Source organism: Pongo pygmaeus, chromosome 3 (assembly GCF_028885625.2).
Source record: "Pongo pygmaeus isolate AG05252 chromosome 3, NHGRI_mPonPyg2-v2.0_pri, whole genome shotgun sequence".
Classification (NCBI taxonomy): Eukaryota; Metazoa; Chordata; class Mammalia; order Primates; family Hominidae; genus Pongo; species Pongo pygmaeus.
Window position 1 is genome coordinate 4,715,431 of NC_072376.2, and position 285,249 is coordinate 5,000,679.

The window sequence follows — 285,249 nt, forward strand, 5'->3', positions numbered from 1 at the left end:
GAAAGATATGTTGAAGTCCTAACCCCAAGATTTAGCACCCAAGAATGTGACCTTATTTGGAAATCAGGTCTTCAAAGACATGACTGGTTAAGATGAAGTCAGGCAGTATTGGATTAAGGTGGGCCCTCCATCCTAGGACCAGTGTCCTTACGAGAACAGAAGGGGAACATTCAGAGAAGAATGCCACGTGACAGCAGAGGCAGAGTGCAGAGATTGGCCTCTGGCACTGGGAGAGATGCCCTACCCTTTTTCAAGCCCCTTCAGCAAAGCCTGCAGTCCTCTGTTCCACAGCGCGGCTGACTCATGCACCTGCCTGCTCTAGCTGAACTTCTTCATCTCACTTCCAGCACAGAGGCAGGTATGCAGTAGGTGCTGAATAGAGGCGGCACCTCACCTCAGAGCTTGCCCCTTGCTCTGCTCTCCCATTCTCGTTCCTTCCCAGGTGCTCCTGACAGTCCTCGTCTGTTTCTGCTGCACAGGAATAAAGTTTAATCGGAGAAAGGGCTTTCAGAAGACCAGCCACATCCAAGCCTTGCACGGTGTGAGTCATATTCCCGAATCAGGCCTATACATTCTACTTCCTTCCATCACTTGTAATGAACCATCTTTGGTGAGTTTTCTGTGATGGCAAAACATTGCCGAGTCTACAAACCACTCAGAGTTAACTGGACAGCAGGAATTGTGGCATGGATCAGGTGTTAGGGAGAACAGACACCTGTGTAACCCAGGGCTGCACTTCCCCTCCTGACCCACCCGGAGGCATCAGGCAAGCCACGGGCATGTGAGGGTGAGGCTGGGCCTGACTTAGTGAGAATCCAGGTGTGTGGACCCGTGCTCGAGAGATAGGCTCCAAGCCATGAGTCACATGCTATTTTTACTCCTGGTTTCATATGGCGTGGTTTTAAATTATTGAGCGGCTGGAAAGATCCCACAATGAAATCATATTTCATTTGTTTCTCCACTTGGCTGTGAAGTCAATCAATTCCTGGACTGTAGTTAGAGATGAAGAAAGGACAAGGAATCCTGCCGCTTTGGTGAGAGAAAGCCTGGAGGCTCCCTTACTGAGCAGAGCCCCTGATGGCCTCAGGACGCCGTCTGCTCTGTCTGCTGCCCTGCGTCTCTGACTTGCAGCGTTTCCACACCGCTGGGTTTCCAGAGCAGGCACCTTCTTTCTAGCTCAGGCCCCAGGTGAGCACAGCCACATGGTGCTGCTCTCCGTAGAAGCAATTTGTGGGAAGCCGCAGCAGACCCAGGAAGAGGTCAGGACAGTGGGAAAGGGGCTCAGGGGGGTCTGACCTCTTTCCTTTGCTGAGCGAGAGTGACAGCCACAGTGCGGGTACCTGCTGATCCCACAGTTCAGTGGGCACTCTCCTCTGTGCTGGAGACTCCCTAGGGGAGTGGAGGTGGCCCCCAACTTCACTAGAGGACCAGGGAGGCTTGTCCAAGGAGGGGATCTCAAACAAGGTCCAGAGGGTGAGCATGAGCTGTCCGGGAGAAGATGGGGCACTCCCAGCAGCCCAGGGTGGGGGCAGCAGGCCTGGCATTGCTTGGGCCAAGCGGAGCAGGTCCCCTGGCCATGCACCTCACACTGGACCCCACGACTCCCAGCTTCATCCCTTGACCTCTTGAATGCCTCCTGGAGGGGATGACAGATTCCAGAGGGCCATGGGGCTGAAGCCCACGGGCTCTCTCTTCAGCAGGGCCTGGGTGTGCGTCCTACCTGCTCCACTTGGTCATAGTTTGCAACTGGGTAAGTGAATGCCTCAGTTTCCCCATCTGTGACATCAGGATGATGATGATACGATGACAATGATAGGGTCCTCTGAGCCTTGGCGCAGAGCCCTAAGGACACAGCAGTCCTGGCCATCACTGTTTGCCTCACCTGGCCCGGCCCCTGGGAGCTCTCGGGTGCAGTGTCACACGTCCCTCCACCTCTGAGCCAGCCCGGAGTTGCTCCCACTAGGGCTTAGACAGGACCCCTCCATCAAGGCTCCCCTGCCCCCTAAAGCAGCCGCCAGCCCATGGGGTGCTGGCCCCTCTCCCTCCTGGCCCAGCCTGAAGAAACCCACAGCCCCACCTGCCCCAGTCCATGTGAGGCCGGCACTGTGGGGTCTGCCTCAGCCCCCAGCTCCACCCAGGATGTGTCCTTCTACACTTTCTGAGAGCTTCACACTCTCTGAAAGGGCAACAGCTTTTTCAGGACAAATGATCCTAATTTTGAAGCAATTTAAAGGTCATAGAGCAGTGACAGGTGCCTGTGCTTGTGGTGGGGGCATTTATCACAAAGAGAACAAGTCTCTACCTGCAGTCACAGGACTCACATTTTAGGAAGCCTCACCCAGCTCAGCCATGCAGGATAAGTATTCCCCAGACACGCCATGGCGCAGCTCTTCACCCGAGTGCCTGGCTTTATGTTTTCAATAGACATTTGTGAAAGTGCGTGTTTGTGTTGAATTGCCTTTTTGTTTTTTCTTTTTTTTTTTTTTTTGGACGGAGTCTCACTCTGTCACCCAGGCTGGAGTGCAATGCCATGATCTCATCTCACTGCAACCTCTGCCTCCCGGGTTCAAGCGATTCTCCTGCCTCCGCCTCCCCAGTAGCTGGGATTACAGGCGTGCACCACCACGCCCGGCTAATTTTTGTGTTTTTAGTAGAGATGGCGTTTCTCCATGTTGGCCAGGCTGGTCTCGAACTCCTGACCTCGTGATCCACCAGCCTCGGCCTCCCAAAGTGCTGGGATTACCCAAATGAGCCACCGCACCTGGCTGCCTTTTTGTTTTTTTATGGCTGCCTCTATCACCGGGTCCGGGACCCCACGCGTAAAGCTGGCGCCCCAAGGAAGCAGCGTTTGGCTTCGGATGGCTTGACCTGGGGTGTGATGGGCCACGGACCTGGGGCTGCCCTCTCTGCATTCTGCTGCCTCCATCGCTGGAACAACCAACATCCCATAATAGTGGTTAGGACACTCAGAAGGAGGGGGTGCTCTTGTTTCCCCAGGGTCCTACTGGGGGTTCTGACCATTGTCTTCTGGCCTCCTGTGGGCCTGTCACCTTCCTGCTGGCCCTGAGCCTACCCCTGGGCAGACCCCCATAACACTGCTGTCCTCCCTGAAGCCCACAGCACCCCATCATAGAGCAGGGGAAAGGTGGACACATCACCTCTAAGTGTCTCCTAATCCCAAAAGAAGGCAGAGTGCCTGAAAGCACGTCCCAGGGAGGCTAGGCCAGGGGTGCATCCTGAAGCCTCCAGCCAGGGGCACCAGGAGGGGTGAAGGAAACCCCGCCCTTTACGTTGGTGCCTTGGAAAGCTCTAGCTTTCCCCCTAGTGCTTCCTGGAATGAGAAGCCTGGGCCAAGTTTCTTCCCCTGTATAAGACTCCTCTCTGCAGAGCAGAGAAGTCCACAGTCCAATGAAGCAGGCAGATCCTCAGGCAGGAGCGGTGCAGCCAAGGGCTGTGCCACAAGTGTGGGTGTGGAAATGGGCAAATGGGGCCTGGGGCCTTCGAGGCGACTGCCTGGGGCACCCGCCTATCAGGGGCTTGACAGGATCCCCACTGAAATGAGATGGGAGCCTCCGGGGAACCTGGATAAGCACTGGAGGTAGAAGGGAGCCCCCGGAGTTCAGGTCTCTACCCACTGCCTGCCGGAAGGGGGCATGGGTCACTGCAGGGCTTCTGTGGGGTCTGCCTCAGCCCCCAACTCCACCCAGGATGTGTCCTTCTACACTTTCTGAGAGCTTCACACTCTCTGAAAGGGCAATAGCTTTTTCAGGACAAATGATCCTAATTTTGAAGCAATTTAAAGGTCATAGAGCAGTGACAGGTGCCTGTGCTTGTGGTGGGGGCATTTATCACAAAGAGAACAAGTCTCTACCTGCAGTCACAGGACTCACATTTTAGGAAGCCTCACCCAGCTCAGCCATGCAGGAAAAGTATTCCCCAGACATGTGTGGTGAAGGGCATGTGAGCTGAGGCTGGAGGAGGAGGGCAGGGGCTCCTGCTTCCCTGTTGTTACCCTCCAAGGTACCCACCAAGGCCCTCCCCTAAATGCACGTTTAATGAATTTTTTTTTTTTTTCATGAGATAGGGTCTGTCACCCAGGCTGGAGTACAGCGGTCCGATCATGGCTCATTGCAACCTCTGCCTCCCAGGTTCAAGCAATCATCCCAGCTCAGCCTCCAGAGTAGCTGGGACCACAGGCACACACCACTATACCCAGCTAATTTTCGTATTTTTTATAGAGACAGGGTTTTGCCATGTTGCCCAGGCTGGTCTCAAATTTCTGAGCACAAGCAGTCCTCCCAACTTGGCCTAACAAAGTGCTAGGATTACAGGCGTGAGCCACTGCGCCGGGTCCCCGTTTAATGAACCTTTAAAGGACCTTGATTTGACATGTTTGGGGCCTCCCTGTGTCCATGAGCCCCTTGAAGACCCCCTGACACCCCACCAGGCCTGCTAAAAAATAAGAGGGGCAGCATTTTTCTAGAATGAATCTTGTGGCTTGTGAAATGATTTCTTGTCTATTTTCTTCACTAGGACTAGAAAGCCCAGCACATTGAAGGTGTTTGAGAATCCTAAGGGGTATGTATGCACTGTGATTTGAAGGATACAGAAACTGAGGCACACAGAGGGCAAGCAAATTGCCTGAGGTCACACCTGTAGTACCATGGACAGAGAACCAAGTCTGTTTCAATGGATACAATTCAACCAGCAGATTCGCTGAAGTCCCAGTTCAGCAGACACGGTGCAGGAAGGAAAGAAAAGACCTGGCTCAAGCCCCACCCTGTCACTAACTTGCTGGATGACTTGAGGCAGGACGTCTTTGGGCCTTGGTTTCTGCCCTTGTGAAAGAAGATGTTGGAACCACATGGCCCCGAGGCCCTTCCAGGTTGAGAACTGTTAAGTCTCCCCAGCCCCTTGTCCTGAGCTCTGGAACCAGTCTGGAATGGGGCACCCACATCCACCCTCTGGCTCACAGGGTCTTGGCGGAGAGGTGTGAGGGCTCCCTGCCGTCCTCACCAGGTTGTGTGGGGGAAATCATGGCACCCCTGTGAGGTTCTCAGGACCCTTTGGAAACAGAGGGAGGAAACAGAGGCTGTGGGGGAGCCTGACCGAGAGCTCCTTAGAGGGCAAGTGGCAGCAGGGTGTCCCTACGGCAGGTGGGTGCCTGGCCTACCTCTCAGGCTATGATCCAGGAGTGCCAGGTGCCAGCACTCTCCCCTCCCCTGTATCCTTCTCTCCGTTTATTCAACAGATATTTGCAGAGTGCCTGCTCTGTGCTAGGCCCTATGTTAGCCACCGAGAATAATAATAGCAAAGCAAAGACGTTTTTTGATCTCAACTCACACTGGGTCATGGCATACATTAGCTCACTGATCCTTAGATCTGGCGCGCCCTCAATCACATGGCAGAAGATCCCAGTGGACTGGCATGGGAACCCTGCAGCTGCGGGCAGAATCACCTAGCTGGGCCTCTTGGATTTCTAGGGTGTGTGGGGCTGGGCTTGTTCCCCAGGACTTCAGCTCCCCCCTGAGCCACTGTACTCCTGGCCTCCCATCCTGGCCCCTCTTGGGGCAGATGGCTGCTGCTGAGGGAGGGGGAGGAGTACCTGCTCCTGCCTCAGTGTTCCATTCAGTCTACATTTTCAGTGCCCAATCTTCTTCCCCTTGTTGAAAGCATCTCCAAACAGCCCTGGCCCAAGCCAAAAGTCCTTGGCCTCTCTCTCCATGCGATTCCCGCGATTCTGCATCCTAAATGCTCCTCCAACCCAGGCCCTCCGCGCCCGGTGGGCATCCTTGTGTTGGCCGGCTCCTCCCGACCTCTCTGCAGCTCGCCTTTTGTCGCACCAGGCACACAGTGGGGACCCCTACTCCTCCCCATTCCCTGACTCCCTCTCCTGCACCCGCGTCCACGCCCTGTGCTGGGCGCCTGATGTCACAGGGGAGCCGGTCACCGTTGGGGCTGGGGCCGGGGACTGCGCCGAAGTGAGCCGCGCCACCTCTCCCGGTGCACCCCCCAGCTGGGCGCCAGGCGGCGAGGAGCGACGGGAGCCTGGGGTGGGTGGCGAGGCGGGGACAGCCTAGGCCCGGAGGCAGGAAACCTGCGCACGAATCCCCACCAGTACAAGCCTCGCCGACGGATGTGGGCTAATCCTGCCCGAGCACTGCCCCCGCCTCAGTTTCCCTCTCTGTAAACTGGGAAAGAAGAGTTGGCCCAGAAGGTCTTCAGGCGCCTTGTAGCTCCACGACTCAAGAAGAGCTGCACCAAGCTCGCTTTTCCCTGTGCCGCTCTCCTAGCGACTCCCGGACTTCCGAGAGCGGCAGTCCCCAAGTCGCCCCTCAGGCCTTGGCGACAGCTCTGCAGAGATCTAAAAACGATTGCGAAAGGCCTCAGCCGCCGTCGCCCGTCTGCGCCTGCGCTGGTCGCGAAGCGTGCTGGGACTTGTAGTCCGCTCGCCCGGCAGCTGGGGAGCCAGGCGGAGGGGTGGGGGCGAGACGCCTACACTTCCCAGGGTGCTCCCGGGCGGCAGCCGGCGCGGGGCGGGGCCGCCAGGAGGGGCGTGGGAGTGGGCGTGGTGTGGGCGTGGCCTGCGCGCCGTGGGGCTGCGGCGGCCTGCCTGGAGGGTGCGCAAGGAGCGGGCGCGGAGCCGGCGGGCGGGCGGAGGATAGCGCGGGCGCGGCACCGCGGGCCCGAGGGTCTGGCTGTCGCAGCGCCGGGCCGCCCCGACTCCGAGCTGCTGCTGAGATGAGTGCAGGTGAGTGCTGGGGACCGAGGGACCAGCGGATCGCCGCGCTGGATCGCGGCGCCGCAAGGGCTGGGTAGCATTTGGAGGCTGCACCTGCAACGCCAGGGAAAATCACCCAGCGGCTCCGCCCAACTTTTGCTCCAGGATTTTGCAGCCCCGAGGGGCCAGAGCGCAGCCCCCTGCCCTGCTCCCGGAGCGCGTAGCTCAGTGGCGCGGGCCCGGGTATCCTTTCCCAGCGCGCCGGCCGGCGTGGCTGCGCCAGGCTGTCTGGAAGGCGCCCCTTCTTTGCTTCTCACGGGGGTCCGGGTTGTTCCAGGCTGCAGAAAGCGGTCAGGGTCCGCGCGGGGGCCTGGGTTCCGGGCGAAGGGCCGGGGCCCCAGCAGACCTAGGCACGCAGAGGTGAGATGATAGGTGAGGCTTTGCAGCTGGGGGCGCCGCCCTTGCGCCGCTTTGGCAGCGCCTGGGTTGGGGGCGTCAGGCCGACCCTCGGCGCCCAGGACTCTCCGCAGCAGATCTGGGGACCCGGAGCCCGCAAGTGTCAGACCCGGCCCCGACCCGTTCTCTGCGCGTCTCCAGCCCCTCGCCCCTGCGCGTCGCACCCCTGCCTTTCCCGCCGCACCCACCCTCCGGGATCTGACAGCCTCTGTGCGGCGCTGGAAAAATCCCACAGCGCTGGAACCCAGCCGCGCCTTGTGCTGTTGGGGAAACTGAGACCTAGAACTGGAGCCCTTGGCGGTGAGCCCTGGAGGCGGCCTGAGGATGCCCGGATCTGAGAGCCTCCTGGGGCCCGCACGGGGCTGAGGGCTTATCGTTGCATTCCCGGCAGGGAAGGGCTGTCACCCCATTTTTCAGGGTGTGACCCGAGGCGCACCAGGCTTGAGTCACTTGCTTGGCTCAGGAAGGGGGGGCGGGGATTCGAACCCGGGGCTCCCTGACTCTTGTGCTCTTTCCTCTAAGCCTGTCGCGCCAGGGACTGCAGTATGGCCCTTGGCCATGTTGCAGAAACCAATGGGGACAGCCGCTTCCCCTGGGGGAGATTGGACTGGGGAGAGAATGTGAATTTAGTAAGAGCTTCCTGTGGGCTGTAGGCCTAGAAGGAGGCGGGGGCTGAGGGGCCAGGGACTCCCCTCCCTGGGGAGATTCTCTCCCTCCCCCTCCAATCCAAGGAAGGAGGGACTGCGTTGCAGGGAGCCTTTGGGAGTAGCCGAGAGCAATGGCAGGCGGTTGGGGAGGTCGGAGGCAGAACCCTTTGGAAGAGGATTTCTGAAATGGCCAACCTAGTTATCTGGGGGTGGCTGGGGAGCAGGGCACCCTGAGACTTGGCAGAACCTCCAGACACATTTATCTAATGGCAGGTGGGGATAATGGCTGGGTGCACACAGAGTAATTTTATGCTTCTTGTGGCCATAATTGATACCTGTGGTCCCCCCTGTCATCAGGGAGAGCCTCGGAAGCAGTGCTGGCATCTCTCCTCTGCATCTGATGAGAAGGGGTGTGGGGGCACTGGGGCACTTGGGGGCAGAGACTGGGGTTTGAACCATGGTGCCTGCCTGCCTGGTGGTCTTAGGCATAGGTGGCACCTTCCAGAGCTTGGCTTCCTCACCTGTAAGAGCAGTAGCATTGGTTGCCTGGAGGGGACAAGGTATAACATGAAGAGCCCCACACCTGGGAGGCCCTCGGTAGTTTGGGATGGTCATTGTTGGGTGGCCAGCTCAGCTCAGCCCCTCTGAATCAATCCAGCCCTTTGGAACTGGCAGTGTGTGCTCTCCGGGCCACCTGTCGCCCCTGCCCAGCCCTGTCCCCAGCCAATGATGCGCACAGCAGGCATTCCCACCCACACAGTGGGGGAGAGCAGACAGCATGGTCCCTTGTTCCTGGCATGTGGGCTCTAACGTCCGGCCACTGTGTATGTCTGGCAGGACAGGAGCTTCCATCATCAACAAGGGCAACAAGGGCAGGTCCCCCATGGCCCTCCCCATACTGGCTGGCATTATTCCAGAGCTCAGCACTGGTAGGAGTGGCTGAGCATCATCTGGTCCAGTCTCCAGCTGCCCAAATGGGCTGGAGGCTCAGAGCCCAGGGCAACCTGTCTAACCCTCCTGGGCTGCAGGCTCCCTGTTCCTTTGGGCTGTGTGCATGTCTTCAGTTCATGACACAGGGCGCCTCCAAGATGACCCGGGTGTGGATTGAGGCCAGGCAGTTGCCTTACTTTTGTTGCCTGTTGATTTCAGGTGGCCGGAGCGATTGTTTATACAGCACATGGCAAGGTGGAAGGAGATGGCATCCCATACCAGACAGGCCTGGATCTGAATCCAATGTCCTAGCTGTGGAGGGCCCCCTGCCTCAGTTTCCCCAGTAGTATGGTGGGCAGGCCTTTAGTTCTGAGTGCAGTGCCAGTCCACACATGGTGAGCCCAGCAGGTGACAATCAGTGTGGTGTAGCTTCATCTCACTGCAGCCCATGTGGTCACAAGGGGGCCAGCTGGGGGTGGGGTTGAGGAAGGTACCTGAGCTGGGGCAGGGGGCGGGGTGGGGGGATTCCAGTGCCAGGTCTGCCACCAGTGGGCACCAGATCCTTGAGCAAGGCCTGTACTCCTGAGCCTAAATATTCTCCTGGGCAGCTGCTGGCCTGGCAGGTCAGATTCCCCCAGGTGAACAGAGGCTCCTGAGGGGTTGTGTTAATTTGCTCCATAACAAAGTGCTAAAGACCACGTGGCTTAAAGAGAAGACACTTATTTTTTTGCCCATTCTAGAGGCCAGAAGTCTGAGATCAAGGTGTCAGCTGGGTTACTTCCTTCTAAAGCCTCTCTCCTTGGCTTGTGGATGGCTGCCCTCTCCCTGTGTCCTCGAACCGTCTTCCCTTTGTGTGTGTCTGTGTCCTAATCTGTTCTTCTTATGAAAACCCCAGCCAGACTGGGTTAGAGCCTACCCTCATGACCTCATGTCACCTTAGTGGCCTCCTTAAAGGTCCTGTCTCCATGCATAGTCGCATCCTGGAGTACTGGGGGTTAGGACTTCAGCATATGAATTTAGACAATTCAGTCCATAACAGGGGTGCGGGGCCAAGGGAGGCCTGGTGGCTGACTCAGCCTTCTGTTTCCATGCTGCTCTTAGGATCATGGAGCTGGAAGGGACATGAGGAATGTTCCAGCCCAAACCCACCCACCTGCACAAAGGGGGAAACCAAGGTTTAGGGAAGGAAAAGCAGCTGTCTAGGGCCAAGGAGAGGATGTGGCAGAGCCCGAACCTGAGCCCTAGTCCTCAGACTGTGGACGGTGCACATCCTAGTATTTGGAACAGAGACATATTTCTTCACCTAATCCAAGAATGGGCAATGACGTAGCCACAGAAACATTCATCTCAGCCTTACTAGTAACAACAAAATGTTAGAAATCACCAAACTGTGGAAGCCAGTGATGGAATATGAGCCATCTGTTCCATCTCACTCACTCGTTATTCAGCAAAGATGCGCAAAATGCCTACTATGAGCTAATACGGTCTGGCTGTGTCCCCACCCACGTCTTACCTTGAGTTGTAATAATCCCCACGTGTCAAGGGCAGGGCCAGGTGGAGATAATTGAATCACGGGGGTGGTTTCCCCCATACTGTTCTCATGGTAGTGATTAAGGCTCGCAATAGCTGATGGTTTTATAAAGGGCAGTTCCTCTGCACACGCTCTCTTGCCTGCCGCCATGTAAGACGTCCCTTTGCCCCTCCTTCGTCTTCCGCCATGATGGTGAGGCCTCCCTAGCTATGTGGAACTGTAAGTCCGTGAAACCTATTTCCTTTATAAATTACCCAGTCCTGGGTATGTCTTCATTGGCAGCATGAGAACAGACTAATACATGAGCCCACGCTGCTCCAGGCCCTGGGATTCAGCAATGGACGAGAACAACCCAAAATCTATGTTCTCTTGAACTTATATTCTAATTGGGCGGTGGGGAAGACATGTATATGAAGTTACCACCCATGTGAAGAATTAACTGCGTATGTAAAGAATTTCTAATGTTAGGAGAAAATGCTTAAGAAAATAGGTTTAATTGGCCGGGTGCAGTGGCTCACGCCTGTAATCCCACCACTTTGGGAGGCCGAGGAGGGCAGATCACAAGGTCAGGAGATTGAGACCAGCCTGGCCAACATGGTGAAACCCCATCTCTACTAAAAATACAAAAATTAGCTGGGTGTGGTGGTGGGTGCCTGTAATCCCCGCTACTCGGGAGGCTGAGGCAGGAGAATCGCTTGAACCAGGGAGTCAGAGGTTGCAGTGAGCTGAGATCGTGCCACTATACTCCAGCCTGGTGACAGAGCAAGACTCTGTCTCCAAAAAAAAAAAAAAAAAGAAAAGAAAAGAAGTGGCTGGGCGTGGTGACTCATGCCTGTAATCCCAGCACTTTGGGAGGCCGAGGCGGGCAGATCACAAGGTCAGGAGATCAGGACCATCCTGGCTAACACGGTGAAACCCTGTCTCTACTAAAAATACAAAAAATTAGCTGGGCACGGTGGCGGGTGCCTGTAGACCCAGCTACTCGGGAGGCTGAGGCAGGAGAATGGCGTGAACCCGGGAGGCGGAGCTTGCAGCAAGTGGAGATCACGCCACTGCACTCCAGCCTGGGCGACAGAGCAAGACTCCTTCTCAAAAAAAAAAAAAAAAAAAGAAAAGAAGTTTAATTTAGAAAACAGCTCAGGACAAAATTGTATGTCATATAGGATGTCAACTCTACAGAAACAGTGAGGGGGCAATGTCGGGAAGTGCCGTCGGTGCCCATCTGTAAGATGTGGGAGAAGGAACAAAGTTTTCTGTCTTCTGCACCTTTTTACTTTCCATGTGTTTTCCAAGTTTTCTTCATTGTGTGCCCTTTTCTTTTGTACTGAAAGATCAAATGGAAAGAAGAAAGCACACTCTACCTCCAGCTCTGAGAAGGGCATGCGCTGGTAGAAACCCGTCACTCCGGGAGAAGTCCGGCGATTCTGTTCTGCAGGGCCACTATCTGCTGCGTGGGATGGGGGTGTCTCCCAGCATTGAGGGAGCTTAGCACAGGCAGCTGCACCGCTGCAGATTTTCCCTGCCTGACTCCACTGTGAATGAGGTGCAGCAGAAGCCAGACTCCCCTGACCCAGAAATTCATCTGAGATTGTATCTGGAGAGGACTGCCATTGCCCAGACATTGGCAGTCTCCGCTTAGCCTGGTCACCCCCAAGCTCTGCCCTGTTCTTCCGTGATGTGCAGGGTTCCTTCCTAACCTGGCCACCCAAGATCCTTTGACTCTTTATGGTTTCTGTCAATGAGATAGTTTGGGGGTAGATAGGATATTTTCTAGAATCAAGTCTTGAGTTTGATCAACTCTTGGAAAGTCCAATCTTACTGTCCCAGAAAAAGGTGTGTGTCCCTGACTCATGGAAAAGCTGCCTGGCCTACACCCTGGGCTTCCAGAGCATCATCTGGGTCACGGGAGACCTCCGAGCTCGCGAGAGGAAATTGGCAAGACTGGGAGATGAAGGGGCCTGTCTTGTCGCTGGCCCTTTAAGCAGGCACTGCCTATCCTTGCAGCCAGATCAGGCTGCTGGCCTGATGCCATCAACCAACCCCAGAGCCTGGATTCCATAGCCCCTTCCCTGCAAAGATACTCAGGGGCTTCCTTGCTGCACCCCTTGGCTGTGCCTCTGCCTGGGTAGGGATCCGTAAAACCTACCCTGAAGTGGGGTCTCAGGCTCACACCCAGCCCTGCCACTTGCTAGCACGATCAAAGATGAGACCTCTGTGTCCTTCTTTCCGTTGCTGCCCCTCCCCAGGGTCTTGGTAGGGATTGAGGGTCTCATGAGCTGACCAGCCTCTGCCTGGCACATGGTAGAGGCTCACAGAGGTTGTTAAAATAGTTGCAATAGGAAAACATGGGTCATGTCCTGGGGTAGCTCCTAGTGCTTGAGGCTGATCACATGGGTCCTGCAGTCATCCCCGCATGATGGACGCGGCTGTCCCAGTCCTGGGGAAGCCCCAAAAGAGCAGACCTCCGAGGCTCACACCCAGCACAGAGCAACCCGAGTCGAGCAGTCTTAATTTACTCAAGGAATTTTTCCATCGCCAGGGCTGCTCAGGGTGTCTAGGGTGTCGGGCAGCACCCAGGTGGGACAGGCTTAAATGTCACAGAGACTGCGGCTCATCAAGTGCCGCCCTGGGGCCCTGGGCCAGATGCTCGTATAGGTTTCCTCCCGGGGTCCTCACAGTGCTGCTCAGAGCGGCCGGTGGCATCTCTACCTACAGAGGAGGAAATGCCTGTGAGTCCCGTTCGGGGCCTGGTGTCACGTGATTTGTAAATGGCAGAGCTGGGATTTGAACCCCAGTGTGCCCGACTCAGCCACAACACACGTGTCCCTGGCTGGGCGGGCTCTGTCTGCCCATCCCCTGCCTGCATGCTTTAGCCAGCGGCTATGGGGGATTGGTTGTTGCCTCATAACGTGTGGCTGAGTGTTGGTGTGCATAAAGCCTGGCCCGTTTGGGGGCATCATGATGGTGCTTCTTGGTGAGGGTCTCACACAGCCCATCTTTTTGCCTGGGCCGTGGTGTGTTATTCCCATTTTCCAGCTGCAGGACCTGCCAGCACAGAGCCAGGAGGCAGGACCAGACCCAAACCCGCCTCCTGTGGGGGTTCCTGCCTAGCGTCATTGCATGGCCTCCGCGACTCACCCTCAGATAGCCTGGGCCTGAGAAGGATTTTCACCACATTGAGCCCATGTGCCCCCCGGACCCCTGACCCTCTGCTCCGGCTCCCCCACCCCCACCCCAAGTCCTGCAATGCCCCCAGGGTCCATCTGTTCCACTGAAGGCAGTGCCTCTCCCCCTGCTTACACAGCCCAGCCCAGCAGCGTCTCCAGCCCCTCGCCTGGACCTCTGTGACCTTAGACAAGTCATCGTCCCTCTGTGCCTCAGTGTACCCATCTGTAAAAACAGGGCCACTGCCATCCTCGGGGTACAACCCTGCTTTCTTCTGACACCGCCTCCCCACCCCGCCCACTGTTTGGCCGTGAGGCCTGGCTGCCATTTTGGGGACCCTGCTGTACCTGCCTTTCTCATCTGGCTCTCGAGATGCTCCCGGCTGGGTGAGCAGTACTTGGGCCTCACGCTGAGGGTCTCTGGTGTGGAGGGAGGTGCCTTGCCGCCTGCGGATTAGTGGCTTCTGTGGATGTCTGCCTGGAGCTCGAGCTAGGAGGGCAGCTGTGTCCCTTGTGTCTGGGAAGGACTGGGGCAGAGGAGGGGGCTTTGGATTCTGGGATGCTCACTGGTCCTCGCTGGATTTGGCACCCGGCCCTTGTGGGTGCCAGGGCTGGCTCTGGGGCTTCCCGCCATCTGCAGCTTCCAGGCCTAGAACAAACAGGTCTGCTGTGGTTAACGAGCTGGGTGGCTTCATGCCACTTCCCTTGGTCGAAAATTTCCAAACGTGAGGGGGGCAGTCTGGATGCCTCAGAAGATGCACTGGCTTTGGGACCAGGCATACCTGGGCTCCAGCCCCAGTCGTCACTTGCTAGTTGTGTGTTTCTCCAAGCGGATTGCTTAACTGCCCTTTGCCTCAATTTCCCCACATAAAAAGTACAGGTGATGACAGCTGCTTTTGAGGGGTTACTGTAGACTCAGAGATGCTGAGTGAGAGTCAAGGGCCTGGGCACAGCAGGCACCAGGGAACAGGCAGGGTGGCCTTTGTCACAGCCATAAATACCCTTCACAGGTCAGGGACAAACCTGTCGTCGTGCCCCGTGGGAGCCGCTTTGGCATCATCAGCCACACCCTAGGCTGGGTTCACAGCTTCCCCTCCCCTTCTCTGGTCCTGCTGTCTCCCCTGCCAGCCCCATCTCGGTCGTGTTTACAAGGCTGCAGCCCAGTGCCAGGAGGAGCACCGTCTCCAGAGAGCTGCCCAGCTCCCGGTTCTTCTCGGCATAGCATCCTCAGGAGGCGTGGTGTCTTGAGTCATCAGTCTCAGCTCGAAGCTTCATTTTAGCTGCATTCTACTGAGCAGCCCCCATCCCAGGCAGCAGCAGTGGCTCCTCCCACCTCCGGCACGGAGCTCGCACCCTGTGCTGGAAGTTTGGGACTTTGGTTTCTCCATGCTTAGAGCGATGAGTTAGAGAGACGATCCGGCAATGTGAGTCCAGCCAGCACACCAAGAAAAGTGCTCAGTGTCACTGCGGCTAGCACACTGCCTCTGTCCCCGCTGGCGTCTGTCCTCAGGGCACAACGGGGCCTTGTACTGGCTCCCCTGAAAGCCACTCAGGTAGAATGAGAGGAGGCATTTCATGAACACCCAAGGAGTGGAGGATGAGTGACAGGTGGAACTCCGTCCCCAGTGCAGCATGGCCTCCTCATCTGTCTGCCGTCATTCCGTGTGACAGCCTGGCCTGTCTCTCTGACCCTCTGCTTCTGCGGACCTCAGTGTTCCCGGGATTGCACATGGAAAATGACATCAGTTGATGCTGCAGTTGGACACGAAGTGCCCAGAAAGAAGAATTCAAAGGAGCATGCAGAGCTTCAACCTGGCAGCCAGGTTTCAAATGCCCTCACGATGTTCCAACCCCTTTGCCCCACAACTGTCTCCATTTAGGCTCCCTGAGTAGGTGCAGCGGGAACTTGGGTGCAGGTGGCTTACCTGGGAGGTGACCCCAGGAAGCATGAGGGAGGTGTGAGGAGGGTAAGAGGGGGAAGGGAGGGGAAGCCAGGAAGGGGCATTTGGATGGGGGACACCACTCTGGCAAGTGGGGACTCAGTCCCACTGGGAGCCTCTGAATCGTCCCACAGAGGGACCGGCTGTGTGGGGTCTTACTCCATAGGCCCCGTCCTGTCTAGGCGCAGGGCCAGTCCTGAGTGTGAGGTGCTGGGGAAGTCTCAGCCTAGGTCCGGACCTCCTCTGTGTCCAGCAGTCAACAGCCTCCCAAGGGCTCACAGCTCTTCCAGAATGTTCCTCCCGTCCCTCCACGACTATTTATTAAGCACCTACTATGTGCTGTCTTTGCCCTGATCCCCCAACAGCCTTGCATTCTTCCTGCCGCCTTCTGCCTGCCCCCACTCCCCTGGAGTCCGTCCTCCTCTCCCTTTCAAGGCTCTGCCGGACTCCGGGGCCTCTGTGAAGCTTTCTTCCCATCTCTAGGCCCTCCACGTCCCTCCCTCCTCTGAATTGGTGGACACAGACCAAGCTGGGGTTTCCTGTGGAGATTTGTGCCTGCTCCTGCCTGCTCTGCAGCCTGGAGCTGGGACCTGCCCTCTCTGAAATACCTCCTCTTGGATGGTGCGGGGGAGCTGAACAGTGGACTCAAAGGTGCCCATGTCCTAATCCCAGGCCCTGTGACTGTGTGACCTCATGTGGCAAAATGACTGTTTATATGCGACTATGTGAAGGATTTTGCCACAGGGAGACTGCTTTGGATTTCAGGGGGCCTGAGGCTTCTCTCTAACAGGAGGCAGGAGGCAGCAGAGAGGAGAGAGAAGTCTCCACGCCTGGCTCTGAGGGTGAAGAGAGGGGCCCCGCACCAAGAAACTCGGGTGCCCCTAGAAGCTGGAAGAGGCATGGAAGCGCATCTCCCCTGGAGCCTCCAGATGGCCCCAGCCCTGCAGACCCCTTCACACTCCGGCTGGATCTGCCCTGGTATCTGGGGACCCCAGATCTCAGCGTGGCCTGACTCTCCCTATTGTCTGGGGACCCTGGGCCTCGGCACAGCTGGACTCTCCCTGGTGCCTCCAGATCCTGGGTCCTGGCGTGGCCCTGATCTCCCTGGTGCCTGCGGAGCCTGGGTCTCTTGGTGCATAAGCAGCTCTGGGAGGAGATAGGGGTGGTCTAATGGAGAGGCGGGGGACCAGGAACCAGCCCAGGCCATGTACCCGCTGAGCCTTGGCCTCCTTATCTCTGTTGGGCTTGGGCTTGTCCTAGAGAATCTTTCCAACTCTGAGCCTGTGTGTGGTTTGGGGCAGTGGACACCTTGGGATGTAGCATTTGCTTCCAGGCAAGCAGGACTCTGCTGTGCATGCCCACGGGGGAATGGCTTACGCGGTTCCCCGATGTGGACCCAGCACCGTGCCGGGACCCTGCACTGCAGTGTGCTTTCACCCTATAATCCTTACATCAGATCTCCTTGCTCAGGACTTCCGGTATTCTCACTTCACAGGTGAGCAAACAGAGGCCCAGGGAATTAGGTAACTCTCCCGAGGTGATTCGGCTGAGAAGCACCTTGCCAGCTGCAGAACCTGCACTCCTAACCGTGGTGCGCCATGGCCCCGCCGCGTCCTGAGTGGCTCCCTCACCTCCTGTGGGCCCTGCTTCACTGTAGGCCCACAGCCCCCTCTGGAATCCAGTGGGAGGCCTCCCCAGGACCTCAGTGCTGCTTAGGTCACCTGCAGCTGCAGCCCTCTCATCCACCAGCTCATTCTCTCCCCTCCAGACACGCTGGGTCCTTCAGAACCTGCCTGGCCCAGGGCCCCCGCAGGAGAGCTTCTGCTGCACCACCGCCGCCTCCTCCTTTTCTCTCTCTGCCCCTGCGTCCTGCCACCCCAAACCCCTTCTCTGCTGGGGAAGGTGCGCATGGTGGGGTTTGGAGAGGGATTTCTCCCCAGCAAGGTCGGGCCACTGTCCCTTGGTGCCTGCCCACCTGGGCCTCAGAGTTTGGGGTTGGTCTCCATCTGGGCCCTGACTCATGCCCCCTCTTCTGGGATATTGGGCCTAGGGCTGACTTCGTGATTAAAGGGCGATTCACACATTAAAGGAAGGGTTTTGTGCAGGTCTGTGCCTTGCTCAGGGAAGGTGGCACAACCAGAGTGCCAGGCAAAGGCCACCTGTGAGTGTCTAGGGGCTGCGGTCACCAGTGACCACAAGCTGGGAGGCTTAAAGCAAGAGAAGGCATTTCCTCCCAGCTCTGGAGGCCAGCAGTTCAATATCAGTGTCAGAGGCTAAACTTGGCACTGGCAGCTCCCTCGGGGGCTCAGGGGAAGCTCAGTCCTCACCCCTGCAGCTTTGGTGGCTGCCACATTCTGAGGTTTGTGGCCACGTTGCTCCAGTCTTCAAGGCAGCGTCTTCAAACCTCCCTCAGCTCCATCTTCATGCGACTTCTCCCCTGTGGGTGTCGTCTCCCACTCCCTCCTCCCCATAAGGACTCTTGAGATTGCACTCAGGGCCCGCTCATAGCATCCAGAATCATCTCCCAGTCTCTAGACGCTTTATGTAAATCACATCTGCAAAGACCCCTCCCCTTTTAACCATATATGTCACAGGTTTTAGCGATTAGATGTGGATATCTTCTGGGGGTGGCATTACTCAGCCGGGCACAGGTAGTCTTTTGGTGCATCCTGTTTAACGGGTTGATATCTTTTCTTCTCCCTGTGGGGTCTCTAGGATGGATGAGAAAGTGAGAATGACTTCTCATAGGATAAAAAAATGTTACTTGCTAAATTTAAACGTCCCAGGAGTTAGATCCTGTCACACACTGTGGATAAGAATATCAATTGGTCTAATCATTTGAGGAGCGGTTAGGTGAAATGTATGGAGTCTTAAATACATTCATGCCTTTTGATGGAATAATGCAACTTCTGGGAATCTCTTCTGAAGAAAGGCTCTGAAACACAGACATGAATTTCAGAAATAAAAAGCCGTTGACTGCAGGGGTTACATACTCTGCAACATAAATGTCCAGCCGCAGAACACTGGCTAAGGAAATTCCTGTCCATCCATGGCAGCACTTCTCAAACTTCTAGGGCCTCAGGGCTCAATTATCGAGGACCCCAGAGAGCTTTTGCTTATGTGCATTATATTTCTTGATATTTATTGTATTCAAAATTAAAACAGAATTTAAAAAAATATTTGTTGACTGGGCATGGTGGCTCACACCTGTAATCCCAGCGCTTTGGGAGGCCAAGGTGGACAGATCACTTCAGCTCAGAAGTTCAAGACCAGCCTGGGCAACATAGTGAGATCCCGCCTCTACAAAAAATAAAAAAATTAGCTGGGCATGTGTCTAGTCCCAGCTACTCTGGGGGCTGAGGCAGGAGGATCGCTTGAGCCTGGGAGGTTGAGGCTGCAGTGAGCCATGATTGCACCACTGCACTCCAGCCTGGGTGACAGGGTGAGACCCTGTCTCCAAAAATATATATAAATAAGTGAAAATTGAAAAATAAAAAATGTGTTAAACCGCAAAAGGTCAATGACTGCTCTGCACGTTAACATAAGAGCATTTTTAGTGAGCTGAGGCACTGCTTTACAGCTTTGCAAATCTCATTAATAACTGGCTTTGTAGGTGACGGCTGGATTCTGATGTCTGCCCTGCGTTAAATCAGTTGCGACGTCACATGTCATGCGGCCTCTGCAAAACTCCATTGTACACTCAGGAGAGAGTGAGAGTGAAAAGGGAAGCCATATCTTTGTGTTGTTATTGAAAGGATTTTGACCACCAAACCCTGTGTGAGGTCCTGAGGACCTCCCTAGACCATACTTTGACAGCTGCTGATAAAAGATGGAATATTGTGCATTAAAAATATTATGAAGCATGAATAAAGTATATGTGAAGGCTGGTGGTAGATGAAGAACTCAGGACACATCATTTCTTACAGTATGCAAAATATGCAGAAAAACATCTCAGAAAAAAAATGTGCTAGGATCATGGGCAATTTTCCTTTGTTCCTAATGCTTTGCTGGTCTATGTTTTCACTGCTGATCCATTTTAAGGACATACTAGTGGCGGGTTTGCTCAATACTAGTTCTCAAGGACACTCCATTAGGAAGCAGCTGTCAGCCTCCCCGGCAGCTGGCCAGGTCCTCTTGCTCTGAGATTCTCTATTTTGGGAGGTGGACTTTCACTGTTGAGCTAGGGCTGTGAGCGGTATTGACATGTTACAAGCACAGGGATCTCAAGTGTGTGTGTGTGTGTGTGTGTATATATATACACGAGTGTGTAGTCTGGGGATAATTTAGTCTACAGTTATAAAAGAGAGGGAGTTCTGCTCTGGAGCAAAATCCATGGTTGCCAATGAGAAATTAGGAGCTGGCCTGAGATTTCATGTCCTCAGCTGGAATGCTAGCACCCAGCAGGGCTCCAGCAGAGAGCTAAATATATCCTGGGTGTGCTGGCAACCTCAGGAACCCCCAGCGCTCACCAGAGTGGGATCCAAAGGGAGTGATTGATTTGTCTAATGAAAATCAATACCTGGCCGGGCGCGGTGGCTCACGCCTGTAATCCTAGCACTTTGGAAAGCTGAGGTGGGCAGATCACCTGAGGTCAGGAGTTCAAGATCAGCCTGGCCAACATGGAGAAACCCCGCCTCTACTAAAAATACAAAAATTAGCTGGGCGTGGTGGTGTGTGCCTTTAATCCCAGCTACTCGGGAGGCTGAAGCAGGAGAATTGCTTGAATCTGGGAGGCGGAGGTTGCAGTGAGCTGAGATGATGCCATTGCACTCCAGCCTGGGCGACAGAGTGAGACTCTGTCTGGAAAAAAAAAAAAATCAATACCTACCATTTACAGAGCACCTAGCAACACTGGGCACAGGAGCGAGGCTGCAGATTGATCTCCGACACCATAAAGCCCTGTGAGGCGATGTTACTGCTCCCAGTTGGCAGATGAGGGCACTTGGATAAGACAGGAGGCACAACCCGCCCTGGGTCACACGGCTGGTAAAGATGGGAGGTGGGCTTCCCACTGGCATGCCTGCCTCTTAGAACACCCACTCAGTGCCGCCGCCTCCCCAGAGCATGTCTCCTCACGGGTTCTTTCAAATTCTCAGGCCAATAGGGAACAAAGAGTTCTGCGCCTGATAAAAAACATCCCTTTTGCGGATAGTGCATTTTTTGCTTTCCAAAGAGCTCACAATTCTTGATAAAAGGGTGCCCGGCAGCTGGTGGAGAACAGCAGCATAGCGGGGGTCATAACACTGGCTGAGTTCGGGCCACATCACCTCTGTGAGTCCTCTTCACACTGGGTGGCGGGGTGGGGAGCTGTGACTCCCCATTTTACAGATGGGGACATAGAGGCAAAGTGACATGGAGAAGCCTGCCCCGCGTCACCTGCTGGGCTGGCACTGGAGCTCAGGCTGTGTCCTTCCAGACCCTGTGCTCAGCTGAATGGCACCCTCCCTCCCTCCCTCCCTCCTTCCATAATCTGCATTAAATGTGGGTCAGCTTCCTGTGAGGCTTTCACAAGCCTTCTCTCAGCTCAGTGCGGGAGTCATTTTATGTGCTGTCTGCGTATTTGTGATTCTCCTCCACGCCTTGCCTTTCAAATAGAACGAGTCCCCCAGCGGCGGCCCTGGGGCATAAGGGGCAGAGTCATCACTGCCGTAGGTGGTGGATGAGGATTCTGGAAGGGACTTAGAAACTCTCTCTCTCTTCTTCCTTAAAATGTGACCCACAGCCTCCTAGGAGATTGACAACTTAGAAGGAGTATTTTGCTGGAAATTGGGATTTTACCAGCAATTTCTGCCCCAGCACCAGGGGCTGCTTCGCCTCTGAGGCTCTGCTGGGTGCTTTGATCCCTTCCCTTTCCCCAACTCTGCCAGGCACCCCTGTGGCCCAGCAGGAGATCCCAGCAGGACTTTGCTCTGGATTTGGGAGGGAGGGGACCATCAGGCTACAGCTGGCCCCTCCTTGGTGTTGACCTGGGAAGCCCCAAGGGGCAGCTTTCAGGGTGGGGGCTGGTGGTTTCTCCTGGGACCTAAGTCCTCCCCTCCAAGCTCCGGTTTCCCCGGTGAGGACCTGCCGCTCCCCGAGGAGACCGACAGCAGGAAGGACGCCCCTCACAGAAGACCCCCCAGCCTGCTGCAAAGGCCCGGCCCCACCCCAGGGCTGACGGGCAGCCGTGTCTTCTGACATGCGACTAAGCAGCATCCACGGGCTTGGCAGGGAGGCTAGAGGTGGTATGTTCCCTGGAGCATGTCGATCCTCTGGCCGGGCACTGGAGGCAGTTCTTCCCTCCAGGAGCACCCAGCCAACGAAGAAGGCATGCAGTAAGTGATGACACTCCATGAGAAAGCACTTCTCAGGGAGGGGGACTGTGGGGCCAGAGAAAGTGAACCTGGCCTGAGAGAGAAATCCTGGCAGGCTTCCTGAAGGAGGTGACATCCAACCAAGTAGGAGTTAGCCAGACAAAGCAGTGGGAGAAGGGCACCTGACAGCAGGGACAACTAGTGCAGAGCCCCTGAGATGGGAGGGAGGGGGTATGTTTGAGGAACTTCATCTGTGCCCTGACCTTAGGCCCTGGGTAGGGTGCAGGGTGCAAGGCTCCACAGTGCTGTCTGCCTTTTGTGCACCGTGGTCCTCCGGTACCTCCCATAGCACCTGGCTGGTAGTATGTGCTCAGTGACAGTGTAGGGAACCCAGCCTCGGGGGCCTGGGAGTCAGTGTCTGGAGGAAGCTCCTTCCTTAGAGGGGTGGAGACCCCTGACAGTACAACACGCAGATGCCTGGGCCTCAGCCTGGGATGCTGTGATAGAGCTGGGCAGGCCCCAGGAGACGCATTTGCAGATGCCCCCCACTCCCGCCCCCCCTTCCCAGTATGGGCACTGCTGACATTGACGCCCTTTTCAAGATGTTTAACCATGAAGCAAGAGGAGAAGAAGGACAAGAGCCGGTACTGCCAGGGTCAAGGGAGGACTGGGGCGTTTGCAGATGGCAGGAGGGGGGCCTGCAGAGGGGAGGGAGGCTGGATGAGAGTGTTCAGGGAACAGGTGCCAAGGCCACGTCCCTGTGCCTCCCTCTCGTTCACTGAGCTGTCTTCCTCGCTCTCCCACCTTCCCCAGACCTGAGGTTCCTCAAGGGCCGGGCCAGGCTGACGTCCTCACTGAGGGCTCACTGACCAGAAAGGGACGGTGTTGTTCTTGGGGAGGGCAGGGTCCAGAGAGGGGACAATTGGTGCTGCACAGTTGCAGGCAGTGGCACCTTTGTCCAACCGTGCAGGGGAACAGTGAAGGCCATCAAGGGCAAGGCCGCTGATTCAGAAGCCCTGGTCCCCCTCTGTGCCCACTCATGGCCGCGAGCACACATCAAGGATGCCAGCGCCCACCATGCACCATTCAGCAGCTGACCCAGTGAGCCCGTGCAGCCCACCCACACCTCTTGTCATAATTTCACTCAACAGCAGCAGAGGGCTGGGGTGGGCACCTGCTTTGAGGCTTAGCATCATCTTGTTCAAGCTAGTGGCTCTTTAGCTCCTGGGCCAGGGAAGGCAATGGGGAAGCCAGGTGACCAGGACATGTGCCCTCTGTGCCTGAAGGTGGAGAGTCGTCATAATGGACTCTGCCAGTGCACCCCCTGGGCACTGGGACCCTCGGTGCTGGCCCCAGGGGTGATGTTGGGGCAGTGAGGTGAGGCAGAGTCCATGCCCTCGGGCAGTGTGGGCAGCAGGAGAGACCAGCTGGGAGCAGGCAGTTACAGCAGTGGGGGTCAGTCATGGAGACTGTGAGACCCAGACACTCTGGGAGGGGCTCGAGCCGATGTGGAGACCCGGGCAGTGTCCTGGCCCTTGCTGTCCCAGATCCAGGAAAGAGGGTTAGTTATGCCAGGAATAGAACCCTCTATTTCCCATGGTACCACCTGACTCAGGACAGCTCGAACAGCTGCGCCACTAGAGGCTGGGCTTGCAGCTGGAGGGAGGTGGGCTGGTCACGGCGCCCCGCTGGCCCCAGGATGACATGGCCAAGCAGCTTGTTCCCCTCTGCACCCATGGTTAGGTTTTCCGGGGGGCTCTTGCATGGAGCTGGGGGGGCCCTCCCACTCTTCTCAGATCCAGGGTACACGTATTCTCTCTCTACTAAAAGTGCAGGTGGAGCATTTGGACCCACACAGGTGGACATATGAAATTTAAGATGGGACCCTAGATACAGTGTGGCAAGTAGCACTGGTTGCAAATTCTCCTTTTACTTAGAACTCACAATCGCCCTCCCAAATAGGTCTCCTGTGGACAGATCTGCACATAAGTCTGCTCCTAATATCAAGCATAACTGGCTGATATTAGGAGCAGATCTATGTGCTCACTCCTGTAATCCCAGCACTTTGGGAGACCAAAGCAGGAGCATCATTTGAGGCCAGCAATTTGAGACTAGCCTAGGCAACAGAGCGATACTCTATCTCTACAAAATACAAAATGAAAAAGCATAATCTATGCTTAATATTAAGCATAACCTCCCTTCCCCTTTCATGGAAGTTGAATTATTCAAATGTTGGTGCATGTGTTTGGCAAAGATCATTCCCTGGGTGCTTGTGAGCTTCACACCTGCGGAAGCTAGCTGCGGGGAAAACTATGAAGGAGGCGTGTGTGGCTGTGGTTTGCCGAGGAGAAAGAGGGGTTGGTAATTAACTGCAGGTCATGTCTGGGGCTTGGACTTGTGGGTCTTATAATCCATAAGATTATAGCTTTTGTTTGCTCAGGGCCAGGCACTTCGATGTTTGTGATCTCTTTAGAGTGATTCCAGAATTCTTAGAAATACTTAGGGCTCTGGGGGTTGGGGACAGGGGCTGACCAAGGTCACATGGCCAGGAAGAAACAAGGCTATGATTTGAGCTCAGGGCTGTCCGTTCCCAGTCCTGGGCCCTTCCCGCTACCTGGAGATGACTTGCAGGATGGCGAGAATATCTAGACAGGTGAGGCTAAGGCAAGGGCAGCTCAGGGGGCTGGAGACAGGGGCAGGGTCCACCTGAGCCTGAGGGTCAGGTTCAGTGGCCTTGGAGACCAGCCCACAGCTGCAGGCCTTACCGTGGATTTTAATGAGTAAGGAGTTCTAGAAAAACACCGTTCACACCACCCAGGCCTCCTCTGCATTGGTCCAGCTTCTAATTCTTCAAAGCTCTTCTTGGCAGCCACCTCCCTTCCCTGAATCCCACCCTGACTCAGGAGCTGGGGTAAATGCACTCTTTTCTGAATATCGTCAACCCTTTCCCTCCTTCCGCATGTGTCTGGGTGCTACTCTCTGCCGGCCTCCGTGGGACCTTCAGGAGGCCCCAGCTCCCCTGGGTCACTGCCCTCTTGTGTATTCTCTGGGGTCGATTTTATCGTCATTGCTTCCATCATCAGTAGCAGTGCCAATGGGAGTAACGGTGTTACGGACAGAATGCGCATTTGTTTTTGAAGGGGCATTGAAGCCAGTTACAGGGAGGCCACGTGTGGCTCCCACATGCCCGCAAGGCCCCCATGCCACTGCCGCCTTTCCCCCATGCTCCCCACCAGGTTTCCAAGCCTCCGGATGGTGCACGATGCGGTCCTTCTCTGGCACTGTTTCACGAAGTTCCTGCCTGGCATGAAATCCCCTGCCATGGCTGATTCCTTAGCTGCCGTGTAGGATCCCACTGCATGGCTCCCTGTGGTGTGTTTGACCACATTCTCTGTTTCCTTCACCAGATGGGGAGCATTGCTTTTGTTTTGTATTTTTTTCTTAATTTTATTTTAAGTTCTGGGATACATGTGCAGGACATGCAGGTTTCTTACATAGGTAAAGGTGTACCATGGTGGTTTGCCGCACCTGTTAACCCACACCAAGGTATTGAGCCCCACGTGCATTAGCTATTTATCCTGATGCTCTCCCTCCCCCCACCCCTCTGACAGGCCCTAGTGTGTGTTGTTTGTCTCCCCGTTTCCATGTGTTCTCCTTGTTCAGCCCCTACTTGTAAGTGAGAACATGTAGTGTTTGGTTGTCTGTTCCTGTGTTAGTTTGCTAAGGATAATGGCTTCCAGTTCTATCCATGTCCTTGCAAAGGACACGCTCTCATTCCTTTTTATGGCTGCATAGTATTCCATAGTATACATGTGCTACATTTTCTTTATCCAGTCTATCATTGATAGTCATTTGGGTTGATTTCATGCCTTTGCTATTGTGAATAGTGCTGCAATAAACATACACATACATGTATCTTTATAACAGAATGATTTATATTCCTTTGAGTATATACCCAGTAATGGGATAGCCGGTTCAAATGGTATTTCTGGTTCTGGATCTTTGAAGAATGAGCACACTGTCTTTCACAATGGTGGAACTAATTTATATTCCCACCAACAGTGTAAAAGCATTCCTATTTCTCCACAGCCTCACAAGCATTTGTTGTTTCTTGACTTTTTAATAATCACCATTCTGACTGGTGTGAGATGGTATCTCATTGTGGTTTTGATTTGCACTTCTCTAATGATCATTGATGTTGAGATTTTTCATATGTTTGTTGGTTGCATAAATATCTTCTTTTGTGAAGTGTCTGTTCATGTCTTTTGCCCACTTTTTGATGGGGTTGTTTTTTTCTTGTAAATTTGTTTAAGTTCCTTGTAGATTCTGGATATTAGATCTTTGTCAGAAGGATAGATTGTAAAAATTTTCTCCCATTTCATAGGTTGTCTGTTCACTCTAATAATAGTTTCTTTTCTTTTTTTTCTTCCTTTTCCTTTTCCTTTCCTTTCCTTTTGGAGACAGAGTTTCGCTCTTGTTGCCCAGGCTGGAGCGCGATGGTGCGATCTCTGCTCACTGCAACCTCCGCCTCCTGGGTTCAAGCAACCTCCACCTCAGCCTCCCGAGGAGCTGGGATTACAAGTGCCCGCCACCATGTCCAGCTAATTTTTGTATTTTTATTAGAGATGGGGTTTTGCCATGTTGGCCGGGCTGGTCTTGAACTCCTGACCTCGGGTGATCCACCCTCGGCCTCCCAAAGTGCTGGGATTACAGGCATGAGCCACTGCACCCAGTCTCTGATGATAGTTTCTTTTGCTGTGCAGAAGCTCTTTAGTTTAATTAGGTCCCATGTGTCAATTTCTGCTTCTGTTGAAATTGCTTTTGATGTTTTTGTCATGAAATCTTTGCCCATGCCTGTGTCCTGAATGGTATTGCCTAGATTTTCTTCTAGGGTTTTTATAGTTTTGGGTTTTACATTTAAGTCTTTAATCCATCTTGAGTTAATTTTTGTATAAGGTATAAGGGAGGGGTCCAGTTTCAATTTTCTGCATATGGCTAGCCAGTTTTCCCAAAACCATTCATTAAATAGGGAATCCTTTCCCCATTGCTTGTTTTCTCAAGTTTGTTGAAGATCAGATGGTTGTATATGTGCAGTCTAATTTCTGAGATCTCTATTCCGTTCCACTGGTCTGTGTGTCTGTTTTTGTACCAGTACCATGCTGTTTTGGTTACTGTAGCCTCGTAGTATAGTTTGAAGTCAGGTAGCATGATGCCTCCAGCTTTGGTCTTTTTGCTTAGGTTTGTCTTGGCTATATGAGCTCTTTTTTGGTTCCATATGATTGTTTTGTATTTTTAAATTTTATTTTTTATTGTGGTTAAATACACTCACCCTAAAATTTACCATTTTAACCATTTTTAAGCATACCGTTCAGTGGCATTAAGTCCATTCACACGGCTGAATGATGATGCAGCCATCATCACTGTCCATCCATAGAACCTTTTTCATATCCCTAAACGGAGGCTCTGTCCCCATTAAACACTCACTCCCCATTCTCCCCCACCCAGCCCCTGTCACCCCCATTCCTTCTGTCTGTGTGGATTCAACGACTCTAGGGGCCTCCTATCAGTGGAATCCTGCACTATCTGCCCTCTGTGACTGGGATCTCACTCAGCGTAGTGTCTTCAGGGGTCATCCATGTCATAGCCTGTGTCAGAATTCCTCTCCTTTTTAAAGCTGAATAATATTCCACTGAATGGCTGGGCCACATTTTGTTTATCAGTTCATTTGCCGAAGGACACCTGGGCGGCTTCTGCCTCTTGGCCGATGTGACTAAGGCTGCTGTGAACGTGGGTGTGTACGTATTTCCTAGGGAGCCTGCTTTCTGTTCTTTGGGGTAGATACCCAGAAAGTGGGACTGCTGGATCAAATGGCCATTCTATTTCTAAGTTTTCGAGGGCCCACCCTACTTTTCCACAGTGGCTGCACCATTTGACACTTGGTGGGGGCATTTTGAGGGCAGGACCATGACAGGCTGGCCTTTGAGCCCCGCACACAGGGAGCAACTCCACAGCTTGGCTTTATTCTGGAATGTTCTCCCTACCTTTTTTCCTTTTCTGTCTTTCTTTTGTGCCACGGACATACTTGAAAAGTCCAGACCTGTGGCCTTGTGGTATGTCCCACCATCAGGACTGGTCTGTTTCTTCATGTCTGGGTTTGGCTGAGCATTTTGGGCAAGAGCCTGCCTCGGTGATGCTGGGTCCTTGCCACTGTGCCCATCAGAGGCGCACGGGACCCACTGGCTCCCAAGTACTTTCAGATTTTAGCACACCTTGTGTGCACCTAATGGAGATGAAAATTCCCACACGTATGTCTTTGCACCCACATGCAAATAGACATGTAAGGGATATTCCTGGAAGAGGAATTGTTGGATGGAAACGCCTTCTGCCAAGCCACCCTCCCCAGTGGCTGTCCTGATTTGTACCTGTACCAAAAGGGCACAAGTCCCTCGTCCTTGGTCCCTCCGAGCCCAGCTCAGGACACTGTCAGTCTTTTAAATATTTGCCAGACCATGGGAAAAGGGGGCCTTCCTGGCGCTGCGGAGCCTGAGAGCATTTTCATACATTTCCGGGCCATTTGTGTCTTTGTGAATTTCCTGTCCCTTTCTTTGCTTATTTTTCTGTTGGATTATTTGTCTTTATTGATTCAGGAGGCAGACGGGGCATGTGGTCTGCATTTTGCAGGCAGGGAGATGGATCGCTATTGGTTTTAGCATGTGTTCTTCTTGCCGACGGGGGCTGGGCCGAGCTGTATGTGGAGGGGCTGTGGGTGTGGAGAGGGAGGGGCAGCAGGAGGTGGCCTGGTTTCAGGCCTGGGCGAGTGCCTCCCAGGGTGTGGTGGAGGAGCGGCACCTCCCAACAGGGAGACGCAGCGCCATCCCCTCCGATCCTCCCTGGTGGATTTTCTCGCTGCGTCTCTGTGCTCACGCTTCCCTGGGGCTGCCTGAGAGCTCAGGAAGGGAGTTGGTGTGCTTAGTCCTGGCCTTTGAGGCTTCCCTCGTGGCCACTCAACATCCTCCGCTTGCTTTTGTTTCCGCCTGGCCTCGGAGCCTCTGTACCTCCATCCCCTCTTCAGCTGTGTCCTTCAGTGCTTGGTGCAGATGTCCTGTCCTCATGAGGCCCATCCGCCCGCCTGTGCCCACGGCAGCCGTAGCAGCTGCAGAGGGCACTCACCTCGCTGTTCACTGTTTTTCACCCCCCCCAACCTGCCAGCTTCATGCATGACGAGACCCCCATGTCCCCACGTGCCTTGCCCTGGCACCTGACAGGTGCTCCCCCCATGGACGAATGCACTGGTGTTAGTGGCACTCAGGACTGTGGTGTGGGCAGGGACACTGCCTAACTAGCCCAGCCATTGGCTGCCTGGGTTGTTTCCATGGTGGCCAGCTCCCTGTTGACACCTCAGGGGGGTCTGGGAATCGCTGTCTCAAGGGGCGTTTGCAATGTTCATTGTCCTGCAGAGATGCTGTCGGAGAGCCGGGGCATGGGCCCAGGTGGAGCTGGGCAGCCTGGGCATGTGCAGAGCACAGAGGGGTGAGGGGTGAGGAGAGCGGGACCCAGAGATGAGCTCCAGCCGGGCTGGGGTCTGCAGATCTGGAACCAGTAGGAGGAGAGCGGGACCCGGGGAGGAGCTCCAGCCGGGCTGGGGTCTGCAGATCCGAAACCAGGAGTTTGCTCCCAACCTGGGATGCCTGGTGTGCCTTAAAGAGGACACTGTGTGCTGGAGACTGGGAGGCTAGTCTGGCAAGGAGCGGAAGGCCCATGAGGGTGGGGTGGGGACCTCACGTCTCTACCAGGAGAGATATGGACCGGCAGGCAGGAGGGGGCAGGAGATGCCCCGCAGGGGACGGGGAGAAAAATCCCTTAATGGGGACATGTTGTGCCAGGACACCCGGGGTGTAGGTCCCCTGATGAAAAGGGGAAAGCCGCCGCTATGGGTTGAATTGCATTCCCACTAAGTTAAGCCCTGACCCCTCTGCATGTGACCTTATTTGGTGGTAGGGTCATTGCGGGATGGAACTCGTCCAGAGGAGGTCATGCTGGATTTGGGAATGGAGAAGAGGGAAGGTGACGTGAACTTACATGGGGAGGAGACCACGTGACATCAGAGGCAGAGATTGGAGTGACGCGGCTGCAGGCTGAGGCTCGTGAGGATTGCTGGCTGCCAGCAGAAGCGGGAAGGGGCCAGGAAGGTCCTTCCCAGAGCCCCAGAGCCTGCGTTGTCTTCACAACCCCAGATCTGGGACTTCTGGCCTCCAGAACCGGGGAGAGTAAATGCCTGTTGTTAAGCCGCCGTCTGTGGCACTGTGTCACAGCAGCCATGGGACACCCATCGAGTCAGGAACTGGGGAACAAAGATGCCAATTACCGAGTGCGCACCACATGCCCGGGTAGGGGCCAGGCACTTTCACAGGCATCATCTCATTTAGTCTCCCTGCAACCCAGTCCATGGTATCCCCATTTACAGATGAGGAAACTGAGGCTCTAAGAGGTTCAGTCGCTGGGCCCAGGTCCCAGGGCTGTGGAGTGTTGGGGCCTGTTGCAGGCCCAGGACTGAATCACCCGAGGGGAGACAGCGGGGTAAGGGCTGGCTTCATGATATGCGGCATTGCTGGGGAGCAGGAGTGGCAGTGAGGGAGGGTAGTGGTGAGCAGGCCTTCCGCATTCTGTTTTCTGACCGTGAGGTGCCCGGAGCATCCCCACGGGGGCATCCAGCACTCAGAGGGAGCTGGGGGCCCAGTGCTCAGGAAAGGCCAGGGCTGGGCGTCCTTCTCCAGGGACTGGATGGTCTCAGATCCCTCTAAACCTAAGTTTTACAATCCTGAAAAAGCACTGGTGTCTTCCTCGCTTTAAGTCTCAGTGAAAATCTCTCCCACCTGTCCCGTGTGTCAGGGCCTGATCTCATTACTTCTCAGCTTTTAAACAGCATTCAGAAATGAAGATGTGAGTAATTGTACCCCATCCATGCCCCCGTGATGGGTGGCAGCCACAGCGCTGGGCTGTCAGGGATTGAGGGGTTGTGTGCCGGGGAGGGAGTGAGCATGAGTGAGCAGGAGGCGACTGCAGCCTTGTGGGACCATGTACGCCGTTTCCTTTCCAACCAGGTCCTTCCTGTGCCACTTGAGCCATCCTGCTAGCATACCCCACCCCACGGAGGGATGTCTAGGCACCCCGAGGCCTGAGCTCGGCCGGCACAGCTGTGCTCGGGGATGCAGGCTGCCGTGCTGGAGATGCGGGCTGCCGTGCAGGGGATGCGGGCTGCCGTGCAGGGGATGCGGGCTGCCGTGCTGGGGATGCGGGCTGCCGTGCAGGGGATGCGGGCTGCGGTGCTGGGGATGAGGGCTGCCGTGCAGGGGATGCGGGCTGCCGTGCTGGGGATGAGGGCTGCCGTGCAGGGGATGCGGGCTGCCGTGCAGGGGATGCGGGCTGCCGTGCTGGGGATGCGGGCTGCCGTGCAGGGGATGCGGGCTGCGGTGCTGGGGATGAGGGCTGCCGTGCAGGGGATGCGGGCTGCCGTGCTGGGGATGAGGGCTGCCGTGCAGGGGATGCGGGCTGCCGTGCAGGGGATGCGGGCTGCCGTGCTGGAGATGCGGGCTGCCGTGCAGGGGATGCGGGCTGCCGTGCTGGGGATGAGGGCTGCCATGCAGGGGGTGCGGGCTGCCGTGCTGGGGGTGCGGGCTGCCGTGCAGGGGGTGCGGGCTGCCGTGCAGGGGGTGCGGGCTGCCGTGCTGGGGGTGCGGGCTGCTGTGCTGGGGATGTGGGCTGCTTTGCTCAGGGATGCAGGCTTCTGTGCTGGGGCCAGCAGAGGGTGGCTGAGAGCATGTGAGAGAGTCAGGGAGGGGTCGAGGGTCCTCCCAGGCCCTCGTCAGTCCCATATGCCCTCTGTGTGCAGAAACAGCTCATCCCCCTCTTTTACTAAAGTCATCATAGTTCTCACCCCGATCCCCACCCTGGCAGGATGCAGCTGCAGAGGTTAGGATAGGATTTTCTGCACTGCAGGTGGCGACCCAGTCCCTGGCAGGAAATCAGTTTAGTGGGTCGCGGCAATGTGCGTTATATAAGAAGGTGAGTTGAGTAGAAAATAGTAGAGCACATCACAAGGAATAAAGGTGTTTTCTGTGAATTTTTTGTTCGCCATTTACATATAGTATCAGTTAAGTTGCTGCTGCATGTGGTCGGCTGAGAAATTGCGCCCCACCCCAGCATATCAGGTCCTGATCCCTGTGACCTGTGAATATTGCCTTATGTGGAAAAAGGGTCTTTACAGATGGGATTACACTAGGATGCTGAGATGGGGAGCTGATCCTGGATGATCTGAGTGGGCCCTCAGTGCCATCACAGTTATTCTAAGAGAGATGCAGGGTGGGGTGACCACAGAGCCAGAGGCTGAAGTGATGCTGCCACCACCAAGAAATGCAGGCCACCCCAGGAGCAGGGCAAGGTAATGGCAGCCTCCCTTAGAGCTTTTGGGGGAGCTCAGCCTGGGGCCACCTTGCCGTCCACAAGTCAGGAAATGCAGGCCACCCCAGGAGCCAGGCAAGGCAAGGACAGCCTGCCCTAGAGCCTTCGGGGAGCTCGGCCTTGGGGCTGCCTTGACATCAGCCCACTGATGCTGATTTTGTATTCCGGTCCTTGCTGCACTGCCCTCTGCCCAGACTGTCTCTCCCCTCCCTGGGCCTGGCTAATTCCTCCTCCCTCTCACAGCTGGACTCTGACACCCCCTCCTCCAGGAAGCCCCCCTGCTCCCTCCAGGCCAGGTCAGATCACCCTGTGCTCCCCTGGGTGCTGTCAAGCACACCCTGGACTCGGGTCAGGCTGCCTCCCTTCAAGTCCCAGTAAGGCGGGGCCAACCATGGCGCCACCTCACAGTGTCTCGGGGAAGCTTAGACAACTGATATTCTAAAAAGCTGTGGAAAGGCCCAGATCAGTGCCTGGCGCCAGCGTCCTCTCTCCCTGCCATAGCCCCTGCAGTTGGTCTTGAGCCAGGGGGACCCTGAGGGCCCAGGCAGGACTCAGAAGGCCAACCTCTCCACATGGCCCTCTCCCAAATGTTACAGAGAATCCCCTTAAGATGACGGCCTCAAACCAACGTGATGTTTCCCAGCATGGGCCATCCCGGAACCGGTGACAGACGCGGCCGGGCCTCGGCCATCCAGCACCACCCTGGCCACCCTGCGTCTCTATCCCTGGCCCTGTGAGCCATCAGTACCTGCTGGCTGAGTTCCTTCGAGACTTGAGTGTTCCCCTTCCAGGCTGAGACCACCAGGGCCTCCCTTGGGGGCTGCCTTTGAATAAACTAGATGCTTAGGGGTGGACAGCAGGCTGGAAGCCAGGGGAATCTGAGGCTCCTTCTCCGTGGGAACCCCAGGCAGTGCTGAGTGCTGGGAGCCCGCAGGGCACCAGCCGCTCTGACTAGCAGAAGCCTGGCTCCAGCAGCCTCCCTGGCCCATGTCCTGGGCTGGTGCGGTTGGCTCCCCAGTGTCTCTGAGCATGGAAGAGGTCTCCTCTCAGGATTAGGTACAGGACTCTCCAGAATGCCCCTGCACTCCTATCCGTACAATGGTGGGGAGAGGCGGGTGGCCGGTGATCATTATGGCCTCTTCTGGCCCTGACACTTCTCAACGCCAGCCCTCCCAGGACCCCAGAGCCACACAGAGAAAGAGAAGGAGCATACCTGTCTCTGCTCCCAGCCCCACTGGCTGCTGCTGAAAGGCGTGTCCGCAGGGGACTCATCTGTGCATATACTTGTCTTGCAAACACAGTCATGATGACAGCACAGTGTGGTGGGCTTTCAAGTTCTGCGCCCCGGATTTCTCCCTGACTCTTAGAAACACCATCTTTAAACACCTGTCTTACAGCGTGTCTTAGTCTTATTGCATGAACCAATATGGTAGCTACTGGCCACGTGTTTATTTAAATTAAAATGAATTAAAATCAAATAAAATCTAAAACTCTGTTTTGCATGGTGCTGGCCATGTTTCGGGCACGCAGGGACCGCGCAAGCTGGGGGCAGCTGTGCTGAGTGTGCAGGTGGGATGCATCCTACGATGGGGTGCTGGCCTCTGATTCGCTTGTGCAGGGGATTTGAGTGAGTCACAGGGGGTGGGGCGTATGTATTTCTGCTTTTTATTCCTTTTCCCTTAAAGATGGCATTGAGAGTGTTTCCTCGGATGTCAAATTATAAATGTCAAAAGCTTGGGGAAATGTTAAAAGGAAACATTTCCTGCCCCTAGTGCCTACACGCGCCCACCATGTGTGGTCCTCCAGGGCCTCTGCCCCCAGCCTCAGGTCCCTGGATGGGCACAGCCTATAGGGGCGCTGGCAGCCCAGGTGGGGGAAAGCTGGGGGCAGCCAGGTAGGATGTGTGGTCTCAGTGCAGCTCAATGAAGCCCCACAGACTGGTGGCTTCTAAACAATAGACATTTATTTTTCTCAGTTCTGGAGGCTGGAAGTCCAAGATCAGGGTGCCAGCATGATCGGGCTCTGGGAGGGCCCTCTTCTGAGCTGCAGACAGCCACCGTCTCCTCGCACCCTCACGTGATAGAAAGAGCGAGGCAGCCTCTGGCCTCTTCTTACAATGGCACTCATCCCATGATGAGGGCTCCACCTGCAAGACCTAATTCCTCCCAAAGGTCCCGCCTCCAAATCCTATCACACTGGGGTTTAGGATATCAGCATGTGAGTCTGGGGAGGGGACACCACATTCAATCCACGGCTGCGGCCTTGGGCTAGACAATGACTTCATCTCTTTCCTGCCTTAGAGCCAGGGCAAGGAGACCAGCTGTGCAAGGTCACTGGAGGTTTAGTGCATTCGTGTTTTAGAGCCTGGGAGCACATCGGGTAACCAGCAGGTCCCCTGGTTGAATTAAAATTAAATAAAATCTAAAACTCTGTTCTGCATGGTGCTGGCCATGTTTCGGTATGCAGGGGCCATGCGAGCTGGAGGCAGGCAGCTGTGCTGGGTGTGCTGGTGCAACACATCCTACGACGGGGTGCTGGACTCTGATTCGCTAGATAGAGACACATCTTCTTGTGGTCACACCCACCTGGAAGCTCAGAATGTGACCTTGTTTGGGTGTTTCTGTATGTAATTATGGTAAAGATGGAGATGAGGTCATTGTGGATGAGGGCGGACCCTAAATGCAGTGACTGGTGTCCTCTTAAGAGACAAAAAAGGACACGCAGAGACACACAGGGAAGATGGCCTGTGAAGGTGGGGGCAGAGACGGGGGCCCTGAAGCCACATACCAAACGGCACCTGGAGCCACCAGCAGTGGGAAGAGGCAGCCTGAGCTCACTATACCCCTGTGGAGAGCAGGGCCCTGCTGGCACCTTCATGTCAGACTTCTGGCCCCCAGAACTGCGAGAGAATCGGTATCTGTTGTTTGAAGCCCCCATTTCAGGGAACCCTGGTGCAGGCTGTCACTACCAGCACGCGGGGCTGTGGGGGTTGTGAGCTCACTCTTGCTGTCCCTACACATGGAGGAAGGGTCAGCAGATGCTCCCTACCCCCACCACTCCTCCCCCACCCCGAGCGCCTTTTCAGAGCCCCTTTCCCGGACGCCTGGGAGACAGGTGTGTCTCTGGCACATAGTGTGGCAGGAGTCTATTTCAGTGTGCTGGGAAGGGCTTGGCTCTGCCCCTCCCCGGGCAGAGGGTGGCGGCTGCCACGTGACCTTGTGGGAGCCCTATGGGCCGCAGGGGCTCTTCCCCGGTCCACTCCTGCCCGAGCCTCCGTGGGTGCCAGGCCTAGCCACGCAGAGAGAGAGCCGCCGACCCGCTGGCCCTTCACAAGCAGCCACGCTCCATGGGGGTGCCAGGGGGAGACACAGGTAAAGCCCCAAACTGCGCTTTTGCCCAGACCATCTGGCTGGGAGCCATGAGCTCCATGAATCAGCTTCAGGGGTCTGGCAGGAAAGGACGGGTCCAGTCAAATTGTGCCCTGCGAGAAGGTTGTGAGCACCAGCGCCACGGGCGCCAGTGGGTGCAGGCTTTGGGGGCGCTCTTTATGGGCAGCACTGTGGGGTGAGGAGGGTGACCCCATTGTACAGGTGAATCAGCTAAGGCTGGGGACGGGAAGAGTCTGGTCTAACCTCACATGGTGCTAGTATCAGAGCTGCATCTGGACTCCAGCACCCACTGACCACAGCGTCTGGGCCTCCCTCCCTCCCTTTTCTTTTTTCCTTTAAGCTGGTGGTTCTCACCCACAGGCAGCTGTGCTCCTGTGCTCCCAGGGGGACATGTGGCAATGTCTGCAGGCATTTTTTTTTTTTTTTTTTGGAGACAGGGTCTCACTCTGTCACCCAGGCTGGAGTGCAGTGGCATGAACATGCCTTACTGCAGCCTCAACCTCCTGAGCTCAAGTGATCCTCACACCTCAGCCTCCTCCCGGGTAGCTGGAACTAAGGTGCACGCCACTATGCCTGGCTAATTTTTGATTTTTTTAGTAGAGACAGGGTCTCACTTTGTTGCCCAGGTGGGTCTTGAACTCCTGAGTGTAAGCAATTCTCCCATCAGCCTCTCAAAGTGCTGGGATTACAGATGTGAGCCACATGCCTGGCCATCTGGAGACATTTTTGACGGTCACAGCTCAGGAGGGTGTGCCTCTGGCATCTGGTGGGAAGGGGTCAGGCCACCACTGAATGTCCTGAGGTGCACAGGACACCCCGCAGTAGGACCTGCCTGACCTGGTGTCCTGTTTGGGGGAACAGCATGAATGCTGCAGCTCCCCTGATATTAACATAAAAGACAGGGCCCATCAAGCTCCTTAGATATGAACGACCAGCAAGTCCAGTAACTCCAATCCTGCGTGTTGACCAGGCGGCCTGTGGGGTGAAGGTGATGGCAAAATTTGGGGGGCTAGGGAGAGAGGAGAAAAGGGGGGCAGGGGGAGTGAGATGAGGGGAGAGGGAAGGGAGAGGAGAGAGAACAGTGGGGAGGGAGCCCAGACCCCTGGAAGCAGAGCAGGGGGTACACAGGGGAGGGGGCCTGACACAGTGCCAGGGCCTCCAGCGGCTCCCTCCTCCCTCTGAAATGTTCCCCACTCTGTGTGGGCACGAGGCCTGGTGCCCAGCAGGGCCTCATCTCTGGGCAGCCAGACCAGAGTCTTCCCTCCCTGGTGCCCTCCTTCTGGCCTGTGGGGTCTGCCCTGCGTAGAGGAACTGGGAGTCTTGTCCATAGCTCCCCCGTCAGCGCCTCACACTCTGAAACTCCGTGGAATGTTACTGAAGGGAACAGCCCTGGCTCGGGCAGTGGCAGTGTCCCTGGAGTCCAACCCATGAAGCTTCAAGCCCTGATTCTGCCTGACCTCACTGTGGGGCCTGGAGGAGACACTTCCCTGCCCATGAGGCCCCCAGAAAAAGCGGGTTGGCTGTGTGGCTCCTCCCTCCCAGGGTGTTGTGAACCAAAAGAGGAGACACGCAAGTGTGTTCCCAAAAGCTGTGGGTCCCCCAAGGCTGCCCACGCACAACCGAGTGTGAGTTCTCCCTCCTGCCCAGGACAAGCTGGTGTGGCCGGGGTGCTGGAGCGTTCTGAGGACAGCCGTGGGTTCCCAAAGCGAATAGCAGGTGACAATGTCCGTGTCCCAAATGGAATTTCCATGGCAGAGGCTGGGCAGGCCTCTCCAGCTCAGCTGAGTCTTCAATGCCTTCTCAGGCCCACTGTACTTCCACCAACTGTGGACAACTGTGCTGGACGGACTGTCACACTGATGGCAGAGCCAACCACGACCATCCCGGAAGCAGCCCCGGCACCAAGGCCCCAGGCAAACCTGTGGCCATCAGCACTGCAGATCGACTATGCTGGATGGACCAGACCGTCAATGCTGATGGCAGAGCCATCCCAGAAGCAGCCCCGGCACCGAGGCCCCAAGCAAACCTGCTGCCATCAGCACTGCAGATCACGATTCACATGCGAAGCAAGGGTATCCACAATTAAAACTAGCAGTCAGGTAGATGCGATTCTATTTGTGTAAAATTATTCATGTAAAATTACAGTAAAACCAAAAAACCTGCAAATCTCTTAGAAGAACACCTGGAAGTGCATCTTCATGACGGTGGATCAGGCGAGTTTCTTAGAAAAGACGCCAAAGCACAAGCCGTCATAACAAGACATAGATGACTGGATTTCATCAAAAACCTCTGTGATGATAAGACATTGCGAGAAAAGTGAAAACACAACTCACAAAATAGAAGAAAATCTTTGCAAATTAGCAAGCTGACACGGGACTTGTATCTCGAATAGACAAATAACTCTCATCTCTCAATCCTATCAAGACAACCAAGCTAAAAAATGGGCAAAGCATCTGCATCGACATTTTTACAAAGAAGATTCCCAGAGGGAGAATCTGCACGTGAACCATGCCCAGCATGATTCGCCCGCAGGGAACGGCGCATCAGAATCCCAACGAGACACGATTACAGATCCGCTAGGATGGCTGGATCAAAATCGCAGGCACACCCAGAGCGGGCTGTGGGGATGCATAGAAATCAGAACCCGGTGTGGAAAACAGTCTGACCGTTCCTTGAAAGGTGGCACAGAGATTGACCACAGGACCCAGCAACTCCACTCCTGGGTATCTACCCAAAAAACATGCAAACCTATGTCCACACGAATATTCACACTCGAATGTTCATAGCTGTGTTATTCATAATCACCAAAAAGTAGACACAGCCCCAAAGTTCATCAACTGACTAATGGATGAGCCAAATGGGGTCTGTCCGTACAACGGAATATTTCTCAGCCATCAAAAGGAACGAGGCACTGACGCCCGCCGCACCGTGGATGCTCCCTGAAAACATGACGCCGAGTGAAAGAAGCCAGTCGCAAAGGACCACGCGGTGTGGAATTCCGTTCGCATGAAATGCCCAGAGCAGGCAAATCCTCAGAGACAGACTAATGGTTACCAGGGGCTGCGGAGGGAAAACGGGAGTGACAGTAAAGGATGCAGCTTTTCTTTTCGGGGTGATGGAAATTTTCTAAAATGGATTATAGTGATGAGCACACAGTTCTGTGAAATACCAAAAGCCATTGAGTGTGCATTCCAAACAGGCAAATTTTACTGCTATGTGAGTTATATCTCAGTGAAGTTATGACTTTCAGATGTGTACACCGAGCACTTCTGCAGAGCTGGGTAGGCTCCGTGGAGCTGCTGAGAGTATTGTTTCTGAAAGCACATCGAGGTGCTGCCTTATGAGAAGATAGATGAATTATTCTAGGATGCGATGTCATATCGTATGTCCCAGGTGTGTGAGAGTGTGTGGTTTTTGTTTGTGGCCTACAGAAACGCGTGGTAGAGCAGCCACTGAGCTGTTCAGAGTGGTCGTCTCAGTAAAAGGGAAGCAGGGGATTTTAAATTTTCCTTCATCTTTGATGTACTGTTTGGGTTTCTAGCCATGAGTAGCATTCCTTGGGTCATCAAAACGAAGTTATTTTTGTCATTGAACCCAAAGGAACCGTGTCTCCAGAGGTTAGCAAGGATCCCGGGCAGGGCTCCCACCCTGTGCCACCTCCTGCCCCAACTCTTGGCCTGTCTGGGTGGAGCCGGGACCTTGTCACCCCAATTGGGCTGTGTGACCAAGTACCGGCACACCCCTGCCTGCCCATGTGTAGACCTGCAGGCTTTGGTGTGTGAGCAGGACCCTGTCAGTACAAGGACGATGCCCCCAGGAGACCCGCTTTAAGGCAGGGGCTGGCTGCCTCTGTCGTGCAGGTGGTTAGCGAATGCCACAGAGCCTCTGCGGCCAGTTTCCCCTGCCCGGTCCGGCTTTCCCTGGGCTCCAGGCCAGCCATCCCGACGACCAGTTTTAATTAGACATGCCAGAAATGCTTCCCTCACACCAGCCTCCCTTGAATCAGCAGATCAGGAGGACATGAGAAGGGTCAGGAATTTGAGGGGGAGACGGGAGGGCAGACAGGCAGAAAACCAGTTCCCTGACATAGAGGCCCAGGCTCCACGCCCCACCCTGCCAGTTGAAGGCTGTGTGATCTAGCCAGGTTACTGAGCATCTCTGAGCTGGGGTTCCCTTGCCTGCAGCCTGAGGTTGACAATGCCTCTCATGCCAGTTGGAGATGGGGCTGGTGCTGTTGTGCCCACACCATGCCTGCACAGGGGAGGGTCAGGCAGGGATTAGAGACCCCAAGTAAGGGGTGCCAGCTGCCAGGGAAGAATGCTCTGAGGATCCCAATTAGGATTAAGGAGTCCAGACCCGGGCAAAGAGGTCTTCCTCCAGCAGTGCTGGGACACGGTGCTGGGCTTTGAGGGCATTAACCACGCACAGGGGACTGCTCCACACCAGGAAGAGCAGCAGCAGATGGGAAGGAGGTTTGCAGAGTGGGAACACCAGGGGAGGAAGGCACGGCCTCCGGGAAGACGTCCCACACAGGTCAGGTCCCAGACAGATTTGCCACCCCTAGGGCTGGTTCGCCCCTCACCCCTCTCCCTCTCCCATCCCCTCATCCACGTGGTGGGGCATGGTGGAAAGGGCCAGGGTCAGAGAGACCTGGGTCCCAGCAGCCTGGGGAGGTGCATCCCTGCTTGGAACCTCTGTTTGCCCATCCGTAAATGGTGAAGAGATGACAGGTCCCAGCTGTGCAGGATGAAAAGAATAATTGGACTAAAGTGGCAGGTACCATGTAGGGTCTGACAGTGGATGGTGTTAAGAAGTGAATGTTCATGTCCCCCCAGCATTCACACTCGGAAGCCCAAACCCCCAGGGTGATGGTATTTGGAGGAGGAGCCTTGGGGAGGTGATGGGGTTTAGATGAGGTCGTGAGGGTAGGGTCCTCATGATGGGACTCCTGCCCAGAGTACTCTCTCTGCCTCGTGACAACACAGTAAGAAGGTGGCTGTCTGCAAGCCAGGAAGGGAGCCCTCACCAGGAACCAAGTATGCTGGTGCCCTGATATCAGACTCAGGCTCCAGAACTGTGGGAGATAAGTGTCAGTCTTTTAAGCCACCATATCTGGTATTGTTCTGGCAGCCCACACGGACCAGGACAGAGGGTGTCCCCTGGGAAATGGAGGATGGGAGCTGAGGACAAAGTGGGGGACCTCTCCAGCTCTCTGTGGCCATCCTTACCAGGCCATTCGGATATGATGGAGATGCACAGGGGACAGCTAGACTCCCCATCCAGGTTGGTGTGGTGTCTCCAGGTCAAGGGTGGCCCCATCTTCAAAGGTCTGGGCAGGAGTGGGTTGCAGCTGAGGTATGGCCAGTATATGCTTGGGGGCATACTGGCAGGTCTCCCAGCCCGCCAGGTCCCTGCACTGGGGACATGTACCACAGCAGCTGCCTGGAGAGAGAGTGGGGTCCCTGGTGGGACTAGCTCAGCCCCTCAGCTCCTCCCATAGAGGGAGTTGAGAGCTGGCTTGAGGTCTGGGCAGGTCTTGGTCTGGTGCCCAACTGTGTGGTTTTGCCATTTGCAGCTCTGTGACCTGGGTTGTGGGTGGAAGTGCTGAGTGCAGTCCCTGGTGTTTGCCTGGACACAGGAACTGAAAGATGACGTGACATGGGTTATTCATCATCACCCCCCCATCCACTGGACAGTGCCCTGCGGTCACTCAGAGCATTTCCTGTTTCCTATTAGATTTGAGAAATATTCACTGGGCATCTGCTGTATGCTGAAGGCCTAGAGGAGGTCACCTGTTGGACCAGCGTGGCCACTCTGGCTCAAGGCAATGAGATCCTGGGGGACGAGCCCTGGGCTGGGAGCCTGCAGACCCGAGCCTTGGTGTTGGCCTGGACACAGACTTGCTGCGTGACCTGGGCTGGGCTGCCCTGTCTGCCTCTGTGTAGGGGGTGGGGGGGAGTCAGCGTACATGCTCTGAGCCCTGACCTTCCGGGACGCCTCCCATGAGCTCCTCAGATGCCCCTCGCTCTGGAAGGGCTGCACTCTTCTGGTGATGGAATAATACCCTCCAGGACCGTGGGTGCCGGGGGTGCCTGGGCCAGCGGCTGGAGGCCTGAAGAGTCCTGGAAGCAGCAGGAGCTAGGCTGGCATCTGCCTGGAGCCCACAGCCAGCCTGAGCGGGGATGGCAGCCCAGTACCGTCTCTCCCAGCTCTGCCCCTGGAAGGAAGCCCCCACCGGACACTCACACAAACTCCTGCCAGCCCCGTGTGGTCACTGTCACATCACCGTTCTCCAAAAGCCCGGCCTCGGGTAGGATCAGTGTCCCACTTTGCAGATGGAAAACAGGCTCAGGGAAGTGACCAGGGAGCCAGCCAGTCCCCAGCTGGGCTCTGAGGCCAGCTCTGGCTCTTCCCGCCTGCAGGGATGGCGCATGGACAGGCCCCCACTTACCATGGTTGGACTACTGTTTTTTGATTTTATAATGTTGCAAAAACAATATGCATTCAGTAGAAACCATACTTTGAATTTTGAATTTTGATTTTTTTCTGGGCTAGCAATCTGTGGTACAGTACTCTTACGTGAGACAGTCAACATTGGATTATAAAACAGGCTTTGCGTTAGATGCGTGTGCCCAGCTGTGGGCTGGTGTAGGTGTTCTGAGCATATTTCTGGTAGGCTGGGCTGAGCTGTGATGTTCGCTAGGTTAGGTGCAGTCAGTGAAGTCTCAACTTAGTGATGTCACGAGCTTGCCCCGGGTTCATCAGGACGGACCTGCATTGTAAGCTGAGAAGTGCTCCTGCTGGTTTCCCACACTCCCACGACAGAGCACACAGATGGGGGCTGGACTGGCAGATGTGCATCCTCCCACAATTCTGGAGGCCAGAAGTCCCAGATCAAGGTGCGGGCAGGGCTCGCTACTTCTGAGGCTGCAAGGAAGGACCCGTCCCAGGGCCCCTCTCCTGGCGTCTAAGTCGCCATCTTCTCCCGCGTCTTCACATCGGGTTCCCTCTGGTTTCCCATGCTGCCACGACAAAACATACAGACGGGGGATTGTCTGGGGTTGTCTCTGTGTCCACATTTCCCCTTTTTCTGACACCAGTTAGATTGGATGAGGACCCACCCTCCAGATCACCTTGCTTTACCGTAACGACTCCTTTGAAGACCCCGTCTCTGAACACAGTCACTTGCCGAGGTCCTGGGGTTAGGACTTCAACATGGACATCTGGGGGTCCCGGTTCAGCCCACACAGATGGCTCGAGCTGCCCCCTGGCACCGCTCTTGCTTCCTGCCACGTCCTCTTCTGGGAGGAAGGGGCAGCGTGGCCGCTCGGCTGTTTTTCTCTTCCTGCCTCCCGGAGGAGAGGCTCCTCTCAGGCTCTGAGGGCCGCCAGGGACCCTGCCGCCCTATGTCTGTGCCTGTCGCTCTGTGAACAGAGCCTATTTGTGGCCAAGAGTGACTTTATCCTCATGGGCCCCTGCCTCAAAATAGGAAAATCACAGGGCTTTCATGCCAGAAGGTGCTGTAGGACACCTCCACCCGCAGGACTTGAGCACACACCCCAGATCTGAGCGGAGGCGAAGGGTCTGCTCTTCCCACTGAGCTGGGAACCCCTCCCCTTACCCCTTAGCCTCACTCGGGGCTAGTAGAGTTTCAGCCTCGCAAAAGCCCCAACCTCACAAAGGGTCCAAGCAACCAAACCCTCTGGAGCCAGGGCCCAAGAGGAAATTGTTTGTTTGATTGTTTGTTTTTAAAAGACAGGGTCACTGTTATTTGCAGCACTGTGCAAAGTATCTAGAAAATGGAATCATTTTCTTTGGTGATTTTAAGATTTTTTAATAAGAAGGAAGCCCAGGCTGGGCACGGTGGCTCACGCCTGTAATCCCAGCACTTTGGGAGACCCAGGTGGGTGGATCATGAGGTCAGGCGTTCAAGACCAGCCTGACCAACATGGTAAAACCCCATCTCTACTAAAAATACAAAAATTATCCCGGTGTGGTGGTGCACGCCTATAATCCCAGCTACTCAGGAGGCTAAGGGAGGAGAATCGCTTGAACCCATGAAGCGGAGGTTGCAGTGAGCCGAGATCGTGCCACTGCACTCCAGCCTGGGCAACAGAGTGAGACTCCCTCTCAAAAAAAAAAAAAAAAAAAAGAAGAAGGAAGCCCGAGACCTTTGCCATAAGACTACACGTCCTCTCCAGCCTCCTTTGGGCTTCTAGATCCTTCCATACCCAGCACCCCCAACTCACCTCACCTCAGAAGTGAGATTGGGGCTCTCTTCAGCCCCACACCCCACACTGAGACACGTTTGAGACCAGTGATCGTGCCGGGACAAGAGTGTCCTGGGACTGCCTGAAGCTTGCTGGGCCACTTGTTCCCCAGGCCCAGCACAGGTCTCTAGGGGAGCCCTGGCACCGCGGGGCTGTAGACAAAGCCAGAGGCTCATCCTGTTTCAGAGAGGTGCCCTGACTTGCTCAAGGTCACCCCATCAGTGGACCCAGGTAGACAACGGACAGATCCCCTCACCTGGTGAGTTTTTGCATTTGTAAAATAAGGATAATTTTCTTAAAGTTAGGGTGCAAAGAAGGGCGCTCAGGTCCTGAAGGCTCCAGTGCAGAGCTCAGCACAAGAGTGAATCATTGTCTGTGAATACGCTGTGGGTACAGAGGGGGCATTTGACGTGGGCCTGGAAGGACAAGTAGGGTCTTCCCAGGTGAGATGGGCACACAGTGCTCCCCGGAGCAGGAATGGTGGGAGCCCAGGCTGGTGCCGGGACTGTCGAGGACAACTTTGGGAAAGAGTGTGGGATCAGAGGGCAGTGAGGAAGTCAGGGAACCAGGTGGGTACCAGGCTTAGAGTGCTGGTTTGGGGGCTGGGCTGTGTTCTCTGAGGAGCCATGGAAGGTTCCTGAACAGCGGAGGGGCCTAAGTGAGGGGTGCAGCTTGTGCTTGAGGCCACCCTCCCAGATCTTGCCACCTTGCCAACTTGGAGAGCTTGTCTTGGGGACTCCATCATGCTGACGGCCCCCTCGCGGTGAGGCCGACTCAGACTAGAAACTGGGCTGGAGGGAAAAGGGACCTACCCCAAGTTTTCCAGCAAGACAGAGGCCTCCCTACAACCCTGTGGGGTTGGAGGACGAGTCTCACGGGGGCCAGCTCCTGCCTGAGCTCTCAAGAGCCTCTAGACATGAGTGTGGAGTGCTCTTCTGGAACTGCCCTCTGATGTCTCCCAGGTGGCAGTCAGTGTGCAAGGATCCCTGAGCCCTGGCATGTGTTGAGCTCATGCTGTGTGCTGGGCTCAGTGTCCAGCCTCGGCCTCTGTTTCTCACCACATCACCAAGAGCTCAGTACAGCCATGGCCTTCCTGCGCAGATGGCAGGGAGAGGCTCCAGAGGTGATGACTTTCCCGAGACCATGTGGCCTGGAGCTAGCAGGGCTGGCCTGGACCATAACACAGGCCTCTGAAAATCACCAGGGCTCCTCTTCCTGGGGCTGTGTTTGGCTGTGATGTCCTGCATGAAGCCCAGAGAATGTGGGGCTTGATTCCCTTGAACCGTCCTGAGCTTTACAGTTGATCACTGGGGTGGGGACAACCCATCATCTCTTCCCACAGTGAGCAGCTGGGCCAACAGGATGCTGCATGGGGGGATAGGAGAGAGGCCCACGTGGGAATTGGCCAGGACACCCTGCTTGAATTTAGAGTAAGCGGAGCTGGCTTCTGGAAACATGCCCAGGAGATAATAAAGTCATCCCAGCACGGTTAGGTCTTCTCGGTCAAGCCTAGAATGATGATCACAGGGCATGGGAGAAGAAGCAGTCTTTGGGGCCAGAGGAAAGGTGCGTGGAGCCCAGGCAAGGCTGAGAGGAAGGAAGGCTGCAGTGGTGGCACTGCAGTGGGGGCACTGCAGTGGGTGGAGTCTGCTGGGGGTGGAGCCTCTGGTGGGTGGAGTCTTAGAGCCTGTGGTAGGTGGAGTCTGCAGTGGGTGGAGTCTGCAGTTGGTGGAGTCTTAGTGAGTGGAGCCTGTGGTAGGTGGAGTCTGCAGTGGGTGGAGTCTGCAGTTGGTGGAGTCTTAGTGAGTGGAGCCTGTGGTAGGTGGAGTCTGCAGTGGGTGGAGTCTGCAGTTGGTGGAGTCTTAGTGAGTGGAGCCTGTGGTAGGTGGAGTCTGCAGTGGGTAGAGTCTGCAGTTGGTGGAGTCTTAATGAGTGGAGCCTGTGGTAGGTGGAGTCTGCAGTGAGTGGAGTCTGCAGTTGGTGGAGTCTTAGTGAGTGGAGCCTGTGGTAGGTGGAGTCTGCAGTGGGTGGAGTCTGCAGTTGGTGGAGTCTTAGTGAGTGGAGCCTGTGGTAGGTGGAGTCTGCAGTGGGTGGAGTCTGTGGGTGTGACTTGCAGTGGGCAGGGGCAGTGGGCTGCAAATCAGTCAGTCACAGCTGTCTTTGGAAATGGGTAGCTGAAGAAAGGCAGACTTGGGCTTGAATCCTGGCTCTGCCACTCCTCACCGTGTGGCTTTGGGCTGGTCACTAAATCTCTCTAAGCTTCCAACTCTGCCAAATGGGCAAAAGAATGTCTACCTCCAAGAGTGGCTGTGAAGATTCCAGGCAAAGTCACACCAGGATTTGAAGGGCATTTCCCTTCTTGGATGAAAACGGCAAGTCCCTCCTTTTGGGACTTTGGCTGTGGAGAAAGTGACTTTACTGTCTCTAGAGAGGTCTGGAGCCAGGCTGTGCAGAGATGGTGAGGAGACCAGGCGTCGCCACTGAGTCCCCTCTTCTACCGTCTATACCAGGGAGTTTTTGTATGAGTAGAGATAAAATGCATAAGGCTTATTTGTAAACTGTAAACTGCTATCCTCATCAAACCTAACTTTTTGCTTGGTGGGCAAGTTCCAGAAATTAGATCAGGAGCAGTTTGGAACCTAGTATTTTTTTGGAGCTGTTTCTCCAGAGCAGGGAAGCTGCTGTGATCTGTGTTATGAGCCGCCTAACCTTCCAGAGAGTGAAGACCCCTTTCTCAATGAACTCACATCCTCATGCTATATCCAGTCATTATATTGCTTAAGAAATATTCAGTAACAAAGGCAACTGGGGATTTTGTAACACTTTCTAGCAGCCTTCACTTTTTAAAAATCCCTTGAGCATCTACCTACAACTGAAAACCATAGTACCCGGATGTGCAACATAGATCGAGCCATTTGTCTGCAGACAATCATGGTGTGCAAATGCGTTTACAGACCCCTTGCAAAATCTCCAAGGTCCCCAAGTGGAAACCCACTGATTTAGAGAACCCATTCCTGGGCATCTTGTGTAAGCCCATGTGTGCGATAGCAGAAGTGGGATCGGAGAGTGAGGAGGAGGTGGCCAGCCTTGGGTTTGGAGGGGGAGCTTCTCAGCAGGGTGGCATGGGGTTCCTGCCCTTGGGGGGCATGCACAGAGAGAGCTACATAGAAACAATGTGAGCAAAAGCTTTGCAAAGAGGTCTTCTGATGTCTGGGGCCATCAGTGTGGTGGCATTCTGGTTTTCCATGGCTGCCTAACAAACCACGCCAAGCCTCAGTGGCATAAGACAAACACCCTGTTACATTCACGGGTTGGGAGGGGCTGCCATTCAGAAAGGGCGTGGTGGGCATGCCTTGTCTCCTCTCCACAATGTCTGTGGTTTCACTGGGCTGACCCAAAGGCTGAGAGTGACTCAAGAGCTGGGAGCCAGAATCCTCCACAGGCGTCTTTGCTGAAACTTCTTGCTGGCCATCCGTGGGGACTTCTGCCAGAATAGCGGCATGTGGGCTCCATGCATGGTCACAGCGTGGAGTGGTTTGAGCTTCCTCCCAGCATGGCTGCCGGGTTCCCAGAATGAGCATCCTAAGAAAGCAAGGCAGAAGCCGGGGGTATTTGATGACCCAGCTTGGAAGCTGCCTGGTGTCAGTTCTGTCATATCCTTTTGGTCAAAGCAGTTGCAGAGGTCCACCCAGGTTCAAGGTGAGGGGCTTTAGACCCCATCAGGTAATAGAAGAAGGGTCGACACGGTGTTGTAGGAGAGCATGTAAGAATGGTTGTTGTGATCATCACCTTTGAAGATGCAGCATGCCACGGGGCTTTGCTCAGACAGCCCATGGGGAGCTCAGAGGGATAAGCTCAGAGGCTTCCAGAAGGACACCGTGGGAGGTGCTGAGATGGCTGGATGCTACTGTCGCATGCGGAGGGGAAGATGGTTGCGGGTCAGAGTGAGATGCATAGGTTCATCCTGTTCCCCAAGCACATCTTAGGGTTCAGGCACTGGCAGGGGGCTGGGCCTCCAGGTGAGCCCAGCAGGCATGGAGCCCACTGGCCCTACGGAGGAGATGGATGTCAAAGGATGCGTTCTGTGCAGCAGGCAAGCACGAAAGGAGGAGTGGCTCATGGGCTCAAGTGATTCCCCTCATGAGCTGGTTCGCTGGACAGAAACAGGAGTTTGGCTGCCGATGTCCGGGCCAGCCCTGAGCAGGGCACTGAGGGCCAGGGTGGATGACACCCCAGGAGGTCGTAGTTTGGGGTGACAGCAATGCTGAGAGGGGCATGTGGAGGTCAGGAGCCTGAGGTATTTTCCCATAATCAGTTTCATCTGCACACATCTGCGCACAAGCCCTGCGTCCATCCTCAGGACCCCAAGGCAGAGCCAAGCTGTTTGCAGTCCTCAGGGACCTGTGGTCTGGCCATGGGCAGGTCAAGGACTCAGATGGGAGAAGCCAGACTGCACTTCTGGGGAACTGGAAGAGGGCCAGGTCGTCTCCTGCTGGGCGTTCCAGGGCGCCCCGCAGGTGTCTCATGTCATCATTGAAATAGAGCTGGGCCGGCCCCAGGAGGAGTGTGCCTGGGCCTGGGGTTCCACAGCGCTGGCACCATGAGCTTCCTGTGTGCTCCTGTGCCCAGAACTGTCCGGTGACTGCTTGGGGATGGGGCGGTGCCTGTCCAACACTCGGCCCCATGCTGGCCTAGCTCTTGGCAAGGAGAGAGTGCCCAGTGCGTCTTTGCTTAATGGAGGATTGAACAGAGGGTCACCCTGTCTGGACCTGCAGAGCTCCCTTGCTAAGCCCAGGCTGTGATGGCCGTGGTGAGAATGGGGCCGGCTCCAGAGAGCAGTGTCCTCGGTTCATGGTTATAATTAGCAGCCAGCCCTTAAGTAGGTTAGGAAGGAAGTGCCCGCCTGTGATCTGGCATGATTTTCTAACAAGTAACACTTGGGCAGGGCAGTAGGGAGGCCTGGACCTGCTCTTAAACCGAGGCACGACCTATAAAGTGAGAACCTGAGGGAGGGGACACACTCTAAGGCACGGGCTGGGGTTTGTAAGTCCCCAAAAAGACAGTGTGGCAGGATCCATGAGGATGCAAAGTGCGTGTGCCTGTACCCTTTAATTCCATATTCATAAAATTAGCCCAAAGAAAGCCCTGTGCCCCACGGCAGAGCTGGCACAGGGTGCGTGTGGCCCCGTGGTGTGTGAGAGCCATGCCTATCTCCCGGCAAGGACTGGCTGAGCACATGTCAGCACAGGGCCAGCATCAGCTCTGGTCTCCTCAGCACCTGGCCCTAGGGAGACAAACCCCTCGGGCACAGCCCTCGCCCATGAGGGCTTCCAGGCCAGGGGAGGCGGGCAGGCCAGTGGACAGCAACCGCCCATGTGTCAGGGCTGTGCCGCAATGAAGGTGAGCTGAGCACTGTGATGTGTGCTTGCTCCTGTCCCAGAAGGTGCCTGCCCATCCTCTGAGCTTCTAGTTCGTGTCACCTCCTCCCAGAAGCCCTCCCTGATTGTACACAGGTTCATCTCTCCGCTGTGCCTGCACACAGCCCTGTGCCCCTCTCTGTATTTCTCTGCTCATTGCCATGGTCAGAAGGAAAGGTGTGAAAGGGAAGCTGGAACTGTGTGTCCTGTGACCCGCTCTGGGTGAGCCGGGACCTCTGGAGTTCTTGTGTGCATGTGTAGGCTTAGAAAACTGAATATTATTAGAACATCCTTAGGGCATTTGGAAACCCCAAGCCAGCCATTTGGATGATACAAACAGCAGATGGGGAGCTTTCTGAAATCATCTTGGCGGATGGAGCGGGCCTCCGATAAGAACCCCTGCCATGGGCGGACCCCACGTTTTCCCCTGTGTGAGTACGCAAGGGGGTCCCCTGCCCATTCTCAAGGTGGATTTACCTCCAGAGCAAACGAGGGAAGCAAGAACAAGGCGAGCACAGCTGCTGGTCTTTGGCCAAACCATGAATACATGCTCAGAGGTCCAAAGTTCACTGGGCCCTCAGAGAAGGGTGGAACTAAATATAGATCTGTGGGCACAGATCGGAAATAAACAGTCAAGCAAATCCTCAGCCAGGCGCGGTGGCTCACGCCTGTAATCCCAGCACTTTGGGAGGCTGACATGGGAGGATCACTTGAGCCCAGGAGTTTGAGACCAGCCTGAGCAAGATAGCGACATCCCGTGTCTACAAAAAATACAAAAATTAGCTGGGCATGGTGGCACACACCTGTGGTCCCAGCTACTCGGGAGGCTGAGGTAGGAGGATGGCTTGAGCCCGGGAGGTTGAGGCTGCAGTGAGCTGAGACTGCACCACTGCACTCCAGCCTGGGTGACAGAGCAAGACCCTGCCTCAAGAGAAGAAAAAACATTCCCAGAGATCATGGAATGATGAGGACTCTGCTGTCTGGGTCATGAGAGCTGGTTCGCTGGACAGAAAGAGGAGTTTGCCCCCTGCCTATGCCCTTTTGGCCTGGCACGTCCCTCTTCCTGTGCCTGTCACACTGGTGTGGTGCTGAGTGGCACACCCGTCTCCCCAGTACCTGACAGCGTGTCTGCTCCCGTGTCTGTTGAACAAGTGAACACATGGTTTGCAGCCCAGCAGGTGATGAACGGGGTGAGGGAGGAGGAGCCTCAGACACACCTGAGCTGGGCCCCAGTCTCTTAGCCGCGTGACCATCTGCTAGCCTTGGCATCCTCATCTGTGAGATGAGGATGACCGACCATTCCTGTGGGGCGTGGTATGGAACAAACAAGAGAATGTCAAGGGCTGGGACCGTGGCTGTTGTGTTCACTGCGGTGTCCCTGGGGCCTACAGTGTATTTACTGTCTTGCCTTTTCCTGAAAATGCTTGTGGACTCCCACTCTGGACTGGGAAACCTTGAGTGGACCTCAGAGTCATCGTTTTTCCCCTTTCTGATAGCCACCCCTGGTCTGACCCCTCCACCCTGCGGCCTGCAGGTCTGGTCTCTGAGCTTTGGAGAGAACTCAACTAACAGCTACTGTTCACAGCCACCTGTCAGGCCTTGCACATGGAGCTTTCTCTACTTCAATGGACATTTAAAAAATCCTCCTAAGATAAAGCCCTGATTTACAGATGTGAAAACTGAGGCTTTGCAGAGTTAAATCCATTCACCAAGGTCACACCGCTGCCCCTGGATGGTGGGCCCAAACTGGACCCTGCTGGCTCCCATTCTGGCCGGCTGGTGGCAGACCAGGAGTCCAGCCTGGAGGGGGAGGCAGGGGGATTTCCTGAGAGAAACACATCCCTTTGTTGTGAAGGTTATGTGTTAACGACACCAGCAATCACTTTTGTTATTCCCACTGGGGCTTCTCAAGCCTGGGTTTTCATTATCACGAGGGATTAAATACTCTCAGCCCCTGTGTGATAGATTCTTAGCACTTGAGTTTATGTTTTATGTTATTATCACAGTTAGAGACTTGTTAAGCCAAATTATTGGAGCCGATCTTGAAATTGCAGTGAAATGAACCTGCCACAATTGTGGTTAGTTCCTTTTTAAATTTTTTTTTCTTTTTTTTTTTTTTTTTTGAGACAGGGTCTCACTCTGTCACCCAGGCTGGCGTGCTGTGGCACAATCTCAGCTCACTGCGACCTCTGCCTCCCAGGTTTCAAGTGATTCTCCTGCCGCAGCCTCTTGAGTAGCTGGGATTACAGGTGTGCACCACCATGCCCGGCTAATTTTTGTATTTTTAGTACAGACAGGGTTCTGCCATGTTGGCCATGCTGGTCTCAAACTCCTGACCTCAGTGATCCACCTGCCTCAGCCTCCCAAAGTGCTGGGATTACAGGCGTGAGCCATAGCACCTGGCCTAGAATTTTTAAAATTTTTTGATAGATTTTATTTCTCAGAGCAGCTCTTGGTTTCTCGAAGACACAGAGAGTTCCCGTGTGCTCCCATCCCGTCTTCCCTATGATTAACACCTTGCACTGGTGAGGTGCATTTGTTGTAACTGTACCAACATTGATGTATTCTTAAGCGAAGTTCATACTTTACATTGGGGGCCACTGTTAGTGTTGTAGTTTCTATGGGTTTGGACAAATGTACAGTGTCGAGGATCCACCATTACAGTATCGCCCAGAGCAGCGTCACTGCCTTAAAAATCCCCTGTGCTCCGCTGATCCCAGCCCTGGCAACCATCAATCCTCTTACTGTCTCCTTCATTTTGCCTTTTCCAGCATGTCACGTAATTGGAATCCTGCAGGGGTAGCCTTTCCAGGCTGGCATCTTCCAGCTAGCAGTATTCATTGAGGGTCCCTCCATGCCTTCTCATGGTGTGATGGCATGCTTTTTGTTGGTGAATAATATTTCATCGTCTGGATACACCCCAGTTCGTTTATTCATTCACCTGCTGAAGGACCACTTGAAACTTCTCTTTTTAATGTAAAACACGTGGCTGACTTTGGGCCAGGTTCGGGGGAACAGAGAATGCCACCTGGCCCCTGCTTTTGCACGGTTTGGCTGTTGCCCCCCTAGCCGTCCTCACAATTTGGCAGCTGCAGCCAGGTAAGGAATGAACCCTCTTGGGAGGCAAGTGCACTTACCTACTTGTGGTCCCAGGGCCTGGCAGGAAGGGCCAGCTGGAGGGAAGCCTGTAGGAGCGGCACCTGAGTGGAGGCAGCGGTGTCCTCATGGCACAGTGTCTATCTCCCATCGCGAGAGGGCAGTGCCTCCGCCATGACCCTGCAGCCCCCGGATGCCTCGGAGGCGGCCCCAGCAGGCGAGATTTGGGCCTCCAAGCAAATCCATGCTCTTAGCAGCTTCCCCCAACCCCCACCCCCACCCCCACCCCCGCCACCCCCGACCAAGTATATTTCCAGTCACTTGGAAACGGTGATGTCAGGCCAGTGTTGAAAATAACCATTGCAATTGTGTATTGAGCACTTATTGTTTGCTGGGCTGGTTGCTATGGGAACATTATTGCTCATGGTCCTGGCATCCTTGGGGCCAGGTAACACAAGAAGAAGATGGATGCCTGGATGCAGAGACAGACAGACACCCAGACAGAAGGCCAGGAGTTTCAGGCCTGGATGGAGAGACAGACAGACACCCAGACAGAAGGCCAGGAGTTTCAGGGATTCACCTGAGGTCATAGCATGCAGGCGGCCAGCTAAGGCTGCATCCCAGGCCAGCTGACCCCACCACCCGCGCTGCCCCCCGGGGAATCTGAAGCTGACACTTCTCTCAGGCTGGATTTGGGCCAGATTCCAGTAGCGTGAACCTCTCCCTTGTCAGATCATGAAGAGACGCTTGTGCGTCGTTCTCTTTGTTGCCAATAGATGAGAACATAAGCGTCTTGAAGATGCACAGCCCCCACCCCTGTGAGCTCTGACTGAGCCTCAGATGTGGACCGGGTGCATCACCCGTGTGGCAGCCTACAGGGGCCCCGGTGGCCTGGGCCATGCATGGCCGAGAGAGGCACCATTTGAAGTTCAGTCCACAACTCTAATCCTTGTTCTGCACTGGGAGGCTTCGATTCCAGCCCAGAAAGCCTTCACCTGCTGTACCCTCCCCACCATCTTTATTAAATAACGGATGAGGTGGTTTCTGCAATGACTTTGCAGGCAAAAGGCGTGTGGGACAAGCCTGCCATGGACTCAGCCGGAGTGAGAAAGGCCACGGTGGCCTCCAGCGGCTGCAGACTGAGCCCGCGGGGACCCTCACTGGGCTCTGCTACGTCCAGTTTGCAAAACCGGAGGCAGGCCCAGGGTGGTGCTGAGTTATTTTTCATGCCATTCATCTCCTTTCCCCTGCCTGCTTCCCAGGCCGACCCCTCTCCCTCATCCCCAGGCAGTTGGCACCCACCGCCCTTGGTCTGTGTGGAACGCCTGGCCTGGAAAGACCTGCTGCCCCAGCATGACCCAGGTTCCTCCTCTGTGCTGTCCCGTCACAATTCCATCCGTGGGCAGGGACCCTAGGCGAGGATGGGTGGCCAGATCAGTGGCTTCCGGAACGTGGGGTTCTGGGAACGCATAGGGGCCGGTTGGAACTGGATGGGGAAATGGCCTCCTCTGTCTGAGATGCAGTCGCTGGATTTTTACCACGGAGATGAGGAGAACTTCCAGGCTCAGAGCTCAATCAGTGCTGGCATTTAGCAGTTGTGTAAATATATGTGAGTGTGTGCGTCTGTGCGTGAATACGCTTAGCCCTCAAATGAAGGGGGGCAGGTGTTCTCTGGGCCTGTGCCACATCCTTCGGCCCACCTGTGGTTTCTACTGCAGCCAGGTGGGCCATGCCCTGTCACCTGCAGGCTGCCCAGCCCTGGCATCTGCAGCACCCCTGGCTCTGTACCTCAGAAACTCTCTCAGCCCAGATGCCAGGCAGACCAGAAGACGGGGCTGGGGGTTCCGCCTTGGAGCAGCTCTTGCACTCAGGGGACAGGCAGTAGGGGGCCAGCGCCCCGGCCTCCCTTCCTTCCACGGGATGAGCTGGGACATGCTCTGCAGGGTTTCCTGGATGGCCCCAGTGAGTTCCCTCTCCCACATGGGGAGCAGCTCAACAACACACCTGCCACCAGCTTTCATCTTCCCCACTCCTCACTCTGGCCTGGTGCCTGGGGCCCCCGAAATAGACTATCCTACCCACAGCCTGGTCTCAAGGCCGCTTCACGGGAACCCAGACCAAGACAGGGGGAGCTGGCGTTAGAGTGCTGTGGAAATAAAGGAAGACGTGAGGACAAGTGGAGGCAACTTTCTCAGAGCTGCTGTGGCAAGGGAGTTGGCCACATGGGCAGGCAAGTGGCGGGGAAGCCTCCGAGGGGAAAGGATGGCTCCTGGTGAGCCCCCATGGAGGCTGTCGGCCTCGGGGGACTGGAGGCGGCTCCCGGAAGGGGGGCGTCCCGTGTGATTGGTTAGGAATGTATTTGGCTTTCTCCAAATGATCCTAACTGGAAAGCGGGGGCACGAATTAGGACGGCTGTCAGTTGTGAGTCAAGTCCTGGCCATGTGGGACCGAGTTATTGTTTAGCCTCCTGGTTGTCTCGAGTCTGCCACACAGCTGGCTTCCCAGCTGGGTACTGTGGCCGGACTTGACTCCTGAGCCGGCAGCTGCAGGTGTAGTCTGAGCTCTGCCTTTCTCTGGGCCCGGCCATTGTCTGTGTGTTCAGTCTCTCAATGAGATCGTTCGGGGTGAACTTGGCATGAGCAGAAGGCATGGGGCGCAGCCCTAGCCGAGTGAAAGCCCGCCCTGGGCTGCTGCACTGGGGTGGTCCTTGCTGTTGGTGGCTCTCACTCCCAAACAAGGAGTGGCTGGCAGAATGCAGAGGGGAGGGGCTTGGTGCCTCAGCCCCTGCGTCCCCCACCTGTCTGACAGGTTGACCACTGCATTAGCTTCCCTGGCGTCTGTGACAAGTGACCACAAACTGAATACAACACAAGTTTATTAGCTTCCAGTTCCGGAGGTCACGGTGTCCATCAGATCTTGCTGGGCTAAAATCAAGACAGGCGGTGGAGGGCCAGTGAGAAGGGCTGGTTCCTTCTGGGGACTCCGGAGGAGAATCCTTTCCTTGCCTTTTCTAGCTTCTCAAGGTTCCCACATTCCTTGGCTTGTGGCCCCTTCCTCTGCCTTCAAAGCCAGCAATGTGTCATCTCCCTGACCTTCTTCCACAGTCACGACCTCCCTCTGGCCACAGTCGCATAATGTTCTGTGATGATGTTGGGCTCAGCTAGACAATCAGATCATATCCCATCAAAGCCCTTAACTTAGTCACACCTGCAAGCCCCTCTGGCTATGTCAGGAAGCATATGCACAGGTTCTGGGTATTAGAAAGGGGATATCTTGGGAGCATTGTTCTGCCGACTGCAGCACTAGCCATAGAACCTCCTGCCTGCTGCCTGTGCCTGCCCTGGGGTCTGAGCCTTCAGTCCCCAGGCTGATTCACTCTCGCAGGCCAGCACTTGCCGAGCATCAGCTGGGTCCTGCCTGGGTCCTGTGTGGCTGGCTCTGTGCCTGGCAGAGCTCCACATCCAGATCCTGCACCTCCATCTACCAACTCCTCCTCAAGCTTCAAAGCGATGCCAGCTCGGCCACCTGGTCATCACTATCGCTCACCTGGCGGTCCCTAATGCCCACTGGGAGCCCCTCAAAGGGCAGACCTGAGGCTACTGGGCTGTGGCCCCTGTCCTAGGCACTAGTCTCTGCAGATGCTTTGAGAGAAAGGGGATGAGGAGTGTGTCCCCCTGCCCGGTCCCCAGGAGACCCACAGTCAAGCCCTGTGACCATCCATCCTGACCTGTCCATCCATCCAGCCACTCAACATCCTGTACTATGGTGGCTTTAAGGAAGATTTAAGGGGACAGCAGCAATATTCAGCTACATGTCCCAGGACCCAGAGGGAATTTGAAGTGAGCTCCCCTGAGGACCGTGGCTGCTGTACTTGCAGAAGAGAGGATGTTGGTCCCCGCTGCTGAGGGTTACTGAGCTCACAGAGGGGTGCCTTGTCCCTGAGACCCCAGAGGGTAAGGTCGTGCCAGGTTAAGGCATCAGTGGTTGGGCCGTCTTCCAAGTGGGGAGGTGATGGCCTCATTGCCGCAGTTGTGCATGTGGATGAGAAGCCCGGGCCCCTCCCTGCATGGGGCTACTGTAGACAGGAGCCCACATTGGGGTTTGACCAGATGACCTTCACCCTCTGGCCCCTCACCCCTGCATAATCTGACTCCTGTGGGTCCCCAGGCAAAAGGAGACAACAGACCGAACCCGGTGCCCTCTGCAGCTCGTGCTGGTGGGCGCGGGGCCCGCTGGGAGGGTCAGTTCTGCGTCCTCACACCCCTGCTTTGCTCACCTTTGTGCCTCACACATCCACCCTTGAACACTGCTCTTCTCTTTCCCAACAGTGTCGCAGCCCCAGGCTGCTCCCAGCCCGCTGGAGAAGTCACCCAGCACGGCGATCCTGTGCAACACATGTGGAAATGTGTGCAAGGGCGAGGTGCTGCGGGTGCAGGACAAGTACTTCCACATCAAGTGCTTCATCTGCAAAGGTGAGTGTCCCCCGGTCCCCTGCAGTGTGGCCCCTGAAACGGGCCTCCCAGTGGCGATCCTGGGCTCTCAAAGCCTCCTGGGAAGCTCTGCCTGGGCCTGGGACACTGGAGAACACTCCAGATACAGAATCTTCATAGGAGAGTGGGATCTTTTCAACATAGCCTTGTCACTTGTGGGTGTGATGGAGAAATCGCCAGAGTGGGGAGGGTCAGAGGATGAGGGTCCAGGTCCCCAGGGGTGTCCTCGTGTGGCTGCACCCAGCCTCAGAGAATTCTGGTCTTGTGGCCAGAGGAAGGTGGCCACCTGAGCACTGTAGCCACACAGGTAAATAAACAGTCATGATCAGCCGCATGAACTAAACAGGGGGGACACGCAGGACCTTTGCTGGACCCCAGGCACGTGGGGACCCCCACCCGAAGTAGCACCAAGAACATTACCATTACTCCAGACTAAAATCACTTCAATTTCTCTATGACTATAAAACAGTAATGTAAATAATCTACTAAATTCCAATCATCCTGAAAAGATGAGAAAAAAGCAAAACAAAAAAAAAATCACGTGAGGCCCCGCCAACCGAGATGGCCCATGCCGAGTCTCCCTCCAGCCTGTTCCTCCTTCCTATACAAAGATAACGCATGTGCCGTTGCTAATTTTCTAAAAATAGATTAAAAATAGCACTGGAGGAAGGGATGTGCAAATCAAACCAATGTGATGGATGTCGACCCGAGGAGTTTGCAGTTTTAAAGGAATCACATTAAGGACACTGCAAATCCCTGCTGCGGTTTGGGGCCCCGTGCCTGCCTGCCTTCTGCAGGTTCGGTATGACGGCCCCCTGGGCCATTTGGAGATTCACACTTGCTTAACCATAATGACCCTTGATGAACCCTAGTGCGCTGATGGTTTGCTTTTTTCTGGGCAAACAAAACTAGGAAATGTGCCACAAGCAGATAATTGAGCATCATGATTTTCATCAGGCGTCGCACGGCCCCCATCCAATGGCTGCGGGCTGCATTCATCCGCTCCACAAAGGCTCTAGGAGGCCCTGCTGTGCACCAGGCTCTTGAATGTTCTAAAGACCAGGAAGGCGCAAGCTTTAGCATGGACACATTCGCTGTCTGGTGAGGGAGATAATGTTAGGTAAGGTGTGCAATACGATTTGAAAAGGTGGCTTTTCTATAGTAAAAACCAAGTGTGTGTGTAGTGGGGGATGCCCACAGGGAAGGATTTCGAAGACTCCAGAAAGGACTTCGCAGGGGAGGTGGCGTGCTGGCTAGAACCTCAAGAGAGTAGAAATCTGCCTGGCAGAAGCAAGGCTGCTCCAGACGGAAGGGAATCCTCCTGGCGCCAGCAGCCCAGGGGGACATGTGACTATGTTTCAGAAAGGGGGACACTGAGGTCTGGAAGCACCAGGAGCTTGCCCAGGGTTTGCATTCCAGGCGTGTCTGCAGCCCCGGGCCAGGGTCTTCCCTCCTGGGTTTCTGTGGAGGCACCTTGAGGGTCTCCCGGGTGTGGGCAGGAGCAGGAGGGGAGCAGGTGCTGTCTCCAGTGCTGCCCATCAGAGTGCAGACATTGTCCACTAGTCCGGTTAAAGTCTGCAGGCACAGTCTAAAGACTGTGTGTAGAGTCCTGTTCCTTGAGAAGGAAGCTTGAAAACCAATGGTCTAGAGTCTTCTGCTGCTAAAAGGGGACCATCTGAGAACCGACCCTGGCGCCACTGGCCCTGGAGGAGGTCAGAGTCCACAGCACGGCACTTGGAGCCCTGCAGGGGGTTGGTGACTTAGGGAAGACACTGAGCTCAGCCAGCTCTCCACTGGCCCTGGGACCCCAAGGGGGCTGCACCATTTCTGGCAGGAGTGGGAGTGCCCTGAATCCCTTGGGCTGAGGCAGACCCCAGCCCCACCCTTCAGAGATGCTGAGACTCTGTCCAAGGACATGGGTGACTATCAGGGACATCACTGGGGGCACTTGATGCCCCAAGAATCACCTGGATCCAGGGATTCCCTGTACATCCACAGCCTGGCTCGGCCCTCAGTGAATTCTCCTCATAGCACCCTGACAAAGGTACCCCAGGTACCCCAATACCACTGCCCTGACAAAGGCAGCATGAAGCCCAGTCCTCATGTGGGGACCCAGGGACACCCCCAGGATGGCAGTTCTGGGGGCTACTTTGGAAGAACAATGAAGCGAACAGCACACTCTCCGGCACACGGGGGAAGGATTTGTTTTCTGGGAGTGAGTGCACGAGCTGTGGGTGTGAGTGTGGCCGGCTTCCGTCCTCCCACATTTCCATAAACAAGCAGGTGGTCCACCTGCCTTCCTGAGCCTCGGGATCCCCCTCTCAGGCTGCAGAGCGAAGGGGGCGTGTCAGCGCCAGGGAGCGATTGCCTGGGAGAAGGGGTGGCCTCCGCCCTGGCCTTTCTCTTCCCGCAGCTGGTGGATTTCATGCTTTTCATTAGGGCTTTCCAGGGCATCGTGGGATTTATCTGGTCTAATTTTTTCAACTCTCCATAAAGATACATTTGCCACATTTCTGGAAAGCAAAATCCATTAGATGCCTCTTTTTAAAAGCCTATTTTAAAAGACAAAGGGGAAGCTTGCACTTTATTTGAAAGGATTTCCATAAGCACAGAGCTTGGGCATGCAGCAAAATGCATCAGACCCCAGAGTCAAGTTCATCACCTCCTGTGACCCAGGGGACTCATAGCTGGTGGAAACTGCCCTGGGAACCCCTCCTCTGTCACCTGGGCAGGCCACTTCAGCCTCCTTCAGTGGATGTGGGAATAACCATAACCTCTTCCTCGCCAGCTACAGGTGGTGGGATGAGACAGTGTCAATGGCAGGCTGACCCAGGGCTGGGGACTCACACTCCGTCACCCAAGATGATTAGTGACCATGGACTCCAGCAGTGGCAGGGGTCTGAGGGCAGGCCCAGTGCCAAGATCCACCACGTACCCACCCACAGCCAGTCAGAGTCTCACTCTGTGCCAGGCACCTGTGCCAGGCCTGTTGGCCCTGCAGACGTGGCAGCCAGGGCAGTGACCACCCCTTCTCCTGGGAAAGCTCTGCCTTCAGTGGGTGGCCTCTGTGTTGGAGAATGGCACGGAGTAACTAAGATTTCCTGCAAGCTTTCAAATGAGCTGCACTTGGTTAAGCATGAGGACCGTACAGTCTAGGATTAATCTTCTCTCCAGGTTCTCATGAGAGTGCAGCTTATGAATCATTGAGGGCACTTTGGGATGAATAAAAAGAAGACCCAATTCATAAATATCCAACATGGATATTTATCATCTTAACATGAAGTCTGGAGGTAGCCCCACACCCCTACCCCAGGGCTGGCTAATTAAACAACTCACCAGGGTCATGATGGATGCCCAAATGTTCCCTCTCCCACACTGTACCCTGTGCGTGTCAGCAGTACCTCTCCTCATGGTCTCAGATGGCTGCTGTTGCTCCAACATCACGTTCTCACCACGTGGCATCCAGCCTGGAGATGTGCACAGGCAAAGCCTCTCTCCTCGCATAACCCTCCCTCTCATTAGGGAGGAGAACCCTTTCCTGGAGTCCCCATAGACTCCCCATATGACTCGTTGGCCAGAACTCGGTTGCACATTCACCCCCACTGGCAAAGAGGAATGGGGGGATCATGGCTAACTTAGCCCAATCATGGCCGTCCTCAGGTGGGCACATTACCAGTTGAGCCAAAGCAGGATCTGTTAGCAGGGAAGACAATTCAAGAGCTCCTATTGTGTTGGGTTCCCACTACCCAGGCACTTACTTGTGCCTCAGTTTACTTGGGAAAATCTGTGAAATCATATGATTATCCTCTTGTCCGTGGCTGCCCCAGACTTGGGCATTCGAATTCCACCTCTGCCACCCACAGCTCATGTGGATCTTAGGCAGGTGTCTCAATCCAGTTTTTCTAAGTAAAAGTCATGCAATAACTATTTATTGGGCACCTACTATGTGCCAGGCACTGTTCAGGGTATCTGGGAGATAGCCATGAACAAAACAGACATCCTGTTTTGGGGATGGGGACCAGTTCTAATGCAAAGAGACAGATAATAAACATGACAAAGAATAAATAAGCAAATTTCATCATGTGCTAGAAAGTGAGCCCTGCTAGGGAAGGAAAGATGCAAACTGGGTGGTCAGGGTGGGCCTCACGGAGGAGGTGACCTTTGGGCAAAGCCTGGTGGAAGGAGGTGAGGAAGTTAGTGAGGGAAGAGCATTCCCACCAGAGGGAACAGCCAGTGCAGAGACCCGGAAGTAGGCAGGCTTGGGAACAGCAGGAGGCCCATGTGGCTGGAGCAGGATGACCAAAGGGATAAGGGACGTAGAGCCTCTGCATCCCTGCAAAGACCGTGGCTTTGACACCAGCGAGGAAGCACAGAGGAGGGTCCTGCTCCATCCTTGTAGGTTTCCATGGATCTCTGGGTGCTTGCTGGTGCAGGGAGGCCAGGATGGGAGTCGGGAGGAGGCTAGAGGCAGGTGCAGGCACCTAGGCTGGAGCCAATGGCGGCTGGGATGAGGAGTGTGATGGTGTCTCATTCTGGATGTCTTTGAGATCCAGCTGGCTCTGTCCTTACCCTACAAATGGGAATACATGCAGAACATAAATACATCAAACGCATAGCACAGAATGCCTGGAAAAACAAATCTGGTTTACTTGGCCTTCAAAGGGTGGCTGAGCTCTGTGCTTTGGGAATATGTTTTAACTGTGATCTGTTGTCTCCCTACTTGCAATGATGAAAAGATGAGGCCACACCCATGTGTGCCCTCAGGAAAGCAGGCATTTTCTGGTCCTATTGGAAGCGGAACTGAGCAAGTCCACGATTTTAGCAAGAGCCAAGAAAACAGGCAGGGAGGGAAGGACATGTGTCCGGGAGGAGAGCCTGTGAGCTGCGCATGTAAGGCAGGTGGAGTTGTCCCTGAGGACACATCCATCTGGGACTATAAATAGCCGCCTGTTCTAGGCAGTCTGGGAGGAATGAAGGAATGGTGCGAGACGCCTGCACACGTGCTTCCTGGGCGTTCCAGGCGTTTATGAGAAACAGCCATGGGCCTCCAGCATCAAAGGGAAGCTCTAGACAGGTGGGCCTTGGCCCTGGCCCAGGGCACTCCTTGTTCCGCACAGCCTAAGCTGCACAGGGCATGAGTGTCAAGATCACATGGCAGAGTTGTGAAAGTCCCGGCAGGAGGAATCTCAGATGACGTCCGCCCCATCGCCCTGTTATTCACGGAAGGGGACCCTGAGCCGGGCTGGGCCAAGACTCGGAGCCGTGATGCCCAGCCAGCCCTGGAGCCCTCGCCCAGGTTAAGGCTCACTCAGGCCCGTGGGCTTCTCTGTTTTCTTGTGTTTTGATGTGAATTGGCGTCTCCATCTTCCACTCACCAATATAGAAAAATAGCAGCGGGTGGACAGCACTTTGGGTGGTCCCTGTTCGGATCTGGGTGTATATTCCTCCCCACGTTCCCCTTGTCTGAGTCTTTTTAAAATGTGAAGGCATGCCGTATGCCTGATTCGTTCGCTTCAGTTTAGTGTGTGGGCACTTTCCTCACCATACAGATTCCTCACATTCATGTCAATATCCTCCCAAATTCCTTCCAATGCATGCCCCACAGTAAATGTAGTCGTCACTCTTGCACTGTTGGATGTCAACATCATTTCCAGGCAGACACTGGGCTAGTCAGTTTGTGAGACCTCATCTCATTGATTTCTTTTTTTCTTTTTTTTTTTTTTTTTTCTGAGATGAAGTTTCATTCTTGGTGCCTAGGCTGGAGTGCAGTGGCGCCATCTCGGCTCACCGCAACCTCCGCCTCCGGGGTTCAAGTGATTCTCCTGCCTCAGCCTCCCGAGTAGCGGGGATTACAGGCGTGCACCACCACACCCAGCTAGTTTTGTATTTTTAGTAGAGACAAGGTTTCTCCTTGTTGGTCAGGCTAGTCTCGAACTCCTGACCTCAGGTGATCCACCCCCTCAGCCTCCCAAAGTGCTGGTATTTCAGGTGTGAGCCACTGCGCCCTGCCTTCATCTCATTGATCTCTTACAGCCACCATGCAAGATCAGTATTGCTAACTCTATTTTACACATGAGGACTCTGAGGTTCAGAGAGGGTAAGTAACTTGGTCAAGGTCACACAGCTGGGAAGTGGAAGGAACAAGAACTCAAGCCCAGACTGCCTGACTCTAAAGCCCAGGCATCTATTTACAACATTTTACTGTACACATAATGCAGGGAACATTGTTGCAACTGAATTTCTGTGACAGTCATGGTCATTTCCTTGGGACAACCCCAGGAGAGGGACTGCTGGGTCAAAGGGCGGGAAAAGTTTTCACATCCCTGAGAGTCAGTGCCAAATGATATTCCAGAAAGTGGTGCTGATTCACCCTTTCCCCCCAGCTGCCACCCTCTCCTGCCTGTTTCTCGTAAATGACCACAGCGTGTGCCCAAAGGGTGGTGCTCCCATCACCCCCACCTGCCCTGCCTCCTGCCAGTGTCTGTGCTAACTTGATAAATTGCAAAATGCAATATAAGAACAATGTGTTGTCTCCATAAGGATTTCTAAAATGACCAGGGAACTTGAACATTTTATTTTTAGCAGACAGAGGTCTGGGGTTTTTGTAGTTGTTGTTGTTGTTGTTGTTTTGTTTTTTGTTTTGAGACAGAGTCTCGCTCTGTCGCCCAGGCTGGAGTGCAATGGCGCGATCTCGGATCACTGCAAGCTCCGCCTCCCAGGTTCATGCCATCCTCCTGCTTCAGCCTCCCGAGTAGCTGGGACTACAGGCACCCGCCACCATGCCCGGATAGTTTTTTGCATTTTTAGTAGAGACGGGGTTTCATTGTGTTAGCCAGGATGGTCTCGATCTCCTGACCTTGTGATCTGCCCGCCTTAGCCTCCCAAAGTGCTGGGATTATGGGCGAGAGCCACCGCGCTCAGACAGAGGTCTGGGTTTCAACTGCCTTGTGGTGACCTTGGCATACTCAGGACAGCTAGAATCTGACCAGCAGCCTCCCAGATAACGGCTGGGGCTGGATGTGCTCACTTGCCTGGTGCTCCCGGGAGTGGACTCACGGCGCTGGAGTGGGGCACCAGAACCACTGCCACATGTTTCTCCTTCAAGGAACAGCTCACGCCATCACGTCTTTAAGAAGAATAGAGAAATACACAAATGCCAGAGCCATGAGTGTTGTGAGCCCAGTCACCATCCAGCTACTGTCTTGGTGCAGGTGGCGCTGATATCAGAATATGATAATGCTCCAAAGTGAGGCCCCCAAGTCTCTGCTTCTCCCCAGTTGGGATGCATTTGTTTGGTCTACGCTATGGTGCAAGATCAGACAAAGCATTTTCATCCTCAGCCCAGGTTTCCTTCTGGATTTTCATGAGCCAGAGCGTGGAGGGCAGAGCAAGGGCGCCCTGGCCTGGGGCTGAGGCCCACCTGTCTGGAGCTTCCCTTTGATGCTGGGAGTCCTTGGCTGTTTCTCATAAACGCCCCGGAACGCCCAGGAGGAGCGAGTGCAGGCATCTTACACCATGCCCTCATCCCTCCCAGACCGTCTAGACTGGGTTTCATTCTGGGTTTTCATTTTCACATTGAGACAGAATTCAGAATCAGCATCTCTGGCCTCGGGCCTCTTAGGAGCAACCATTACAGCAGCAGCCAGGGCCTCGACACTGAGCCAGGCAGGACTCATGTCTCACATTGCACTGGCTCACCAGATGCTCATCTGTGCTGCCGTGTACCCCTCTGAAGTAGGTTCTGTGTGCTAGATGAGAACAAGGAGGCCCAGAGAGGTTAAGGAACTTGTCCAGGGACACACAGCACACTACGCGGGTAGAGCTGGGATTTGAATCCTGGCAGCTCTGGCATCTGGAATCTAAGCTGCTCGGCTGATGTCTCACCATATCAGAAGAGCGAACATCTCTTTGGAGAAATGGAGACAAGTAAACCCTTGAATGCAGGCTTTCCTGCCACTCTGGTGCTTCCAGCCAGTTTGTTCCCAGAGCACCGTTGGGGGTTTTGTAGGCAGATGTTGAGGGTCTTGCTTTGGCCTCGATATCCCACTGGATGCCCTCAAAGGAATGATGTAACAGTTAACTTTAAAGGTGCCCATATTCACAATGTGCAGAAACGATATCCTTTGCAAGCAGTTAACATGGTGATGAAAACTTTTAGATGTCAGCTTTAAAATATATGAGGGCTACATGGTTTCTCAAAGCCCTTCCTTAGTGGCTGTGAGCTGCATTGACCCGGCAGGCAGGACCCAGGACTGACCAGGCCAGAGAGGCTGGGGCTGCAGGGGGTTCCTCTGTGACTCTAGCAGGGAGGGGCTGGGCCAGCCGGGTCAGGGGAGGCTGTGGGCTGCTCCCTCTGAAACCATGCATGGCCTCCATGTGGCCCTGGCACTGGAAGGGAAGCTTATGGGAGGAATGCGCTCGTGTCTCAGGACATGGACTCAAGGCCTCTGAGCTGGTGGTGACCAGCAGGTCATCCTGAGGGCGAGTGTTCCCTTCCCCACCTGGCAGAGATCCCTCAGCCCTCCATGGAGCTCCAGGGCTTCAGCTTCCTGGGGTGGGTGTGTGTTGGGAAAAGAGAAAAAGAGCTTCCCTTTCAGGAGTCCACAGGCTCTCTCCTCCTGCAGGTCTGGCCTTGTCCACACTGTGGGGAGACAGGCACCGAGGACCATGAGGGCATGGAGACCCAGAGGAGTGGGGGAGGGGGTGGGAAGCCTTGAGGTGGGCTGGAGGCACCGACCACAAGGACCTGGTCTGTCCTCCTGGGAACCTTCGGCCCCCAGCACAGAGTCTAGCACACAGTAGGTGATCAGGCGTTAGCCCCTTCCTGATCCGTATGCCCAGTGCTGGAAACAACCCACTGGAGGACAGGAGGGCTCAGGGACCATCCCTGGCGGGGTCACAGAGGCTGGGGGCACTCTAGCGAGGGTGGGAGGCTGGGCAGCCCTCAGGAGAACCTGGCTCTTGTCCCGGTCAGCGCCCTTTCCCAAGCTTCTGTAAGGAACATCCACTCACCACCAGGCCAGTGGCCAGAGCTGGAGTCTGTCCCGGGAGCCCGGCCCGCCGAGAGTTGAGCGAGCCACCCCGAGTGTGTGCCGAGACCTCGGTGCCTGTGTCAGGTCGTGGTGTGTGTGTATGTGTGGAGGGGGGTCCACCTCGGGCCTGGGGGACGTGGAGATGGTCCCCTCTGCCGCTAACGCCACCTCGCCCGTCCTCCCCCAGCATGTGGCTGCGACCTGGCCGAGGGCGGCTTCTTCGTGCGGCAGGGCGAGTACATCTGCACGCTGGACTACCAGAGGCTCTACGGCACCCGCTGCTTCAGCTGCGACCAGTTCATCGAGGGTGAGGTGGTGTCGGCGCTGGGCAAGACCTACCACCCCGACTGCTTCGTGTGTGCCGTCTGCCGGTGAGTGAGCGGGCACCTGGCCTCCGCTGCCCCTGCCTTTCCAGGCCTTTCTCCTTCCCTCCCTCCCTTCCCTTCTTCCTCCTGCTCCCTCCCGTGACCCGCCCTCTGCGTCCTGCAGCGAGGCTGTCCCAGGCCTCACAGTCTGCACCCTTCTGTCTCGGTGCATCCAGAGGCCTCCTCTGTGAGGGCAGGGCTGGGCTGCTCCCCTCTGGGTCTGGTGCGTGGCACAGAGCAAGCATGCAGCAAGTGCTGGCTGCGGAGACTGGGTCCTCGACCGGGCAGCAAGACTGCACCGGCCGCCTCTCTGCGTGCACCTCCTGGGGCTGAGCAGGAGCCTTCCCACATGGTCCCTGCCTCCCCCTTCCCTCCCCAGCCCCTGACTCGTTCCTCCCAGAGGAAATGTTCTGCTTCTAGAAAACAAAGAATAAAAACATGAAAAACAGTTTATTTTCTGTTCTGTACTCCCTGTCTCACCACACCCTGTTTGCAGGGGATGTTTTCAATGTTGTTTCCAAAGCAGTTCCCTGTGGTTACAAGCATGTGCCGGAGACAGAAATGGAACCTTTGTCAGAGGATGCTAAGGACAGGAGGTGACGATGACAAGGAGTATGTCTAGGGAGAGTCGCTCTGTGTCATCGTAGCGTGACCTGGGTCAGACCTCTCCCGGGGATTATCTGAATGTTTGATTTTTGTGTACGTAGCTTAGAGATGAGGGTTGACATCTCACAGTTGGTTTGAAAGATCGCCCCTGGTTAATCCATTATTTAAAAAATAATAATAGACAGCCCTGGTCGCGTTGGAGTCACTGGAGCTGGACTTGTCCAGCCACCATCAACAACTAGGAAACTGGACAAAATGTATGAAACAACCATTTCCAGACTCTGGAGCTCAGAACTAAGAGAAGGGAACAAGTTAAGTGAGGCAAGGCCTGTGATTGCCCCAGCTTCCTTCCTGGAGGCAGTTTCCGGAAGGATAGCGTGGGGTTGGGGGAGAGACCCAAGGGGAGTGTGGCATCATCCTGAGGCAGGAGACAGTGACTAGAAAGGCAGGCACAGCTGGAACATGTTGGGCAGGATACCAGAGGGGCAGGGGCACCACCGAGCAAGAGTGCCGATCTGCACAGGTGCCTTAGAGTCTTTGAACAAATATGAAGCCCTGTAGTTGTAGAGGAATTTCACACAGTGGGGCAGAGAATGACCAGGTTGCTACAAGCGAAACAATTCCTGGATTTGGGAAACATCTGAGTCCTGTCCAGGGTGGAGATTCCTTGTTGAACCCCAGGGCATGCAGTGTGGACACCAAAAGGTCGCGTCTCATCCAGAAGACAAAACAGCCCTAGAGTGAAGGCTACAGTGAACCTGCTCTACCAAAGCACAAAACGAGCCTCAGAAAGATCATGCTGGCTGGGCACGGAGGCTCACACTGTAATCCAGCACCTCGGGAGGCCAAGGCAGGAGGCTTGAGACCAGGAATTGGAGACCAGCTTGGGAAACGTAAAGAGACCCCATCTCTATTTTTTAATTAATTATTTTTTTAAAAAGATCATGCTGATCTGCAAATAAACTGTCTGCCAGAGCAAAGCCCAACACTTTTCACAAGAAGATTTTTAAAAATCCAGCATTCAACAATGTAAAATTTATAAGTGTTCAGTGTCCAATCAAAACTTGCTGGTGATGGCTGGGCACAGAAGCTCATGCCTATAATCCCTCCACTTTGGGAGGCCGAGGTGCGAGGATCACTTGAGGCTGGGAGTTCGAGATCAGCCTGCGTGACATAGCAAGACCCTGTCTCTACAAAAAATTTAAAAATTAGTCTGGCTTGGTGGTGCATGCCTGTAGTCCCAGCTACATGAGAGGCTGAGGTGGGAGGATTGCTTGGGCCCAGGATTTTGAGGCTGCAGTGAGCTATGATTGCACCACTGCTCTCCAGCCTGGGTAACAGAGCAAGACCCTGTAGAAAGACAAGAAAGAAAGAAAGAAGAGGGGGGAGAGAGAGAGAGAGAGAAAGAAAGAAAGGAAAGAAAGAGAAAGGAAAGAAAAGGAAGGAAGGAAAGAGAAAGAAAGAAAGGGAAAGAAAGAAAGAGAAAAAGGAAAGAAAGAAAGAAAGAAAGGAGGGAGGGAGAGGAAGAGAAAGGAAGGGAGGAAAGGAAGAAAGTGAGGGAGGAATGGAAAGGATTACTAGTTGTATTAGGTTGTTGCAAAAGTAATTGTGGGTTTTTTCATTAAAAGTAATAGTAAAAAACAGCAACCTAATAAAAGGAAACCAGAAAATGTGACCCAAACCCAGAAGAAAAGTCAGTAGCAATAAGGGAGGAGACCACCCCTCATATTGTCTTAAGCCCAATTTCTGCCTCCAAAGAAAGAAGAAGTAAAACCTAAAAGGCAGAAATGAAATCCATGGGCAGACAGCCCAGGGCCGTGCCCTGGGCCTGGTAGTTAAAGATCGACCCCTGACCTAATTGGTTATGTTATCTATAGATTCCAGACATTGTATAGAAAAGCACTGTGAAAATCCCTGTCCTGTTCTGTTCCTATCTGATTACCAGTGCATGCAGCCCCCAGTCACGTACCCCCTGCTTGCTCAATCGATCACAACCCTCTCATGCAGACCCCCTTAGAGTTGTGAGCCCTTAAAACGGACAGGAATTGCTCACTTGGAGAGCTCAGTTGTTGGAGACATGAGTCTTGCCGAAGCTCGTGGCAGAATAAAGCCCTTCCTTCTTTAACTCGGTGTCTGAGGAGTTTTGTCTGCGGCTTGTCCTGCTACAGCAATAGGCCCAGAAATGACAGGAATGGTGAAATGAGCAGATAATGACTTTAAAATAGCTACTGTAAATACGTTTAAGTATTTTAAGGAAACACGAACATAAATAGGAGAGTTATAGAAGATATAAAAAGAAACCACTGGTACTTGTAGAAATGAAAAATACAATGGCCGAAGTGGAAAATCTCCTGAAAGGAATTAGCAGTAGATTGGGTATTTCGGAAGAAAATATCAGTAAACATGAAGACACAGCATTAGAAAGAATTCATACTTAAGCAGAGAAACAAAAAGACTGAAAAACACGAAAAGCACCTCAGGAATCTGTGGATGTGGATCTATTTCTCTGTCTAGGTGGATAAGGGAGACCAAAAAGTGTTTAAGGAAGTAATTGCTGAACATTTTGCACATTTGGTGAAAACTATAAACACATGGATCCAAGAATTTCAATGAACTTCAAACAGAATAAACACATCAGAATCTACCAAATCTATCCTAATCAAATTGCTGAAAACCAGTGCTAAAAAGAAATCTTAAAAGCAGCCAGAGGAAAAAAAATTATTTACAGAGGAACAAACGTATGACTCCAGACTTCTCATCAGAAACTATGTATGCTAGAAGACAATAGAACAACATTTCTTAAATGCTGAGGGAAAAATATCTATCAAATAATTCTAGACTAAGCACAAAAACTTCCAAAAATGAAGGCAAGACTGCTAAAGGGTATGGGATTTCTTTTGTGGGTGATAAGATTGTTCTAAAATCGATTATGGTGATAGTTGCACAACTCTGAATATGCTAAAACCTGCTGGATTATACATTACATTGTATGTGAATAAAGTGTCAAAACTGTTACCGAGAAACGAAGGCACTGTAAAGACTTTTTTAGACACGCAAAGCTAAGAGAATTTGTTGCCAGCCAATCTGCACCAAAATAAACTTACAGGAAGTTTTGTGGGCTGAAGGAAATGCAAAATGAGAAACTGCAAAAGCAAGCCATCAGCTGGCAGAGAGTGCCATGTTAGATATGAGTTCAAGGGTGCGCCCTCACACCTGTGTCTGATGAAGCACTGCTCTACAAAATATTATTTACAAAATATTGATTATTCACAGCTCAATAATAAGAAGACCCAGAATACTGTTAAAAATGGGCAAAAGAGGCTGGGTGCTCATGCCTGTAATCCCAGCACTTTGGGGGGCTGAGCCGGGTGGATCACGAGGTCAGGAGTTCGAGACCAGCCTGGCCAACGTGGTGAAACCCCGTCTCTACTAAAAATACAAAAATTAGCCAGGTATGGTGGTGGGCGCCTGTAATCCCAGCTACTTGGAAAGCCAAGGCAGGAGAATCACTTCAACCCAGGAGGTGGAAGTTGCAGTGAGCCGAGATCACACCACTGCACTCCAGCCTGGGTGACAGAGGGAGACTCCATCTCAAAAAAACTTTTAAAAAAATGGGCAAAAGAGTTTAATAGAGACGACTATAAACCAAAAAGAGATTGAGGCAGGGCTCAATGAATAGAGCTTTATTTAGCCAAGGTTGAGGATGTGCCTAGGGTAAAATGCAAGCCACAGGAGCACCTGTGAGCTGTGCTTTTTCCAAAGGGGGTTTGGGACACTTCAGTATTTAAGGGGGAAAAAGCAAGAAGGAGAGAAAAAAGGGGAGGAGGAGGACGACCGTGAGGCAGATAGCTACAGTCTTTATGGTTACATTTCATATGCTAATCAGAGCCTCAGTAAATCTATGTTTTACATGTGAAAAGAGGGAGTCGAGGAAACAGTTAAGACTAACCCTCTGTAAATCTACATTTTACATTTGTCATACACCATTCTGTTTTACATTTTACATGTGACATGGGGTTGTGAAACTACAGCTCTCTGGAAACAAAAGGAAAGCAGTTTTTGCATGACTCCATTCCCAGCTTAACTTTCCCTTTGGCATAGTGGGTTTGGGGTCCTTGTCTTTCACACTTCACTAAAGAACATATACAAATGGGCTGAGTGTGGTGGCTCACGCCTGTAATCCCAGCACTTTGGGAGGCTGAGGTGGGCAGATTGCTTGAGGTCAGGAGTTTGAGACCAGCCCGGCTAACGTGGTGAAACCCCATCTCTACTAAGAAAATTAAAATTAGCCATGCATAGTGGCAGGCACCTGTAATCCCAGCTACTCAGGAGGCTGAGGCAGGAGGATCAATTGAACCCAGGAGGCAGAGGTTGCAGTGAGCCAAGATTGTGCCAGTGCACTCCAGCCTGGGTGACAGAGCAAGACTTTGTCTCAAAAAATATATATATATAATATATATTATGTATATTATATTATGTATTTTATATTATATATAATATATAATGTATTATATATTATATATAATACATTATGTATTTTATATTATATTATATATAATATATATTATGTATTATATATTATATTATATAATATATATTATGTATTATATATTATATTATATAATATATATTATGTATTATATATTATATTATATAATATATATTATGTATTATATATTATATTATATATAATATATATTATGTATTATATATTATATTATATATAATATGTATTATATATAATATATATTATGTATTATATATTATATATTATGTATTATATAATATAATATATAATAATTATTATATATAAATATAATAATTATATAATATTTATATATAATATATACACACAAATGACCAACACCATACATGAAACAGTGTTTACCATCATTAGTCACAGGGGTATGCAAATGAAAACTACAAAGAAATGCCATTACGCCTCCATGAGAACAACTAAAACTGAAAAGATGGACCATGGCGAGTGCTGGTGAGGATGCGAAGCCAGAGGAGTGTCCCTCCAGTGCCGTTGTGAATGCAGCATGGCACGGCGGCCGTGGAAACCGGCTTGGCAGTTTCTGATAAAGTCAAACACACACTTAGCGTATGATCAGAAAATCTGTCTTCTGTATTCACCCAAAAGGAAAGCTTGTGTCCGCGGAGAGGCCGGTTGGCAACCGTGCTTAACAGCTTTATTTGTAACAGCCCCAAACTGGAAACAGCCCAGAAGCCCCCAGCAGTTGCATGGAATGGCTGTTGTGATTTATCCATGGGATGGACACTGCCCCGTCCTCAAAGGAACAAAGGATCAATATGGGCAATAGCATGGGTGAAGCTCAAAAACGTGAGGCTGACAAAACACCAAAGACTACGTGATCTGTGAGTCTGCAAAAAAAAAAAAAGAGAGAGACAAATCTAATGCACGGTGACAGTGACAATCACAGTGTCTGGGGCCATGGTGACAATGATGATCACGGTGCCTGGGGCCAGAGGTCGTGGGCAGCATGATTGTAGACAGCCACAGGGGGCTTTTTGCAGTGGAAAGAATGTTCCATATCATGACTGATGGTGGCAGTGATATGGGTGTGTACATTTGTCACAAGTTACCTCAATAAAGTAGAGGAAATACAATCATAGCTGCCATTGAGTCAGCCCCTCCCAGGTCCAGGCAATAAGCCAGAGCTTCCCAGGCAGGATGTCCTGTGGGCGAATGAATGTATGAATACAAACCTGGAATGCAGGCATTCTCAGTCCTACTTTATAGGTGAGAAGCCTTTCAGAGAAGCTGAGTAACTTGTTCCAGGTTAAACAGCCAGAGATTCGCTCCAAGCACATCCAGGGATGGGGAGGGGCTCCCACTCTGTCTCAAGATCCCCCATGACAGGGAGGGTGCAAGACACAGAGACAGCAGACCACAGCATTCACACGGTGGCAACACGGGCATGGGAGAGCCGTGCAGGCTCCTGGGCAGCGGATGGGGGGAGAGGGCCCTGGGTTGAGCTCAGCCTGTATTTGTCCTGGATCCCCAGGAGCAGGTACCGGCCCAGTGGGAGCCCAGGAACACACCTGCTGCATGGACCGAGGGTACTGGATGCCAGCCCCACTGGTGGGTGCTCTGGCAGGCCTTCAGCAGGGGAAGGCACGGTGGTCTCCAGCTTCAGGGAGCTCCATCTGGCAGGCCCTGGTGGGAGGCCAGGCAGGGACGTGGCAGGAGAGAGTAGACCAAGCCTGGCCCCCTAGGAGAGCTTCATTCCTTCACTTATTCACCCATTCATTCATTCAACAATGAATCCATTGTCTCCTCCCTGAAGAAGACAGACAGAACCCAACAAAGGTGTTTGAGCAGGGGCTTTTTTTTTTTTTGATATGGAGTCTCACTCTTTCGCCCAGGCTGGAGTGCAGTGGTGCAATCTCGGCTCACTGCAACCTCCACCTCCCGATTCAAGCGATTCTCCTGCCTCACCCTCCCAAGTAGCTGGGATTACAAGTGCACACCACCACGCATGGCTAATTTTTGTATTTTTAGTAGAGACGGGTTTTCACCACACTGGCCAGGCTGGTCTCAAACTCCTGACCTCAAGTGATCCTCACACCTCAGCCTCCCAAAGTGCTGGGATTACAAGTGTGAGCCACTGCGCCTGGCCGCCCAAGAGATTTAAGGGGCACCCGTGGTCTGACACTTCCACAGGCTTCTGCCTGAAAAGCACCTGGTTCTCTGGTCAGGCTCAGATGGGGAAGGAAAGTGGCCCGGTGGCTGCTGGAAGCTTGGTGGCAGCAGGTGTCGAGGGCAGACATGGCAGCATTCTCAGGCTGTGCTTCTGGCCCCGTCTGCAGGTGGCCTGGCCTTAGCTTGCTAGATGCAGCTACTTGAGCCTCAGTCTCCAAAGACATCCCCAGGCTGCAGGAGGATGGGCCATCTCTCTGCCGTCCCTCACCCGGCCTCGCTCCAGGCACTTGCTGCGGAGGCAGACTTTAAGGGGGTGCCAAAAAACTCAGTAGTCAAGTAAATGATATTTTAATGCGATATTTTAAAAAATTGAAATAAATGCAAAAAATCCATTTAGAGCAAAATGGCAGAATTTTGAATAAAGACAGGATCCGATTGTCCAGCATCTTCCTGTCTATGAGGTGTGCTTTTAAAGACACTACCCTCTTAGAGGCCCAGGTAGATAAATCGTGGAACTTTGAAGCTAGACAGGTCTTGGTTTGTTTCTGGTTCTGACTCGTATCCACGTGTCCTTGGAAAAGTTACATATCCTCTCTGAACTCCAGTTTCTCACCTATAGAGAAAACATGAAGCAAATAGCAACTAGGTTGAATGGCGTGGGGTTATTCATGAGGCATGCCTATAGGGCACCTATCACAGTGTAGGCCCTGGGCACACAGGAGATGCCCGGTGGACATAGCTGCTGCCCTTGCTACTGACCTGATATGAAGAAGGCATCCCATGTGGCTGGGAAGGCAGGGTGGGCTGGAGGGGCCAGTGGTCCAGGCAGCCTGGCATGTTGCCGTGTGCCAAGCACTGGGCTGGCCCTCAGCTGGTCCTCACCACCACCTTAGGCGCTATGATTCTGCCTGTTGGTACAGATGAGGAAACTGAGGCTCAGATGTCAATGACTACCTGAGGTCCTCTTGCGGGGATGCAGCAGTGCCTGGGTGGAGAGGCCCTGCGTTGCGTCCTCAGCCTGTGAGTGGTACCTTTGCGAGATCCTGGGGAGACATTGGCTCTGGTCTCCTGTCTCCTGCTCTGGGAGAGGGCTCCCCCAGAGAGAAGCCGGAAGGTGGGCCTGGCTGGTAATGAGCTCTCTTGTTTCAGGCTGCCCTTCCCCCCTGGGGACCGAGTGACCTTCAACGGGAAGGAATGCATGTGCCAGAAGTGCTCCCTGCCCGTGTCGGTGGGCAGCAGCGCGCACCTGTCCCAGGGCCTCCGAAGTAAGTGGGCGCTGAGTGGGGGCGTGCTGAGTGGGGGGTGCTAAATGGGTGGGTGTGCTGAGTTGGGGGGCGCTGAGTGGGGCGTGCTGAGTGGCAGGTGCTGGGGGGCGCTGAGTGGGGGCAATGCTGAGTATAGGGCATGCTAAGTGGGGGCTTGCTGGTTGTGGGAGGGGGTGCTGAGTTGGGAGCTTGGTCTCTGCAGTGCCCAGGGACAGGGCCTGACAAACAGGGACCCAGAGCAGCAGCAGCTGCAATGAACGCTGTGGATAAATGTGAGGAGGCAGCCAGGGATGGAAGTTTCTGGGGCTCTCGTGCCGCCAAGTCTTTGCACTGGCTGTTTCCTCCACCCCAGGTGCCACTCCTGCTTTCCCATCTAATGCCCACTGCTGCTTTTGCCCAGCTCTAGCACACCTCCTCCAGGAAGCCTTCCAGGTCTCCTTCAGGTCCTCTCCCTCTGGCATTCACTCTCCTCAGCTCCCCCCTGTTAATTCCAGGCCACCCGGGACCCCTTTGCGGGAACCCGTAGAAGAACACTGAGCTCCGGGCTCCTGCAGTCAGGGGCCCTCGGGTTCACTCCTCCACCTCCCAGGAGTTAGGCCAGGTGTGTATGCAGTGGGGGCTCAAGATGCTTCCTGAATTAGGAAGCAGGAGGTTGTTAGTGTGAAAAAAAACAAATGGCAGCCGAAGTGTCAGGGGTTTGCAGGTATGGGGCCAAGTATCAGCAAGGAGTGGGCAGCCAGGTGGCCTTTCCCAGCTGGGGTGGCTCTGCCGGATCATGAGATGGCACACAGGCTCTGGGAGGGGAGTCCAGCACACCAGGCCCCGCCGCTGCCAGGCACCTGCTGCAGAAGCCCGCTCTGAGCACCGTGGTCACTGGGGTGTCCCCAGAGGCAGGGCCACGTGTCCCCGGACAGAAGAGGAGTTTCTCCTGATTTCCGGAGTCAGCATCTTGCCTGCAATTAATTTCCTCTCCTGTGTCAAACACCTCCTTTCTCCCCCACCTTGTCTGCTGTGTTGAGAGTCTCTACAGAGGCGATTCCACTTCCAGCCTCCCAGGAGTGCAGCATTGGCCCTGGGAGCTGGTGATAATTTGACTCTGTGAACCGAAGCAAAGGCTTCATCCCTTGGGATGAAGTTCGCAGCAGCACTGGGTCGGGAGGGTGCTGCCTCGGGGCTTGCTAGGAGAGTCCTCCATTCAAAAATTTCTCTCCAGCTGGGGCCTGGATTGATTGATTTTTTTTTTTTTTAAACGTAAACGTGATTTTATTTAATGCCTTTTATCTATCTTTGAGAATTTGGCTTCACAAACAGTAGTACTGTTATAATTAAATTCAGATAGTAATCAAAAGCTCTATGGCAAATTTTAAAAGGGGGAGATAAGTTTTGAACAGTTTGTCCAAAGCTTCCTGGCACCCAAATTAAAAAGGGAAACATGGGCCGGGTATGGTGGCTCATGCCTGTAATCCCAGCACTTTGGGAGGCCGGGGCGGGTGGATCACCTGAGGCCAGGAGTCCAAGACCAGCCTGGACATGGTGAGACCCCGTCTCTAATAAAAATACAAAAATTAGCCTGGTGTGGTAGTGCCCACCTGTAGTCTCAGCTATTCAGGAGGCCGAGGCAGGAGAATCGCTTGAAATTGGGAGGCAGAGATTGCAGTGAGCTGGGATTGCACCACTGCACTCCAGCCTGGGTGACAGAGTGAGACTGTCAAAAAAAAAAGTGGGAGGGGATGGAAATATGACCAACCACAGAATCAGTGTCTGAGATTTTTTTTTTTTTTTTTGAGGTTTTCAAAAATACCCTTGGCAGAAAGGCTCTGCCCTCTCCAAATGTAAATTTATTTTGAAATATCAAATTTGCATTTTCAAAGAACAAATGTTCCCCGGACCCCTAGATATCTAATAATGTAACCTGCCCCTTCCCCCAGCCTGTGGTGAGAATCCTGAGCTTAGAACCATTTCTGTGCCTAGAAAGCATTGAGCAGCAGTCCTGGCTCCTATGTGGATGTCTGCAGTCTTCCCAGTCCAGCCTCCTTTTGTTTCCCCAGCAGCTGTGCCTGGAGGAGCTCTTCTGAAGGTGCAGGAGTGCCCTGTACCTGGCAGGAGTGGGTGTGCTGGGTGCTCAGTGTCCATCAGGGGGCGGAAGTGCCGAGGGGTGGGCCAAGGCCTTTCAACTCCAAAGCAAGTGAGCTCACCCCACTAGGACCAGAGGCTGTCCAAGGTGGCCTTGGTTCTGAAACTGGAGACGCAGGCTGAATTCCAGCAGGTGGGTCTGGAAGGGGGAGGTTGCTACAGGTGAGAAGAGAGTGCAAAGACTGAACACTTGTGAAATGTGCTGGGTGCACCCCCCAGACCCATGTGAGTGGACGGGGCTGCAGCGTGGGCACCTCCCAGACCCGTGTGAGTGGACGCGGCTGCAGCGTGGGGACGGGGAATGGGAATGGCGCTGAGACACCAACACCAGATGGCAGCTTCCTCCAAAGCCACGCCATGGTGTTCTCAGTACATCTGGAGGCCGTGAGGAGCCATATATGGTTGTGGAGTAGGGTAGAGTCAAGTCAGTCCAGAATGTAGGAAGCAGCACCATCTGCCTGGCCAGCTTGCTGGGCCTGGGGGCAGCAGGGCGGGGCCTCACATGGCTGCCTGTGCGGCTGCCCTTCCCTGGGGAGGGGAGAGTGGCTGGCTCTTGAGGCAGAGCTCAAGCTTGAGTCCCGTGGCCCTGAGCTTCCCTCTGCTGCCCCAAGCAGGCCACTTAGGAATAAGAAATCCTCCAGAGTGGGCTGCACAGGCTTCTTCCAGGAGGAGCAGCCAACACCCCGCATGCCTCAGCTTCCCCACCACGCTCGTTGGGAGGTCCCCTGTGTCCCTGAAGCTCTGCCCCTTCCCATGAGGCCCCCAGCTCTCCAGTGCTGACCCATTGCTGGTCACGAGCCTGTCACAGGGCAGCCATTGCATAGTGCAAGCACCTTGCCGACCCAGAGGCAGCTCTGAGCCCAGATACCCTGGGTGGACCCTGCATTCAACACTGTGTGCCGAGGGCAAGAGGTGTCCCCTCTCTGGGCCTTTGATGTGGGTGTGGGGCCAGCCAGGGGTGTAGGCGGCAGGCTGGCAATTGGGAAAAATGGGCTTGGCCTGGGGAAAAGGGATGGCGAGCAGCTCCATCCATGCTGAGAAAACCCCGAGGCTACTTCTTGGGCCTGGCTGCCCCTGGCTCTTTAGCTCCACCCCCTGGACCTGGGGAGGCCCCACCAGAGCGAGGGATGAAGGCACAGGAAGGGGTGTATGCAGTCCTAAGGTCCCAGGCCCAGGAATGGGGCTTTGGGGTCCTCCACTCTTCCAGCAACGGGGCTTGACCACCTGGGCTGTGGCACGTGGAGCCCCTGTGTCCCCTGCTCCTGCAAGGGTAGTGCTAAGAGGGTGTGTGCCCTGACCAGAGCCCCCGCCCCCTTGCTGGCTGCCTGGGAAACAGGAGAGCCTCGGGGTGAGGCCGGGGTTAAACCCAGGAGCTCCCACTGCTCCCCGGCTGCCTAGGAAACAGGAGAACCCCTGGGTGCGCCTGGGAGGTAAACCCAGGATCCTCGCAGGAGCCCCCGCCCCACTCTGGGCCCATGGCAGGTCTGTGTCCCGGTCTAGTCCTGACCGCAGTGCGTTGGGGCTGAACTTGAACGTGTTTTATCTTTTCCAGCGGCTTTTCTTCCTCAGTACAGTTTCCTAATTGGAGCTGCAAGCCAAGTTCATGGATTTTCAATCACTTTCAAGTTTTGGAGCTCGGTCAGAGTCCTTGTTTCCAAAACTCAATCTCAGATTTGATCTAGAATCTGAGACTCCCCCCTACTCCCCTGATCCCCGGTTAGACCTGGGGTGCTGCGGGGGGGGGGGTCTGGCTCCTGCACCTGCACCCCCTGAGCTCCAGCTGAGGCTCCGGGAGACTGCCTGGCACATCCTAGGCACCCCCCAACAACCACCCCCACCATGACCACATCTTGTGGAAGAGGGAGCATTTTGGGGAAAATAGGAAAGTGGAAGGTTCTAGGAGGGTCATGCCATTGCTGCTGATGGCAGTGCCAGCCAGGATGTATGGGCACGTGGCCAGCTGACATTGGGGGGTCCTGAGGCCCCTTCTGCCCTGCTAGAGACATGCTGCCGCTGACAGCTCTAGTCCACAGCCTGTGTCACACAGGACTCTGAGCTGCCATGTGCAGAGCCCGCAAAGCAATGTGGAGCTCCAGATGTGTTTAGAAAGTGAGGATGTGGTTTCCATGGCAACACTCCTTTTGCACCTTGCTCTCATCTCCACGTGTACTGCTGATAGGAGAATGAGGGGGCCGAGGCAGGTGTGAGGTTCACATACCCCCTGCAGCTTGGAGCTCAAGGTCAAGGGAGCTTCTTGGCAGGGGAGGGCACCGGCCAATATGGTAGGAGGCAGAGTGGCGGAGATGCCCGCAACGGCATCACAGAGAGAGCAGGCCTCCCACGAGGGGACCACCTGGCAACAACAGCAGTGGCACTGAGAGCAGAGGTGGGCCCACCTCACCGGTCAGTGTGTGTGCATTTATTCACAGATCACACATGCCCTCACTCCAGGGGCACAGAGAGGTGAAGTGACTTCCCCAGGTCACAGCCGGTGGGGGGCATTGCTGGGATCTGACCGCTGCTCTCTGCTGTCTGTCCTCTGGTCGCCACACAGCCCCATGTGCTGTGCTCCCTTGACATGCAGAGAAGCCAACAGAGGCTCGGAGCTGGGGATCTCAGCTCCAGCACCATTCACATGTGGGGCCAGAGAGCCCCGCTGAGGGCAACTGTACTGGCAGGGTTAGCATCCTGTGTCCACCACCCACTAGATGCCTGGAACCCCCTCCAAGTTATGACAATCAAAAGGGTCGCCAGACATTGCCAAATGTCTCTTGGGCAAAAGTGCCCCAAGTTGAGAGCCACTGATGCAGAGCTTTGCAAAATGTGCCTCATCACCTGCTAAGTGGGGGGAGCCAGGAGGCTAAGTCAGGGCTGTGCGTCGTCAGCCTCTGCAGAGACACAGGAAGGAGTGTGGCAAAGAGGGTGATGTGGGGGTCGCCTCCTCCTGGACTTGAGAAGGGTGGAGGCATCCTCTCACTTTGGTTCCCATTCATTCATTCATTCATTCATTCATTCATTCCCCACGTGTTTCTCAAGCACACAGCCTCTGCTGGGCATCCAGGGTCCTGAAATGAGTAAGAGGCCCCCCTTCCCTCAGAGTTTGAATCTGCTCTCTGGCTGTTTTCCAAAGTAGCATGTGAATGTGGTCACTTAGGAAATCCTGACCTTGACCGATGGCTTTGTGAGTGTTCGTTTGTTTTAATTGTTAAAAACAATATGACTCAGGTCTCTGCCAAAAGAAACTAATGAAGCCATGCATGGAAGCAACTTCCACTGAGCTCTCAGTGCACAGCAGGCCCACGGGGGGTCTCGCCGATGCTCACTGCTCACCCAGGATGCACAGGGCTTTGGGCCAGGTCTTCTGTGTAAATTAGCACTGGATCCGGGCAGGCACCAAGTGAGGAGGTGATCACCCCACCCCACGATGAGGAAATGGGGGCTCCCGCAGGAGGAACATGCTCAGTGTGACCCAGCGCATAGTGGGGACCAGGATTTGTACCCAGCGTGTCGGGCCCTGGGGCCACCTTCTTTCCATCTTGGATAGAGGTTTCCTTGGGCACGAGGGGTCCCTGCTTGGTCTGTGAATTACTCAGGGGCTCCTGCAGGTGGCAAGGCCCTGTTTGTCAGACACCCTCTTCCTGCCTGTCCATCACGGGGTCCGAGGCCCTGCCCTTGTCATGCCCCCAACACACAACCACACCCTTAAACACACGCAGACACACACTTCCACAAACACACAGACACACTCTCACGTGCAGACATATTCACGCATGCAGATGCAAACACATACATAGACACACTCACGCACCACACACACACTCACGCACCAGTCACACACACTCACGCACCAGTCACACACACTCACGCACCACACACACACTGACGCACATTCAGCTATGACAGGTGCAGGTCCCTGGAGTGAGGACGTGTGTGATCCATGAATCAATGCACACCTGGGTGGTTGACTCAGTGGGCCCCGCTCTGTCCCCGTTGCTGCTGCTGTTGTCACCAGGTGTTCACCTTGTGAGAGGCCCTTTCCCTTGGGGATGCTGTCATGGCATCTCTGCCACTCTGCCTCCCACTCCCCGCCCCTGACCTCATATATTCACAGGAAGACTCACGGGAAGACTCAGGTAACATACAAATGCTCACAGTCCCATAAGACACATCCACATACTTACAGTCACACGCTATGCACACAGATGCACACGCACTCACATGCAGCCCGCTCAGGCTCATGTACCAGGCTCTCCCCAGCTTCCCAGCCTGCTCCAATCACTCTGCCAGGGGCACCCCTGCCTGCAGCACGCCCATGATGCTGGCTGTGGAGCCCCCGGTGTGGTGGCTCATAGGGTGGAGGGACTGTGGGCCACTGGCTCAGGGCAGGGCCAGAACCTGGAGGCCCTGTGCACAAAGACCAGGCCCTGGGACATGGGGCAAGTGAGCAGGGCAGGCACGGCTGGGAAGGACAGAGAGGGCACCAGGAGGCCAGGCAGGGTCCCACGAGGCTGGTGGCCACAGGGTGGAGAGTGCCAGTTACCGTGGGGACGGCAGGAAGAGAGAAGGTCGGTTTGGCTGGCTGGGTGCGGCGGGAGAGCTCCCAGGGCTGACTGGGTTGGGGGCTAGGGGCTGGCTCAGCCCTCCCTAATGTGGTCCATTTCCCTTTGGTGGGCACATCAAGTCACAGTTGGGTTCAACCTGGTATGTCTCAGTGCCAGGAGCCGACTCCGCTCTCCTGCACAATAGGGCCTCTGTTTCTTCATCTAGGTTTCCCCAGCTCATAGCCCAGGCTGCATGCAGTCAGCACTAAATGCATGCAGGGTCAAACTTCCCCAGTTGCCTTCCCCATGCTCCAGAGACTGCTGTGTAAGAGGCTCCTCCAAGCACACTCGGTGTGGCTGCTCATCTGTCCCGCCCCTCCCGGCTGCCCCAGGGGCCTTCACGGAGTGTGGAGAGCAGGGGGCCTCCCCCACACCTCTCACAATGGTTGGGGTGTCTGTGTTCTGTTCTCTCTCTTCCAGGTTGTGGGGGCTGCGGCACAGAAATCAAGAACGGCCAGGCCCTGGTAGCCTTGGACAAGCACTGGCACTTGGGCTGTTTTAAGTGCAAGAGCTGTGGGAAGCTCCTGAACGCAGAGTACATCAGCAAGTAAGTGGGGGGAGGGCTCCAATGAGAGCCTCCGCTCAGGCTTCCCTACTCTGTGGGGGTCCCACACTCTGCACGTGTCCCCAGCGCCACCCTCTCTGCGTCTCTCCTATTCCTCACGCAGCTACTACTGCCCTGCTGCTGGGTGAGAAGCATGGCTCAGAGCTTAGCGAATTTGTCCCAACAGCCTTATGTCCCCCTTCCCTGGCCAGCCCTGGCTTCTCTAACGGCATTTGCAGCATCCAGCTCCTTTTTTGTGGATGAGAAGCAGAGCTGCCAGGGCTGCCAGTGCTGAGTTTTTGAAGTGCCTTCCCTCCCCGTCTCAGTCCCCCTCCACCATCCCCATGGGATCAGCTGCCCTTTCTGGCGCCTGGATGTCCTGCAGGAGGTGAAGCAATGTGAGCAGAGGCCAGCACGGGGATGAGGAGAGGGGGCTGTCCCATCCCAGGTGTCAGGGCTGGGGCCCCACAGCCACGCACTCTGTCTTCTGCAGAGCGGGGGCCCCTGGGGCAGCTGCCACCGACACCGAACATGTCCCACAAATGTGCAGTCACGCTGGGGTGGTGGCCGATTTGGGAACTGGGGAAGCCTTCTGGGAAGATCACAGCCTTGAATGGAGGCAGCTCAGGGCCAGGAGCTGGGGGTGGGTTTTAACCCTGGGGGATCGGGGACCTGAGGCAGGCAAGCCTTCTGCATGGCGCAGGTGAGGAGCGAATATGTGGATGAGCTGAAGGAGGGCAGCTCCTCTGAGCACATAGGGCCCCTTCCTGGGAGCTAGAGGGTCTTCTGGCCACTTTTGTCTGTGCTGTGCTTGTTCTCAATGCCCAACGGGAACAAAATCATCACAGGAATTGATGGAGATGAAAAACTCCCTGTGATAAAACTGCACGGAGTGAGGCACACACACACACACACACACACACACACACACATATGCATGCACATTTGAGCGCGTGTCACACAGAACCTGAATCACATCTGTCGATGTGCCTGTGTTAACTTCCTGGCTGAGGGTGTATACTAATTCTGCATCACCACTGGGGAAACTAGGCAAAGGGTACATGGGACCTCTCTGTATTGTTTCTTACAACTGCTGGGGAATCTGCAATGATCTTCAAGACATCATTTTAAGTAAAACCTCCAAACCAAGGTGAGCTTGCACCCAGGGTGAGGGACCTGTGAGGTGCATGAGTTTCCCCGCCTGTGTCACGGTCAGCCAGGGACTGCCCGGTGTGGTGCACACAGCACTTTAATATAAAATGAAAATGCCCAGCCCTGTGCAGGCGGCAGGCCCCTCCCGCAGCGTTGGCAGCTCACCCACACCGTGCATGTTACTTAGCAGCCTCCAGAGCTGTCCCAGAATTGACGAGGAGGGCGTTGGTGTTGCCATGGAGATGTTATCTTTAACCTCCCATTTGCTGCAAATACACCCATTTGTGGGTTATTACGGGAGTCCTGAGGTCAGCGGCATTTGGAAGTAAGCCTGAGGACTCATTGTATGTCTCCCCCTCACGTGGAAGGAAGGGCTGCCACTCTCTGAGCGATGGCTCATCCCAGCTGTGGGCCACTTCCAGGCCGCAGCCAGAGAGGGGCACCCAGGCCCGGGGCTCGTGACCCCACATCCTGGGGACCCAGCAACAGTCCAGAGCTTGGAGGAAAAGAACGTGAGCTGGGGTCTAATCCACGACAGCCTGAGAAATCCTCCCTTCTGTAGTAGCTGTGCAAAAACTCAAACCAAATTTGGAACACTACAGCAACTTCAGCGATGCTGGAGGGGGCGCGTTGGAATGGCAGGCACTTCACTCTGTGCCAGTCACCCCCTCACGTGCTGGGTATGGCCGGGGCTGAGAGGACAGCCCTGGTTAGTAATGACAATGGATTCAGCCACCTTGGAGAGTGCCTGCCATTCTCTTCATTAGTCCTTACTATTATTTCCCCCATTATGCAGATGGGGACACTGAGGCTCAGAGAGGTTAAGTGACTTGCCCAGGGTCACACAGCTGGGACGTGGCATTTGAGCACAGGCCTGTTCACTCAACCACGGCTCAGCAGAGCAGTGCCTCCCCACACTGAGTGGCCACTGCTGACCTGCCGTCCCCGCATCTGCACAGCCATCCATCTTGGCATGTTGATCTCTTAATAATCATGATAACGGGTGTGAAGATCAGCTCAGGAGCTGTGCCAGGGATGACCCTGCAGATGGCTTTTCTCTATAGCTCATTTATGGAGACTCGGAGGAAGCCACTGCTGGAGGGGCAGGCCCAGGATGACGGGCATTTGACACCAATTTCCTGAGCCCTATGCACCTGGCACATAGCAGGCAGGCTGCACGTGTGCATGGGGAGAGGGGATGGACGCATCCGTGCAGCCCTCCTGCTCTTTCCTGCACTGCGAAAGGCTAGGCCTCTCCATGTGTGGCTAGAGCCAGCCTTTGTCACCGCTCATATTCAGGGGCTGTGATGCAGGGCAGGATGCAGGGGGGACAGTGAAGTCTTGTCCTAACCTACCACACCCTCATCTGGGCTTTCTGTCATCCTCCAGCCCTGTCCCCAATGTGGGTGCCCTTACTGTCCCCCCTTTTTGGCTCACAGTTTTCTAAGGCACCCCAGATGTTGAACTTTGGATGGAAGGAGCCAGAAAGAAGAGCCAGGTCTACAGAAGCAGCTCTTGTTTCCCAGAAGCTGCTGCCGTCAGCCCCTCCCACCCACTGGGCAGGTGGTCTGGCCTGTGCTCCTCAGTTTCTCCGTCTGTGAAATGGGACCATTGTCGTCATATTTCTCATGGGGCTGGTGTCTGTGAGAGCCCAATGACACTGCCTGTTGGAAGCATTGTTACCTGAGCAGGAGGAGGTGGGCATTCCACCACTTTGAGGGCAGACCCTCTTGTTGGTGAGGGTTGTTAGATCTCAAGAGTCCTCGGGCGACCCCCGCCCTGTGTTGACTGCCTGTCTTATTGCAGGGATGGGCTGCCCTACTGCGAAGCCGACTACCACGCCAAGTTCGGCATCCGCTGTGACAGCTGTGAGAAATACATCACGGGGCGCGTGCTGGAGGTAAGTGCGGCGGGCCAGGCCCCTGCCCTCTCTGAGCTAGGGCCTAACTGCCCCCTGGGAGTTGACTGGGAGATTTGTGTGTGTCTCTGCAAGAATCTGTGTGGCTGCAGCTTCACCTCCCTACTCCTGCCGGCTAAGCCACTGGAAGCCCTCGTCAGCTGTCCAGGGCTGCCCAGCGCCACCTCCTCCAGGAAGCCTGCCTTGTGATGCTCTCTTCTGTGCCACTTGACAAATTCAGAGCATGTGGGAAGTGCTTTGAGATGTTTTGGCCCAGCTGTTTGCTGTCTAGATTGGGACTCAGAGGCACGGAAGATGGAAGAGAGCCCAACCAGGACCTCGTCCCCATAGGAGGCACAGCAGGGTCACCCGGCAGGCAGGGCAGATAGCAATTACGTGGGGGGAGCTTCTGAGGTGCTGATAGCTTTGTGTGCCTTAGTCCGGGATGTAGTCATGTGGGCGTGTTCCCTGTGTGAAAATTACACATTATGCCCTTTTCTACATTTTGTTCAATAAGATAAATCCCATGGGGCAACTAGGACCAAACCCCACCCTCCAGATTCACAGACCCCCAACCCCCATCCTGCAGCCCACCCTCCGGATTCACAGATCCCCCCACCCCGTGGCCCACCCTCTCTGGATTCACAGACCCCCCCTGACCCTGCAGCCCCTCCTTGGCTCAGTGCTGGGTGCTGGTCAGGCAGGTGGACTGTCCCCATCCCTGGATTGGCCCATGGTCCATGGGGGAAGCGACAGGTGACCGGGGGGTCTCGAGAATGGAAAGGGGCTGTGCCTGGTGTGGGAGCCCCTCTCGAGGAGGTCGCAGGAGCTGGCCTCTGGGGTTTGGCTGGGAGGATAGGGTGGGGTTGGGGATGAGGCTGTAGGGAGGGGCACTGAGGAAGGCCTTGGTGCAGGGAATGCTGGGCCGCACTGGAGTTTTAGAGAAGCTCCCACTGGCTGCCGCAGAGGCCTGTCTGGAGAGGGTGGAATGGGGTGTACCCTTGGATCCCCAAGGCTCCCCTCTCCAGCTCCCACAGCTGGTACCCAGGACCCAAAAGTATTCAGAATGCGGAGGGGAATGGAACAGTGAGTGCAGAGTGGCTTTTCTGGCAAGAAAAAGGCAGCTGGCGGAGAGCTGGACCTGGCCTCAGGCTGCCTTCTTTCAAACCTCCATCCAGCAACTCTACCTGGTGGGGAGACAGGGCTGGCCACACCCATCCCAGTCCCAGTCACTGTGTCTCATTTCCCTGGCTGCAGACTCCAGGGGGCTGGATGCCCCCACGGGAAGGGTCCTGGCCCTGCACAGAGCTCTGCATTCCTCTATGGAGTGGCTCCGAGAGGGATGTCCTCCATTCTCATTGATGCGAGAAAGTTTGCAAAATCCAGAGAGGTGCTAAGAAGAAAAGAAAACCACTGACTGTGCAATCATAGTTAGCCTCACTTTCTGGCCAGTTTTCTTTCATTTTTTCTCTCCGTGTGATCATAGTTGATCTGAAACCATCTGTGCCATGTTGTATCCCAAACATCCCTTTTTCCCAACTCGTATTTCCTATTTAGCAGATTCCCGGCTTATTATAAACTCCTCGTAAGCGTTTCTTCTTTTGGTATTGTGGGGTCTTTTTAAATAGCTTCATTGAGATACAGTTCACAATTTGCCCATTTAAAGGGCACAAGTCAATGGTTTTCTTTTTTTCTTTTTTTGGAGCGGGTCTCACTCTGTTGCCCAGGCTGGAGTGCGCTCACTGCAGCCTCACTTCCCAGGCTTAAGTGATCCTCCCACCTCAGCCTCCCGACCAGCTGGGACTACAGGTGTGTGCCAACACACCTGGCTAATTTTTGTATTTTTTGTAGAGACAGGGTCTCACTATGTCACCCAAGCTGGTCTCGAGCTCCTGAACTTAAGCAATTCACCTGCCTTAGCCTCCCAACCAGCTGGGACTACAGGTGTGAGCCAGCACACCCAGGCCATTCAATGGTTTTCTTTATCAATAACCACAGATATTTGCAGCCATCACCAAGGTCAATTTTAGAACAGTTTCATCACCTTAGAAAGAACCCCATACCTTTTAGCTGTCACTCCCCGTACCCGCAAGCCCTCAGCAACCACCATTCTGCTACTTTCTGTCTCCATAGACTTCTCTTGTGGACGTTTCATATGAATGGAATCATAAAATATATAGTCTTTCATGACCGGCTTCTTTCACATAGCTTGATGTTTTCAAGGTTCGTTCAGACATAAGCTTTACTCTCGCATCAGATTTCATCATGACTCAGAATTATCAGGCTGGGCCAGGCGTGGTGGCTCAAGCCTGTAATCCCAGCACTTTGGGAGGCCAAGGCGGGTGGATCACGAGGTCAGGAGTTCAAGACCAGCCTGGCCAACATGGTGAAACCCTGTCTGTACTAAAAATACAAAAGTTAGCTGGGCATGGTGGTGCGTGCCTGTAATCCCAGCTACTCAGGGGGCTGAGGCAGGAGAATTGCTTGAACCGGGACCAGGAGGTGGAGGTTGCAGTGAGCCAAGACTGTGCCACTGCACTCCAGCCTGGGCTACAGAGCGAGACTCTGTCTCAAAAAAAAAAAAAAAAAAAGAATTACCAGGCTGATCATTTATGGCTGGACACAATGCCGCCTTCCAGTTTTTTACAACCATCAGTAACACTGCAGTGAACACCTCTTTAAAAATAATGCTTTGCTTGCATTTCTAATTTTTCCTAAGATATATTCACAGAAATGTAGAAGTTGAGTCAAAAACTAGGAACATTTTTAGTGTTCTTGATGGTTACTATAAATTGCTTTCTAGAAAGATTATTCTGATTTACAATCTTGTCAACAAGATATAGTATTTCTCATCTAAACCTTTGCCAATTTGATAGGTGGAAACATGGGATCTTGCTTTTTTAAATTTCTTTTTTTAGAGATGGGGTCTTGCTCTGTCACCCAGGCTGGAGCGCAGTGATGCAGTCATAGCTCCCTGCAGCCTCGGCCTCTTGAGCTCAAGCAATACTTCCTCAGGCTCCCAAGTAGCTGGGACTACAGGCATGCAATACCATGCTTGGATAGTATTTAAAATTTTCTTAGAGATAGGGATCTTGCTGTGTTGCCCCAGCTGGCCTGGAACTCTTGGCCTCAAGTGATCCTTCCACCTCAGCCTCCCAAAGTGCTGGGATTAGGGGTGTGAGCCACCGCACCCTGCAGGGTCTAGCTTTAATTTGCCTTTCTTCCATCCCTAGTGAGGCTGAGTCTTTTTTGTCTTTTTTTTTTTTTTTTGAGACAGAGTTTTACTCTTGTCGTCCAGGCTAGAGCGCAGTGGCGCAATCTCGGCTCACTGCAACCTCCACCTCCTGGGTTCAAGCCGTTCTCCTGCTTCAGCCTCCCAAGTAGCTGGGATTACAGGCGTGAGCCACCACGCCTGGCTGATTTTTGTATTTTTAGTAGAGATAGAAAGTCACTATGTTGGCAGGCTGGTCTCGAACTCCTGACCTCAGGTGATCTGCCTGCCTCAGCCTCCCAAAATGCCGGGGTTACAGGCGTGAGCCACCATACCCGGCCTTTTGTCATTTGTAGCCATTCCTAATTCTTATATTTCAGTCATCTGTTGTAAATGTTGCCTGCTTATCTATTTGGGGTCTTTGTGCCTTCTGTGCGGGTGGATCACATAAGGCTGCAGATGTTCTGTACTGTCCTATAAGTATTTTCGTGGGTGGCGATCATATCTGATATTTACAGCCAGTGATGCATCCCAGGGACGACGTCCTGCCTGGCCCTCTCCTCTCTCCCCTTCTTCTGGGGCCATGGCCTCTCCCTCCTTCACCCCTCCCCTTGCTCAGCCCTCGCTGGCACGCCCCACCCTGTAGGAGATGGCGAGGACTCTGGAGGAGCCAGCAGGATAGGATGGAGCCTGGCCCGATGCACTGCCTGGCAGTCCAAAGCCACGTTTCCGTTCTCCGCAAAGAACGGCCCAGACCTTCCACACTCTCCTGCACTGCGCTCCCTGCCCACACAGCGGCCTTGTCTTCTGCTTGACAAAGAGTTGGCGGCCAGACCGCAGTGAGGACGGCCTGGGTGGCTCACTCTCTATGAGAACCCATTTCTATCCTGACTGTCTCCCCTGCCCTGCTGTTTCCTGCACACCACCCACCCCCACCCCACCACGCCTGTGCCTGGGTCCAGCCCCTCTGGCCTTCACCCCCTCTGCCATGCTTGATCCTGTCTCCTCCCGTCTTCCCCACCTTACCTGCCAAGGCTTCCCCCACCCAGTGGCGTTTTAGACAGTGTTCGTCTCTCCCGTTAAGAAGAGCAGCCTGCAGCCTGGCATGGAAGTCCCCGCTGCAGAGACTCAGCCTCCCCTCTCCCTCCTCTGCGGCCCCGCTGCCTCTCAGAGACTGTCTCTGTGCTTCTCTACCTGCACTCTCCCCGCTCTTCTGCAGATCCGGGGGCTTTGTGTGCAGGAAACCCTGAGGCCTTTAAGCCTCTTACCGACCCCTCCCTGCCTGCCCAGGGGCCGTGCAGGGCCCGCGTTCCCCACTCACGGGCTGTCCCTGACCCTGCTCCTCTTATACGCAGGTGGCTGTGATGCTCATCCAGGCCAACACCACATGCAGGCACTCCACCTCCCCCACATACACACTGCCCCCTACCACTCACCTGGGCGTCCAGCTGGATCCACCCACATGCCCGGCCATCAGCCACTGAGAGCCGGTGGCAGAGCCAGACTGGAGCCCGGGCTGCGCAGGTGTCCCCCAACCCTTTGTCTTCCCCTAGTGCACAGATGCAGGTTTGCATTTTTGGCTTAATAGCATAGCCACGTTGGAACATCTGGTGGCCTAAAGTGGGGTGTATCTTGTGTGCAGTCAGCTGCTGCTGTTGCTGCTGCTGGTGCAGGAGCCTCACCTGCCCCGCCTTTCTGACACCCACGGGCAGCAGCCCCCACACCAGAGAGGCCGTGGCCTGGGGTCGGGGGCAGACCCCACCCAAACGCAGGCTGCTTTGCCTCAGGCACGCTCCACACTGGGTGAGCAAAGTGGGTTTCATCGGGCAGCCCCCCTCCCCTTGATGGATTGGGAGGCAAGGGTCCCATGTCTGCAGTGTAAACATCCCTGGTATTTAATGCCAAATACAGAATTTGGGGTGTACCCTGGTTCATCGGGAAGGAACCATCCTAATTCGAGGAACAGGAGCAAAACAGGTCTGGGTTTTTTCCTCCTCCTCTGCTGTGGAGGAGAAAGGGCCTCCCGGGGAAGATTAATGCTTTTGTTTTCGCCTCTGCCGGGGAGGCGAGTTTGTGGCGGCGTGGCTGAGTCGGCGGGCTCTGCACAGCTCTGAGCATCCTCCCCGGGTGCAAGGTGGGAACCGCGGGCGGGGACAAGCCTGGCTCTGCAGAAGGGGAGCTGCCGCCGCCGCGGTGGCACTGCCTGATGCTCGGCCCAGCGTGCCGGCGCCCAGCCGGGTGACAGTGGACTCCCAGGGCGCAGCAGGAGCAGGTGACAGACTGTTGGCTGAAGGTGAGGGTGTCCACCCTCGCAGGCACACGTTCCAGGGAGCACGGCGCTCAAGCAGGGCCATCAGACTGGGCTCTGGTGCCCAGACGCCGTGCAGGTAGGAAGCCTGGCCCGCAACTCCAAGGGGCTGATGGGGGCTCACAGGGGCCAGGTGGGGCTGCGGGTGGGTGGGTTTTTGGGGACAGAGTAGTCAGGTGTGAGACCTCGGAGCCACCTGTTCCCCCACCTCCCGTTTTGCCCCCTAAGGCGCTTGGCAGTGCCCCTTGCTTCCCTCTGCGGGACCCAAGCACAGAGCATCCCAGGCTCCCACTGCCAGCCGAGCCCTCGCTTGTGCTGTGTCTGCATATGGCGGGCATGGTGCCATCCTAAGTGCTGGCGCCCGCAGTGCCCGCCTGCCCGCAAAATGTGCATTTGGTGGTGACAGTGGGGTTTTCCTTCCCCGTCTCTCCCTCAGTTTCTCCTAAACGTGCAGCACCCTCATGCGTGTTGGCCTGCATCCCACCCATCTCTGGGTGTCTGTCCTGATGAGCCGGCTCCTTGCTGGGGTCCTGTGGGGGCATGGGAGGCGCTGATATCTGTGTCCCACTCCTGGGCCGGGATGGCTGGCTAGGGATGGGGGAGGCACTGGGCTGTGGCAGCAGAGGTGGGTGGTGCCTGGCAGCAACTGCGGCAGAGCCAGCTGCTGGGGACGGATGGCACCGCCCCCACAGAGGGAGCTGGGACTCAGCTGGTGAATCCACGGGGACAGCGGTGTGACCAGCCTCTAGACCAGGGCTGCATAAAGGGAGGAGGTGTGGATGAGGAGAAGCCACTGGCCATGTGTTCAGAGCCCTGCCTTCCAGGAACCCCATCCCTCCCTCGCCCTGTCAACACCTCCTGAAGAGGTGGGCGGGAGTGGGGGTGCCTCTTCCCAGCCCCACCGTCTGTTAACCCTGTCAGGGCCAAGGTCTGGGCCCAGTGTGCCTCGTGCAGTCTGTGCCGGGGCCGTCTCCCTGGTAACAAGAAGCCCAGCGTCCGCCTGGTTCCGCGAATCAATTCCTCCTCCCTTTACTCCTCCTCTCCTCCTTCCCTCCTTCTGCCCCTCCTCTCTTTCCTTCCCCAGTCAACCACTCCCTTCTAGACCCTTCCTGGGCTCACAGTGTGTTCCACCCTGGGCTAGGTGCTGGGTTCACGGAGACGCAGGTGACAGATCCCTACCCCAGGGGAGGCTGGCAGGAAAGGGGGTGCCCAGGCTCTCTCTGCCCAGGGTCAGGGACCAGTTGAACATCATTCTTGCAATTGCAGGACATTTGTTCTTTGCTCCCTCCTGTCTGTCTTGGGGCACAAAGCACGGATGACTCTCATCATTGGGAGAAAACAAACCGTGTTTCCAAATAAATACAGCATTTCCGAAGGGCAGAGGTGATAGCGACTTCTCAAGTCCCCAACTTCTCTCGCTCAAAAAGAATACCTGTTTATCATAAAATAAGCCAAAACATTCATAGTTCCACCCCCACAGCTAACTACTGCTGGCATCTAGAAGTCATCCTTTCAGATTTTGCACACGTGCAGATACACACATCCACAGACACACGAGATATACACACACATGCACAACCCACAGACAACACACATGGACACAGAGATACAGGAAAAAACACAGACACACACAGTCACACACACGAGACAGATACATCACAGACTCACAGACACACAGGCCACACACATGACACACACAGACGTACACACAGACACAGATTATACACATACATAGACACATGCAGACAAACATACAGAAAGACACAGATGACACAGGCACACTGAGATACACAGATACATACACACACAAAGCACATAGACACACACAAACACACAAAAGGACACACAGATCACATACACATACAAGACGTGCAGACAACACGCTTAGGCACACAAACAACACACATGGAAATAAACACACAGAAAGAAACACATGATACACACAACCAACATAAACACAGGGACACAGACACCGACAACACAGACACACAGAAAACACACACGGCACCCACAGACACGTACACACAGACAACACATAGAGACACACAAGCACACGGAGAGACACAGACAACATGCATGGACACACCGACATGTACACAGACAACACAAGGACACATGGACACAGAGACTGCACATAGCAACACACAGACAACACACAAACACACACAGGGACACACAGACACGCACACAGACAACCAAGACAGCACACACGATGCACACACAGACACACGGAAAGACATCCACACAGACACCAGGCAAAACACGGAGACACACAGACACGCACATGCGCACACACCCTTCTCCGGATCTCCGCATTCCTGCCTCGCCTCATGCTGGCAGCGCATCAGAGCCCCTGGTCCTGCCCTTCCACGCTGGCCTGTCTTGTCCTCCCTTGTGTCCCCTGGTCCCCAGGCGATGTGCTCATCACTGTCTTTGTGGTGGGACCCTCCGAGCCTGGACACTCTGCAGTGCGTGTGAACATCTGCAGGCGGGATTCTGCCATAGCCTTTCCCAAACTTAGTCGAATTTTCTGGTCCTCTAGGGCCGCTCAGGCTGGCTTCCTGGGCACCATGTTGCCTTGTTCAGAAAGTCCCCACTGGACAGCTCCTCTGCCAGTGCCACTGCTGGAGGGGACACTGGGGAACAGCAGAGAATGAGGCCACTGGACCAAGCTCTCCTGAGGCTCACGCCCTAACGGGAGCTGGATAGAGAGGAAGAGGGAGCTGGGCCAGGAGTGAGTGTGCTAGACAGGCCTGGGGCCAAGAGGAGCTGTGTTCCAGAGGGTGGGGAAGGTCTGGGGAGGGCCCAGATCTCAAGGGGCCTTGCTGGCCATTGCTCAGAGTGGGGCCCTTCTTTCTGGGATGCAGTGGCCCCTGGGGATTCTGGGGATTCTGTACTGGCCGCCAAACACCCCCAGGGGGATCCCCTGCTCACAGCTTTCATTTGTTTCTTTATAAATTTCATTTTGTTTGTGCATCATGGTGATTAGGTCTTTTAAGACCTGGACTCAGTTCTGGAAGTTCAGAAAGGAAACTAGAGCTCTGAACTGGGCTGATGACTGCGAGGAGCAGCTGCTGGGAGCTGCCAGCTGCAGGGAGGCGCAGCCCGCAGGCCCAGCCCTGGCCCTCGGCTGAGCAGGAGCTGGGAGCGGGGAAGGAGCGAAGGGAAGTGTGGCCGCTCTCCAGTGGGCAGAGGAGGCCTTTGCACCTGGATTCCGTGGTTGGATTCAGGGAGGAAAGGGGCCACCTGCCTCAGGTGTGAGGGGCTCATGGCAGAGAGGGCTGATCCATTCTCCAGAAGCCCAGAGACGGGGGAGCCGCTAGCTCTCCTCTGCCGGGACAGGAGGGGTTTCTGGAGGTGGGGCAGCTTTGCCGCACCTCTGTCCTGCTGGCCCTGTTCTGCACGTCACAGTGGGGACGTCCCTTAAACCACTGCCCTCTGATCTGGCACTGGCTGAGGACCTGTGGTCGCCCTGAACCACCACAGGCTGCGGGTGTGCTTCCCTGGCACCTCGTTCTGCCTCATCAAAGATGACAGCCACCCCTCAGAAGGCACAAGACGTCTTCCTAAAACCACGCACTACAAAGTCTTTCGGTTGCTCATATATTTTGAAATCCGAGCCATCTTGAGCCCCAGGCCGGTGAGGGCGGGACTTCCGCCTGCCTGGGGAGCCGTGCACCCGCTGGAACCACCAGCAGCTGAGGTTTCAGGCACTCCTTGGGAGGCAATTGGGAGGATGTGGCAACTGTGCCGATGACTGGGACACCCCAGTCACTATGAGAGAGTGGGAATGACAACAGGAGGTGACACAGGGAATGAGGACACTTCTAATTTTTGACTCCATCAGCCCATCGATGGCCACCTGTGACCCATTGGTTCTCAGCAGGAAGTATGGGGTAGGGAGGGGGTGACCTGTGCCATGCCGGTACCTTCCAGCTAAATGTCCTCTGGAATCACAGAGCCCAGTTATACTACCCCAGCCTGAGAAGGAGGGACAGTCCTCTCCATCTTATACACGGGGACACTGAACCCCAGCATGTGACACGGGGCCCGAGTCATACAGCCAGCAAGAGAGAATCTCAGGCTGGAATCTGTCACCTCCATGGCTTTGGCCACGAGCCTGGGACAGGCCTGAGCACCGGCAGGCACATTTGCTCTGTCCACTTGACGGCCCCGTGGTGTTCCCCAGGGCCTGAAGACACAGGCGCTCCAGCCCTGCCTCTCCACCACAGGTGGATTGTTCCAGAACATGGAGCGTCCTTAAAATGTAACGGTTTGGCTGTTGACTCTCATACTTTATGAACGGCCCGAACTGTGAGTGAGGGTGCCGGCTGCCCCTGGCCACGCGGCTGTGCCATCACTGGAAAAGGTGCAGAGCTGGCACTGGCTCAGACTTGGCTCTAACTCTGCTGTGTGGCTTCTCGGACCCCAGGCTGCTCCTCTGTGCCGTGGGCCGGGCCGTGGCGTGTACAGCGTGGAAGGCTTCCGTCTCTGTCCCCAGCTCACTAGGAGCTCTGTGACCCTTCCTTTTCCTGTGTATGTGCATTGGGTGTGGGAGGAGGGCTGTTGACAGGGAGCTGGTGAGCTGAGGATGCAGTTAATTCCATGCTCTGAGGCCCCGGACCTGCAGGGGCTCAGCCACAAATGTCCCCATTTGTCCCCACGACCCATGGAGTCTTCCCAGGAGGCAGCATCCAGCCCACCTGCTTTGGATCCTGACTCCTCATTCTCTCAATGACGTGGCCTTGGGTAGGCCTCCTCGCCTCCCTGAGCCTCGACCTCCTCCTCTGGAAAACAAGGATAGACAATAGTGCTCACCCCAAGGGGCTGCCGTGAGGATGAACTTGAGGCAGGCAGAGCACCTGACACAATGCTTGGTATGTGGTTGGTCATTTAAAAGTTGGCCATTTGGGGATCAACTCTTCTTTAAAAAGTTGAGGTGACAGTCACGTAACATACAATTAGCCATTTAAAATGTTCAGTGGCATTTGGTGCATTCACAATATTGTGCAACTTCTAGTTCTCTCTAGTTACAAAACTTTTTTGTCACCTGAGAGGAAACCTCACCCCTACTAGGCAGTTACTCCCCATTCCCTCCTCCCCCAGCCCCCGGCAGCCACTCACCTGCTTTCTGTCTCCATGGATTTGCCTGCTCCGGACGTTCCATGGTGAAGGAATCCTCTACCCCGTGGCTTTGCATCTGGCATCTTTCACTGCACACATTTTCAGAGTTCATCCATGTTGTAGCAGGATCAGCGCTTTCATTCCTGTCCATGGCTGAATAATACTCCCTGGCGTAGATACACCGCTATTTCTTCATCCATGATGGACACCGGGGCTGTTTCTACCCTTTGGCTATTATATAGAATGCTGCTGTGAACATCATGTACAGGTTTTTGTGTGGAACCACCCCCTTACTTCCTTCCTTCCTTCCTTTCTTCCCTCCCTCCCTCCCTCCCTTCTTTTTTTTTTTTTTTTTGAGACGTAGTCTCTCTCTGTCACCCAGGCTGGAGTGCAGTGGCGCTATCTTGGCTCACTGCAAGCTCTGCCTCCCGGGTTCTTGCCATTCTCCTGCCTCAGGCTCCCAATTTGCTGGGACTACAGATGCCTGCCACCAAGCCCGGCTAATTTTTTGTAATTTTTTTAGTAGAGACGGGGTTTCACCGTGTTAGCCAGGATGGTCTCGATCTCCTGACCTCGTGATCCACCCGCCTCAGCCTCCCAAAGTGCTGGGATTACGGGCATGAGCCACCGCGCCTGGCCCCCTCCCTCCTTCCTTTCTCCTTTCCCTTCCCTTCCCTTCCCTTCCCTTCCCTTCTTTCCTTTCTTTATTTCCTTCCTTTCTTTCCTTCTTTCTGGAGTCTTGCACTGTTGCTTAGGCTGGAGTGCAGTGGCGCGATCTCAGCTCACTGCAACCTCTGCCTCCCAAGTTCAAGCAATTCTCCTGTCTCAGCCTCCTGAGTAGCTGGGATTACAGGCACCCGCCGCCAAGCCTGGCTAATTTTTGTATTTTTAGTAGAGATGGGGTTTCACCATGTTGGTCAGGCTGGTCTCAAACTCCTGTCCTCAGGTGATCTGCCCACCTCAGCCTCCCAAAGTGCTGGGATTACAGGCTTGAGCCACTGTGCCCAGCCAAGTTTTCATTTATCCTGTTCTTTTCTCTTCATTTTCCTTAAATGCCAAAGAGTGAATTTCCTGGCTCCTGGTAATTCTGTGTTTAACTTCTTGAAAAACCAACACACCGTCTTCCACAGTAGCTGCACCGTTTTGTGTTTCCATCAGCAGCGCACAAGGGCTCCTGTGTCTTGACATCCTCACCAACACCTTTTCTTTTCTTTCTGTGTTGTTATTATTGTAGCTACCCTCATGGGTATGAAGTGGTGTGTCCTGTGGTTTTGATTTGCATTTTCTTAATGACAAGGATGTTGAGCATCTTTTCATGTACCAGTTGGCCATTTGTATATTTTCATTGAAGAAGTGTCTATTCAAGTCCTTTGCCCACCTTTTTAAAACATTTCTGTAAAAGTCTGGGTTTCACTCTGTCACCCAGGCTGGAGTGCAGTGGCATGATCAGAGCTCACTGTAACTTAGGACTCCTGGGCTCAAAGTAGCCTCTCGCCTCAGCCTCCTGAGTAGCTGGGACTACAGGCACAAGCCACCACACCTGGCTAATTTTTCAATTTATTGTAGAGACCATGTCTCACTATGTTGCCCAGGCTGATCTCGAACTCCTGGCCTCAAGTGATCCTCTTGCCTCGGCCTCTGAGAGCACTTGGATTACAGGTGTGAGCCACTGCACCTGTCCTCTTAACGGCATGTTTTCTTCTAATCGTTTTTCAGTTTTAGCTCTTGCATTTAGGTCTTTGCTTTGTTGGCATGTAATACACACAGAGGGGTGCATGAATTATACCTGTGCATCTTGATACATTTTTACAAACTGGACACACCCACGGAACCAGTGCCGAGTCAAGAAAGAGAACAGGTCCCGTGCCCCAGACTCCCCCATGAGTCCCCAAGGGCACCCTAGCCATGTAGATCGCTTTGCCTGATTTTGAACTTCCTAAACCTGAGGTCTGTTCTCTTGTGTCCAGCTTCTTGGCTTATATCAGTTCACCAGCATCCTCCGTGTTGTTCGTTCAGGGCACGAGGCTGCGGTGTGTGTTAGTCCACTCCCGTGATATGTAACAGAATACCTGAAACTCCCAGGGAATTTATAGAGAAAAGGATGGATTTCCTACAGTGATGGAGGCTGTGAAGTCCAGGGTGAAGGGGGCACATCCTGTGGCTGGTGGGAACGTTCTGCAGAGTCCCATGGTGAGGGGCTGAGCATGCTGGCTGACTCAGAGCTTTCCTTCTCTTCGGAGCCACCCGTCCCGTTCCCATGATGGCCTGTTAATCCATGAATGGATCAGTCCATCCTGACGGCAGGGCCTTCACGGTCCGCTCCCTTCTTAAGGGCCACCCCTCTCAATACTGCCACACTGGTGATTAGATTTCAACATGAGTTTTGAAGGGGATGTTGAAAACAAATGCTCGGTGCCGCAAAGAAGAACAAGCACTGGACAAAGGACAAAGGGTTTCTCAGCAAGGCAAATTTATTTCTGCAGAAGAGCATGTCTCGCTTGTGGAGCAATGGCGAGAGCACACAGAACAAAGGAAATCAGAGTTTTTATTATCTCTAACGCAGCTTCTGCTTCTGTGTCTTTCCTCTATTGGCTAGGATCAGACCACACAGTCTAAACTAGTCCCAACGGGCTAAACATTTAAACTTTCTTAGATAAGGTAGGCACGTAAGGGAGGTGAGAAGAGAGAGAAAGGGGGTCATTTACGGAGTGACTAGGAAGGTAACCTATTCCCTGGTAAGGAAAGGAATGTGGACTGGGGCTGTAGCAAGTTCAGGCATGCCTAGGCTTATTCAGACAAGTTGGGGCACAGCAAAGGCAAGGGGCATATTTGGAATTATAGTACAGAGAATGGGGAAACTGGATAAGCAGTTTGAAGAGGGAAGCTAACTGTATCTAACAGGGACAAACATTCAAGCCGTAGCAGTGAGCATGTGAGCAGGGAGTGCACACCCCAGACCTGAGATCTGTACCAGGACTCGTAGACAGCCAGGCTGGGGATTGAGTGCCTGCCAGGCCTGGGCGTGGGCTTAAGCTCTGCACTCGGGGGCCAGGCTCCTGGGCTGTAACCACAGCTCTACCACCTGCTGCTGTGTGACCCTGCTCAAGCTCTTCTGCCACTCTGTGCCTCTTATGGTCAGTGAGAGTAATAATATACCCATAGCACTGCCGCAAGGACTTGACAAGTTAATGTGTGTAACAAGCTTCTTGGCATGAGCTGTGGAGACCATAGCCACTGCTGCTGTGGAGGGCTCAAGCCCATCGTCTTAGAAACTGTGCCAGCAGGCTGGACGCAGTGGTTCAGCCTGTAATCTCAGCACTTTGGGAGGCCAAGGCGGGCAGATCACAAGGTCAAGAGATCGAGACCATCCTGGCCAACAATGGTGAAACCCCATCTCTACTAAAAATACAAAAATTAGCTAGGCTTGGTGGTGTGTGCCTGCAGTCCCAGCTACTCGGGAGGCTGAGGCAGGAGAATCACTTGAACCCGGGAGGCAGAGGTTGCAGTGAGCTGAGATTGCACCACTGCGCTCCAGCCTGGGCAACAGAGCGAGACTCTGTTTCAAAAAAAAAGAAACCGTCCCAGCAGTGTTCTCTCTTGATTCACGTGTGGACGTGCTGTGTAGACATGCCGTGTAGACAGCAGGGTTCATTTGCCCTGCAGGGTTGCTTTCTGTCCCCAGTGGCTGTCACAGAACTCCTGCTGTTAGAGGAAGTCAGTGTGAAGTGGGGGCACCTGGATTAAGCAGGTGTGAGGACAGGTCACAGGCCACAAACTCAGGAATACTCATTATGAATGCAGTGAGCCAGCAGTTGACAACTGTGACGTTGATACCTGGTGACTTTTATTTTTAAAAATACAGAGCTGTCTCAATCTCTGATTTACACTTAAGAGTGCTACTCAGACCAGGCCGGGTACGGTGGCTCACGCCTGTAATCCCAACACTTTGGGAGGCCAAGGCGGGCGGATCACGAGGTCAGGAGATCGAGACCATCCTGGCTAACATGGTGAAACCCCGTCTCTACTAAAAATACAAAAAAATTAGCCAGGCGTGATGGCGGGCGCCTGTAGTCCCAGCTACTTGGAGGCTGAGGCAGGAGAATGGCGTGAACCCGGGAGGCAGCACTTGCAGTGATCCAAGATCGCGCCACTGCACTCCATCCAGCCTGGGCGACAAAGCTAGACTCCGTCTCAAAAAAAGAGTGCTACTCAGACCACTGGGCATTTGAATAATTGTGATCAGTGAAATGATCATTTCACCCACATTCTGGGGCCAGATGCTGTGGTGTGACCTGCTGTCCAGAGAGATCCCTGCACCTGGTGCTCCCTGACATGGCCCAGGTGCCAGGCCCTGCACTTGAGAGGCTGGCCGTCTAGTGGGGAAGAATACACCCAAGTAATCCCCGAACGGTGTGGAAATGGGGCTGTGAACGTCCAGACTGGGGAAGGGTTCAGGGAAAGCTCCCAAGAGGAGGTGGCAGGTGGGATGAGATAGCAGTCAGGGTGGCAGGGGTGGGAGAGTGGGAGGGCTGCTCCAGTGGAGGGGACAGCTGGTGCCGAGGCCTGGGCCCTGGAGGGCAGGCAGGACTGCAGTCAACCTCCTCACCTGCGGGAAGGGCCCGTTTGCTGGAAGATTCATGGCCTTATCACCTGGCCCGGAGGTTGGCAGAAGAGGCCACACCAGGCTCCGTGCAGGAGAAGAGCCTGCTCTGGGCTCTTCCTCCCAATACACAGGGGCCACCTCGGGGCTGTTTTCATCCTAGGGAAGGCACAGGACAGGGAAAACGGGATGCTCAAAATGACATTTCAGCCCTTTACTTACTGATTCAGGAAACTGGTTATTACAAATTCAAATGTAGGTAGGGGGTAGGGATTAGGAAACTTCTTCCCGTTTTAGGAAAGAATGAGTCACGGGGATTTAGCATCCACATTTAGCAACAGGCTGCACCTGCCGTGCCCTCAGGGTAGGAAGTGTGCACTGGAACACGGGGGTAAAGGGAGCATTTCGGGGTGACATTTTTTTTTTTTTTTTGCTTCAGGCAAAAATAAGCCAAACCAGGCAATGTGATTTGTTTGGGTTATTTCAGTATTAGCATTTGTAATCTAATTTAATAAACTTCAAGAATGATAAAAACAAAATGCTCATTGAACATACTGAGCAATACAGAGATATGAAAAGTAAAGTATTCATCCTTTTTCACCCCACTCCCCTAATTCCTGCACCTGGGGAAATCGTGTTATCTTTCCCTCCTCTCCCTCTCCCCTTTTCTTCCTCCTCCTGTCCCTCCCACTACCTCTGGAGATACCAAGGCCCCTCTCTGGATGCCGCCTGGTGGATGAGGCTGACCCCTCCTGTACTACCCCTGCAGGGAGCTGTACACTGGGCTCCTGCAGGCTGGGCAAGTGCAGACAGGTCTCCCCCTGCCTCCCCACAGGGCACCTTGGACAGCCCGGGGGCACCCCCTGGGTCTGGGCTCTGCTTAGGGGTCTTCGGTCCCAATGGTGGGGGCTGGCCCTTCCAGTATCCCCTGACTACCTGTGCACAGGGCGTGCTGTATCCATGCCGGGCTCTGGGACCCAGCCGACCTTTCTGGCTTTATTAGAAACATTCTGCTTTGTGCTTTTCTTACAGGCCGGAGAGAAGCACTACCACCCTTCCTGCGCGCTATGTGTCAGGTGCGGCCAAATGTTTGCAGAAGGCGAAGAGATGTATCTTCAAGGTACAAATTAAAATGTGTTGTTTTGTCCCCTAGAGCAAGGAACTACCCTCTACGAGGTCCACACCACATGCTGGGTGTGAACGGGTTGGTGACAGTGTCATCTCGCTAGGTCACGAGCAGCCCAGCCACAGCGGGGAGCCGGCAGGGCAGGGCAGGGGCACGTGCCAGGCCAGCCTCCTCAGCCTGCCTTGTCTGTCCAATGATCTCAGCAAGCCCAAGACCGGCAAGAAAGGAAAAGGGCTGAGCCAAAGACCAGCACCCAGAAGTGCTGGCTATTTGGCTCCAAGTAGCAAAGCTTAAACAAATACGGCCTGATCACATCCATCGCCACTTTAGGCCCCTTCTAGAAAGCCGCCTCAGCTCAGGGAGTCCAAGTTAGGAGTTTTAGGTGTTTCCTGCCCCAGCCAGCCCAGCCTGCTACAACCCCTCTGTCCACAAAGGAGGTTGGTAATGAGGTACTGAGGGCCACTGGCAGCAGCCAAGGCTTTCTTCCAGGAGCAAGAGAAGAGCCAGCCCCACAGAGCATTGATGAAAGGAGGATTTGGAGGAAAACGTAGCGGACTTCTAACAGGCCCCATGGGAAATGCCCCAAGCCCACTCACCATTAAAAATCAGTGTCATCACAAGGGCGGGGTGTCCTGTGGGCTGCCAGACCTGAAGAAAGAGCGAGACTTGAGGACTGGTCGTCTCTCCTCCTCCCAGATTAACCCTTTTTAGCTCATAGCTTCTCATTTTCACAATTAAATTAAGCTTCTGATGGTGGCATTCGGCTACCCTTTATACCTTCATAATGCAGATATCCAGTGGCAGGGGAGGAGGGAGGCAATGACTCTTATAAGGGGAAGAAACATAATTTTCTACCTTTTATAGGTCTTAGTTGGGACAGATCCCTGTAACAAGACAGATTAACAAGATAAGGATGAACAGAAGCTTATTAACATGTGCACCTTGTGTATGTGCAAAGGGTGGCCCAGAGAAATGAGGACACGCAGGGGCAGATCTCCAAGAGGCAGCTTTGGGTTTTTTTTGTTTTTTTGGGGTTTTTTTTTCTTTTGAAACAGAGTCTTGCTCTCTTGCCCAGGCTGGAAGTGCAGTGGCAAGATCTTGGCTCACTGCAACCTCCGCCTCCTGGGTTCAAGCAATTCTCCTGCCTCAGCCTTCCGAGTAGCTGGGACTACAGGCATGCACCACCACACGTGGCTTATTTTTTTTTTTGTATTTTTAGTAGAGATGGGGGTTTCACCATGTTGGTCAGGCTAGTCTCAAACTCCTGACCTCAGGTGATCTGCCTGCCTTGGCCTCCCAATTTGCTGAGATTACAGGTGTGATCCACCGTGTCCCTGCCATCAAAGAGGCAGTTTTGACCTCAGGCTGAGATAACGGTATCCCCTACAACAAAGAAGGAAGGTGTGGGGAGGCACAATTATGTCGAGTGGGGGGGCCGGGGGGGCAGGGGGCACCTTAGGCAAGGGGGAGGAGTGCTGTGTGCCTTCTCCACTGAGAAGAGACCCAGGGACTTCGGATCATCCTCATCTTCCTGGTGCAGAGAGGAGACACCCTTAGAGTTGGAGGTTTCCTTTGGAGATCTCAGTTCCCCTTATAAAATGGTCACTTCTGCTTGGTTTTCAATGCTTTTCTGAGTCTACTGTTTCCCCCAGTAATCAACTCAAAATAACCCTTATGCCAGAGGGGCATGTCAGGGGCAGCACATTCTGGCCTGCTAGTCCTGTTTGGGGTGGCATGTTCTGAGCCCCATCACTCTCCTTGCAGACAGACACCTAGAGTTATGCTTCATCTTCTCACTCTGACCACCCCGCTACATATTGCTTATTCACTCCCTGAGCCCTCCCTGCTAAAGAAAATTATTCTGGCACTCATTATAACTGGTAAGGAAGACTTTTCCCAACAGGAGTCAGGACCATCACAATGGACGAGAGAGGGGGTGAGATTCTTAATATGGCAGACAGTGGGGATTGCAGCCAATGAGCAGGGTTGGGGCAGTGGGTGGAAAGTCGCTTGAAGTACTGGGCTTCTTGCTGAACTGACCCCACGAGATGCTTGCCGAAGACAGGCTAAGGACTGAGATGTCAAAAAAGGGATGAGGAACTCAATCAGAAGTGGGGGGAGATTAGGCTTCTAGGCTGGGGGATTCCTGCCAGATTGAATTTGCAGGATTCTTGCTGAAACTGGGCCAGGCAGGCCTGAGACTGGATGGGTTGCGAGGGTGATGGTGGAGACCTGGGCAAAGGTCGAGGCCTAATTGAGAAGAGGGTTCAGAGGAGCCTGACCCAAGGGCCTGGTCCTGACGAGCACTGGTGGGACAGGGGCCGTGTGCTGGAGTGCAGCCCCCAGACCTGATGATGGATTGGATGGGGCAAAGGGGCCCCGGCGAGGGCAGGTCTGGTATTGAGACTTCATCTCTTTAGCCACAACTCCCTTTTGAAGATTCTCCATCTCCAGTGCTCCCAGAGGCCAGCTGGGCCCGGCCGGGTAGGGGAGAGCTGCTGTCAGAGCGTCTGCTGTGCAGGTGCCTGCAGGCTGTCGAATGACCTCATGTGGCCATCGTCACAGGGCCGTGGGTCACACAGGCCTCCCATTCTCAGGCCGAACCCAGCGGGGTGATGTCAGACAGGACAGCCTCGTCCCCAGTGTCGCCTGTTCCTTGAGTCTCTGCTCGAGAGCCTGTCAAAGGGTCCTTTGGGACCGTCCCAGCAGTGCCAGGCTGTCTGGGCAGGGGCCTTGCTCTGCATGGGTTTGGCCCCCACAGTAAACGGCACCCTTAGACAGTGGGGTGCAGTGGACATTGAGCACAATGGCCTTGGGACGGCAGCTCAGGGACACAAGTTCACATCAGGGGTAACCTCATCTCAGGAACAAAGGCGCCCTTCAGGACTGGCCTGAGGCCGGCCCCCACTTCTGCTGTGAGGTTCTGTGGGATGTCGAACCCAGGCCCATCCCCTCTCCTAACTTGGATTTCTCAGTCTGAATGATGACAGGTCTGACCAGCTGTGTGGCTTTGAGGCTCTGCTCCCTGGCACAGGCCTCCTTGGGGCCCCCACCCTGCCTGGTCATCCTGAGGCCCTCTGTGTGGCCTCCAGGGATGTCGGGGCTCCGTGCAGATGTTATTTGGCTGGCAAATCCTGCTGCAATAAAAGCTCTGAAAAGCATGGGCCCCAGCGACCCCCCCACAGTCTCCGGGGCGATGAGGCAGGCCAACCCCCGCAATGCCACCACCGTTCCTGCCGTGGACTTTCCCATAAACATGGAGTGGGGCATTAGATCCTGCTAATTGTTAAGATGCCCGTATTAAAATAATGAGATACTCCTTTTTCCCACTGGGGTGAAAAGATAAAAAGAAAGTCTGAGCCCCATGTTGGTGAGAAGTCAAGGACACAGTCCTCTTATGCAGCTAGTAGGGGTGAAAATTGGGAAATTGCCAGAAAAATCTCAAAAGCCCTAAACATGACCCCACTCTTTGAGCCAAGACTCCATTTCTAGGAAGTATGTGCCAGTTGTGTGCAGTGGAGCCCCTGCAATGTTATTTAGAAATAAATAAAATGTTACAAAGATCAAGAGAGGAGGCCAGGTGCAGTGGCTCATGCCTGTAATTCCAGCACTTTGGGAGGCCAAGGTGGATGGATCACCTGAGGTCGGAAGTTCAAGACCAGCCTGGCCAACATGGTGAAACCCCATCTCTACTAAAACTGGGTGTGGTGGCGCAGGCCTGTAATCCCAGCTACTCAGAAGGCTGAGGCATGAGAGTCTCTTGAACCTGGGAGGCGGAGGTTACAGTGAGCTGAGATCGCATAACTGCACTCCAGCCTGGACAACAGAGTGAGACTCTGTCTTAAAAAAAAAAAAAAAAGAAAGAAAAGGAAAGAAAAAAGAAAGATCAGGAGAGGAGTAGAGAGATAAAATTCTTATCTGTCCACATTGTGTAGCCCTTAAAGTTGCATGTTTTGATATTTAATTTAATTAACTGGGAAATGTTCAAGACTTTTTTTTTTTTTTGAGACGGAGTTTTGCTCTGTCGCCCAGGCTGGAGTGCAATGGTGCAATCTCGGCTCACTGCAAGCTCCGCCTCCCGAGTTCACGCCATTCTCCTGCCTCAACCTCCCAAGTAGCTGGGACTACAGGCACCCACCACCATGCCCAGCTAATTTTTTGTATTTTTAGTAGAGACGGGGTTTCACCAGGTTAGCCAGGATGGTCTCGATCTCCTGACCTCGTGATCCGCCCGCCTCAGCCTCCCAAAGTGCTGGGATTACAGGCATGAGCCACAGCACCCGGCCCGTTCAAGACGTTTTTAAGCAAATATGTAGGATATGAAATTGTGTCTGTAGGCTGGGTATGGTGGCTCATGCCTGTAATCCCAGCACTTTGGGAGGCCAAGGCAGGCAAATTGCTTGAGCCCAGGAGTTCGAGGCCAGCCTGGTCAACATAGTGAGACCCCATCTCTACAAAAAAATGAAAAATTAGCTGGGCATGGTGCTATGCTTTTGTAGTCCCAGTTACTCGGGAGGCTGAGGCAGGAGGATTGCTTGAGCCCAGGAGGTGGGGGCTGCAGTGAGCTATATTTGCACCACTGCATGCCAGGCTGGGTGACAGAGTGAGATCCTGTCTCAAAAAAAAAAAAAAAAAAGAAAGAAAGAAGAAACTATGTATGTACACTGAACCCCTTCCATTTGTAGGTACGCCTGTACTATAAGGCAGCCAACAAAAAGTGGGTGAGAGATTAGAAATGATTTTAATTTCATGTATACTTTTTTTAAGGTTTCTATAATTTTTAATAAGAGACATCTGTTACTTTTTTTTTTTGAGACAGAGTCTTGCTCTGTCACCCAGGCTGGAGTGCAATGGTGCGATCTCGGCTCACTGCAACCTCTGCCTCCCAAGTTCAAGTGATTCTCCTGCCTCAGCCTCCTGAGTAGCTGGGACTACAGGTAGCCACCACAATGCCTGGCTAATTTTTCTATTTTTAATAGAGATGGGGTTTCACCATGTTGGCCAGGCTGGTCTTGAACTCCTGACCTCAAGTGATCCACCCACCTTGGCCTCCTGAAGTGCTGGGATTACAGGCATGAGCCACCGCGCCCAGCCCTATTACTTTTATGGTCATAATTTATTTTTAATTTATAAACAAGAAATGTTTTCTGTGCACTCACACACACACGTAATCCATTCGCCATCTCTCAGAGCTTCGAGTTGCTGCCGTGTCCCTAGAAACAAGCCACCATGAAATCCACATGACCCAGAGGGCTTTGCAGGCAGGAGACGGGATAAGTTCCCTCATTCCACACACACTTTTCAGCCTCTACCATGTGCTAGCCTGTGTGGCTTTTTTGTGGGATACACAAGTCAGCCACAGCCCTCACCTTCATGGGAGCAATGGATGAGAGATGGAGACATAGCCATGCACCTAGCAGAGGGTGTGTGAGCGCAGTGCCAGCCCATCACAGGGAGCGGCGGGTCAGGCTGAGGTTCAGGGAGTCCCCAGGAGGAGCAAGTGCCCCAAATCCTGAAGGATGGGAAGGTGGGCAGACAGAGCTGACATTCACTGAGTCCCCCATGCACAAGAAGGATCGCACTAATGCAACTAACATTTGTATACAGCAACTCACAAAGCACTTTTCTGATACTTTATTACCTCTGCTTGATTTTATTAAATTCACCCAGTGACCTGACAAGGTAGAATTCTTATTAGCTCTATTCTTAGGTGGAAAAAAAAAAACAAAAACAAAGACTTGGGGTAGTTTTAGGTTGAATTAGAAGAGACCAGAGTGCCAGGGAAGTTGGGGGCACTTGGTGCCGGGTGGCCTTGTTATGTTGATGGTAGTGGCTGTTGACATGGGTGGCTGGGCAGAGCTGACAGCTAGAGAAACTGAGACACAAGAAGCTGCAGCGACTGAGTAAATTAGTAACAGGGTGGGGCCAGTGTTTGAGCCTTGTGCCCAGCTCCCACTGAACACACCTGTTCTTCACCCCATACCCTAAGGAGCAGGCCCACTTCCCAGCTGAGGTTCTCTCTTCCTACCTCTCAGCTTAGAGCCCTGCCCTGCAAGTCCTCCTCCCCAAGGCTGGTTCCTACCCAGGTTGCAGCCCCAGCTGTCTCTGCAGGTGGGCCCAGCCATTGCCCTCAACATGCAGACAGCCAATCCTACATTCTAGCCAGGGACTTGAAACCCCTTCAAATACCCCCTCCTCAGAGAAGAATCTTCTGACTGCCCCCCAGGTTCTTCAAGACCCTATGCCTCCTCCTGTGGGAGAAGTTAGTGCACAGCAGCCATTTCCCTGTTTATTTCCTGCCTCCGTCCCACAACTGGGCTGTGAGCCCCTGGGGGCGGGGACTGGGATCTGGGTACCCCCTGCCCGGCACTAACTCCAGCACAGAGAGGATGCTCAGGGCCGCTTGGAGGGTGGAGTCCAAGTGCACGTCTGTGCATGGACCAGCTCCCTCCTCTGCGTTTCCACACAGGCCCCTGCAACGTGAGAAATAACTCTAATCATTTCCCTCTTGGGAATTTGTCAACAGGTTCCTCCATCTGGCATCCGGCGTGTCGACAAGCAGCCAGAACTGAAGACAGAAACAAGGTTGGTGGCACTTACTGGTGTCTCTGATGTACTCTTCACTGCTCCTGCACAATCTTTGTACAGTTAAGAGGACACTGACCAGATTCTACAGGCTCATTGTCCAGTCCCACAGGCTGCCGGATGGGGGCAGCCAGGCTTAGGAGGTGGGGAGAGTAAACAGGTAGACTGGTGAGCAATAATACAGGTGGAACAAGGGCATCTTTATTTTCTGTTGATATCACAGAATACCACAGGCTAGGTAATTTATTTAAAAAGAAGTTAATTCAGCTCATGGTTCTGGAGGTGGGGAAATCCAAGAGCAGGGTGCGGCATCTGATGAGAGCTGTCCCGTGGCAGGAGGGGGAGAGAAGGCGAGAACTCATGAACAAAGAGGAAAAAGGGGCCAAACTCCCGAGATAACTAACCCACTCCCACAGTAACGGCATCAATCCATTCAGGAAGGCAGAGCCCTCATGAACAGTCACTTCCCAAACGCCCCACCTCCAATACTGTCACAAGGGACACCAAGTTTCCAACACATGAATTTTGGAGTGTACATAGCAAAGAGGCATCTAAGAGCCTTTGTGGACTGGCCTGCTGACCTTTTCACTCATTTGATGAACTCCAATGGCCGTGAAAATTTGAGAACAACTACAGTGTTGGAGGGCCCAAATGGTCCCCAAGACCACCCTCACGTCTGTGAACTCCGAAAATCCGAGACAGGTCTCAATTAATTTAGAACGTTCATTTTGCCAAGGTTAAGGATGCACACCCATGACACAACCTCAGGAGGTCCTGGTGATATGTGTCCAGGGTGGTCGGAGCACAGTTTGGTTTTATACATTTTAGGCAGACATGAGACATCGATCAACATATGCAAGATGAACATTGGTTCAGTCTGGAAAGGCGGGACAACTCGAAGCAAAGGCAGGATGACTCAAAGCGTGGAGGGGGCTTCCAGGTCATGGGTAGATAGGAGACAAGTGATTGCATTCTTTTGAGTTCTGAAAGGAGGCAATCAGATCTGTATTTATCTCAGTGAGCAGAGGGGTGACTTTGAATAGAATGGGAGGCAGGTTGGCCCCAAGCAGTTTCCAGCTGGACTTTTCCCTTTAGCTTAGTGATTTGGGGCAGTCCCCATCTGGCTGGTGGTCTGTGACCCAAGGGTGGTCTATGGTCCCATCTGGCTGGTGGTCCGGGACCTGAGGACACCCCTAAGGCCCACAGGTCAGGCCATGTCCTCATCCTGCCGTGGATCTCCGCAACCCCTGGCCTCCCGCTTCCTCCCGAATGTGGGGTGTCCCGTAGGCCTCATCCAGTCCACCAAGCAGGCTACCTTGGAGGTCCTGAGTGACTCTGATGTCCTGTAGCGGCAGGTCTGGGCTCTTGTTTGGGCAGCTGTGCCTGCAGGGAACAAAGTGGGGCATTCAGAGTGTCTGATAGGGTTCGGGACAGCATTCCGACGCAGGCCTGTCTAAGCGAAGCTGCACCTGCTGGCCAGCAGAGCAGGCAGGGCTGGAGGCCTGCACAGGGGCAGGCAGGGGCCCTGGCTTCCCACCTGTGTCCCTGATGCTCTCCTAGCGGCTCTGCTTTTGGCAGGGGAGGGGCCCCGGGGGAAGTCTGCCCTTTTCCACCTTCCATGGTAGCAGAAGAGTCATGCGATGAAATCCCGCTGTGAGCTTGGCCAGGATGGCAGCAGCTAGCTGGCACATTGTGAATTTCGTCATCCTCTCAAATGGCTGCTGCAGTCCATGATTCATTCTATAAGCTACCCTGAGGCTGCCCTGGGTCTCAGGGATGAGCAAGGCAGCAGCCCTTCCCTCAGCAAGCCACGGTGTGTGACTCCGAAGTGACCACAGGGCCCGCACCATTTGTGAGATCCTTCGATGCCCACCGAAGGCCTGTGGAAGGGACCTGAGTGAGGGAGCCTCTCACGCCAAGGCCACCAGACCACACTGTGGCTTGCATGTGTGCATGGGGACACCACCCTGTCTCCTGATGATGTGGCTCCGATGAGCGGAGGAGCACCAGGGTCTTCGTCTCAAGTAGAATTAGAAAAAACAACGTGACACACGTGGTGTAGTTTTAAAGAGTGGAGAGTTTCATAGGCAAGAAAGAAGAAAGGCAGGAGGAAGAAGCCCCCCGGTATAGAGAAAGAGGGAGGGGGAGCTCCAAAGCCAAGACAGGGAACCCCCAGTGGGATGGATACCAGTCAGATATATACACGGGCTGGAGGTGGCAGTGTCTGATTTGCATAGGGCTCAGGCGATTGGTTTGACCAGGCATGTCATTCACATAGCCCATGGAAAAGCTGGCCCTCCCACCCTAGCCTTTTCATATGCAAATGAAGGGCGCCCTGATGTTCTACATACATGGGGATATGTGGGGGCAGCCATGCTGCCAGGAACACGGGGGGCAAGGGCAAGGCCACGGGAATCGCCATGTTTGGGTGGACCCAGTTTCTAGTGGCCTGCATTTGCGCATCAAAGGGTGCCGGCCTGGCTCTAAGAGCTGCTTTGAAAACGAAAACTACCCAAGGACCCCTTTTCTTTTCTATCTGCCTAAAATAATTTCTTTTCTTTTCTTTTTTTTTTTTTTTTTTTTTTTTGAGACAGAGTCTCTCTCTGTCGTCAGGCTGGAGTGCAGTGGCCAGTGGCGCGATCTCAGCTCACTGCAACTAATTTTTGTATTTTCTTTTTTTTTTTTTTTTTTAGTACAGACAGTGTTTCATTATGTTGGCCAGGATGGTCTCGATCTCTTGACCTCGGGATCCGCCCGCCTCGGCCTCCCAAAGTGCTGGGGTTACAGGCGTGAGCTACCACGCCCGGCCCCTAAAATAATTTCTTAATAACTCCTACCACACTGAAACCGACCAGGGCTAGAAAAGGGAGCTCCGCGGCCACAGCTAGGTCCCCTCAAGGGCGGGGTGGGGGCGGCTGGCGCCAGCTCCCAGGTTCTGGCCCCTACTGTGGAGCGGCCATGGGACCTGCAGGAGGCCTGACTCTGGCCAGGCGGCAGCAGCAGCTTCACTGTCTGCACTGATGCCAGCCCGTGCTGACCTCCGGGTGACTGGCCTAGCAGGCAGGGGTCACTTAACCACCGGATGCTGCCAGCAGAGGAGGAAGAAGTCCTTGTGCTCGGGGGGCCTGTGCAGGCGTCCTTGTTTCCTGGGCTCTGTTTGCAGTTGCTTTTGAAGCAGTTATTTTTAACAGAGGGCTAGTTGGCCTCTAGCCAACATGGGGAGGCGGCGCAGGCTGAGAGCGGCTGGCCTCTTAGCGTTGAGTCCAGGGACTGGCGTGGCTCCTGGCCTAATGGTTCTCATACACATCTCGATCCCCTTGGAGCTAATTGTCCCAGAGGGCCTGGCGCTTCCTGGCCTGGGGGTGGGAGGGAGAGCCCTCCTGCTCTGTGTTGTTCCGTCAGGTGCAAGCCAGTTAAGGAGAGCATATGCAGAAGGCAGGCAGACCTGGCCCGCTCCCCGCAGCATCAAACTCACTCGTTTTTGGAAATCCGACACCCAGGTGGAAGTAGCTTCTCAATGCTGCCTGCTAGTCAAGAGGAGAAATGACTCCCGGTCCTAGCCCCTCTGTGCCGGCTCCTGGGGGACTCCAGGACCCTCACAGGAGCCAGTCCATCCCTGCCTCAGGGTTGCTCTTCAGCAAGAGGCCGACCCCTGAGCACCCGGCCCCAGGCAAGGTTGCAGTAGGGAGGAGGGAGCACTCACTATTCTCTGCAGCCTGGAAGGTGGCCCTGATCGCATGGCTGCCCCTTCTGCACCATGGGGATGGGAGCTCTCCCAGGACAAGGACCTGTCCACGGAAAGAGTGAAACTGTAAAATACTGGAAGAGATTCGTTCTGAGTCAAATATGAGTGACCATGACATAGCCCTCGTGTGACCCTGAGAACAGGCGCCCAAGGTGTTTGGGGTGCAGCTTGATTTTATACGTGTCAGGAAGACGTGAGACATCAATCAGAATACATGTAAGACTGACATCGGTTTGGTCCAGAAAGTGGGACAACTCAAAGCAGGAGCTTCCAAGTTATAGGTAGATTTTAAAACATTCTGACTGGCCGTGCGCAGTGGCTCGCACCTGTAATCCCAGCACCTTGGGAGGCCGAGGTGGGCAGATCACCTGAGGACAGGAGTTTGAGACCAGCCTGACCAATATGGCGAAACCCCATCTCTACCAAAAATACAAAACTTAGCCAGGCGTGGTGGCACGTGCCTGTAATCTCATCTATTCAGGTGGCTGAGGCACGAGAATCGCTTGAGACGGGAGGCAGAGGTTGCGGTGAGTCGAGATTATGGCACTGCACTTTAGCCTGGGCAACAGAGTGAGACCGTGTCTCAAAAAAATAAAATAAAATATTCTGATTGGCAGTTGGATGAAAGAGTTAATATCTATAGAAAGGAATGTCTCTTTGTGGAGTCTAAGGTTTTGTCATGCAAATGAGGCCTCCAGGTAGCAGGCTTCAGAGAGAATAGACTGTAAATGTTTCTCATCAGACTTAAGGTCTGCGTTGATGTTAAATGCTGGTGGGCTTTTCCTGAATTCCAAAGGGAGGTGAGCATAGTGAGGCATGTCTGAACCCTGCTTCCCATCATGGCCTGAACCAGTCTTTCAGGTTAACTTTGGGGTGCCCTGGCCAAGTGGATGGAGTTCATTGAGATGGCTGGGGAGCCCTAGCATTTAATTTTTGGTTTACAGACAGCATGTCAGACGTCCCTGGCATCTGTCCAGGGTGCTCAGCGGAGGTGAGAAGGATGTGGTCCTAGCTGCCCTGTCCCCTGTGCCCCCCGACCTCGTGCGTTTGATCATATGGTCACTCAACACACAAACCACGAAGCACCTACTGTGTGTGCTCTGGGATTAAGCATTGTGAACACAGAGGTGAATAAGACCTGAGGGGTCCCTGCCCACAGGGAGCCCCCTATCTGGTGGGGGAGACAGACATGGATGGGCAGGCTGTGATGTGCAGGATGCTCAGAGGTGCTGTGACCGAGAGGGGCCCGGGCCCAGCTGGCGGTGGTCACAGGTGGCTTTCTGGAGCTGCGGCTGATGGCCCAGTCTGGTTCTGGCTCTGGGAGGTGTGTCTGAGGAGCCAGTGATCTTCAGGGGACTGAATGTGGGTTTCAGGACCCTGGGGTGGGAAGGGGGTGGCCCTGCGCCTGTGGGTAGCCCAAGGTAAGCCCCAAGAACGGTGAAGGTGGCCACAGGGACAGCTCAGCTCAGAGGGGTCCCTGCTCTGGCCAGGGGCTGGGTGACTTAGGTGGAGGAAGCCTAGACTGGCCGGGCTGATCCTGTAGGTTGTGGGTTTCCAAGGTGGGTCTCCTTTGGAAAAGTTAAGACTGAGGCCTCCCCTATGCCTGTACAGAGGCCTCAGTGGTGGCTACTGTGGGTGGGAGTCTGAGAGGAAGCTGGAGACTGTGGGGGCCATTGAGGAAGATGGAAACAGGCTTGTTGAGACTAAACGTGGGGCTGTTCTGGTTGAATGGGAGCAAGACAGTCCCGGCAATTCTCCACAGAGGCCAAGGGCGGCAGAGCAAGGCTTGGCATTGGAGTTCTGCTGTGCCTCCTCCCAGCTGTGTGACCTGGTGCAAGTTACTAGCCCTCTCTGAGCCTCAGCCCTTCGGCTTTCACATGGAGATAAGAGGGGTCAGAGCATGTGACCCTAATGGCAGGCCTCCCCGGTGACTGTTGAAGGACAGCTGCCTCCCTGGGGCCAGGCAAAGCCGGTGGGGATTGGAGCCAGGTGAGCTCCCAGCCCTTCCATCTCTGTGGGTCTGAACAAGGCGCTTGTACTGGTGCCTGGGAGAACACATGGATATTGAGTTCCATTGCCAAGCACCTTTGTGCAATTGCAGTCGGGTAGGGAGAAAGTCAGAAAAAGCTCCAGCCTCCTCCCACTGGGGAAAATCAGGCCTGCTCAGCTCCCTTCTGACTCCTCCCCACCCATCACAGAGCTGGGGACTAAGCCCAGAGAGGGGAATGAGGACAGTGACCTGGCTGCCCCGCCTAGACCCCCTCACACATGCAGAGAGCAAACCTGGCCCCTGGCCCCATGCTGAAACCAGCCAACGCTCCCTCCCTCCCATTTGTACCAAGGCACAGTTGGAGGCTGTGAAACATTCCTCGGGAGCCTGGGAGACTTCCCTGTGCTGCTGTTGGTGTGCTCGGCTTAAGGGAATCTTTCTTCTAAAATACCCAAGTTCGTCTGCTTTGCAGAGAAGAGGGTTCTCTGTCAAGGTCATCTCCTGAGCCCACCTTGAGCTGAAATAATAGTGGGGAGAATTTTTCAGTGCTAAGCACCTCACGTGCCTCATCCCTGATCTAATCCTCAGAAACGGAAAGCCCGTTCAGGGAGCTGTTGCCGGGGGATGGAGGAGGATGCTGAGACTCAAAGGGTGTTTCGATGTATTCATATAAAATGTATGCAGCCATCATTTTGGCTTGTAAAACTTTCGACCTGGCCAAGGAATGGTGGGAACAGTAGATCCTATGTCACATACCTCAGAACTAGCTGTCTACTTTGCAAATAGCAGGTGGTGTTGGGCCATCCTGGGCATGACTGAGGACCCAGCCCCTGCCAGCCTGCAGAAATCCGTGGTCCCAGGGGGCAGGCAGACCCCAGAGTTGATGCCCATCTTGTGTAGCACCAGGGCTGAGGGAAGCCCAGGGAAGTTGGGCAGGCCTCATAGAGGAGGAGGAAGAGGACAAGGAGGAGGAGGAGGAGCAGGAGGAGGAGGTGGTGGCGGTGGCAGCAGCAGCAGCTGCCAAACTTAGGATATGAGGAGACACAGGGCATGGAGAGGACCTGGGCCGATTGAGCGGAGGCAAGTACAGAGGTGGCAGACAGGCGGTGGAGTGTCATGCCCACTCCCTCCTCTCCTTCCTTTCTAGATACAGAATGAAGTTTGTACTCAGGGTTGTCCAGGCGCCACCCGCATGCCGCACAGGGTTGTCCTCCTGCTGCTGCACGTGGCCCCATGTCCAGCGCTGATGTTGCCCATCCTCGCTGGTGTGCGCTGAGTGTAGGAGGCGCTGACTGTCACCCACGCCAGCCGCCGCACGATGCCCAGCCTGAGTCAGGCAGCTGGGGCTTCCCCGATAAAGGCACCCAGCCTGGGCGGCCTGCACAGCAGAAACCCACCTTCCCACAGCTCTGGAGCCCAAAAGGCCAAGATCACGGGGTTAGCTGGGGTGGGTTCTCCCTCGTTGGCTCGTAGATGCTGCCTTTTCCCTGCGCCTCCACGTGGACTCCCTGTGTGTGTCCGTGTCCTGATCTCTGCTTGTGGAAACCCCAGGCATAACGGATTAGGGCCCATCCTAGCGACCTTTTAAAAACCCCGTCTCCAAATACAGCCACATTCTGAGGTCCTGGGGGTTAGGATTCAACCTACGAATGTGGACACAGATCGGCCTATCCACTGTGGTGCCTCCTGGGCCGCAGGCACCGCTGCATGGATGGACCCCTGAGACGGGTGGGACAGGATTGTTGGGGGTGGCAAAAAAGGGTCTGCTCAGAAAATGAGAAGAGGGAGCTACAGTGAGGGCTGTGGTTGGGGTAGGAAACCATCGAAGCAGCAGAGGACGTGGGGGCTGTGGGGAGAGTGAGGGCTGAGCTCTCGGCTGCTGAGGGCTGGGGAGGCCTCTGTGGATATGGGCTCCTTTTGGACAGGGTGAATAGGAGGTGTGGGGAAAGCCAGGCAGGTGGCCCAAGAGTGAGGGCTGAACCAGGAGAGGCCCCTGCCCTGCGGGTGGGGAGGGACAGCAGGTGCAGCCAGAGGTGTGGGGACCACAGAAGGAGTGTGTCTGCAGGGCTGGAAGGGGCTGAGGTGGGGGGAGAGGCAGGACAGTCACGAAAACCATCAGCCCAGGGGACACAGCAGGTGTGGTCCGGAAGGGAAGAGTGGCCCCAGAGAGCAGTGAGCATGTAAGGAGGACACAGGTCCCAGGCGTGACGGCAGCAAAAAGGCCAGGACAAGCCCAGAGGTGCGGTGGGGAGAGGGGCTGCCAGGGGCCTCCAAAGGGCCTTTTCTAAGTTGTGTGTCAGGTGGGAGCAGGTGCTCTTTGAGCTGAGAAAGGCTTGGGGGGCCATGGGAGGGTCAGAGGGCATGCAGAACAGAGCTGGGGGCCAAGCTAGAGAGGGTCTTTAGGGTGACCAAGATGGTCCCGTGTTCCCAGGAACCTGGGCCAGTGGACTAAGCTGCAGCGAGTCCCCATAATCCCGGTGGAAAATGACGCCTCTGAGCATAACTGGAGCTTGCAGAACAGCTTGGCCTGTGTGTCACTCTGGTTCCGTGTGGCCCACCACGTCTGCCTGATGCTAGCTTTTCAGTCATTCATCCGAGCTTGTGTGTTTATTCTAAGAATTCCTTCAGCCCCAGCTTTATTTATTTATTAATTTTTTGAGATGGAGTCTGTCTCTGTCACCCAGGCTGGAGTGCAGTGGCGCGATCTTGGCTCACTGAGCTCCGCCTCCTGGGTTCAAGCGATTCTCCTGCCTCAGCCTCCTGAGTAGCTGGGATTACAGGCACCTGCCACCACACCCAGCTAATTTTTGTATTTTTAGTAGAGATGGGGTTTCATCATGTTGGTCAGGCTGATCTTGAACTCCTGACCTCGTGATCTGCCCACCTCGGCTTCCCAAAGTGCTGGGATTATAGGCATGAGCCGCCATGCCCGGCCCAGCCCCAACTTTAAAGAAACACCCCAGTGCACTGGCGTGGCTGCTGGAGTGGGACTCCTGACAGTAATCTCTGAAGGCCCCGAATATTGGTATGTGCCTTCAATCTCTTCCTCTCTCCTTTCTCAGGAAACCAGAACTTCCTCAGAGAGCATCATTTCTGTCCCTGCTTCCAGCACCTCAGGGTCTCCGAGCCGTGTGATTTATGTAAGTCAGGGCCTTTTTATGGGGACGGCGGTGGGAGGGTGGAGAGAGAAGGGGGGGCCTGATGGCCGTGGCTGAGCCCGCCCCTAAGAGAGTTCCCCGAGAACTGTCATCTGGGGCCTGAGGTACAGCCATTGCTCTTGTCCCTGCTTTGGGGTGGAGGTTGGTACAGACTTTATGAGTCTGAAACACAGACATGTTTGTTTGACCTGGCAATTCCCCTGGGAAACTGTCTCCAATTATCTGGTGACAAGAGCCACACGGTGGTGTGTACGCAGCTGTTGTTTATAGTGATGCAGACACGTCACGTCAACAGCCAACAGTCAGGGCTTGCCAGGCACCCAGGCGGGACCCTGCAGGTTTTGCAAATAACAGCACAGATCTGTGTATATCAACACGCACGTGCTCCCAACGTGTTCCCTAAAAGAAACAAGTTAAGGGTGATGTAAATTATGTGATCCCGTTTTCGTTAGAGAGAGAGAGAGAGACTGTGTGTGTGTGTGTGTGTGTGTGCTCGCGCACCTCACACGCTTCCATAATCACATACAAATGTAAAAATGATTGAAAACATTTTAACAACTTGTTACCAGAAATTTCCTCTGGGTGGTGGGATTCGAGATGGGAGATTAGTGTTACCATTATTTGCTAATATTGCTTGTGTAAATACCAAAACTCCTTATCTAGGCGAGGACCTCCAGGTGCCAGGTAAGGGATGGCTTATGCGGTGGTGGTCAGGGGCCACCCAGGACTGCCATGTAGGCTGCCCCTGCACCAGAACCCAGCACTGGAATGGCTGGTGACTGGAACAAGCCCCTTCTCCCCTCCCCGTCCCCGCCAGGCCAGGACCTGGGTTCTTTATGTCTCAGCGGAGGCTGGATCCGCTGGGTTTCCAGGCTCCGGAACTTTGAGACAATTTATTGGATCCGCTCTCTGCTGTGCTTCTTTTCCGCCCTCCTCGCTTGTAGTGGTTGGACACAGGGTCCTTCCTGACCTTAATCCTGACAGTGCCACTGAGGGGTGCACGAGTCCTCAGTTACCGTGACACACTGCTGGCCTGGAGGGTGAGTGGCACTGTGGCACTTGAGATGTGCACTCTGAAGCTTAGGCAGGCGCATGAAGGCACTGGGTTGGCTGCGTGCCCTGGGCGAGGTGCCATATGCCTGGAGCCTCTGGAAGCGCTCAGTAAGCCACAGAGACCCCCGGGCACCTTCAGTCCAGGGCTCACCGAGGCACTGCCTGGGTGGCAGTGAGCACAGCGCCTGCCCAGAAGAAGGCTGTGGGAGACGCTCACTGCCGTTACCGTTACCATCATCTGTGTCAGCCTCCTGGGGGATTGAACAACAGAAATAAATTGTCTCAAAGTTCCAGAGCCTGGAAACCCAGGATCAAGGAGTCGCCAGGGTTGGTCTCCCCATCCCTGGCTCCTTGCATCCTCACGGGTCGTCTGTGTGCATCCGGGTCCTGATTTCTTCCCATAAGGACACCAGGCAGATTGGACTGGACCCACCCTAACAGACTCCTTTTAACTCTGCCTCCAAATGCAGTCACATTCTGAAGTCCTGAGGGTTAGGACTTTACCGACCTAGGAATTCGGGGAGACACAGTTCAGTCCATAATACCATCATCATCCTCATGAATAATGATTATGACAATTATCATGTGAATGAGATCATGTTTGTGTAGGGGCACAAAGGTATGGTCTGTTTCCTCACCCGTTGAAAGGGTCACAGCTGACACTCCTATAACGAGAGACAAGTTCGCAAGAGAAAAGCATGACGGATGTATTTAATCAAAGTTTTAGGTGACACAGGAGCCTTCAGGGACGCAGGTCCAAAGACCCAGGGAGGACTGTCCTTTTTAATTTTGGTTTTGAGACAAGGTCTGGCTCTGTCGCCCAGGCTGGAGTGCAGTGGTGAGATCACGGCTCACGGCAGCCTCAACCTTCCTGGGCTCAGGTGATCCTCCCACCTCAGCCTCCCAAGTAGCTGGGACTACAGGCATGCACCATCACACCTGGCTAATTTTTGTATTTTTTGTTGAGATGAGGTCTTTTTATGTTGCCCGGGCTAGTCTTGAACTCCTGACCTCAAGCAATCCACCTGCCTCAGCCTCCCAAAGTGCTGGGATTATAGGTGTGTCATCATGCCCGGCCAACACTGTTCTTTTTGTTTTTTTTTTTTGAGATGGAGTTTCGCTCTTGTTGCCCAGGCTGGAGTGCCATGGCTCCATCTCAGCTCACTGCAACCTCCACCTGCTGGGTTCAAGCGATTCTCCTGCCTCAGCCTCTCAAGTAGCTGGGATTGTAGACATGCGCCACCACGCCCAGCTAAGTTTGTATTTTTAGTAGAGACGGGGTTTCTCCATGTTGGTCAGGCTGGTCTCAAACTCCCGACCTCAGGTGATCCACTCGCCTGGCCTGTCACAGTGCTGGGGTTACAGGCGTGAGCCACTGTGCCCGGCCTATTTTTATGCTTAGATTGGATGATAACTGGGCGGCCATGCAGAAATGTGATTGGACAAAAGGTGTGTGATCTGATGGGAACAGACTGAGTGGGGAAACAGCAGGGCCGTCTGCTCAGATGCTCCTTGGCCTCTCTGGGGAGCCCTTCTTCCTCCAGGTATAGGGCAGGGGGGTCTTAGGACCCACTCTCAGGCAAGCTAGGTCAGAGAATGTCTCCATGGCCAGGTCGTGCACAGAATGAGGGAAAGGTTAGACTCATGTTTCTAGGCTTCATGGCTGGCTTTGGGGAGGAGCTTCTACTTTGTATGACCCACCTTGGGGAAGAGGAACTCTGGTTTCTAGGGCTTACATCAGCGGGGGTGGGAAGGAAGAAGGTGAGAGACAGGAAGGCAGGAGGCAGTCAGAGAGACCCTGCTTCCGAGGCCTTCCACTCTCCCTTAGGTCAAAGTCCTCAGCATGCTGTGGTTCCGTACTTTGGGGTATTGTTTTCTGAGCCCCAACATTTGCAAAGCACTTGGCATCCGGCTTGGTGCCTGCTAAGCACTCATTCATGATAGCTGTTGCTGTTGTTGTTGTTGTTGGAACCTGCATGGCACATAGTAACTGCTCATTAAATATGAGCTCTTTTTTTTGAAACAGAGTCTCACTCTGTCACCCAGGCTGGAGTGCAGTGGTGCGATCTCGGCTCACTGCAAGCTCTGCCTCCCGGGTTCACTCCGTTCTCCTGCCTCAGCCTCCTGAGTAGCTGGGACAACAGGCGCCTGCCCACCACACCTGGCTAATTTTTTTTTTTGTATTTTTAGTAGAGACGGGGTTTCACCGTGTTAGCCAGGATGGTCTCGATCTCCTAACCTCGTGATCTACCCACCTCGGCCTCCCAAAGTGCTGGGATTACAGGTGTGAGCCACCGCGCCCAGCCTCTTTTTTTTTTTTTTAAACAAACTGGCATTTGCAAGGAGCGTGGGATGGTAGTGACTGTGTGTGCATGCGGTGAGCAGTGACAGCGGCCTCTGTTGTCATGGTCCCACTTTCAAGGCCATGCAACACTTTCAAGGCAGAGCTGGGCTTGGAGCCCACAGGTCTCCGTGACTCCGAGGCTTAGGTTTTTTCCAGGAGACCCCGCTGCTCAGTACTGTAAACAGCCATGGTGGCTCCTTTCCTCTTGCATCAGGCAGTTACAAGCATGGACGAGCACAAGCTCCCAGTGGAGCCCTGGGGACCCAGCCACTATCAGGCCAGATGGCATCCCTGTTCTGGGTAGGGGAAGGGGTTCCCGTCCACAGGAGAGATTGGGACAGACCCAAGTGCAGGTTTCAAGCGGGACGCCTGCCAAGGGATGTTGGTGGGCAAAGAATTTCTGCACCAGTGGGGCATGCACTTGACCCAGGTCACCCGCAGCCTGGTGCACTGTGTCTCAGCTTTGATGGACCTCCTGCTCGGCCAAGTAGGTGTGCACACAATTCCAGTTTTAAACAGAAGGACTCGAACGAATTAATCCAGTCTCCCAGCTCTTAGTTTGACACAAGAGAGAACGTGTGGAGTGCCATGCTGCCTCCTCTTGGCCTCAGAGCTGTCCAGGGACCTGCCATCAGTGTGCCCACGTTGCTGATGCCACTCTGAGATACGAGCTGACTTTGCAGCCTCTAAGTGGTGGAGCCACAATGCAAGGACACGTTCTCCCAATTCTGACACGTGCTCCAAGTACCATGGTCAGCACCCAGCCTGGCTGCATCCCAGCCCTCCCAGGGGCCAGACAGGCCAAAAGCCAGAGCAGCCCTGCTCTCTCTCCCACCTTAGGGTTGGTGCCACAAGAGTGGGCACTGCACACGGTCCGGCTCTTCACCAAGATGATGTGATCTGGTGGGCAAGCCCTCCTTATCCCAGGGTTCTGAGCTGCTTTTCTTTTCTTTTCTTTTCTTTTCTTTTGAAATGGAGTCTCGCTCTGTCGCCCAGGCTGGAGTGCAGTGGCATGATCTTGGCTCACTGCAACTTCTGCCTCCCGGGTTCAAGCGATTATCCTGCCTCAGCCTCCCGAGTCTCTGAGATTACAGGCACCCACCGCCGTGCCTGGCTAACTTTTGTATTTTTAATAGAGACAGGGTCTCACCGTGTTGGCCAGGCTGGTCTCAAACTCCTGGCTGAAGGTGACCCACCCACCTTGGCCTCCCAAAGTGCTGGAAGTACAGGTGTGAGCCACCACGCCTGGCCCGCCCTGCTTTTCATCTCACCTCTGTTGGTGTCTGTCATCAACCTACTGTGTGCCTGGCCCCCTGCTCTGTGCTGAGCACCCCCATGGTCTCAGAAATGGGCCGTTCCATGTCCCCGTCGGGTGCTTTGCAGGTTGCAGCTGCCCAGGCCTGCCCGCTGTGGGTGGTTGTCAAATGCAGCATCCCCTTCCTTCACCGTGAGGAACAGACCGGCTCTCCTTGCCATTCACGTGCACAGGAATGCACTAGAATCCGCCGAGTGGCTGCATCTTCTCCACGGACCATGAGGGCTTGGCGGGCAGGGACTGGGCCTCGTTCATCTTAGTTTCCAGGATAAAATGTGCACACAATAGACCCTCCATAAACCATGGGGCTTTTGGACATCACCTATTTTACTGCTCTTTTGTTTCTTCCAAAAGCAATCTGCATTTATTTAAAAACAAAAACAAAAACAAAAAAACAGTAATCAGCACACCAGAGGAAATTAAAGCATTTACATCCTGCCAGCCACAGTGGCCCTGCCGATGCTTCTGAGGCACCCTTCAGGTCTCGCTTCTGTGTGTGTGTAATTTTTATAACATGGGGTCACACTGAACATATTATTTTGTAACCTTTATTTCAACATGGCAATAGTGCAGAGTATAAAAGCAACGTTCTTCCATTCTGTGTTATCGTTGACTGGGTTATATGGTAATGATACTGTCGTAGGTGGCCGTATTAGTGTGTATTATGCTGGGTGGAGTGTGGGAAGGAAGAAGGCAGAGAGGAAAAACCCTTTACACACACTCCAGAGGCCTTCCGCCAATTACAGAGTGCAGCCCGTTGTCATGGCAACCACCCAAGGACTTGGCATGCGGGGACGTGGATCTGCAAGGCCACTTAGCAACCTGTCTTGGGGGTCGGGCAGGGGCTGTTGGCATCGTGCAAGCTGCCCTCTCTGACCCCTGCTGTCAGGTCCGGGTGGTTCAGGGAAGCCTGAGGAAGGCCGGGAACTAACCCAGCGCAAGGCGGCCCCCTATGCTGTGGGGCTGGACAGGTGAATGCTGTGATCATCGCTGCTGGGAGGGGATGGAGGTGGGGAAGGGAGGATGCAAAACGCACCCCCTCCAGGCATCTGGCTGAGAGTTCTCCTGACTTTTGCAAATGCTTGATTGGCTTTTGTTCAATTCACAAGCCTGCTGTCAACCTCACAGCTGGGCAAGGGACTCAGTGATGAATCCTGGGCCTCCAGGAGTCACAGGCTTGAGGGAATAAGGGACAACTCAACAGATGAAGATCAACACTAACTTGTTGCAGGGGCGCGGGGAAGGAAGCCTCAAGGAGGGGCCTTCACTGAGTCTGGAAGGACCAGAGGCAGAGCTTAGGGAAGAGGTGTGGGAAGGGCGCATCCCAGAGAGGGAACAGCAGGTGCAAAGCCCCCAGGCTATGGGTGACCAGGGGCTGAAGGGACTTGAGTGCCAAGTGGCATGGATAAGTGGGTAAACAAGCGCCAGAGTTCCAATTTCCCAGAAGGCAGAGGGGAGCTGCTGAAAATCCTGCAGGATCAGATCTCGTGATTACAAATGGCTGGCTCGGGATTGGATCTCAGGTCTTTTGAACCCTGCCCCAGGCTCCAAAGGGGCAGCCAGTGGTCTGAGATGTCAGAACTTCTTTCTCTTCATGCATATCACAAATGGCAGGGTTCACCCCAAGTCCCAACGTCTCAGGAGAACCCTCAAGCCTGGTGATCAAGGAAGACTTCATGGAGGAGGTGGGCTGGGGGCTAACAGACCCTGAAGAATACAGGAAAGCTGGAGTAGGGGGCTGAACCTGGCACACCTGGGGACATGGGGAAGAGATAGCTTAGGGTGAAGCTGCCAGGAACAGGAAGGCCAAGTTTGGGTGCCATAATGAGGCCTTACGTTGTCCAGCCGAGGAGGGGGCTCCCAGAGGGTTTGAGCTGAGACCACTGGGATGCATCTGGGCCTGAGAGGCATTCCCCCCAGCAGTGAGGCCTGGAAAGGGGAGAGCTGTGGTGGGGAGCATGGGCTTTGGAGTCAGACAGCCAGGGTCATGTCCTGCCCTATACCCTCCTGGCTCTGTGACTCTGGACAAGTTACCCAACCTCTCTGGGTTCTGGCTTCTACATTGTGAAAAGGAGCTTCTGTGAGCACCCCTTCGTGGCGTCATTGTGTTTTGCGAGCAGATGATGGAGGGCTCAGCTCAGTGCATGTCTCGGGGTAGACAGCTCATCGTGTCCAGAGGAGGCTGAGGCAGAATCGAGAAGCAGCAACAGGGATCTCCACCAGAGTCACCTGCAGCTGGAAAATGCCCCCAGCAGCTCCTGGGGAGCCCAGAGCCAGGGAGAAGGGGACAGGCAGGGGCAAGAGCATGTGCATGGTGCACAGTGGGGTACCGCGGAGGAAGGCTGGGCAGAATCAGAGCAGAGAGCAGCACGCACCAGCTGGACCTCTCTGAGCAAACATAGGGGTTCTCCCAGCGTCCCGCATTCATTCAGCAAGGGCAGGAGCGCCACTGTGGGCCAGGGTAGGCCAGGGCTAGACAGGACAGAAGGGCCCCCGACCCTGCTGAGGGGGTGTCCCAGCTGGCCTGTCAAATGCCAGGTGCTTTGCTGCAGGCAGCATGTGAATGTGTGTGAGCGCGTGTACGCATCGGGGGCGGTGAATGTGAACTTGCTTGGTGGGGGTGGGGTGATTGTAAGTATGTGTGGGCAGGTGTGCATGCACGTTTGTGGGTGAATCTGGGTGTGCAGGTGTGTGTGCCGGTGCGTGGGGGTGTGCTGGATGTGTGTGAGTGAGCCATGGACCTGGGGAGTCATTGCATGTGTGAACACGTGTCAGTGTGTGGATGTGGACACATACGTGCTAGTATATGGGAGTGGGCCGGCACGTGAGGGGGTGTCTATACCTCCACAGTCTCAGACAGGCATGGTCTCTGTGTGGGGGTATACATGCACATGTGTGTAGTGCATGTGTGTGCCTGCATGTGTGTGTGCATGTGTGCCTACATATGTGTGTGCATGTGTGTGCATGCATATGTGTGTGTGCATGCATGTGTGTGTGCATGTGTGTGTGCGTGTGTGTGCATGCATATGTGTGTGCACATGCATATGTGTGTGCATGTGTGTGCATGCATGTGTGTGTGCATGTGTGTGTGCATGTGTGTGCATGCATATGTGTGCGTGTGTGCATGCATGTGTGTGCGTGTGTGAGCATGCATATGTGTGTGTGCGTGTGTGCCTGCATATGTGTGTGTGCGTGTGTGTGCATGCATGTGTGTGTGCGCATGCATATGTGTGTGTGTGCGTGTGTGAGCATGCATATGTGTGTGTGCGTGTGTGCCTGCATATGTGTGTGTGCGTGTGTGTGCATGCATGTGTGTGCGTGTGTGAGCATGTGTGCCTATGTGTGTGAGCATGTATGTGTAGGTATGTATCATCACCCTTTGTATCCATGCATTCCACATCTGCAGATTCAACCAACCTCAGATTGAAAATATTCTTAAAAAACAATAAAAATAGCAAACAACAATAAAAAATAATACAAATAAAATAATATAAAAATAATACAGTATTTTATTTATGCAAATTAAATAATACAGTATAACATCCATTTACCCAGCATTTGCATTGTGTTAGGCATTACAAATCACCAGGAGATGATTTTAAGCAGATGGGAGGATGTGCACAGGCTACATGCAAGAACCACATAATTTTATTTAACAACCTGAGCATTTGAGGATTTGGGGATTTGAGGAGGGTCCTGGGACCAATCCCACATGAATAGTAAGGGATGTGTGTGTGTTTGCCTATATGAGTGTTTGTGTGTGTGCAGCGTGTGTGTTTGCATGTGTGCATGTCTGTGTTTGCACGTGTGCATGGACGTACACATGTTTAAGCCGTAGACTGAGTCTCACTGCCTGCCAGACCCCATGCCAGGCACATCACAGGCGTGGCCTCCTTGACCCCAGAGCCTTCGTATGTGATCATTTCCCTCATTTTGTACAGAAGGAAACAGGCTTAGAGAAGACACTTCCGCAAGGCCTACTGGCTCTTTTGTGGCTGGGCCTCAGGACCCAAGCCTGCCTGCTCTGGAGTTCCCTGTGCTTTTGACCCTGTCCCCATTTCACCTGTACCAGGAGCTGGGGGTGAGCTCAGACTCTGCCCGAAGCACTGTGACCCCAGCACCCTCCTCACGGCTGCTGGAGCAGCCACTGCCCTCTGGCTTTGGGGGCACTGTCCTGTGGGATGCATCTGGCTTTGGGGGTGCTGCCCTCTGGGGTGCATCTGGTGACTGTCCCCTCCCCAATTCTCTTTCCCCTCTCAGGCCAAGCTTGGTGGTGAGATCCTGGACTACAGGGACTTGGCAGCCCTTCCGAAAAGTAAGGCCATCTATGACATCGACCGCCCCGACATGATCTCCTACTCACCCTACATCAGCCACTCTGCAGGGGACAGGCAGAGCTACGGCGAGGTATGGACCCTGCCCGCATGGCCCTGGACACCTGTGCCCCCAAGTGCTGCCCTGCAGGACAGGCGTCATCCCTAGCGTGTGTCCCATGGGGCCAGAGCCACTTCCATCTTCACCACTCACCCACACGCTCAGCCTCTTCACGCCCATCAGATAGCCATGTGCACATCCTATTTCAGTAATGCCCAAGGCACTGTGGCCCCAAAGCTGCCGTTGCTGAAGGAGTGAGCCCGGAATGCCTCCGTAAATGGAGCAGAAGTAGGAAGCATGCTGCTTTGTAGGAAAGATGATAGTGACTCAGTGAAAATCTCCTAACTCTCTTAAGTATTAGATTATTTTCATAAAGCATGAGATGCATTTCCTCTGTAGAGGACTCTTGGCCCGTGCCACCCTCGCTGCCATGACTCTGCGCCATGCTCCTCTGCCCCATGAATTCATGAGCCAATGTGACCGACCTGGTTGAACCGCAGATTGTTTATTTCCTGGCACGCCTGTGGACGGCGTTCCTACTCCTCAGAGGTTTCTCATTCAGAGCTGCTCTGTCCATTTCCTGTGGAATGCATTGTTGATTTTTGCTTTTCCTCTTGTGGTTCTGAGGTTTCACCATGACCGCAGCTGCCTGGGGTAGGAGGAGGCGTTGCCAGGCTGTTGGCCCTAGCGTGTGTGCTCTTGACATGCGTGCTGCCAGGCATGGGGGGCTCCCCGGGGTGGGGAAGCTGAGTCCTTTCAAACACGTTTCCCTTGGGCCTTCTCGTTTTGAGACTTCAGCAAGGGCCTCTAGGGAAGCAAGAGCTGAGACTCCAGGGCAGCACATTCAATGTGGATGGCGTGGGGCGAGAAAGTCACGGCTGCTGGGTGCACCTGCCGAGCTCAAGGGCTGTGCAGGGAGGGTGAGAAGAGCTCAGGGCCAGCAGGTGCCCTCCTGACTTGCTTCTGCCCCTATGGATCACAGAATTTGAGGATGTGGGTGACAAGCCCTACTGACAATGAGAGGTACCAGTAGGGGGAGCTGAGGGAAGGCATCACAACCCACACCCACCTGCACCCACCTACCTACCACCCACCGGCCTGCACCCACCTACCACCCACCCACCCACCTGCACCCACCTACCTACCACCCACCACCCACCTGCACCCACCTACCACCCACCTGCACCCACCTACCTACCACCCACCCACCACCTGCACCCACCCACCTACCACCCACCCACCACCCACCTGCACCCACCCACCTACCACCCACGCACCACCCACCTGCACCCACCTACCACCCACCTGCACCCACCCACCTACCACCCACCTGCACCCACCTGCACACACCTACCTACCACCCACCCACCACCCACCTGCACCCACCTACCACCCACCCACCCACCTGCACCCACCTACCACCCACCACCCACCTGCCTACCTACCACCCACCACCCACCCACCACCCACCTACCACCCACCCACCACCCACCACCCACCTGCCTACCTACCACCCACCACCCACCCACCACCCACCTGCACCCACCTACCACCCACCACCCACCCACCACCCACCTGCACACACCTACCACCCACCCACCTGCACCCACCTACCTACCACCCACCACCCACCTGCACCCACCTACCTACCACCCACCGACCTGCACCCACCCACCTGCACCCACCTACCACCCACCCACCTGCACCCACCTACCACCTACCACCCACCTGCACCCACCTACCTACCACCCACCCACCACCTGCACCCACCCACCTACCACCCACCCACCACCCACCTGCACCCACCCACCTACCACCCACCCACCACCCACCTGCACCCACCTACCACCCACCTGCACCCACCCACCTACCACCCACCTGCACCCACCTGCACACACCTACCTACCACCCACCCACCACCCACCTGCACCCACCTACCACCCACCCACCCACCTGCACCCACCTACCACCCACCACCCACCTGCACCCACCTACCACCCACCCACCCACCTGCACCCACCTACCACCCACCACCCACCTGCCTACCTACCACCCACCACCCACCTGCACCCATCTACCACCCACCCACCCACCTGCACCCACCTACCACCCACCACCCACCTGCACCCACCTACCTACCACCCACCGGCCTGCACCCACCTACCTACCACCCACCGACCTGCACCCACCTACCACCCACCCACCTGCACACATCTACCACCTACCACCCACCTGCACCCACCTACCACCCACCCACCACCCACCTGCACCCACCTACCACCCACTCACCACCCCCTGCACCCACCTACCTACCACCCACCACCCACCTGCACCCACCTACCTACCACCCACCACCACCTGCACCCACCTACCTACCACCCACCCACCACCCACCTGCACCCACCTACCACCCACCCACCCACCTGCACCTACCTACCACCCACCACCCACCTGCACCCACCTACCACCCACCACCCACCACCCACCTACCACCCACCTACCACCCACCCACCCACCACCCACCTGCACCCACCTACCACCCACCCATCCACCTGCACCCACCTACCACCCACCCACCTGCACCCACCTACCACCCACCCACTCACCTGCACCCACCTACCACCCACCCACCTGCACCCACCTACCTACCACCCACCACCCACCTGCACCCACCTACCTACCACCCACCGGCCTGCACCCACCCACCTGCACCCACCCACCTGCACACCTACCACCCACCACCCACCTGCACCCACCTACCACCCACCCACCCACCTGCACCCACCTACCTACCACCCACCACCCACCTGCATCTACCTACCACCCACCCACCTGCACCCACCTACCACCCACCAGCACCTACCTACCACACACCCTCCCACCTGCACTCACCTGCACCTGTCTACCACCCACCTACCGACACCTGCCTGCACCCACCTACCACATACCTCCCTGCACCCACCTGCAACCACCTACCTGCACCCATGTGCATCCACCTATACCCAACTACCTGTACCCACCTACATCCACCTACGTGCACTCACCTGCACCCACCCACTGCACCCACCTGTACCCATCTACCACATGCCCAGGCTGTGTGTTGGCTTTATTGTCCAACATCTGGTCTGCACCTGGAGCAGATGCTGGAAGAGAGTCCGTGAGGACTCGCGACTTGGCCACAGGGCTAAGACCCAAATCCAGTCCCTTCTTCCCCGCAAAGACCACAGGATGTGCTGGCTATTTTCTCAGCACATCCTGGCGCTCTCTCTGGGATGTGTGATTCAAGCCTAGAGGACTGGCCTCACGGTCCTCCTCCACCTCCTGGCAGCCTTGGGACGTCGGGCACACCCCTTCCTGGTTTGAGTGCGTGTGTCCCTGTGGGAGGGCCCTGTGGCCATGAAGGGCCACATGCAGAGGTGATGTGTGTGGGGGTGGGCTGGTATCACTCCCTGTCCTGCTCCAGGATCTCATGGTATGACCAGGACACAGCTTCCAGGCCCAAGTGGACACGGGCCCTTAGCTGTTGTCACTGAGGTTTCTTTCAGCCTCTCTGGGGCTGCGCCTCTCAAATGGCAGGACATCTATGAACCATGGATGATCCTGACCCCAGGACCTGTCCCCAGAGGGCAGAGAAGGGCCAGGAAGGGAGGGGCTGTGGCTCAGGAGTCACCCTCTCCCTCTGGGGAGACCTGGGTTGGCCTCCCCGCTCTGCTAAACACTGGCACCTGTGTGTGAGCTTCCGCTCTCAGCCGTAAAGTGCGACCCCATGGGGCCTGCCTCGGCAGGTGGACAGGGCTGGGCTCCTGGGTCAGGTGTGTCCATACAGAACTTCCTCTATGCCGATGGCCAGGAGCAGCCTGAGGGTTTCTCCCTCGATTCCATCATTTCACCCATGGCCTTCAGCTTCCCACCTCCCGTGGCACAGGGCTGCACAGGGCCCGTGGCAGCCTCCCAGAGGCCGTCGAGTTATTGCGCTGTAATAACCGTGGTTCCTGTGAACAGAGTGCCTCCCCGCTCTGCCATGGGAATGGCATTCTCTTTCTCGATGCTTGCTCGCCTCACAAGGGCTGTGCTCTTTCTGGGCCCCTCCCACCTCCATGCCCCTCACTGAACATATGTGCAGGTGGTGGTGGGTGGGTGCCAGCCTGGGGAGACGGGTCAGCCTGCTGTCTAGGGCCCCAGGGCCCCCATGGCAGAGCCGGCTCCAACCCTGCAGGTGGTGGTAGATGGGGTGCCAGCCTGGGGAGACGGGTCAGCCTGCTGTCTAGGGCCCCAGGGCCCCCATGGCAGAGCCGGCTCCAACCCTGCAGGTGGTGGTGGATGGGTGCCAGCCTGGGGAGACGGGTCAGCCTGCTGTCTAGGGCCCCAGGGCCCCCATGCCCCATGGCAGAGCTGGCCTCAACCCTGCAGGTGGTGGTGGATGGGGTGCCAGCCTGGGGAGACGGGTCAGCCTGCTGTCCAGGGCCCCAGGACCCCCACGGCAGAGCCGGCTCCAACCCAAAGGCTCCTGGTCACCCTGTCTCTGCTGAGCACCTTTTCTCTCTTGTCCAGAGAAAACCGAGGTGATGGGCCCTCGGGATGTTGCTGCCCATGCCCTGAGCCAGTGTCTTCCTTTTGGGAAAATACGTCTCTGAGGGAGAACAGTGGGACATGGGGGTGACCAGGTAGAGACAAGCTCTGGGCTCATTGGCAAAAAATCAGTTTCCCCGGGGGCCTCTTTCTCTGGGAAGAATTAACCATGTTTCTCCAGAGAGAAGGTTCTGGAGCCCCGACTTGTGTCTCTCGGGTTAGAGTTCTTTTCCTGTCTGGAGGATCAGGGCTCTGTGTGGGTGTTTGCGCCTGTGTTGCCTGCCAGTCACGGAACTGCCCTCCTCCCTCTCTGCCTGGCGCCAGCACTAACGGCCACTTTGTGTGTTGTGTCCACAGTCCCCTCAGTTGCTCTCGCCAACGCCGACCGAGGTAACCACCACCCTCTCGCCTGCCCCCGCTTGCCGTGGCGCTGCTGCCCGGGTTATAAACATAACCACCCAGCCGCACCCCCGGGAAGGGCCTCCTCAGTGGCTCTTCACCATGGGGCCCGGGGACATGGCCCTTGTGACGTGGGGCACCCTCCTGGCTGCTGGTTATTTTTATGATCACACCGCACCTGCATGCCTCCCCCGTGTGTCTGCCAGCCCTGCGGATGTGGCCGCCTGGGACGCGGGTCTCCCCTGAGCACATCGTGGTCTGGGCCGTGGCTTCCTTTAGGGGAAAATTCAGGAGCCTGGCTGAGCCTGGGAGCGCTTCCTGCCTCCTGCCCCTCCATGTGGGATGTATGGGAAGCGCCCAGTCCTCGTGGAGAAACACTGGACGTGTCTCTCTACAAAAGAGCTTTTACTGTTAGCAGTCTAGTTTTTTTTTTTTTTTTCTGTTTCTCAAAATTAATCAGTGACATAGAGAGCTGCCAATCAGACTGCAGTCTGTGCGGCTGCACAGGTGGCCACAGCAGAAAGGTGTCATGGTAGCCAGGAATAGACAGCCTGGGCAGTGGCCGTGCCCCGAGCTCTTCCCCCATGCTTGATGCCATTGTAAACATTTCATAGGCTGGGCATGGTGGCTCACACCTGTAATCCCAGCACTTTGGGAGGCCGAGGTAGGCAGATCACCAGAGGTCAGGAGTTTGAGACCAGCCTGGCCAAAACATAGTGAAATCCCGTCTCCACTAAAAATACAAAAATTACCCAGGCGTGGTGACACGCACCTGTAATCCCAGCTACTCGGAAGCCGAGGCAAGAGAATCTCTTGAGCGCGGAAGACAGAAGTTGCAGTGAGCTGAGATCACGCTACTGCGCTGCAGCCTGGGTGACAGAGCGAGACTCCATCTCAAAAAAAAAAAAATGTATATTTATTCATCCCCCACCACAACCCCCAGAGGCAAGTTCTGTGATTTTCCCCAGTTTACTGCAGAGAAACTGAGGCACAGGGAAGTCACATAACCTTTCCAGGGTCACACACTATGAGGTGCGGGAGGATTTCAGCCCAGCAGGCGGCTCAGAGCCTATGCTCACCCACTGGGCTCTCCAGCCTCCTGCTCCAGACAGCCTGCCCCATGGGAGCTGTGACAGCCATGGTACCTGGGTGCTGTATCCCTAGAGCAGTGATTCCTGTGTACCGGTGACTTTTGATGTCCCAGGCCTGGGGCCGGGCATCTTTTCATCTCCTCATTTACCTGCACAGGGAACCCCTGAGGGAGGGATGTCAGCTCCCCTTCCAGATGAGGTGCAGGGTCTGTCTGACACAGAGCACACTCCTGGGAAGAACCTGGTCTCCCTGCAGAGGTGCCTGTCTCAGGCTATACCCCAGAGTGGGGCACAAAAGCATGCACACTTGCTCAGTGGGAGGCTGCACAGCCGTGCACAGCCTGCAGGCTTCTGGTCCAGAGGTGATCACTGTGGACACGGGACCTTGGCCACCGTCACTGGGACTTGCCTGCTTCCTGCCTTCCCTGCACACAGCCAGGATTTCCAATCCGGCCCTTAGGAGTGGTCCGAGGCTGAGGCCATCCCCAGCTCCTGACAGCTTTGGAGAACCGGAATCTTCCGCAGAGCCCCTTGCCTGGCTTCTCCACTTGGCTCCTTAACCTGTCCCCATAGACAGAGTGCTGGGGGATGGTAGAGGAACAGGGCAAGTGTGGGCCTTGATGGTGCTCTTCTGCTGGAAGAACATGGCCCACCTGCAGAGCCAGCAGCAGCTGGGCATCAAACCCTTGGATCCAAGGATGTGACGGCCAAACACACAAGGGGCCACTTGCACGGAGCTGCCGAACCCGCATGTAGCTGGAAGCCCCGAGTCCAGGCTGAACAAGGAGCCAGGACACCTGTAAGGTGGACAGGGCTGTGCAGAGGACGCCCGGGGTAGACAGGCAGGGCACTAGCCCACCCGAGAGAGTGCACCCCTGGCTGGGGTTAGACAGTCGCCAAAGGGAGCAGGGTGAAGCGCAGGTAGGAACCTAGCATGAGGGCTGGCCTGAGCGCATGGAGGTGGCGCACCAGGCAGGCGTTAGGGACAGCACGCCTTGAGGTGGGAGACACGCTCTGACAGGCCAGGGGAGCCATGGGCCCAGACTGGGAATTCCTTTGCTCATCACAGTGCTGGCCTTGAGGGCAAAACAGCAGCCTCCACCCTGCAGCAGGACACTGGGCTGGGCCATGTAATGACCCGGGACAGCATGCCAAGCTGTGGTGGGCCAGGCAGCCTGCTCTCCCCCGTGCCACGGTGCCACGCCACCCCTCGCCACCTGCCTCCCACTCTGCCTGCTGCAAACAGCTGCTCCTGCTTGGATGAAGTCTGCCATGTTGGTGCTTGTGGGTCTGACTCAACTGGGCTTCCCGGCCTGGGGTGGAGTAACTTTCTACCTCCAAATGTGCCTCCAGGGCCGTTAGAGCCCCCAGTTCACACGTGAGAAGCCCCCCTCAGGACTCGGGGAGTCTCCATGGTTCTCACACTGTGTTCTAAGAGCTGGGCGCTGGTGAGGGTCAGGCAGGAGGAGACCTGGAGGATGAAGCTGGAGCCCCCACCATCAGGAGGAGAAGATGGGGGATCCCCGCCAGTGGGTCCCTGTACCACACCCTGTGGCGAGGATCCAGCAGGCACAGCGGGGAGTGTGTCTGCACCACACCAGCCCCACTCGGCTCTTCAGACCTGCCCTGACAGGTGCAGGAGATTCCCACACGGGGCCATGTTGAGTCATCCACTTGGGTCAGGAGGGCAAACACCAAATGGTGTGGGGGTATGGGTGGATAAGGGGTGGACAGTGCTCCCGGCTTGAATGTTCACAAGCTGCATCTTCCCTCCCAGGGGGATCAGGATGACCGGTCCTACAAGCAGTGCCGGACCTCCAGCCCAAGCTCCACAGGGTCGGTGAGCCTCGGGCGCTACACTCCCACCTCACGGTCACCACAGCACTACAGCCGTCCAGGTACTTGGCCCCCTGGTTCCTCTGAGCCCGCAAGGATGCTGTCCTTTTCCTTGTTTTTTTTTTTTTTTTTTTTTTCCTGTTATAAGTGGCCTTTTTCTTATGCAACTGGAAACATGATGGAAATAGGTGGGATTGCCAGCGGGTGGGTGGCTGAGAACCTGTTCATTTAGTGGCATAAAGAAAAGGACCTCCTCATGCCTTGGGGCGAGGTGAGCTGCAGAGGCTGCCCTGCTGGTTGGCGGAGCCCTCCGTGGAGCACACAGCCTGGGGAGCACACACTGCGAGCTTAGATTCCAGCTAATGATTTGGTGGCAAGAGATGTCAGGAAGATAAGACAGCATATGTGTTAGGAGAGCAGACGTCGGCAGGCTGCAAGCTCACGTGGGTCTCAGAAGACTTGAGCTGGGAAAGCAAAGTCAGCGGTGGAAAAATAAAGCCCATTAACATTTCACCTGTGGCTAGGTTGATCACCCAGTGACAGCTGTCCTCATGGGAGAATGCATGAGAGGCCCCCGCCAGTCAGGAGAGAGCCCCGAGGCAGGTCCTTTCCACACGCGTCACCTCGTCCCCTGCCTGACGCCCAGCTGTGTATCAATCCCTGTAGCTGTGAAACTCCTCGACCCCCTGAGCGTGTCAAAGCCACAGCAGGGACGCTCCACACAGACACTGCCTTTTGAGGGATTTTTCCAAGCTGCTTCCTTCCTGGCCAGCTGCCGCATGCCTCCATTTATACATCCATGGACTATGGCTCTTATTTTTGCAGCCTTTGTGGAAAAATCAAAACTCATTCATTTGCAAAGTTATTTCCATTAACTCCTTTCAATGTGCCTGGTACATTCTGCTCAATAAATGTTGAGAAAGTGGGTAAAGGAGTGAGTGCATGAGTGAATGAGAGAGTGAATGAGTGAATGAGTGAGTGAGTGCATGAATGAGTGAATTAGTGAGTGAAGGAATGAGTGAGCAAGTTGAATGAATGAGTGAGTGAATGAGTCAGTGAGTGAATGAGTGATTGAATGAGTGAGCAAGTAAGGGAATGAGTGAGTGAGTGAGTGAATGAGTGATTGAAGGAGTGAGTGAGCAAGTGAATGAGTGAATTGGTGAGTGAATGAATTAATGAATGAGTCAGCGAGTAAATGAGTGATTGAATGAATGAGTGAGCAAATAAGGCAATGAAAGAGTGAGTGAATGAGTGATTGAGTGAGTGAGCAAGTAAGTGAGTGAGTGAGTGAATGAGTGAGTGAGTGAATGAATGAGTGAATAAATGAGTGAGTGAGCGAGCAGGTGAGCAGGTGAGCTAAGGGCAGCCAACTTTATTGAGCTCCTCGTCCTAAGGGCCCTTTGCTGGCTCAATCCCCATAGCACAAGGACAGCCTGGGCTTGTTGACTGCGCTTGGCCCAGGCTAACCCGAGAGCCAAGCTTGCATCTCGCCGGGCAAGTCTGGTGACAGTGTCTGGTGGCAGACCACTCCCTGAACTGCTCTCCAGCTGAGTCCTTGATCCCCAGGAGACCCCCAATGCTAAGCGACAGGCCTGGCTGGGGGCCTAACCCCCCCTGGGGACCCCCAGCCTAAGGCTCCTATGCAGCAGCCTGGGCCTCTGCCTGGTCCTCTGAGGTCTGGTTTCCTCGCTCCTGGAGGAGAGTGGTCTAAAGCATGTTTGGTGACCCCCTTCAGGTGCAAAAAGTTGTGCATTCCTCGTGAGAGGAAGCAACAGTGTTCGTAGCAGAGTGGAGATGAGGAATATGTGTGGCTTTGCACCAGCCAGCCCAGGTTGACTCTGACTTGCTCTCTGTTACCCCGTAGCTGGTACTGTGAGTGTGGGTACCAGTAGCTGCCTCTCCCTGTCCCAACACCCAAGCCCTACATCCGTGTTCAGACATCATTACATCCCCTACTTCCGAGGTAAGGCACGCAGTGATGTGGGCTGTGGGTGCTCACGGGTGTCCACACCCGGCGTCTGTGTGCTCGCTGTCCATGTCTGCTGCATGGCTTCACCGGAGCGCCTGTTTCATGCCCTGTGCCTCTCACTGTGTGTGTCTTGTGCGTCTGGCTCCGTGTGTCCGTGTGCAAATGTTCCTGGAAGGAAAACTTAGGTACCTTGTTACATAAAGGAACAGAAGGGAGAGAGGGCTTGGAAAGCTACAGGAAGAGGGGACCAGGGTTCCTGCACACCCGCCCACAGGCTTTGTCCTCAGAACCCTTACCCAAGTCACCACCTCTGATTTCATGTGTCAGCCGGGGGGTCGCAGGTGCTCTCACGGTTTGTGTTCAGGAGCAGAAGCTACGCTTTACGGAGGGCCCTGACTCTTCCACAGCCCCAGAGCTCCTGGGCCCAGGGCAGGGTTCACACCCAGTGTGGCTCCAACTCTCGGCTCTTCCAGGAGTAGATAAGCCACCCACATCCCTGCACGGGCACCCACATGCAGGTCTCACAGGGAAACAGCCACACTCATGTTTTCCTGTATGCTGCGGACTGAAAAACGCATCCCCCACATTCATAGAGCCCTAATCCCTGATGTGACTATATCTGTAGAGGGGGCCTTTAAAGAGGTGATCAGTTAGATGAGGTCCTCAGGGTGGGCCCAGATCCCATAGTACTGACATCTTTATAAGAAGAGAAGAGACGCCAAAGCTCGCTCCCTCTCCACACACACTCAGGTAAAAGGCCACTGCAGATACAGCGATGTCTGCAAGCCAGGAAAAAAAAAGTCTCAGGAGAAGCCACGCCCTACCAGACCTGGCTCAGAGATGTGCAGCCCCCAGCGCTGTGAGGGGAAATATGCCTGTTGTTTAAGCCACGCAGGCTGTGGTATTTCGTGACACAGCCCCAGCTGACTGGTGCACCACAGAAAGACTCAGAACGTCAGAGGAGGCAGCAATGATGTTCTTGCCAATTCCCCAAGCGATGCAATAATTCCCCATCCTGAGCAGCTGCTGAGTGGGAATGTCTCTGGAAAAGCCTCCCAGGCCGCAGGGAGCAAGAAGGTGGGGCAGGCAGCTGGACTCTCCATCATTGGATGGTCACCAAACGGGCTTCATTCGGACCTGCACACCTCTCCGTGTACCTCATCATCATTGCTTTGGGCAGGCCCCGTGGCCTGCTGAGAGTTCCTAGCCACCGATGGACATGGCCATCCTCACTTTTCTGAGGACCTGTCCCTACAGCTTTGGGATGATCTGACTCCTTTGAGAAGAAGCAAAGTCCTCACCTGGGCGCAATGGCTCATACCTGTAATCCCACTGCTTTGGGAGGCCCAAGCAGGAGAATCACTTGAGGCCAAGAGTTTAAGACCAGCCTGGGAAACCTAGTGAGACCCTTTGTCTGAAAAAAAAAAAAAAAAAAAGCCGGGCATGGTGGTGCATGCCGGTAATCCCAATTCCTCGGAAGGCTGAGGTGTGAGGATTGCTTCGGCCCGGGAGTTTGAAGCTGCAGTGAGCTACGATTGTGCCACTGCACTGCAGCCTGGGCAACAGAGTAAGACCCTGTCTCAGACAACAACAAACAAACAAGCAAAGCCAGAAAAGGCCCCTCCCCAGAACAGGAGCATGGCCAGCAGGGGCTTTGCTGCGTGTGGTCCACGGCAGTCATGTGGCAGGGGGCGGTCCCGAAACTCAGAGTGAATCAACCATTTGGGTGAGTCATGGCGGGGCACCCAAGGAGATGCCGCTTCTCTTCTTGCTCCATGCCAGGAGGCCCTGGACACCCGGCTCTCCTCCCACCTTCAGCCCTTCTGCTGGTGTGGCTGTCCCAACTGTGAGTCCCTGAGAGAGACGTGGCCAGAGCCGAGGGCAGGCTCACCCCGCTCCCCAGGCAGCCCCTGTGAGCAGCCTCTGTGGGGCCTAGAGCCAGAGCCGGCCCTGGCGACCCTCCCCTCCTCTGCCCCGTCCTGAGTGTCCACCGTCTAATTCTTACCACTTCAGGATGAGGAAGGCCCAGGACAGGCCCCCTGGGGAGCAGCCCCCTCCTCAGCTCCTGAGACAGCCAAGGAGAGAGGCCAAGAACTGGCAGCCCCCTCCCCTTCCTTCTACACCTTGTAGCAGAAGAGCTTGGAGGCTGCCCACCTACCCACCACCCCCCCACCACAATGTGTCTCCGAAGCTGTCTATGCCACAACCCCTCCAAGAGCATTTCCCGGGGCCAGGAGGCACCGTCCCTTTGAGACCTCCCCTGGGTGGGGCCAGGTTTTTGCCTCTTTGATGCCCATCTCTGCCCTGGTTCCCCCAGTCACATTGCCTGCTAGTGCCCTTCGTTCAGAAATCACACGAGGCCATGCGTGGTGGCTCACACCTGTAATCCCAGCACTTTGGGAGGCCAAAGTGGGCAGATCACCTGAGGTCAGGAGTTCGAGACCAGCCTGACCAACATGGTGAAACCATGTCTCTACTAAAAATAAAAAAATTAGCCGGGCATGGTGGCACACCTGTGGTCCCAGCTATTAGGGAGTCTGAGGCGGGAGGATTGCTTGAACCCAGAAGGTGGAGGTTGCAGTGAGCTGAGACTGAGCCACTGCACTCCATCCAGCCTGGGCAACAGAGTGAGACTACATCTCAAAAAAAACAGAAAAAAGAAATCACACAAAGCCACCTGGCCACCTCTCTGGTGTCCGGTGTGGCGGAGCCTGGCACCCATGCTGTGCCCTACGAGACTCCCCAGCCTGTCCGTGACCTTGGGAACACCCAGCCTCTTTCCAGAATGTACTCCTGAGGCAACTGAGGCTCAGAAAAAAGCCACTGGCCAAGATCCCAAAGCTCCTTCTGGCAGAGCCCAAGGTCAGGCTTCTACCCGGGGCCCCGTTCACAAATTGTGTTCACCCTCAGGTCCTGGGTTGACCTCACAGGCCACATGAAGGTGCCTGTCCTTCTCTGCAGCCATCGGCTCCAGTGTGTCCCAGCCTAGGACCTCCTGGTGGCAGCCCCCAGGGGTCAGCTGGACACCAGGCAGCGTCGCCTGCCCTCTGGGAAAGCCCTTCCTGTTTGCTCCATGGGCTCCTCTGGTGTCTCTGGCCCCTCTCAGTGGACATTTCCCTCTGGATGGCACTGTAGGGGGGCAGCTCCTCGAGGCAAGGCCTGGCCTCACCCCCCACCAAATGCTGGCAGGGCCTCAACCCTGGCACACCTTCCCACCAAGACCCAGCTTCCGGAGAGGTGCTGGCCATAGTCGTGGGCACCTGTGTGTGAATTTCAGTCCCTGGCGTGTCCCCTGTGGAGGAGCCGACAGCGGAGGCGGGCAGGTGTAGGCTGGGAGGGGAGTCGGCGCTGCTGAAGCCGCTGGCCAGGCAGCCTCCATGTGCTGAGCGTTGGGCCCACTGTGAACCCCTGGCCTGAGAAGGAAGGAGGGAGGGGCCCTGGGATGGAGCCTCAGGTCCAGGCCCGCACCCTCCACTGCCCAGACCCCAGCAGTACCTCTTCATCTTGCTGAGTGACCATTCCATCAGCTGCAAAAGGGCCTCATCTCTGAAGCATCGTCCTCAGGGTGATTGTGGTCGAGGACTCAGGGTGTGGCTGTGCTTTGCAGCATGAGCATCATCCTACCCGGCCTGCCCGTGGCCGCCAACTGGCCTGTCTGTGGTGTGACCTGGAGGAGGCTCCGCAGGAGCCAGCTGAGCCAGCACCAGGGACACACTGGGCCACTGGGAGCACCACGATGAAGGATGTGGCATTGGATTGTAAACTAGAGTATAATAGCAAGAGCCATCAGTCCACACGGATCTACATAAATGTTGAGGAAACAAATAAATGGAGAGAAAGCGAGATCGCCCACACAGAGGAATTCCAAATAACGTGAGCAGATGCCTCATCCTCCAGGAGGGGGTCGTAACTTCCACTCCTGCCATGTGGACAAGCGTGGGCTACACAGAGTGGCTCCTTCCCGAGAGCGCCACGTGGGAGGGGAGAGAAGGAGCAAGTCCACTGTGGAGTGGGCCACCATGGCTGACGAGCATGACCCGGTCAGCAAGGCCGCCACGGCCAGTGATCCGCTCTGCTGACAGCAGGTGCCCTTGATAGGACGCAGTAAGGACACTTCACCTCGTGGGCTTCCTTCCCAACCCCATAAGCCCAGTATCTCCATGAGAAAACATCAGGCAAAAACCCTCAGCAGCCCTCCTCAAAACTGCCAGAGTCCTCAGACACAAGGAACGTCTGCAAAAGGTCGCAGCCGAGAGGAGCCTCGGGAGACGTGCTGACCAAGCGTCATGTTTCCTGGGTGGGATCCTGGAGCGGAAGAACATCAGGTGACACCTGGGGAAACCCGAATCCCATGTGGCATGCAGGTGGCACCAATCTGTGGGCATGCCCTAGTGATGGGAGAGGGGACGGCAGGGACGTGGGCCAGGAGGGTGCAGGAGCCCCCTGGACTACCTGAAGCTGTTCCTAATGAAACATTTACTGAGATTTTAAAAAGATGGAAGAGGAGAGGAGGAGAGGGAGGAAGAGGAAAAAGTAGAGAAGAAAGAGGAGGAGGAGGAGGAAGAGGAAAAAGTGGAGGAAGAAGAGGAGGAGAAGGAAGACTTTTCGAAAGGGCTGAAGCTGCTCCTCTCCTAACAGGCAGCATCCCAGGTTAAAGGATGCTGAAGCATCCCCGTCTGTAGCATATCAGAAGCCCCCTGGGATGTGAGCCTAGCAGCACAGTGCTCCAGGTGGAAGCTGGCGATGCATTTTGTTCCAACGAATCCTCACAGGGAGCAGCCAGGCATGAGTGCAGAGGAGGGAGAGGTCCTTGTAGACTGTCCTCCCAGAAGGCTGAGCAGAGGAGGCAGAGCCTGAACCTGGACCCTGGAAGGGTCCGGACAGGTGGGAAGCCCTGGAGAGGACACTCATCGAGGGGTGGGGTGCTGGGAGGGAGGGTCCGAGGTGGCAGGACTTGGGCTGGTGTTAGAGGGCCCCGGGGGGCTGGAGTGAGGTGGCCCACCATGGCTGTGTCCCCAGCTTCCCTGCGGCCTCAGGCCCCTCCAAGTATCTGATGAAAGCTGATGAGTCTCTGGACCCTCCTCAAATAGACATGCACATGTGTCCAGACTCTGGTTTGAAACTTCAGGGGATGCTGCCCTGTGGCTGGGAACCGGGGAGGGACAGGTACACTGTGATGTGTTAGATCCTTGGCCCACTGAGTGCGGGCTGAGGCAGATCAGGGGCCATGATTTCAGATAGGAAGAAACAAGCCCTTCCGGGCCTCCCAGGTCCACGGGCTGTGCTAAGAGCACACACAGCTTAGAGATGGTGCCTGAAGCAAACCATCTTCCTCTGTTCAGAGTTCGTGTGGGTGCAGTTTTTAAAACCCGCCCTGTTTTGCTGCCACTGAGGATGGGTCTAGCACAGCCGTAGTCAGTAAGTAGGAGGGATCTGTGGTGTCCTTTCCTGGCACGTGAGTCCAGTCTCCCTGCTCTGAGGCTCCTGCCACCACCAGCAGGTGCAGGAGTCCACCATGGAGTATCCTGACGAGCGTGACCTGACTGGCAAGGGTGCCACGGCCAGCAAGGGCACCTGTAGAGCCAACTGAGGCTCTAGAAGGTTCCATGCTGTTCTGGAGGGAGGTTGCTAAAGGAAGGGCAGTTATCTGACACTCCATCAGCATTGACAGGCAAAATCAGCACCCATGTCCAAGCACAAGAAAATGCTCAAAGTTAGAGCCTGCAGTGCCTTCTATGGCATCAGCCTGGCTGGGGCCACCCTGCTCCTAGATGACCTCCCGCTGCATGCAGCCCACCACCAGGCAAGAGCCCCTCTCTGGGCCAGCGTCTGTTGAGCCCTCCTCACGAGTCCACTGTGGGGTCCCTGGCCAGTCCACCTTCAGGCCCAGCACATCACTCACCCACCGCAGAAGTTCTGTTTCTGTTTCATTTCGATGTCACTGCAGGGTCCTGCTGCTCTGAAAGGCTGTGCAGCTTGAGGGAACGTTCTCAGGTGAAGAGCGCCTTTCCCCTTGCAGCCCGTTGCCTAGTGCTGAGGGGGCTTCCTGGGGCTGGCAGGAGGGAGGAACGGGGCCTTGGGAGTGTCTTCTGCAGCGAGCGTACACCTTCTCTCATCACAAGCGTTCAATACCCCGCATCTGTCTGTCACCTCATTCCCCAAACAGGTGTGGGGGGAGGGGCGTCACCCGGGTCACCTCGGCCCTCTGGATGAGTGACTTGATAATCCAACCTTGTTTGCAAAACAGAATTATAGTTCCAGGTGAGCTCAGCAATTGAAGCAGGGTCAGAGGATGCTTTCCATTTAATCTGCCAAAAAACAGTTGTATTTAAGAATGTGGCCAGGGCGCGATGGCTCACGTCTGTAATCCCAGCACCTTGGGAGGTAGAGGTGGGCGGATTGCTTGAGCCCAGGAGTTCAAGACCAGCCAGGGCAACATGGCAAAACCCCATCTTTACAAAATTAAAAAAATTAGCCAGGCGTGGTGGTGCACACCTGTGGTCCCAGCGACTCGGGAGACCAAGGTGGGAAGATGGCTTGAGCCCAGGAGGTGAAGCCTGCACCCTGCAGAGCCGTGATTGTGCCACTGCATTCCAGCCTGGGTGACAGAGTGAGACCATGTCCCCCCAAAAAAAAAAAAAAAGGAATGTGGTAATGGATGGATACTCTTCTTTTCTTGTCTTCTGCAGCTGGCAAAATTTTACTCAATGGCTTTTAAGGATAATTTTGATCATTTTAGTGCTTTAATCCTATTCTGAGCGGCTAATTTGTAGATTCGCAAGGAAAATAGCATGTTTATATACAAGGTTAATTAGGAAGAGGGGCCTTTATTTTGGCGAATTTGCGGTTGGCTGGATTCAAACACCAGCCAGGACGCAGAGGCGCAGATGGAGTGAACCCCCTAAGGTGTTCTTAGCTCACCGCCCAGCCCTGTGCCCTCAGCAGTGTCACTCCTCTGCCTTGGGACCCTGGACAGACTTCAACTCAGGGTTGGATTAGCAAGTCCTTGGACACAGTCTGAGAATGTGGATGAGGCTCACACTCCTTCCCCTGGGCAGGGGATCTGGGCTGCTCCACCAGACAGGAGAGATGGGGCTCACTGCGAGTAAGCTTTTCATGCTTGAAATATTCTACTTTGCTTTCCCGTTTCCCCTTCTATCTGCTGCCTTTGCCCTTCCGTCTGGAGGCAGTGAAAGTGGCCGGAGCACCCCCAGCCTCTCCGTGCTCTCTGACAGCAAGCCGCCCCCCTCCACCTACCAGCAGGCACCTCGCCACTTCCACGTCCCAGGTAGGCTCTGGGACACGCTGGCTGGGCTCCTCACACCGAAACTGTCCACACCGAAACTGGCCACACCCAAACTGTCAGCTTGCCTTGACTCAGCAGGTGCCAGACGACACTCCAGGCTCCTCCACTGCTCCCCAGACGCTGAGATTCTTTAAAACCATCAGACGGGTTTTCACAACCCCAAACCGATGTGTGTTTGAGTTTCTTCCAAAGTCCCACAAACGGCAGGGAGATACACTTGTCCTCCTAGGAATGGGGTGAAGGAAAAGGGCTGTCTGAGCTGGCTGCACTTCCTGGGGGGCCACAAGGTTCCTGGCTGCTGCCCCATCTCCTGCAGATGAGGGTGGCATCTGGAGTCAGGGAGGCTTGATCTGGGGCCTGGGTGTCTGTCGCTCGCTGGGTGCCAGTTCCTGCCTGATGATTCTAAATCTGGGTGAGTGCTTGTTGCTTACAAAAAGCTGTAGAACAGAAACCATCACAACTTGCTGCTTACCCTCCTGTTCTCTCCTTTTTTTTCTTTCTTCTTCCCCAGACACTGGCGTAAAAGATAACATCTATAGGAAACCCCCTATCTACAGACAGCATGGTACGGTTGGATTCCTCCCGCTGTGGTTTGCCCCGCATGCCTGTCAATACCCATCTGCTTCTCAATGCATCCTTTTGTTGTGTTCTGATAAATGCAGTGAAGGCACCACCAAGGCCCTTAGCAGTCTGCCTATTAAATGCAAATTCACTAGCAGCCTCCCAAGAGTCCTCTTCTTACAAATTACGATGAAGGGTATGTCTGAGTAAGGACACTTCTGAGTGTTATGACGCCGAGGCTAATGCACATCAGCCAGGGCTTGGGATGGGGGTTTATAGCCAAGAGCCTGGTGGTGGCGCCTTCAATAATGCAGCCAGAGTGACTTTAGCCAAGATGGTGAGGGACAGAGGCTTCTAGAACCACAATCTGATCCAGGCCTGATCTTTGGAATATAGAACAAACTTGAATCAGTCGTTTATTCCTCAGGGAGACTTTAGTCTTGAGTTTTGAGAATTTCTGATGATGGGATGGGTGACCTTGCCTTCAGTTACAGAGATTTCTTGCATAAGCAAATAGGGACTGACGCCCAGCTCTGCTGCACGTGAACCTGCCTGGGAGGTGCGCAGGGAGCAGCTTGCTTGGGCCATGGAGCAGGAATCAGGGCCACGTGGTCTCCCCTCTTTTTCCTCCTGGGATTTCTGGGTGATTGACAGCAGGTTGCTTCACCATCCTGAGCCTCGGTTTACTCATCTGCAAAACAGGACCAATCCCCTCCACCCCGCCCTTTCCACAGGCTGACCGTGGGAACTTCATGGGATACCGTATACAGGAAGCGCATTCTAAACTGTAAAGTGCCGTGCACATGATGGGAATTGTTATCAAGTCACTAGCGATGGGAAAAGGCATTTGCATATTAAACGTTCTTGTCCAGATGTACCTAAAGCAAACAGCCACATCCCACATTGACAACTGGATGGACACTTTTAGACGGAATCTTGTAAAAAGTGTGTTTCCTGTGACTTGCCGAGAAATCAGTGATCAGGTTATACAAACTTTTAAAATACTTTCTCCATCATGGCAATAGGTCCTGTACTTTGTGCATTTTTTTCCTCTTCCCAAGAAGGAAAAAAGTGAATGAAATCTCTTGAGTTTCCAGAAATGATGACTTCTACCATTGCCTTTCCACCAGAGAAGCGTAGAGCATGAACCTCCAAGAGGGATCAGAGCGGGATGGGCTAGATAGACTCTAGGGCCCTTAGAAATTTTCCAGACCAGTTCCCTTGGGTTACAAGTGGGGAAATGGAGGCCTGGCCAAAAGAAGGAGCAGCCACGGTAAGTGACTGGCTTTCCATCATGGCACCCGGCCTGAGCAGCCTGCCTGGAGGGCTGTGTATTTTGTGCTGGTGGGGCTGCAAGATTGGGATTGACCACCTTAGCCTTTTATTAACCCCCCATTTTATCTCAGATTGGTGCCTTAAAATGTGTGATTAACACGTGCAGGACAGGAGGGGGTCTGCCCCTTAGAAAGGGGAAGAGAGCAAACCGGGTTATGAAATTGCTCATTGTCATCCAACAGACCCAGATCTAAGACAAAGAACTTCGACCTCAGTCCTTTAACTGAACCATCCAGTGGAGAGATTAGATTTTACTGTCTCCAGTGATCATCTTTGTGCATTTTTTTTTTTTTTTTTTTTTGAGACGGAGTGTCGCTCTGTCACCAGGCTGGAGTGCAGTGGTGCGATCTTGGCTCACTGCAACCTCCGCCTCTCGGCTTCAAGCAACTCTCCTGCCTCAGCTTCCCAAGTACCTGGGACTACAGGAGCACACCATTGTGCCAGCTAATTTTTTTGTATTTTTAGTAAAGGTGGGGTTTCACCATGTTGGCCAGGATGGTCTCAATCTTTTGACCTTGTGGTCCACCCACTTTAGCCTCCCAAAGTGCTAGGATTATAGGGGTGAGCCACTGCACCTGGCCATCTTTGTGTATTTTTAAAAATCTGGCTATACATGATTCTCCTATCCAAAGGCAAGTTAATTCCTATTTGATTAAACCCTGAGCAAGGACCAAAATTCTTTTATCATTCCAAAATTTTGCTGTAAGCCGGGTGTGGTGGCTCACACCTGTAATCCTAGCACTTTGGGAAGCACAGGCGGGCGGATTGCGTGAGCTCAGGAGTTTGAGACCAGCCTGGGCAACACAGTGAAACCTCATCTCTACTAAAATACAAAAAAAAATAGCCAGGTATGGCAGTGTGCATCTGTAGTCCCAGCTACTCAGGAGGCTGAGGCAGGAGTTTGGCTTGAACCCAGGAGGCGGAGGTTGCAGTGAGCTGAGATTGCGCCACTGCACTCCAGCCTGGGTGACAGAGTGAGACTCTCTCTGAAAAAAAAAAAAAAAAATTAATAAAAATAAAAAATGAAAAAGGAATTAGGAACACAAGACAGGCAAGAATAGAGCACCTCCCTGGACAGTCAGGAATGGACATGAAGCAGGGCTAGTTGTGTGAGGGCCTGGGAGGAGGCGGCACAGGGGGCCTCCCACCCGCCAGCGTGTCATCTGCTCAAGGGCTGAACGTCGAGGAAGTTTAACAGATTAGGAATAAGTGTGGGCATTTTTGTGTTTCCACACACCATCTAGGGTCACTCATGGTATTAAACCCAGTTACTTTTAGGAGTGTCGACCTAAAAAACCAGCAGGAGAAAAGTATCTCCAAATATGTTGAATGTACTGAGGAATTAGAAAAGAGGATTCTAATCTGAGATGCATGGCTGTGGCAAGCCATATATGCACCCAAAGAGGAGAGGGTAAAGGGAAGTTCTTCTTAGCAAAAGCATTTCACATAGGCTGCCTAGAAACAGAGTTCATCGGCAGCAGAGGCTCGAGGCCGGAGCTGGCGTCCGTTCATTGGTGGAGACACCATCACTGGGCAGGTGTTCTGTGGAGAGCGTCTCATCTCAGTTGCTGCAGTCCTTGAGAAGGAATTTCTGGTGAGGTTATTGTGGAAAGTCCTCGAGACAGCCTTTATCTCCAGCACGCAGGCAGGAGCTGTCCTGCCTCATGCCTTCCTCTAGCTTGTCTGGTCTGAGAAAAAGTGATTTCTTCCTGAGACCTGCAACCCTCCCAGGAGGCAGACCCAGTGCAAACCACAGCCCCTGGCTTCCAGCTACATTGTGGGGAGCTTCCTTTCTCAGAGTCTGTCTCCCCTGGAAAATGGGACTCAAGGCCATGTAGCTCGTGGGGCTTTGAGGCTGTTTCAGGGAGATGACACACAACACTTGGCACTGGGCAGGGACCTTCTGTTGATCAATCCCCTCAGGGGAGGGAAGCTGTGCGCAGTTTAAAATGAATTCATGACCAGCCAGGCGCAGTGGCTCACGCCTGTAATCCCAGCACTTTGGGAGGCCAAGGCAGGTGGATCACCTGAGGTCAGGAGTTTGAGACCAGCCTGGCCAACATGTCAAAACCCCATCTCTACTAAAAATACCAAAATTAGCCTGGCATGGTGATGTATGCCTGTAATCCCAGCTACTTGGGAGGCTGAGGCAGGAGAATCGCTTGAACCCAGGAGGCAGAGGTTGCAGTAAGCTAAGATCATACCACTGCACTCCAGCCTGGGCGACAGAGTGAGACTCCATCTCAAAAAACAAAAACAAAAAAAAAAAAAAAGAAAGAAATCACCTCTTAGACAGGAATAGTAGCTTACGATCGTCACATATCTGATTTGAATTTATAAAATGAGGAAGTGTGGTGGTTTTATCATCTATTTGCTATATAAAATTTAGGAAAATATGCATAAAAGATGAAAAATTCAAAAATAAAAATAAATAAATAAAAGGAATTCATGAGGGAAAAATAATGGCTTCCCAACATTTCCCAGTAAGTTCGACTCTCCAGATGCAGGGGCAGTCCTCATAGTTCACCAGATTTGCTGTTTCATTTCTAAGCAAACATGAGCCACCAGATGGCAGTGCAGCTCTCTCCTCACCCCCCAACACACACCTCCCGCCACTTGCCCGGCAGGTGGGGGCTGTCACTCCTGCCCACCCAAAGCCGACAGTGGAAGTGACCCCACAGGGGCACGCGTTGTTCCCTGTGTCTTTGTGCCCTGGTTTAAAGCAGGAATAAATCAATCCTTGCTGTGTCTCTGGGATTCCAGATTCTAGTGGGGTTGAGTTTCATTTTGGTTTTGGGTCCTTTTTGACCCCAAAGGGTGGAGTCTCATTTTGGTTTGGGGACCGGCGGGATGGGGAGGAAAGGCAGGCTGTGTCCGGAGTGCAGATTGCACTGGGAAGCCCCCGCTGAGGCTCCCCAGGGGAGCCGGGGAGTAGGAACTCAGCCTCTCCCTAGAGGGTTCCTCATGGCCGATGCATTTCGGGGCTCAGATGGAACTGTCTGTGTGATACAAAAGACACGATAACCTCTCCTTCTGCAGTGCGGTGAATGCAGAGAGGCCGTCCTAGAAAGGTGGAAGACGAGCTGGGCGCGGTGGCTCACGCCTGTAATCCCAGCTACTGGGGAGGCTGAAGTATGAGAATCGCTTGAACCTGGGAGGCGGAGGTTGCAGTGAGCTGAGATAGTGCCATTGCACTCCAACCTGGGTGACAGAACGAGACTCTGTCAAAAAAAAAAAAAAAAAAGAAAGAAAGGAAGGAAGGAAGGAAGAAAAGTGGAAGAGAGGGAGGCTGGAAGGAGAGAGGGAGGGAGGCAAAGGCGCTGGCTGGGGCCGAGACTCCAGGCCCATTTTCCTTGTCCTCTGGAGTCTTTTTCCATCCTGACATCAACCAGGGAGCAGAGGTTCTTATTCTGACTCAAGAGAGGAGAAATCCCAGCATAGAGGGATTTAAGTGACTTTTTCATTAATTTGTCCAAGGGATGTTTTTCAAGCACCCACCCCACTATGTGCTAGGCTTGTCCCAGTGCTGGGGATACATGGGTGACCCTGCATTCCCCCGATCCTGTGGAGCTGAGATTCTAGCGGATTTGTCCACGGCCAGACAGGTGAGAGGCTCAGCAAGGTTTCTAGTTTCCAACGCCCATGCTTTGGGCCCTGCCCACACACTCACTCACTCACATACACACACACATTCTCTCCCTCCCTCTGCCTCTCTCTCTCCCTCTCAATGTCATTCCAATTCAATGTGAATTGTAGAGATAGAGATTATTCAGAGAAGAACAGAAAAAAATCCTGTTGATGAGTCAACTCCTTAGAGGCTAAGTCTGGGAGACATAGGAGGGGACAAATCCTCAAAACCTCCTGCACAGCTATTCGAAGTCCCAGGAGTGGAGAGGACGTCTCTCTCTGGCCTAAGGGATGAAGCCCCGGGCACCTTCCCCAGTCCCCAGTTGCTATCAGCTCCTTGCTTTGACAGAGAGAGCACCTGCCGGGGTGCCGGTCCTGGCTCCTGGCTGCCAGAGTCCCAGACTTGCCTCAGGCTCTTGCAGTCTCAGGAATGATTCTGCACTGGAGGCAGAGAAAACTGGTGAGGAGCATGGCAGAGACCACTTGCTGGCTGCAGAGCCTTGGCTGGCACCCCTGGCACAGTGGTGGAACAGCCCCCACACCTCTGCTGGCCCCCTGGACATGGGCAAGAGATCCTTGGAGGTTAGAGCTGTCGGTGTGTTGATGCCACCAAAGAGGGAGCTGGTAGGGCCCTCCCTTGGAAACACAGGGCCCCTGTGCCATGTCCATCTCACTCACTTCCTCCGTGCACCTGAGGCTGCAGGTTGGCACATCGGTCACCGAAGGGAGTGCAGAGACTCATCAGATGTGGCCCTTTCCCTGGAAGCATCTCTCTTCAGCTGCTCCATGGGAAAGTGGATTTGTACAAGTCACAGGAAGCAAAGTCGGTGGCGATGCAGCCCTGAGTCTGAAAATTTACACATCTGACGTGGAGGACAAAGTAGCTCCAGCTCTGGCTTCAGGGTCAGACAGACAAGGTTCCAATCACCAGCTATGTGACCTTAGACTCTGGACCTCGGTCTCCTCATCTGTAAATGAGGTTAATAGCATCTATTACTATCTGTTAACATGCTTTACAAATGTTTACCCAAGAGCTGGGCGCATTGACTCACACCTGTAATCCCAGCACTTTGTGAGGCTGAGGCAGGTGGATCATTTGAGGTCAGGAGTTCAAGACCAGCCTGACCAACATGGTGAAACCCTGTCTCAACTAAAAATGCAAAAAATTAGCCGGGCATGGTGGCGGTCACGTGTAATCCCAGCTACTCGGGGGGCTGAAGCAGGAGAATTGCTTGAATCTGGGAGGCAGAGGTTGCAGTGAGCCGAGATTGCACCATTGCACTCCAGCCTGGGCAACAGAGTGAGAATCCATCTCAAAAAAAAAAAAAGGAAAAATGTTTATCCAGACCACAATACAGTGCTTATCTGGTGAGTAGGTATTCAGTAAGTGTTTATCACATGCATGTTCTCAGGGAAGTGTCTCTGTGTTGACTTTGCTCCTCCCTTCAAAGCTCTTGTTATGTATAGAAACCTTCTCATCCAACTCTGCCTCGACTTCACTGGCCTGTGAGCTTCTGAAAGACCAGGGGCATGTCTGAGTTTTTTCTGCATCCCCCATTCTTAAGACAGTACAGTGCACAGTAGGCACTCAGCACAGGGAGATGGGGATAAAGGTTGAGGGGCTAAGGGTGAACAGAGGGTAGATGGACTGATCGATGAATTAAGGGCTACATGGATGAATGGATGCATCAGTGTGCAAAGAAATGAAGTGGACAAAGAGAGGAATGGATGAATGGATGGGTGGGTGAGTGGGTAGATGGATGCATGAGTGTGGGTGGGTGGGTGGATGGATGGATGGATGGATGAGTAGGTGAGTGAGTAGATAAGTGGAAGCTGGATGAATAAATATCAAAATAAGTGAAGGCACAAGTGGATGGATAGATGGATGGATGGGTGGTGGGTGGATGGATGGGTAAATGGATGGTTGGGTGGCTGGCTCGATGGATGGGTGAAGAATGGGTGGATGGATGAGCAGTGGATAGATGGGTGAGTGGGTAGATGGGTGGATGGGTGGGTGGGTAGATGGATGGATGGATGGATGAGTGAAGGATGGATGGATCAATGGGTAAATGGACAAATGGGTGGGTTGATGGGTAGGCGGGTGGATGAATGTATGAATGGACAGATGGATGTATAGGTGGGTGGATGGGTAGATGGACAGATGGGTAGATAGATGAATAGATGAGTGGATGGGTGGGTGGGTGGGTGGATGGATGGATGGGTGAAGGATGGGTGGATGGATGGTTAGATGGATGGGTGGTGGGTGGATGGAACGGTGGATGGGTGGATGGCTGGCTGGATGAATGGACAGATGGATGTATAGGCAGGTGGATGGGTAGATGAATGGATGGGTAGTTAGATGAATAGATGGGTGGATGAGTGGTGGATGGATGGATGGATGGATGGGTGGTGGCTGGATGGATGGGTGGTGGCTGGATGGATGGGTGGATGGCTGGCTGGCTGGATGAATGGACAGATAGTTAAAGGAGTGGGTGCATGGATAAGTAGGTAAAAGGGTGAATGAATAAGTATATGGAAAGGAATAAAGCAGTAAGGGATGCACACAGGCTGGCATGGATGTTCAGATATGAATGAATTATAAGATGGGGTTTGGGAAGGAGGAAAGGCAGGCCAGTTCTGTACCCAGAAAAAAAATTTGAGACCTCTTACTTTCATTCAGATGCCTCCAACCAAAGATTTCCCAAGGAATACAGGAAGTAGAAAGCCAGCCTTTCCCAAGAGGGTTCTTCATTGGCAAATGCATTCCAGAACTCAGAAGGAGCTGCCTGTGTGATACAAAAGACATATTAAACTCTCTTTCTCTGATTGTCCTGAGTTGATCTTTTTCTGACATCCCAAAGCAGCATGCTGCAAATTAGCTTCAAAGTTAGCCTCTTGTTTATTCCTAATTTTTCAAACCTGTAAGCTGAGTTTCCTATTATGTTCCAGCATCCATGCAGGTTATCTCATGTGATCCTCACAACGTGGAGGGGTGGGCATCCTTTGCCCATCTTACAGATGAGGAAACAGGCTCAGAGCTGTTATGGAAGCAAGCCACCAATAATCCGAAGTGCCAGTTTCCTATCTTTTCCTACCCAAGCTCCTAGTTCTCAAGAGACTCGGTCGTCTGTTTTGTGGGCTAGCAAACTGGTTTTTAAAAAGCCGTTGGTACAAGTCTGGTTAAACTGTGCACATCTGGAGGAGCTGGCAGTGTTTGCAGAGGAAACTTGCTGAATCTTGGCAGAGCATCCCTCTCTCAGATGGCAGAGGCTGTTTTTGAGACCTGAGATGGCTTTTCAGCCAACCCATCTTCCATGGCCGAGGAAAGTCCCTGAAGCCAGGCTGACCTCTGGGGACCCAGGCCTGAATTCCAAGGGCTGGGATTTCAGGTCCCCAAGGGCCCTTCAGCTGGAGCGACTTAATTGTCCATGCACATGCAGATTATTCCAAGAGTGGTGATCCACTTTCCAGCCTCCTGGCTTTTCAGGAAACGATGCACTTATTTTTGCCAGCCAACTCAGCCCCAGGGCCCTTCTCTGGCTTGGACAATGGCTGTGCTCTTAGAGCTCCAAGTAACCCCTGGCCTGCCTTCTCCCTGGGACTTGCTGGGCAGCTGCCAAGAGTCATGGCTGATGTATGGCTGCACACTCAAGGGCTCAGCTGCCGGGCGACGGCTGTTGTCTGGGCAACAGGAGAGTCCAGCTGCGGGCATGCGTCCCCCGGAGCTCCCTGCCCCCTCTGCCTCTCCATTAAGCGCTTCTTGAGCAGGCTTGGCGTTGATTTGCCTCTGTGAGTGGGGAGAGCAGGGCTTTGTATTTTCACGCTGAAAATCACTGTCTCTCCTGGAAGAAGGAGAAACAGGTAGCCGTTGAGAGTAACGAGATGTCAGTGTATTCGGAACAGAACTGCTCAGTCTTCAATTTTGGCCTTATCTTGTCAAGGTCCTGTAGCCCAATCCCAAATTTCCAAGCTCTCTGGCCTGGTATCAGTCTTGTCCTTGGTGGTGCAGGAGGCAGGGTACGGCAAAAGACAGACGGGCCCGAGCCCGCCGCCCGCTGCAGGTAAGAAGCCCACCTAGGCGTGTCCTTCCTGAGGCCTGGGTCTTCGTGGCGGGCTGGGGACGGAGACGGGTTTTTGCGTAATTGTTCAGTGCATGGGGTCAGTGTTTCTGTAAGGGATACACAAGGTGTGGGTCTTTACGTACTAAATTGGATGCCGAGAAATGTCAGCATGGCCTTGTGTGATTTATTTGCTCATTCTTGGCTGGAAATGTCAGCCCAGCTGGGTGACAACCCCCTAAAAAAAGGCGAATGGAAAATCCAGATGCCTCATTGCTCAGCTGCAGATGGTATTCTTGGTAAAGGAACTGTTGCAAAATGGACTTTTGCTTGTTCTATTTCACTGAGTCCATTTCTGGTTGCATTCTGTAATTCTGTCATTTTCTGACTGCTCTTCGTGGACGTCTTCCAGTAGCAGAACTCGTCACCATTTTGCAGTTTGCCAGCAGCAGTTAGCCAGGTGGGGCAGACAGGGAAGGACTTTGGACTCAGAAGGCCTGGGCTCATGTCGGCCCCTACCGCCCACTCGCCCGTGACCTTGGGCAAGGTATACCATGTCCCTGAGCCTCAGTCTCCCGATCTGTGAAATGGCGCGAAGCTTCTTCCTGCGGGGATGGGCGGGGTAGTCAGTGGCGTATCCAGAGCCCCTCGCCCAAGTCAGACACGTAGGCCTCCACGACTGAGACCTTGTGTTACGTGGGAGGTTTTTAAAATGCGTGTTCTCAAGAGGCCAAGTGGGCCAGGCGCGGTGGCTGATGCCTGTAATCCCAGCCAGTTTGGGAGGCTGAGGCACGTGGATTACTTGAGATCAAGAGTTCAAGACCAGCCTGGCCAACATGGCAAAACCCCATCTCTTCCAAAACTATACAACTTATCCAGGCATGGTGATGCACACCTGTAATCCCAGCTACCGGGTGGCTGAGGCAGAAGAATCGCTTGAACCCGGGAGGCGGAGGTTGCAGTGAGCCAAGATCACACCACTGCACTCCAGCCTGGGTGACAGAGCGAGACTCCATCTCAAAAAAAAACAAAAAACAAAATCAAAAGGCCAAGTGGCTACATCTGAAAACGTGACTCTACTCTGTGTGGGTGTTTGGCTAGAACTGAAATCAGGCCTCACTTCACACCCCTGCTGCTGATGCTCCCTGGGCCATGATCCCTGGGGGCCTCCTCCAGCTTACCTTGTTCCTTGCCCTTTGAAAGGCACTCATACTACTGACCTTCTCTTTGATTGATTTTTCATTTTTGAGCATAACTGTAACATGGGAAACCATGAGGCAGAAACCCACAATCAATGGTGTGTTGCCTTTACAAATGGATTTTTCCCTTCCAGCTGCCAGGCGATCGGATGGGGAGGATGGAAGCTTCGACCAGGATAGCAGGAAGGTAATGCCAGGGAGCAGATCTGGCTGAGAATAGCCTTGCTCAGAAAGAAATCAGTTTTGTGAGGGCTGCTCCGATGGAGTCTTCGGATCTTCCTCTTACATTCTGTTCCTTAGGGGCCCTGCGAGGCCAAGGGTAGGAGGCCCTTCCATCAATTTCCTTCCTACATTTAGGACGCACACGTCTCCTACCGAGGTCCTGGGTATAGGCCCGTGTGACTTGGTTATGGTTCTGTGACTGAAGAGATGTGTACTGTGAAAGGGAAATAAATTAAAGTGCATCCCTGGGGCATCCATTATTCTAGGACAGGTTCAGCAGACGTTTTTCATAAAGGGCCAGAGAGTAAGTACTTTTGGCTTTGTGGGCTGTACCATCTCCAATGCAGCTACCGAACTCTGTGAACGCAGCCAGAGCCGAGGCACGAACAGGCATCTCCGTGTTCCAACAACGTATTCATGACAAAAGGAGGCTGCAGGCTGGGCTTTACCTGTGCTAGGGCTGGAAAACAGGGCTGTGTGTAGGGAGAGCCCAAGGCTGGACTTGGACAGCATCCCTCATTCTCCCCGTGCGGAGGAGCCCTTTGGGCCCCTGGCCTCCCAGAGCCTCAATGGCTGTGTCCGTAAGATGGGGCAGCTCCATTTCCTCCAGATGCTCCGTGTACCTGTGCAGCATCTGGATAGGTCTCACTAAATGGCAAGATTTTTATTGAAAGGTGCGTTTCTCACATATTGAGTTTTCTCACAGTGGGATCAGCTCGTACGTTAGAAGTAAGGAAGCTACAAGAAGGGTCCAGTGAGATGTTCCCACCGTTGCAGATGACCTTGAAATTCGCGTGACTTTGTTTTTTACCTTCAGCAGAAGAGCAGCTGGCTGATGCTCAAGGGGGATGCAGACACAAGGACCAACTCTCCAGACCTGGACACCCAGTCCTTGTCCCACAGCAGCGGGACCGACAGAGACCCTCTCCAAAGGATGGCAAGGGACAGCTTTCACTCACGTGAGTGGTTCTTTTGAAGAAGGAGCTGTGATGTCCACAAAAAGCCTCGCAGCAAAGGGGCCCCATAACTCAGAGCCATCCCCCCAAATCTAAGCCTTGCCTGTTAAAAAGCATAAAAGCAAAGCCCACAAATCTAGGGACCGACCGGAAGGAAATATGGGGCTTTTGCAGTTTGCCGGCTTCCCAAGAACTGTCCCCGGAACCAGTGTGCTAACGAGGGCCATGCCTGCATGTCCCCTCACAGATCCCCAGGGCCTGCAAGAATGCAGAAACCCAGATCTGCTCCTGGGCCGTTTAGGAGAAAGGCGTCCGGGCTGCCAGGTGGAAGTCAGGGCCTGTTCCCTCCAGAGCAGACATGGGCATGGTCCGGCTGATGAGTGCAGACTTGGAGTTGGTAACGGGCACCATCCCTGTCCCCAGTGACTCATCCTGAACGAGGCATGGCCTCAGGCTTCATAGAGAGACAGTGATGGCATCTGCCTGACCCTACGGGTGTTTTGAAGACTGAATCAGGAGTGATTTTCAAATGTAGAGAAAACTCCAGATAATGCTGTTTGCTTCCAGCCGCTGTAAATCATAGGTGAAAACCAGTAGCAAGCGCTCACTCAGTGCCTCCCAGAAGCAGCGTGCGGGTCTCAGCTGGGCTGGGGGCAGTTTTCAATGGGCAAGGCTTGGGCTTAGCTTGGAAGCAGGGGCTGGGAGAGGATGGATAGGGGTGTGAGAGCAGAAGAAAGACCTGGCTTTGCACTGAGGCAGTCCCAAGTTCAAATCTGAGCTCACCACTGACCCGTTGTGTGATGGGGGCCAAGTGTTAGGAGACTGGAACTGGGTATGTGTGTGGCGTTTGGCCGGCCATAGTAGCTGCTCAGTAAACGGGAACTGTTTCTCATCCTCATCCTCATCCTCATGCCTGCAAACTGTAACCCGTCTTACTTAACAGTGAAAGTAGAAAAGTGTTTCAATGTGACGGGAAAGAGTGAAGACACAGAAGCTTGGAAATGATAATGTGTTAAAGAATCACTTTAAACAAAGAAAGGTGTGTTGCTTGTGTATGATCTCTGTAAGCAGGTGTCTGTGCACCCCTCGGGCCTCTGCCCCCGCCTGGGGTGCAGCTTTGTAAATACCAGGATCCCAGCGTTCAGGCACAAGGCTGATGTCACCATGGGAAAGCCACCCCCACCAAAAAAAATCCACCAGAGGGAGAGGGGTTCACCCCAGATGGCAGCGTGCTCCTTCCGGAGGAACTGCCCGCCTCATCTGCAGGCAGGGCAAGGGGGCTATGGGGCTGGTCCACGCGCGCCTGCCTGTGCCCCCGTGGGCAGCTTCATGCCAGTCCTCCAGTCCTTCTCTCTCAGATCCCAGGAATCCCTGCCCCCGGCTGGTGCAGCACCTGCCTGTGGGCCAGGGAACATTGGCCTCGCTCGTGGCCCCTCTGCCCCGCACTCACGTGTCAGATGCCGTTGTGTTTAGAGGAGGAGAGCTCCTCTTGCACCAGCTCGGCAGCTTCCCCAGCACTCTCTCCACCTTGCTCAGTGTTCCGGCATCAAGGCATTTGCCCTGGGAACCAGGAAATCAGTGTTTGGGGATCTCAAGGTGGCATCATTCAGCGTTCAGTCCTTCCCTTGCCAGGTGGCCGGCAGAACTCTGCAAGGCTGGGGCCATACTGATGACCTCCCCACAGACTCTTCAGGGAGGCCAACTACTGTCCCCAGAGTTCCTACTGACGTTTGTGGCCTGCCTGTGGCTCAAGACTAAGAGAGGAGGGGGGGTGCTATGTGGGAGAAGCCGGACTAGAGACGGGCTGCCCGCTGTGACCCCCATGCCCGTGATACTCTGTGTGACCTGCACGTGTGGCCTTCACCTCGTGCACTGCTTTCTCGTTTGAAAATGCCAGAGCGTAGGTGCCCTGGAGTTGCCCCAGGAGTACACGAGCCTGGTGGGTGGCCGGCCCTGCGAGGCCCAGAGGCCATGTCAGGTGTGTGGATGTCAGGTGGTCACTCAGCGGCAAGGGCATGTGTGCCAGCCCCGCCCCTTGCCGTCACATTCTTCTCCCAGGCTGCCTGTGCAGATGCACGCAGGCTGCGGCTGCCTCCATGCTGGCGTGCTGGGTCTGCAGGACTCCGATGGCCCGTGCTGCACTCATGAATTCCCCGGGGAGATTCTGCTCCAGCACAGACATATGTGTCCTTCCCCTGGCTGTGCCTGCTTATGAAGATGTGGCTATGATGCTGTCCTTCCTTTGCTTTCTCCTGGTGTTCCAAAGTCACTTCCTCTGAGCAGGAAACCCGCTGTGTCTAACCATTCTGATTGTGCCTTTACTTCTGTCCCGATGGCATTGCCTTGTTTCCCGATTTGCATGGAAATGGCAGCAAGGACCCAGGCTGCCGGCTGTGCCTGGATCAGGTGAGCCTTGCCGTCTGCAACCTCCTGAGGAATCCAGGCAGGAAGGGGAGCACACGGAGATTGAGAGCCAGCCACCCTTTTCTCTCGGGGTTCTTTTGATTGTCACCAAGTAGCCCCCAGACCTGAGTCCATGGGCACCAGTTTCATTTGTACACAGCTTTTACTGAACAAAGCACTTGCACACAGCAAGGCACGCCACCTGCACCCTGGGACGTCCATCTGTAGCGCGCCCAAGGAAGGTAGGATTGTGACACCCAACACAGTGGGCACTCAATAAATGTCTGTTGAATTGAAATGCGTTACATTCAACGGGTATTTATTGAGCACCCACTCTGTGCCAGACGCTGAGCGGGGCGCCGAGGGGGACAGAGAAGACGAGAGCAGCCCCTGACCTGGAGAAGCGTGCAGGGAGCTGGGAGAGGCAGAGACGCCGACAGAGCGAGCACACGCGCATCCCGCCGCCACCTGCCCGCTGGGCACCTCTTTGGCTTCGCAAGGTCCCGATCACAAACTCATCTCACCCACAACACCATCTGCACATCTCACCCGGGACTGGATTCATCATTCAGTCATTCATCCATCCCTCCACCAAATACTTACTGAGCACCTACTATGTGCTGGACATGGTGCTAGGCAGTGAAGAGGCAGTGGCGAGCATGGCCCAGTCCCCATTCCTCAGCAGGGAAGCCAGAGGACTTTATGGTGGTGACAAACCAGGGAGCCATCCCTATCCCATTAGCTCCCAGCAGGAACTGCCACCTCTCCAAAGAGGGCATCATAGTGAAATCTATATTTTATTATTGACTGCTTTTCTGTTCCTGTTTATACTACACATAGGGCATTATCTGGACTATGTGCAGAGTAGTTTATATTATCAGTGCACCTGATTTCTGCACAGGAAGGGAGTCTATTGATTTCCTGTTATAAGAAGTTTTCTAGGACAAGGCTCGCTGCCTTGGGGGAGGAACACAAGGTGTCGTGGACTCCGCGTCCCCAGCAATCGGGCCTGCTGCTGCTTGGAGTCCCACATTCCTAGCCCCTTGAGGCCCCATCCTCTCTTTTGAGGTCTCTCACGTCCCACCCTCGAAGGTCAGAGGTGTGTCAGCATAATACAAACCCCCTGGGCAGTTTGAGGCACTGCCCAGAGGACTCAGTGGCCCCTAGAAAGGACCCAGCACTTCCGAAGGGAATAAGACCCTTTCCTCCAATCCCAGCACATGAGGCGTGTGTGAGAGGTGAGAGGTGGGAGCCAAGGGCGGTCTGGCCAGGTGGGAGAGGGGGTGAGGAAAGCTCTGAATTAACCGCTGCAGCAGCACAGGGGAGGCCCCAGTTGGGGGCACTTCACCTCCAACCTGGCTGTGGCTTGGCATTTTCTGTCACCTTCTGTGTGTGCTCTCGCTGTGGGACCGGGCGGAGTCCCGTGTCTGGTGGGATGTGCTTGTCTCTGCTTGTCTCTCCGCTGCCTGGTCTCGGCGCCCGTTGGGAGGGAGGGTTAGGAGACAGCACCCCTGCTGCAGCTTTTCTGTTCCTGGCAGCAGAAGGGAAGGCGGTGGGTAGGGACAAGGCACAGGTGGCCTTCCTCCTTTCCCCTTTTACTCCTCTGGAGCTGCAAGATGGGGCAGAAGAGTTCTTCTCGCGTTCCTTAGTCCGTGGTTGAAGGAAGAGCTCCCTGACATGCTACTGTCAATCTCGTGAGGGTATCTGGTGGGACGGGCAGGGCACCTGGCTCAGGCTTAGAGACGTGAGACCCCCTAGGTGTGGAATATGTAGACATCAGAACTGGAGGAAGAGGGCCAGGCACAATGGCTCACGCCTGTAATCCCAGCACTTTGGGAGGCCGAGGCGGGCAGATCACCTGAGGTCAGGAGTTCGAGACCAGCCTGACCAACATGGTGAAACCCCATCTCTACTAAACACAAAAAATCAGCCAGGCATGGTGGAGGATGCCTGTAATCTCAGCTACTTGGGAGGCTGAGGCAGGAGAATCACTTGATCCCGGGAGGCAGAGGTTGCAGTAAGCCGAGATTGCACCATTGCACTCCAGCCTGGGCGACAGAGCGAGACTCCATCCCCAAAAAAAAAAAAAGAAGAAAAGAAAAGAAAACTGGAAGAAGAGCATAGTGGTCCAGAGACAGTGGGTGGGAGCTGCCAGTCAACAGATGCAGGCAGTCCCCAACTTCTGACATGGGACTGTGTGACTTTCCACTGGCGTGAAAACGATGTATATTGGGTAGAAAGCGAACCTCAGTACCCACACACCCTCCAGTATCCACACACCCATTCTGTTTCTCACTCTCAGTGCAGCATTCAGCGAATGACACGAGACGGCCAGCGCTCTATGATGCACCAGGCTGTGCGCTAGATGAATCTGCCTGGCCGAAGGCTAATGCGGGTTTCTGAGCATGTTTAAGGCAGGCTGGGCTAAGCCATGATGTTTGCTAGGTTAGGTGCATTCAATGCATTTTTGACTTATGATCTTTTCATCTTACTGGGTTTATGGGATATGATGAGCCCGTGGTGAGCCAAGGGGCATCTCTCTGTATTTCATGAGTGCTTGGTGTGTTCCGGTGCTGTCCTGGGTGCTGGGGACAGAGCAGAGGCCAAAACAGCCAAAGTTCCCTGTCTGGGGAGCCGACATTGTACTAGGGGCTGGGACACAGAGAAACAAGCTGAAAGTGAGTTATATCAGTGCCCTGTGCTAAGAGGGCTAGAGAGGGCTGGGGGAAGGGTGCACTTTCAAATACAGTAAGTAGTCAGGGCAGAGAGACGGTACCTGGCACGGCTTGAAGCGGTTGTACCCTTGAATAGGGCCGGTATATGGGGGAGGGCATTCCACCTCCCCCAGGGCAGAGGCCGGGCCGTGGGTTGGAAGAACAGTGAGGGCCATGCGTCAGGTCACAGAGCAGTTTGTGCACCCTTGGGAGGACCCAGGTCTGGCCGGACTTGGGATTTAAGCAGCACAGACAGCCTGTAGACAGGTCTGGAGGCAGGAGCAGGGCAGCCTTGGGAAACCAAGACAGTGAGGGTGGAGCAGGTGGGACTCGCCAGAAGCTGGTGGAAGCAGGCTGAGGTCCAATCAGGAAAGGTCTGGAGCGCAGTGCCAGGGAGGGGGACATCAGCATGACACGAGCGTGAGAGGAGATGTTGCATTTTCCGTGTTTAAAACATCAGAAGGCAGCTGCACAGACAGTGGACTGGAGGCTGCCCAGCCAGGGCAAGAGGAACTGTGGCGCCCACAAAAGCAGCAGGGTGCCTTGGAAGGATCTCACTGGCAGGGCCCACATGGCGGCAGCTCAGGAACCACTGGCTGCGGGGGTGACGGAATCAAAGAAGACACTGGGTTGGCTCTGGTGCAGGCCGGCAGAGGCCACCTTTATTCAGAGATGGGATGAGAACAGGTGGGTGTCTTCACGTTGGCTTGGAGAGCCTGAGATGTCCGGGGGGTTGCCGGGGGGCAGACGGAGCTCAGAGGAGAGGTCCAGGCTGGAGGCAGAGACTGAGGGTCCCCGGCTCCCAGATGGGACTGGAACCGTGGGAGTTGGTAGCCCCAGCCACTCCGACTGTGAGCATGTGGCTGTGTCCTGAGTTTGTGTTCCTCAGGGTCTGAGATTCAAATAAGGTGTGATCTCCTGCCTGGCCCCCAGCCTACTCTTTGTCAGTGTCCTCCCATCTCCCCATCTCAGCAAAATGCTGGGAGGAGAGAGAGAAAGAAAGAAAAAGAGAGAGAGAGCACACACATGCGTGTGCTGACAAGCGGGCAGGTGGGAAGGTGCCATCGCGGGGCAGGAGATTCACAGAGGAAGTGGGGAGGAGCGCCCAGGAGGGAGAAAGCCAGGAGAGGGAGTCGGCCAGGGAAGTGGGGAAGGGGGCAGCCAGCAGGGCCGATCCTGCAGAAAGGGCATGGAGGGACAGCCCAGGGAGAGCTGGGGGCTCAGGCATGGCCACCTTGGCATCCAGCTGGTGGCTGGAGGGTCCCTCTGTACAGAGGCTGTTAGGGAGGAGTGGCCAGCTGGGGCCACAGTGATGGCCTTTCTGGAAAGCCTGGCCTCCTGCTGGGCAGGCAGGGTCCTCTCTGAGCCTCCAGAGAGTAGAGGGAGCTCCAGAGGTCAGAGAGAGGACCCCGGCCCAGGAGAAGATGCTGTGGCTGGAGATACACACCACCGCGAGGACAGTGGCCCCAGGCAGAGCATGCTGGGCTCCGGAGCCCCAGGGAGCAGCCGCTGCCGTTGGGTTGGCTGGAGACTAGCTTTTAGCTGGAATCCCCACGCCTCCCCGTGCCCAGCAGGCTTATCCAAGCCTAGGGACTGTACAGGGTGTGGCCTCCCAGTTCTGCGGGTAGCAGCACAGGCCCTGGTTGGCACCCCGTGTCCCTCTGAGAGCTCACGTTGTCTCATAGCCACAGCCCCAGGGCCTTCTCTGTCCTCCTCCAATGCTGCCTGGGCCCCCACACCGGAAGCTCTGCCTCCCCTCCCCAGTCCAGCTGAACTGGCGTTTCATTCACTGCTGCTCAGGGTTGAGGGGTGCCCGTCTTCCTCAGATGGAGACACCAAGGCTCAGAGAGGGGACCCGAACCTGCGCAGCACCACAGCCTCCAAACCTCCTGCCCGTGCACCCGAGAGCAGATGGGAACTGCCCAAGCAAGTGGCTCACAGGTCAGGTGACCACAAAGCAGACCCGGACGCTGTGTGAGCCACAGTCCTCTGCCCACAAGGTGCCCGGCCTTGAATATCCAGCGGTGACTTTGACCTCTGATGAGCCAGCCTAGAAGAAGACAGACCCACAGAGAACAGGCTCAGGGCCCTGGAGCATGGATTTGTCACCTGTGTGCTTTTCTCCCCGTGGACTCTTAGTGCCTGGGAGCAGCGTGAGAGTCCCATGCCTCCCGTTCCCAGGCAGTGGCCTCACCATCCGTGCTTGTGATTGGCTGTGTCTTCCCAAAGCCTTCGGGGACAGCTGCCTGAGCAGCAGCCTTCCTTCCTGGGACCCAGCATTCGTTCTGTGGGGTGGGGGACATGAAGGTGGCCACCCTGAATACAAAGCTGCAGAACTGTCCAGAAGAGCACCTGAGGGGGCCCCAGAGAGTGCTGCCTGAGGGCGCTGCTCCACCCACAATTCAATCCCAGCCTGTCACTTGCTGTGTGACCTTGGGCACTGCATGCAGGCGCTAGTCCACCCATGATTGAATCTCAGCCCGTCCCTTGCTGTGTGACCTTGTGCACAAGAGAAACCTCTCTGAGTTTGAAGTTCCCTCATCTATAAGAACAGGGATGATCCAGTCCTGCCAGGGAGCATGTGGGGGTTGATGAGCTTGCACGTGAGCACACGGGGATCCTGCGGCCTGACCCTGAGGGATGTTGAGGCTCCGCACCTGGAGTCTACAAGCCAGGCCATGGCAAGCCCTCTGTGGTCATCTTGGGCCCATCTCACTTGCTTCTGAAGTCTGCAGCTCAGACCAGCCAAGGGGCCTCTCGTTCACCACTGCTCAGGGATGAAGGGTGCCCCCCTTCCTCAGATGGAGACACCAAGACTCAGAGAGGGGACCTGAACCTGTGCAGTGCCACAGCCTCCAAACCTCCTGCCCGTGCACCCAGGAGCGGATGGGAACTGCCCAAGCAACCTCACAGGTCAGGTGTCCACAAAGCAGACCTGGACGCTGTGTGAGCCACAGTCCTCTGCCCACAAGGTGCCCGGCCTTGAATGTCCAATGGTAACTTTGACCTCTGATGAGCCAGCCTGGAAGAGGACACACCTGTGGAGAAGAGGCTCAGGGCCCCAAGAGCAGGCCTAGCGGGATGCTGAGGGCAAGTTGGCTATGGCAGGCTTCATGGAGGGGAGGCGGCCGGGAGCCTGGTTTGGCTGAGCCTGGGCGTGGAGTGGGTGGGCATCCGGTGCCTGCAGGGCCTCATGTAACTGGCATCAGGACTACCCAGTTGCCGCCATGCTCCTGGCCCCCTACCTGCCTTCTCCCTGTGGGTCTCTCTCTGTGCTACACACGCCCCGCCTCTTGAAGGCTGTCTGCTTCCATCTGACACGCATTAGACCTACATGCCTGCAAACCCACACCAGGGCACACTGGCTTGGGAGCAGATGGGGTTACTGGTTCCTGAAGCCGGGACCCCTCCTCATCTCAGCCTCTCTAGTTAGTAACTGTTTGACCTTGAACAGATCACTTGATATCATTAGGTCTCAGCTTCCTCATCTATAAAATGGGTTCATGTTTAGTGTGTAGGCTGGTGAGAGTCAAGTGAAATCTCTAAATATGTAAAGGGACTTTTTAAACCAGTGATTCTTGGCCGGGCACAGTGGCTCACGCCTGTAATCTCAGCATTTTTGGAGGCCGAGGCAGGCAGATCACCTGGGGTCGGGAGTTCGAGATCAGCCTGACCAACATGGAGAAACCTTGTCTCTACTAAAAATACAAAATTAGCTGGGCGTAGTGGTACATGCCTGTAATCCCAGCTACTCAGGAGACTGAGGCAGGAGAATCACTTGAACCCAGGAGGTTGCAGTGAGCCAAGATCACGCCATTGCACTCCAGCCCGGGGAACAAGAACAAAACTCCGTCTCAAAAAATAAAATAAATAAACCAGTGATTCTCAGCGCTGGTTGTGCACAGGATCCCTGGGACCTTTAAAATCTACAGATTGCTGGTCCACCCCGACAGAGACCAACTTCAGGAGTCCAGACAGCAGTCCAGGGAGTGAGATAGCGTCGCCTCGTCTCTCCCTGCTCTTCTCTGCTACATACAGCTAAACGGACCTGGAAATGATACGGCAGACGGTTGGTCACAGGACAACTCTAAAGGTGGGAACAGCAAAGTGGCCTGGCAAGGCAGCCTTGGGACCTCAGGGGACAGCAGCCCTGCATGCCCACTCCCACCCCCACCCAGCGGCAGGAGGTGACCCAGGCCTGCAGACTGCCAGCCTCCCATGTGGTAGCAAAAGGTGATGAGGCAGGTGTTTTCCTCCTGCAGCCACACTAGCAGATGGGCAGGTGGCCAGCAGGCACCCCGCAGTCCTGAGGGTGAACCCAGGGGCATGGTCTCCACCCATGGCAGGCATCTCCCACCCCCACCCAGCGACACAGGACACCCCAAGAAGGGCATTTTATCCCCACAGGCAGCACCGGCAGGGACCAGGTGGGCGGACCGGCAGCTCCAGGTGAAGTTAGCAGACCAGAATAGCACTTCAGCAAGCATTCTGAAAACCAAATTGTCATTGGAACCATAGCCTCCAAAAGAACAGGCCATACACGTGAAACCTAAACAGGGTGACAGCCTGCTCAAATAGAGGATTTAACACTTAACAAGACCAGTCTTCTAACATAATATCCAAAATGCCCAGGATACTGCAGAAAAATTACCCATCACACAAAGAACACCGAAGATCAATGATTTGAATGAAAAAAGACAGCAGAAGGCCGGGCGCGGTGGCTCACACCTGTAATCCCAGCACTTTGGGAGGCCGAGGAGGGCGGATCAGATCACCTGAGATCAGGAGTTCAAGACGAGCCTGACCAACATGGAGAAACCCCATCTCTACTAAAAATACAAAATTAGCCAGGCATGGTGGCACGTGCCTGTAATCCCAGCTACTAGGGAGGGTGAGGCAGGAGAATCGCTTGAACCTGGGAGGTGGAGGTTGTGGCGAGCCGAGATCGTGCCATTGCACTCCAGCCTGGGCAACAACAGCGAAACTCCGTCCCCCACCAAAAAAAAAGAAAAAAGACAGCAGATACTAACACTGAGAAGAATCAGATGGTGGAATTGTCTGACAAGGATTTTAAGGCATTTATCACTAAAAAATGCTTCAACAAGCAATTACAAATAGTTTAGAAACAGTGGCTGATGAGGGGGTCTCAGGACTCGGGGAAATACACAACAACCCCACATCTCCCACCCAGCAGCAGCAGGAGACCCGGGCCTGGAGTCTAGAACACGCAATTACAGATACTTTTGAAACTGAAAAGGAAGCCTCACCAAAGAAATATAAGCTATAAAAAATGGAAATTATAGAACTGAAAAAATAACCAAAATTAAAAATTCACTGGATGGGTTCAATCACAGAAAACCCAAATATGACAGGAAAGAATCCGTGAACTTGAAGACAGAGCAGAAATTATCCTACATAAACAAAAGAGAAAATACGGGAAAAAATGAACAGAGCCTCAGGGACCTGTGGGACAATATTTGTTTCATTCAATTCCTAGGAAGAGAGGAGGAAGAAAATGGGTTTGAAAAAGTATTCAAAGAAATAATAGCGGCTGGGCGCAGTGACTCATGCCTGTAATCCCAGCACTTTGGGAGGCCGAGGTGGGCAGATCACGAGATCAAGAGATCGAGACCATCCTGGCCAACATGGTGAAACCCTGTCTCTACTAAAAACACAAAAATTAGCTGGACATGATGACGTGCACCCATAGTCCCAGCTACTTGGGAGGCTGAGGCAGGAGAATCGCTTGAACCTGGGAGATGGAGGTTGCAGTGAGCCGAGATTGTGCCACTGTGCTCCAGCCTGGGCAACAGAGCAAGACTCCGTCTCAAAAAAATAAATAAATATGTAAAAAATAATGTCTGAAAACCTAACAATTTTGGCAAAAGAAAGACATAAACCTACAAGTTCCAGAAACCAAGTGAGTCCCAAAGAAAGAGGATAAACCCCAAAAATCTGCACCAAGACACATCATAATTAAATTTCTGAAAATTAAGGACAAAGAAAAAAATGTTGAAAGCAACCAGAGAGAAAAAACAGAAGGGAAACACCAATTCGAGTGATAGCAGATTTCTCATCAGAAACCAGAGGCCAGCAGGAAGTGCCCTGACGTCTTTCACATGCTGAAAGAGCAGAACTGTCCTCATGAATCCTGTGTTGGTGAAATATCCTGCAGACCTACCCCTAAGGAATCTTCTCCAAACAGAAAGGAAATGATAATAGAAGAAGGCTTGGAACTTCAGAAAGGAAAGAAGAACATCGGAATAGGTAAAACCAGGGACAAAGCATAATAGACAGCCCTCTTTTTGGAAAGAATCATATTCTTACATCACGTTGGATGGTTGAAGCAAAATTTCTAGCACCATCGGATACGGGTGCTCAAAGGAGACAGAAGACATCCCTGAGACTGTCGTAGTCAAAGTGGGGAGGATAAAATTGCCCTCGCGGAAGCAGGGTTTCCACCTACGTGTGAATCGGTTAAAAGTCGAGACCGGTCGGCGGCAGCCTGGGCACTGGGAACCTGGCATGCTGTCCAGGTGACTCCAGGGGCAGGCAGGTGGAGGCCCTCGGGCTTAAGAGGGGTGCGGGACACCACAGAGGGTGTCCTCTGTTCTCGAGGCGGTAGGCCCGTGTGCATCGGAATGGTCCGGAAGGCTTGTAAAAACACAGATCCCTGGACCCCAGCCCCAGAATTCTGACATAAGAGGTCTGGGGTAGGGCCCACTAATTTGCATTTCTGACAAGTTCCCTGGCAAGGTTGGGGCTGCTAGCCGGGGATGCCAGTTTGAGAACCACCCCTCTAGCACCTTTGCTGATAAGGAGCTCCCGCTACAGCTGGAGGGGCCCTCGGGATCCCAGAGCATGCCTGGCTCTGGGCATGAAGGCGGAGGCAGGTGTCTCCTGGAGGAACCCCAGGACTGCAAGGCAGGAGGCCTCGTCCGGCATCCCGGGGCTGCCGCTACCTGGCTGGGTGACCTCAGGCAGGTTCCCGTATGTCTCGGGGCCCTGATTCCCCTTCTGTGACATGAGAAGAGCTGGCTAGGCCATTTACCTGGGGGTGCCGAGGAGGGGCTGGGACAGGGAGGAATAGCCCCGAAGGTCTGGCCCCCACCCCTCTCACCACGTCTGTCTTCCCAGCTCCTCATTTGCCTGTTTTGCATATCAGGGTTCACATAAAAGCTCACGTGTCGAGGGAGTTCCTCTGCTGAGAGAAGTCTGAGGACCTTGATCTTGATGTTTAAAACGCCTTCCTGACCCACATGTGGAACCTTTCCACTGGCTACCCTGTTGCAAACAAGCCCCCAGCTGAGGCTCCTCCCACAGGCTTCTCTGTGTCCCCATGTGACCTTCATGGAATTTCTTCTCTGTCCTCATTGAGTCCGTGAGGAACCCCCAAATGAAAGGCCCCCAGAGAAGCATCTTTTGCTCAGAAGTGAGGTCCCTGGAGAGAGTGGGTGGGCAGTTCTGTGCACAGAACCTGCCTTGCCCCTGGAGGCATGGTCCTTGCTACAGACATGCGGCCTTGTGAGCACTGAAGGATATGACCTACCTTCCCCTCGGAGGCCTCATGGGCAGCTTGGCAGCTCCCAGGAGTGAATGTGGGCATCTGGCCCTGTACATGGCTGGCCTGCACCACCAGGGCCCAGTATTGGGGTGACACCCTCAAATGAGGCAGGTGTGAGCCATGCTCTTTAAGGCCCCACAGGCTAGCGGAAAGACAGAGAGTTTAGCGACCCAGGACAAGTCTTTTAAGGATGCTTCCCTGGGTGTGGAGGGCCCTGCCCCTCCAGGGTCCAGGCTCTGCCCCTTCCTTTCCAGAATGCAACCACACCACCTCTGAGCCAGGCAGGCGTTCGCTTCCTCCCTGCTCTCCCATCACATGGCATTGAAGAGGTTACTTCAGAGGTTTCAAACTCCCAGCAAGCTCCCAGGCCCACCCAGGGCCAGCCAGGGACACGAGTGATGGAGGGAGTTCAGTGGGGGCTGGGAAAGGCCGCCCCCTCCTGACAGCCCCAGCGAGCCTTGCTCCACAGGGAATCCAGAGTTCATTGTCTCAGACCAGCCCTCTATTATTTCACGAGAAGCTAGAAATTTGGATTTTAATATGAAGCCCCCCAATTGCAAGCAACTCAGGAATTTATTTATTTATTTATTTATTTATTTATTTAGAGACAGGATCTCACTCTGTCTCCCAGGCTGCAGTGCAGTGGTGTGAGCATAGCTCACTGCAGCCTTGAACTTCTGGGCTCAAGGGATCCTCCTACCTCAGCCTCCCAAATAGCTGGGACCACAGGCGTGCACCACCACAGCCGGCTAATTGCTTTTTGTAGGGGTGGTCTTGCTATGTTGCCCAGGATGGTCTTGAACTCCTGGCCTCAAGTGATTTTTCCCACCTTGGCCTCCCAAAGCTCTAGGATTACAGGCGCGAGCCAACATGCCCAGCCAAGAAGTTTTTAAAATAAAATTGCCTCCAGGCCCCATGTGCTTGGTGGTGGGCCTCCATTTGCTACCTCTGGCACAGGATAGCACAGCTCTGCTGTTCCTCCAGGGTTCCAGAGACTGTGCCCCTACCTGACTCTGCCCAGCTCCCCTGTCTGTAAAGTGAGGGGCTTGGCCCAGGTGCCGGGTGGTGCCCAGGCCAGAGCCTGTCCCTGAACACAGGGGCCAGCTGGGCTGAGGTTCTGTGGCGTTTCCGGTGTCACGGGCAGGCTCAGGACATTACCCCTCCGTGGCTTCCTCCTCAGTCACCACTGAGGCAGGGCATGGTCCTCAGGGGGCCTCCCCTGTGTTGCTTGCCCAGCCTTGCCCACCCCGGTGGGAAGCCCCCCAGGGCTGCACCCCCGTCGCTGCACCGAGTCTGCGCGCGTGACAAAGCTGTGCTGTGTCTGTTTCAGGATTCCCCTATTCCAAATCTGACCCTCTCCCAGGACATGGAAAGAATGGCTTGGACCAGCGGGTAGGTACTGACCCCTCCCTGGCCACAGGGTACTAACGATTGCTGTGAGGCTGAGCACGTTTCCCACAGCTTCTTGACCACACAGCAGGAGGAGAGGCCCCGGGGACCCTGCGACCCACCTGCCTCTGCCTGATGCCCCTCCCAGGGGCTGCCACTGCCACCACTGCTTTTTCCCTACCAGGACCGAAGCAGACCTGGGCAACACCCTCCCCACTCCTCCTCCCTGCCCCCAACCCCAGGGAGAGCTCAGTGTGTGGGAGCAGGGGAGACAAGGGCCCACCTCCTTACCTGGGATGCCCTGGCCTTCCGTGCTATTGCTGCTACCGTGATTACACCAAATAATCCTTAGCTTCCAAGGCAGTTACTTGAGGCTGCACGGAGATTGGATTAACTTGAAGTCAGGCTCTTTGGCTGCCCCCAGCTGAAGGCTGGTGCCACCTCCTACCCTGAGTTTTCTGACTCCTGGGACATCTGAATATGAGCCTAGACAATCTGGGGGCTGATTGCCTTGCAGAGGGGCCAGGCCCTGTGCCCCGGGACAGTTAACGCCTTAGGAAGAGCTGCTCGTGTTTGTTCCTCTGCCCACAGCATCACAGGGGTCCCCAGTGAGGATCCTTAGGGTGGGGCAGGCTTGCTGGTCCCAGACCCCCCAACACACAGACACACACACACAGCCCAGGGGTCTCCCCATTGCACAAGGCAGCCTCGTCCTAGTCTGGAAATTTGTTCATAAATAGAGGCAATTCACCTCTCAACAGAGGCCACTAAAAAATTGACCCCCTCTTTGTTGCACTGGAGCAGGCTTGGCTGTGTGTAACCCCAGGATGGCATCCCTAGGCAGGTACTCTCCCCAGGGGCAAGGCCACAGGACACCATCTCCAGAAGCCATGGGTGTCCTCTTGGGCTGGCATTTGTTCTCTCCATCTCCTTCAGGCTCTGTCAGACCTGCTGCTGTGTTTTTGTCCAAGGCCCAACCTCCCCGGATCTCCCCCAGGACCAGGCACCTCTGCATGGTTTGAATCTAGCAAAACCCACCCCTCACCCCACAAACTGCTCTTCCCATTCTGGAATGGGACTAACTGGGGACCATGCATGTGGCATGCTTCTTTGAATTTTCTCCAAGGGAATTCTCCACTGTTCATCTTCCACATGGAAAGCAGGGGAGATAAGAGAGCTGGACCAATGTCCACAGGACTCCTACGACACCAAGACATGCAAATCCCTGAGCTCAATGTTAGGGGTCCTGGGGACAGTGGGAAAACTCTCTAGAATGTTCCCTTCTCACCTGAAACAGCTATTCTCTGACCCTGGGGCTGGTGAGCACAGTGTTCACAGTCCGGACCAAGCTAAGGTGTTCTACCACCTGAGTGAGGTCCTGGAGACTTTCCTCAATATATAGAAGGAAAGCGAGAGAACAGCACCCTCTGCATTTGTAGTCTTGCGTCACTGACGCCTGGGCTGTGCATCCTCTGGGGAGCTTCTTCTCTAGGCTCACATGCTAAAATGATGCGAATTGATGCCTCTCAGCATCTGCAGAGAAGGTCATGGTCTCCAGAAGCCGCACTGTTTGAGAACAGCCGATCCAGACGTTCTGGCAGGGATGGTCCTCACTCCCTCTCCTAGAACTATTGAGAGCAGAACCTCAAGCTTTACAGAATTAAGAACTAAACTTTCTGTGAATGTGTTTCTCCTGCAGACTAAGGGGTAGGAAGGAGAGCGTTAGCTGGTGTGCTCTCTGCATGTGCTTGGAGAGCTGATATGCACAGAACTCATCATCACGTGGAGATTCTTAGCTTTTCACATTGCTTCTGGGGGAGACTGGTGAATATTATTAACGACTTTGCTTTGGGATTCTCTTTTCCCTGCTGATGTTCTTTCTTATTTTTTTAATCTTTCTAAGACTTTTATGTACTGTTATGCCTGTTTCTCAGTGAGAAGGCCAGATACTTGATCTTTCACATGACCAGCCTTTTTCAGGGCGGCCCTGCTCAGCACCTGGACTCATGCCCTTCCCCTGGAGATGCCCCGGGAGTGCGTGCCCCTGCCCTGTTGCTGATGGCCTACAGTGCTCCTAAGTCATTTCCTAGGTTGTTTCTTGATTTGCCTTTACTTCCAGAAAGGATTCTGGGTGGCCTCAAGCATAGATGCAGTGAGACCAAAATCCCATGAACACCAAATCATAAAGGAGGAGAGGAGGAAACTATAGGAGAAAATTACATCAAAAACAAACAAACAAATATTACATGAGAGGCAGGGCGTGGTTGCTCATGCCTGTAATCCCAGCACTTTGGGAGGTTGAGGCAGGCAGATCACTTGAGGTCAGGAGTTCAGGACCAGCCTGCCTCCCTGTCTCCACTAAAAATACAAAAATCAGCCAGGTGTGGTGGTGGGCACCTATAGTCCCAGCCACTCGGGAGGCTGAGGCAGGAGAATTGCTTGAACCTGGGAGGCAGAGGTTGCAGTGAGCTATTATGCCGCTGCACTCCAGCCTGGGTGACAGAGTGAGACTTCATCTCAAAAAATATATATATTACATGAGAAAAGCTGTCAAAGCTTACCTCTGAGATTCCTGGTGGCCAAGGCATAGAGGCAATCATGTCAGTGATGCAGTCCTCACTGTCTGATGGAAGAGGGGAAATTAGTTCTTCATGGGAGGCAAAGGCTTTCCTGAGTGTTCTTCCAAAAGGATTTGTTACAAGGGCCCAGTGACCTAAAGCACAGTATGTCCTAAAGGTCATTAAAATGTCCTAATAGCCAAGCCTGCCACAGTGCCTGATGCATGATAGACGCTCATAACCTACCCATGAAGTCCATGGAGCAACAGAGGCCTGCTGCTGCTCTCCCTGTGGGTGAGGCAGTAAAGACTCTGACGCGTACCATATGTCTGTTATTCAGAGAGTGACTGCTGGCGGCAGCAGTTCCTTGTGGTAGCTCGCTGGAAGAAGTCCCATTCTGAAAAACCATGATGCCGAATGTGAAGAGACTGAGCTGTCCTATTAAAAGACAGAGACTGTCAGATTGGATTTTTAAAATCAGATGTGTTATCATAAGATGCACACTTAAAAACTACTTTTAAAGGATAAGCAAAAGGATAAGAAAGATACAAAAATCACAAAAGGCAAGCAAGAGTGTCAATAGTAATATCAAATAAGGTGAAAGTTAAGACTAAAAGGAATAAATAAAATTAATAGTATAAAAGGAGAACACTAATTCGTTATGGAGGCATAATTTAATAAAACAGTTATAGCATTCATCAACTTAAATGCACCAAGCAACATGGCAATGCCAGACACCTTGATTAAATACAAGTATGGTGGGTGATTTGAATATGACTCTTTTGAAATAAAACAAATGGGGCTGGGCAAAGTGGTTCAGGCCTATAATCCCAGCACTCTGGGAGGCCAAGGTGGGTGGATCACTTGAGGCCAGGAGTTTGAGACCAGCCTGGCCAACATGGTGAAACCCCATCTCTACTAAAAATAGAAAAATTAGCCAGGCATGGTAGCACATGCCTAATATCCCAGCTACTTGAGCACAAGAATAAAGAATGCTTGAACCCAGGAGGCAGAGGTTGCAGTGAGCCACTGAGGTTGTTCCACTGCACTCCAGCCTGGGGCAACAGAGCAAAACTCTGTCTCAAAAAAAAAAAAAAAAGACAAATGTGTCTAGTGAACAAAAAATTAAATGTACATAGAAAAATTAAATAGTACAAATAGCAAACAATTGAATAGGTATATGAAAAATATTTATATCTCTTGAATCAGATTTTCACATGTTCAGAAAATATTTATTAAAATGTTTATGCATGTGACTACAAGACAAGCATTAACAAATTTTTAAAGTTTGGTATTTCCAAACTGTAATGCTGGAAAGAACACATGTGTTAGCATCAGACAGCCCTGAGTTCAAATCCCAGCTCTCTTTTTGGGCAAGTTACTTAAATTTTCTGAGTCTCTCTTTTCTAGTCTTTAAAAAATTATCCTTACCTCTTGAGGTTTTCTTGAGGACAAATAACATTATAGTTGTGAAATTTTTTATAAGCTCCATAGCATGGTTCCCACATGAGTAATTATTTAAAAAGCAATTCCTACTCTATCTTGCTTCCATGTCACTAGCTGCTGAGTAAAGTAACACATTCCAATGTGAGCTTTAGCAAGAAAAGAAGGGTGACCAGTGGCAAATGGTCATAATCTCAATTCCTATTAGCAATTTCAGTACAATTTTTGGAAAATAAAACACATGGGCTCAAATATTTACAGTCCCATGTATTTGTCATATGATCTCAGGCAAGTTATTTAATCTCTCTAAGGTTCACCTGTAAAATGATGATAATGCTCACCTCCTGGAGTTGCAGCGAAAGTTAGAGAATGTATCTATAGAGTCACAGGCACATAAGAAGTGCTAAACAGGCCGGGCGTGGCAGCTCACGCCTGTAATCCCAGCACTTTGGGAGGCCAAGGTGGGCAGATCACTTGAGGTCAGGAGTTCGAGACCAGCCTGGCCAACATGGTGAAACCCCCCTCTACTAAAATTACAAAAATTAGCCAGGCATGGTGGCGCATGCCTGTAATCCCAGCTACTCAGGAGGCTGAGGCAGGAGAATTGCTTGAACCCAGGGACGGAGGTTGCAGTGAGCTGAGATCACGCCGCTGCACTCTAGCCTGGGTGACAGAGCGAGACTCTGGCTCAAAAATAAAATAAAAATAAGTAGTAAACAAATGGGACATCTAAATCATTTGTTGCTTTTAAAATCTCCGGTGTCTGCACTGAGCGGCATAGGGGAGTCAGCCAGGAATATGCCTGGTGGTGCTGCCTTTGTGGTGCCCTCTGGCCACTTAGCTCTCCTGCTGGTCCACCCAGAAAGGCAGTAACTCTAGACCCCTTGCATCTGAGAGGCCTTGCACACCCCATCCCCACTTTGTACTTACAAGACCCGAAGTAGACCCCACTTTCCCTGCTCTAGACCTAAAAAGTATTCCCCCTTCTCCACCTGGTAGATGCCTCATCTCCGTCCTAGAGTCTCCACCTTATCTCAGATCCTGGAAGATCAAAGGAAGCTGGTTTTGCTGCTGGGGAGTGAGTTTCCAATCGTCCAAGGTGAAGGTGGTGCCCTGCGAGTTTTGGAAGCCCGTTATGCAGAGTGGTGGACACTAGGGGGCAGCATTTCTCTTTCACATCAGACATGCCGGGCGGCAAAGGCAAGGCCATGGCTGGTTGCCTAGCTTTATCCTGGAGGTTCCCTGACCAGAACAGGTGCACCTGGGGTGCTAGTCTGATACTAAGAAAATGTATCAAAACATTGTTCTTGAGTGGACATGGTGGCTCACACCTGTAATCCCAGTGCTTTGGGAGGCTGAGGTGAGAGGATTGCTTGAGGCCAAGAGTTTGAGACCAGCCTGAGCAACACAGCAAGACCCCATATCTACTTTTTTTTTTTTAATTAGCCAGGCATGGCCAGGCGCAATGGCTCACACCTGTAATCCCAGTGCTTTGGGAGGCTGAGGTGGGCAGATAGCTTGAAACCAGGAGTTTAAGACCAGCCAGGGCAACAAAGGGAGGCTCCATCTCTACCAAAAAAATACAAAAATTAGCCAAGTGTGATGGCATGCGCCTGTAGTCCCACCTACCCAGAAGGCTGAGGTGGGAGGATTGCCCAGGAAGCGGAGGTTGCAGTGAGCTGAGATCGTGCCACTGCACTCCAGTCTGGGTGACAGAGCCAGACTCTGTCTCTTAAAATAAAAAATTAAAAATTATTTGCATGACCGGGCGCAGTGGCTTACGCCTATAATCCCAGCACTTTGGGAGGCCAATGCGGGTGGATCACCTGAGGTCAGGAGTTCGAGACCAGCTTGGCCAACCTGTGAAACCCCATCTCTACTAAAAATACAAAAATTATCTGGCCGTGGTGGCAGGCGCCTGTAATCCCAGCTACTCAGAAGGCTGAGGCAGGAGAATCACCTGAACCCGGGAGGTGGAGTTTGCGTTAAGCCGAGATCACACCATTGCACTCCAGCCTGGCTGACAGAGCGAGACTCTGTCTCAAAGAAAAAATATAAATTCTTTGTGAATACCCCTGAAGGGAAGAATTATTTTGTGAAGTGGTGAAGGCAAGAGGACCCTGGCTCAGGGTCCAGGCCCAAAACTAGAGTGAAGGAGCAAGGCACTAAAGAAGAAAATGCAGTCAAGATAAGTTTAATGCAATAGTTTTAGAAATCCAAATTAATGCAAAAAATTTCATGATAAACAAAATAGCAAAAATGTAAATAGAGACTGGTTCCAGTCCTCTGCCTGGGTGCTTACCCCACTCATGAGCCTGACTCTCTAGCCCTCTGACTCCAGCTCTGCACCAGGAAGAAGGTCCAGCTTCCCTCGGAGCCTCGGTTTTCCTGTTTCAGATAAAGAGCTTTGGACTCGGTGCCCTCTGAGGTCTTCCTGCTCTCGTGCTCTCTAGACTATAACCAGCTCCTCACTGATCGCCTACTGCAAAGCTCGCGTTGAAAACACTTTGCCCTATAACAGACCCGCTGGGCTGAGCATACCATCTCTCCTTTGGCTGCAGAACTCTCCCCGCTGAAATGTGATCCCTGTACCCAGTTTCAGCAGCACTGGCCAAGAGCCCTGACCCCGTTTGAGACCCCGTTCCAGGTGCTGAAGAACGGAGCGTGAATAAGACATTTTCTTCAACAGGCTCCGTCCACCGCGGGCGGCCAAGGCACAACCGCAACAGAGCGTGGCTCAGGGCTCATAGTGCAAACCCCCGGCGCCAGCGAGGGGCAGGAGGTGGGCAGGGGCAGGACTCACCGACCCCTGTAGGGGTTCAATGCCTGCTTTACAGGTTGGGGAACGCTCCATAGAGGTTTGCAGGACGTGTCGATGATGCTTCCAGGTAGACAGAAGGGAAAGAGTTCCAGACACTAATGGTCGCAATGCGCTAAAATGGCAGAGTTTGCTGATGAATGCCACGGGCACCTGAGACAGGTGCAGGAGCTCTCGGGCCCATCCCCCCTCAGAGTGTCACCCTTAGTCATTGTCAGAGGTACAGCCACCCTGTATGGGTGCTTACAACATGCCGGGTGACATGCCAGGGGCATTATAGACACGGGGCTCCTTTAACCTTTGAAACAGTCACACACAGAGCTGCTGTGAGTACCACGGTCTCCAGGGAGGTAGGAGCCCCCTCATTTTGGAGCATTTGGGGTGGATGGACTTTGACTCACACACACAGCCACGTGCGTCCGCGTAGCTCTGAGAATACCCTAGGAGTTCCACGATCGTGCACGGTGCCAGAAGACGGCAGCCAGTCTTCCCCCTTGGCCATCTTGCAGGGAACAGAGGGCCCAGGGTGGACCCTGGGGCTCCCTGAGCACGTGGGACAGCAGGTTCTAGGCGCTGTGCTCAGGAACCCACCATGTGGAGGGGACAGATCGCCAACGGGGAGCCGCAGGGCGCTGTGCCTAGGGCAGCATGCGCAAAGAAGTGCTGAGCCCCCAGCTGTCGTCTGTGCCAGCTGCAGAGTGGAGAACCCAGGCACCTGGGAGCAGCTTTCAAACGGGGTTGGAGCCACCCACACAGGAAGGGTCTGTGGAGACCGCCCAGGTGGTGGGCATCCTATGAGCAAGAAAGCTGGCCAGTCCCACGGGCACAGCATCCTAGACTCTCCCCTTCCCAAGCCACTGTCGCTGTCCTTCTGTCACGTCCCGCTGTTGTGCTGAGGACACCCTACTCCCCAGGCAGCACGAGGACTGCGGCCTCCAAGAGGCCACATCTCCTGGTCCCTGCCCATCCACACACTCTTGTGCCACCTGTCTCTTGCCGCCCAACCTCTCTTTCTCTTCCAGAATGCCAATCTGGCCCCCTGTGGAGCAGACCCGGATGCCAGCTGGGGCATGCGAGGTACACAGAGCGGGGACCCTGTGGGTCTCTGGCTGGGGCAGGGGTCACTAACACATTCCACAAGACTTGTTCTGAAACCGCCCCGTCCACGGCCTGCGGAAGTCTCCGGGAGTGCCGGGCGGGGACACCTTGGGGGAGGGCGTGCTGGTTTCCCTGCCTCTCCTGGCCAAAAGTCAGTTCCACTCCAAGCTAGCTTTACCCGCGATGCTCCCTCTATCTCATCCATGGCCACGGCGGCCCTGTCCTGCATTGTATGGCACTCTGTGTCAGTTGGGGAAGCAGAGTCACAGGCACAAGTCTTCCAGGGTCTGAGCGAGACGGCGCTGGGCCAAACCCTGCCTGCGCCCTGCTCCCTGTGTGGCTGCCGGCACGCAGCGTGACTCTCCATGTTCAGCAGGGCTGCTAGGATGTTTGTGTTACCAGAGCGGCCACCTGGTCCTGTGGCAGGTGCCTGGCACCTCCCACAGGCTTACCTCCTGGTCAACCTCTGTGCCCGAGAGTGGCGGAGGAGCCTTGCTCTGCTGGACTGGGTTGCATGGGGACGGAGAGCATCAGTGCACCACAGCCTTCTCCCTCTAAGTGGCCTTCGGTCCCTGGGCCTCAGAGCCAGCAGGTCCAGAACCACACGGGGCAAGTGGGGAAACTCAGGGACCAGCTCCCGACATGGAGTCTCCTTTCCGAGACTGGCTTGAGGACCACGTTCTGTAGATACTGCTTTCTGTGGGTTCTGTGTGCGTGGAGGCCCTATGATCCATACTATTTCATTTTTGTGATAAGACCCTTTGAGTCTGGAAGTGTGACATTAGGGCACAGAGCTCAGTAGTTTGGAAAGGAGAAAATGTAGAGTTAATAAGGTAAGACAGTGAGAGATGGGAGAGGCTTAGAACATAGCAAGATGTCAGTCTCCACAACACCCTCTAAAAGTTTCCCCTGAAATGCCCGCTGTACAGGCAGATAAACTGAGGCTGGCATCTTTCTCAGGGTGGCCCAGACCACCAGAAAGACAACATCACAGCTGGAAAGCACAGTGCCGCCCTCCGGCTTCCAGCCTGGCCTCCAGCCTGGCCATGCCTCCTGCTCTGCTTTCCCGGGGGAGGCCCTCAGAGCCCCTCTGCCTGCAGCTCTGAGATTAGGGCCCCAGTGCAGGCTGCTCAGGGACCATGCATGGCCCAGCTGACTGCAGGGGGGAGACGGGGGCACCCCAGGGCGGGGATTGCACTCACCTTGGACGACGTCTTGCACTTTCTAAACCAGCTCGTGGTCTCCGCTCTCTCTCTCTTACAGAATACAAGGTAAGCGGGGCCGCTCCCACACTGACGTCCGTGCCGCGCCACACCTGCCCAGGTTAAAAGTCCTTTCTGTTGTGCTTTCCCTATGAAATGTGTGTGTCAGGTGCAGACGCAAGTATGTATTCTCGGTGACCTTCTGCTCAGTTCTTTGGTGCCAGCACACACTTGCTTCATGAAGTGACCCTGTGGTTTCCTCCCCCGACAGATCTATCCGTATGACTCCCTCATCGTCACAAACCGAATTCGCGTGAAACTGCCCAAAGACGTGGACCGGACGAGACTGGAGGTAAGCGGGGGACTGCCGGGACAGGGGACTCATTTCTCACGCGAGAGTCTCCGCAGATGTCTCCTCCGTGGTGTCAAGGTCATTGCCCGAGGGGCCACCGTGAGGGACAGTGCGGAGCCTTGCCATGATGCAGAGTCAGGGGCCCACATTGCCTCAAAGGCCAAACGATGTGGTGATGTTCCCCAACCTTGATAGCTTTGCAAAGAAGACCACCCTGGTTTGTGGATGAGGCAGGGAAGGCTTTGTAAGAATAATGAGCTCTGGGCTGGGCACGGTGGCTCACGCCTGTAATCCCAGCACTTTGGGAGGCCGAGGTGGGCGGATCACCGGAGATCAGGAGTTCGAGACCAGCCTGGCCAACACGGTGAAACCCCTCTCTACTAAAAATACAAAATTTAGGTGGGCGTGGTGGCAGGTGGCTGCAATCCCAGCTACTCAGGATGCTGAGGTGAGAGAATCACTCGAACCCGGGAGGCAGAGGTTGCAGTGAGCCGAGATGGCACCACTGCACTCCAGCCTGGGTGACAGAGAGGCTCCGTCTCAATAATATAATAATAATAATAATAATAATAATAATAATAATGAGCTCTGCAGGAGGTGCCTGTTCTCTCCTACTGAGGTTGAGTAAACTGCCCCAGCTTCTCACCCAACCACATTTACACCCATCTAAAATAACCGGACACATGCAGAAAGCAAGTATGTGTTTCAAAGCCCCAGCAAGGTGTCAGCACAGAGTAGGTGTTTGAATACGATCTGTTGACTGAGAGAACTGACTTAGTTGAGTAGCTACTATGTGCCAAAGTGGCACGTGCAATCCTCCGTTACTCCTCACAATCGCCTATGGTGTCCCAGCATCCAGCCAGGGGGTTTCGTCTCCTGAGCCCTGTCATGAATGTGCTGCTGCCTTTTAGTAGACTCTCTTGCTAGAGTGGAGGGTCTTGAGGCTCCTGAAGGAAAGGGGACTCCCAGCCCCATCTGAGCCCCAAGGCTGGAGAGTGTGTATGACCCCATGTGCACAGGGCCAGCTGCCAGGCCATGCCCAAACTGCCCACCAGGCAGTGGCTCAGTCTGCTGCTGGGGAAGGAGTTGGAGGGGCGTGGATGCAGCTGAGGGGCAGTGGCTCCGTCTGCTGCTGGGGAGGGAGTTGGAGGGGCGTGGGTGCAGCTGAGGGGCAGTGGCTCCGTCTGCTGCTGGGGAGGGAGTTGGAGGGGCGTGGGTGCAGCTGAGGGGCCCTGGCTCCGTCTGCTGCTGGGGAGGGAGTTGGAGGGGCGTGGGTGCAGCTGAGGGGCCCTGGCTCCGTCTGCTGCTGGGGAGGGAGTTGGAGGGGCGTGGGTGCAGCTGAGGGGCCCTGGCTCCGTCTGCTGCTGGGGAGGGAGTTGGAGGGGCGTGGGTGCAGCTGAGGGGCCCTGGCTCCGTCTGCTGCTGGGGAGGGAGTTGGAGGGGCGTGGGTGCAGCTGAGGGGCCCTGGCTCCGTCTGCTGCTGGGGAGGGAGTTGGAGGGGCGTGGGTGCAGCTGAGGGGCACTCAGCAGTACCCTAGTGCTGGGGCCAGAGAGAGGAGAAGGCACCAGGCTGCTCCTCAAAAAGGGAAGTCTGGAAGGGCATTCCAGCCCGGGGAAGCCCCTGAGCAATGGCTGGCAGGGAGCGGGTGCTACAGGCTGTGTCCCCAGATAGGAAGTACGTCCTTACCAGGAACACTGAGCAGGCACCCACTGCCCTGCACTAGCTGGCCGGGTGCTCTTGAGCTGTGGTTTCTGCACCTCTAAGATGAGGATATTGATTCCATTTGACCGAGCTGCTCTGCAGACGAGAAGCTGCATAAAGCCCTTTGCCCGGGGCCTGGAAAATAGTGCTCCCTCGGTACAGGGATAGTGGCAGTGAGGGAGGGGACCAGGACACTGGTGTGACTGTAGCACTGGGGATGGGATGCATCCATTTTGACCTGTTTGTTGCAAATGGTAGGAACTTGACCTAAAGTGACTTAAGCAGAGAAGGAATTTACTGTGTCCATGAGAAGTGTCAAACTGTAAAATACATCAAGAGGTTTCATCTGAGCCAAATGTGAGTGACCACTCAAGAGGTGCAGTCTCAAGAGCTCCTGAGAACACGGGCCCACGGTGGTTGGGTTAAAATACGTCAAGAGGTTTCATCTGAGCTAAATGTGAGTGACCACCCGAGAGGTGCAGTCTCAAGAGCTCCTGAGAACACGGGCCCACAGTGGTTGGGTTACAGCTTGGTTTATATGTTTCTGGAAGATAGAAGACATCAATCAATATATGTAAGGTACACATTGGTTCGGTCTGGAAAGGTGGGACAACTCGAGGTGGGGGCTTACAGGTCATAGGTGGATTCAAAGATTTTCTGATTGGCACTTGGTTGAAAGAGTTAAGTTATTAAGACCTGTAATCAATAGAAAGGAGCATCTGGGTTAAGATAAGGGGTTGTTTGCACTGGGCGTGGTGGCTCACGCCTGTAAGAATGGCGTGAACCTGGGAGGTGGAGCTTGCAGTGAGCCGAGATTGCACCACAGCACTCCAGCCTGGGTGACAAAAAAGATAAGGGGTTGTGAAGAACATTATTACGTAGATGAAGTCTCATAGGTGGCCTTCCTTAGAGGCAATAGATGGCAAATGTTTCCTACTCAGACTTTTAAAAGGTGCTAGACTCTCAGCTAATCTCTTCAGGATCAGAAAAAGACCTAGAAAGGGAAAGGAATTCTGGAATGTAAATTTCCCCCACAAGAGACAGCTCTGCAGAGTTTTTTTTTTTCTTTGAGACAGAGTCTCACTCTGTCACTCAGGCTGGAGTGCAGTGGCACAATCTCGGCTCACTACAACCTCCACCTCCCAGATTCAAGTGATTCTTCTGCTTCAGCCTCCTGAGTAGCTGGGACTACAGGCACCCACCACCGTGCCTGGCTAATTTTTTTATTTTTAGTAGAGATGGGGTTTCACCATGTTGGCCAGGCTGGTCTCAAACTCCCAACCTCAGGTAATCTGCCCGCCTCTGCCTCCCAAAGTGCTGGGATTACAGGTGTGAGCCACCATGCCTGGCCTGCAGAGCCATTTTAAAATATGCCAAAAAAATATATTTAGGGGTACAATATTTGTATTTCTTTCAGGGTCTGCTCTCTGTCATGTGATGCTATACTAGAGTCAGACAGGAATTTGGTACCTTATGGCTACAATTTTAAGATCTCTGTTTTAATGTTAATGTTATCAGTTGTCCCTGAATTCCGAAGGGCGGAGGGTAGAATGAGACATGTCTCACTCGTCCCCTCCTCTCTTCATGGCCTGAACTAGGTTTGTAGGTTTGTAGGTTTCTTTGAAATCCCCTTGGCAGAGAGGAGGGGTTCATTCCTCCTCAATCATCAGCCGTTGCAGGGCTTAGAATTAATTTTTGGCTTACAGCCGTCTCTCATGACTGAATGTCTCCTTCAGGTGTGGCTTAATCAAGGACTAAATTATGTCTCCAGTGCCCAGTTTCTTTTCTTCTATCTTTTGACTGTGCTTTTTCTGTGCCGGCTCTATTGATAGACTTTTACCTCACCTCTCTCAGGCTCTAAATCTGCGGGGAAGAGACCCACATCTTTCTCTCTCTCGGCAGTCCCAGAAAAAGCCCCATCTCTGCCCCTGAGTAGGTAATATGACCACCCTTTAATCAGCCAGTTTGACCCAAGGAATGCAATGCCCCAATTGACCAGGCTCCGCCATAGGCCCATGCCTGGAGCTAACAGGGCTGCTGACATCACCTGAGCTGGGTGGCGTATTTAACACTCCATCTTAGATAACCGGGAGAGGGGAAAGAGGGAAGTGAATCTACAATGCAGATGAATGGTTAAGAGGAAAGGAGTCTTCTCTGGTGCCCTTTGGTCACTTACAACGTTTTACAAAACAATGTAGGTAAGGAAAAAGACTAATCTGTAATCAGAGAAACAAAGGTGACAGCTGCTTAGGTTACAGCTGCCTGTCACATGACTCAGGTCCTGTAATCATATTCTCTTAAGGCTCAAAATATGTTAAATTTCCAACAGCTTAGATTTTGAACAGCAACTTGTTTCGTTTTCACGTTCCTAAAGATGGGGAAGAGAATGCCGGGCCACAGGCAGCGAGTGTTTGCCCGTGGGAGGGTGGGAGATGGGGCTGAGGAGGATGGAGAAGCCACATGGCAAGCCCTTGACTGCCATGGCCAGTCAGCGCCATCAGTCCTCCAGGCTGTGCCAAGCACCCAGATGTGTGGGTATCGTGTTAGCAAAGGCACCACAAAGCCAGATAGCACAAGGGCCTTTGCCGGGGGGAGCTGGCAGCTTGTGGGACATTTGGACTTAACCCCACAGAAAAGGAAAGGCCACCAAAAGGTTCTGATGTGTTAGGATATGCATGGGTCATCAGTAGGAGGACGCTGGGCAGCAGGAACTGGCTAGGAAGCTGGCATGTGGGTCCAGGCAGCACCAGGTAGGTGGAGAAGCCCAGCATCTGCGCAGAGTGAGTGCGCAGGGGAGGCTGCGAATCCAGTGAGTGCGCAGGGGAGGCTGCGAATCCAGTGAGTGCGCAGGGGAGGCTGCGAATCCAGTGAGTGCGCAGGGGAGGCTGCGAATCCAGTGAGTGCGCAGGGGAGGCTGCGAATCCAGTGAGTGCGCAGGGGAGGCTGCGAATCCAGTGAGTGCGCAGGGGAGGCTGTGAATCCAGTGAGTGCGCAGGGGAGGGTGTGAATCCAGTGAGTGCGCAGGGGAGGCTGCGAATCCAGTACGGCCCGCCTCACACTCAGGAGGCGCCCCTGCCGTCTCATCCTCAAGACCTCTCTTGGGTGGCCTCTGCCTACCGTCACATGGGACCATCCCCCAGTGGCCAGAGAAGGCACCCCAAAAGGAACTCCAACACTGCTAGCAGCCTGCAGGGACGCATTCTTCAGCTCCTGTTGAAGTTGTTTCCTTGAGAGTTGTGTGGTCAGGTCCCATCCCGAGCATGAATACTACTGACCTTTGTAAAATGGTTATCTCTGGTGGGGTGGGTGGCTCACCCAGTCAGGAACTGCTGGGAGGGTTCCTGCTGGCTGTGTGTCTTTGTTCCTCAAAGGGCGTGTCCCCTCTGGGCTGTCTAATGCTGCTGGAGTTAATTGCTCTCACCACAAAAGGTGAGCTCAGCCAGCATGTCTGGCAGCTCCTGGCCCAGCAGCAGAGTGGAACCAGGGGCCTGTTGGGACTCGCTGCAACCCTCTTGGGACTGTAGTGTGCTTGACGGGACTTCTATTTAACTTTTTTTTGGCAATAATACAACATGAAAATTGTAAAATACAAGTGGTTAACATTTGTAAATGTATCCTTTTAAAACACCCTCTGACACCTGGGTAATGGTTTTAATCACTCAGATTTCCAAGAACACACCCAAGGGTATGACCCTAGTCCTCCTTCCTCCTCAGGCTCAGCCAAGCCAGGAGGCAACTGGAAATGTTACCACATATGGGGAATGTCCCTCATTTTTCAACAGCGGCTGCCTGTCTGCCTCTGGCTGGGAGTAGGGTATGAGCCAGAGGGGGCTCAGGAGGGGCCACCTCCCAGCAGGAGAGAAAGGGACCCCTGATGTTTTTCTTTCAGAGGAAAGAGCTTTATTTTTAATATATATTTTAAAAATCTTAACTGTCATAAAAGCCCAGAAAAATACAAAGAAGGACATAAACCTCTTAAGGAATTCCCCCACCCAGTCACAGCTGATAACTCAGTGGGAGACATGCTTCTGGAAATCTCTTTTGCACATCATCTCAGAGCTAACTGAATCCTATTTTGGATCAAGAGAGCTCATACTGTATATCCAGGTTTGACATCCTGCTTTTTGCTTTCAAATTTGACAGGGATATTTCTAGGCCAATCAATGCCGATCTGCCCCACTTTTTATTTATTTATTTATTTATTTATTTATCTATCTATTGAGACAGCATCTCCCTCGGTCTCCCAGGCTGGAGTGCAGTGGTGCAATCTCAGCTCACTGCAGCCTCCGCCTCCTGGGTTCAAGCGATTCTCCTGCCTCAGCCTCCTGAGTAGCTGGGACTACAGGCGCCCACCACCACACCCGGCTAATTTTTTGTGTTTTTAATAGAGATGGGCTTTCACCATGTTGGCCAGGCTGGTCTCAAACTCCTGACCTCTGGTGATCTGCCCACTTCAGCCTCCCAAAGTGCTAGGATTACAGGCGTGAGCCACTGCACCGGCCTGCCCTACCTTTTAAATGGCCATGTGGTGGCCCACTGGGAATGTGGTTCCCACGGGGGACGTGTGTGCACCTGTGTGCATGCATGTGTGTGTATGTATGTATACCTGTGTGCATGTGTGTTTGCATGTGTGTATATGTGCGTATACATGTGGGTATGTGTGTGTATTCATTTTCACACTGCTATAAAGAAATACCTGAGACTGGGTAATTTATAAAAGAAAGAGGTTTAATTCACTCACAGTTCTGCATGACTGGGGGGGCCTCAGGAAATTTACAATCATGGTAGAAGGCAAAGGGGAAGCAAGGCACGTGTTACATGGTAGCAGGAGAGAAAGAGAATGTGAAGGAGGAACTGTCAAACACTTAAAATACCATCAGATCTTGTGAGAGCTCACTCACTATCACGAGAACAGCATAGGGGAAACCACCCCCAGGACCCAATCCCTCCCACCAGGTCCCTCCCTCCACATGTGGGGATTATGGAGATTACAATTCGAGATGAGATTTGGGTGAGGACACCGCCAAACCATATCAGTGTGTATGTGTGTATACATGTGCCTGTGAGTATGTATGTATGTGGATATGTGTGTATGTGTGTGTATATGGGTGTGTATAGATGTATGTGTGTATATGCATGTGTGTATGTTTATGTATGCATGTATGCATGTGTGTATATGTGTGTGCATGTGTGTGTATATGTGTATACTTGTGTGTATGTATATATGTGTGTATACATGTTTGTGTATAGTTGCGTATGTGTATGTGTGTATATGCATGTGGATATGCGTATGTGTGTGCATGCACGTGTGTGTGTGTGCATGTGTTGTGTAAGATGAGGGATGGCAGGTAGGAAATGAATTCCAGGAAGAACAAAGTACACATGCAAAGGACCTAGGACAGGAGGGAGCCTTGGCTGCTGGAGGAGGTATATGAAAGCTGAGGTGTCTGGACCTGAGCCCGGATAGGCCCTGCGGTGCCCTGGACCATGTTAAGCAGTTTGGTTTTTAGCCTAAGAGCAATGGCTTTATGACTAGGTGTGCAATTGAAAACAACCTCTGTGGCTACATGGTGAAGCCCAGATTGGCTGCGTAGAGGCAGGGACACTGTTTCAGGACAATTTGGGTCTGGGGCAAAACGTGATGGCATCTTGGACACTGGTTGTGGACTGGTGAGTGTGAGAAGTGGATGGATGCAGGTGATCTGTGGGAAGTCGAGGGGGCAGAACTTGGTGGCGGGAAAGTACCCCAGGTGTGGCTGCAGGCTGTGTGGGTGCGATGGTGACACCCAGCCAGATGCTCTGTGCCCATGAGCAGCAGCCAGTCACTGTGACAGTGGGTTTCACAAAGGAGGAAAATTTTATTCACAAGACTGCTGAGCAAGGAGACTGGAGAACAAATCTCAAACTTGCCTCCCAGAGAATAGGGCCTAGGGAGGAATAAGAAGTGGGTGATCTAAGGCGTGGGAAAGATGACTGCTGGTGGGAAAGGTGAGGGCATGAGGATTTTGCGTGAACACGATTGAGCTACATGGTTCTTCGTGGGACATATGTTTAAGAAAAAGACAGTGTTAGCATGATCCGAGAAAGATGTTTTTGGCCCTCTGAAGTTGGGCATTCGCTCAGGCCTACTTGAAGGGCTCATGGTCTCTACTGGCTTAAAATGGACAAGAGCTAACTCTAAGTTCCCAAAAAACAACTTTAAGCAACCGTTACTATAGCAACACACACATCAGCGATGTTATCTGTAAGGGAGCTAGTGGGAATTTAGTTATGTATTATTTGGCCATGTGACTTTTAGCTATATAGGTTAAAAAATTAAGGAGCAAGTGACTAGAAGCAAGCAGGCAGATTAAGTTTGGAGGCCCAATCAGATGAGTCCCTTGGTTTCAAGGGTGGATGGAGTGGCCATCACTTAGTGGAGCAGCATGTGGGCAGATGTGATTAACACTCACTGACGGGGCATGGCCAAGGGGATGCAGGATGCCCAGCCACGCAGCAGTGAAAGGTGCCACGCAGCACATAGGTGTTCAGTTACAGTGAATAAGTATGGAGGAGTATGGAGAAGCCCTGATCATCCTCTTCCACTCTGGGAGGGCTGTCCCATGGAAGAGGGTCAGACGAATCAGGTGGTGCCAACATGCAGAGCGGGGTTCAGCACACAGAGCTCATAAAAGGCAGAGCTGAGATTCAAACTAAGGTGTTGCTGAGAGCCACTGCAATATGCTGTCTTCTGAGTTAATTACAGTGTGAAAAATGAATTTTTTTTTGAGACAGGGTCTCACTCTGTCACCTAGGGTGGAGTGCAGTGGCACAATCACAACTCACCACAGCCTCAACCTCCTGAGCTTAAGTGATCCTCCCACCTCAGCCTCCTGAGTAGCTGGGACTACAGGCATGTGCCACCACCCCCAGCTAATTTTTTACTTTTTGTAGAGACAGGGTGTTACTATGTTTCCCTGGCTGGTCTCAAATTCCTGGGCTCAAGTGATCCTCCCACCTCAGCCTCCCAAAGTGCTGGGATTTCAGTCATGAGCCACTGCGTCCAGCCTGAAAATAAATTTCTAACCCGTCTTAGGTGCCCCCAACTTCCCAGTACAGACAGGCATAGTGCTCCTTAGATAAGAAAGTGTATCAACCAGGGTTTTCCAGAGAAACAGAACCATTAGGTGGATGGATGGTGGGTGGATGAATGGAGGGATGCATGGACAGATAGATAAATGGATGGATAGATGGATGAGTGGATGCATGGGTGGGTGGGTGGATGGATGGGTGGGTAGATGCATGGGTGGGTGGATGGATGGGTTGGTGGATGGATGGGTGGATGGATAGGTGGGTGGATGGGTGGGTGGGTGGATGGATGAGTGGGTAGATGGATGGGTGGGTGGATGGATAGGTGGATGGATAGATGGATAGGTGGATGGGTGGGTGGATGGGTGGATGGGTGGATGGGTGGATGGGTGGATGCATGGTTGGGTGGGTGGATACATGGATGGGTGGGTGGATGGATGGATGGAGGAGTGGATGGAATGGATCGGTGGATGGGTGGGTGGGTTGGTGGGTAGGTGGATTTGTGGGTGGATTAATGCATGGGTGGACAGATGAATGGATTAATGGATGGATAGATGCATGAGTGGATGGATGGGTGGGTGGGTGGATGGATGAGTGGGTAGATGGGTGGGTGGGTAGGTGGATGGGTGGATGGGTGGATGGATTGGTGAATGGGTGGATGGGTGGGTGGATGGATGGATGGATGGATGGATGGAGGAGTGGATGGATTGGTGGATGGGTGGATGGATTGGTGGATTGGTGGATGGATTGGTGGATGAGTGGATTGGTGGATGGGTGGATGGATTGGTGGATGGATGGATTGGTGGATGGGTGGATGGGTAGGTGGGTAGGTGGGTGGATGAATGCATGGGTGGACAGGTGAATGGATGGATAGATGGATGAGTGGATGGATGGATGGGTAGGTAGGTGGGTGGATGGATGGATAGATAGATAAATAGACAGATAGCCACAGCCGTATACTAAGAAATTTATTTAAAGAACTTGGCCCACACGATTGTTCAGGCTGGCAATTCTGCAATGTGAAGGGCAAGCCAGCAAGCCGGGGACTCAGGCAGGAGATGATATTCCAGGCTGGGTTTCTTCTCTGGGAAACCTCAGTATTTACTCTTCAGGCTGTCAACAGACTACATGAGGCTCCTGCATTATTGAGGGCGATCTCCTTTTCTTGCAGTCAGCTGACTCTCAATGTGAGCTGCATCTACAGCACACTTTCACAGCAGCATCTAGACTAATGCATGACCAAACAACTGGGCCCCACAGCCCAGCCACGGTGACACATACAGCTTAGCCATCTCAGAACGCAAGGTGGATGGGTGGAAAGGGAATTCTTGTCTGGCCCGAGGCCCTCCCGGTCCGTGGTTCATGGATTCGCACTCTGAGACCTTTCTGCTTGCTTGGCAGGGAAGGGCTGAGCAGGAAAACAACGCTGTAGCCACAGGAGTTTTTGTAAATTGCACACTTAATCATAAATGCCATTGCTCTTAGGCTAAAAACCAAACTGCTTAACATGGTCCAGGGCCCTGCAGGGCCTATCCTGTCCTCACCTTTCCCAGCTCAGGTCCAGACACCTCAGCTTTCTTTTGTTTTTTTTCTTTTTTTTGAGACGTAGTCTCGCTCTGTCACCTGGACTGGAGTGCAGTGGCGCAATCTCAGCTTACTGCAAACTCCGCCTCCCGGATTCAAGTGATTCTCCTGCCTCAGCCTCCCAGGTAGCTGGGACTACAGGCATGTACCACCACACCTGGTTAATTTTTGTATTTTTAGTAGAGATGGGGTTTCGCTGTGTTGGCCAGGCTGGTCATGAACTCCTGATCCACCTGCCTCAGTCTTCCAAACTGCTGGGATTACAGGCATAAGCCACTGTGCCCAGCCGACACCTCAGCTTTCTTATGCTTCCTCCAGCAGCCAAGGCTCCTCCTGCCCCAGGGCCTTTGCACATGCACTTTATTCTTCCTGGAATTCATTTCCTACTTGCCATCCCTCACCCTACACACACACACACACACACACACACACACACACACAGAGAACAAGGGGAGCAGCTCATTGCTGGAGTCCTGTGGTTTCTTGAACTGTCCTCTTCCAGGCCCTGAGGCCAAATGCACACCAGGGTTTGCTCAAGCAGTGAGAGCCCAAATTGTTGGAATGTGCCTGAAAAATAAGGGCCCCACAGTGAAAGAATATCTCCTTTGTTTAAACTCATCCAACTGGTCTGATGAGAGGGTGTGTCCTGGTAGACTGGGGGTGACAATAGGAGCCACATGGGTGTGTCTGAGAGATTTTGCACCAGAATCCTGGACCTTAAGGCCTCCCTGGCCGAGACAAGGAAGAGAAACACAAGCAGAACTGTGTGGCTGGGAGAAAGCGTCGGGAGTCAGGAGAGTGGCAGGCAGAGGCCAAATGCAGGGGCCTGGTAGGCCAGGACAGTGGCGGGGGAGCCCCGTGGCGCCACAGCAGAGAGCAGGACAGGCAGTGGAAGCTGGAGGTGTTGAGAGGCAGCACTGCAGAGGGGAGAGCCCAGATTCAGATTCACAATGCAGACCAGATATCTTGTCCCTCAGTGAGGATGGGACAGTGCTGTGAGCAGACAGGCCTGTGCCCACCTTCATGGTGCTGAGAGCCAGAGAAGGTCAGCACTGACTCAGCCTTGAGGGACACAGCATGGCCCCAGGGCCTGCTTGGTGAGCGCAATCCAGGAGGGCCTCCAGGAGGAGGGGACACTTGAGTCAGGACCAGTAGGATGACGAAGAGCTGCTGGTGAATGGGAGAGGGAGCACTGTGTGGTGCTTCCCCTGGGCTTCCATAGCACACCGTGCAGCAGAGGAGTGGAGGGGAGGCATGCAAGGCTGTGGAGGGGCAGGGCCCTGGGGCCACCTGACAGCCACATCATTGCCCCGCTAAGCCGCTGTCCCCTCTCTGCCCCATAGGCTGTGGAAGAGGTCCCGGGGTATGGAGGGAAGGCTCGCCTGGAGGGGCAGTGGCCACCATCATTATGACAGTGATGTCACTGTAGGTCCTGTAGGGACCTCCTGCCGGGAGGGCTGGAGCTTTGTGTCCTGGGCCTGGCTTAAGCGAGACTCACCCCTGTATGCAGGGCCTCCTTGTGCAGGCCAAGGCAGTGTGAGCCGGTGGGATGCAACACGGAGCCCAGGCCTTGGGAGAAAAGTGGCCCCTTGCTGGCCCTAGGGGCCCAGGCTGAGCAGGGCTAGGACCTGAGGCCCACCCGGTCAGCCAGCCCTGTGCTGGTACAGGGGAGGTGGCTGTGACTGGTGGGCTGTGTGGAGGAAGGAGGTATCAGAGAGGCCCCTCCCAGGGGTATCTCTGAGCTTGGTGGGGTCTGGGGAGCTGGGACTACCCTGAGGGGACTTAGGGCTGGAGGTTGGTTGCGGGGGTAGGCCAGGGCAACCTGTCCCTGATGGAGTGGAGGTGGCACAGGTCCCTGAGGCTTCACCGCAAACTTGAGATGGCCCTGGAGGTCCAGGTGGGAGGCAGGAAGTAAGGGTGGAGGAAAGGTCAAGCCACCTAGCCTGGCTCCCAGGTCTGGCTCTGCCGCTTCTTGGCTATGTGACCTTGGGCAAGTCACACAACCTCTCTGAGCCTGGGCTTCCTGAGGCAGTCCCCCTGCCATGCTGCAAAAACGCCTCCCTGTAGGATGCTCCCTGGGGAAACCAGTGCACCTCAGCAGTGAGGCCCACCTACCCTCGGCAAAGACACCCACCCCAGGCTTCCTTCCTTCCAGCTGTGCTTGTCCTGCGCAGGCCCTGGGGGTGAGGTGCACTCCTGTGGGGCCTTCAGGAACCTGGGACAAGAGGATCTGGCTTGAGGCCAGAAAGCTGGCCCCAGTCTCTGGGGTCAGCTGGGCCTCACTCACTCTGCCTGCCCTGGCAGACCCATGGAGAAAGCCTGCCTGCCTCTGGCCCTGAGTGAGATTGAATGCCAGTTCTGCAGCTGGCCACAGAGTAAGGACCTTTGAGCCCCTCTCACCTAGGAGGCAGTGGAGACTCAGCCAGGTGAGCTGTGACACTCAGAATCCCACAGCTGGAGCCCAGAGTTATGAACAGACCCCCTGCTGGGGACAGCCCCTCATGTGACCCTCACCCAGCCTTCCGGATACCCAGGCAACCAAGTTCTCTCACGCTGCAGACAGAAAACAGGACTGGAGCCTGCAGGGAGGTGGTCCCTGCCAGCCCCCTAGACCCCTGGCCCCAAGTCCTGGGCTGTGTAGGCCACATATGAGTGGCCCGGCCCAGCCCATGTGCTCGGGACACCCCCGGCCCCTCCCTGTTGCTATGGTCTGCCCAACCAGGCTGCTCCCCAGGGCCCCTAGTGATGCAGCATCCCAGTCCCAGTGCCACACTCCCAGAGAAGGTAACCATTCACAGCAACTTCAGAAGCCACCCAGATGCTCCCTCCACCGCCCCCCCCCCCACAGTCATCCCCAAGGGTACCTCTGCTTCCCACACCCACCTCTCAACACTCTGCCAGCCTTCCCGCTTGCCTGCCAGCTCCAAGTCTTCCTTGAATTGCCCTCCCCAGAGGCTCCCACAGCCCGGAGCCTATGGTGTCATCCTCATGCCTGCCCTCCTCTCCTTCCCCAGCATTTGGGGCACACCTGCCCACCGTCCGCTCCCTCTCCACTCCTCCCTCCTCCAGCAAAGACCTGACACCAGCTAAACCCAAGAGACCACTCACTCACCAGTCCTCCTCCCTTTAAATATGGGATTGCAGATGGCAGGGAGCACTGCCCAGCCATCCTGCCACACCACCCCCTTGACACCTTCCCTCTGCCCACCAGCACCTTTGTGCCCCTCCCTTAGTCTCCCCCAGCAGGAAGCAGGAATGTGGACACAGGGAGGCCTGCCCCAGGCACCAGCTCTGAACTCTCCTCGTCCTTCTGGTGTCAGCCTCCCGTCCTTTACATATTTACTTACATGTCAGTTCACCACCCCAGCCTACCCCTGCCAGGGGCCTTGTGTCTCTGGCTTTCCGTGTCTGGAACAAGGTCTGGTATCACCCGGTCTTGGATAAAGCTAGAAATGATTTTCCTTTTTCGTTCCTTTGATCTCATCCATCTTGATTGTTCCACCGTAATTCAGAAGATGGTGATTTGGTACCTGTAAGTGCAGGGCTGCTATCTTAAATGACCCACTGAGTGTCAAATGTCTGAAGAGGCGCGGTCTGAAATGACAATTCTAAGTTTCTGTGGACTGGCTGATGGATTTCTCAGCACCAAGAAACCCTGATCTCAGCACCATGCAAGCGGTTCATTTCTGGCAAGCACCAGGATTCTTTTCCTCTTTGCAAACTCGAGATAGCAGCAGGCGGCCGAGGGCCTCTTCCTGGCAGACCTGCTGGATAGGCTGTGTTTGTGTGTGTGTATGTGTGAGAAAGAGAGAGAGAGAAAAAGAGAGACTGACTCTGAGCCCAGATTCAACTAAAACATGGCATTCTGGGGGATTTTCCTGAGTCCTTCCTCCAGATCACACCAACTGCTGGGGCTCCAAAATCCAGGGCATACCACACAGATTTGGTGATTCTTGTGAAATGTGTGAATGGCAATGGTTTACACTTTTCATAGTTGACCACATGTCTCCACTTCCATTTTCTCTTTTGCTAATCACAGTGATTCTAATATAGCACTTGAGTTTTTTGTTTGTTTGTTTTTTGAGACAGGGTCTCACTCTGTCACCCAGGTTTGAAGTGCAGTGGTGTGATCACAGCTCACTGCAGCCTCAACCCCCTGGGCTCAAGAGATCCTCCCACCTCAGCCTCCTCAGTAACTGGGACTACAGGTACTTGCCAGCACACCCGGGTAATTTTTGTAATTTTTGTAGAGATGGGGTCTCACTATGTTGCCCAGGCTGATTTCAAACTCCTGAGCTCAAGTGATCTGCCTGCCTTGGCCTCCCAAAGTGCTGGGATTACAGGTGTGAGCCACCACACCCATCCAAATTAACCATTTTAACTATTTTATTTTATTTATTTTTTTGAGATGGAGTCTTACTCTGTTACTCAGGCTGGAGTGCAGTGGTGTGATCTCAGCTCACTGCAACATCCACCTTCTGGGTTCAAGTAATTCTCCTGCCTCAGCCTCTCGAGTAGCTGGGATTACAGGCATGCGCCACCACACCCAGCTAATTTTTGTATTTTTAGTAGAGATGGGGTTTGCCATGGCTGGTCTTGAACTCCGACCTAAGGTGATCCACCCGCCTCGGCCTCCCAAAGTGCTGGGATTACAGGCGTGAGCTGCCACCCTGGCCCATTTTAACCATTTTAATGTGTACCATTCAGTACAGTTCAGTGCATTCACAACATTGTGCGACCAACCCCACTCTCCAGCTCCGGAACATTCCAACTCCGGAACATTCCAGCTCCAGAACATTTTCTTCACCACAAGAGGAAACCCCATACCCGTTAAACAGTCCCTCCCCATTCCTCTCTCCCCCAGTCCCTGACAACCACGAATCCATGCTCTGTCTCTATGGACTTGCCTGTTCTGGACATTTCAGAGAAGTGGAATCATACACTATGTGGTCTTTGGTGTCTGGCTTCCTTCACGGAGCCGGTGTGTTTGGGGCTCATCCACGCTGTGGCATGTGTCGGAACTTCCCGACCTTTTAAGGCTGAAGGCTATTCCGTCACACGGACATGTCACATTCTGTGTATCTATTTGTCCATTGATGGACACCTGGCTTGTTTCCACATTGCAGTGATTTTGAGTAATGCTGCTAGGAAAGTGGGTGACCATCGTCTCTCTGAGTCCCTGTTTTCCATTCCTCCGCGTGTCTGTCCAAGAGTGGATGGCTGGGGCATATGATAACTGTGTGGAGCGTGTCGCAGAACTACAGAAAACTGCTCCCCACACAGCTGCACTGAAGCCACACTTTTCAGAGGGCAGCAGACGGGGATTCAGGGCAGAGCCTGGCCTCTTCCTGCCACTGGCCTTAGCCAGCCTCCTTCCAGTTCCTCCTCTCAGCCCCGCCCAGGCGAGGCAAGGGGAGCAAAGGGAAACATCCCCGTGGATGGAAAGTCCCAGGCTCCCTGGAAAGGCTCCTTAGGGGAGGGGAGGCCTGAGCCAGCTCTGAGGGCTGCGGGGTTTCTCAGAGCCTGCTGAGGAAGATAGGCAGGAGAGTGGGGGTTGCAGGCCCTGCAAGGCAGAGCTAGAAGGCAGGTGGCTGCTTGGCAGGGAGCTCCACAGTGCTAGAAGGCAGGTGGCTGCTTGGCAAGGAGTTCCACTGAGCTTGCGTTGGCTGAGGTCATACTAACACGTGCAGCCAGCACCCACGGGTGCAGTCCACAGGCAGTGCTGACCTATGTCCATACCTTCCTCCCCACAGCTCCAGGGTGTGGGCTCTAGGGGACCCCATTACACACAGATGAGCAGACTGAGGCTCCAGGGGCTAACTCACTCCTATGGCATCCCAGAAGCGCTGGCATCCACGCCCTGACCACCAAGCTGTGTGCCTGTCCACGGTGACCCCAGACAAGAAGCCGGGCTCTGAGAGGCACAACAGCTCTCCCACGCTCACACACTAGGGGCTTCCGGTGGAGGGAGGATTTGCACCCGGGCCTGGGCCATGCCTGGCATTCTTGCTCACCCTCCTGGGCTATGAAATCCCGGGGGTAAACCTTCCACCTCCTGCTCTCGGATGACAGCTGTGACCACTCACTGAAGTAACAAATATGACCACTGAAGGAAATCTATAAAAGCTCAGATATTCATGGGCAGGTGGGGGTCCTGCTCTGGGACATGTTAATGAACTTGGTCCACAGCAGCAGATGCCTTTGTAGGAGTCAAGAGTGGAAGATTCTGGCTCCAGCTCCACCACTGGGTGCTGTGTGTCCCCTGTGTGTCCCTGGCAGGGTCGCTGTCCTCTGAGCTCAGTTCTTTCACTGCAGAGAGGGTGCCAGGAACCGCCAGTAGGCCGAGCACGCTGAGGGCCACCCTGTCCTCAGTGCAATCCTGCCCCTGGATTGCTTGTCGGCAGCAAACTGCCCAATGGTGTCCCTTGCTGCGTGGCTAACTGGTCCCTTCTGTTTTGCCTTTTTGTTTGAAGAGACACTTGTCGCCCGAGGAGTTCCAGGAAGTGTTTGGGATGAGCATTGAGGAGTTTGACCGCCTGGCCCTCTGGAAGAGGAATGACCTTAAGAAGAAAGCCCTGTTGTTCTGACGGCCGCCAGCCTGCCCCACCGGTGTGTGCCGGATGCCAAGGCGAGGGGCCCCTGGCGAAAACCACGCACACCCCTCCCACACACCTTGCTCTGGCTTCTCTGTGTCGATGGGGTGGGCGGGAGGGGGTCCCCCAGCAGGTGCGGCCCCTGTGCCTGCCAGCGACGCTCCTGCCCGTAGTTTAGGGCCGAGACGGCTAGCTTCACACCACCCTTCCCCGCTGTGGCTTGGTGTCAGGGAGAGGCTGCAGAGTGGCTGTGTCAGGCATCAGACAGAGCACACAGGTGGCTGCAACCCAGCCCACCTTCCCAGTGTTCTTGAGGTGCCCTGGCCCCGGTGCTAGGCACGTGGGGGACAGAGGTGGCCGGGATGTGAGCTGTGAGGCTTGTTGATGACAGGTGCTGACACCATCATCGGGGGTGGGCACACGGCCCTTCGGAGCCTGGGCAGCCTGGCCTCACAGGCAGACTCGCGGATGGGGCAGCAAGCGTCTGGGACAGTGCCAAGAGTGGGGTGTGTGATTTTTGCAGGCGTTTGTGATGGGTCTCTTTAGGGACAAATGTCAACAAAGGACAAGACAGGGCACCTTCCACCAGCGCCCCCCCATGCGCTGCGTTCCTCTTCCAGATCGCCCCCTAGATGCCTACACGATATCTTTAAAGTAACACAGAAGTTTTTATTTTATTAAAAAGTATAGCCTACTGAAACGCGAGATGACATATATAGAGTTTAATTTTACGGTCCCTCCGCAGGGGAGCGGCCTCCAGCCTTATTCTCCACCGCTCGGATCTGTGTGGTTTCAGTCTGTTCTTGGTGTGGTCCTCATACGTAGTGCTCCCTGTCTGGTTTCTTTTCTCTTTCGTTTTTCTTTTTCTCGTCACACAGGTAACCTTAAAGACAGACCCCTCTAAATAACGCTTTGTAAATACATGTGAAGTATAGCCACCACTGTTTTCCTTGCTGTTATTTTTCCAAGTCTTGGAGAGAAAACATCATCCTCTGATGGCCAAAGCCCTGGAATCAAGGGTTTCCACGTACCCTGCCTAATACCCGACGTAGCTCTTGATGCACCATCCTTGTGCTGTGACTGGCGGTGTCTCAGCCTGAAACATAAACCCCACACGCCCCAGGAGCGATATGCTCCCTGAAACAGACAACCACACGCTGTTAGGGAGAGAAGGATGGAGATAGGATGGAGATATGGCTCTTCTCATCTTCGAAGCCAGCAGGGCATCCCGGAGCAGGAGGCTGGCCGGGCTCCCCAAGCGAAGGCGTTGGTATCTGTCATTAGGCATGTGTTAGGTTGCAGCGCCGGCCGTCACAGGATGCTGATAAGTGCGCTGAGAGGTGGCTGAAACACCAAAGTCTGTTTCCCCGTCTGCAGTGGGTGTTGCCTCTTTGTGTGTGTCCCGAGGTTCCTGCCTGTGAGTCGGCCTTACTCTGCTTCCTTAGCGCCCATGACACGCCAAGTCCTGTTTCGCACTCGGCTTCTCACCCGCCTGGCTCGGCTAGGGAGAGGGAGTTTTTAGCACCTAATATGCTTCCTGCCATTGCGCAATCTGAGCCTGAGCAACTGGAAACCCCCATTTCTCATTAGTGCAATGTCATATCTGATCCCAGGAAGCCTGGAAAATAAAAGACGATGCATTATAACTTGCGGAAGTACAAGACCACTTGTTATGAACTTGTGTGACTTTAAAGGCAAGGCCCCTTCTGCAAGCAGTGCTTGTGGAGGGCACCCGTTCCAGGCTCAACGCTGGGTGTGCACATGGGGCAGGCGAGGCCTTGGGGAGGGGTCAAGTGTCTGCATTAGGGCCCCGTAGGACATTCCCCAGAGGCAGCTTGCACAGACAAATTCCTGGGCCCTCACCAGGGCCAGGCCCTCTGCTGATGGCAGTGATGAGGGAAACCTGATATGCACCTGCCCCGGAGGCTGGGGAGACAAAGGCAGCCAGGCTGATCGCTGCTCTGTGGAGCTGGCCCCAGGGAGGTCCCAAATACACCCCTAGGTCAGGGGAGGCTTTCTAGACAAGATGCTGCCCCAACTAAGTCTTGGTAAATGGGAGGTAAGGGAATAAATACCTCCCCAATAAAGGAAGGGCATCCCGGGCAGCTGAAACAGCAGTAGCGGAGGCGCTGAGGCTGGAAACAGCCTCCCAGGTTCTGGAAAATTCGGTGGCTGGTTATGGCTGAGCACAGGGCCAAGGAAAAGGCTAGAAGGAAAGAGACTGCAGGCAGGGCTCCCGCACGGGATTGAACAGTGCCCTGTGGGGATTAAACATCTCATCATCTCTAATCTTATTCCAATGACATTCATGATTCTTTTGAACTTTGGGTCTTCCCCAAAAAAGCTTGTCCATACACACACTACCCATCACCGTCTACCCGGTTACACACTCAGAAATCAGTATTCTCCTTGGTTTCTTCCCCCGACCCCAAGGACAACTGTCAGCAAGCCCTGGTAAGTGCCACCTCCCAAGCATCGACCTACAGCTCTCCACCTGCACAGACACCACCGTGGAATTATCCAGTGGGACATGCTGAGAACAGGAGGTGGTACTCTGACCTATGACCCTGGACACAGGTGTAAGCCTGGTCTGGCCCGGGCAGCCAGAACATGCAGGCACCCTGGCCACACTCAGGCCCCTCCCCTACTACAGCACAGCCTTCCTCTGCCGTCTGCTCCCACACTTGCCCCTGGGCAAATTATGTCCACCCAACGCCAGAGTGATGCTTTGAAAACATCAGTCAGATCACACTAAGCTCCCAGTGGCCTTATTCCGTGGCCTCAAGAGCCAGGCCTTATGTGATCCCCACTTGCCATTCCCGTCCCCCCCAGCCCCTGTGTTTGTCTCCATGGTCACAGCCCCGAACTGTGGCTCTCTCTGAGTTCTGCAGACACCAAGCCTTCCGGCTTTCACCCACGATCTCCCTCCTGGGGGAGCTCTGCTTCTTCTCAACACAGGGTCCCTCCCTTCCTTCTCAGTTCAACTCAGAAGCTCCCCGTCAGACAGGGCCCTCTGCTGACTTTCCAAATTGCCACCCATCCCCATGCTCCTCATGGTACCTCCTCATGCCCTCTGTGTATCAGTAGTTTCTTCTATTTTATTTTATTTTATTTATGTATTTATTTGAGAGAGTCTTGCTCTGTCACCCAGGCTTGAGTGCAATGACGCAATCTCCACTCACTGCAACCTCCACCTCCCAGGTTTAAATGATTCTCCTGCCTCAGCCTCCCGAGTAGCTGGGATTACAAGCGTGCACCACCACACCCGGTTAATTTTTTGTATTTTCGGAGAGACAGGGGTTTCACCATATTGGCCAGGAATGGTCTGGAACTCCTGACCTCAGGTGATCCTCCTTCCTCAGCCTCCCAAAGTGCTGGGATTACAGACATGAGCTACTGTGCCTGGCCCACAGTTTCTTCTTTCTCACTTTATTGACCATTTCCCTCCATCAAACCATAAGCCCGAGAGGGCTGATGATTTTGTAACCGCGCTCTATGAACTGGGAATGTCTTTGGAGTATTTCTTAGCAAGGCTGGAGCCCATCTGGTTTGTGTGCTTTCCCCAAAGAGTCTTATGGCGTTCGTGCTTCTAGAACGGCGCTGTCCTATTGCACCGCCTGCGATGACAAGGACATTCTACATCCACGCTGCCCAACACGGCAGCCACCAGTGCTTGAAATGCAGCCGATGCGAGTGGAATGGAGATTTCAGTGTAACTTATTTAGAGTTAAGGAGCCACGTGTGGCTACTGGCTGCATACTAGACAGTGCAGCACCCTAAGGATTAGAAACCACTGCTGCCCTAAGCTGAGACATGCATGTCCACAGGCCCTGGGATCTGTCACTCTTGTCTGGCAATGAGTGTTCATTGGTGCCTGGTCTATAGGGTCAATTGAGAACGCACTTGCTGAGCATGCATCTGTGCCTGGCACTGCCCTGGGTGCAGGGGTGTGCTTGGCACAGTTCTTGCCCTCCAGACTCATGACGTCTGCCATCTGAACCTCACAGCCCCAGGTTCTAAGCCAGTTTGGCTCAGTCTTCCATGCCAGTCTTCGTGTCTGATAGTGACAGCAACCTTCCCAAATCAGCACCAACCTGGGCCTGTGTGAGGAACTCCCGGGAGAGATGGCAGGGAGACATCCGTGCCTGCAGGGCTTCCATCCTCAGCCCTTCTCCCCAGGGCAGCTGTGCATTCCAAGCTACTTAAATCTGAACCAAAAGCTTCAGAATTCACTGCAGCCAGGCAAGAGAACGTGACAAATCTCACACAGGTCTTAGTGTTTGGTTCAAAAGTGACACATGTCATCCCTAGTGGTTGGAACTAGTCACATGACCCTGCCCAGCTGCAAAAGGGTCTAGGGAGCACAGGCATTCGTCTGTCTGAGAAGAGGGAGGATGAAAACCGGGAGCAAGCCTTACCAACTACAGCCAAGGCTACACGGGTGTCTTCTCTTCCCCAAGTCTAAGCCCCAGTGCCTTCGGTGGCTCTTGGTGTGAACTCACTTGGAGCCCTCCCCTGCCCTGGCCACCATCCTCTGTGGGTGAGCCATTCACTCATTCATCCACGCAGACCTGCACGCTGGCTCCAGCCTGGCCCCCATACCCCGCGAGTCTCTGCCATGTGCAGTGCCCCCTCCTGGAGGGCTTTCACCCACAGAGCACCATGTTCTCCTCTGTGACCTGCTGTCCCCAGCACAGGTGATCAGATCAAGGATGGCCTCTGAACCATTGGCAGAGTGGATCCCTAGTGGCCCAGGGCCATGGCTGTGCCCCATGGAGACACTTTGCTCTACGTGGACATTGACGTACCCAATCCGAAGCTCTCCCAGGGAGGTCATGAAACACTCAGGGAGTTGATGGGGGGTGGGCAAAGCAGGGAACACTCAGCCAGAAGCCTGAGCCAGCAGAGACCATGGGTAAAGAGAAGCGGGGGGAGAGATCCTCGCCAGGAGAGGAGGAAGAGGGGGAGCCCAGAGGGCGTCAGGGCTGGCAGAGTCTGGTGGACTTTGCTGACCACTTGGGCTGCACTTAAGCCCATCCTGCCTCCTGCCTCCCCTCTGGGTTCTATTTTTTTTTCTTTTTTGAGATGGAGTCTTGCTCTGTCGCCCAGGCTGGAGTGCAGTGGCGTGATCTCAGCTCACTGCAAGCTCCGCCTCCCGGGTTCATGCCGTTCTTCTGCCCCAACCTCCCAAGTAGCTGGGACTACAGGCGCCTGCCACCACACCCGGCTAATTTTTTGTATTTTTAGTAGAGACGGGGTTTCACCGTGTTAGCCAGGATGGTCTCAATCTCCTGACCTCATGATCCGCCCACCTCAGCCTCTCAAAGTGCTGGGATTACAGGCGTGAGCCACCGAGCCCGGCCTTTTTTTTTTTTTTTCTCTGAGACAGAGTTTTGCTCTTGTCGCACAGGCTGGAGTGCAATGGTGAGATCTTGGCTCACTGCAACCTCTGCCTCCCAGGTTCAAGTGATTCTCTTGCCTGAGCCTCCCAAGTAGCTGGAACTACAGTCTTGAGTCACCATGTCCAGCTAATTTTTTGTATTTTTCGTAGAGACGGGGTTTCACCATGTTGGCCAGGCTGGCCTCAAACTCCTGACCTCAGGTGATTCACCCACCTCAGCCTCCCAAAGTGCTGGGATTACAGGTGTGAGCCACCGCACCTGGCCCCCTCTGGGTTCTGAGTTGAGAACCAGCATGAGGAGAGGGATCGTGGCCCAGGGAAAGGATCAGTTTCCCTAATGCACCAGTCCCCAAATCCTGAAATGCAGAGCTTCTGGAATGACTGAGTTGGAAGATATTGCTCAGTGTATTTTATTTTATTTTTCAGTTATTAATTTATTTATTTTGAGACAGAGTCTCACTCTGTTGCCTGGGCTGGAGTGCAGTGGCATGATCTCGGCTCACTGCAAACCTCCTCCTCCCAGGTTCAAGCAATTCTCATGCCTTAGCCTCCTGAGTAGCTGGGACTATAGGCATGCACCACTACACCCAGGCATTTTTTTCTATTTTTAGAAAAGACAGGGTTTCACTGTGTTGGCTAGGCTGATCTTGAACCCCTTGCCTCAAGTGATCCTCCTGCCTCAGCCTCCCAAAGTGCTAGGATTACAAGCGTGAGCCACCACGCCCAGCCCCTGCTCAGTGTATTTTAGATCAGAAAAGTCTTCCACTGTGGCCCACCCCCATCCTCTTCCCAAACCTGGACCTAGGTCCCTCCAGGGTCGTAGCTGGCCGTGCAGGGTGAAGAAGAGGCAGCTGCATGGGACAAAGTCTGCTTGTGAGCCCAGGGGCATGGGTCTCCAGGCCCACTTCCAGCCCAGGCCTGGGGCCTGGCCCGGGATCCCCCATGGGAGGTGAAGACAAGAATCATCACAGCAGGCATATCTTCCTCTCTGACCACGTGGGGCCTGTTTCCTGAAAAGGCCGTATATGCAAATTGGCCCCCAAATGCAGAGGGAGCCAAGAAACCAAAGAAAGAAGCAGACAAATCCAGTTTCTCAGTAAAGGGTGATTTATGAGGGGGAACTTAACAAACAGAAATGTGGTCTCGGGCAGCCACAAGACAGTAGATCTCTGCACCACAACCACGCAGACCCACAGATTGGGGAAAAAGTATACGTGCTCTGGAAGGAATGTGTAGGTGGCTGCGGGCGTCACAGCCTATCATGTATGCAACACCAAGGGTTGTTTTGGAGGAAAGGCTGGTGAAGAGGTGTTTCTACATAAAGAGCAATACATCAACTCGACATCTTGGAGGCATTCCCGGACTCGGGTTAGTCAGGAGTCACATGCTGGATTAGGATTTAAAATAAAGTCGCTCTTATCCCCACAGGGTCCTCAGAGAATCCTAGGAGGCCAATCCTTCCTGAATCCCCACTTTATGAATGAGGAAACTGAGGCACAGAGAGAGGCAATGTAACTTGCTCAGGATTACCCAGCTGTCAGCGACTGGGTGAGAGATCCAGTCACTCACGCCACTCCACACCCCACACTCTGGCTTGTGATAAGATGCATCATCTTGCCTGGGTGTGTTTCTGAGCAAGCCTGCCCAGGGGCCAGGAGCAGAGCTTGGTGTGCAGGTCACCCTACAGTGGGCCGCCGGCAGCCGGGTATCTTATCAGTCAGAGAAGCCCCTCATGTGCCTGGGAGGAGCAGGTGGCAGGTTGGACGGGGGACCGGGGGTGGTCCTGCAAGGCTACCTCCTTCCAGATACCCAACTCCCTCAATAGGTCACCAGGCTGACACTGGACTCCTGGGCTCCAACTGTGTGGACAGGTGGGTCCTGGCCACCGTGCTAGTGAGGGTAACAGCTGGCTGTGTCCTAGATGGTGAAGCCCGGTGTTCCCTGTTAGGGAGGCTGCTTCCTGTCACCCTTGGTTCTCGAGGCTCCCCAGATGGTCTCCGTCCCCCTGGGAACACTGCGCGTGCTCCATTGCTTCTGGCCATGCCTTTATCAGGTACACTTCCTTCTGGCCCCGAACCCCAGCTGGGTCCCTTCCCTTGTCCCTCCCAAAGCAGCCATCCCTAAGCTGCCTTCATTCTGTGCCTGTGGAGGGCCCTCCCCTACCCTGTTTTTTTTGGCCTCTCCTTGACTGTGATCCACCTCACTCCCCTTTCTGGGTTCCCAGGCTGCCCCACTGCCTGGAGATGGGACCCATTTATTTTTATTATTTATTTATTTATTTGAGATGGAGTCTCACTCTATCACCAGGCTGGAGTGCAGTGGCACAACCTCGGCTCACTGCAACGTCCGACTCCCTGGTTCAAGCAATTCTCCTGCCTCAGCCTCCTGAGTAGCTGGGATTACAGGCAGGCGCCACCACACCCAGCTAATTTTTGTATTTTTAGTAGAGACAGGGTTTCACCATGTTGGCCAGGATGGTCTCAATCTCCTGACCTCGTGATCCGCCCACCCTCGGCCTCCCAAAGTGCTGGGATTACAGGCGTGAACCACCGCACCCGGCCGGAGACCCATTTATTACTTAAGCTAATGCAACTTACACAAGTTAAAGCTGCATCATTCCAGAATCTGGTCCCCACTGCCCTCCTCCCAACCCCACCTTCCAGAGGGGATGAAGGCTGGTGTTGGGGGAGTAGCCCACCCATTCGAGCAGACTGGCTGGGGTTAGGGCAGGTGCTCTGTGGAGAAGCCAGGGATTCGGCAGTTTCTGTACCACAGAGCCGAGGGGGCAAGTCCCTAAGCTTAAAAGCCCTTCCGAGCAATTAAACGGGAGAGGAAATCAGTGCTTCCCTGGGGACCAGCAGAGGCTGCCGGGCCTATTGCTGAACTAGGTTTCATAAATAGAAGAGCTTTCCTTTTCTCATATCTGAATTGTGAGGCTCATTCCTCAGCCAGACATCACTTCTGAGAGCTCCATTAGCAAGCCCTGCCTGCTACCAGCTTCCCCTTCCTCTAACACCCTGAGTCTCTCTCAATTGTAGCACTTATATACCATGCCACTCCTTTGCAGGGGCCATGGGGACCCTTCACCCATAGAAGGCCCACTGAAAATCGACGGACAAAGGCAGACTGATAGGGGAAAAGGCATACACGTTTATTCACATGAATGGGGCGGCTGGGAGGAGCAACAGAGTGAGGGGTACAGAAGCTTTTCTACCCTTTTTCATAGGGGAGGGTGGAGATAAAGAATGTAGGGATTTTTTTTTTTTTGAGACGGAATCTCACTGTGTTGCCCAGGCTGAAGTGCAGTGACACAATCTCGGCTCACTGCAACCTCCACTTCCTGGGTTCAAGCGATTCTCCTGCCTCAGCCTCCCGAGTAGATGGGATTACAGGCACATGCCACCACGCCGGGCTAATTTTTGTATTTTTAGTAGAGACCAGGTTTCACCATGTTGTTCAGGCTGGTCTCGAACTCCTGACCTCAGGTGATCCCCCCGACCCCCTACCCTCGGCCTCCCAAAGTGCTGGGATTACAGGCGTGAGTCACTGTGCCTGGCCTGTAGGGGATTTTTAGAGGAGCAGTACTTGAATATGAGGGAGAATAAAATCAACTTGTAAATGATTCTCCTATTTGTATAGTGCTGAGTATCCCCACCTGTTAAAACAGTTAAAATAAAAGACACTAACTTGTAAAGGGTTCTCTTTGGAATTTGAATGGGCCCGAGAGGCAAACATTATCTTGTGGAGCAAAATATAAGCTCTTAAAGAAAGGAAAGAGAGTTGATGCTTTTATACCATCTTGAAGTTACAGAAAAAATAAGGGCTTGGATCTCAGCAAAAGAGGTTATGGAAAGGAAGAGGAGGAAACCTCACAGGTAGCAGTCCTCAGAATAGATGGAAAATGTTTCTTTCGGGCTCTAAAGGCGTCCGACTTAGTTAACCTTTCCTAGATCCGGACCAAGGAAGGCCTCAGAGAAAGCTGGACTGCATCAATGCAGGTTTCCCTACAGATGCAAATCTCCCCAACAAAAGACAGTTTTCTGGCTGGGCGCAGTGGCTCACACCTGTAATCCCAGCACTTTGGGAGGCCGAGGCAGGCTAGATCACAAGGTCAGGAGTTCAAGGCCACCCCGGCCAACATGGTGAAACCCCGTCTCTACTAAAAATACAAAAATTAGCTGGGTGTGGTGGCGGTCGCCTGTAATCCCAGCTACTTGGGAGGCTGAGGCAGGAGAATCGCTTGAACCCGGGAGGCTGAGGTTGCGGTGAGCCGAGATCATGCCATTGCACTCCAGCTCTGGGCAACAGAGCAACACTCTGTCTGAAAAAAAGAGTTTTCTGGCTATTCTTACAGCTCCATCCCTTCCAAACAGCAATCTTGAAATGTGTCAAAGATGTATATTTTGGGGTGAAATATCTTGGTTTCTTTCACCCTCCAGTCTGTGGTCTGCTCAGCAGCCCACAGCAATATGTATTGCAGACTTGATTGGCACTACTGGGGGCACTTCATGAATTTCTTCCCTGCTGAGGCCCCAGCTCCTTCACCGGCCATCATCTGGCTACTGCCTCCCTCTCCAGCCTCTTCCCGGCCCTTCCCTCTTGCACCCTTCCTTGCTGAGCAGCACCGTCTCACCTGCTTTTCAAACACTGTGTCCTTCGCAAAGGCTCTTCCCTCTGCCTGGAATGCCCCCTCTGGCAAATTCCTATTCATCCTTCAGTACCCGGCTGAGACACAACTCCCCCTCCCACAACTGTTATACCCAAATAATCCGGTTGCAAAACTCAATAATTCAAATTTAAGATAATTTGAATTTACGGCTGTTGGAACTTAAATTTTCCTAAGCCTTGAAGAAATGTGACTGCAGCCTGAGTCATGCTCATGCAGCTGCAACTTTTCCCCTTTTTTTCTGTAAATAATTATGACCAAATGGCGCCAGAGATAAGACCCCCCTCAGATCACTACCCCTCCTTACAGAGTAATAAAGTAATCTTGCTGGGAATGTAGCAACTTGTAACCAACTAAATCACTGTGGCATATGCACCTGGTCTGGCATGGAAAATGCTGTAACCCTACTGGAACTTCTCTGTCTCTGCCTCTGTAAGTGAAATCTTAACTCCTCCACTTTGGGAACATTGACTCCATTCATCTAGAGTCGGTGCCTTCCTGGGTGGCCATACCCATGCTTTGTGCTCAAATAAACTCTGTACTTGATCATATTTTCTGAATCTCATTATTTAAGGTTGACACAATTCATCAGCGAATATTTACTGAACTGAGCGCTAATAACGCAGATAAATAAGCCACCATCCCTGACCTCAAGGACTGATCACAGACTGGTGGAGGAGACATCCAAGGAGCAGACACCAGCGCAACAGGGCAGCCAGTGCTGGTGTAGACAGAGCTGGTGTGGAAAGACCCTCGTCAGGAGGGAAGCCAGGTGTCTGGGAGGAGTCCAGCACCAAGTTCCAATGGAGCTTCATCCAAAGGAGTGAGCAGGGGTCAGCCAGCCAAGGCCCCAGCCAGGAAGGGATGGGAAGGGGCCTTCCAGGCAGAGGAAATGGCACAGGCAAAGGCCTCAGGACAGGAAGTTTCGCGGCCCATCCAGGAGCCATGCCAGAGTGGCCGGAGGGTGACTCAGTCCCTCCTCAGGGCTCCACAATGCCCTGATTGTGCCTGATTAGGACACTTTCTGTATCAGCTCAGAATTCCCTGTACACACCACCATGCCTGCAGCCCCAGGGCACTCAACGTTGCTGTGTGACCTATAGGCTTCTAATGCAGACATCTGCGTCTCCAGCTGTTGGATCTTGCTCAACCTGCATGTAGGGCAGTCCTGGAGTACCAGGGAGGTAGCACGTTCCAGAGTAGGCCTCAACTAATGAACTCCTGGGCTCAAGGGTTGCTCTCAACTCAGCCTCCTGAGCACACACCATCATGCTGGCTAATGTTTTTATTTATTTTTTATTTTTATTTTTATTTTTTGAGATGGAGCCTTGCTCTCTCGCCCAGGCTGGAGTGCAGTGGCGTGATCTCGGCTCACTGCAACCTCCGTCTCCTGGGTTCAAGCAATTTTCCTGCCTCAGCCTCTAGAGTAGCTGGGATTACAGGCCCCTGCCACCACGCCCAGCTAAATTTTGTATTTTTAGTAGAAACAGAGTTTCACCATATTGGCCAGGCTAGTCACGAACTCCTGACCTCTGGTGATCCACCTACCTCAACCTCCCAAAGTGCTGGGATTAGAGGTATAAGCCACCTTGCCCGGCCTATTTTTATTCTTGTAGAGACAAGGTTTTGCTATGTTGCTCAGGCTGGTCTGGAACCCCTGGCCTGAAGCAATCTTCCCACCTCAGCCTCCCAAAATGTTGGGATTACAGGCGTGAGCCACTGTGCCCAGCCAACACTCTTTCTTATATTCTTGTCGATAACCCACCTTGTTCTTCCACCCGCCTCCAGTCTTATCTCTGGTTCAATAGCACAACTCAAGTGCAATTTTAAATAGAGGTGATATTGATGGGTTTCAGTAGGAATCCTTCTACAAGTCCCTGCCTAAAGTCTAATGCTGGCTTTGCTTTGCTTTTTTTTTTTTTTTGCAGAGTCTCACTCTGTCACCCAGGTGAGAGTACACTGGCATGATCTTGGCTCACTGCAACTTCCGGCTCCCAGGTAAAAGCGATTTTCGTGCCTCAGCCTCTTGAGTAGCTGGGATAACAGGCCTGCACCACCATGCCCGGCTTTTTTTTTTTTTTTTTGTATTTTTAGTAGAGACAGGGTTTCACTATATTGGCCAGGCTGATCTCAAACTCCTGGCCTCAAGTGATCCACCCGCCTCAGCCTCCCAAAGTGCTGGTATTACAAGTGTGGGCCACTGTGCCCAAACTGATGCTGGCTTTTAAGTGCTATATTGTACCAGGCTAGGGGAACATTCATGTGCATCCAGTTCTATTTTATTGAATTTTTTTTTTTTTTTTTTTTTTTTTTTTTTACAAAGTCTCACTCTGTTGCCCAGGCTGGAGTGCAGTGGCACGATCTTGGCTTACTGCAACCTCCGCCTCCTGGGTTCAAGTAATTTTCCTGCCTCAGCCTCCCGAGTAGCTGGGATTACAGGTGCACACCACCACACTTGGCTAATTTTTGTATATTTTAGTAGAGACAGAGTTTCGCCATGCTGGCCAGGCTGGTCTCAAACTCCTGACCTCAAATGATCCACCTGCCTCAGCCTCCCCAAGTTCTGGGAGTATAGGCATGAGCCACCATGCCCAGCCTTATTGAATTTTTTTAAACATCAATAATGAATATTGAACTTTTGGATATGATTGCATGATTTTTCTCCTTGAAAGACCTGTTACTATGATCTAATATATTAATAAATTTTCTTTTCTTTTTTTATGTTTTCAAATCAGGCTCTTACTGTGTGTCATCCAGGCTGTACTGCAGTGGTGCAATCATCATAGCACATTGTAACCTCAAACTTCTGGGTTCAAGAGGTCCTCCCAACTCAGTCTCCCAAGTAACTAGGACTACAGGTGCATGCCACCACACTCAGCTATTTTTTAAAAAGTATTTTTGTAGAGTCAGGGTCTCGCTATGTTGCCCAGGCTGGTCTTGAACTCTTGGCCACAAGTGATTCTGCCTCTGCCTCCCAAAGCACTGGCATTACAGGTGTGAGCCACTGTGCCCAGCCTGAATTTACTAATATTGAGCCATCTTTGCATTTCTGGCTTTGCATTCCTGGTATAAACTCTACCTGGTCAGACTTTATTGTTTTTTTTTTTTTTTTAATCATTATAGGCTGGGCGTGGTGGCTCATGCCTGTAATCCCAGGACTTTGGAAGGCCGAGACGAATGGATCACCTGAGGTCAGGAGTTCGAGACCAGCCTGACCAACATGGAGAAATCCTGTCTCTACTAAAAATACAAAATTAGCCAGGTGTGGTGGCACATGCCTGTAATCCCAGCTACTTGGGAGGCTGAGGCAGGAGTATCATTTGAACCTGGGAGGCAGAGGTTGCAGTGAGCTGAGATCGCACCACTGCACTCCAGCCTGGGAAACAAAAGTGAAACTCCGTCTCAAAAAAATATTATTATTATAGAATATAATAATAGATATAATAATCAAATATCTTATTAGATTTTTTTTGATGTCCTGTTGAATTCTCTTTGTTGATGTTTTATTTAATAGCTTTACTTTAACAACTATAGGCAAGATTGGTGTATAGTAAAATGTTTGTCACAGAAGTCTCTAGAGGAAATGCCTACATTATCTACATATTTTTGGGAAATCATCAAACTGCAAAAAAATATGGGAAGTGGAATTATATAAATAAACTCAACATACACATATTGCTGAAATTAGAAAAACAGAGACATTGTCTTTCATTGTTCTAGATAGCATTTAAGTAGGATATGTTTTTTGCCAGTACTTAAAGGAGTCCCATTGAAATCAATGGGAGTTTCACATAAAATATAATTAGAGGAAAACAATATGTACAGAGAATTAGAATCTGAAGAGAACCAGAAGTGGAAATGTTGCCTTAAGGAAATTGTTTTGCAGAAGGCAAAAAAAAAAAAAAAATCATTCTGTTGAGATAAGGCATCTAAAAGCTAGGTAAGCCTTACCATTTTCTTTTTTAATTTCTCTTTTTTTTTTTTTGAAACAGAGTCTCGCTCTGTCGCCCAGGCTGGAGTGCAGTGGCACAATCTCAGCTCACTGCAACCTCCATTTCCCAGGTTCAAGTGATTCTCCTGCCTCAGCCTCCCAAGTAGCTGGGATTACAGGCGCCCACCACCACACCTGGCTAATTTTTGTATTTTTAGTACAGACATGGTTTTACCATGTTGGCCAGGTTGGTCGTGAACTCCCGACCTCAGGTGATCCACCCGCCTCGGCCTCTCAAAGTGCTAGGATTACAGGCGTGAGCCGCCACACCCGGCCACCTTACCATTTTCAATCATAGCCTACCCATATTTCATTTCTCAGCAGTATTCACCCTCCTCTTCTTTCTCCTCCTCCTCCTCCTCATCTTTATGTATCAGCAACTACCATTAATTCAGTGCTTGCTCTGTGCCAGAAACCAGGCTAGGTATTTTACAGCATTGTACAGTTCAATTCTCAGAATAGCTTTGTAAGACAGGTATTATTATCTCTGCTTTACAGGTGAGGAGACTGAGGCTCAGCAAAGCTAAGTAAACAGCCTGAGATCATGCAGCTAGTACGTGGCAGGTGTGGGATTCAAAGCAAAGAGTCTTTGATGCCAACAGCCATGTTTTTAAGTTCTATAGTCACCGTGTTTGAGAATGGGCCACATGTCAGGCCCAGTACTGGGAGTTTTTGTGACTCATCATGTAACAGAACCAGCACACGCATTCCATTTTACATATGAGCAAACGGAGGCTCAGAGACACAAGGCAACATCTGCAGTTGTAGAGCTGGTGAGTGGCGGCATGGGATTCAAGCCCAGGACCACAGAGCTCTAAGCCCACGCATTCTCCAGTTCCTGGGGCCCTCATCCTCTCCATCTTCCTCACACGGGGCCACATTCTGCAGCCCTGGATGATGCTCATTGTGCAGCCATTTTTTTCAGTAAAGAGCTCTAAAGGAAGCTAGTTGCTAGCACAGGTGCTGTATGAATCATTTTCTTTCTTTCTCTTTTTTTTTTTTTTGAGATAGAGTCTCACTCTGTCACTCAGGCTGGAGTGTGTAGTGGGGCGGTCTCGGCTCATCGCAACCTCCACCTCCTAGGTTCAAGCAATTTTCCGCCTCAGCCTCCTGGGTAGCTGGAATTACAGGGGCATGCCCAACTAATTTTTGTATCCCCAATACGTGAGAATGATGGGAGCTACAAGAGGAGATTTGAGTGGGGACACAGAGCCAAACCATATCACCCCCCTTTTATGTACCAGAACCCTCCCAGTATGGCTCAAGAAAGTCAGGCCTGTGACAGCCTAGAGGAAGCGGTTACCACGCAGCTGGGAGAGTGCAACACTGATCTTTAAACATCCTTGTTCTCAAAATGCCCCAGGCAATTCCCACCAGGGGACTCTCCTGCAAGCCCTTTCCTCTTCCTCCCTGCTGCCCGCCCCTCCCCTTGTCCTCTGCTCCCTGCGTTGCTCCCCATCCCTGGCAGCCAGCATGTCCCTCCAGAGCAGCTCCATTGTCTATCTGCTCCTCTGCCCCAGCTCATCCTCCTGTAACTGGAGAGGCTTCCCCATTAAAGCCGTCCTTCAAGGCAGCTTCCCAGACCTAGACAGGTGCTTTCCTCAAGGAAAGGACTTTTGAGATTTGTTCTTGAAGGATGACTACCATCCCTCTTCCTTTGCTCTGGGCTGTCCTGAGGAGGATAGGTTGGAGGGGCCAGGTCTGGAGACGGGGAGACTGAGGGATGCTTCTGTCATACCTCTGTGGAGAGAAGCAAAGGCCTAGAGAAGTGCCAAGGGCTGGGGAGGAGGACGCGGATCCAGAGGACAGATTCACCCGGCCTCACAGTGATGTGGAACGGGGACAGGGAGCGGGCCGAGGGCTGGGGAGGAGGACATGGATCCAGAGTACAGATTCACCTGGCCTCACAGTGATGTGGAACGGGGACAGGGAGCGGGCCGAGGGCTGGGGAGGAGGACATGGATCCAGAGTACAGATTCACCTGGCCTCACAGTGATGTGGAATGGGGACAGGGAGGGGGAGGGGTGCAGCCTCCCTCTGCACCCCTGAATATTGTTTCCAATCAAATAACAAATATTCACTGGGCCCTGCTTTCTGGTGTGAGCAAGGAGATGGATGGTGGGGCTGTTCAGAGAGCAGGAACCCAGGAAGAGTAGCCTGGCGTGGGCGGAAGGAGATGTGTTCTGTCTGCTGGGTGTTGTGTTTGATGTGCCTACCTGCGTCCACCCAAGTGGAGGTGCCCGAGAGAGACTGAGCCACAGGCTGGAGACCCAGTAGACAGGGGTGGGTGGGCACAGCTGTCTGGAAGGGATGGCCAGTGTCATCAGCTGTGTGAGATTGCTCAGGGAGACAGAGCTCAGCAAGGAGAGCTGAGGGCCTGGAGCAGCTTAGAGGAATGCAGGGCCTTTCTGAGCTTGGTGGAGGATGGCAGAGGCCCGAGGAGGAAGCTTAAGAGGGCATATGGCACAACAGAGGGCAAGGGAGTCGCAGGTGTGAAAAGAAGGGACCCAGATAGTGATGGTGAGGTGAGATCAAGCCAGCTAGGACCAAAGTGTGTCCTTTGGATTTCGTCCTAAAGAGTTTCAGTGACCTCAGCAAGGAGAGTTTTGTCAAGTGGAGTGGCAGAACCCAGGCACAAGAGATGGAGGATCTGGGGCTACAGAAGAGCCCACCAGGGCATACACGCCTGCACTGGGGTGAGTGGAGAGGCTGGGGCATCTGATGGGGGCAGAGGGGAGGCGGAGGTCCTGTTCATGTGGGTGATGCATGGCTGATGTAGAATCTTGTAATGAGAGAGACCTGAGCACACAAGTACCAAGGGGAAAGAGGAAGAGGAAGGATGGAGAGAGGGAAGGCAGGAGGAAGAAGAGGAAGCAAAACCAGCATGTGCTGAAAGCCTGAGGGCATAGTCCTGCCAGGCACTATTGTGAAGACTTAGACCTCTAGACAGCCGCATAAGATTGATTGATTAATTCAACACAGAACTACTGAGTGCCTGCCAGGTGCCAGGCACTCCTCCAGAATCTTCAGATATGACAGTGAATAAGACAGATAAAACCCTGTAGCTTCTATCCAGGGTGTGGGGAGCAGACAGATGATCCCTGTGCAGGATACAAGCTATGGAAAAACATGCAGGATAAGGGAGAGAGTGACGAGAGGTGCTGTTTAACACACGGTGGCCAGTGAAAGTGACAACCAAGTCAAACCTGGGGAGGGGAAGTCCCTCCTTCCACGATAACAGGGAAGGGAGTTGGAAAGGATGGCTGGGAGGCTGGTGAGTTTGCAGCTTAAAAATGCTCAGCATACAATCATTTTAACCCCCAACTGTTTCCAATCAAATGAGAGCTATTCATGGAGTGTGTACTATGGAGCCAGGCACCTTGTGGGTGCCAGCCAGGAAGATAAGGATGAGTCTCTGCCCTGGATGAGTTCCCTGTTGCATGGGAGTGACAGATATAGAAACAGACTGTGATCGTATGGGGTGTTAAGTATGATAAGATAGGGCAGCTGTGAGATGGTGGAGAGGCAGAGATGCCCTCCTGAGGAGCTGGGACAGCTTTGGGGAAGAGGTGACATTTGAACTGGGTCTTGAAGAATGGGTAGGAGTTTGCTTGCCAGAAAAAAGCAAAGGCTTGGCTGGGTGTGGTGGCTTATGCCTGTAATCCCAGCACTTTGGGAGGCCGAGGCAGGGAGATCACTTGAGGTCAGAAGTTCAAGACTAGCCTGGCCAACATGGTGAAACCCCTGCCTCTACTAAAAATACAAAAGTTAGCCGGGCATGGTGGCAGGTGTCTGTAGTCCCAGCTACTTGGGAGGCTGGGGCAAGGGAAACGGGAATCACTTGAATCTGGGAGGTGGAGCTTGCAGTGAGCCCTGATCGCCACTGCACCCCAACCTGGGCGACACAGCAAGATTCCATCTCAAAAAAAACCCCAAAAAACCAAAACCAAAAGCTTACATCTATGAGGTGACTACTACGTGATAGGCAATTTACCTATACAATGTCATTTAATTCTAAGAAAACTCCAGCATGGCAGGTATTGTAAATATTTTACTGATATAGGTGCTGAGGCTCAGAGAAGCAAAGAGACGCTCAACGTTATAGAGGTGTTAGAGCTGGGTTTCAAAACATGATTGTTTTTACTCTCAAACTTATGCCAAGACACCACACCACCATAATAACCTGATAGACCAGAGTTTGCCATGAAGTAGTGCAAAAATCGTGAGCTGCTTGGGGCCAGCCAGAAAGTGGCTCTTTTCATATTATGTCATGTGCACAAAGGGGACTGAAGACAGTGTGTGTGAGTGATAGTAGAGATTGTAGATTTTGCAGGAAATGGATTGACAAGGGTTTTTTTCTTTCTGTTTCAACATGACAAGACTGTTGTTATTCCGTTACCTTTGGCTTCCGTTATTTCTTTTCTTTCCTTTTTTTTTTTTTCAGATGGAGTCTTGCTCTGTCACCCAGGCTGGAATGCAATGGCACGATCTTGGCTCACTGCAACCTCTGCCTCCCGGGTTCAAGCGATTCTTGTGCCTCAGCCTCCCGAATAGCTGGGATTACAGGCGTGCACCACCACAACCGGCTAATTTTTGTATTTTTAGCAGAGACGGGGTTTTGCCATGTCGGCCAGGCTGGTCTTGAACTCCTGACCTCTGGTGATCTGCCTGCCCTGGCCTCCCAAAGTGTTAGGATTAGAGGTGTGAGCCACTGTGCCCGGCCGGCTTCCATTATTTCTACTGAGAAATCCCTTGTATTTCCTTCCTTGTATTGCCTAGAAAGATGTGAGGTTTGTTTTCTATGGCTGCTTTTAAGATTTTTTTTTTTTTTTTTAACATGGAGTCTCACTCTGTCGCCCAGACTGGGAGTGCAGTGGCATGATCTCGGCTCACTGCAACCTCTGTTTCCCAGGTTCAAGCGATTCTCCTGCCTCAGCCTCCTGAGTAGCTGGGATTACAGGCACGTGCCACGACACCAGGGTAATTTTTGTATTTTTAGTAGAGACGGGGTTTCATCATGTTGGTCAGGCTGGTCTCGATCTCCTGACCTCGTGATCCACCTGCCTCAGCCTCCTAAAGTGCTGGAATTACAGGCATGAGCCACCTAGCCTGGCTGATTTTTTTTATTTTTTATTTTTATTTTCATTTTTACTTTTTGACACAGGGTCTGGCTCTGTAGCCCAGGCTGGAACACAGTCATGCAGTGTCAGGTCACTGCAACCTCTGCCTCCTGGGGCTCAAGCCATCCTCCCATCTCAGCCTCTCACATAGCTGGGACCACAGGCACTTGCCATAGTGCCTGGATGATTTTTGTAATTTTTTGTAGAGATGGGATTTCACCATGTTGCCAAGGGTGGTCTTGAACTCCTGAGCTCAAACAATCTACTCGCCTTGGCCTCCCAAAGTGCTGGGATTACAGGCGTGAGCTGTCATGTCAAGCCAAGATTTTTTTTTTACACACTGGTTTTCAGCAGCTGTGGCAGGCAGTCCCTGCGATGATCCCTACTCCCCGGTATTTTTGCCCTTGCGTGGTCTTCTTCCCTTGAGTGTGGGCTGGACCTACTGACTTACTTCTGAGGAACAGAAGACAGCAAAAGTGATGGAATGTCACCTTCAGTACTGGGTTATAAGAAGACAATGGCTTCCATCTCAGGGGCTTTCTCTTGCTGCCCCACCTGCTTGTGCTGAGGGGAGGTTGGCTGCCTAACCCTATATAGGGTTCATGCAGTAAGGAACTGATAGAGTTTGGATGTGTGTTCCCACTCTAATATCATATTGAAATACAATCCCTAGTGTTGGAGGTGGAGTTCTGGTGAAGGTGATTGGCTTATGGGGGGAGCGTATTTCTCGTGAATGGTTTAGCACTAACTCCCTGGGTACTGTCGTGTTAAGGAGTGAGTTCTCATTAAATCCGGTCATTTAAAAGGGTGCAGTGCCTCTCCCCTCATCCTCCTGCTCTTGCTTTCACCCTGTGATGTGCCTGCTCCCCCTTTACCTACCGCCATGATTGGAAGCCGCCTAAGCTCTCCCCAAAAGCAGATGCTGCTTTGCTTCCTGTACAGACTGCAGAGCTAGGAGCCAATTAAACCTCTTCTCTTGGAAGTGACCCCGCCTCAGTTATTTCTTCCTAGCAATGTGAGAATGGACTAATCCAGCAATGGAAGAAGGCCAGCAGCTGGTGAGAAAATATGGCCTGTGTACAGCCATGCGAGTGAGCTTGGAAACATTCCTCTGAGTCCAGACTTTTCATGGGACCGTGTCCCCAGCTCATGGATTGATTGCAGCCTTGGGAGAAACCTTAAGCCACAGGCACCCAGTTAAGCTTCTGACCCACAGAAACTATGAGATAATAAATGTGAATTGTTTTAAGTCTTTAGGTGGGGTGGGGCAATAAAAGTTCGCAAGGCTGCTGCATGCATTATCAATAACTAATGCAATTATTGATAACTGTGGTTATCGATTAGTTATTGATAATGCATGCAGCAGCCTTGCGAGCTCTGATTGCACTTGGCGAACTGACAGCACATCCTAAACTGGGCCCAGAATCTCCTCCAGGTGCCCAGGTGCCAGAGGCGAGCTTTGCTCCCTCAAAGGGGACTGCATCAAAGGTGTCATGGAAATGAAGCTTTCTTTGGCATATAAATAGTTCGTGATTATTTTTTTTCCTCAAAAGATGTGTTAATGGAACAGCCTGGGAAGAAGTCTCCAGTCAGTCACTCATTCCAGCAACTAGTCCTTCATAGTATCAAACTAGGTCAGGAGTTTCCACGAACTGGGTTGGTCCAACTCTTGGATCAATAAACGCTGATTTGTTTTTCCAGAGAACAAAAACTCTCTTTACATCAGAAGGGCTATGGTGGAAAAGAAGGGTTTGACTTATTTTCTGAGGTCCCAAGAGATCAGAAAATTTCAGTTTCAGCTGGGCATGGTAGCTCACACCTGTAATCCCAACACTTTGGGAGGCTGAGGCAGGAGGATTGCTTGAGCTCAGGAGTTCGAGGCCAGCCTGGGCAACATGGCAAGACCTTATCTCTACAAAAAAATAAAAACAAAAAACATTAGCCAGGCTTGATGGCATGCGCCTGTAGTCCCAGCTACTCAGGAGTCTAAGGTAGGAATATTGTTTGAGGCTGGGAGATCAAGGCTGCAGTGAGCCATATTCATACCACTGCACTCCAGCCTGAGCAACAGAGTGAGACCTTGTCTCAAAAAAAAAAAAAAAAAAAAGACAGAAAAAGAAAATGGCAGTTTCATAAGAGGAAAAACTTCCTGCTAATCAGAGCTGTCATACTATGCCTGGACTGGTTCATTGGGTGGTTAGCTTCTTGCTAGTAGACATAGGCCTGGATGTCTCAGCAGGAATGTTGTGAGAGGTTTCCAAGTATGTGTTCAAGAATCAGGCCGAGTTTATTCATTTACTAATTCAACAATATTAATTCTACATGCTTCAGTTACAGAATCGTGTAAGTGTAGAATTTATGACCAGAGGCTTTGATAAAAAGGGATTTGTTTTTTCTACCTAACAGAGAATCTGGGGGTAGGTGATTGCTGGTGTTGTTTCACTGGGTCAATAGTGCAAGGTTCAGAATCTCTCTGATTCTCTTGCCTGTAGTGTATGAGATGGCTGCACAATGGCCACTATAGCTGCAGATATCACACCCGTGTTCATGATCATAATCCCTGCTGCTGAGAAAAAGACAGCGTCTGATGTGTCTTTTCCTTTTCCAAGAGAGCAAAAACTTCCCTCAAAATCAGGGGTGTGCTGGTATTTTGGGGGAGAGGAGGGAGAGGGAAGGTCCTGATTTTTAACAGTTGCCAACTTCTGTATAAGTTCTACTATGTCTGATTTCAAGCTGCCACCATGACATTGCTGACTACGGCGTTGGAGAGAGAAGTCAGCAGCACACCATGATTTAGGTTTTCCACCACTGACGCGGAAGATGCAAATCTTCAAGAACATAGTAAGAGTAAAATAACCAGGAAATAATGCATTTTGAGGATTATCTTTGTTTTATATTTATATTTACATACAATTATATAAAATTTATATATATAATTATATAAATATCTAATATAGGCTAGGCGCGGTGGCTTACACCTGTAATCCCAGCAGTTTGGGAGGCCAAGGTGGGCAGATCACCTGAGGTTGGGCGCTTGAGACCAGCCTGACCAACATGGAGAAACCCCGTCTCTACTAAAAATACAAAATTAGCCAGGTGTGGTGGTGCATGCCTGTAATCCCAGCTACTCAAGAGACTGAGGCAGGAAAATCACTTGAACCTGGGAGGTGGAGGTCGCGGTGAGCCCAGATCGTGTCATTGCACTCCAGCCTGGGCAACAAGAGTGAAACTCCATCTCAAAATAAATAAATAAATATATTTATGTATAAATATATAATTATATACATAAATGTATATATTAATATATAAAATATGTTTATTTATTTCTGAGACAGGGTCTCACTCTGTCACCCAGGCTGAAGTGCAGTGGCACTATCATAGCTCATTGGAGCCTTGAACAGATGGCTCAAGCGATCCTCCCACCTCAGCCTCCTGAGCGGCTAGGATTGCACGCACATACCACCATGCCTAGCTAATTTTAAAATTTTTTGTAGAGACAGGGTCTTCCTTTTTTGCCTAGGCTGGTCTTGAACTCCTGGGCTCAAGTGATCTTCCTGCCTCAGCCTTCCAATGTGTTGGGATTACAGATGTGGGCTACTACACCCGGTCTAATGCATTTTTTAATTTGCAAGTTTATATTATTTAATATTTTTAAGTACTGAATGCGTTGAACACCAACTTGCAGAATTCCCGAGCAATGGACGGTCAGCTCTCATGTTCTGATTCAAACTGCCCCAGCACACCATGGCTAGAAACCTCTCAGCCAACTTCCACTTATGTCTCCCTGGGCAGGACAATGTTGCTTGGCCAATCCCCACTAAGAGGGACTCTGGAAAGGCAAGAAACTATTCTGTTCTCTATAATGGAACGTGACCAGGGAGAAGGCAGCTGGCAGGGCCAATTGGGCCCTCTAACCAGCAGCGTCCACCATCGACCAACTGCCCTAGAACTTCACCGTGCTGGGCATTTGGGGCACTGTTATGAGTAAGAGTTTCCATTTTTCTTCTCACGGGGCCATCATGCAAAAGACAATTTTTTTTTTTTTTTTGGAGACAAAGTTTTGTTCTTGTTACTCAGGCTGGAGTGCAATGGTGCAATCTCGGCTCACTGCAACGTCTGCCTCCTGGGTTCAAGTAATTCTCCTGCCTCGGCCTCCCGAGTAGCTGGGATTACAGGCATGCACCACCATGCCTAGCTAATTTTTGTATTTTTAGTAGAGATGGGGTTTCAACATGTTGGCCAGGCTGGTCTGGAACTCCTGAGCCACCACACCCAGCCAAGAGGCAGATTTTAAATCAACAAGTATAGTTGTGACGAATGCCAGAAAGAAGAAAGTGTGTGATGGGGAGGGGACCTACGTTATTGTCTTATATTTTAACACTTTCATAGGCAATAACTAAAAACTTAGAAGCTTAAAACAACACACACATTTAACCCAGTTTTGGCAAGCTAGGAGTTGAGCACATTTTAGCAGGTCCTCTGCTTAGGGTCTCACGCTAAGGAGCTGGGCTGCATCCTCATCTGAGGCTCAACCAGGGCAGAATCCATTTCCAGGTCCACTGAGGTTATTGGCAGAATTCATTTCCTTGGACCTGCTTGGCAAGGGCCCAGCTTTTTGCTTCCTTGCCTACGGGGCCCCTCCAAAGGTCCTTTCTCAGCACCGCATCTCCCTCCTGCAGGGCCTGCAGGTGGAACCTCTCTCTCTAGTGTGCAAGGTGATGCACTGTGACAGTGACATCCATTGCTTTTGCCAGAGGCTCTGTGGGTTAGAAGCCAGTCACGGGTTCTGCTTGTACCCAAGGTTAGGAAGATTATGCAAGGGCATAGGTCATTGGTCACTAGGGGGGGTCAGTCACTTTAGGGTGTGGCTGCCACCACTGAACTTGGTGAGACTTTAAGGGTTGGTAGGAGCTGGCCAGGTACAGGGGTGAGGGTGTATTAGGCAGGGGTGAGGGCGTGGAGGGGGATGCAGAGGCCTGCACCCTGGAATGTCCTTTCACTCCCTGAGGTTTTGTTCTCCTGATCCCTGAGTACATCCCAGAACACAGTGGGGCCCTAGCTGGGGAGAGGTAGGGAAGCATGTGATGTTCATCGGGGGACCTTGTTAGGCAAATCAGATTAGGGGCCAGGCTTTCAGTGGTGGGTGTGAGTGTGCGAGTGAGTGAGTGTGCAGGTGTGTGTGGGAAGGGAGATGGGGATAGGGTCAGCCCCAGCCACCTTCAAGACCTCACCTGTGCATCCACCCATCCCAGCAGCATCCCTGAGTGAGTGCCTTCAGGGTGCAGGTCCTGTTTTGCACACGGAAGTGAATCAGAGTGGGACACTGCCTTGCCTTAGAGAGGTCACACTTCTTTTTTTTTTTTTTTAACTTGCGACAGAGTCTCGCTCTATTGCCCAGGCTGGAGTGCAGTGGCGTGACTTTGGCTCACTGCAACCTCCGCCTCCCAGGTTCAAGCAATTTTCCTGCCTCAGCCTCCTGGGTAGCTGGGATTATAGGCACGCATTACCATGCCTGGCTAATTGTTGTATTTTAGTTTCACCATATTGGCCAGGCTGGTCCCACACTTCTGGCCTCAAGTGATCTGCCCCCCTTGGCCTCCCAAAGTGCTGGGATTACAGGTGTGAGTCACTGTGCTGGGCAAGAGGTCACACTTCATGCCAAGTGGGAGGCAGCCACTCAGACAGCACCCCAGCTGGCACTGGGAGTGAGGGGTGCTCAGCGTCCTAGGAAGGCAGAGGGCTGCGTGAGAGGTTTGGGGAGGAAGGACTGGAGGAGGATTTGAGATTTTCACCTGAGCAGCTAGGTGGATGGAGGGGCTGTTTACTGAGAATCACAAGAATGTGGATGAGCAGGTTGGGGCACTGATAAAGCACTCTGTTTTGGCCCGCAGAAAATTTGAGGTGCCTCCCTGGTGTCCAGCTAGGGCTTTGGGAGAGGTCAGGGCTGGGCATCTGACTTGGATGGATGTCTCTGGCAGGCAGCAGAGCATGTGGATGGTTTGTGAAGCCCGGAAGGGCATGAGATTTCCTGTAGCAGTGCCCACTGCGAATGGAAGGGCATTTGGCCTGAGCCCAGACATGTACAAGTTGGGCAGAGAAGGGGGTGGGTCCCTGGGACTCACAGAGGAACAGCTATGGAGGTATAGAAAAACCAAGTGTTGGGGGGTCACATGCGGAAATAAGATGAGGAAAGAGGTTTTAAAGACCATCAGGGTTGGGGACAGTAGTTCATGCCTGTAATCCCAACACTTTGGGAGGCTGAGATGAGAGGATAGCTTGAGGCCAGGAGTTTGAGACCAGCCTGGGCAACATAGGGAGACCCCATTTCTATAAATAAATAAATACATTGGTACTTGGCACTTCAGGTGGGGAACAGCAAACACAGGAAAGCTCTGAGGCAGGAAAGGGAACTGATTAGTGCTTGCTCCTGGTTCCTTTATCAGGCCTTAAAGAGATGCAGAGACATCTCAGGTACTCCTTGGCCGAGCTCCTTCAGGGAGGGCCTAAGTTCGCTTCTACTTCACATCTTTAACAAATTTTTCTTTTTTGGAGACAGAGTCTCACTCTGTCGCCCAGGCTGGAGTGCACGCAGTGGCACGATCTCAGCTCACTGCAACCTCCACCTCCCGGGTTCAAGCGATTCTCCTGCCTCAGCCTCCCCAGCAGCTGGGACTACAGGTACGCGCCACCACAATCGGCTAAGTTTTTGTATTTTTAGTAGAGACGGGGTTTCATCTTTTTGGCCAGGCTGGTTTCGAACTCCTGACCTCAAGTGATCCGCCTGCTTCGGCCTCCCAGAGTGCTGGGATTACAGGTGTGAGCCACCGTGCCCGGCCCTACTTCACTCCTAACGCCCACCATACGTGCTTCCAAATGTTTGCTGAACGACTACAAGATGAACGAGTGAATGGGATTACGTTTCTTCGGGTGGCAGGCAATCCTATTCCTTGGACCTCAGTTTCCCTTTCTGTAAAGCAAGCCTGTCTCTCGCTCTCTGCCCTAAAAGCCTGAGCTCTGGGTTTGAGATGAGCGCGTCCTGTAGAGCCGACTCCAAGTAGACGTTGAGCTGGGTATTCCAGGAGGCGAGGATTCGGCCGACTCTTGAGTCGGGTTCTCCCACGGGACCCCGCAAGCCCAGTCCCAGAGCCGCCCCGCCCAACCTCCCTTTGTTCCCCCAGGCCCCGCCCACTCCGCGCAGCTCGCTCCCCATTGGCCGGGGGGCGGGCCCTGGGCGCCCGGCTCCGCTGGGGGCGGGACGGCGGGCGGCGGGCGGGGCCGTGTGCGCCTGCGCGGTGTTTGTCCCGGCCGCAGCCCCACGCCGGCTGCAGCTCCGCGAGCCGAGCCGGATCCCGAGCGGGGGACACGGGCTGAGGCGGCGGCGGCAGCCCCGCCCCGGGGCTCCATTGTTGAGGCGGCCGCGGCTGTGTCGGCTGTTCAGCTGCGCTCCAGTCGGCCCAGGCGCCGCGGCGAGGAGCGAGCGCTGTGAGGCGGCGGCCTGAGGTGAGACGGCGCGACTGGCGGCAGGGTCTCCGGACCGGGCGGGGGTCTCTGCCCCGGGCGTGGCGGCTCCGAGCGGGGCTCCGCAGGGTCCGGGGTCGGGGTCCGGGGTCCGTGCGCCTGGGCTTTGTCTCGGCCTCGGGTGGCACCGGGGGCTCCGCGCCTGCTGCGACGCCGTGTGGGCCCGCGCGGGGGTCCCGGTCGTCCTGCGGGTGGGGGCCAGTCCCCACTGCTCCCCAGCTCCCCGCGTCTGCCCGGAGGGGACTGCATGGACCCGGGCGCTGGCTCCTGCCCGGCGCCCCCGCGGCGTGGCTGGTCCCCGTGTGCGTCAGAGGGGGCCCTGCGAAGACCCACTCGTGGGGCGGGGTCCGGGTCACCAAGAGTGGGAGACTCCGCCGCCCTCCCCGCCGTTCCCCGTAGCGAGACTGCTTCGTCCGACTCACCGAGGGGACTGCGCGGACCCTCGGACGAGGGGGTCCGTGACTCTGGGTGGGGGCTCTTTCTCGGCCCCGCATGACGGCTTCCTGAGTGCTTTGTCACCTATAGGTTGCTGCGTGGACCCACGCCCGTGGGTCCCGGCCGCCCTGTGAGTGGGGCTCTGCGCCGCCCCGTGGCTCGTCTGGGTCTACCCTGCCTGGGACGCGAGTGTAATGGGGGTCCGTGCGCGGGGGGCGCGGTTGGTGGGGGCGCACTGCCCCCGCTCCGTGATTTATCCTCTCACTTGCCCGGCGGGTGGAAGCGAGAGGCGCGGGCCCGGAGCTGTCGCGCAGCGGCCGCACCGTCCTCTCCCCTGGCCGGCGGGTCCCGGGGGGCGCGGGGCTGTCACCGCGCGTCCCACCGCCGCGCTTCCTGCTCTGGCCCCGGGCTGGGCTCTGATTGGAGGGAGCAGGGCCCTACTGCCCGGCGCTTCTTGATTTCTTCCGTTAGTAATGGGAAGAAAAAAATAATCTGGAAAGCCAGATTGAACTTTGTAGCTCTCAGCGCCTGGAGAGTGGAAGAAACTCTCCCAAGAATTTGGCGGGCTGGAAAATGCGTTTCAAGCAGGAGCATCCACACCCACGGAATGAGGCCAAGGCAGTTACAGTTAGAGGTCAGATTTATGAGGGAAGAGCGAGGGTGAGGTCCGTGGGTGGGGAGACTCCGACCTCAGCTTGATGGGAAGACCTGATGCTGCCCCTCAGACGCTGTATTTCTCAGCCACCAAAGAAAGTGGAATCACTCATTAGTGAATGCTTTCATCAAACTTTTGAAAAACCTGTTATATCCCAGGAAGCAAAATCGAACTGGACAGTTTTCCCCTTTTAAGAGAGTTAAAGATCCCGGAGACAAACAGCAGAAGGCTCAAGGAGTCCAAATACCCAACCTGAAGTTCTTTCTGAACAAGAGATGGTGTTTAGGTAACAGGCATACAAGACAAAACTGAGTTAATTACCGCAGCTGTGGCTCCTAGCCCTCTAGCGCGTCATGCAGGCCCTTTTGCTTTCTCTGCCCTCCGCTGCCCCAGACCCCCACTCTACCCCGCACCTCCAGTCATCAGCTCCTGCTGACCCGTTGCTATGGACTCTGTTTAGGTGGCTCCCTTCTCTCTGAAGCTTTTCTTGTTCTTCTGAAGTCCTGGTCTTTAAGAGCTTATGATCTGCCAGGACAGATTGGCTTTGGGTAATACATGGTTAACTGTAGCACAGCTTGAAAAATGCTCTGATAGAGGTGGGCAGGCACAGTTTATACATGCGGGTAAATGCGAGCTCCTTTTTCAATGCCATGAATCCAAGTGTTCATGCTATTTTAAATCTGCAATTCTTTGACTCTCCAGAGGGTTTTTAGATTAATTTTTTTCTATTACTTCCTAATGTTTGTTGCCTACTGCAGAGTACTTGATTAAAACTTAACAGGACGGCCGGGCGCGGTGGCTCACGCCTGTAATCCCAGGATTTTGGGAGGTCGAGGCAGGCGGATCATTTGGGGTCAGGAGTTCGAGACCAGCCTGGCCAACATGGTGAAACCCCGTCTCTACTAAAAATACAAAAATTAGCCGAGCATGGTGGTGGGTGCCTGTAATGGCAGCTACTCAGGAGGCTGAGGCAGGAGAATAGCTTGAACCCAGGAGGCGGAGGTTGCAGTGAGTCGAAATGACTCCACTGCACTCCAGCCTGGGTGATAGAGTAATATTTCGTCCCAAAATAAAAACAAAAACAATGTACTGGGTCTACATCTGGCTCTGGAATTTTCCTGGAAGGCCTTCTCTTCTGGGCTTCGTTTTTCTCACCTCTGAGGATCGTAAACTGCATAATTTCTAAGAAACTTTTCAGCCCTACACCTTTAATTCTTTCAAGCAAATATAGTAGAGAAAAATTCTCTTACCGGCAATGGTATAAATAATGGAGGCCCTTGAAAATGTGGATTCTAAAGTGGAAGTTCCTTTTCTTCTTCCCCTTTTTTTCCTTTTAAACAAGTTGAGTTACATGTGTATATACTTTATCTCAGAGTTAATGACAAGTATCTATGATGAAACCTTAAGCAACTTTTTGGCAATATCTTTCATATTCTTCATAATTATGTTTTATGTGCAGCATCTTCACTATATCCAATTGGTTCGTTTTTTTCTCATTAATGGAGTTGTTGAGCTCAGATCTTTTTTTTCAGGAGCATTTTGTTGATCTTTTAAATGTCATGTGAAGTATGTTTCAATCTAACATTTTATTTTGGAGAGTAAAATGGGAGTAAATGGAATTTTGAGAGTGCCTTGAGTAGATGTACTTGGCTTTGTGTAATGGTTTGAAGCCTAGTTTAAAATTACCACTTGTGGCCAGGTGTGGTGGCTCACGCCTGTAATCCCAACACTTTGGGAGGCTGAGGCAGGCAGATCACGAGGTTAGAAGATGGAGACCATCCTGGCTAACACGGTGAAACCCTATCTCCACTAAAAATATAAAAAGTTAGCCAGGCATGGTGGCACATGCCTGTTGTCCCAGCTACTCAGGAGGCTGAGGCAGGAGAATTACTTGAACCCGGGAGGCGGAGGTTGCAGTGAGCCGATATTGCACCACTGCACTCCAGCCTGGGTGACAGAGGGAGACTCCATCTGAAAAAAAAAAAAAAAATTACCACTTGTAAAAAATTGCATCACATGTTGAATGACCTATAAAGGAGCTGTAGTTCTAAGGAATATGGTAATTAGTCCTTTAAAATAGTAAGGCCAGGTGCTGTGGTTTACACCTGTAATGCCAGCACTTTGGGAGACTGAGGTAGGAGGACCATTTGAGCCCAAGATTAGAGGCTGCAGTGAGCTATAATCATGCCACTGCGCTCCAGTCTGGGTGACAGAGTGAAACCCTTTCTGTAAAAAATAAAAAGGTAAATAAATAATTTAAAAATAAAATATTAAACTCCTTTCCAATTTATCTGTTTGGTAAGGTGGGAATTTGATGTGCCTGAGTTTCTTAAAGCCACGTGTCTCTGTAGAAAGGAGACACAATTTTCCCTGCTATTCCTAGTTATTTGGATGATTATAGGGATTAAAAATAGCCATTTGGTCAAGTTGTGAGCTACTGAATTACAATTTTTGCTTCACTCAGTAGGATTTTGCCTGTATTTTGATTTGCATTCTTATCTTAATTTAGGAAAAGTTCTTTGTTATATGCTCCATGTACTTTGTTCTTTTGGGGAATCTGACCTTAGGAGAGGGCTTCAAAACGCGACCAGATTTTCTTTATGGTTTTCTAGATTTTATTAATGTTTTAATAAAACTTAACTAGTTAATGCTGCTTCTGTGTCGAGGTGTTTTTCATTTACAGCAGGCTTGATTTTTATATGGATTAAATGAAAGGGAGGGGACGCATGGGTATGGAGAAGACAGAGGATATATTTTTGAGCTCTGCATTTCAGAGTTCTTTTCTCTAGCCCTGGTCGGGGTCCCAAACAGGGAACTTAATTCACTCTATCACTGAAGTATACTCTTGCTTTGATGCCATTGGTATGGTGTCCTAGAGATTTGCTGTGGCTGCTAGGAGTGTTTCATAGTAAGAACTGATGCGACTTCTCTTTTGTCAGCTTATGAGTCTATAAACCATCCTGTTCCCTTTAGTATTATCTGCCTGGAACTGGAAGGTCAGAGATGAAGTTTTCTTAGATTATAAGTCTCAGTCTTTGCTGTCTACCTTCCTTTCTCTCCCATGTCACCTGCTATTTTTTTCCTCTGTTTTTCATTTTAATGTTTTTATTGTATAGGTGTCTATGATTGCAGGCTACCTCAAAACATTTTTGGATATTGACAGGATATAAGTATGAATAATATGTAAAAGATAACTTACTCTAGTTCTTTTGAACAGAGGACTTGAATTCAATATGTAGCCCTGTTAAAGCTTTTGTTAAGTCCAAGTACTTTTCTGAACTTCAGTTCCCTTACCTGTAAAATGGAGTTAGTTGTTAGTAATACCTGTTCTGCGTAACTCAGGAGATTGTTTGGAGGATCAAGTGAAATCATGAATGTAATGGAATTTTGTAAATTTTAAATAAAATATTGTATTACCTAAGATTAAAAAAAAAGACCCATTAAGAATGGAATTAATCTGGGTTTTCCTTTGAAATCCCAAATGTTTAATGTACAGAGAAGTCTTAATGTGTCTGTTGGGGAGCTTCATTAGGGTTGTTTTCTATCTTTAATTGGCCAGTATTGTTTTATATTTTAGCACTTTTGGGGAACATCAAATTTGTGTTTCAGTTATCATTAATATTTTACAAAGTTATTGAATGTGCATGATTTAGTCTTTAACAATCTCTTCAATTATTTACATTCCCATGTAAAAAATGAAGTAATCAATGTCCATGTAAATGACATTCCCATGCTTTAATGAAGCATAATTTCCTGACATTGCAGTTTCTAAGTGCCCTGTCTTGAGGTTGGGAAAGCTAAAGGGCAGTCAGAGGTCAAGGTCAGCAAAGCATCACATTTTGACATTTGAAGTCCAGCAGCAGCATCACAGTGAACCCCAGTCCAGCACTCAAGAAGTTTCTCTGCACGTGCCTCTCCTCCAGCTACTTCAGAAGCTGTGTGCGGTGTCGGGCCTGCTTTCCTCTCTCACCTCTGCCTTTTCTTTCTCTTCACCAACTTCTACTGAGTGCCTCTGATGTCCCAGACAGTGGCAGTGGGAGTACAAAGGCTAATATACCCGGCCCTGGTCCTCAAAGAATTTATGTTTTCTGTGCAGATGCTAAGTTATACTGTCATATATAGTGTTGACAAACATGGATACAGATTTCCTGTGAAGTGCAGCAGCACCGTTCTAGAAGCAGAGATGCAGAGGTGGGACTCATGACTCACACGTGGAGAGCTGGAGTTCTTGGTCCAGTGGGAAAAACTGACCTGGACATCATTTCAGTGCAGCAGGATGAGTGCTGGCTCCCTCGGGGCATCTGGAGCCGGGTTAGTCTGGTGTTCAGTCTCCTGTGTGGTACTTTGAGTTTGTCAGTAAGACGAGCATTGGGAGGTTTCTAAGTGAAAGGAAAGGCAGTCACTTACCTGAAATCTAAAATTTGTAGGTGTTCTGGGCCATTTATAATTCACTGTATCTGTTTTGTCAGAACAAGTCTATCATCTGTTGTTTTGGATGGAGTGTGGCCAGCCCTGCCTTTGGATGTAAGGAAATCAGGAAACGCTTGTCAGATGTTAACACCGTGCCAGACAATCTGCTGGGGGTTTCCATGTAAATCACTATATTCATTTCTGTTGCTGCTTTAACACATTTCCACAAATTTAGTGGCTTAAAATAATTGAAATTGTATCATCTCACAGTTCTGTGGGGTAGAAGTCTGATGTGGGTGTCACTGGGCAAAAATCACCATGTGGGCTGGGCTGCATTCCTCACTGGAGAATTGTTTCCAAGCGCTTTTGGCCAAATATGGTTCCTTGTGGTTGCAGGACTGAGGTGTCCCCTTGCTGGCCATCTGTTGGGGGCTGCCCTCAGCTCCTGAGGCCTCTATCTGGTCTTTGCATGTGGTCCCATCAGCTCAGGACTAGCTAAGCCAGGGACCTGGTCAGGCCCTCGAATTCCCCTGTGTGCATTTCTCTTCTTCACTCAGAGAAAGTTCTATGCCCTTTTTTTTTTTTTTATATTTTTTTGAGACGGAGTCTCGCACTGTTGCCCAGGCTGGAGTGCAGTGGTGTGATCTCAGCTCACTGCAACCTCCGCCTCCTGGGTTCAAGTGATTCTCCTGCCTCAGCCTCCTGAGTAGCTGGGATTACAGGTGCTCGCCACCATGCCCGACTCATTTTTGTATTTTTAGTAGAGACGGGGTTTCACCATGTTGGCCAGGATGGTCTCCATCTCTTGACCTTGTGATTCGCCCAACTTGGCCTCCCAAAGTGCTGTGATTACAGGCGTGAGCCACTGTGCCTGGCCAGTTCTATGCTCTTAAAGGCTCATGGGATTAGACTGGATCTCCCTGGATAGCCCAGGATACTCTTAGTAAGGCCTGTGGCAAAGCCCTTTTGCCATGCTGTGTGACATAGTCACAGGTCTTGGGGGTGAGAATCTCCCACCACAGTTACCGATCCACTTACTACAGCAGCCTGGGAGGTGGTTTTCATTGCCTCTGGTTAACAGATACCAATTTTTTTTTTTGCAAATCGGCAGGAACATGAAGATCCCTTTTTTTTTTTTTTTTTTTTTTTGAGACGGAGTCTTGCTCTGTTGCCCAGGCTGGAGTGCAGTGGCACGATCTCGGCTCACCACAACTTCCACCTCCTGGGTTCAAGGGATTCTCCTGCCTCAGCCTCCTGAGTAGCTGGGACTACAGGCACATGCCATCGAGCCCGGCTAATTTTTGTATTTTTAGTAGAGACGGGTTTTCACTGTGTTGGCCAGGCTGGTCACAAACTCCTGACCTTGTGATCCGCCGGCCTTGGCCTCCCAAAATGCTGGGATTACAGGCGTGAGCCACTGCCGTGAAGATCCTTCTTAAATAGAAAATCTGTTCCTCTGACTTGATGTGAGGCTGTTGGTGAGGTTTATAGCAGTGGAGACAGGTCCATCAGAAACGGAGCTAAACTTTGTGTTTTGGAGTATTTTGATGGCCTGCCCTGATTACATAAGTTTTGCTAAGAAGTCATTAGAGTAATTCTTCTACTGGAAGAAACACCCATATGGGGAATTTGGGACCTTGCCTTTTCAAGTTTTACACAAAGGACTCTTCATGGGGTGAAAAGTACATGATTCCAGGTCCATTTCTAGAATGGAAACAGCTGAATCAACCCAGCAGCAATTCACATTCCTGAGTTTTAGAGAATCTGATTGTTTCAAGGCTGAAGCAAAAAGCCCAATAAACAATGTTTGTACCTTTATTAATAGTTAGGAATTAGGTACATCCCGTGGTCAAGAAAACAACTGATGGTGGTCACCAAGTAGTTTAAAACAAAGCAGGACCTCATTTTATCATGTGGGTGTTTTTGATTTTTTTTATGAATTTTTTTTTTCCTGTGCAATAAATGACAAGCTCTGACTTAAAATACATTTCCTTTAAGAAACCAGAATCTAGGGCCGGGTGCGCTGGCTCACGCCTGTAATCCCAGACTTTGGGAGGCCTAGGAGGGCGGATCACGAGGTCAGGAGACCGAGACCATCCTGGTTATGGTGAAACCGCATCTCTACAAAATACAAAAAATTAGCTGGGCATGGTGGCGGGCGCCTGTAGTCACAGCTACTCAGGAGGCTGAGGCAGGAGAATGGCGTGAACCCGGGAGGTGGAGCTTGCAGTGAGCCAAGATCGCGCCACTGCACTCCAGGCTGGGTGACAAAGTGAGACTCCGTCTCCAAAAAAAAAAAAAAAAACAGAATCTATAATCCTAAGGTTTTTAACCTGGCTTTCAGAAATTTATGAACTCCCCAAAATCCAGTGCAAAAATTTTGTGTATATGCATCCATGTGTGTTTATGGGGAGACGATTTATAGCTCTCCATACATTTTCAAAGTGGTTGGATTCCAAAAAATTTTAGAACACACCACTTGGGCCTGGTGTGGTGGCTCACACCTGTAATCCCAGCACTTAGGGAGGCTGAGGCAGAAGGATCCATTGAGGTCAGGAGTTCAAGACCATCCTAGGCAACATAGCGAGATCTCCACCTCTACCAAAAAAAAAAATGCTGGGCGTGGTGGTGCACACCTGTGGTTCTAGCTGCTCGGGAGGTTGATCACCTGATCCCAATAATTTGAGGCTGCAGTAAGCTAGAATTGCACCACAGCACTCCAGCCTGAGCAACAGAGCAAGACCCTCTCTCTTAAAAACAAAAAACTGTATCACTTAATATACTATTCTTGTTGGTCAAGTATCAGATTTTGTTTAACAATTAAATACTCATTTTTAGCAAAGGTGTACAGGCATACAGTTCTAAGAGTCAGAAATTAACAAGGCTTAGAACAAAACCCAGCAATCCCCTACCTTACCCTTCTCCACCCTGATCCCTGTTCCTTGGAGGTTACTGCTTTTATGTTTTAGCTCGTTCTTCTAGATTGTGTGAAAGATAGGGAGATGTCCTACTGTGGAAGACAAGGATTCAGGTCGCTACCCTCCCCCCTCCTCCTGTTGCCCACGTTTTTCTCCCCCATCCTCTCAGTATAATTATTGTGATGGTGAGGCCAGGCACGGTAGCTCATGACTTATCCCAGATTTCTGGGAGGCCGAGGCAGGCAGATCACTCAAGGCCAGGAGTTGAAGGCCAGCCTGTCCAACACAGTGAAACCCCGTCTCTACTAAAAAATACAAAAATTAGTCGGTTGTAGTGTCGCACACCTGTAGTCCCAGCTACTCAGGAGGGTGAGGCACAAGAATTGCTTGAACCTGGGAGGTGGAGGTTGCAGTGAGCTGAGACCGCACTGTAAGCTGAGATCGCACCACTGCACTCCAGCCTGGGCAACAGAAGTAGACTCTGTCTCAAAAAAAATTATTGTGATAGTGGGATACATAGTACAATAGTGTACATATTTAGTATTCATCCTAGTTTTTGGCCCAGAGCGTCTAAAACCCTTGTAATTTCCTGATAGGAACATCATTGGTTATAATATTTGGCCTTAGGTTTCAATTCCTGACACAAGAGCTTCTAAGACTTTTAGAATCTCTGGAGTGATAGGAGTGTCTTTTGTATGATAATGAGATGACAGGTGGCTTTGGGCCCCTAGACAGGTTCAGGATTAGGGCTGGTTGCCAGAAAGACCGAGGCATGATTAAAGAGTTGGACATACCAGCCCCACCCCTACCTCTGGGGAGGGGAGACGAGACGGGCTGGAGATTGAGCTAGTCACCGGTGGCCAATAACTTAATCATGTCTATGTTATGAAAACTCCATAAAACCCTTTAAATACTGGGTTTGGAGAGCTTCTGGTTTGGTGAACTCATTTGGTGCTGGGGAGGTGGCACTCCCAGGAAGGGCATGGGAGCCCTGACCTCCCTGCCCCGTGGTGTGCCCTGTGCGTCTCTTGCGTTTGGCTGTTCCTGTGTTCTATTCTTTGTAATAAACCAGTAAGAGTAAGTAAGTGCCAAGCACTTTGCGTCTGTCACCTCTCTTACTTTTTCAGCAACACTGTGTGGCAGATAATGTCCTCATTTTGCCGGTGACAAAATGAGATTGATGCATTGAGTAACTTGCTCAAGGTCACATAATAAGAATTCAAGCTCTGACTCCGAAGCCTGTGCTTTTAACCAGCATGCTGCATACATGGCCTCTTTATTTGTTAGGATTTTTGGTGTCTCTAGGTCCTGATACCAAGTTGACCGTTGTGGCCTGGAGCTATTATAACGGAGCTTTTAGCAGTCCTGCTGAGAACAGAGCCGGCACCTCCGGATTTGCAGGGCAGGGGCTGTTCCTGCTGTGAGCTGCAGGCCACTCCCTGTAGCCCTTGGCTGATCTTCCTCATCCACTCCCTCCCTCATTCAGTAGTTCCTGAGTGCCGCCTCTGTGTGGAGAAGAAGGCAGAATTCCAGCCCAGGTGGGGCCTGCAGGTACACACAGGGAGAGGCAGCTGTGCACTGAGCTGACTGTAGGCTGGGACAGTGTGGCTCCAGAGGTGCAGATAGAATGCCGTGGGACAGCAGAGGGAGCACGTGCTTCTGAAAGGGAGGAAGGGGGCAGGCACCGCAGAGGAGGTGTATTTGAGTTGGACTTTGAGGGAGGAGTTGGATTTCACAGTGGAACCGAGCAGCTGAGGCTTTTTCAGCAGCTGAAGATTACAGCCAGCCAGCCCCAAATGTTCAGCTTTTCCTGAATTCTCTTTGTTTTTTAGGACAGTGCAGTAAGTTTTCAACAGAGAAAAAGCAGTCACCTCCATGTCATTAATGTTCTGCAAATTCTGTGTGTAGTTTTTGATGCTTAGCAGATGGGGGCAGCCTGGGCCATAAAAGAAGAGCCTGTGTGTCCACCTGTTTGGACGTCAGTCAGGTGTGGCACAGGGCGGTGATCACTGCCTGCTCCTGAGGAACTCAGTTGTACTTTTATGTGGAGAGGACAAAGAAAGCTGTTGTACAGGGGGCAGGAGACATTTCACCTGCAAAGCAAAGCACAAAATACTTAGTCTGTGCCCGGCATGAGAAATCTAGCAGAACTGTGTGCTGATTCCCACCCCTGCCTCCTCTCCTGAGAGCAAACCATCCTTTGTACCACGGTGGAAGGCATTTCTGAAGCCTCTGCGATCGCAGTGATCTGTTACTTGCCCATTGAGCCTTAGGGGCAGCAACCAGGTGCTGTGGCTGAAACACAGGCCTTGGCCAGACCTGGCTGGGCATGCTGGCTCTGCCACTGATTGTGAATTACAGAACCTTGGAGAAGTCATTGTCTTTCTCTGTGCCCCTCATGTAAGATGGGGAACACTGTGGCCATTGCAGGAGGGTAGACAGGTGGAACGAGTATGAAGTGCTTTGTATGTGTGTTGGCATACGGTGAATGAAATGGCACTGATTGACATTATTGATAGTAATAACAGGTTTAATTCAGGAATAAAACTGGTAAAGTAGGCCAGGCGCGGTGGCTCACGCCTGTAGTCCCAGCACTTTGGGAGGCCGAGGTGGGTGAATCACGAGGTCAGGAGTTTGAGACCAGGCTGGCCAATATGGTGAAACCCCATCTTTACTAAAAATACAAAAATTAGCTGGGTGTGATGGCGCGTGCCTGTAGTCCCAGCTACTTGGGAGGCTGAAGCAGGAGAATCGCTTGAACCCAGGAGGCGGAGGTTGCAGTGAGCCGAGATGGCGTCACTGCACTCCAGCCTGGGCAACAGAGAGAGACTCCGTCTCAAAAACAAACAAAAAACAAAACCTGGTAAAGTATTTTACCCAGCCTGGGTACGTGTGGTAGAGCTGAATGAAAGAGCTTAGAAAAAGATGACTTGAGAACTAGCTCGGGGAGGAATCAGGTGGGATTTGTTGTTGTTGAGTAAGTGAAATTTGCACCTGCTTTCTCCCAGGCCTCATTCAGTTGTGTAAAATAGAGAGCACAGGTCGCTGTGCTGGAGTGGGGTTGGGGCAGTTTACATTTAGCCAAAGGCACCGGTTGAAGAATGCATTGCATTACGTGAGGAACATTGGGCTTTGAAGCGGAACTGGATCCACGTTCTTGCCTAGTCACTCTAACTATCATCTAGTTTGTAAAGGGACTGAAAATTCTTATCATGACAGTAAGGAAAGGACTGGGGTATGTGCATTGGTTTGTATAATATAGATCATATGAAAGAGCATTTAGGCTGGAGGGAGACTTTTCATCTCCATGACTTTACTTTCACAGAACAATTCCGTCATGATTTGAAGATTTTTGAGCCAAAACTGCATTGTTCTGCTATGTGTTTTGGGGTCAATTTATACATACGCATTGGCTTAAATATTTCAGATGATACAAGAATATATGTGTGGGGTAAAAAGCTGATATTTGTATTCCCCCTTCTCTAGAAGTAACCATTGTGAATAGTTAAGTCTGTATTCCAGCTATTTTGTATATTATAAATACACTGTGAATATATGAGTGTATATATACATATATATTACACAAATAAATTTTTGGAGATGGAATATTGCCGTGTTGCCCACGCTGGTCTCAAATTCCTGGGCTCAAGTGATCCTCCTGCCTCGGCCTCCCAAAGATTTGGAATTACAGGCACGAGCCACCGTGCCTGGCCTGTGTGAGTATATTTACTAATTGCTAAGTTACTGTGTTCAGTACGTGTCTGTTGAACTCCTCCGTGTGCCAGGCATTGTTCTGAATGCCTTATATGTACTAATTCACTTAATTTTTAGAGCAGCTCTATTATTGTGATCCTTTTACAGTGACGAAACTGAATCACAGAGAGGCTGGGGACGTTGTCCAACATCACACAGCCAGTGCTGTTGGAATTGAGGTTTGAACTCAGACAGCTGGCTTCGGAGCTCTTCGCTGTTATCGTAGATGGCACACCCAAACCTTAGGGCTGGCTCCCAAGCCTTGTGTCTGATACGGGCTCACCTGAGCTCTGCTGGGGCTGTGTATGTGAGGTTTCTTTCCCCTTTAAGAACACAAGTCTTGGAATTGTCCCAAACCCTGGTAGGACCTCTTGAGGACCATAAACAGGGATTCTTCAAGCCTGCCCCAAGGTCACATCTCTGATTTAGCTACTTGGAAGGTAGACGTGGAAGAGAGTAATTTTGCCAGAACAAAAGGTCAGGATGGCTGGGCTGACTCGGCCGGGCACGGTGGCTCATGCCTGTAATCCCAGCACTTTGGGAGGCTGAGGCAGGTGGATCACCTGAGGTCGGGAGTTCGAGACCAGCCTGGCCAACAAGTTGAAAACTCTTCTCTACTAAAAATACAAAAATTAGCTGGGCATGGTGGCGGGCGCCTATAATCCCAGGTACTTGGGAGGCTGAGGCGGGAGAATCACTTGAACCGGGAGGCAGAGGTTGTAGTGAGCTAAGAGTGCGCCACTGCACTCCAGCTTGGGCGACACAGTGAGACTCCGTCTCAAAAAAAAAAAAAGGGGACTGGCTGGGCTGACTCATCCTAGGGAAGAGGCCCTACAGCAGCCATAGGACCTTGGCCACTTGGGTGGAAAAGGAGGAAGGAAGAGCTTCACCCATGGCAGTGACCTGGACTGCAGAAACCACACTCTAAATAGTCCACGTCCTGGAGCCTGGCCACCCCATTTGCTTCTCTCCTCCTTGGGTAGAGGGTGTGGGGAACTTTCTACCCTGGAGGCTGAGCAGCGCATCTTCTAACCAGGGTAGGCATTTGTCTGTCCCTGGGAATACAAACAGCATTCTCATAACCAGCCCAAATACTCCTGAACAGCTTTTCTTAGGATGGGGTGGGGCAGGGCAGAGGTTCTTTTGGACTCATAGGTACCTTTTCCACTTTTACTGCTGATAAGTGCGTTACAGATTAAAATTTTGTTTTTGATACTGAAGAGGGCTTAAGAGAGTTAGATATTATGGCACATGTAAATCTGCTAAAATAGAACCGTGGGGTAGTGTAGGAGAATCTCCTCTTAATTATGGATCATATATTGTGAGCATTAGAAGCTACGTGTACCTAAGTTGAAAAATCAAAACATATCTTGTATTTGGGTGACCCCGATAAGTCTGGATACCACTGCACCTTGTGTGAACACAGGATGCTAAGGTGTAGGGATCAACAGGCTTTTTCTGGACAGCTTGCGCTTCTCCCTTGGGTGAAGTGGGGCAGCAGTAGGAACTCACAGCTGTTGGGCAGCTAGTATTTGTCAGCTATTTTACATGTGGGATTCCATTTAATGCAATCTTGGAGGTAAAATTATTTTATTGAAGATGAAGATAGAGGCTTAGAGAAGTTAAGAAAATTGTTCAAGGTCACATCATTTCTTTCTTTTTTTTTTGAGACAGAGTTTCGCTCTTATTGCCCAGGCTGGAGTGCAATGGTGTGATCTCGGCTCACCACAACCTCTGCTTCCCAGGTTCAAGTGATTCTCCTGCCTCAGCCTGCCGAGTAGCTGGGATTACAGGCATGCGCCACCACGCCTGGATAATTTTGTATTTTTAGTAGGGATGGGGTTTTTCCATGTTGGTCAGGCTGGTCTTGAACTCCCAACCTCAGGTGATCCGCCTGACTCGGCCTCCCAAAGTGCTGGGATTACAGGCGTGAGCCACCACGCCCGGCCAAGGCCACGTAATTTCTTAAGTGGAAAGATGAAGTACTTGATGAACTCAGAAGTTTGACTTCAAGGCCCTTGATCTTTCCATAACATGTGGTTCCTTCCCTGGTTGGTGGGGAGTGACTGAAGAACTCAAGGAAGCCGTGTTTTGTGGAAAGAGGACCTGAGGGGTGTATGGTCTCTCCAGGCTTGGAATCTGCCACGTTGGGCTTCTGAATTGTATAGCTTGGTCATATAGAGAGAAGCCCCTCATTTATTCTTTGGGGGAAATAAACGAAGGCTGCCCATATGAGAACAGGCAGAGGCAACTTTCTCAGAGCTGCTGTGGCAAGGGAGTTGGCCACACATGCAGAGTTGCTGTGGCAGAGACTCAGATGCAGGTGAGTGGCAGATGAGGAGTGGGGAAGCTTCAGGATGGAAAAGAACGGCTCCCGGTGGAGGCTGTTGTGGGGGCTGGAGGCGGCTCTGCAGAAGCGGGGTGTCCTATGTGATTGGTTAGGGGCATATTTGGCTTTCTCTGAATGATCTTAACTGGGAAACAGGGGCCAAAATTAGGGTGGCTTTTAGTTTTGAGTCAAGTCCTGGCCACGTGGGACAGAGTTGTCATTTAGCTTTCTGGGTTGTCGAGAGAGAACAGTCTGGCTTCCTGTCTGATGTGCTAGCCTGGCTGGCCTCCTGGCTGTTTACTGTAGATAGGGGGTTGGTTTCCTGGGCCGGCAGCTGCAGGTTGTGGTCTGAGTTCTGTCTTTATACACATGGTCAGGCATGGTCTGTTTGTATATTCAGTCCCTTATTTTTCTTGTCAGTAAAAATATCAAATGACAAATTGGATACATTGGGAATTTTTTAGATGTCTGTGTCCCCTGGAAGAAGTTTTCACGTTCACATTTAATCAGAATGAATAGAAACAACTGGGCCATTTATCTTGAAGATTTAAAATAGGAAATCTTCAACAATACTACCTAGGCGCCATTGCCTGTCTGTCCATCGTTAGGGAATCTGTTTTGATCCACCACTGGCTCATCATCCACCAGTATGTGGTTGATCCAGTTCTCTATACGTCTTGTCTTTTGTGCATCTCATTGTTTGTTAGTGTTAGCATTTCCACTTTATCAGTGTAGTTTATTTGTGTAACCTTTGTTGTTAGGAAGTTATTTGTGGAATTTGTGAATGGAAGGGACCTTGGAGGTCTGCTAGGTCAGCCCAGTGATTTTAAAGATAAACGGAACTACAGGGAAACGTTCCAGCTTTTTTGGTGGCAAAACCAGGAATAGAAAGCAGTGTTCTTTCTGCCACAATGTCATTGAAAGACAGCTAAATGTGGGCCTAAAATGCAGCGTCACTAACTTCCATTTATCTCTGCTTCTGACTCTTGCTATCAGACATTTTAAATTGACCTTAATGTGTTAGCAGAACTATAAAAAGTACTGACTTGTTTGCATATAAGGTACCTTTTCTCCTACTCATTTGGTTGTTTGTTTCAACAGGATTGAAAAGACATTGTTATAAACTGAATGTTTATGTCTCCCCCAGATTCTTGTACTGGAGCCCTCACCCCCAGTGTGATGGTGTTAGGGGATGGGACCTTTGGGAGGTGATTAGGGTTAGATGAGGTCAATGAGCGTGGGCCCTGGTCTGACAGGATTAGTGTCCTTAGAAGAAGAGAAACCAGGCCCGGTGCGGTGGCTCACACCTGTAATCCCAGCACTTTGGGAGGCCGAGGTGGGCAGATCACAAGGTCAGGAGATTGAGACCATCCTGAAACTCTGCTTCTACTAAAAATACAAAAATTAGTTGGGCGTGGTGGCGTGTGCCTGTAATCCCAGCTACTCGGGAGGCTGAGGCAGGAGAATTGCTTGAACTAGGGAGTCGGAGGTTGCAGTGAGCCGAGATCGTGCCACTGTACTCCAGCCTGGTGACAGAGCGAGACTCCATCTCAAATAAAAAAGGAGAAAGCAGAGAGCTCCTACTGCTCTGGTGTGAGGAAACAGGAAGAAAGGTGGCTGTCTGCAAGCCAGGAAGAGGTCCTCGTCCTGGAACTGAGTTGGCCGACACCTTATCTTGGACTTCCAGCCTCCAGAGCTGTGAGAAATTAACTAATGTTTAAGCCACACAGCCTATGGTATTTTTTATGGTATTTGCCTATGGTATTATGGCCATCTGAGCTGACTGATACAGAGATTGTTCCAGAATACTGTAGCCTGTATTTAAGTTGGTGATGCCATGAAAATAAATGTGGTAGTCCATTCGTTTATATAAAGATAGCACTGTGAGCCCAGCGCCTTTGCTCATGTCTTAATTGAGTCTTGTCTTCTTATAATAGCTTCCTAATTTCTCTTTTCCTTCTCTCATTTACCTTGTATATCTGGATTAAATCATATATGGTATGATTTTCTGCTTTATGTCTATACAAACTCTTAGTGATTTTTATTTCATTTTATTTTATTTTTGAGACACGCCCTTGCTCTATTGCTCAGGCTGGAATGCAGGAGTGCCATCACAGCTCACTGTAACGCTAAATTCCTGGGCTCAAGTGATCCTCCCGCCCCAGCCTCCTGAGTAGCTGGGACTACAGGTGTGCTATCATGCCTAGCTAATTTTTAAATTTCTTTGTAAGGACAGGGTCTTGCTGTGTTGTCCAGAGTGGTTTCAAACTCCTGGCCTCAAGCAGTCCTCTCGCCTCAGCCTCTCAAAGTGCTGGGATTACAGGCATGAGCCGCCGCACCCGGCCCAGTGATTTTTCATTGTTTAGATCAAGGACAGATTCCCTGGCTTGGCATTCAAGGCTCACGATCTGGGTGTGATATGCAAGTTTGGGTTTCAGTGTTTCCATTCCCGTCATCAACCTTGCACTCCAGCTTGTTGCCTTAACCCTGTTCTGAAGCCCAGCCTGAGAGCTGCACTTAGAATTTATACTTTCTCATCTCTTCATCTTCTTCGCCTATGTTCTTATCTCCATCTGGGACATCGTCTCCACACTTCTGCCTCCTTAAATCTTCTCCATCCTTCAAGACTTGAAATATTCACTTCCTTTACATGATCCCTGCTCTGACATCCAAGCTAGAATTATTCTTCCTTTGAACTCTGATAGTACTTAATGTTTTTTGTCCTTTAATTACACAGCAGTCCTGTGTGTTAGGTATTATTATTCCCCCATTTTTTCTTAGTTACATTGAAAATATTTACTGTAGTTGTATATTTTGAATATGTAATATGAGTGATGGAGCAACATTCAAAAGGTCCTGGAGAGTGAAAGGAAGTCCTGCTCCCATCACTGCCCTGTGACCACTGTTGCCAGTTTTTTTTCTTTTATTTCCAAGACGGAGTCTCACTTTGTCACCAGGCTGGCGTGATCTTGGCTCACTGCAACCTCCGCCTTCTGGGTTCAAGCGATTCTCCTGCCTCAGCCTCCCGAGTAGCTGGGACAATAGGTGTGCACCACCATGCCCAGATAATTTTTGTATTTTTAGTAGAGAAGGGGTTTCACCATGTTGGCCAGGATGGTCTCGATCTCTTGGCCTCGTGATCCGCCTGCCTCAGCCTCCCAAAGTGCTGGGATTATAGGCGTGAGCCACTGCTCCCGGCCTATGTGTCTTCTTTTGAAAAACACAGATGTTGGCATAAGATAAACACTGTTCTCCACCAGTTCCCCATTGGTAAGCATTTAGGTTGTTTCCAACCGTTTGGATTAATCAATGCTGAGTTGTATGTAATTCTTGCATATTTGCATGAATATGTTCATAGGATGCATTGCTAGAAATGGAATTGTGGGATCCAAGGTTCTGCGCATTTTAAATGTTGATGGGTATTGCTGGATTCCCTTCTGTTAGAATCGTACCATTATCTCACTGTCAATGTGTAAGGGCGCCTATTTCTATTTCCTTGCCAACAGTTTCTTCTCAGATGTTTTGTTTGTCAGTCTTATAGATAGGTTAAAAAAAAGTGGCCACGTGCGGTGGCTCATGCGTGTAATCCCAGCGCTTTGAGAGGCTGAGACAGGCAGATCACCTGAGGTCAGGAGTTTGAGACCAGCCTGGCCAAAGTGGTGAAACCCCTGTCTCTGCTAAAAATAAAAAAATTAGCCGGGCGTGGTGGCGGGTGCCTGTAATCCCAGCTACCCAGGAGGCTGAGGCAGGAGAATCGCTAGAACCTGGGAGGCAGAGGCTGCAGTGAGCTGAGAGTGCACCACTGCACTCTAGCCTGGTCAACAGAGCAAGACTCCATCTCACAAAAAAAAAAAAAAAAAAAAAAGTTTTGCTCTCATTTTATACGGTAGGAAACTGAAACTGAGAGAGATTAGATAGGTGATCTACCTGGTCTTATAGGATGTGTGGTTCACTCAGGACCTGAATTTAGTCTTCTAATTTTAAAGTGCATTTTCTTTGGAGGTAAAGTGGTGTTAAAAATATATATATATGTGTATATATATATATGTATATATATAAATATATGGATATATAGGTATACCTACAAAAAATATATAATATGTATTTTATATATTTAGCTTTTGACAAGTTAATACTGTAATTATGTACTATTTGGTCCCTCTCCTAGACTATAAACCTTTTCTGTAGAAGATATTTTTCAAATTTAGGGAATTTTTTTCTTGAGCATCTGGGACAGACCTGTAAACACAGTGTAGATTATGAAACAATATACATTTCTGTTTTTTAGTCTCAAACATATCTAAATTGTCTTTCGACTTTTCAAACCTTTCAAAATAGAGATTCTAAGGAAGAAGTCCAGGCTATTTGTCTTTTAGGGATTGCAGTTTCTTTGGTAAGAGAAAGGTTGGTAGCTTTGTTAGTAACCCTTTGACCTTGTGAATGTCTTTTGTGTTTAGTTAATTATATTTGCCATATAACTTTGAAGATTGTTTGGGGAAGCAAGTGTAGTTTAGCAATTAGCTCTCTTCCTTGATAATTATCTTTCCTTCTTTCATTTATTATAGTTATAAAATTAAAAACTGCCCATAAAGCAACTACTTTTAGTCGTCACCAGAGGAAGATGACCCCAAATATGGACCTTTGCATTAGAAGTTACAAATTTTATCCAAAAAGTTTGCACATAGTTATTTGGATATTGTTAAACTTTCCAAATAGAGTATACGGGTTGAATATGAATTGTGTGTGTATATAAATATATTTATGATCTAGGAATTAACACCATTCAATTCAAGATAGCCAAATTCAAATACTGTTGGTGGGAATGTAAATTAGTTCAACCATTGTAGAAGACAGTGTGGCGATTCCTCAAAGATCTAGAACCAGAAATACCATTTGACTCAGCAATCCCATTACCGGGTATATACTGAAAGGAATATAAGTCATTATGTTACAAAGATACATGCATGCGTATGTTCATTGCAGCACTGTTCACAGTAGCAAAGACAGGGAATCAACCCAAATGCCCATCAATGATAGACTAGATAAAGAAAACGTGGTACATATACACCATGGAATACTATGCAGCCATCAAAAGGAACAAGATCATGTCCTTTGCAGGGACATGGATGGAGCTGGAAGCCATTATCCTCAGCAAACTAAGGCAGAAAAGGAAAACCAAACACCACGTGTTCTTACTTATAAGTGGGAGCTGAACGGTGAGAACACATGGACACAGGGAGGGGAACAACACACTCTGGGGCCTGTTGGGGGTGGGTTGAGGGGAGTGAGAGTGTTAGGAAAAACAGCTAATGCATGCTGGCTGGGCTCAATACCTAGGTGATGGGTTGATAGGTGCAGCAAACCACCATGGCACACGTTTACCTATGTAACAAACCTGCACATCCTGCATGTGTACCCCAGAACTTAAAAATTAAAAAAAAAAAAGAATAAACAAAAAATCCGCAGGTTTGATTCAGTGAAACAGAAAATCCCAAAGCTCTTTAGCACATGGCTTGTTTATCGTTCTTAGGGCCGGATATTCGTTTGTTCTGATAAGAACTCAATCGGCTCAGAAGTGTCGTTTCTTAGATTCTACTGAACGTTTGTGTGGGACCTGTTTAATGAAAACACAGGTTCCATTCAGCGATATAAAACAGCACATCACACACACACACACACAAATAGCCCCCTTGTTCCAAAAACACGGACATTTTACATTTCTACCTGAAGTGTACACACACTGACTGAAGCTCTGTGTTGCAGTGATGCGTGCTGCTAGGATTGTGGCTCTCTTTCGAATTTGCTAGCCAGGCTTCGGCTTTCCAGTCAGGTATTTTTTGTTTTGTTGATGTTGTTGCCGCCGTTGGGCCTGGGTAATCTGTGTGAATTACCCTTCACTGCTCAGTCAGATTCCCTTTCCTGGGGCCGGGCTGAGTGTCTTATCTGCAGGCCTGTTTTTCTAGTGATCTGGGCTGAGTGTCTCTTCCGGCAGCCCTGTTTCCTGGTGACCTGGGGCAGCCCTGTTTGCTGGTGACCTGGGCTGAGTGTCTCTTCCGGCAGCCCTGTTTGCTGGTGACCTGGGCCGAGTGTCTCTTCCGGCAGCCCTGTTTGCTGGTGACCTGGGCCGAGTGTCTCTTCCGGCAGCCCTGTTTGCTGGTGACCTGGGCCGAGTGTCTCATCCGGCAGTCCTGTTTCCTGGTGATCTGGGCCGAGTGGCTCCATGAGAAGTTGCACCCATCTTCTCCAGTAGTGCGTCTTTTCACAGCAAGCAAAACATTTCCACCACGTTTCTAGGGGACCGTGCACTAGTTCTTTTCTGGGCGTCAGGAGACCTGGCTTTGTTCTGGTTTAAGCAACAGCTGGTGAGTTACCAAAGACGAGTCCCATCTGTCCCCTAGTCCTTTGCTTTATAAGTAGAATGACAGTTCGGAGTGGGCATCACTGCCCTGGTCTGTATGCGGTGCTGTGTGTTGTGGGGATGATGGCTAAGTGTCAGGCTGTGTTTCCACCTCTAGGGGATTGCAGTCCAGTGAAAGACACAGGAGGAAAGCTAATAGCCCCGGGCAGGTACACAGAACCAGATGAGTTTGGAAGGGTGGTTCCAAACTCCTTGGTGTGATTGATGTGATCACAATAGACATTTTATCTCTAAGTTTTGGGCCATTGGACCAAGAGAAGAGAGAGCTGGTATTGAGTTGTAGTGAGAGGTGCGTGGTTCGTGTGCATGCTGAGCCTGGCCTGGATTCTGAGGCTCATTCCATTTTACCTTCTGTTTCCACCTTCTTCATGCATCTGCTTGTTTCTCCAGAAAAATTGCAACAAATTCTTTTCAAAAACTTTACAAAAGCAATAGATGCTCATTGAAAATAGTTCAAATGATATGGAAGACAGAAAGTGAGTGTTTTTCTTTTGTATGTTTGGATGAATGTGTCTTTGGGGTAGTCACTATTAACACTGGGTGTATTTCCTTCCAGATCTTTTCCAGTGTACCTACAAATATATATGTACACTTTGTAAAAAACAAAATAGTACTGATAAACATTGAGTCCCCTACTCCCGCTCAGCAGTCTACATGGACGTCCTTTCATGATGATACAGTGAGACCTGATTGACTCCTTTTGTTCGCTGGAGTGCTAGGTAATAATAGCTAAAGATAACTCACCTTCAGTGGGCATTTACCATGTGACAGGGTCTGTGCGCCAGGCGGGCTACATGAAGTGGGTCTTAAGGCTTTTTACAACAATGCTATGGGTGAACACGGTAATTGTTAACATTTTGCAAATGATAGAATTGCAGTAGAGAGAAGCAAAGCTGCTTGCTCAAACTCATGGCACGTGATACCTGAGAGACAGAGACAGGAGAGAGAGAGAGAGAGAGAATACTTTTAAAACAATTGTTGTTATAGTCAGATGATTTACGATCATTTCAAGAAATAGTGCATTCAGTGAATACATTCAGTGTCTGGTACAGTCCGGGAGCTGTTCCTGAAAATGCACTGGGCTAGAGGTAAAGGAGCGGTCCACTGGCCCTGGGCCCCTAGTGCAAGGAGGGAGGTCCCAGGGAGAGGGGGCATGGAGAGGAGGTCTCTGGACAAACCTTGTGACATCCCTTTCTGCTGAGTCTGGTCCGAGGTCTGGTTCTTGACATGTACACTTTTCAGAGATACTTGGTTTTGATTTTTCTCGTGGCTCATCTGAGCAGCCATGGTTTCAAACTGCCTGGAGGTGTGGTCTGGAAGGCCAGTGCTATGCTCACCCTTCCCACTCCTGCAGGAGGGGGAGGGGAGTCATGCTGGGACTAGAGGGCTTCGCCTGTAATCATCTATCTCATAGTAAGTGGACTTGATGCTGGTTTCGCTAGGTCAGGAAATTTCCCATTTGGAAGGAAAATTGATACTTGTTTTTGGGTTTTGCTGAGGAGCCACAGGGTCTAGAGCAGGGGCTGGAAGCTTTTTGAGACGCAAGTGAGTGCAATCAGACATCCTCCATGAAACATGGAAATAAAGACGGTGTTCCAGAGAGGTCCCTGGCTTTGGGATATAAATATTTCTGTAACAGAATGGCACTGGATGTCTGCTGTGTTGTTTTCTCTGCTATTTTGGCAAGTTTTATTTGGGCATGTGTCTCCTGTACAGAAGGCATGACATAAGTTCTTGCCAAGTATTTACAGCAGTTGGTACCTCCTATGTGGGTCACTTTTGTGCCATGGTTTCTTTGGGGAAATTGCAGGTCTCCTACCCAAAGCACAGTGCCCATTTCAAGGTGCTCCTGGTTTCTGAACACCTACGGCAGTGCCTTCCAGGTGGGTGAAGCCAGCCGAGGAAGTGCCCCTCCCCAGCAGGTGGGGACTGATGATCGCCTGAGTGAGGAGGCCAGGGATGAGCCCTGGACTAGAACTTGTGACTGGCTGCTTTTCCTTCCCCCCGCCGCCTCCTATTTTTCCACCAACCCCACTTTAAAAAAATGTCTTATTAAAAATTAAGCAATTATTTTGGTTTCCTTTATCCGCTATTCCTTGCTAATTGTATGTAGAGTGAGCCTGGGAAAGTGAAAAAGAAAGTTGTACTTAGCTTCAAATGATCATACCAGCTACTTGCCATTGAGGGGCTTGCTGCAGGGCAGCTTTGTGAAGTGGCTTTGTGGAGGTTCTCCTTTCAGTCCTCAGCCTTAACCAGCAGAGGCAGGTTGTACTTATTCCTGGTTAATGTTGAGGAATTTGAGCTCAAAGTGGTTAAGGGACCTTCCCAAAGTCACATAGGAAGTAGCGGAGTAGAACCAAACACAGATTGTCTCTGAATCAGGCAGGTTGTCTGATTCCAAAATGGGCTCTTAACTTTTGGAGGTCAAAAAGCTGAACAGACACAGATATTTCTTTTTCCTTCTTCTTCTTTTTGTTTTTTTAGGTAGGGTTTTGCTCTGTTGCCTAGGCTGGTCTAGGGTCAAGCAGTCCTGCTGCCTCAGCGTTCTGAGTAGCTGGGCTTACACCACACCCAGCCAAACAGACATTTCTTGAAAGAAGACATACAAATGGCCAAAAAATATGTGAAAAAAAATGCTCAGTATCACTTATAATCAGAGAAATGCAAATCAAAACCACAGTGAAATATCATCTCACCTGTTAGGATGGGTGTTATCAAAAAGACAAAAATAACAAGTGCTGGCGAGGATATGGAGAAAAGGGAACTCTTACACACCCTAGGGGGGAATGTAAACTAGAGCAGCTGACTGGGTGCCGGGGTGCACGCTGACATCCCAACACTTCGGGAGGCCGAAGCGGGCAGATCACCTGATGTCAGGAGTTTGAAACCAGCCTGGCCAACATGGTGAAATCCCGTCTCTACTAAAAATACAAAAATTAGCTGGGTGCAGTGGATCACGCCTGTAATCCTAGCACTTTTGGGAGGCTGAAGTGGGCGGATCACTTGAGGTCAGGAGTTCAAGACCAGCCTGGCCAACGTGGTGAAACCTCATCTCTACTTAAAAAATACAAAAATTTGCCAGGTGTGGTGGCGGGCGCCTGTAATCCCAGCTACTCAGGAGGCTGAGGCATGAGAATCACTGGAACCTGGGAGGCGGAGGCTACAGTGAGCGAGCTGAGATCGCGCCACTGTACTCCAGTCTGGGCAACAGTGAGACTCTGTCTCAAAGCGAAAAAAGAAAGAATAAGAGTAAGCTAGTGCAGCCACTATGGAAAACAGTATGGAGGTTCCTCAGAAAACTACAAATAAAACTACAGTGTGATCCAGCAGTCCCACTACTTTGTAGATACCCAAAGAAAAGGAAGTCAATGTCGGAGGGACCTCTGTACCTCTGTGTTTCCTGCAGCACTGTTCACCATAGCCAAGATATGGAATCAACCTCGGTGCCCAACAGCAGATGATGGATAGAGAAAACGTGGGCTTTATACACAGTGGAGTACTATTCAGCCGTAACACAGAATGAAGTCCCGTTACTCTCAGCGATGTGGGTGGAACTGGAGGACATTATGTGAAATAAGCCAGGGACAGAAAGCTAAACACCACATATTCTCTTATGTGGATAACAAGAATATATAGTCTCAGGCTGGGCACGGTGGCTCATGCCTGTAATCCCAGCACTGTGGGAGGCCGAGGTGGGTGGATCACCTGAGGTCAGGAGTTAGAGAGCAGCCTGGCCAACATGGCGAAACCCCGTCTCTACTAAAAATACAAAAATTAGCTGGACGTGGTGGTGGGTGCCTGTAACCCCAGCTACCAGGGAAGCTGAGGCAGGAGAATCACTTGAACCTGGGAAGCAGAGGTTGCAGTGAGCTGAGATGGCGCCACTGCACTCCAGCCTGGGTGACAGAGCGAGACTTTGTTTCAAAAAAAAAAAAAAAAAAGAATATATAGTTCCAGGTAATTGGAGGAAGGGTATTGAACGTTACCAACACAAAGAAATGATAAATGTTTGAGATGGTGGATATGCTAATTACTCTGATCACATACATTACATGTATTATAACATCACTATATGTACCCCATACATATGTACAGTATACAATTATGTGTCAATTAGAAAAAGCTGAACTTAGATTGGAATGGCTATGAAGTAGCTAGCTTTTTCATATTTTTGATATAGACCCTAGGCATTTATTTTAACTAAACTTAGCTTCAGGAAATGTGTAGTATTTGAATTTTAGCCTTGCATTTTATAATATAGAGAAGTAAAACTTTAGGCTTGCTTTAGATACAGTCACAGGGGTTTGCAATGATGACTTTTTTATGTAATAAGTGGGATATATATCTTAATTAATAGGCATACATGCTCATTTTCTTCATCTTATACATTATTAGTTGTTGTCCAGGCATTGTGATACTTATGTAAACAGTATGTGATATCTTAGGTAGGAATCAGAATTTTAAGGTAAGAATACTTAGAGTTATATATTTTTCAAACTTTCAAGCTGGACATTTTACATGTCCATTGTATAATTGTAACTAAAGTTTCACAAAGACAATACCCATCTTTAATATGGGTGATGCACTAGCATTTTTTTTTTTTTTTTGGAGACAGGGTCTCACTGTCTCCCAGGCTGGAGTGTAGTGGTGCGATCATGGCTCACTGCAGCCTCAGCCTCATAGGCTCAAGAGATCCTCCCACCTCAGCCTCCCAAGTAGCTTGGACCACAGGTGTGCAACACCATGCCTAGCTAATGTTTAAAATTTTTTGCAGAGACAGGGCCTCCCTATGTTGCTCAGGCTGGTCTGGAATTCCTGGGTTCAAGTGATTCTCCTGCTTCATCCTCCCAAAGTGCTGTGATTACAGGCATGCGCCACTGTGCCTGGCCCCATATAAGTGGGATGATGACTTGAGCCTAGGAGTTCCAGACCAGCCTGGATAACATGGCACAAGACCCTGTCTCTACAAAAACTAAAAAAATTAACTGGGCATGGTGGCACCTGCCTGTGGTCCCAGCTACTCCAGGAGGCTGAGGCAGGAGGATAACTTGAGCCCAAGAGTCGAGGCTGCAGTGAACTATGATCTTGTCATTGCATTCCAGCCTGGGTGACAGAGTGAGACCTTGTCTCTTAAAAAAAATTGCCGGCTACCTGATTATTCGTAGAAAGAAAACCTGAACTCTGATCTAAACCTCATACCTCATACAAAAATTAACTCAAAATGGATCATAGACTAAAATGCAAAATGCAAAATAAAGATGAAAAGAGGAGCTACAGACTGGGAGAAACTAATTGCAAACCACATGTCTGATAAAGGACTCATATCTGTAATATATAAAGAACTATCAAAATTCGGCAGTAAAACCAAACCATCTACTTTGAAAATGAGTAAAAGACATGAAGAGACATTTCAGATAACATACGAGCACATGACAAGATGTTCAATATCATTAGCCATCAGAAAAATGCACGCTAAAGCCACATCACTATACACCTATCAGAATGGCTAAAATAAAATGTAGTAACAAAACCAAATGCTGGTGAGGATGCGGGGAAACGGAATCACTCACACTTGGCTGGTGGGAATGGAAGATGGCACAGCCATTCTGGAAAACAGTTTGACAGTTTCTTAAAAAACTAAATGTGCAATTGCCATAGGACGCAGCGCTCACATTCATGGGCAGTTATCCCAGAGAAATGAAGACTTATGTTCACACAAAAGCCTATATGTATCTGTTCATAGCAGCATTATTTATAAACACCAGAAACTGGAAACAGCCCGGACACCACTCAGCAGGTGAATGGTTAAACAAACTGGTGCACCCAGTCTCTGGATACCACTCTGCAATAGTTAATGACATCCTTGTTCATCAGTCTTTCAAACTAGAAACCACCATCATGCATAATACCCCTTTTTCCATCCTGGGTCTGAGTGGACTTCATTTTGCATTTCTTTCAAATGCATTTTCTCTCTGTCCTTTCTGCTTGTGCCTCATGCTGCATTTGAACTGTTGTAAGAGCCACCTAATAACTCTGCCTTATCATGGAATCCTTCTACATTTCATTCCCCGCATTGCCATTGGAACAGTCTTTCCAAATGAACAAACTAACTTAAAAGAAATATCCCAGGTAGCCTTCCAAATAAGTGTAAGCTTTCTGTTAGAAGTTTTACTTCTTGTCTATAGGGAACCCCAGGACTCTAGAGAGATGGATTTGCTGTCTGCATTTTAATATCAGGCAGAAATCCCTGGAGGGACCCGTGTGGAATAGTGGCACAAGTACTGGTTCTAGAATCAGAGGCCCTCATATCCTGGTTCTAATACTAGCTGGATATTCTTGGGAAAGTTTTGGTTTCATAAACTCAGAAACTCCATTTCTTAAAAAATGGAGATGAGGAAGCATACTCAAGGGATCACACAAGGCTGCTGGCAGGAGTGGATGAGAGGCATGGTGAAAATGCTGTGCAATCTGTAAAGCATGTCATACGTGTGAGAAGTGGAGCTGTGTGAATAGCAGCTCTGGAATCATTGTATGAAAACGGTAGAAAGCACATTCGTAGTTCTGCCTGATGATACCACTGGGCGCCTGTGTTGTACATGCCTGCAACATGGGCGAGGCCCGGGTCAGTACAGCTCACAGTTTGGTTTTCATGCACTTAGAAAGGCCCGAGAGGACCCTTCCCCCCTCCAGCTGTAGGAAGGAGGCGGCTGTCTCCTGCCTATATTTGGTGGGATTGTCTCTGGCTCCTTAGGGACAAGAATGCAGGGAGTGGGGGAAGAAAGCCGTCCTGGCTCGCTAGTCAGCCTTCCCCCAGGGAGGAGTGGAGGGGTCATTTCATGGTAACTTGCCAAGTCTTTCTCAACCCATCTGCTGGTAGAAATGACTAGCATGACAAGTAAAAGACCCGTTAGAGACAGATGGGCTGTGTGTCCCGTGCATTTATGGCTTTGTGGCCTCAGAGCTGCCAGGACTCGATAGCTTTCTGGGGAATGCTGGGTCAGCCAAAGGGCTGAAAAAAGTGAGAGGAAGAAAATCCACCCCTCAGTGCTCTGGTCTGGGAGTGATTACTGAGGAGAGCGGCATGGAGGGCCCAGCCGTGGGGTGCCTCTCAAGCACGCCCTCACTGCAGTGGGAATGCGTGTCTCAACCTCCCTAGGCCTCCGTGATTTTCGTCTATCACATACTAACCTCCAGCAGAGATGTCTATGGTGACGAGATGAGACAGCATCATAGCACATGTGGCCACTTAGTAGGCTCACAGTGAGTGGACGCTGGAGTCAGTGGAACAGGAGACTGGGCGCTGCGTGTGGATGCACTCACGTGCTCGTGGCATGGGTGAACGGGGGAGAGAGGGACGCTCTGCAGTTCTTCTTTTGGTCTGTTACCCCTGCTGTTGTGAGCAGAATCCGTGAGTGTAGTCTGTTGCCCCAGTCGACTTGGTAGGCTGATTGCTCAATTTTCTGCTTCCACTTTTGATTTCTTAAGAATGGGAAAAGGAATACTTCAGTTACTTTTCTGGTTGATGGCATAAATTCCTTGATATCACCTTAATGTTTTTTTATTTCTATATATTTTGAATTCTGGAGGTTGCCTAACATCTGTGTTTTTATGCCTCACCCTCTCTGTAACTGTTGGCCACACCAAGACCAGAGAGAAGTGACCGGGCCGGTTGGTAGCAGGGCTAGGACTGGAATTCCCCAGCCTTTTGACTCCCAGCAGGCTCTGTTTTCTGTATTGCACTGCTTTTCCCTATTTTGACTCCTGTTAGGACAGTGGATGTGAAATGTAGCTGGGCGCTTTTGGGGGTGTGCTAGGAGTGTGGCAGATGCCTCAGACTGGCATTTTTCCCTGATTCTGAATTCTCATGGCTCAGAGTCAGTCCCTAGGCCACTGACCGGGAAGATACAGGAAGTTGTTTTGTATGGCAGCCTATACCAGGGTATTTTTTTCACCCAGCAGTTTATTTGGTTTGGACTGGAATAAATCTCTGAGATTGGTTTCTTTGCCAATATTATTAGGGAGTGGAGCCTGACTTGTCTTAGCCCAATTCGTAGTGCTTAGAATCTCAATGAGTATGTGTTGAACTGAGCCGAAGTGTGAGAGCGAGCATCTTGGGCAGTGGTTTCCAACCCTAGCTGCATCTGGGGGGCTGTGAAAAAAGCATGCATGCTGACTCCAGACCAGTTGAAATAGAATCTGCAGGAATGGAGCCTGGGCAGCTATAGTTCTGTTAAAAACCCCCAGATGGTTCTGATACACAGTAAAAATTGAGATCCACTGATCCACGGTGAATTGGCGTCCTGGATCATAGACATGCCTTATGCTTTCACTAGCTTAGAATGGCTCTTGCGCTTTGAAACCATGAAAAAAATGTTATGCAAACAAATGTGGAAATTGCCTAAATGCCACATCCTGTTACTACCTGCCGTGAAGTATATTTGCCAGTTATTCACTCTGTTCTGATCTCTACCCATTCCACCTTTTCTTCATGGAACGATAATCTGACAGTTGGTTATGCAGAACTAGAGTAAGTCTAGTTTGATTGGCAGCAAACGATTTTGGGTATGAAGTACTCTTTAGGCATTTATTGAACTCTTGTTTGTACCAGTGCTGTGCTGGACAGTTTATAAATATTACTTCTTTAAGCAAAGGCTATGGAGTCAGGCTGCCTGAGTTTTGCTAACTAGCTGTGTAATTTGGGGCAAGTTTTTAAGCTTATATAAACCTGACTTTCATCTATGAAATGGGATGACAAGGGGTCATTATCATCTCACAGGATTGTGCAAATATGTGTGTAAAGTGCTTAGTTTGGTGCCTAACACATAGTAACTGCTCAGTAAAGTTATTATTACACCATCATCATCATATTTAAATGTAAATATTAAGAGCTAATAAATTTGTAAAAGGTAGTATACCCTTACCCCTTGAACCAAAGACTACTTTAGTTTTAAGTGATTGGGTTAATTTATCACTTAAATATTGGCCTCTTCAATACCTTGAATTTCAATTGAATGTAGCCAGAGGATTTTATAATTGGACTGTTGCCTCTAGAAGTTGGAGCTTTGTTTGTTTGTTTGGTTTCACTTCCTACGCTAAGCACGTGGCTATGTGCACCTTTATGGTAACTTCTGGTACTGGGGAATCAAAGCTTCATTAGCTTCTTTGGAGGAGATGATCTTATGCTATACGAAGCACTCAGACTTCGTTAACTATGTACCTCCAGACAGGAACAGGTGCTTCCTGTGGCAGCCTGTCCTTTTCTTAGCTCTCTCATCAATCTAGCCTGTTCCTTCTATTCCTCTTTATACTAGAACTTCTCTTTGAACAAGGAATGTTGTTTTGCCACTGCTAGGTCCCCAGCAATTAGTAATGAATTAGTAATATTTAGGAGGTACATACTAGGTGCCTCCTAAATATTAATAGATGATAATCTAGCAGAACACAAGATAAATCCTCAAGTTGAGATTTAAGCTGTGTGGTATCAAAGCTGCATTGGTAAACTTATTAAATCAATTTTGTTAATACAAGTTTAAAATATCTTAGTAACTGACTTAATTCAGTAATCATTTACTGAGTGTCTTCTAGGCTAGACATTGGGGACAGAAAAGTAATAATATATGATCCCTGCCTCATGCACAGGAAGCCTAGTGTGATGCCAATGGCTGCCATGGAATATGGCGAGTATTAGGATAAAGGGGCACCCTGTGTGCCCTTGGAGCACAGAGCAGGGCTTGTGTTCTGGGAACTTGGGCTCCATGTTAAAACACAATTTAAATTAATTTTTTTTTTTGAGACGGAGTCTTGCTCTGTTGCCCAGGCTGGAGTACAGTGGTGTGATCTCGGCTTACTGCAACGAGCTCCCCCCAGGTTCAAGCGATTCTCGTGCCTCAGCCTCCTGAGTAGCTTGGGATAACAGGTGTGTGCCACCACGCCTGGCTAATTTTTGCATTTTTAGTAAAGACGGGGTTTCACCACATTGGCCGGGCTGGTCTTGAACTCCTGACATCAGGTGATCCTCCCACCTCAGCCTTCCAGAGTTCTGGGATTATAGGCATGTATGTATTCATGCTTTTAAATATCTGTGGGTAGCACTTAACTTTAAATGGGTGCTAATTAAACTATTGAATGGCTTTAGTATGGATTAAATGGCTTTGCTTGGGCCTCATTTTTAATTTCCTTCATTAGAGGAAAAAAAAAAAATGCAGGTTGAATATCCCTTATCCAAACTGCTTGGAACCAGAAGTGTCTCAGATTTTTTTACATTTTTGGATTTTTGAATATTTGTATTATACTTGCTGGTTGAGTATCCTGAATTCAAAAATCCAAAATCTGAGCTGCTCCAATGAACATTTCGTTGAGCGTCACGTCAGCACTCAAAAAGTTATAGATTTCGGAGTTTCTGGTTAGGGAGACTGGTCCTGTATGCGTGCTGGATTGTTGCAGGAGTTCTGGACCAGAGGTTAGGTGACCAGGCTTTGGTTTTCGCTTTGTTACTAAACGGGCTATTTTCTTCCATATTCTCGGCTTTAGATCCCTTGGTTGTCAAAGAAGGGGTTGGGCCATCTGATGGTTAAGGCCTCTGTTAGTTCTGACTTTGAGATATCTCATTTCAATTCATCTTCCTTAGGCATGGACAAAGAACATGGGAATTTTGAAATTGTTAGTCAACGTTTACAGGGACGTTGCAGCCTAGTTTTGGGTAAAGGTCATCTTTAGTGAGCCCAGGGAGAAGCAGTGGTTCAGCTGTTAGCTGAGAGGGGTAAGTGGTCCTATAAATTTTCCTCTGTTTTAGCAAAAGCATTGTTAAGGTCACAGCATTAGTGTAATTAGCTGGAAAGAGGAGGGGAACTCACTGTTACAGGTTATATTGAATGTCTTTTAAGTTGGTAAATACTTTTTATGAATATGTTTTTCAGGATTTCAATGTTGTATCATTTCTTTGTGTTGCACAGCACGGGAAAGTTAATATCATCATGTGACATTTGAACGCTCTTTTTTTTTTTGAGGAGTTTCGCTCTTGTCACCCAGGCTGTGGTGGCGTGATCTCAGCTCACTGCAACCTCCGCCTCCCGAGTTCAAGCGATTCTTCCGCCTCAGCCTCCTGAATAGCTGGGATTACAGGTGCCCGCCAGCATGCCCGGCTAATTTTTGTATTCTTAGTAGAGATGGGGCTTCGCCATATTGGCCAGGCTGTTCTTGAACTTCTGACCTCAGGTGATCCACCCGCCTTGGCTTCCCAAAGTGCTGGGATTACAGGCGTGAGCCACCATGCCTGGCCTTGAATGTTCTTTCTGTGGGAATCTACAAAAGCCAGCTTTTGAGTCTAGTGGCAGAAAACCTCTTCATTGTTTAGCTGTGCTGTGAGTTTGGAGGGCTTCAAGCCCATCTGAAAAAGCTGTAGTATTTTATGTCAGTTGGCTGTCTTGGAGAACTTAATGAGCACTGGGCCAGAGTGATACTGTCAGAGTTCATGAGCTGTTTGAGGCTCTTGAAGCCTAGATACTGCGGTTGCCCAAATGCATCGGCTGGACTCACTATTTCTCTCGGGAATAGGGGGTGGAAATAGCTGTGGTCTTAACTCTGCTCTTAATTTTACAGTGCTGTTATTAATGATAAGAATGATTTCATACGTTTGTTTTTTGCTTCGTAATTCACAGAGAATTTTAAAATCCATTATCTGATTTTATTCCTGCAGCAGTTCTGTGAAAAAGGCAGGGCAGTTTTCATATCTTCTGTTGCCCCGTGACTCTCTCGTGTCACAGAAGCCAAGAGCCTTCAGCGAGGTCATAGGGTGAGTGAGTCGCAGAGCTGGGAGTAGAGGCTCAGGCTTCTAGTGACCCTGTTTCTTCCTCGATAGCTCGCTCTTGTGGCGTCCTGCTCAGGTAACTCTGCATGCTGGGTTTGGTCTTTTGTAAATCCCTGCCGTATTTGGAGAGAGGTTCTTGGGAGGTTTCTGTTCATTTTGGAACATTGAGGTATCTTGTCCTCTCTCCCTCCTCCCAGATGCATGGGCATTTCTGCAGGCCCCCAGGCTGGCCCTTGTGTGTGGGGGCGTCTCCTGCCTCCACGTTGCATGCGTGCCCCTCTTCGGGAGGTACTCTTCCCCGCATGGAGCCCCCTTGTGCCTGCCTCCACACTGCAGGCTGTTCGGTAAATGTTACTGACTCAGCATCGTTGTTCTAGAAATGGGACGGGGTATGGATGCCAAGTTCTTTTCTGTGTGAAGGTTGTGATTGTATCATCTTGCCTTCCCCGTGTGTGCTCCTTGAGGAGGGTGTCACTGTGCTGCGGTCATTTGTGTTCCCTAGGGTGCCTCCCTTGGAGTCCCGGCCGCAGCAGACATGCAGTCAATGCTCATGGCCTAAATGAGAGGAAGGCCAACAGAGCCATTAAATCTGGAAAATGACAAGTGAGGGAAAGGAATTTTTATTTAAGGCATGTGAAAAAGAAATCTTTTTAGAAAAGTTGACCTGTTTCTCAAATGGAGTTGAATTTCAGCTCAGAAAAGCAGCTGTGCGCCCAGAGGGCTTTGGGATTTCAGTTTGTGACAGATGAATTTAATTTGTTGTTGTATGAATGTATTATCCTTTTGTGGTTTTATTAGACCTTTCTCCCAAATGGAATAGATTTTTCTATAAAAGTCACACTTCCTTTTTGAGAAGTGTAACACTAATTTTATGGGATGGTCTCCCAAAAGATTACCTGCCAGGAACCAAACACGCTGCCTCAGACTCATGGCCCCTGGTTTCTGCCTGTGTAGCTGCAGGGGAGAGAGGCAGGGGAGAGAGGCACGCTCGAGCTGAAATCAAGACACATGTCTGCATCTTGCTCTTTCTTTACTGCTGTTTCGTCTCTGAGCTGGCATGCCTTCAACTTCTAGGAGCTTGGCGGGTGCAGACACATTACGGTATGGAGGAGGGATGTGGTGTTGCAGCAGCCAGGAGACTTGCTGGAGTCTCTGTTCTCTCCCTGCTCACTGCTCTGACTTTGTATAAGTCACATTTGTAGGGCTGGGCACAGTGGCCTACACCTGTAATCCCAGTACTTTGGGAGGCCAAGCTGGGAGGATCGCTTGAGCCCAGAGTTCGGGACCAGTCTGGGCAACATAGTGAAACCCCCATCTCTACAAAAAATAAAAATTAAAAAATTAGCCAAGTGTGGCGGCTCATGCCTGTAATCCCAGCTTGAGAGGCTGAGGTGCGAGAATCACTTGAGCCCATGAAATCGAGGCTGCAGTGAACCATCGCGCCACTGCACTCCAGCCTGGTCAGAGCAAGACCCCGTCTCAAAACAAAACCAAACAAAAAAACCTTTTGTAATAGTGGCAGTAGTTAACTTTTGAAAGTTTGGAGAAAAGTTACTGAATAACCTGTGACCATGGACAACTTACTTAACCTTCCTGTGCCTCGGTTCACTCATCTATGAAAAATGAGAGAATATGGTACTGATCTTCCGGGATTTCAACGAGAACTAAACGAGATAAAACTCAGAGCCTGGCACCTCGTGAGTGCACACTAAATGTTATTATTCAACATTTTAGAGGAAAAAGAATGCTAATGGGTCATTATGGCTAAACATAGTCTATCACTGGCCTTACTCATGGTATTGGAAGGAACTTGAATTCCATATAGATAGTGTGATGGAGAAAGTATTTTGGGCATTGGCAGTATTTATTCAAAGAACAAAGGATGTGTCTGTCCTGTGTGGAGAGCCGTTTCCGCTTGTTTCTTTAAATGCTATGGGAAAAGCAGTCGGCCCTGTGCACTCTGCCGGACAGCTTCAGTCTCTGCGTATTGGTTTGGCCAATTGTCGTTCGCTGTCATCATGGCAGCAGCAGTTGAAGGGACAGCTTGTCTTGATTTGCATTTTTGGGTGTTTGTGCTATTTATAGACAATTAAGAAAAGACATGGAAGCCTGTTTATAGCAAGCTGGCAAATTCAGCACAGCATGGAAAAATCTGTTAGCACAGTTTGCACGTGTGCAGGCACAGAACAGCCAAATAAACACACACATTTTCCTGTATTTTAAAAACTCTCTGGAAAAAAAAAAAAACATTAAACCATTGCCCAGATGGCTTACAGAGCTTTTTCCTTGAAGTACATGAGTATGGCTGTCAGACATCTGAAACCTGAAGCCATCTTAAAACATCACCATCATTTTGATGCTGCCCGCCCCCCTCCTTTTTTTCCATTTGTGAGGGATAAGGATCCAGGAAGGAAAGTATCAGCTTGCAAAGGCTTTTGTTACAATTAATCTTTCATGTTCTTTCTTTTGGTATCTTATTCTCTGTTTACATTTTATTTTTATTTTTTATTTTTTTGAGACAGAGTCTTGCTGTGTCGCCCAGGCTGGAGAGCAGTGGCACTTTCTCGGCTCACTCCAACCTCTACATCCCAGGTTCAAGTGATTCTTGTGCCTCAGCTTCCTGAGTAACTGGGATTACAGGTGTGTGCCACCACACCCAGCTAATTTTTTTATTTTTAGTAGAGATGGGGTTTCCCCGTGTTGGACAGGATGATCTTGAACTCCTGAACTCAGGTGATCTGCATGCCTAAGCCTCCCAAAGCGCTGAGATTACAGGTGTGAGCCACCGCGCCCGGTCGCTGTTTCCATTTTGTAACGCTAGCGTCACCCCAGTGTAGGGTGGCTAGGGGTATTCTTCTTTCCTGTTTCCTGGTGTATTTTCCTCTACAGCATTGATCACTCTTTAACATACTTTTTGGTTGTCTGCCTCTGCCTACAAAAATACATGTTCCCTGTTATATGACCAGTGCCTGGCACATAGATAGTTAGTCAGTATTTGTTGAATGAGTGAATGAATGGGCTGAAAGAACCTTATTCTTCTTTCTTCTGTTACTTCATGACAAATGCTTTTGGAAAATGCTCTGCGAACAGGGATCCTAAGCAGGAGAGATTACACACATTGTTGTGGGATAACCCATCATCCTCAGATACTTGCCTGGAAGGAGGTGGCGCAGATGCTTGCCGGGAAGGAGGTGGAGTGCTTGAGTAGAAATGATACAAGATAACCTCTTCAGGAAGTCAGCCAAGTATCACAGCTTTTCACACAGGTGTGTGATGTTTGTGTATGTGTGTATGAAGCGCTGTCGTGGCCTAGAATCACGGGACTTTAGATCCCTTGTACAGATAGAAAAGTAAAGGCTGAGGCCCAGGAGCGCTCCAGGCCACTGCGGTAGAGTCCCTGTCTGCCCCTCCCAGTGCCCGGTCACTTCTCACTGCACTCCCCTCCTTACTGCTAAAGCCATCTTCCCTGACTCTGAATGTGTAACCACGACGGAGAAAATGTACTCCAGGGTCACAGTTTGTGGAGAAAAAGCCCAGCAGATGAAAATTATGTTCACAAGGTTTGTACCTAGAAAGAGTGGCCATTTCTATAATGTCTTTAAATGTCCTTGTTTCTCATACATTGTATAAACAAGACAATAGAAGGAGATTCGGGAACAGCAACTTTAGAACAAGGGGGAAAAAATCAAACCTAGAGCGTTCCAGTTTCTGTTTTCTTCTCAGTCTAGGGCTGAGGCACTTCAGCTTCCTGTCTGAGGGACCACTCAAATCTGATTAGAAGCCATTGTGGGCTGGTAATTATCCATAATTTTAGGAAGACAGATTCAGCATCAACTGTGTTCTCTAATAGCAGGCTTATTAATTTTAAATTTGCATGGCAGGAGAAGCAGATGGCGAGGTGGGATAAGCGTTCAGATGCTTGGTCATTGATAGCTTTTTACTTCCACGTATTACATGGGGATTTGGGACCCGGGAAGCCCGCTGAGAACTGATTATTATCTGTCCCCTAACCAGCTGGGTTCTTTTTCATCCTGAGCTCAGAAAGATTGCTCCTGTTGCAGTCAGGGAAGACGGGTTGTTGACTGGTTAGAAATCATGGCAGGTTATTTGCTCCACCCGCAGTTCGAAAGCAGAGCTATCAAAAGTTGTCTTCTCTATTGTGTTTCAAATCTGGGTGTTTAAAAAATTATATAAGCAAATTAAGCATTTCTTTAATGGTAGTTGTGCGTGTTGTTGATGCAAATGAGAGGTGCATTCCACTATAAAATCTCTGGGACTTTATAGGAAGATGTGAGCCTTAGAACAGAAGTTGGTTTTCTAGATGATCATGTAGATATGATGCTGAGCACCAGACAAAGATGCTGATTGAAGTGATTTTAAAAAATTGTGTCTGAGTTCAGATTTTACATCAATATTTAGAAAACCAGCAAAGGAACTTGGAGGAATGTTCTCATGCATCCAGTTCAGCCCCCTGTCCACATCTTCATAAAATTCGAGTGTGCGTACAGGGAGGCGCATTCCTTTCTGTTCTCATCACAGGTCCTTCCCTGGCTCTGCACCTGCTCTCTTCCCTACCTTCCCTACCTTTTCCCTCCTGTGCGGTTCTCTCACAAAGTGAATGGCCTCAGCCATAGCTTCTCTGCAGCTGCATACTGTGGCGACAGGAGTGGTGCTGCTGCAGGGGCTGCTGTCCCCACGGAGACCAGTCTTGCTTGCCGCTGCAGCCTGGTGATCATTTAGCACCGGAAGTATGTAATTCCGCAGAGTGAGCGCCAACATGCTGATGATGGAGGCGTCTTTATCACGGTGCTCTGCATATTTTAATCTTCGGTGGAAAGTATGGAAAAGTATGTGATACCTGTGATTTGATGTCAGAAGGACGTTGTGAACTTGATGTGGAGTGAGGATGTTAAGGTGCAACAGGCACCCTTGGCTTCATTAAATGAGACTTCCCCATCTCCCTGCTAGGCACGCACAGGCATATGGCCACATCTTATGTGTTATCCTTATTTAGAGTATGCCTTGTGGTCATGCTTAAAGTTACATGATTATATTCTTCCTCATAGAGTAGGTCCCAAACTGCATTCAACACAGAAATGTACTCTTGCTGTTATACATAGAAAGTGCTTTCATATAACAACTGGGAGAGCAGTCCTAAAATCTGGGCTGGAATCGTGGAAGGAAGGTATTGGAAAGCAACAGATTCCCTAGCCCAAAGCTGTTTTTTGATGAACATGGAAACAGGACCAAGAGAAGTGAATTTGCCTGAGGCCCTGGCAGTGTCTCACGGGTAGCATTTGAACCTAGCAGTTTCTTGACCTATTTCTTTAAATGATTAGTCATGCTTCCTCTGATTCCTATATAAATGTATTCCTCATTCATTCTTTTGTTTCAGTGAATTATTGCAGTGCTACCACGTAACAGTGTTTGAGTCAAAATGTGGCAATGTTTATCCATTTCCAAGGTTTTTAGTTGTACAGTTTTTCAAAGTTGTGCTTATAGTTTCTTGTTGATTACAAGGTATCCTTTCAGAAGCCAATTGTGTGGTGTATTTACGTTGATTGTTAGAGGTAGTTAGAACCTACTTGGAGTCGCTGGCGTGCCTGGGGGACAATGACAGCTGCCTGCTTCATGGGCAGAGATGAAGTAATTGCTTCCTGGGAAGCACCATCCTCCTGGCCACACTGTCTAACCGACTTAGTTTGTGTTGGTTTCCTCACATCTGCACGTTTCTGGCTTCATCTGAGTCTCATTTATTTTAGCATACAACTTCAGGCTGTGGGGAAGAATGGCCATTTTAGCACAGAGATGCGCACAAAGGAACAATTGGCTAAATGTGAGCAAAGACATTCTTGGGGGGGTTTCATTTCTTTTATTCTGTAACAGGCAGTCTTGGAAGCATTCTGGATGTGTGGCCTGCTCTGTCACAGTTCCTCCTTGCAGGATCGCAGATTTTTGGAGATTTTAGTGATAACAGTTATCATTGAGAATGGCATTCTTGCAGGCTCTAATAAGTCAGGATTTATTCGGTGTTAATTTGTTAAAGACAACTGTATTTCTAGCCAAATATATGTTAGATGTTCTCCTGGCAGAGTTGCTGGGGGTATTTGCCGTGGCTTAGTCTTAGGGAAGCACATGCCTTTGAATACTGTTGAAGCTGTGAGTAACCAAAACGCACCTGAGTACTTTTGCCATATGGGGTGTTAGTCACTGATACACTTCTCATTCAGACCTGATGGATTCTTGACCCCTTCCTTTTTTATGTATGTATGTATGTATGTATGTATGTATGTATGTATGTATTTATTTTTTAAGAGCACAACCCCTCAGGTGGCCACTGTGAATCTTTGGTGTTTTCAGTTGGTTGAAACCTATTTGCCATCTCTGGTTCAAACATATTTGAAGCCTGCTGATGCTTCCCTTTGTTATTCTTCTGCTGTCTAACCTCCGCTGCTGTAGGGTTCAAGACTATCAGAGCTGGGAGCCACCTTCACAATTACCAGGGTTTTCAGAACATCCTTTATCTAGCCGTGGGGATGGAAGAGATGTTATCAGAGGTGGAGGCTTATTAGGTTTACATGCCATTGATAATGAATGAGGAGGTTTTCTTTTATATAAGTAGAGCTTCTTATAATGTGCTTTAGTAGGGTAAAGAAGTTTTTGAGGTCTGCCTTTCTTGGGGGAAGATAATTTGTGATCCTGCCCTTGCTTTCGACAAAAATATAATTTGTATACCAGTGCATGTTGTATTTTTGAGCACTGGCTGACAAATGGTTCTTAACTCGTCATTCACCCAGCCACTGTTTGTTGAATGGCATATGTGTGCCAGCTGTAGTAGGAACTTGCGAGGCTCTAGACTAACGCTTATGAAACGGGGGTCCTGGGGGAAGCAAATGTGTATAACTATAAAAGTTTGTGAGGGTATCAGTGGGGGTGCCTATAGGTGCAAAACTTAGTTCATTCATTGCCCTATCTAGGAGGTTATGTGTCTTAGCAGCATGTTCCATACCAACGCATCTGTCTATTAAAATATTCATCAAATAATTCAAATATTTGAAAACATTCATCTGCTTAGGTATGTATTTTTCCCACTGAGTTTAGAACTGGTTAAGGACAGGCTGTGGGGTATGTATTATTTATATATATATACACACACACATATATTTTTATATATACATTTGTATATATACAATACCATTGTAAATATACAAATGTGTATATATATACATTATATATACATTTATATGTTTATATATATACACACATATATATTTCTCCCTCTCTGTATGTACACACACCACACACACATATATACACACACACATATATATGAAATACACAGACATATACACACACACACACACACACTCTTCTACTGCCCAGCACAGAAAGACAAAACTAGGCAAGGGTTCTTTTAGTGTTTGTGAAAAAATAGATGTGCTTAGTTGAGAGCGTCCTTAAGTTGCCAGGGGAAAGAGACAGGATGGGTTCACAAAGGGAGATAGTGTTTGTTTGTTTTTTTTTCTTTTTCTTTGTTTAACTCTTGAATTTGACATAATCCAGACTTATGGAAAAGTTGCAAAAATAGTACAGAGAATTCCCATATGCTCTTGCCTCAGATTCCCCAAACATTTCACCCCATTTGCACTTTCTCTTTCTGTGGATATAATTTTTTTTTTTCTGAAATGTTTGAGAGTGGAAGGTAGAATGCAGGGTAGGGTGAAAGGCAGAAGGAGAGAGGTGGGTTGGGAGGCTTTTTTTTTTTTCCCTTCTGAGATGGAGTTTTGCTCTTGTCACCCAGGCTGGAGTGCAACGGCACGATTTCAGCTCACTGCAACCTCTGCCGTCTGGGTTCAAGCGATTCTCCTGCCTCAGCCTCCCGAATAGCTGGGATTACAGGCGCCCACCACCATGCTCAGCTAATTTTTTGTATTTTTATTAGAGGGGTTTCACCATGTTGGCCAGGCTGGTCTCGAGCTCCTGACCTCTGGTGATCCACCCGCCTTGGCCTACCAAAGTGCTGGGATTACAGGCATGAGCCACTGTGCCCGGCGATTGGGAGGCTTTTCCAGTAACTCAGAGCGCTATGATGAGGGCTGGACCTGGTTAGAAAGGTTGAGGAAGGTGAGGAGTGGTTAGGTCTGGCACATATTTTGAAAGGAGAGTTTAAATGGGTTGGGTGATTAAGGATGATGTCAAGGATTTTGGCCTGAGTAACTAGAAGACTAGAGATGCTGTTATTGGGATGGGGAAGACTATGGGAGGAGTGGGTTATAGCAGGGGGAATCAAAAGTGCATCTTGGGCGTGCTAAATTTGAGGTCCAAATAGAGATGTCAGGAAGTGTTGCCTGGGTGCGGTGGCTCACGCCTGTAATTCCAGCACTTATTCCAGCACTTTGGGAGGCCGAGGCAGGAGGATCTCCTGAGGTCAGGAGTTCGAGACCAGCCTGGCCAACATGGTGAAACCCCATCTCTACTAAAAATACAAAAATTAGTCAGATGTGGCAGCGCACGCTTGTGGTCCCAGCTACTCTGGAGGTTGAGGCAGGAGAATTGCTTGAACCCGGGAGGCTGAGGTGCATTGAGCCGAGATCACGCCATTGCACTCCAGCCTGGGTGACAGAGTGAGACTCCATCTCAAAAAAACCACAAAAAAACAAACAAACAAAAAACAAGCGTTGGGGAGAAAAAGCAGAATGCAAGAGACTCCAAAGAAGATGAGTAGTTGCCAAGATAGCATTAGCGGATTCTGTGATGAAGGAGAAGAAGCATCTGAATGCACACAGGGCTAGCAAGAGGCTGTAGCTGTAGTTGTGTGTTCAGCTCCATTTATATGGAATTGAGCCTACAGTTCTTACATGTTTTCCTACCGTTTGTTTGTGAACAGCAGATCCTCAGTTTGCATAACTGAATTTACTCTGATGTCCTGTTTTTCAAAATTCATCATCAACAGCTTCCTTGGAGGTGTGTTTTCATTATTTTTCGTCACCTCTTTGACCCTCTGTAAGATGAGATTGAGCTCAGCCTCCCCAAAGAAGGCAGTTGGAAATGGTTTGGAGTTGAGGATAGAGGGCCAAACTGAAGATAAACATCATGGGATTGGAGGAAATCACCTTGGGAGTGGATAGAATTAGGAGAAGAAAAGAGTCTCTAGACCAAACTCCTTCAGAGGTTGGGAAGAGAAGGGGAGCCAGCAGAGACCAGCCACATAGGTGACAAAACCAAAGGAACTGTTTCCAGAAGAATGGGCCATAGATACACCGTGTCACACACTGCCAGGCATCATGTGCTGCCGGACGGTTGGGGGCCGGGGTGGGGAATGAGCACTGAGCCCTGGGTGTGGGGGGAGTGAGGACTGAGCCCTGGGTGTGGGGGGAGTGAGGACTGAGCCCTGGGTGTGGGGGGAGTGAGGACTGAGCCCTGGGTGTGGGGGGAGTGAGGACTGAGCCCTGGGTGTGGGGGGAGTGAGGACTGAGGCTTGATAGCTGGACTTGGCAACAGGGATGTCATCAAGTGACTTGAGAAGAGCTGTTTTACAGACCATGGGGTTGGGGAGGGAGTGGGCAGAGGTGGGAGGAAGGAAGTCCAAAGTGATCAGACCCCTCGTTGGAGGTGCTTGCTTTATTTTAGGAGGTTCGTCATGTTGGTGTTCAGTATTATTTAGTTTGTCTTGTAACTTCTAAGTCCTCATTCTGGGGAGCAGATTGACTTTCCTTAGCTGGAAAACTAAAGGTGTATGTAAAAAACCTCTTTTAATGGTGGGTTACGCTGTGTTTTAGGCATTACAAAGAAAATTTTCTCCATAGAAATTGGACCCTTTGGATTAGTTCTATAAAAAGTACTTTCTGGGCCAGGCATGGTGGCTCATACCTGTAATCCCAGCACTTTGGGAGGCCGAGGCGGGCGGATCACCTGAAGTCAGGAGTTTGAGACCAGCCTGACCAACATGGAGAAACCCAGTCTCTACTAAAAGCACAAAAATTAGCCGGGTGTGGTGGCACATGCATGTAATACCAGCTACTCAGGAGGCTGAGGCAGGAGAATCGCTTGAACCTGGGAGGCACAGAGGTTGTGGTGAGCCAAGATCGCGCCACTGCACTCCAGCCTGGGCAACAAGAGTGAAACTCCCATCTTAAAAAAAAAAAAAAAACAACAACTTTCTGGAGAACACACGCTTTCATGTAGAAGTGGTAAAGTTGAATGTGGTCTTTTTGCTTTTTTGAAGCAAAGATCACTGAGCTGCTAATTCCTAAAACTGCTGATATTTTTGGGTGGCAGCTGTTGTTCACTGAGCAGACCTCGCTCAGTCATTCATTAGGTTTCTGTCCTTGAGTCCTGAGAGTTAGTTTTCTCACCTGTAAAATGATAGTATCTACTCTGGAGACATTATTATTTTAAAAAACTCGAGTGACTTGTTTGGAAAGTTGATTGGCATTCCATGAAACATGTAAGGGAGGCCAGATTCCGTTTCTTTGGGGTGGGGAATAGCTACAGGTTTTGAGCACTTACTATGTGTTATGCTGGGGAGTAGGCAAAATTACAGATTATCTTTGGTTAATCCTCATAACCACTCTTTAAGGTGGAGATTATCCTTTAAAAGCTTTTTTTTTTTTTAATTTTTAACAGATAATAATTATACTGATAATGACTGTAGTAGTCAATTTATTGGAGACTTCTTATGAGCTAAGGACTGTGCTAAATTCTTCACATAATGACATTTAAAGAACCGACCGACAAGCCTCTGATGATCCTCGTTTTTAGAGAGAGGTGAGGTAGCACAGCACTGTACTCAAGGCCGTGCCTGGCAAGTGCTGGAGCAGAGTTCCAGCCCCAACCCTCCACCACTGAAGTCTGTGTTCATTCACTGTGTCCAGACAATTCTATCATCACATCCTCCTGGAGTCTGGATCTCATCCATTCCCCGTGGCAGCCCCAGCCTTGCGAAGCGGGTGTGTGAGACCAACCATGTTCTTAATTTGCTTCCATTAGCACACTGACATATGTTACCCAGAGCCTGGTGCCACCTGCCCCTCCGCCTGTACCCATATGCATAGTGGTGGAGCCATCTGCCTGGGGAGCCAGGGGCAGAGAGACAGCTGGCCTTTCAGCACCCCCCTCCCTGGAGATCAGCCCACGGCCCTTCCTTCCCCTCATGGTTGGAGCTTCAATCCTAGGCCTCCTGTCAGGAGCCCTCGAGGCTTTTCCTCTTTGGCAGCAGAACCTAGAGCCCCCGTCTTTCCAGAGATGATGGCAGCCAGATAATGCAAGAGCCTCACTTCAGACCTCTTCATTGGTGGGTCATAGGATGCGAAGGGCTGATGAAGAGAAGGGTGGTGAACAGGTGTATAGAAGGAGCCGACACAGTTGTGGTGGTTGGTGGGGCAGACACAGATGGACCAGGCCCCCTCTGTCTCCCTGATTCTGCATTCTGAAAGGAGCGTGGTCACCCTTCACAAAGCAGGCTGGCCTCTCATGGCTAACGGAGTCCCTGGGTTGCCGCCGTCACCAGGCTTGCCTTGACATGTTCATCTCTTCTGCCTCAGAATTCACGCTCCTCTGTGCTAAATGCTGCTTCTGTGTCAGCGTCATATCCTTTGTCTTCAGGTTTTCCTTTTTCGAGTTTTGTCCCCTAAAGACCCAGAGCAGAGGTAAGCAAGCTTTTTCTGTAACAGAGCAGAGAGTACATATTGTAGGCTTTAGACTTGTTGCGACACTCATCCCTGCTGTTGGAGTGTGAACACGGCCATAGGTGATGCATAAATGAATGGACGCGGCTGTGTTCCAATAAAACATTATTGACAAAAATAGGCTTTGGGCCAGGTGTGGGCTGCGGTCTCCCCTGCTGTGGATGGTTGAGGACGTGGGTGAACCTGTGCACAGATTTAACCCCCACTGTTCCCAAGTCATTTCAGATCTTGTTGAACTTGACAGTGTGAACGTCAGCCAGAGGCCAAGCGCAGCGTTTGGGGGCATTGTTCTTACTGCGCTGTCTCCCTTCTCGAGGGCTTTGCTGGTGATTTGAACTCAGCCTCTTTTGAAGCCTCCTGGGGCTCGCTGAGGCTGTGGGTGGAGGCGAGGGAGGCGGCAGCGTTTGCAGTATTTCCTTAAGGAGCATTATTGCTGGTTCCCTTCTACACTGGAAACACCCTTCCCCTGGTGTACCAAAGTCAGTGTGGCTTAGGGCCTGGCTTCTCAAAGTGTGACCCACGGCCAGCAGTGTTGGCACCACCTGGGAGCATGTTAGAATGCAGATGATCAGGCCCGTCCCAGAAGAGTGAGTCAGAATCTGCCTTTAACAAGACCCCCCGGTGGTGAGTTGTGTCCCCAGGAAAGGTTGAGAAGCACAGGTTTAGGGTGTTCCAAGCTGGAGGACAGAAAGTACTTTTTGAAAATCCTTTAACCCTTAGCTTTTTTTTTTTTGAGATAGAGTCCCGCTCTGTCGCCCAGGCAGGAGTGCAGTGGCGCGATCTTGGCTCACTGCAACCTTCACCTCCTGGGTTCCCGCCATTCTCCTGCCTCAGCCTCCCAAGTAGCTGGAACTATAGGCGCCCGCCACCACGCCTGGCTAATTTTTTGTATTTTTTAGTAGAGACGGGGTTTCACCATGTTAACCAGGATGGTCTCGATATCCTGACCTCGTGATCCGCCCGCCTCGGCCTCCCAAAGTGCTGAGATTACAGGCATGAGCCACCGCACCCAGCCAGTCCTTAGCTTTTTTACGTTAAAAGTATAATGTAACTTTAGAGCATGAAGGCGGTTTTATGTCTTTTTAGACATCTTACAAGAGTCATGATTCAACATGATTTTCCTGATGGAAGGGGATGTTGCTAGCCACTGATTTGGAATAGTGTAAAAAGCCGTAGACCAGTTAGAAGAGACCAGGAGAAATGGGGTGGTTTCTGCCACCCCTGGCACTGGGGCTGGTAGAAATCCCTTGATGTCTTTGTGTCTTCTTCATTTTCTCATATATATTATGAGATATACTGAGAGGTAAGAGTTAAAGTTCTTATGGTCGAAATGCTCCAGTTTATCTTTTTCAGGTTGTGTGTTTTGATGTTCTCTTGATGGTCTTTTTCTCCGTCTGCCCTCTGCCATCTCAAGGAGGGTATTTTCATCCGCCTTTTTCCTATAGGATCCCCCACCCTGCTGCCCCCCCACCACATCCCACTTTTGACTCATGGGCTGCAATTTCATCCCAGCTGGCTGAGGTCAGGGTGCAATCTCAAATGTGTTATGGAATAGTTTGGGGTGTTACCGATGATGGTGGTTTGTTCGGTGGGAAAGGCTGAGTCTTGGGGGTTTGTGTTCTCGGCACCCTGGAAGCTGCTGTCTCCACTCTACCCACCAGATCCTGTGTTAATCAGGGTCGGCTTTTTATTTAAATCATGACTGAGAGATGCATATAATCAAGTTCAAGTGCGAAAAGATGGAGGTGAATGGGGAATGTCTGTTCTCTCAGTTGCTGGACATGTGGCATCTCACAGCTGGCAGCATGCACGTCCAATGATTCCCACCTCCCCGTTTCTGTGGGCTGCCCCTCCCCCAGTGTCTCCTTGGGGAATGCAGAGGTCTGTGAACTGTTCTCTCAGTCTGGAATCCCCCAGTGCTCCTCTGCAGAGCCTGCTGTCCCTGTGGTCAGGAGCCCATCTGTCACTCTGGACATCTGCAGAGCCTTAGATGTTCTGATGGGGCAGTTGGCGGCTGGCCGGGTCATCTTTCATTCCGTGTCGAGAGGCCTGTGTAGTTCTTAAGTGATGCTTCTCTACTTAGAAATGGTGCCGGAGCCTCTTTTGTCCCCTACTTAAATTTGCCCATCCCTACAGTGATTTAGGAGAAATTTGCTCCTGGCCTTCCTAGCCTGTGGGCTCTTCACCTCTCTAAACTTCATTTACTTCACCCATAAAGTGAACATAGTCTGCTTTTTTCTTTTTTTTCTTTTTTTGAGTTGGAATTTTGTTCTTGCTGCCCAGGCTGGAGTGCAATGGCACGGTCTTGGCTCACTGCAACCTCCGCCTCCCGGGTTCAAGCGATTCTCCTGCCTCAGCATCCTGAGTAGCTGGGATTACAGGTGCCTACCACCACACCCAGCTAATTAATTTTGTATTTTTAGTAGAGGCAGGGTTTCACCATGTTGGCCAGGCTGGTCTTGTGAACTCCTGACCTCAGGTGATCCGCCTGCCTTGGCATCCCAAAGTGCTGGGATTACAGGTGTAAGCCACCATGCCCGGCCTTTTTTTTTTTTTTAATGAGACCATATTTATAAGTTCAACCTTTCTTTTCTCCCCTTTGTTTTTATTCCTTCCTTTGGATTAGAAGACTCACTCATGCATATCAGGATGTAACACAGCTTTATGATAATGAAGAGAACATAATTCATTAGAGCCTGTGATTAAGAATTCTGCTGTCTTCCTTATGAAAAACAGAATTAGCTCTTAATATGCTTAGGCAGTCTGATGCTGTTATTACCTAAGTTTAATGCTGTTGTGTAGCAAAATCTCTTAAAAGTTCTATTTACCTAGATCTAGTATTATCAGTTAGAATATATAGTGTTTCCTGTTGAATTTTACTTGACCTTGACCAGTTAGGTTTTCTGTCTGGTCCTTGGTTCTCTACCTCGGATGTGCTTCTTCAGCCCACAGAATCCTAGTCCGTGAAGACGGAGAACATTCTCCACCCTGAATTCACTCACAGCCCCTGCCGTCAGTCCTCTCCCGGGACACAGACCTGGGCAACCGCTCGTCTGCTTCCTGGCCGTGCAGATTCCTTTGCCGGTTCTAGAATTTCACCAAAACGGAGTCACATGGCATGCCTTTTGGGCTTGTGTTAGCTTCTTTTGCGTGGCTTTTTTTGAGATTAATCTGAATTACGTGTGTGGGTAGTTTGTTTATTTATTTATTTTTTTGATAGTTTATTTTTCTTGCTGAAAAAGATTCCATTATGTGAACATATTGCAATCTGTTTATCCACATGCTTATTAATGGCTGCTTAGGCTGTGCTCAGTTTTGGGCTGTTATGAAGAAAGCTGCCATTGTTTTTATGTGGGCACATGCAGTAATGTCTTTTAGGTAAATAGCCAGGAGTGGCATTACTGGATCCCATGGTACGTTTACATTTAACTTTACAAAAAACTGCCAAACTGTGCCTTCCCACCTGAAAGCGGAAGGATTCTAGTTGCTCTCCCGTTTTGCTAAGGCTTGATATGATGAGTCATTTGAATTTTAATCATTCTGGTAGATGTATCAGGGCATCTCATTGTGATTTTAATTTGCATTAACCTGATGACTCATGATATTAGCATATTTTTATGTGCTTATTGGCCATTCCTGAAATGTCTGTAACTACTTTGCCCATTTTTTCTTAGGTTGTTTGTCTTCGTGTGTTTTTGGTATTCAGTGTATTGTTACAAGTGCTGTGTCATGAAATGTGTCTTGCAGATATTTTCTTCTGATTTTCTTAAAGATTTCTTTTAAAAAGTTCAATTTATTAACTTTTTTCTTATATATTAGTACTTCTGCTGTGAGAAATCTCAGCCTACCTCCAAAGTCATAAATATTTTTGCCTATGTTTTCATTGAGACATCTTATAGTTTTACCTTTTATGTTTAGGTCCGATCTATTTAAGGTAATTCTTGTATTTTGTACGACGTAAGGAGTAGAGTTTAGTTTTCCCCATACTGACATCCAGTTGTTCAGCATCATTTGTTCCAAGGACTGTTTTTTTTCCCATTACATTATCTTGGCATCTTTGTCAAAAGTCAATTGACCATTTATGTGTGGGGGAATTTCTGGACTTTGTTCTGTTTCACCAATCTATCCTAACACCAATACCACACTGTATTGATAATTGTAGCTTTATTGTAAGGCTGGAAGCTAGGTAATAGAAGTGTTCCAACATTGTCCTTTTTTTCTCCACATCGTTTGGCCATTTTGTGTTCTAGTTCTTTGCGCTTTTCATTTTTGTCTATTTTAGAATTGGCTTTTTTTTTTTTTTTTTAACAAAAATTGCTTCTGGCATCTTGATTGAGATTGTGTTGCATCTATAGATGGATTTGGGGGAGAATTATTATTTTAGCAGTAGGGATTCTTCCAAATATAGTATCTCTCTTTTTATTTATGGTCCTCCCATTAGACATAGACTGGTGTTTTCTTAACAACATCTCATAGTTGTCAGTTTATAGATCTTTTACATACTTTGTTAAATTTATCCTAATATATTTAACATATTTTAATACTATTGGAAGTGGTACTAGGCTGTTTTTTTCCTTTTCTTTCATTTTTCAATTGTTCTTTTTTTTTTTTTTTTTAAAAAAACACTTCATTGAGGTATAATTGATATACAATAAACTTCACATATTTAAAAAATACAGTTTGATGAGTTTTAATTGTAAAGTGAGATAAAGAATATGAAAAACTTTAGTTTTTATATATATGCCTTTTTTTTTGAGATGGAGTTTCACTCTGTTGCCCAGGCTGGAGTGCAGTGGCGTGATCTTGGCCCACTGCAACCTCTGCCTCCTGGGTTCAAACGATTCTCCTGCTTCAGCCTCCTCTCCTGAGTAGCTGGGACTACAGGCACGTGCCACCACGCCTGGCTAATTTTTTGTAATTTTAGTAGAGATGGGGTTTCACCATGTTAGCCAGGATGGTCTCAATCTCCTGACCTTGTGATCTGCCCCGTCAGCCTCCCAAAGTGCTGGGATTACAGACAGATGCCTTTTATTAGATTTACTAGAAGACATTCCCCCTGTATTCCTCATTTTCATATCTGTTAATATGGTGAATTATACTTAATGATTTTCCAGTGTTAAACCAACCTTGAATTCCAAGGGTAAACTCCATTTGGTCTTAATGTGTTATCTTTTTTGGATATTATTAAATTTAATTTGCTAAAAATTTTGTTAAGGGCAGGCACAATGGCTCATGCCTGTAATCCCAGCACGTTGGGAGGCTGAGGTGGGTAGATCACCTGAGGTCAGGAGTTCAAGACCAGTCTGGCCAACGTGGCAAAACCCCATCTCTACTAAAAAATACAAACATTAGACAGATGTGGTGGTGGGCACCTGTAATCCCAGCTATTTGGGAGGCTGAGTCTGGAGAATCTCTTGAACTTGGGAGGTGGAGGTTGCAGTGAGCCAAGATCATGCCACTGCACTCCAGCCTGAGCAACAGAGTGAGACTCTGTCTCAAAAAAAAAAAAAAATTTTCTCTTAATGATTTTTCTGTGTTCATGAGGTGTGTTGGTCTGTTTTGGTTCCTTGTAATGTCTTTTTTCTGAGTTATATGCTGGCCCTTCCCTTTAATTTTCTGCAAGAGTTTGTAGAAAATTGGTATTACCTCTCCTGAAATATTTGCTAGAATTCATTAGTGAAGCTGTCTGGGGCTGGAGTTTTCTTTAATATAGAGCTATTCAGATAGTCTGTTTCTTCTCTTCTGTTTCTGAAAGTTTGCGTCTTTTAAGGAATTTGCCCATTTCATCTATGTTGTTGAATTTGTGGGCATAAAGCTGTTCATAATATTTCCTTATGGTCATATTAAGGTCTGTACCTGTGTACCCATGTCCCCTTTCTCGTTATTGATCCTTGTAAGAGGAGGAGTTCAGGATTTATTGGCGAGTAGCCTCCTAGCCACACAGTCAGAGCAGGTGGAAATGTATTTATAACAGAAGGGGTGAGGGGAGTTGCTGGGGAAGGAACAGCAGTTAAGAGACTTTGTGTTTTGGTGCATTTAGGTGAATCATAATGTCCTTTCTGTGTATTAAATAACTTGTTTTTCTAAAATGTCACAATTTCATTTTTGAAAATCCAAGTTTTTGTGTCAAAACAAAGCATTCCTGAAATTAATAATCGTTCTTTATGGTTCTGAGTGTGGTGGCTCATGCCTGTAATCCCAGCACTTTGGGAGGCCGAGGTGGGCAGATCACTTGAGGCCAGGAATGGAGACCAGCCTGGCCAACATGGTGAAACCCTGTCACTACCAAAATACGAAACTTGGCCGGGCATGGTGGCGCGTGCCTGTAATCCCAGCTACTCGGGAGGCTGAGGCAGGAGTATCGCTTGAACCTGTGAGACAGAGGTTACAGTGAGCTGAGATTGTGCCACTGCACTCTAGCCTGGGCAGTGGAGCAAGACTCTATCTCAAAAAAAAAAAAAAAATTGTTCTTTATGAAATAAAAAAAATAGTATGACAATTTAAAAAACTATAATAGCATAATAGTACTGAGCCAGAAGAAAGACAAATTCCTCCTTTGTGCTTAAGAAAATACAGAAACCATGTGTTGCCCAGTAAGAGTATATGCATACGTGAATATTCTGAGTAAGTTTGCAGTGCTGGCAGCACTGATCCTTAAAATAGTAATATAAAAATGATTTAAAGCCTCGTAAATGCTCATTCCAAATGGTTACATCATTATCCTATTTTTGGCTCAGTTGGTTTTACATTTGAATACTTTTTAACATTATATTGGTGGCTTTGTTCCAACTTTGATATATTTTAGCTTAACTGATTTGTAAGAGTAGAAAATCAGAGATTTTGAAAATTTGACATAAAATTGTTGGTTAGATGCATTTTCCTGTAACACCCATCGTCATTTCTGCGTGTTTTTATTTATTTGCATACTGTTTGTCTCTAACTTGGGATCACGTTTGCTTTGCTTATTATTGGATACCCCACACTTAGATACCCAAATATTTTGCAGTGACTTTATTGTTCTTGTTTTTAGTGAATGTTCAAAATATCTGACAATAAATAGAGTGTAAATTTGCATTTCCTCTTTCCATTCTCCTGTTCCTATCATTCTTTGCCCTCTCTTGACTGGTATGCCCCTTCCTACTCCAGTCTCCCACTCCACCAGTTCATCTTTAAAGCTGCCTCTGGAAGGATCTTTTCGAAAGTGGAGATCCATCAATGCCATTTTTTCTAGAAACCTTTTGTGATTCTTTCCTAGAATAAGGGTTCTGTGAGTCCAGGTATGTGTCTGCTGTTCTAGGTTGTGAGCCCTTGGATGTCGGGGTAGCATCTCACTTGTCTTTAAATTCTGAGTTCAGTGTCATGAACATAGTGTTTAATAACTTGTTACTGAACTAAATTGACCTTCTGTAAATGGAAGGGAAATACTGTGCTTTCGATATCGTATTTAAAGCTTTTGTTAGCAACCAGCCTGGTTTATGTCAATAACCTTCTCCCAGCCTAGGCATCAGGAGGTCTGGCTTCTGTAACCCATTATCACGTTCTGTATATTATTATGATGAGCAAAAAACATACCCAGATCTAGGTCCTGTTTTTTGCCTTCTACAGAACAATAGAAGGATATTTTCCATCAGGGCTTGTATGTCCATCCATTAATTAATCTGACTTTTAAGGGTCATGCTAATTTCCCGAAGTAAAGTGTTCTGTGGAGTTTACACCAGTTCCTTTGAAGACTCCTTGCTGGCTCCTTATAATTCAGAAAGGAACATTCCCAGGACCTAGAATATACACACATGCACAGATCCCTTTTATAAACACAGACTTTCCTTTGGGATATTGAGAAATCTTTTAAAGATCTAACTTCCAGAGCTGGAACTACACAGTGATTGTCATAGGTTCTGTTCAGACACTGGAGAGCTATAAATAGATTTGATTTGCTTTCCCTTTTTAGATGCAAATTAAACTACTGTCAATTGAGTGTCCCCAAAGTCAGAGGTTTTTATTTACAGCAGTCCTTGGATCTTCATTGCAGCCTTGGTAGGCACATAACTGTCATTATCCCCACATTATACATCACGGAACTGGGAGTCAAAGAAGTTTAATGACTTGTATTCAAAATCATCGAGTCGTTCAAATAATGGTCATCAAAAAGAATTTTAGATGCAGTCCAGCTGAGGGAAGCTTTCCAACCAGACACTGCCTAAAGCTATGCTGCTTTTTCTGAGATTTCTTAGGTCTACCTTTAAGCAGCCCATTTGGATGATCTGCGGAGGCCTGTGAAAATAATTGGAAGAGTCTGCATGGAGAGTCTGAGCTGTAACCCTATAAGGGAAAATATGCAAGGACCGTGCTCGAACACAGCTCCTTTGCTTCAGTGCCACACAAGTTCTGATTCCCTTTGGAACACCGAGTATTCTCACACAGAGAGGGCCCTGAACAGGTGGTGATCAACTTGCTCGAGAAAAGGAACTCATCAGAATTAGTCTTTCACCACTAATTTTTGTATGTTCTGAGACTATCACAAAAGACATAGTTACTAAGTATGAGAGGACAGTCCACGGCATCTTTCTCTGCAATTTTCTCTTTAAAGCAGATCTCAGGAATGTTGTCTATTATGGAGAACTGGAAACATAAAAGTGAATTAATTCACCAAACATATACTGAGTGTCGTGTTCTTATTTCCACATCAGGCATTGTGCTTGACATTCTGGGCAAAGAGAGAAGTCACACAGTGGTCCCTGCCTTCCAGCTGTCTACTGGCTGGTGGAGGAGATAGACAAATTAGCCCGTCATCACAGCATAGCGGGAGAGAGGCAGTGATGGTCGGCCTGAGGTGGGGGTGACGCAGCTGAGTCTTGAAGTGTAGCACCTCAGTGAGACGGCAAGGTGAAGGAAGGTGTGGTAGTGATGTGTGTGTGGGACGAGGCAGGGACACACAGGGTTAAGCATACCGGGCAGAGAGCAGCGGCACGTGCAGAGGCCTGGGGCAGAAGCAGGTGTGATATTTGTGGGAAACTGAGGGATTGAGAAGGGCTGAAGTGTGACACATACGCAGAGTGGAAAGAGACAATCTAGAAAATAAGCAGAGTCTAGGTTAATTAAGATTTTTATACAGGATCCGGAGAAGTCACTGAAAAGAATGTAGCAAACCAGGGTCATTTTTCTGAAAAGCAGGTTGGTCATGGTTTGGGAACTGTTTCTTAATTGGAGCCTGAAATCTAGAGAGCAATGAGACGAGCTTTTGTGAAACAGTTCTCCAGCATCCTGCCTTTGTCAAAGAAAGGTCTAACCACTGACCCAGCCTCTCCTCTAGAGAGAGTCAGCATAAAGCACAGAGGTGTGGTGGGCCAAGAAGTTTAGGGAATGTACCGTGTGTATGAGTTCACTGCTAGGCAGGGTAGGGGATAGGAGTCTGTAATCCATGTTTGTCATTCTCCAGGAGCTCATACGTTATGTAGGCACGTTGATCAATCTTTTCTTTTTATATCTGATTTTGAGTCAGAATTAGAAAATCTTTTTCCACATCCAGGTTAAAAAGAAGTCATCTGTTTCTTCTAGAACTTGAGTTGTTTCATTTTTTTCTGTTTGGGTTCTCAAATATCTTTAGAGTTTTTCTGGTGTATATAAGGTAAGTATTGAGTTTCATCTTTTCTTTTTCCCAAATAGTTACCAGTTGTCCCAACCCCAGTTATTAAGGCGACCATTTTTCTTATATTCTGTGTGTATTTGGGTCTATTACTGGACTTTTTATTCTGTTCTATGGATCCGACTGGGAATTTAAATATGTTAGTATCAAATTGTTTTAATGATGAGCCTTTATTATTTTTAAATAGTTGGCAGGCTATTCCCTCTTCATTGTTTTTAGACATCTCTGCATTCTTATTTTTTCCATATGAAATTTAGAATCAATTTGTTTAGTTCCAGAAACAAAACAAAACAAAATTTGTTGGTATATGGGTTAGGCCTTTCTTGCATTGCTATAAAGAAATACCTGAACTTGGGTAATTTCTAAAGAAAAGAGATTTAATTGGCTCATAGTTCTGCAGGCTTTACAAGCATGGTGCCGACATTTGCTCGGCTTTTGGGAAGGCCTCAGGAAGCTTCCAGTCGTGGTGGAAGGTGAAGGGGGAGCAGGTGTCTCACATGACAGAGCAGGAGCAAGAGAGGGAGTGGGGGAGCTGCCCCACACTTAAACAACCACATCTCCTGAGTGGGACTCACTCACTATTGCAAGGACAACACCAAGCCATGAGGGATCCACCCCCATGACCCAACACCTCCCACCAGGCAGGCCCCATCCCCAACACTGGGGATTACATCTCAACATGAGATTTGGAGGGGACATCCAAATGATTTCAGTATATTATTGCTATTGCTCTAAATATATTTGTTAACTTGGGGAGAATTGACATCTTTTTGATGTTAAGTTGTCCTATCCAAAGGCAAGGGGACATCTTTCCATTTGTTCACATTTACTTCTTCATCTTTCAATCAAGTTTTAAGTTTTCCCTATGTAAGTTTTGCACATTTCTTGCTAAATTATTTAAAGTAGTTTACTTTTTTATTGTTTTATAAATGGGTGCTGGTATTCCATGATATCGTCTAGCTATTTATTGTTTGATATAAAATAAGCATGCAGAAAGCTATAGTTTTCATGTCTCCTGCTTTACCAGGTTTGCTTTCACATCAGCTGCCAATAGAAATAATTTTTTTAAGTTTCTGATTGTTTTCTCTTTTCTTATTGCTTTGACTAACACTTCTCCTACAGTGTTAAAAGTAGTGGGGGAAATGGGCCTCTTTGACTTGTTTCTGACCCTACTGGGAATTCTTGAAGTGTTTCCTCATTAAATAAGATGCCGTTTTTTTGGGTGTGGGCGTTTTAATCTTAGTACATGTATTTTATCAAGTTAAGTGCCTATCAATTCCAAGTGTATTGACTTAAAAATATCAGGAATGATTATTACATTTTGTTGAAGGCTTTTTCATGGTCTGTGGAACAACTGCATTATCTTCTCATTAGATGTATTAATCTGGTGAATATATCAGTAGATTTTCTTTCTGTCTTCCCTCCTCCTCCTCCTCCTTCTTTTTTTTTTTTTTTGAGACAGGGTCTCACTCTGTTGCCCAGGCTGGAGTGCAGTGATGGATCATGGCTCACCGTAACCTCAGCCTCCCTGGGCTCACGTGATCCTCCCAACTCAGCCTCCTAAGTAGCTGAGACTACAGGTGTGTGCCATCACATCTGGCTAATTTTTGTATTTTTTGTAGAGATGGGGTTTTACCATGTTGTCCGGGCTGGTCTCAAACTCGCTGGCTCAAGCAATCTGCCTGACTAGGCCTCCCAGAGTGCTGGGATTACAGGTGTGAGTCACGGCGCTTGGCCTATTAGTAGATTTTCTAATATTGAGTCACCTTTGCATTTCTTTTTGAGATGGAGTCTTGCTCTGTCACCAGGCTGGAGTGCAGTGGGCTCTATCTAGGCTCACTGCAGCCTCCGCCTCCCAGGTTCAAGCGATTGTCCTGCCTCAGCCTCCTGAGTAGCTGGGATTACAAGCATGTGCCACCATGCCCTGCTAATTTTTGTATTTTTAGTAGAGACGGGTTTTGCCATGTTGGCCAGGATGGTCTTGATCTCCTTACCTCGTACTCTGCCTGCCTGGGCCTCCCAAAGTGCTGAGATGACAGGTGTGAGCCACCGTACCCAGCCTGCATTTCTAGAGTGAATCTCATTTGGTAAGGGCATGGTATTAATGTGTTGGCTTCCGTTTGCTAATATTTTATTTAGGATATTTGCAGTGATTAAAAGTGGTCTTTGGTTTTCTTTTTTGTGCTATCTCTATTCGGTTTAGATATCACATTTATATTTGCTTCCAAAAAAAAAAAGAATTTGGTTATTTTCTGTGTATTTTATCCTCTGGAACAATTTATGCAGTAGCCTTGGTGTTTAAGGTTTGGTAGAATTCCCCTGTAAAACTACCTGGGTCTGGTGTTTTTTTGTGAGGGTAATTCTGGTAAATTATTTTTTTCTTACGAAATTTCTTATGAAATTAATTATCTATTTAACCTAGTTTCAAGTGTATCTGCATAGAGTTGCACAGAGGAGTCTGTCATGACTTTTCTTGTGGAGGGTGTGGTACTTACTTTAGGACTTCATAGTTTTAGAGGACAGGAGGTATGGGGTCATGTTCATTGACTGCATTCATGGATCCCATGTCTTAAAGTGAAGTTCCAACAAGATGAACATGTGCTAATAATGACGGTTATAGTTACCACTGATGAAATGCTTGGCTCTGCATGTGTGTTAGCTCATTTAATCCTCATGATGATACTGATATATATAATATCCATCTCGCTTTAAGGATGAGATAATTTGGGGAGCTACTTACCCAAGGTCACACAACTAGGAAGAATCAGCTGGGATGTGGATCCAGGTTTATGTGGTGACAGAGTCCAGGTTTCTTTTACTTTTTCTTTTTTTTTTTGAGATGGAGTCTAACTCTGTCACCCAGGCATTGTGCCATGGCACGATCTTGGCACACTGCAATCCACCACCCGGATTCAAGTGATTCTCCTGCTTGGTATCCTGAGTAGCTGGGACTACAGGTGTGCGCCACCATGCCCAGCTAATTTTTGTATTTTTAGTAGAGATGGAGTTTCGCCGTCTTAGCCAGGCTGATCTCGAACTCCTGACCTCAGGTGATCTGCCCACCTCGGCCTCCCAAAGTGTTGGGATTACAGGAGCGAGCCACTGCACCTGGCCCAGAGTCCGGGTTTCTAAGGAGCAGTGGAGGATGAGGGCCAAATGAGTGGCATTGGCAGGGATAGAATGATCACGGACGGCTTCACCAAGAGGTGGGATGTGAGCTGTGCTCATTGGCATTGGCAGAGTTCAGAGGGGTGAGGAGAGGTCAGGGAGGTGATGCCGTGTGGGGGTGCCTGGCAGGAGAGGTAGCCTTGACTCAAGTGGAGGGTGCTATCAGAGGGTCACCCCATGAGGGCCAGCAGGTTGGAGTGCTGGGGGATGAGTGGTGTAGACTAGACAGGGGAGCGGGGACATACAGAGGGTGTGGGAAAATTGGGAAAATGCAGATACTGTTCCTGCCTCCCAATTTAGATTAGGTAATGGGGAGTTGCCTGGGTCTAGGTCCTGGGAGTTTCTGTAGTGGGTTAGAAATTTGAAGGGAAGAACCATATGGGAAGGATCACAGATAAAAATAGAAAGGAAATCAAAAGGCCACCAGCAACTGTCTTGGTTGTAGCAGGGCCCTTGAGTGTAACTCAGGATGCAAACAGCAATAGGTGTTTTGCACATCAGTAAAGTGTGAAGCCTGTGGGGAATATGGATGTGGCAGCCTCTGCAGAGCCTGTCGCCTGTGGCAACTTTCCCCGGGCTTCTCAGGTGCAGCAGGAAGTGATGGGTAGTTAATAGTGTTTTCTCAGAGCCAGTAACAGTAGACATTTCTTTCTTGTGTTTGTAGGACAGCAGAGACAGAGGGTGCTTTAGCCTCCTCACTCTTGCAGTTCCTGTGTAAGGAAGACAGTTCCGTGCACAGCAAGGAACCCTTTGACTGGCGGTCTGGTCACCCCGTTCCCGGCTCTCACCCCTTTACCAATGCTTTGTGACTTCAGGCCGCCTTTCTTCTCTGGGCCTCAGTTACCACACTTGTGAAATAAAGGCATTTGGGCTGGGCACGGTGGCTCATGCCTGTAATCCCAGCACTTTGGGAGGCTGAGGTGGGCAGATCATCACGTCAGGAGTTCCAGACCAGCCTGACCAACATGGAGAAACCCCGTCTCTACTAAAAATACGAAAATTAGCTGGGCGTGGTGGCGGGTGCCTGTAATCTCAGCTACTTGGGAGGCTGAGGCAGGAGAATCGCTTGAACCTGGGAGGCAGAGGTTGCAGTGAGCCGAGATGGCGCCACTGCACTCCAGCCTGGGCGACAGAGTGAGACTCCGTCTCAAAAAAAAAAAAAAAAAAGGTATTTGGGCTCCAGGGTCCCTCCTAGCTTTCAAATCCGTGATTGAGTCATGAAGGTAAATAAAAGAAAATTCCTTTAAAGTAGTTGTGGTTCCCATAAACCATAAGCCATTTCTTTGATTTTGTTGAAATAAATGAACTCACTGCCCAGCTGAGCCAGAGATTTTCTGTAAATAGTGAAGGGATTAGTTAAGCAGGAAGTGTGTTTACTTTGTTGAATTCTTTGTCTCCTGGGATGTCTAGTTCTACTTCTTATTTCCCTTGCTTATTTAGGGCTGTGGGATATACCACTTGAGTGAGAGAAAGCAGAAAGGCGGGGCGCATGTCTCGAATCCCAGCACTTTGGGAGGCCGAGGCAGGCGGATCAGTTTAGCCCAGGAGTTCAAGACCAGTCTGGCAAATAGCGAGACCCTGTCTCTTCAAAAAATTTAAAAAATTAGCTGGGCGTCATGGTGCGTGCCTGCAGTCCCACCTGTTTGGGAGGGCGAGGTGTGATATGTGATCGTATCACTGCACTCCAGCCTGGGCAACAGAGAGAGACCCTGTCTCACACACACAAAAGAAAAAAAGAAAAAGCAGGCAAGCGGAGATAATTAATTAGTCCAAAGAGGCCTTTTGCTAGGAAGAAGGGAGTTTTCTGGATGTATAAAATATATCCAGAAATGCCTCCAGGTAATTTTGCCGTTGCTTTGGGAATGCTAAATTCTGTGGTCAGATCTTTTATTTGGTGTGGGTGTTTGGGGAAAAATTTTTTTTCTGGAATTCAGTGATTTATTCCTGTGTCCGTGATACCAGTCTGTGTTTGGTGACCTCGCCATTCTGTCCAGAACAGGGCAGCAGGTGTCAGGGCTGGGGTGTCGAACAGAGGAGGTGGTTCAAGTGTAGATATGGCTCTTGTTAGCTTGCTGCCTTGGGGCAGCCACATCACCTCTCTTCATTTGATTCCTACTGTCTGTAATATCTCAGCGATGATAAGATTGTGAGGCTCAGATGAGATAAAATGCAGACAGTTATTTTGGATATTGGAATGTGACTGGTTATTGTCCTGTGTGCAGAACCCTCTGGCCAGTCTTTGGGCTGTGCAGATGGGAGAGGTGAGTGGGCTGGGCCCTTGCTTCAGTCTTTCCAGCTCCCTGAGCCTCAGTTTCTCCTCAGTACATTGAGGAAGTTGGGTGAACTATCTACAGCTTTTCTTCCAATTCAAAGATTTCATTTTTTAGTGTAAGAACTATTAGTAAAATAATCATGTCAAACACAATTTGAGTAATGACCTTGAGGGATATAACTTGTGTAGCTAGCCTGTCCTGTGTGGTCGGAGATAGGTTATTTGAATGTAACCTATGAGGGATGTAACCTAAGAGGCATTAGGAGCTTCTTCCACCGGGAGCAAAATTTAGAGAGTCAGTGTTACGGTATAAAAAGTAGTGACAGCTGGTTCTGATTCCCATTCTGGCTCTTATTTTTAACTGTGTGACCTTAGGCAAAAATGTAACCTTTCTTAGTACCAATTTCTACACTTGTAAAAATGGTGAAAACAGTGTCTATCTTGAAAGGTTATTATGAAGATTAGTCAAAATGTCTGTAAAGCACTTAGCCTATTGCCTGGTACATGGTCAGTACTTAATGGTAGCTGGAGTTTTCTTTTAAACATCAGTAAGGAGCTTCAGAGGCCACAGTACTTTCTAGGGGAAAATAGGAGAGCCTGTATTGTAAAGGGAGATTTGGCTGGAGGCCCTGGACGAAAACAAGGGCACGTGTTGTTGTTGACCTTGGAGAAGCAGCTCCTCCTCCTGATAGAAGGATAGAGCCTGTGTCGGGCAGTGGAAAGGTGGATGGTGAAGATAACCCTGGGGTGGCATAAGGGGAAGGCTACTCTTGGAATATATCTGTGGAAACTGGATCTGAATGCCTGGTCTCCTGGATCTTCCAGAGAGCCTGCTGCACAGCTGGTAAGAAACAGCAATAGCTCTGAAGGGTGGAGAGGAGATGTGGGTGTCCTACACCTGCTGCGTGTCCACAGACTGGAGTAGTACGATGCCACCCCCTGCTCAGGCACACATATTTCACCAGATCTTTATTTATAGGAAAAGCTCCAGAGTGTGTGTTGGTTAGTACCCTTAGATCTTAAGGGGAAAGGCATGTTTGTATTAAAAGTTTAAAATGGAGAATTGGTTGCAAGAACTTCTTCCCTTCTTGCTTTGGCACTGGAGTGAGCTTTTGGTACGCCATGCCCACCAGCCATGTGTGTTTGTGCTCACTGCTTCCCTGTGCGTGTTCTGAGCACTTGATTTATGTTGAACGTAGTCAGGCACCAGCACAGATACAGAGATGCACCAGGAGCTGCACCTGCGTCCTGGGAACTGGCGATGTTGGGGAGCCAGGCAGCTCAACGAAGAATTGTGCTACCTCTAAGGTTACTCTGTAGTCTATGTTGACATTTCTTGTTCATTTTCCTAATTTTTTTCGAGGACTAAATTTTATTTGGTCACACTATTGCTCTTTTTAAATACAAAATGGGTATAACAGCTTATCAGACTAGAGTTATCTCTGAAAACAATCTGTGGAATTATTATTATGAAATGTTCAAAGCAGGGCTTTTGGACTCAGGTTTGAGTTCAGATTCTTACTGTGTTATTTATGTTCTAGCTATATGACTGTGAGCAGATGATCAACCGGAGAGGCTTGGTGACTGTAGGCAGCCTTTCTGTGTCTGTCTCCTCACCTGCTACATGGGGGGTAATAACAGTACGTGCCTCCTAGCAATGTTGTGAAGAGCACATGAGTTCATGTATGTAATGGGCTTAGAACAGTGCCTGGCACTTGTAATTGCTATGTGAGGATTCGCTTAAAGAAAAGCAGGCTAAAAGCTGACACTGGAGTTCTTATTCCTCTGCTGTAGATGGGGCGCAGTGCATCTTCTCTGCGTTCTTGTGAGAATCAAATGAGGTATTGTATGTAGATGCCAGCACAATGCCTTTCACAGGATCTGTTGTGAGAAAATAGTCATTCTCTTCCTGTAGAAGTCACTCATTCGAAAACCTTTGCATGCTTTCTGTGCAGAATGTACTGCTAGGCTGCTGTCAGGTGTTTGGAGATAAACATAGCATGACACCTGCCTTTAACCAGTTGACTAGCTACCTTGAGGGGAAAAAAACCCCACAAAAACCCAAGTAATCCTTAAGGTCACTAAGTATCCAGTCATCAGTACAGCTGCTACAAGAGGAATGGATTTTGGTAATTAGGGAAGACTTCAGTGAGGGGGAGCCAACTAGGGTGTTTAATTAGAGAAGGCTGGAAGAAAGAGTGGGTGAGTATTAAGTATTTGGAAAGACTGTCAAGTAGAAAATATGGTTTATTTAGTCTGTGAAGATCCCAAAAAGGAGGAGCATTTCTAACAATTACAACTCTGCTATTGGGAGTATTTCGCTTTCTGAGGCGCTAGAGAGCTGTGTTTTGAGAATCTTTTGGTTACAGTTTCAGGTGAACAGAAAACCACACAGATTACCTTAACAACAACACAATGAAATGAAAATTGATTAGAAGGATACAAATATTTCTTGAATTCAAGTGCAGCCCAGTTTTCTGAGTAGCTAACAACAGGCCCGGGAAAGCCTCGGAGCATGGTCGGCATCTGAGACACTTGTTCTCTCACGGGGCTGCCTGCCTCTGAGTGTGCCGGCTTCTGAGGGTGTCGTCTCTGTGTGTTCGTCCTCCGGTGCTGGCTTCTGGCCTTTGCACCCGTGTACTTGCACTTGCCCTGGCTGCTGCATTTCTACATTTTCAGTTAAAGAGACCATCCCAACCGAATCCTATTTCTTAGTCTTCAGGCAAAAGATAGAGGAATGGAAGATCTGATTGACCGTCTTGGAATCGGGCCGTCCAATTAACCATAACCTAGTAGTAGGAGGTGGTGTACAGGGCCTTGCAGTATAGCAGTGGCTGCTGAAAGTCCCCCTTGTGGTTGAGGCTGCTGTTCTCAGAGGAGAGGACGGGCAGGTACCTTGGCCAGGGCCACGACAAACTCCCAGGCTCTGGAGGGTTTTGCGCAGAGGCCTCATGGTCGTACTGTAGAGGGAGCTCAGGTTTTAGGTGGCGAGTTAGGATTGATGCATCCTTAGGTTCTCTTCAGATATTTCCATGCTGTTAGGTGGAACCCAAGCAAAATCTCTTTCCCTTTTTAAATTAAATATGCATAGCATACATTTTACCTTTTTAACCCTTTTTTAGTATAAAATTTAGTGTCATTAGGTATATTCACCATCCATTTCCAGAACATTTTCATCATCCCAAACTGTTAACTCTGAACCCCATTAAATAATAACCCTACATTCTCACCACTAGCCCTTGGTAACCACTGTTCTACTTTCTGCCTCTATGAATTTGACCACTCTAAGTACTTCATTTAAGTAGATTCGTAATATTTGCCTCTTTTTGTCTATTTTAACATAATGTTTTCAAGGTTTGTTCATGTTGCAGCATGTATCTGAATTTTTTTCCTTTTAATGGATGAATTATATTTCATTGTATGTATATACCGCATTTCATTTATCC

General features: G+C 51.7%; 2 protein-coding genes, 1 long non-coding RNA gene and 1 pseudogene across 28 annotated transcripts in view; 2 read left to right on the plus strand and 2 right to left on the minus strand.

The window, feature by feature from the left end:
- Positions 1-6,586: 6,586 nt before the first annotated feature.
- ABLIM2 (actin binding LIM protein family member 2) lies at positions 6,587-197,268 on the plus strand. Of its 21 annotated transcripts, XR_008502116.2 has the most exons (23): positions 6,587-6,751; positions 56,641-56,784; positions 66,022-66,205; positions 74,622-74,737; positions 81,892-82,018; positions 84,974-85,067; positions 101,340-101,427; positions 107,960-108,018; positions 116,816-116,893; positions 125,884-126,030; positions 130,924-130,956; positions 133,834-133,954; positions 135,757-135,855; positions 143,048-143,149; positions 143,679-143,732; positions 152,632-152,751; positions 154,082-154,134; positions 154,987-155,128; positions 169,137-169,198; positions 177,037-177,091; positions 178,376-178,435; positions 178,586-178,666; positions 195,494-195,617. XR_008502116.2 is itself a non-coding variant. In XM_054485254.2 (22 exons), the coding sequence occupies exons 1-21, from the start codon at positions 6,742-6,744 to the stop codon at positions 178,629-178,631; spliced, it is 1,932 nt and encodes a 643-aa protein (XP_054341229.1). In that variant the 5' UTR covers positions 6,587-6,741; the 3' UTR covers positions 178,632-178,666; positions 195,494-195,617. The 21 variants fall into 21 exon arrangements, 16 of the variants coding, with proteins under 16 accessions (XP_054341229.1, XP_054341224.1, XP_063519552.1 ...); XM_054485254.2 differs by lacking the exon at positions 169,137-169,198; XR_010125997.1 differs by lacking the exons at positions 130,924-130,956; positions 152,632-152,751.
- On the minus strand, positions 42,052-52,621 carry LOC129035119 (uncharacterized). The gene is made up of 3 exons (XR_008502117.1): positions 52,354-52,621; positions 50,333-50,518; positions 42,052-42,551 (listed from the first exon to the last, which is right to left on the minus strand). It is a non-coding gene; the product is annotated as an uncharacterized LOC129035119 (long non-coding RNA).
- A 24,463-nt stretch (positions 197,269-221,731) lies between the features above and the next one.
- Positions 221,732-227,466, minus strand: LOC129035349 (collagen alpha-1(I) chain-like; annotated as a pseudogene).
- The window catches only part of AFAP1 (actin filament associated protein 1), a 179,911-nt gene continuing 116,705 nt past the window's right edge, over positions 222,044-285,249 (plus strand). For 2 of the 6 annotated variants that reach the window (XM_054484904.2, XM_054484908.2), the window contains exon 1: positions 222,056-222,291. The gene's annotated coding sequence lies outside the window, so the exon portion shown is untranslated. Of the gene's footprint in view, positions 222,292-254,912; positions 255,110-285,249 lie in introns of those variants that run through there. The other 4 variants (XM_054484910.2, XM_054484911.2, XM_054484906.2 and 1 more) reach the window with 4 other exon arrangements.

Coding starts and splice junctions, on each gene's coding strand:
- ABLIM2 (XM_054485249.2), top strand. Junction 133,955..135,756: donor ACAGCACTACAGCCGTCCAG/GTACTTGGCCCC, acceptor GTTACCCCGTAG/CTGGTACTGTGAGTGTGGGT. Junction 178,667..195,493: donor TGGACCGGACGAGACTGGAG/GTAAGCGGGGGA, acceptor TTTTGTTTGAAG/AGACACTTGTCGCCCGAGGA.